General features: G+C 38.3%; 10 protein-coding genes and 2 long non-coding RNA genes across 25 annotated transcripts; 8 read left to right on the top strand and 4 right to left on the bottom strand.

The window, feature by feature from the left end:
* Positions 1 to 5,711: 5,711 nt before the first annotated feature.
* LOC145549037 (uncharacterized) lies at positions 5,712 to 7,754 on the top strand. Its single transcript, XR_014084953.1, has 3 exons — positions 5,712 to 6,383; positions 6,865 to 6,979; positions 7,072 to 7,754. It is a non-coding gene; the product is annotated as an uncharacterized LOC145549037 (long non-coding RNA).
* Positions 7,755 to 10,797: 3,043 nt separating this feature from the next.
* LOC103481797 (uncharacterized) lies at positions 10,798 to 13,893 on the top strand. 2 transcript variants are annotated; one of them, XM_081600155.1, is made up of 9 exons: positions 10,798 to 11,111; positions 11,243 to 11,419; positions 11,488 to 11,533; positions 11,622 to 11,728; positions 11,795 to 11,884; positions 12,096 to 12,274; positions 12,349 to 12,406; positions 13,287 to 13,346; positions 13,424 to 13,893. In XM_081600155.1, the coding sequence occupies exons 2-9, from the start codon at positions 11,249 to 11,251 to the stop codon at positions 13,736 to 13,738; spliced, it is 1,026 nt and encodes a 341-aa protein (XP_081456281.1). In that variant the 5' UTR covers positions 10,798 to 11,111; positions 11,243 to 11,248; the 3' UTR covers positions 13,739 to 13,893. The 2 variants fall into 2 exon arrangements, with proteins under 2 accessions (XP_081456281.1, XP_081456280.1); XM_081600154.1 differs by having other exon boundaries at positions 11,240 to 11,419.
* Positions 13,894 to 25,036: 11,143 nt separating this feature from the next.
* LOC103461597 (IgGFc-binding protein-like) lies at positions 25,037 to 63,428 on the top strand. Its single transcript, XM_081600152.1, has 56 exons — positions 25,037 to 25,108; positions 26,112 to 26,135; positions 26,545 to 26,660; positions 26,785 to 27,063; positions 28,327 to 28,422; positions 28,547 to 28,712; positions 29,628 to 30,028; positions 30,118 to 30,694; positions 30,775 to 31,358; positions 32,108 to 32,660; positions 32,751 to 33,349; positions 33,558 to 33,712; positions 33,874 to 34,274; positions 34,393 to 34,589; positions 35,946 to 36,341; positions 36,433 to 36,716; positions 36,825 to 37,102; positions 37,201 to 37,320; positions 38,934 to 39,049; positions 39,133 to 39,411; positions 39,500 to 39,595; positions 39,731 to 39,896; positions 40,204 to 40,604; positions 41,152 to 41,728; positions 41,808 to 42,391; positions 43,162 to 43,714; positions 43,805 to 44,403; positions 44,612 to 44,766; positions 45,486 to 45,886; positions 46,005 to 46,201; positions 47,512 to 47,907; positions 47,999 to 48,282; positions 48,393 to 48,670; positions 48,769 to 48,888; positions 49,116 to 49,231; positions 49,320 to 49,598; positions 49,678 to 49,773; positions 49,909 to 50,074; positions 50,394 to 50,794; positions 50,882 to 51,458; positions 51,538 to 52,121; positions 52,889 to 53,441; positions 53,532 to 54,130; positions 54,339 to 54,493; positions 54,742 to 55,142; positions 55,262 to 55,458; positions 56,572 to 56,967; positions 57,053 to 57,336; positions 57,449 to 57,726; positions 57,825 to 57,944; positions 61,909 to 62,093; positions 62,181 to 62,323; positions 62,485 to 62,736; positions 62,826 to 62,985; positions 63,101 to 63,206; positions 63,299 to 63,428. The coding sequence occupies exons 1-56, from the start codon at positions 25,063 to 25,065 to the stop codon at positions 63,391 to 63,393; spliced, it is 16,617 nt and encodes a 5,538-aa protein (XP_081456278.1). The 5' UTR covers positions 25,037 to 25,062; the 3' UTR covers positions 63,394 to 63,428.
* A 1,381-nt stretch (positions 63,429 to 64,809) lies between these two features.
* On the bottom strand, positions 64,810 to 67,218 carry LOC103481348 (uncharacterized). The gene is made up of 5 exons (XR_014084955.1): positions 67,054 to 67,218; positions 66,196 to 66,310; positions 65,523 to 65,641; positions 65,059 to 65,132; positions 64,810 to 64,888 (listed from the first exon to the last, which is right to left on the bottom strand). It is a non-coding gene; the product is annotated as an uncharacterized LOC103481348 (long non-coding RNA).
* Positions 67,219 to 79,801: 12,583 nt separating this feature from the next.
* ngfrb (nerve growth factor receptor b) lies at positions 79,802 to 122,357 on the bottom strand. Its single transcript, XM_081600654.1, has 6 exons — positions 121,844 to 122,357; positions 113,699 to 113,840; positions 102,244 to 102,603; positions 89,053 to 89,293; positions 87,243 to 87,403; positions 79,802 to 83,858 (listed from the first exon to the last, which is right to left on the bottom strand). Exons 1-6 carry the CDS (start codon positions 121,895 to 121,897, stop codon positions 83,515 to 83,517), a joined length of 1,302 nt encoding a protein of 433 aa, XP_081456780.1. The 5' UTR covers positions 121,898 to 122,357; the 3' UTR covers positions 79,802 to 83,514.
* A 17,486-nt stretch (positions 122,358 to 139,843) lies between these two features.
* slc4a1b (solute carrier family 4 member 1b (Diego blood group)) lies at positions 139,844 to 155,000 on the top strand. Its single transcript, XM_081600793.1, has 18 exons — positions 139,844 to 140,215; positions 143,371 to 143,418; positions 145,034 to 145,212; positions 146,066 to 146,201; positions 147,177 to 147,249; positions 148,105 to 148,147; positions 148,269 to 148,453; positions 148,540 to 148,750; positions 149,383 to 149,586; positions 149,665 to 149,813; positions 149,891 to 150,085; positions 150,172 to 150,420; positions 151,065 to 151,154; positions 151,250 to 151,416; positions 152,130 to 152,371; positions 152,457 to 152,626; positions 153,627 to 153,800; positions 153,877 to 155,000. The coding sequence occupies exons 1-18, from the start codon at positions 139,950 to 139,952 to the stop codon at positions 153,955 to 153,957; spliced, it is 2,862 nt and encodes a 953-aa protein (XP_081456919.1). The 5' UTR covers positions 139,844 to 139,949; the 3' UTR covers positions 153,958 to 155,000.
* An 827-nt stretch (positions 155,001 to 155,827) lies between these two features.
* On the top strand, positions 155,828 to 173,293 carry LOC103481343 (upstream-binding factor 1-like protein 1). 5 transcript variants are annotated; one of them, XR_014085007.1, is made up of 18 exons: positions 155,828 to 155,968; positions 156,199 to 156,436; positions 157,870 to 157,947; positions 159,673 to 159,828; positions 159,919 to 159,983; positions 160,070 to 160,139; positions 160,790 to 160,833; positions 162,249 to 162,399; positions 162,473 to 162,514; positions 162,669 to 162,737; positions 163,810 to 163,853; positions 164,268 to 164,454; positions 164,536 to 164,583; positions 164,669 to 164,728; positions 164,938 to 164,984; positions 166,347 to 167,703; positions 167,793 to 167,968; positions 168,230 to 168,311. XR_014085007.1 is itself a non-coding variant. In XM_008436747.3 (15 exons), exons 1-15 carry the CDS (start codon positions 167,670 to 167,672, stop codon positions 172,592 to 172,594), a joined length of 1,116 nt encoding a protein of 371 aa, XP_008434969.2. In that variant the 5' UTR covers positions 167,368 to 167,669; the 3' UTR covers positions 172,595 to 173,293. The 5 variants fall into 5 exon arrangements, 3 of the variants coding, with proteins under 3 accessions (XP_008434970.2, XP_017166458.2, XP_008434969.2); XR_014085008.1 differs by having other exon boundaries at positions 155,832 to 156,153; positions 156,246 to 156,436; XM_008436747.3 differs by lacking the exons at positions 155,828 to 155,968; positions 156,199 to 156,436; positions 157,870 to 157,947; ... (10 more) ...; positions 164,669 to 164,728; positions 164,938 to 164,984 and adding exons at positions 169,615 to 169,673; positions 169,766 to 169,823; positions 169,929 to 169,960; ... (7 more) ...; positions 172,340 to 172,402; positions 172,550 to 173,293 and having other exon boundaries at positions 167,368 to 167,703; positions 168,230 to 168,310.
* A 720-nt stretch (positions 173,294 to 174,013) lies between these two features.
* Positions 174,014 to 179,907, top strand: atxn7l3b (ataxin 7 like 3b). Of its 5 annotated transcripts, XM_081600407.1 has the most exons (10): positions 174,015 to 174,145; positions 174,654 to 174,687; positions 174,758 to 174,884; positions 176,113 to 176,245; positions 176,970 to 177,141; positions 177,312 to 177,412; positions 177,500 to 177,522; positions 177,669 to 177,714; positions 178,659 to 178,751; positions 178,934 to 179,907. In XM_081600407.1, the coding sequence occupies exons 3-10, from the start codon at positions 174,834 to 174,836 to the stop codon at positions 179,011 to 179,013; spliced, it is 699 nt and encodes a 232-aa protein (XP_081456533.1). In that variant the 5' UTR covers positions 174,015 to 174,145; positions 174,654 to 174,687; positions 174,758 to 174,833; the 3' UTR covers positions 179,014 to 179,907. The 5 variants fall into 5 exon arrangements, with proteins under 5 accessions (XP_017166462.1, XP_081456533.1, XP_017166461.1 ...); XM_017310973.2 differs by having other exon boundaries at positions 174,014 to 174,145; positions 174,654 to 174,884; positions 178,659 to 178,735; XM_017310972.2 differs by having other exon boundaries at positions 174,654 to 174,884; positions 178,659 to 178,739.
* Positions 179,908 to 180,627: 720 nt separating this feature from the next.
* On the top strand, positions 180,628 to 193,984 carry smarcd2 (SWI/SNF related BAF chromatin remodeling complex subunit D2). Its single transcript, XM_008436740.3, has 13 exons — positions 180,628 to 181,324; positions 183,149 to 183,342; positions 185,320 to 185,362; positions 185,456 to 185,578; positions 187,458 to 187,577; positions 188,257 to 188,352; positions 188,802 to 188,903; positions 188,999 to 189,160; positions 189,521 to 189,618; positions 189,780 to 189,915; positions 190,000 to 190,122; positions 191,449 to 191,550; positions 192,814 to 193,984. The coding sequence occupies exons 1-13, from the start codon at positions 181,172 to 181,174 to the stop codon at positions 192,865 to 192,867; spliced, it is 1,506 nt and encodes a 501-aa protein (XP_008434962.1). The 5' UTR covers positions 180,628 to 181,171; the 3' UTR covers positions 192,868 to 193,984.
* Positions 193,985 to 195,052: 1,068 nt separating this feature from the next.
* On the top strand, positions 195,053 to 199,982 carry psmc5 (proteasome 26S subunit, ATPase 5). The gene is made up of 11 exons (XM_008436739.2): positions 195,053 to 195,194; positions 196,292 to 196,363; positions 196,448 to 196,517; positions 196,602 to 196,699; positions 196,779 to 196,835; positions 196,908 to 197,138; positions 197,792 to 197,918; positions 198,009 to 198,199; positions 198,873 to 198,971; positions 199,051 to 199,161; positions 199,743 to 199,982. The coding sequence occupies exons 1-11, from the start codon at positions 195,171 to 195,173 to the stop codon at positions 199,881 to 199,883; spliced, it is 1,221 nt and encodes a 406-aa protein (XP_008434961.1). The 5' UTR covers positions 195,053 to 195,170; the 3' UTR covers positions 199,884 to 199,982.
* Positions 199,983 to 200,029: 47 nt separating this feature from the next.
* LOC103481339 (MAGUK p55 subfamily member 3-like) lies at positions 200,030 to 218,693 on the bottom strand. 5 transcript variants are annotated; one of them, XM_081600495.1, is made up of 20 exons: positions 218,418 to 218,693; positions 212,748 to 212,861; positions 212,456 to 212,574; positions 211,695 to 211,772; positions 211,492 to 211,572; positions 210,731 to 210,868; positions 210,546 to 210,627; positions 210,098 to 210,183; positions 209,787 to 209,861; positions 209,335 to 209,531; positions 209,192 to 209,256; positions 208,081 to 208,098; positions 207,040 to 207,081; positions 204,416 to 204,481; positions 204,098 to 204,256; positions 202,973 to 203,053; positions 202,764 to 202,857; positions 202,563 to 202,671; positions 201,790 to 201,909; positions 200,030 to 201,710 (listed from the first exon to the last, which is right to left on the bottom strand). In XM_081600495.1, exons 2-20 carry the CDS (start codon positions 212,770 to 212,772, stop codon positions 201,531 to 201,533), a joined length of 1,815 nt encoding a protein of 604 aa, XP_081456621.1. In that variant the 5' UTR covers positions 212,773 to 212,861; positions 218,418 to 218,693; the 3' UTR covers positions 200,030 to 201,530. The 5 variants fall into 5 exon arrangements, with proteins under 5 accessions (XP_081456621.1, XP_081456622.1, XP_081456623.1 ...); XM_081600496.1 differs by having other exon boundaries at positions 212,748 to 212,839; XM_081600497.1 differs by lacking the exon at positions 218,418 to 218,693 and adding an exon at positions 215,351 to 215,566.
* A 1,959-nt stretch (positions 218,694 to 220,652) lies between these two features.
* lrp2b (low density lipoprotein receptor-related protein 2b) lies at positions 220,653 to 263,015 on the bottom strand. Its single transcript, XM_008436736.3, has 81 exons — positions 262,630 to 263,015; positions 261,218 to 261,328; positions 260,794 to 260,916; positions 260,185 to 260,301; positions 259,930 to 260,040; positions 258,228 to 258,344; positions 258,033 to 258,149; positions 257,247 to 257,390; positions 256,619 to 256,735; positions 256,266 to 256,394; positions 255,667 to 255,836; positions 255,361 to 255,584; positions 255,036 to 255,242; positions 254,731 to 254,933; positions 254,512 to 254,652; positions 254,175 to 254,384; positions 253,899 to 254,091; positions 252,479 to 252,604; positions 252,254 to 252,384; positions 251,740 to 251,877; positions 251,330 to 251,605; positions 251,003 to 251,242; positions 250,565 to 250,687; positions 250,365 to 250,481; positions 249,578 to 249,955; positions 249,253 to 249,501; positions 248,270 to 248,478; positions 248,012 to 248,196; positions 247,705 to 247,933; positions 247,445 to 247,622; positions 247,234 to 247,362; positions 246,952 to 247,118; positions 246,167 to 246,310; positions 245,874 to 245,983; positions 245,537 to 245,714; positions 244,583 to 244,796; positions 244,186 to 244,422; positions 243,898 to 244,089; positions 243,338 to 243,810; positions 241,937 to 242,384; positions 241,312 to 241,477; positions 241,048 to 241,206; positions 240,685 to 240,974; positions 239,620 to 239,823; positions 239,286 to 239,528; positions 238,582 to 238,707; positions 238,367 to 238,486; positions 238,098 to 238,229; positions 236,976 to 237,177; positions 236,599 to 236,894; positions 234,835 to 235,351; positions 234,589 to 234,744; positions 234,208 to 234,378; positions 233,886 to 234,109; positions 233,615 to 233,792; positions 232,643 to 232,839; positions 232,293 to 232,538; positions 232,068 to 232,196; positions 231,831 to 231,950; positions 231,491 to 231,607; positions 230,742 to 230,858; positions 230,084 to 230,221; positions 229,089 to 229,211; positions 228,370 to 228,498; positions 227,061 to 227,192; positions 226,855 to 226,980; positions 226,599 to 226,742; positions 225,680 to 225,845; positions 225,474 to 225,602; positions 225,173 to 225,393; positions 224,265 to 224,447; positions 224,022 to 224,141; positions 223,802 to 223,889; positions 223,301 to 223,365; positions 223,071 to 223,224; positions 222,824 to 222,887; positions 222,555 to 222,686; positions 222,262 to 222,336; positions 222,035 to 222,097; positions 221,884 to 221,940; positions 220,653 to 221,018 (listed from the first exon to the last, which is right to left on the bottom strand). Exons 1-81 carry the CDS (start codon positions 262,694 to 262,696, stop codon positions 220,980 to 220,982), a joined length of 13,830 nt encoding a protein of 4,609 aa, XP_008434958.3. The 5' UTR covers positions 262,697 to 263,015; the 3' UTR covers positions 220,653 to 220,979.
* Between the last annotated feature and the right edge of the window lie 1,900 nt (positions 263,016 to 264,915).

Genomic DNA, 264,915 nt, shown 5'->3' with positions numbered 1-264,915 from the left:
ATACAACATTTAAGTTGTGCATTAAGATCTTTTTGGACATTTAGCTCTGTTTTGCCTCATCTTGAGTCATCCTATGCAATAAGCCCAGCTATGCTAGATTAATACATTAGTATTTTCTTCATTAATAACAGTACAATGGTAATATTCATATCTTGTGAATGTACAGTAAAATAATAAAAAAAATATTGTTTAATGTAGCTGATAGCGTAAATTCAGGCTGGAAGACTCTGCCCCCTCCGTTCGCCCATCGGCGCCAAGCCCATCTCCGACCTCAGCGTTGGACCTCACCCGGTGCGTCCAATCCTCAATCAAGCTCTGCATAAAAGGATCCTCACCCAAACCGTCAGCCGGTCCCCAGCTGCGTTCAATCCGTTCATCCGCACGCCTCAGCTTCTCCACAGCTCCGTGATTCCTCGTCCTTCTACCTCCCATCCTGCGTTGGTCCTCTTTTCCCCCTCAGTCGCTCCTCGGATGCAAGAGATTTCTCCCAGTGGTAAATTTTCTTACCACTAGATGGCAGTAGGTACAGAGCATTTTACATTAAAACAAGAGAATTCGTGATGCATGAATGTTACTACATTCATGCATCACACACCACAGTGTTGTGACACTGTTCAGGTGTATTTTTGAATAGGACATGTTAAGTGCAATTTGAAATAAGAAATGTAAAATATGATCAAAATAATTTTTTGTGTTCATTTGATTCCTATTCAAGACACTTTGATAAGAATGACTATATATGTAATATAGGTGGCTACAGAGAATCTTTGTTTACATTTTTGGTTGGAGGTGTGCCTCATGATTTTTTCAATTAAAACAATGTGCCTTTGCTCCAAAAAGGTTGAAAAACGCTGGCTTAAGAAACAGAAGAGCTGCTCAGAGACACTGTGAAGGATTGCTTTGTCACAATTATTGGGCACCATTTTTAAAGTTACAGTCAAAAACTAACAGCAATAATTTGTGTTATTTCAGCTGTCACAGAAAACAATGGGGTTAATTGTTCGATAACACTATTTGAAGGAATGTGCATAAGACTGACATGACACCTATAGACATGACATAACACCTTTCATAAACATGAAGAAGTCTTTATGAATGTTTATGACAGTTGTCATGAAGTGTCATTCAGTAAATAACGACACTTTTAATGCAAAGTTGCTCTAAAAGTTGCATTAAAAGTTCATTAAAAATGCCAACTTTGCATGATTTTGATAAATTAGAAAATAATGCAAAGTTGGCATTTTTAATGGACGTTCAATGCAACGTCCATTTAATGTTAGCAATTCTTGCAGTTTCTTAAACTCTTTTAGGGGGCAATTTACATTGACCAATTGACCTAACCCACATGTTTTAGGGGATGTGGAGGGAAACCAGAGTACCAGGAGAAAACCCACGCAGGCACGGGGAGAGCATGCAAACTCCACACAGCAAAGATGTGACACATCCTCTCTGTGCAGCTGCAGTGCTAGCCACTGCACCTCCATGCTGCCCACTTTTTTTTCTATTTCAAATTCATTTTAAAGTTTGAATCTTTTTTTGAATTGGGTTAGGAAGGGATCTTTTTTTTAGTCGGTTAATGGGAGGAAAAAAACTGGCCTTTCTAAATTTCCTCACGACAGCGTGCCGCATGGCAGGATATAGAGCAAGATGTTCTTGATTTTAGTTCACTCTTTTCTTTTTTTGATTTCTTCAAATGCATGAAGTTTTGCATTCTTTTCCAAACTGAAAGCTTTGTTTTTTTCCTTCTACCATCCTGCATGTTGTCCAAATTCTCCTGGTTGGATTCTGCAGCGAAGTCCATCATTTCTATGGATTCCAAATGCATGGAAAAACCTGATGAGGTTCCTTCTAAGGGATCCTCCTCAGAAGAAACCTCTTGATGTAAATCTTCATTATGGTCAGGTTGGCTCTCGTTCTCCATCTCTTGAAAATCTGTGGAGTCTTGTGGTGTTTCTTGTTCGACATCTTCCTTCTCATCTCTCAGACAGGTGCCAATCACTAGATAGTCATATGCTCCTTCCAAATTATTATTTTTCTCACAGCTTACTTGCTAAAATTTGTCTATTTCTTGTTTCAGTGCAGCAATATCGGTTTCATATCTACAATGCAGCACTTTGTACACTGCTAAAAAAAAAACACCAATGCAAGTGAAATGAAATGAAAGACAACATGAATGATGAAATGGAAGAGAACATCAATGATCAAATACATGTGAACATCTGTAATAGCCTCGGGGGATGTTTCCGGATAGGGACAGTGTCTGCTGTGAAGCAGGCGCTGTACCGGCCTGTAGTGGTGAAGAGAGAGCAGAGTCAAACAGAGACAGCTCTCGATTTACCAGTCGATCTACGTTCCCATCTCATCTTTGGTCATGAGCTTTGGGTCATGACCAAACGAACGAGATCACGGATACAAGCGGCCGAAATGGGTTTCCTCTGCACGGTGTCTGGGCTCGACCTTAGAAATAGGGTGAGAAGCTCCAACATCTGGGAGCGACTCAGAGTAGAGCCGCTGCTTCTCCAAGTTGAGAGGACCCATTTGAGGTGACTCGGGCGTCTGGTCAGGATGCCTCCTGGACGCCTCCCTGGTGAGGTGTTCCGGGCACGTCCCACCGGGAGGAGGCCTCGGGGAAGACCCAGGACACTCTGGAGGGACTATGTCTCTCAGCTGGCCTGGGAACGCCTCAGGATTACCCCAGAGGAGCTGGAAGAAGTGGCTGGGGAGAGGGAAGTCTGGGCCTCTTTTCTGAAGCTGTTACCCCAAGACCCAGAAACAGCGAGGAAAATGGACGGATGGACAGAGGTTTTTGTTACCATGCAGTTTCTAAGGGCTCGGCATGTAAGAGGATGAGGAGGTTCTACAAACAATTCTACACTTTCACTTCTTTTGCATGACCTGTTGAGGTCAAGTTTTATTCACCAGTTAGTTGTTTTCTCTGTTTAATTCCCTGAAATTGATTCACTTACCTAGGGATTATATTGTTTCTTCGGTGGAAACTGAAGTCCTGGGTAAGCCTCGCTGGAGGAGAAAGGTTACTACTTATCTGACAAAATGAATACAAACACTATAGAAGAAAAGACTAAATAGATTCCTCAAAGTGAGGTCCTTACCTGGGGCCTTGGGACTTTCTGTTTGGAAGCCACGTCGTTTACTGGGTCTTTTGGACCTTCTTTCCTGGCATGAAGAGAAAACGACGTTACTCACCTGGAATGTATTGATTCTTTTTGTAATGGACAACCAGGTTGTTTACCTGTAATTTTGGGTTTTGTTAATTGGCCTCTCCAAATTCTCTCTAGGTGTGAGTGTGTGTGTGCATGATGTTAGTCCTGTCTGTCTCCGTGTTGCCCTGTGACAGACTGTCGACCTGTCCAGGGTGACCCTGCCTCTCACCCGGAACGTTAGCTGGAGATAAGCACCAGCTGTGGTTTTATTTACCTTTTTTTATTTTGCTACTAAGTTTCTGCTACGTGTGAGCTAGCCAGGCCCGTGCAGAGACCACTAAAGGGGCAGGTCCTCAACAACAAAAAAGGGCACATCTAACCACATTCTAGGACAGAATATTAACAGCCACTCAGCTCTCAGAGATTAATAAACAATGATAAATTACAAAAATTTGACATATACAATCAAAGCTAACGAACATCTCCATATAGAGCATAACACTATGCTTATGTAAGATATTTTATTAGTAATTTCTTTCTGCAGGTCTATTTTGTTATAGGAAAGTATTGCAATATTCAAACCCGCAATTTAGCAAGATATGTAAATCAGAGCTAGACCAACAGACATATTTTGTCTTTACATAATTACACTATTAAAAATATAAACAAGGGCACAAATGCAACCTTTTAGTGACTGTAATCTATAAAACAGAGCTGCCTGTTTGCTGCACTTGCATTGGAGATGAAGATGGTCCATTCAGGAAAGCAGAGCTGCATGAAACTTTAACGTGGAACTGCAGAAAAACGGGAAAAAAAACAAAAGCAAAAATTTAATTGTTAATGCATGACACCATGAGAAAAGCCTGCTAAGTTTTGCTTAAATTTTTTTTTTTAATTTAAATCACACATTTTTGACTGTTAACTTGACTGTTAACTTGAAGTTAACTTTTTTGCAAAACAAATTTATTTGGACTTGTCAGAAATCTTTTCTAGCTATTCTATGTTTTTGTTTGTGACTCAAAGTTTTGCTTGTGTTTCTCATGTGACATATTGAGCAGGGCCTAAAATCAAGACAAAAGATTTCTGATGTGTGCAAAAAAAGGTTTATGTTTGATAAAAAATGAGTTAATTAAAAAAAGTATTTTAAACAAAATTTTTTTTTAAAGGAATCATTACAATTCCAAAAGTTTTGATTACAATTTTACTTAACTGAGGTTAGTTTTTTTTCTTCATTGAATAATTGGGAAACAAATTTAACTTCACACTCTGTGAACCAGACCCTAAACTTAAAGTCTGGGTTGAGTTTTTTCCTCTTCATTAATGACACTTTTATTACATTCATTATATCTATCATGGTAATTCAGGGTGAGTTATTTTTAATTCTATATGAATATCCTTGTTGGACTTTTATTTAAGTGCTATTCTCCTTCAAGATACATTTACCTAACGCCAGAATAAATGAAATGTACATTATGCAGCAAAGGAAATTAGAAGATCGCACTGCAAAAACTGAAATCTTAGTAAGATTAAATATCTTAAATTAAGGAGATTTTTCTTGTTTTCTTTCTGAGAAGATAATTTTTCTCACCAAGAGGGATTTATGTTAGAATATTTTTCTTATTTTAAGTGTTTTTGTACTTAATTATCTCAGTAAGATATAAAAGCTTAATATTAAGAAAATATTACTTATTATGAGTAAATATGTGCTAGAATCTAGAATATCAATATTTACCAATCAAACTTCAAGTCTAGAACTTATTTTATATAAGTAAAAATTTCTTATTTCAAGCACATAAAGCGAAATCACATACTTAATGAAATGTCTTCAGATAATTAAAACAGACTATGTCCAAATGGAATCCTTTGTGTTATTGACAATGAAAAATAAACCCCCCCATGAACTTATACTCTTGTATAAGTTGGCAGAGTGTACTGGAAATTATAATTTAATATTTAAACGGTTGACATTTAACACAACAATTTCAGAGACAATATCAGTTTATATATCAAGATAATTCTTGGCATGCTTCCATCTGGACCTTCTTAATCTGATCTTCTTGATGCAAGATGTGGGAGCTCTTACTGACATGTCATTAATTTCTATTGATGTGTGATTTGAAATGGCTGGTATTCTACACAATGAGATTAGAATCAACAATATTGATTAGCTCAATGTCATGATAAATATTTTAACTTTTGGTTTATATTTCAAATCCTTACTTTATAAGTTATTAATATTACTTTGAACACTATTTTATTGTTCAAACTAACAATAACAAGTAGTCCTTGTTTGATTTAATTATGACATCATACAATCCAAATGGGAAAGCGCCCAAAATGACAGTGAGATAGTATTAATGTTCGATCCAACAGATTTTCTTTCCGATCCGATACCGAGTAAAATTTGGCAATACAGATCCCATACTTTGTGCAAAGACAGTCAATTTGTTTCTTAATTAAATAAAAAATAAATGTAATCCATATCTTGGCTTCATAAAAAGAACACAATGTACTCTGATGCACTCATTTTAAACTCAGAAGTACATTGAAACAACAATCTCGTTTACTATAAGCTTTTTTAATTCAGCTGAAATATACAAAATATGTGAAAATCGAGTTGCAAACTAAAAAAAAGAAAATTAGTAAAGTAATAACCCTACTAAATACATCCTTGTTTAATTATTAAAACTACTATAAAATGACAGCTGAAATAGCTCCATGTCACTTTTTTTATAATCTGTCAACATGTCCATTTCTGAGTGAGTGAGCGTCAGCAGCACGCTGCGCTTGGGCATTACGTCCTTACACATTACATACTTACCAAGCGGAAGAAAAAGTAGTTCCCATTAACAACGTTTCATTTAGGCAAGATCTCAATAATTAAGTTACTTTCTAACGTACTCTAGTTAATCTACATTATCTCAAATTACTAAAGTGTTGAAAGTATTGATCCTTGGATCTGACAATAGATTTTAAAGAATTAAGTTCTGGTATCGGAAGAATCGATATTTCAGTATCAATCCGCACATCACTAACGGCAATGCCAGAGATCATTTAACTGCCCTCATTAACGGTTAATTCAGTTGTAACAGCCTAACTAAGCTTTTATCTACTGTACTTTTATAAGATTTTCTTTTGGCAAATTCTCTAATCTTGGTTGGACATGAATGACGATGGAGGACTTTTTTACGTGTATAGATCCTACAGCTGCTGTACTGAGAGGTAAGTTTAAAGTTGTCTGTCTTTCTAAGATAAGCTAACTGAAGCTAGTTAGCATGCCGTGAAATGCCAATTTTCATCCGCGGTTAAAGAGCCGCTCTTGTGAATATGAGCTTTGAACAGTTATTAACCACAATAACTGTGGCTTAAAAATAATATCGACACGAGTTCTTGGTAGCTTCCGTTTTTTAACACAGCTAAGGTGGCTTCTCATTCGTAGCTTCTGATTCGGGAAATGGCTAAAGGGCAATTCCGCCTAGTATTTCACTAACTGAGGGTGTTTGATGTGCTGTAATTTAAAAACTTAAATGCTATGAGTCTAAAAGCCTAGGTTAGATATTCCACACTGTTACCAGGATATTTTAAACACTATTTTTGATTGGTGAATTTAAGTAGTCCTTGTTTGATTTAATTAAAATAACTTTCTTGCCATCTTGAATTCATGAGCACATAAACTAAAATAAGACTTGTTTTATTTTTCAAGTAAACCAAACTGTTGCCATGGTGAAGGTTATGCCAGACACATCGTCAATCACGTATTGCACCATCTACAAGAAACTTTGGGAATTGCAAGTGACGACGTCCTTCACATTCTTGAGGTAATAAATTTATGATACCGATTCATCATTACACTGATTAGTCCCTAAAACGTGTTTTTTTGTGATTGTTTTTCTGTCTGTGCTCCAATTAGCAGATGACCCAACAATTTCAAACAAGACCACTTTTCAGCTCTGTGGTGATCGTGAAACCAACTTTCTACTGGCCATTGGAACCATGCCTGCCCTGATCTTCTGAAAGGAGGACATCATAGCTACTACACTTTCAGCATCCGTGTGTGGGGCCACCGTGTGTTCAAATTAATGACCCAACAATAATAATCTCAGTGATTATTGTTTCAACAAGATGCTGCGCAATTCTGTGCATTTCGGTTCCATTACCAAAATAACTAGCAGAGCAGGAGTTTAAAATTAACTAAATAACCACCGCTGTGTTCAGGGGAGCACTTATTAATGATAATAAAAATAAATATCAAGTCTGGCTAAAGGCTCTCAGGCGTCCTCACTTTGATACAATGTTTAACGGTTGGTTCTTTCCGAAATTCCCCGCCGCCTTCGCTGATAATTATAGCAACAATTACTGAATAAACATTAGCACTGCGCTTAAACCAGAATCTTTCCGTCTCTTAATGCTATGTCCAAATATTCAACTCAGAAAAAACTTCTCTTGATTGTTGTCTTTTTCCTCGCAAAGTGAGGTGAGACCGTTAGTGGCTAACGAATCTCAACCGCTAACGGCTCTATGATCCCGGATTTCTGAGTTGATGGTCGATCTGTTTTCTTTTTTTCTACTACTTAGTGATGTTGAATATTTATCCAGCAGCGGCAGTCAGACGATCTCTGATGAATTTTCTCTATCGATGAACAGAAGAATCGCTGCAAACACTGTAATATTCAGCTCACACAGCAGATCCGTCTTTCCTCTTCTCTTCTAGTTTTGTCTTTTTCCTTTCTGCTCCAAACTGCTTTTTTGTCAGAGCTGACTGAAAACTCCCACTATGGCCACAAGAATTTCTATCTTTGTGCTGATCGGCGAATTGCACACGTAAGTCCTTTTTTCTTGCCCGAGGAAGTCTGCTCTTTAGAAATTTTGGATACATCGTTCCCTTCTACCGGGGTCTCTCCTAGTGTAGACCCCGGTGTAGATCCCGGTGCTATCTGGCTAAGTTCTCTGCCATTCTAAAAATCAGGGGGAGTGCAACATCTGTTGCACTCCCCCTGATGCCCATCTTGTTGTCCGTCAAGATGACGGACAACAAGACGGACAACAAGACGGACAAAACGTTTCTGGCGGATCAGCAAATTGAACGCGGTGGATTTTCTTTTCTCCTTTCCCTTCCTTCAAAATACCAGTTAATTTTTTAGAGCAGACGCCCTCAGCCGAGGACGTCTGCCCTTTATTGTCAGAGCAGACGCCCTCAGCCGAGGACGTCTGCCCTTTATTGTCAGAACAGACGTCCTCAGCCGAGGACGTCTGTTCTGCCCCAGCCGGGGCAGCTTGCTTGACAGTTGGGGAAGGCTTGAAAAGGTACTCATCAAATTCGTCATACTCATTCTCGTCCTTGTAACTGCTTATGTCGAAAGTGATCCCAGGCAGTACCTTGTTAAAAAGTTTTCTCACTCCTGTCGTGATCAAATAGCCAGCTCCGAACGTCAGGGGAAAAAACATTGTGGTAAATCCGATGTGTTGCATTATGAAAATGTCAAACACGGTGCTATTGCTAAAAGAGATACTTGGATATAACCTCCTGTTTTGAGACCCAAGCATTCATAACCTCAGATGTTCTTTGATCTATGTCATTGATGAGGTCATAGCTACAATGAGCTCACTGTAGTTCTGGGGGAATATCTTGCTTCTGATCATTGCTATGGAAACAGTCAAATCAGTTCTGCATGTCTCAAACTATTAACCCTTTGCAACTCCATCACTTAATCATTCGAGGCGCCATAACGGACTTAAGAAGGGTATATTTCAGGAGGCTAGGGATTAAAACCACGGATTTTAATGGCTGAATATTAAGTTTAGATTGACAATGTTATGTTAAAATCATTAATTTAAGTAGGGGTTTTCATCATTCTATCGGGTTTAAAATTTAGAATTATACTTGACTAAAAATATCTTCAAAAAAAAATTAAATGTAACTGACAAACATTTGCTGCTGCTGCTGTTGTAAATTGACAAGAAATTTTGCCTGCTTGGAAAAGAGCTACAAATAAATAATTTTAGTTTAATAATTTTACACGTTAGCATAAAAATAGAATAAAGGATGATCCCAAAGAAATGACGCTGCCGCTCCATACTTGATGGGTTGTAAACAACCCACTCGAACACATTTGTTCTGTACGGTGCGGAAACGTAAACAATAGACAGAACGTAATGTCTTCCAGCTTTTTTTGTGTAACTGAGCTCGACACCAACAGCAGCACAGCCTCAGCAGCCCATATTGCTGATAGCCAGGAAGGAGATAAATGAGTCAATTTCTATGCTTTCCTGTAAACTGGTTATGAGTCTTGGTTTTTTACTTTTCTTGTATTTTAACTATTAAACCAACTGAGTAAAGCTGTGACAAAATATATATTTTAATCCTATGCAACAATAAAAATAAACTAGATTTAGGTATATCACTGCAAAAAGTCCCCTTTCAAAACCAAGAAAAAAAAAGTACAAAAATAGGGTATAATTTTCTTAAAATAAGAAAAATTATCTGCCTACAGAACAAGAAAATTTATCTTGTCAAGATTTTCCAAAACAAGAAAAAATATCTAACCAAGATAAACCTACAATATCTTAAAATTAGTGTATTTGTACTTAAAACAAGCCAATTTTACTAATACAAATAGAATATATGAGATTTATTTTCTTAATACATAGAACATTTTTCTTAAAATAAGAAAATTTTACGCTATTTCAAGAAATTCAGTGTCAAGTAACATTTTCTTTACTTGAGATAATTTTTCTTAAAATAAGATAATATATCTTACTCGTATAAGTAAAATTGGCTTGTTTTTTAAGTACAAATACACTAATTTTAAGATGTAGGTTTATCTTGGTTAGATATTTTTTCTTGTTTTAGAAAATCTTGACAAGATAAATTTTCTTGTTCTGTTGGCAGATAATTTTTCTTATTTTAAGAAAATTATACCCTATTTTTGTACTTTTTTTCCTTGTTTTTGAAAGGGGACTTTTTGCAGTGCGGACATATATCCATTTTGGAGATGATCGGTTTTGGACGGGCGATGTGCCCTTATTGCATAAGCAATACTGAAGAATTACTGATATTATTAACGGTACAGGGGAGAAGCTTTTTAGTTATCTTGCTTTGCTAGCAAAATCGTTAGCTAGCAGCTAGTTAATATCACAACAACAACAGCCTAATGTCTGTATGATAAAAATACTGAATCGATAGATAAGAACAGTTTCTCCTCACCTGGCTGTCTCCTCCCGAAAGGCAGACGCAGAGGCCTGTCAGTGTCAGTTGTATTTCATTACCTCTCTGCTTAAACCGCGACTCCAAGCTGAAGCAGAAACGACACTTCAACGTTTTCCATCATCTGACAAGCAGCAAGTTTACTCCACTTTATTCACCAAAACGTTTTTTTTATATAATTCACCAAAAACTGTTCTATAATCTGGAACGTTCGCTACGTTTAGCTCCAGTTAGCCGCCTTATCTCACTGCGCGAGAGGCAACTGCGTCATGCGTCACGGGCAAAAGGTCAAAGGTAACAAGGTGACCAGAGGGCTTATGTTGTACAAAAAAGAAAAGTCAGACTGACTGTCAATAATGAAATAATGAAAATCGAAATTGACAGCTCTTTTTCTTTTTGCAATTGCCATTTTTATAATTTCGTTTCAAAAACGAAAAAACAAACAAAAAACATGCTTGTTTTGTTTTTGCAATTTTATTTTGAAACGAAAAAACCAAAGAACGAACCATACACGGATTATGCAATGTTGTTAGTTTTACCTTTGTAAAATACACACTTTCAGTCACAGTACTGTTCCTAGCTCATTTTTCTGTGCTCTACCTCCATCTGGTGGTCAAAAAGAGAAGAGCAGGCCGCTCTGAATCAGCTGAAAGCAATAATGAGGTGATAGCTGACTGACAAAAAGTCAGTCATGCTGCTATTTACGGTGGTTTGTGGAAGTTCTCAGCAAACAACTAGTGGAACCAGTAAGTTCAAAATGTGAAGTTTTACTTTTGGTTTATGTTGCTGTATTTATCCAAAGTCTTGGATAAATAAAGACTTTGGATGGTGTTAGTTGGATGGTGATGGTGTTGTTTTTGTTCCTCCCCAAAAGCAGAAAAAAATGGAAGAGTCATTCTTTGAAGTTGTAAGGAGTCACTCTTTGAAGTTGCTAAGGAGTGCAAATCACATCCCATCAGGTCATACCCTGCCCCGCACTCCTCCTATGATGAGTGTAAAGAAACATTTGGATTTTGAGGACGTGGAACTTGTGATGCCAAACAGCAACGCAAAGGTGCATTGCTTGTTCTACAGTCATGACTTCACCAGTCATGACTGATTTCAAATATTTTCTTTTCATAGGCAGATGGAGATGTTGATGTGCTTGGTTGTAGCAGTCTTAAAATGCGTAAGTTGACTCTTGGATGTGCCTCTTGGAATAAATGACATTAAGGTGACCGGTCTCATCATCACTGCCTCTTTGTGTTTAAATCTAGAGAACCCTTATAATATGCTGAAGGGCATGAAGGGGTATCATCTCACTTCTGATGACCTAAATTTCATCAAGAAAAAGGCAGAAGATGACTATATAAAAAAACTTCAGGTAGTTTTGGTCTCTGGCAGAAGTCTGTTACAGGTGAACTGTCCTCATGAGTGAAACTGTCCACAGGAAGAATTGGCAGAAATTCAGGCCCTGCTGAAAATGGACGTGGAGCTTGCACTTGTGGCTAGGGTGATGACACAGGTCACCATCAGCCTGGTAAGGTTTCCTGGATTACAGTGTGTAACGGACTCTACAAGAATGTTGCTAAAATGTCCAAAAATTTAGGCATTTAACACATTTCATTTGTGACATTAATTTTTAAAATGCATCGACTGGAAAGTAAGCTTCTAGACTGACAAGTTGGAGCTCTAACATAACCAGTCCTTGTCCAAGTTGAAGAATAAATTCCCATATTTTTCCCCTTCAGATCTCTTCGAGTGACGATCTGGCCTACTTGGCCAAACTGGTTCTGAGAGAGGCCTCACCTTCTGACTTCACTCATCTGGATACAAAGTCACTTCTGGCTGTCGTCAAAATGGAGGAAATCCAAAGATTAACTGACCAAAAAAAGGTCAATGCAATGATGGAGACAACTGCTGCAGAAATGTAATGCCTTCAAGGAAACGCTTCGTAAAATGTTTACAATGAGACTCGTATTAAATTATTTGGTGATGTTTAAGGTGCAAGAAAGAGGCTGAAGAGAGAGGCCATCTTGAACTGCAAGTTGCCAATGAGGAGGTAAGAAATGCTTTTTAACTGGGTTGTTGCTCCCTTTCAGTAGTAGAGGTTGACATGGTTAACATTGACTATAGTGTGCCTCTACTGTACTCTTACACTTGTACAGATTAAAACAATAAGTGGCCATTGTATTTTTACCTAGCAGATCTCAGAGACCTGCATCGTCCCTCTTTTTTTTTTTTTTTTGCAGCAAACAAAGTCTAGGGAGGGACGTGGATCCTAGTTATGGGTTTCTGCTATTCACAGGACAAGAAATGAGAACCAAGCATCTTCCAAAGAGTTTTGTAAATTAGGATACACCACCGACTTGAATCACCATCCATCTTTCAGCTAGGCTTGTACTGGCATCCCTGTTTTTCATCCAGATGCATTGAAATCGAGTCAAACGGTTCTGGAAATGTCTCCAAAATGAAGATGTTTCTATCTGAGGACTCGGACTGCAAATTGGCCCTGTGTTTTGTTTAATGACTTCCTCCTTGCTTGGTGGCCTTGCAGGACATGTTTCACTGTGTTTACCGACTATCTTGCCGTCTTTTGTCCTGCAGATGATTTGCACAATTTTGATTATGAACGTGTTGATCCTGAGACACAGAACCTCCCTCAGTGGTATCACTGAGGGATGTCTGTTTGTGCATAGTTGATGATGAAATTGAAATTTGCATAACTTGTACACCTGATATTCATTAACAACCTCTACTTTAGAATCTAAAGGATGGCAACATGTTAAACTGAATATAAATTCTGATTTAGACTGAGGGTTTTAAATGATGGGAGCTGGGGTATAAAATAAAAAAGGCTTAAAGTAACCGTTTTGCAGGTAACCTGACTCTGCAGAAAACCTTTCCATTAAGCTGCTGTAGTAAACCATTCTGACTTTCAGCTGAATTTTCAGGAGCTAAGAGAATTGACAGGCCTGAAATCAGACCACCTTCAGCAGGAAGTGAGTACTTTTACATGGCTTGTTTCTCAGTTGAGTTGTAATGCTTTAAAATGCTTATTCAGTATTTTATTCTGTAGACAAACAAAGAGGAAGACCCCGAAAAGCCACAAGCTGCAAATGGGGAAAGAAGACATCAGCAACACAAAAGGAAGGCTGTTAAATCGAGTGTTAATGAAATCGCATGTAAATCGAGACCAAAATCCACCAACGATAAGAGTGTTAAACTGGTTCAGTCTGTATCAGAAGTGTCAAAACAGAAATCTGGAGCAGGGAAAGGAGACCCAGTGAAGCTGGTAAAGGGAAGGGAGAGAAGGGAACGGACGGCGCCACTGAAATTCCAGCAGCCTGTGGCTGGACTGAGACGATCCAAACGCATCGCTAACAGAAGCTAAAGCTAGACCAGTTGTTTGAATTGGAGGCTGTATTACCTCTTTTATTTGGGGGAGAGTTAACTTTTTTTAATATGCATATTGAGTTTTTTTTATTATTAAATAGCTTTTTACTTGTTTTTGTTCTCCAGTACCATTAGGAATCAAGTTTGCTACTTCTGATTAGCTTGCCAAAAGCCCTCAGCTAACTCAGTGTTGACTCTATTCTGTGGTGGAATGACTTCAATTTTAATTTTCAATTTGTGTGCAGGTTTAATATCTTTGATTGGGCCAGGAATATAAAAAAAATGAAATTGAAGTGAATTCACCTGTTGGCCTCACAAATCTGAATTGACTTTGTCTGCTAGCAGTGCTTCTAGGATATAATCTAAGGTTGATGTCCTTTGCATAGAAAGGAAGTGATGTAATCACTGGATGGTGTGGATCTGTCAAACCAGTTCATATCTTACTTGGCCAAGAATTTCATTGGTTGATTTCTTGCATCTCTTGGGTTTTATTTTTTATTTTTATTCTGAGTTTTTACAACATATCTTTGTCCTCTTTACTCTGCTAAAGTCTAAATAAAAGCTCTGAAAGACTTTCTGGAATCTGTAGAGAGTCTGTTAAAACATTGTCGTACTGGTCTAATGTCGATGTGTTTTAATGTCAGTCTCGATCTGTCTACTTTTTAACTGAAAAAGAAAAGATGGCTTGATTTTAATTTATTCTATCAGGATGCTTCATTGAATAATTTTGAGGAAGAGGTTTGGTGCAGCATATATTTTTACAGCGTTTAACATTGAAAGTGAACATCGTCATTTTATGTATGTTTCTGAAGGACAAACATGTCTCCAATTGGTCACCAGACAGTCAACAAATATCTGTGTGACCAAGTCATTTAATTTCAGTCCATTTGTGCTTGCCTCAATCATGTCTCCCTTGTAAAGTTTCTGTTTTGCTTTGAGTCTGAAGCAGGATGGTGTGCTCTCTCCGACTGCCAAAGAAATCCAAGTGAGAACGAGACTCAAGGAGATGAAACCTGCGACACATGCATGAGAAACTGTGCCAGCTCTGCTGTAGCCGGGCAGAGAACATGCAAGTGGCTCCAAGTCTCGGCATGGAGGCAAAGTGTGAATCCCTAGACCGTGTTTGATGCCAGTTGTAATGAAACTCCAAACTAGGATTGGAACGGAGCCTCTAATGTGGCTCCCAACTTCTCAGCCTCGACTGTAAACATGGTGAAAAAAACAATTCTTGGATTTAATCATTTTCTTGTCCTTCTAGATGTAAATGTTGAGATCTCTCACAACCCAACAGAAACGACTACATGTACTTGTGGCAGGAAGAAGGTGGAGGCTGCACCTGCTGGCAGGGTGATTTGCAAGTGAGCCAATTGCGCCAGAGGGCGCTCAGTATAAAAGCTGAGGTGAGCCGCAGACTGACACTTGTTGTTCGCTGTTGACACGCCGCGCTTCCGTGTTGAGCTGCCTGTGTGCCGAGTACAGGTGAGGTTGGCTGCCTGCGTATTTATAACTGCTTGTACATTGTAGTTATAAGGAGCCTTGTTATCAGCAGAAACGTACGGGCGTATTTACCTCCACGTTTGATCGTGAGTGGAGTGGTTCCTGCAATAAGTGCCGACATTTGTGAGCGTTCCCATTTGGGTGCAAGTGAGGAGAGCTTGGCCTGATAGGTAGGTGGATTCGGTGACAAATCTTGTTTTTATTTCTTTGTTTTAAACTGTTTTTATATTTGGGAATCTCAACTGATCGCCACACAGTTAACGCTGCTGCTTTGCCCGGACTGAGCCACCGCTTACTTAGCGGTCAAGAGAAACCGGCGTGTGGGGGGCGGGGGGGCCCCACCCCCAAGACCAGAGCAAGGAGCGGCTGCGCGCTCCGTTTCGGGCTGGATTGTTCGTTTTGCCGTGCCTGTCGAGCACAAGGACTCTTATTTTATTTACACTTATATTTTTATACATCTTTTACTGACTGTATTTTAACAATTTGTTTAATTTAATTTTCCTTAGAGGACCGCCGGTGGTGCGCTCGGACCTGGATGCGGCGTCCCTTTTTGGTGTGATTGTGCAGTGATTTACACAAATAGGTGAAGGGCATTTCAAAGAGTGAGTGACTTCACAATCCGTGTATGGTTCGTTCTTTAGTTTTCTCGTTTCAAAATAAAATTGCAAAAAACAAAACAAGCATGTGTTTTTTTGTTTTTTCGTTTTTAAAACAAAATTAGAAAAACGTAAATTGCAAAAATAAAAAAGAAAATGAGCTGTCAATTTCGATTTTCATTAAATTTTTTGGCAAGCGGTCTGACCCGGAAGTTCTCCCTGTCCGGTTTACACAGGGACGGGCCGTATCACACACATTATGCAGGCTGCAGGGAGACAAGCTTGTTGGTTTCAGGCTCTATACTGTAGTATTTTCTGCCACCCGCAAGTCAATGTAAGTAAAGCTCCTGTGAGAAACAAATAATACCAGAGATCTGGTCACCGAGAAAAATGGTTAGCCTGAGGTTTTAGTTAAGTTTTTTATTTTGAAAGGCCAGAGCACCGGGGAGTGGCTTTCCACTGCAGCCACACCCGTCTCGTCTCTGGACCAGCAAGATGGCTTCCACTGCACTGCGCCTCCAGCAGCGACAAACGGAGGTAAGTACACTATTAATGTGTCACAAAAAGTTGTTTTAAGATGTTTTTAGGCTAGAAAGTAGCTATTATAGCTTCATTTACGCACTTAGTTATGTGCAGTTAGAAATATACTCCGGAGTTTGCGGAGGATCGTAGCTCCGCTAACGGGGCCAGGCGGTTCCAGGCGACTCCAGGCGGTTCCAGGCGGCTCCAGGCTCAGCGGCCGGGTGGAGTGTGTTCACCCCGCTAACCGCGGTCTGGGCAAGTCACCTTGTCTATTCTGCTGCTTGGTATCTGATCGTAGCGTCTCAAAGTGTAACATGAAGTGTTTAATGTGTTTACATATATACTGTTTGATACGTGTGTCAAAATATAATATTCCTCTCTGCAGAGTTTGATCCTTCTGAAGATGTTAGTATCTTCTAAACATTGACATCATCCAGTACCAGTTATTAATATTCCCTTCCTCTGATCTTTTTGTAGTTTGTAAATTCATATTATTTGTGTGTGTGAAAATATTCTTCCCGTCGATTGGCTTCTTATGTGCAGTGTGAATTTTTTATTGTTTCATACAGGAGGAGAGGCCTCAGCTCCAGGTTTGGATGCAGCTTCCCAGAATCTCCCAGAGATCCTCTTCCTCCTCCTGACATCATCTTCTTCACTGTCTCCTCATCTTTTGTATACATAAATTATAGGAATATTTTTTATGATTCCCCAAACACAGGCTGAATATCTGCTTGTATGTTGTAATAAATAAATTTTTATGAAAATGTTTTGTCTGTTTATTTTGTAAGATTTGAGTTTAAAGCTCTGATTACATAAAAGTTGATAGAAATTAAATATTTTTTTCTTTTAATGTTTCTTGCTTATAAATCCAGTGCTAAGAAATAATGAAAAGTATCAACTCAAAAGTTGTTCATTATGTTTAGTCAGTTGAGTCTAATAAATTATAATAAGTGGGACACGCTGTAGGGATTACATCTCTACTGGCCTGGGAACGCCTGGGATTCCCCCAGAGGAGCTGGAACAAGTGGCTGGGAGAGGAAGTCTGGGCCTCCCGTCTGAAGCTGCTGACCACACGACCCGACCCCGGATGAAGCGGAAGAAAATAGATGGATGGATAAATAGTCTCATTAAGGGGACAGAGGTTTTCATTTCTAATTGGACAGTCGTACATCACTTATAAAAATGTGAAAAGATATTGTGAGGTGTTAAACCACAGAAGAGGAGAAGGGACCAACACCTACTGATTGTTTTTTTAGATTGAAGTCTGAATTCTGAGATTAAAGTCACAATGATGACCTTTTTTTTCTTTCCCAAATCCTCCTTCGTAGGCAAACATTTATTTAGTTAAGCTTTTAATAATCTGGCAAATTATTACCAACATTTCCTACCTGGTAGAAATAAAGTTAGAAATAAATTTCTACCAGAAAAAGATTTCTATTTCTGGTATCTATTTCCAGGTATTTACCTGAAATAGATACTACCTATTAGTATATTGTATATAACATTTTTTATATATATACACAATATATTGTATATTTATTTTGGATAAATACACAATATTTATCCAGGATATTGTATATTTTGGATAACCTTTTTCGCATGCTTGTTCATGACATACTGGGTTATAATTGGTATGCTAATGCTATTCAGAAAGGAAAAACTTAAACTAAAGGGATGTTCTAGTCGCGGTTTGAGCGTCTTTTGAAACCAGAGCAGATTAAAGGTTGGTAAAAATAAAAATAAAATTGAACGGGCTAGCCCTTTAGATATTTACTGAATGGGAAGCTGCATTTAGCAGCCATTATATAAAACAAAGTCGGAGTTAAAGGCTATCTGTGTGAAAGTATCATGATCTAATTAATTACATGCCGCTTTGGACGAGTGTAGAAACAAAGTGTGCGGGGCGGAGCATAGTGTGTATGTGTGATACGGCCCCTGTGTAAACCGGACAGAGAGAACTTCCGGGTCAGACCGATTGTCAACAATGAAATAATGAAAAGCTAAATTGACAGCTCGTTTTCTTTTTGATTTTTGCAATTGCCGTTTTTCTAATTTCGTTTTAAAAACGACAAAACAGAAAAACACATGCTTGTTTTGTTTTTCCAATTTTATTTTGAAATGAAAAAACCAAAGAACGAACCATACACGGATTCTCTCACATGGTAGGGAACTCTGATGCATCTACTGGTCATGTTAACCGTCCAGGACAGATTACTGCACTCAGCTCTGGCTGTGATCCAAGACCTGTGTATAACTTAACAGAATTACAAAACGACATGAGAATATGCTTTTTCATGCAATAAGTCATTAAAACTCATATATATATATGTCATGATTGAATGAATTATGTTTATGTCCACCAGGTGGCGAGCATGAGTTCATGAGAATGTATAAATGTAAGGAACTTGACAATAGAAGTAGAGAGTCTTAATGAGTTGATGCTGATACACCTGTGAGCATGTTGGTGAGCAGACCTTGAAGAAAGATGCTTTAATAAAAGCATCTGGACATAACACTTGGTACTTCGTCTGTCTTTATCAAGCACGAATATAACATGGTGTCAGGAGTAAACTAAGAAGCCGACTATGGAGCTGAAACCACCGGAGAGCTTGAAGCTGACGGGAAACGTGGATGAGAACTGGCGTGCTTTCAAACAACGCTTTCAACTGTATGTCGCCGCGATGGGATTGGAGACAAAGCCGGAGCCAAGAAAGGTAGCGATGTTGCTGACCATAGCGGGAGCGCAGGCTTTGGAAGTCTACAACACATTTGTGTTTGATGAAGCGGAAGACAAAGAAAAGTTGGATGTTGTACTGAGTAAATTTGACGCTCACTGTTCACCCAAGAAGAATGAATGTTATGAGAGATACGTGTTTCGTTCCCGGATGCAGACCCAGCATGAACATTTTGATAACTTTCTGACAGACTTGAAAGTAAAAGCTCAGTCGTGCAATTTGGCCTGCTGAAGGACTCGATGGTCAGAGATCAGATCGTCTTTGGAGTGCGTGATGGGAAGCTCAGAGAGAGACTGCTGAGAGAAGTGGATCTGACCCTGGAAACGGCTGTAAAGATGTGCCGGGCAAGCGAACTGTCTCTACAGCAAGTGAGGACATTTTCTGAACTTTCTTCAGGAACTACTTCACAGTACAGTGACGGAACAGTGGCAGTGGGAGCGGTGTCCTGCCAGAAGAAACGCCATGCTCAGATGAGGCAGCTGCAAGAGGAAGCCATTATCAACTGTAAGCGCTGCGGGTCACGGCATAAAGTGAGACAATGTCCTGCTTATGGTAAGCAGTGTTTGAATTGCCGTGGAAAGAATCATTTCGCAAAACAATGCTTTATGAAGAGAAAAGAAGAAAAGAGGAATCGTGTAAACTTAGTAGATGAAACTGACTTAAGTGACACATTCTTTATTGGTGTTGTGAACTGTGAAAATGAGTCAGAAAAAGTGCAGTATGTGGACAGGGATGATAAATGGACAATTCCTTTGTTGATAAATGGAGTTACAATCAAGTTTAGATTGGACACAGGTGCTAAGGCTAATCTCATAAGCATGTCGGATATAAAGAAATGCAAGTAAAACCTCACATAAAAGAAGTAAAATCGGGCCTAAGAGACTATAATGGACAATTAATTGAGTGCATTGGCACATGTGAGCTTAATGTGACAGTTAAAGGAACAAAACATCTTGTGTTCTTCTCAGTTGTAAAGGAGGATCGTGAGTCACTTTTAGGTGATAAATCCTGTGAAGAACTTGGACTGGTGAAAAGAGTTTATCACATAAACACTAAAGTGACTGAACCTAATAACTCTGTTGATGCCATGATTCAAGAATATGAGGATTAGGATTTTTCAAGGATTAGGTGCTGTACCCTACACATACAAGATTCAGCTGAGAGAGAATGCTCAGCCTGTAGTTCATGCTGCACGTCGTATTCCAGTACCATTACGAGAGGGGTTGAAAAAGAGTTGGAGAAAATGACCAGGTTGAGAGTCATTCAGAAAGTGGAAGAGCCCACTGATTGGGTTAATTCCATTGTGGTTACCAAGAAAAAGAATGGAGAATTAAGAGTGTGTATGGATCCAAAAGATCTGAATGAGAACATCAGGAGAGAATATTATCAAATACCCACTCGAGAGGAAATAATCAGTGAAATTGCGGGAGCAAGTTATTTCACCAAGTTAGATGCAGCACAAGGGTTTTGGCAAGTGAAGTTGGATGAAAGCAGTACCAAGTATTGTACATTTAACACACCTTTTGGAAGATACTGTTTTCTAAGACTTCCTTTTGGAATAAAATCTGCACCAGAAATATTCCATAGAGCGATGGAGCGGATCATTGAAGGACTGGAAGGAGTGAGAGTCTACATTGATGACATCATCATCTGGGGATCAACAGCTCAAGAACACAATGACAGATTGAGACGCGTCATGGAGCGCATACGAGAAAATGGACTGAAGCTCAATAAAAATAAATGTGAGTTTGCTGTCAAAGAAATTATGTTTCTCGGTGACAAACTGTCTGCCCAAGGTGTTCAACCAGATGACAACAAAATAAAAGCCATCTTGAAGATGCCACAGCCTGTGGACAAAACAGGTGTTTTGCGCATCATGGGTATGATCAATTTTATAGGAAAATTCATTCCCAATCTGAGTGCAAAGATGACAAACATTCGCAGACTCTTAACCAATGATAGTCAATTCCAGTGGACAGAACTTCATGAACAAGAGTGGAGGGAACTAAAAAACTATTTGACTACAGAACCAGTACTTACCTTTTACGATCCGACTAAAAAGATTAAACTGTCTACAGATGCCTCAAAAGATGGACTTGGAGCAGTTCTTCTTCAAGCTGAAGATGAACAATGGAAGCCAGTGGCTTATGCGTCCAGAGCCATGACCAAAGCTGAGTGCAAATATGCACAAATAGAAAAAGAATGCTTGGGGCTGGCTTATGGACTAGAACGGTTTCATAACTATGTGTATGGTCTACCATCTTTTGTAGCTGAAACAGATCACCGACCCTTGGTTGCAATCATCAAAAACACCTGAATGAGATGTCACCAAGGATTCAGAGGCTTATGATGAAGATGCAAAGGTATGATTTTACACTGATTTACACTCCAGGGAAACATCTGATTCTTGCTGATGCTCTATCCAGAGCTCCTACAGACAATGGTGTAAGTTCAACAGAAGAGGATATTCGGCGTCATGTGAACATGGTGTCCACTGTGTTGCCTGTGTCAGACAGCAAGTTAAAGGAAATAGTTGAGGTAACAGCTAAAGACACAGAGTTACAGTTGGTCATGCAGAATATGGATGAAGGATGGCCAATAGGCTCATGTTCACAGTTTTTCAAAGTTAAAGCTGATCTAAGTGTTGTGAATGGACTGTTATTGAAAAACAACAGAATTGTGATTCCACAAGTATTAAGACAGGATATTCTGCAACGGATACATGAGGGTCACCTAGGCATTGAAAAATGTAAAAGAAGAGCTAGAGAATCTGTCTTCTGGCCTGGACTGAATAAGGACATTGAGACGCTAATCAGTAAATGTGATGCATGTCAGACATTTAGAAATAAACAGAGTAAAGAACCTATGATAATAAGTGACATTCCAACATCACCATGGCTGAAAGTAGGACTGGATTTGTTTCATTTTAAAGGAAAAAACTACTTAGTGATCATTGATTACTTTTCAAACTATCCGGAAATGGCTCTATTAGCTAATATGTCATCAAACTGTGTCATAACACATGCTAAATCAATCTTTGCAAGACATGGCATTCCACATATTGTGGTGAGTGATAATGGACCATGTTTTAGAGGCAGAGAATGGCAAGAGTTTACAGAACAGTATGACTTCAAACATGTAACATCAAGTCCACATTATCCACAGTCGAATGGAAAAGCGGAGAAAGGAGTTCATATTCTTAAGCAACTTCTGAAGAAAGCTGCACATAGTAACTCTGACCCGTATCTGGCTTTATTGAGCTACAGATCTTCACCGTTACAATGTGGATTTTCACCTGCTGAACTCTTGATGAATCGGAAGATTCGTACAACTTTGCCAAGTTATGTTAGTAATGAACAAAATGCAAAGAACTCATCAAAGTTGGAGTACAAGTTAAGAAAGCAGAAAGTAAAACAAAAGTCATATTATGACAGATCAACTAAGATTCTACCTCCACTGTCATACAAAGATCCAGTTAGAATTTGGGATGATGAGGGATGGAAAACTAAAGCAACTATTCTGCAAGAAGTAGCACCACGTTCATTTGAAGTGAAAACTGAAGATGGACAAGTTTTGAGACGAAATCGGCGCAGTTTGTTAACTCCATTAGAGCCTGTGGTGGAGTCGAGTGAAGTTTCTAAGGAGTCCCAGATTATTCCTACGACTGAATCACCCATCACTGGAACACCCTGTGACAGTCTTGGGGATAATCTACCTGTGTTGAGAAGATCTACCAGAGTGGTGAAACAACCTGACAGACTGAACTTATAACAAAAAAAAAAAAAAAAGGGAAAAAAAAAGAAGTTATGTCTATTTTTTGTAATTGATGTGGTAACTGTCTCATGCAATGTATGTTGTTCTTTGATAGGATTCTTTTTGTAACGTTCTTACTTTAAAGAAAGGAGGATGTCATGATTGAATGAATTATGTTTATGTCCACCAGGTGGCGAGCATGAGTTCATGAGAATGTATAAATGTAAGGAACTTGACAATAGAAGTAGAGAGTCTTAATGAGTTGATGCTGATACACCTGTGAGCATGTTGGTGAGCAGACCTTGAAGAAAGATGCTTTAATAAAAGCATCTGGACATAACACTTGGTACTTCGTCTGTCTTTATCAAGCACGAATATAACAATATATATATATATATATATATATATATATATATGTGCTGTATGTAGGGGAAATTGTAGTTGCCTTCTTTGCAGAAGAGCGATGGATTCAACAGGTTTGAATGACAACTTTTTAATGAACTGACAGCTCGTGTGTTGGCCATCCAGTTAGAAAATAAAATAAACAGTCACGGTTCGTAGACATAAGCCAACAGGAACAATGACTCCGATCATGATTGCAACAGGGATTTTTCCTCATAATTGTACTTTGATAAAAGAAAAATAAAAGAGAATAGAAAGTGCGCCACTCCTTTTTCCAACCACAATACTAAAACTTCCTGGTTCACCCACAGATGCTGCACTTCCTGCATATCAATCCCAGCTCATGAAAGAAAAGTAGGAGTATAAATTTTTTCAAAATTTGTGATTCACATTGTTTTGCATCAAACGTGCTTCAATGTTCTGAGAACTTAATGTCATATGACTCCATCCCTTGATCATCCAAGCCATTATGTCCAGGTTTTATGTGCTACCACTTCTTTTATCTAACTCATATTAAAAGCGTCAGGTGAAAGATTCATCTTGTGTTTCAGGTCAGTCTAGATGTTTTGTTCTTAACCCATTTAACTGTCATGATGAGACTAGTGTGGCAGTCAAAAGGGTTAAACAGAAAACTCCTAGGAAGGAAGCAAAGCAGAAAAACGTGACTAACTTTGAAAAGAACCTGTGTAAGGGATCCTGGTGCACATGGTGACTATATTTTTTTCAGGGTTTCCCCTTGTGTATTATAGGCCTGGCGGGCTAAGCGCTGCTTGTTTTTATTATTATTTATATGTTTGTGAACAAACAGAGCTCAAAGATTAAACTCATTGAATCAGATTGTAACTATGATAACAAAACAATCTAACTATGAAGATAGTTCTTTGCATTTTTACAAAGTAAACCTGCCAGTTTCTTTTAAATCTTAAGCTAAATATTAAACAATTAAAAATATTTTAATTTATCTATGCTGAAGCCATTACATCAAATTCAACAGCATTAATATACTCAATGATATACAAATGTAAAAATTCTAGATTGTTCTGTTAACATGGTCTAACTTTAATAAAACCAGTAAAAATAGAGTTACTGATGTACAGTGACAGTTTATCTGTCACATATTCTACTGTCAGGACAACAGTTTTAACAAATGTGTAAAAAAAAAAGAAGTACAATTTATAAAAGTTACCTACTGCAGCAGCTTTAATACAAGACTTTTGTTGCTAGGCTCTTATAAGAACTTGAAAATGATTATGCTTAATTTTTTATTGTTCTGCATGGAGATAAGGTGTTTGATTGGTGTTGTAGTCTATCCAAGCTGTTATAAGTGATATAGCAGGTTACCAGGCAATCACTGTTATATCAAAAATATAACAAACTACAGTCTGTCAACAACGATAGAAATCGTCCAATAAAACAGACAAATTCATATCAATATTTAACCAGAAAGGTTCCAGGTAACCTTTCTCACCAAATTGCGTTAATACGAGGAAGCAACTGTTTTAGTCTTTCAATAAAAGGAATATTGGACATTTGCCAGCTTTCCCTCTATAAAGCATTGTTGCAACCCAGTGCTGTCACTCGAGATGTTTTCACCACAGAGAGGCATTTAGACAAGGTAAAAAGTTTTTTTCTTGTTGCAATTAAATATAAATTAAATGCTAACATTTTGTTGTAGTAAAAGGGGAAAAAATTGATTCAGAAATGTTTTATTTTACATAAGTCTGTGGGTAAAAATAATTGTTTTGAAGCATTTGGATTCAAATATTGAACTATTCTGTGTCTTTTGATATTTTTAAATCAGGTTTGACTTTTGAAAAATGGCAGGCCAAGTCATACTGCCTGTGTTGTTTCTGTCAGTGATCGGTGAGTAGCTACTCAAGTCGGTCTTAAATGAATGCATCTAAGTTAGTTTATCCAGAGATGTGAAACACAGTTCATGTTTTCATGAACATTAAAATCATAAAAGTAGAATTTAAATATACAAAAACAATAACAAATAGGTTCTTCTAAATATAATAAATTCCTGCAGATTAAGAGCATTTAAACTCCCAAAAGTTATTTTTCTTTATATAATGGCTTTATACTTAGTGGTATTTTGATGTTGGTGGCTTAGACTTAAAAATAGAAACGTAAAAGATAGATAGATAGATAGATAGATAGATAGATAGATAGATAGATAGACAGATGCTATATCAACATATAAAGCAGAAGAAAATGGAAAGAAAATGTTTTTTGTATTTTTAATCTACTAAATACCTAAGAGGAAAACAGAAAACTTGTATTTATGAAATATCAAAAGTTTTGAATTTTACAACAGTCCTATCCTGATAGTTATAAAAAGTGAGACATTACTTGAAATGAATCTATCTTAAATGTTTTAAACAATTATTATTATTGTCATCATCATCATTATTATTATTACTATTAGTAGTAGTAATTACTTAATAGATAGATAAGAGTACTTTTTTATTATACTGGGAAAATGTTAGTCAATCCACTGAAATTAATGGTTTAAAACTCACAAAAACCAGATATTATTCATTTACATTCGTTATGTCAATTTTATCTATGATTCTATGTCTGCTCTTGTTATTGTCTAACACAATAGATGATATTTTAAAAGAAGACACAATATTCTTTCAACACAATATGTTACCTTAATATCAAATTTTTAAAAAACACAAAATATGAAAAGAACTTGGGCTTCGCATCTAAATATTACATTTTTCTATCTGCTCTTGTAGTTGTCCAACAAAACAGCAGGAATTTTAACAAAAGGCAAAATGTGATTTTGCTATCTATGTTTAATTTGTAAAACATAAAATAACAAAATAACCTCTGTCTTTACTTCTTGATATTTTTACAGCTGCAGTGTCAACACAGAATCCGGGTAAGTCGAAAGTTTATACCTGTCCTCTGACATTACCTATAGATTTTTTTCTTTACTCCTTGTACAAATTAATTAATTGATATACAAGTCTACTTGAATGTATTGGAAAATGTTAGTTATTCAAATTAAAGCAATTGTTTAAGCTTTACCACAAAAAACAGAGCTCTATAGTGCTATAATGTGTTAGTATTTTTTTTTTTTTACTGTAAATCTTACTGATTTTTTTACAGTTTGGATTACAGTTGAAACATAGTATGTCCACTAAAGGTTTTAATTCCCAAATGATAAATTAACAAAATAACCTATGACCTTACCTTGAGATATTATATTATTTTTCTTTACTCCTTTCAGCGTGATGTTATCCAGAAAGAGTCTAATTTAATCAGGTGACCTGTCTTGTATTTTCTAGGACCTCTTTACCCAATTGCTGGAACAATAAGTTCTAGTTCGGATGATGGAAGCTCACCTAGAATTTCACTCCTACGATCCTTTAACTATTTCGGACAGTCTTACTCCCAGATTTACGTATGTTACCTGACGTCTTGTACTTCCAGTCACTTGCCTTTTTACTGTAGTCATGAAGACAAAAAGAAAGCATTTCTAAAAAGAGTATTAAGAGTCATACCTAATTTATAGCTCTTTTTCTCAGGTGAACCACAACGGAGATCTGACATTTGATGATCCATATTCATCATATTCTCCTCAACAATTTCCGATGTATGGAAGCATAGACATCATTGCTCCGTTCTGGACTGATTTAGACAACAGAGGCAATGGTGATATCTACTATGTTCAGTACACCAACGGCTCTCTTCTCCAACGAGTTACACAGGACATCAATAGATACTTCCCAGCTCTTAACTTTCAGGCCAACTGGATCTTCATAGCAACATGGCATGAAGTTGCCTATTATCCAATGACTGGAACAGTAAGTGATCTGTTGTTGACTCCTGAAACCTGCACTATTTTGCCAAAAGTATTCGCTCACCTGCCTTGACATCCCATTCATAAATCTTAGTGTTCAATACAACGTTGGTCCACCCTTTGCAGCAAGAACAGCTTTAACTCTTATGGGAACCTTGTTGTCAACAAGGTTTAGGAGTGTTTATGGGGATTTCTGACCATTCTTACAGAAGCTCTTTTGTGAGTTCACCTACTGATGTTGGACGAGAAGGTCTGGCTCTCTGTCTCCACTCTAGTCCATCCCTAGGTGAACCCGAAAGGTGTCTTATCGGGTTGAGGTCAGGACTGTGATCAGATCAGTCAAGTTCATCCACATCAGACTCTGATGCACAGTCATGTTGAAAGAACAAGGGGTCAACTCCAAACTGTTCCCCACAAAGTTGGGAGCCTGGAATTGACCAAAATGTCTTGGTATGCTGAAGCATTCAAGAGTTCCTTTCACTGAAATTAAAGGGACAAGCCCAGCTCCTGAAAAACAGCGCCACACCATGATCCCCCTTCCACCAGACTTTACACTTCACACAATGTACTCAGACAAGTACCATTGTCCTGGCAACCGCCCAATCCACATTCATCCATCAGATTGGCAGATGGTCACTGCAGAGAACGCTCTTCCACTGCGCTAGAGTCCAATGACGGCGTGCTTTACACCACTGCATCTGATACTTTACACTTGGTGACGTATGGCTTGGATACAGCTGCTTCACCATTGAAACCCATTCCATGAAGCTCTCTGTGCACTCTTCTTGAGCTAATCTGAAGGGCACATGAAGTCTGGAGGTCTGTAATGATTGACACTGCAGAAAGTCATCAACCTCTTTGCACTATGTGCTTCAGAATCTACTGACCCCAATCCGTCAGTTTACATGGCCTACCACTTCATGGCTGTCGTTCCTAAACACTTCCATTTTCTTATAATATAGCTGACTGTGGAATATTTAGGAGCCCGGAAGTTCCACAGTTGGATTTGTTGCACAGATGGCATCCTATCAGTTCTACACTGGAATTCACTGAGCTCCTGAGAGCGACCCATTATCTCACAAAAGTTTGTAAAAATAGCCTACATGCCCAGGTGCTTAATTTTATGCACCTGTGGCCATGAATGTGATTGGAACACCTGATTCCGATAATTTTGATGGGTGAGCAAATATTTAAAGCAAAATAGTGTATTTGATGTACGAATAAAAGAATGTAAATTCATTCTCAATAAATGCACTTGTTTTTTCAGAAGACAACCTTCCAGGTTGTCTTGACTACCAATGGCCAATATTCATTTGTTCTGATGAATTATGGGTCAATAGCCTCCACATCAAGAGCTGTACAGGTCAGAGCTATTCAAACGAACTCATACCAAGACAGGTTTTATTTGTTTTTAATTGGTCCCAAACAGTGTATATTTCTTTTAAATATGAATTAATTTGATCTATGTATGCACAATTCATTTTCAGGCTGGATATGATACAAAACATTCCATTTACCACTTCACCATCCCTGGATCATTCTCTAGTAACGCCACTGGATCTAACTCAGCTTTTAGTCTCAACAGCAACGTCAACGTGCCCGGTCGCTGGGCATTTCGAGTAGATCATGGTTCAAGAGGCTGCACTTTTAATGGTAGGAGAACATAGTCACTGAGGGTACTTCTTTATAACAATAAAATATCATGGAAATAAGGGAAAACTCCAATATGTGTCTCAAGGCAGAAAAATAGGGCTATTAAAATAAGTGTGTTGCACCCTAAGCAGCTCTTCAGTTTAATCTTCTATAAACCCTTAATTTCTTAGATTACATGTGTCATACCTAAGGCATCGAGGTTCAGTGTCCTGCCACTTTTAAACGAGTCTCAACACATTTTAACCAAGTACCTTATTTGTCGGACTATAAGCCGCTACTTTTTTCCCACGCTTTGAACCATGTGGCTTATAGCCCGGTGCGGCTTTTCTGTGGATTTTTCTTCAACCACCAGGGGGCTCATTAGCAGGAAGTGAATCACTGGAAACAACACTGAGAAGTTCATATGATGCTGCTTTTAAGTTGAAGGCTATCGATCGATAGCTGCTGCACGTAAGCTCGGCGCGAACAAATCCATGGTTCGGCATTGGAGATGCAGGCCTGTGTCCTTAATAGGAGATTTATTAAGGACACATCGCTCTGCTGTCCCTGTGAAAAACCGAGTGCTGCAGAGATACCAGCGAATTATATCCCGGTGCGGCTTATATATGTATGCTTCCGTTTTTTTGTGTGTTTTTTTCAACTGTGTGGGTAATAGTGAGGTGCGCTCTATAGGCCAGAAAATATGGTAATTAGGTCATAAACAGGACTGGAGAATTTATTTACATACTTTGGAGGTAATTCAGACAATTGATTCTGACGTGTTGGACCAGTGGTACATCTAAAAAATGCAGGATAGTGGCTCTTGAAGACTACCTCTCTGTTTTAAAAGCATTTTAATTTTGATGTTAGAAACACATAAATTTATTCATCATTAAAGCAGCCTTAAAATAACTCCTGGTCTTTCTTTGTTTAAAGGTCAAACTGTTCAACTTGACAACTCTTTCTGGAGTGACAGCACATGTGCACAGAAATGCACCTGCAAAAGTGAAGGGCTGCAATGCTCCAACAATCCCTGCTCCTTCTCCCAAATCTGTCGGCCAGCTGCCTTTCAGTACTCCTGCCAGACAGTACAAAGACGAACCTGCACTGTCAGTGGAGATCCACATTACTACACCTTTGACAACTCAGGGTTTCATTTTCAAGGCACATGCACTTACGTTCTGTCAGAGCAGTGTCAGAACGGACTGCCCTACTATAGAGTGGAGGGGAAGAACGAGCATCAGGGCAGCTCTCATGTTTCATGGACACAACTAGTCAAAGTCTTTGTCCATAATGAAACTATTGAGCTGGTTAAAGGACATCAGGGTGAGGCCAAGGTAACAAGAGTCTCTTAGTTACTTTAACATATGCCATGTTTTTTTTCCTTTGTTCATATTTGTAACTATTTTTGTTGCCATCCTCACAGGTTAATGGAAGTTTTGCAACAGCTCCATTTTCCCTCAGAAACGGCTCTATCCAGGTTTATCAGTCAGGTTTCTCTGTGATCGTCAGCACTGACTTTGGCCTGATGGTGTCTTATGACAAATATTTATATGTTCGGATCAGTGTGCCCTACACTTACCAAAATAGCACATGTGGACTCTGTGGAAACTTCAACAATCACCCTGAAGATGACTTTCGAACCCGTCAAGGTGTAGTGGTGAACTCTGATGTGGTTTTTGCCAACAGCTGGAAAGCATCTGGTGATGATGAGCCTGGTTGTGACCCTCAGTGTTCAGGTCTGGCCTGTGCCGGCTGCACAGCAGCTCAGACAACACTGTACAGAAACTCTGAACACTGTGGTATTCTGGAGAACAGCACAGGACCGTTTGCTGCATGCCATCAACAACTCCCTCCAGGATTTTTTGTAGATAGCTGTGTGTATGATCTCTGTGTCAGTGGAGGATATCAGCCCATTCTCTGCCAAGCCCTAAATGTCTACTCAAGTCAGTGTCAACAAAATGGGATCCAACCACAAAGCTGGCGAAGTTCTGGCTTCTGTGGTATGTCTGCCAGTCACAATTTTACCATATAAGTGGTGTCAGATATTTAAAGTTTAAGAATAAATGTTTCTTGTGTTTAGAAATCCCCTGCCCAGCCAATAGCCACTATGAGGCCCAGGGTACAGGATGTCCACCTACATGTGTCAACCCCAATTCCACTGACAACTGCCCCCTGCCTAATCAGGAGAGCTGTGTCTGCAATTCAGGCTACCTCCTGAGTGGAGGGGTCTGTGTCCCTCATGCTGACTGTGGCTGCAGCTTTGAGGGTCACTACTACCACTCAGGAGAAACTGTTATACTGGATGCAGACTGTGGGAGGCGCTGTACATGCAGCTATGGCTCCATGACTTGCAGCTCTCACAGCTGTGGTCAACATGAATCCTGCAAGGTGGAGGATGGAGTAAGAGGATGTACACCAAACAGCTTTGCAACATGTTGGATCAGAGGCCCAGGATCATATCATACATTTGATGGAGTGATGTACCAGTACCCAGGAGCATGTCGCCTGACCCTTGCCAAAGTTATGGGATCCTCTAATCACTCGCAGTTCATGATTACTATGGAAAAAGTTCCACATGGGCTGCAGGGTTTCTCCAATGTGCTAAAGTTTGAGGCAGAGGGAACACAAGTTGCTATTGAGATGGCAAGTAGTAGCACTGTTAAGGTGAGTGATAGAAATCATTTTCTAGAAATAGAACAAGTAAATCCGTTTTGTTTAAAGATTAGTAATTATAGCTAATATTTTATGACATTTTGCACACAAAGCAAATGTCACAAATAGCATATTTTTTTCGATTTTGGTCTTCATATGATTATATATAATTAACCATGACTTAGTAAAATTACAATGTTCATAATTTCCACAGCTTTATTACATGAATTATATAATTTCTCTTTTAGTACAGTAAGATTCAGTTTTTTATTGCAGTACTAGTAGATTCAGATTTTGTTGGCAATTTTTGGAAAGAAATTTTCCCCAAACTGAAATATTTCTCTTTAATTATGATTATTAACCTGTGCTAAAAAAAGAAAGGTTTCTAAAGAGGACTAAAGTCTCATGTTACCAATGTAACTAAATTTGGTAAATCTATTGACAAACAAGCTTAGTGTACATATTGCAAATTGTGAGATAATCCTGCATGAAATAATTTTTATGGTTTGGTCAGAACAACCTGATCATGTGTTAAAAAGTAAGAACTTAAATTTCTAACATTTTATCAGCTCTACTCAATCAACACTCTAACTGTTGTGAGGAATAAGATATTCTCCATATGTCTACGAACAAATTTTCTATGAGTAGGTATTGATTATATCTGGAAGCTTTCTATAGTGACAAAAAGTGAAAAAGTTCATTTCTATTTTGAACACCTACCCCAATAACTTTTCAAAAAAATTTTTAAAAATGTGTTATAGGTTGATGGACAGCTGATCAGACTGCCATTCAGCTCTGGGTCCAACAGAATCCGCATCTTCCAAAGCAGCACTCACAGCGTCATCCTTCGCACAGACTTTGGTGTAACTCTGCAGACTGTCTGGCCTCACTTTGTCCGTGTCACTGCACCAGGTGTCTACAGTGGTTTATTAGGTGGACTTTGTGGAAACTACAATGCTGACCAGCATGATGATTTCCGTACACCCAATGGCTCTCTGGTCAGTGACTCCCAGGTGTTTGGGGACAGTTGGCGAGATGGCTCCCTGGCAGATCACTGCGTGGAAAGCAGACCTCGTAACTCCGTAACTAATTCCAATTCCACTGAGTACTGTGGAGTTCTTACTTCACCCACTGGACCATTTAGATCATGCTGGGCTGCAGTGAACCCATGGCAACAGGTAGATGCATGTGTAGGAATCCTCCAAGGCTCCCGAGATCCAACATCAACATTATGTGAGGTCCTACGAGATTATGCACTGATGTGCCAACATAACGGTGTATCCCTGAGACAGTGGAGGAATGCAACAGGCTGTGGTAAGTTCTAGAACCACATTTGATAGAGATGTGTTTGAAATGAACATATTTACTACTTTTTACTTCTTTCACCTTTGTGCCCCCCAACAGAACTAACCTGTCCATCAAACAGTCATTATGAACTCTGTGGAAGTTCATGTCCATCTTCCTGCCCCAGCCTCTCCTTCCCCTTCACCTGTGACACTCAGTGCCAGGAGGGGTGCCAGTGTAATGATGGGTTTGTCCTCAATGGTAACCAGTGTGTGCCTCCAACATCCTGTGGATGCTTTCATGATGGACGCTATCGGCAAGCTGGTGAACAGTTCTGGGACGGGGAAGAATGTCAGAGCTTTTGCACCTGTAATGGTGTAACTGGTGTAGTCCAGTGTTCCCCAAATGCATGTGGCCCTCAGGAGTCCTGCCATGTTGTGGATGGTGAGTTTGGCTGCCATCCCAATCCTCATGGCACCTGCTCTGCCTCTGGAGACCCTCACTACCTGACCTTTGATGGCAAGGCCTACGACTTCCAGGGAACCTGCCGCTATGTTCTGGCAACAGTTTGCAATGACACTGTGGACCTTCACCAGTTTTCTGTGAAAGCAAAGAATGAACCGTGGTTTGGACTGCCAGTTTCTATCACGGCTGATGTTGTTGTTGATGTCTTTGGCTATCAAGTGCGTATGTTGAGAGGCCACCGGGGTACTGTGGAGGTAAGTCATGCTTTGTCTGATAGATTTCTCAATATGTTTCAAATTGTCTAAAGTTGATTTGAAATTACTTTTGCAAAGACTTTTAAAAGCTGAAAGATTTCTTCTTGGCGTATTACCAAAAAAACTGTTCAGCTCTTAATATCTGCATCAGTACTAGTGTAAAAACATCAGTTGTGCATCTTCCATGAAATACTTTACTTCTTCACAGGTGAATGGAATCACAAGAAACCTTCCAATTGTCCTCAATGGAAGCCTGTCAATGTTTTTAAGTGGATCTCAAACATTTGTCAACACAGAGTTTGGACTGAGCGTCATGTACGATGGAAGTAGCACAGTGTCCATTTCTGTACCCCCAAGCTACAGGTAGCCTATATACTCTTCAAAACAGCTTTAATTTAAATCTCATTGTCTTCAATTCTAATAAATTCCCTTTTTAGGAATGTAAAAACAGTGTATCATCATTATCTGTTTCATTGTCATTGAAGTGTTCAACATTTTGATACTGTCTTTCTTATCTTGATCAGAGGAAACATGTGTGGACTTTGTGGAAACTTCAATGGAAATCCAAATGATGACTTCCACACTCCAAGTGGAGCATCGTCCAACTCAGCAGATGTTTTTGGGGCAGCTTGGAAGGTTCCTGGGAACTACACCTGTAGTGACGGCTGTGGCTCTTCATGCGCACAATGCAATGATGATCGATCTGCCAGGGCCCAGTGTGAGGTGATTCAGGCAGCTGACGGTCCCTTCAGCTTCTGCCATGAGGAGGTTGATCCAGCACCATATTTCAGAGACTGCGTCTTTGATGTCTGCGTGTCGGGAAATCGAGGCAGTGATCTTCTGTGCAGGGCTGTAGAGACATACGCCAGTGCCTGTCAGTCTGCTAATGTCCGAATCTACCCTTGGAGGCAAAACACCACTTGCAGTGAGTATGGAAGGCAGTGTGCTATTAAAGTAATTAATCAAATAAGTGTTCTCCTCAAAAGTATCTTGTTTTTACTTGTTTTAATCGACTTGTCATCCTTTTCTTCTTGCATATAAAGGTATTGAGTGTCCAGCCAACAGTCATTATGAGTTGTGTGGAACAGACTGTGGCCACACCTGTGCCGGCAGCATCGATGCTGCCTGTGACCATGTTTGCTCTGAGGGATGTTTCTGTGATGAAGGTTTTTCCAGGAGTGGAACAAGCTGTGTCCCTGTGGAAAGTTGTGGCTGCCAATATGATGGCTTCTACTTCAATGTAGGTCATTTCAATTCATTTTAATATTAATTTAAAGACAGAACTTAAGAACTAAACAATATTTCTAGGGCGGCTTTGAAGAATTAAATATCATTTGAGGTTCTGAATCTGAAGGTAACAACTCAAACATAATACCCCCTTGTATAACAACACAGCAAAATAAAAAAAAATCAATCAATATTTCAAGAAAAACAGACATCTAGAAATTGGGTTCTATTTCTAGATGTCTGTTCAAATAATAACATTATAGGTATATCTAGTGATTGTACTGTTCAGGCTGATTCTGCTTCATAGATATGACTGGTTTTGTTCAAAATGTGCACTTACCCAATAGCCCACTACCAAATAAATAAAAAATGATGATGACATTGAGAAGAAAACTGGCTGAAGGTGGTGTGAGAGTCAATATCTGCAATGGAATGAGTCCTGTGCCTACAAGGGTTTTAAAGTCACTTGGAGAGGAAGCAGCCATTGGTCCAAATACAGCCTAACCCTGATCCTCAAGGCACACTTCCCTGCATATTTTATTTGTTTCCTTGCTTCAGCCCAGGTGATTCCAATTGCTGGCTGCTCAACCATATTTAGCTGAGTAAGGGTTGGGAAACACTGATTTAAATGACAGGATATAGTTTTCAAATGCAACCCAAAGGGGAAAACTCAGGTGCCACTGGTGTCTGGTGCCATTCACAATGAATTGGTATTATTTGGAATGAACACATATTTTTAGAGATCAGCCAGAAGGTTGAGTTTGATTCTAGCTTCCATCTATAACATGTCAATGAGCTCTTGGATCGTTAGTTGTTTACTGATCTGCAAATTGGTATTTGCACTCACTATGGTGGAATGTGTTAACCGTAGTGAGTGTGATTGGGTGAATTTGGTGCTGAAGGTGGTAAAAGCCTGTCCTGCAGTTGGTGGATCGCCGGTTTGATTCCTAGTGCTTTAAGAGGTCTTGAAAAGCACCAAAATTTAGTCAATTTCATCTTACCTTTTGGGTGTTTTTTTATTTTTTATAAATGTGCAAAGGATTAGCACTTCTTCTTTAATTTCCTTGTATTATTTGGGTGGTACATGCCACACTTGAGTCAAAACTCAAGTGTGACAATAGGCATATACATCATCGCAAACTTTTGCTTGGCACCCAGTTTGGAAATTCCTCCAGAAATTAACAAACCCTTAACCGACAGGTAGGAGTGGAAACTCAGCCAGGGTGGATGACGGATCAGGTTCTGCATGCTGTAGTTTTACAAATATGATTTAAATGGGAGAAGTAATGGAATACTTCTTACCTCAAGCTTCAATTCTTCTCAGTGTTGTCCCACAACTCAATACTTTCACTATTCTTTCTTCTTGCAGGCCGGTGAGTCCTTCTGGACAGATGGTTGCTCCCAACGGTGTAAATGTCAAGCACCCAATGTCCTGCTCTGTAATCGATCATCATGCACTCCTGCACAAGAGTGCACCATCAGAGATGGCCATCTGGGCTGCTATGATGCCATGTCTACCTGTACAGTATGGGGTGATCCACATTACATCACCTTTGATGGAGCCCTGGCTCATTTTCAGGGATCATGCTCTTACATCATCACTGAAAGCTTGAGACACAGCAGCAATGAAACTCAGTACAAAGTCGTGGCCACCAACAAACACAGAGGAAACAACCTTGTGTCTTTTGTGTCATCAATTGACATATACCTCTCAAATCATCCAGAGAGTGTTCATGTCAGACTCGGACCTAACAAGAGAGTAAAGGTAAGTTTTATTTTAAATCCAGGATTAATAAAAAACAAGTTGTCTTGTGCTAAAACTTTTGGTCTTACTCTCTGAACTCTCATCATAACAGGTAAATGGAGATGAGGTTTCTCTTCCCACCACTGCAGGAACCTTTGGTCAAGTGATGAGGCAGGGAAGTTACATAGTGTTTGATGCTGTTGATGTTGTAGTCCAGTTTGATGGCTCCAGTACTTTACTGGTCAGGATGGCCCGAAACTATCAGAACAGAGTCAGTGGGATGTGTGGGAACTTCAATGGTGATCCCACTGATGACAAAGTTTTGCCCAATGGTACTTTAGCCCAGAACGACAACCAGTTTGGCCACAGCTGGAGATCAGAGACAAGCCAAGCAGGGTGAGCTCAGACTGCATGTCTACATTTACCTGATAAAATTCCAGCAATTGAACATGTTTGTTAAAAATTATACTGTCTTAAAAACTCTTAAATGTCAAACTTTTATAGATGCGGATCCCCTGATGAAAGTAGTAGTGATGGACTAAGTGACTGCCGCTTCATAGAAGAATACACACATCTCTGCAGAGTCATCACCAACACCAGCGGCCCATTCAGTTCTTGTCACCTGCATTCTGACCCACAACCCTTTCTCACTTCCTGTGTTTACGATCTCTGCCTCTACACACCAGCCAATGGCATGCTGTGTTCTGCTGTCTCTGCTTATGAGAAAACCTGCACCAATTTGGGTCTAAGCATTCCTGACTGGCGCTCTCCTTTGCGTTGTGGTATGTCTGTTATGCTAAATATCAGGACAATGGGCTACTGATTGGTCATATGCAATGTTTATGGTTTGAAATGTTCTTTTCTGATATATTTGATTCAGCTGAGATTGACCCCTGTGAACAGCTGGACTGTGCAGAGTATGAGTGGTGTGGTAAGAAAGACGGTCTGTACAGTTGCTTTTCTGATGAGCATCCTCCTATACACGACAATGAGAGCTACGGTAAGCCAACAGCCTTTTAACCTTTTGTTTTTGATATGAAGAGAAGTATTGATAATCACAATGCAAAAATGACTTATATGCGGGTATTCTCCAAGTTTCAACAATGTCTTCTTTTGTCTGCATCAGTTGGTGCTTGCTTACTTCTACATGTTAGTTTATAAATCACTGTATGGCTTAGCACCAAATATATTAAAAGATCTTTTGGTATTGTGTCAACCTCTAGACCATTCAGTTCTTCTGGTTGTGGTCTACTCTGCATCCCCACAACCAGAACCAAACCAGAGCCAATCAGCTAGACTTCAGCCAGCTGTTTGGCCTTCATCTCAGCGTATCTTATGTTGCCTAGCAACTGTAGCAGCGTGCAGCACAGCGCAGCATAAAAAAACCCTGAGTCTAAGTTAGTTTTTCAGCCATGCAGTACTCCTGATATCTGTATTATCCTTCCCTTTTAATAGAAAAGGTTGTTCCATTGTAAAAGAGAAAACCGTTATTTTGATTCTAAAATGTTCAAACGTGTATTGCACATTTCTACAAGGAATAAATATAAGCAAATTATTCATTTACAAATTTAACACTCCAAATCTCATATAAGACCTGACTGAATAATATTGGTGTTTAACTTCCTCTCATGGGGGAAAGCTAGTGGGACATTTTTAAAACAATGTGCTGTGACTTAGGCGTTCTCTCCCCATAAACTAGGGTTGCCACCCTTCCCATAATTGGCCTTTAAATGTAGCGTCCTGTATTGAACCGACACGGGATGCGATTTGTTCCATATTCTACAATTGTGCATGTGTAATATTAAAGAAATGGTCCCCGAGTACTTTATATAGTAGGCTGCCCCAGTCATTGTTTGACTCACGGTGTTGGTGTTGCGATATTGTGCCCAACTGCTTTCTGGGTAACACACTAATCGACATGCTGCCGCCGCAGCCCCGCCCCTTTCCCCCCACTTGACATATATAGGGACTGGTCCCTTATTTTAATTTATGAAAAGTGGCAACCCTACCATAAACCGAACCTGGAGCTGACAGCTGGTGATGGGAGCTGGCTGTTAGTGCAGCGGGAGCAGACATCTCCGAAAATGTCGGAGCAATATTGCAATTAGGTGATGCACTGATGAGCCAACAAGATATTTGAGACTTACAAAGCTACATTCTCACCTACAAATATTGTAAAAAATCATGCCACCCTAAATCTCAGTGGCTCTTAAAAATATACACATTTATTATTTTTTCAGAATCATAGAACAAAAACTACATTTTTACCACATGCGATGAATCTCTGGCAAGATTTTGATAAAAACTTTACATTTCAATCTGCTAGGAGCAGAAATGATTTTGTTCTTTCTTTGCAGACTTAGAGTCTCCAATAGAAGTGTCAGAAATATCAGCAAATTTTTATTATACACTGAAAATATGTTTATTTTCTTGCCTCCATCGTATTTTCGAAACAGTGTTTTTGAGTGTTTGCTGCTTCATAACAGGTCTCCATGTCTCCAAAAGACTATACTTGCATATGAGAGATTATACTATTCAGGAATCCATAATTAAGACATAGTGGCATACGTGACTAAATCCCAAACATTTTCTGTGCTTATTTGGTCTTTGTAGGACCACTTTACCCAATTTTTGGAAACACAACTCAACGAGCTCTCGATGGAAGCTCCCCTCGGATTATTCTACATCGACCTTTTGTGTATTTCGGACAACCGTACAGTCAGATTTACGTATGTAAAAATAGTCTAAATTAAATAAAAAAAACTTACTAATTTGACAGAAGTTGATAATAGTTTTTGCTTGTTTTCTTTAGGTGAACCATAATGGACATATAACTTTTAATAATCCATGCTGGATGAACAGTCCTCAAAGATTTCCAATGTATTCAACCTGGGACATAATCGCTCCATTCTGGACTAAATTTGACAACAGACAAACTGGTCTGGTCTACTACAAACAATATACAACTGGCAACATCCTCAACCAAGCAACAGAGGACATTAATAATTACTTCCCACAGTTTAACTTTACTGCAAGCTGGGTGTTTGTAGCAACTTGGCATGAAATGCCGTATTGGCTACAAGAGAATTCAGTAAGTGTTCTTCTCTTTGAAATGTATGACGGGGATGCTTTTATCTAAATACCATATAATAAAAGCAATACATTGTTTTTTTTTTCAGAAAACAACAGTCCAGGCTGTCTTGATCTCTGGAGGCCAATACTCCTTTGTGTTGATGAACTACGGAAATATATCCCTAAATCGTTGGAACGTACAGGTTAGAGCAAGTATATTCATGTTATACAATTGTAAATCTTATCCACTGTACAATTCTTCACTTTAGATGTAAATACTAAGATTAGTTTAAAGTATGCATATTTTAAAAACAACTCTGTGTGTTTTATTATCCCAGGTTGGATACGACACAATTAATTCCACTCATCATCTCACTGTTCCTGGATCTTTCTCCAGTAACGCTTCAGGCAATTATTCAGTTTTCCGCCACAACAGTAACGTCAATGTACCTGGTCGCTGGGCTTTCCGACTGGATCATGGATCAAGAGGCTGCACTTTCAACAGTAAGACCAGTAGTCCTGCACCAATGGACCCCTTATCTTAAGAACTTGTGGGGAATAATCCCCCCATGGTCACATTGAGACCTCCAGTAAATGAACAAGAAATAGGATTAGTAAGGCCGTACTTCTGTTTACCATGGGAATTTAGTTGGTAATATGGAGTAAAATAACTGCAAAATAGCATTAGGAGGATGTTTAGAACATTTTCAAAAAAGGTTTCTGAGTATTTTCTGAACTGTTGAGATTTTGAGAGAAATCTTGACCGTGTTAAGTTATGTTCTGTTTTTTGGGGGGTTTGTTATTTTTAAAGATCTACCTGTTCAACTTGGTGACTCTTTCTGGAGTGACAGCACCTGTACACAGAAGTGCACCTGCACCAGAGCAGGGCTGCAATGCTCCAACAATCCCTGCTCCTTCTCCCAAATCTGTCGACCAGCTGCCTTTCGGTACTCCTGCCAGACAGTGCAAAGACGAACCTGCAGCATCAGTGGAGATCCACATTACTACACCTTTGACAACTCAGTGTTTCACTTTCAAGGCACATGCACTTACGTTCTGTCAGAGCAGTGTCAGAACGGACTGCCCTACTATAGAGTGGAGGGGAAGAACGAGCATCGCGGCAGCACTCATGTTTCATGGACAAGGCTAGTCAAATTCTTTGTCCATAATGAAACTATTGAGCTTGTTAAAGGACATCAGGGTCAGGCCAAGGTAACAGGACTTTCTCACTAACTGTAAAACCCAGTTCACACTACACGATTTTTTCCCCCAATTTTCCCTTTACAACAATCTTAGATCAAATGCTCAGCGTTCTAAGGCTGTTGTTGCGATGATGGTAACCAATCATCCCGTAGTGTGTGGTGTGTTACAACTGATCGGGTTCAGACTTTAGAACGTTGGACATATAAAATCGGACATATTCAACATGTTCTTGGTCCGATTATCACAGCGAGTGTGGTTGTCCACCGACATAGTTCACTCACGTGTGATATAGTTTGTTTTTACAGGATTTTCTTTCTGGAATCTGAATATCAGATTCTTTCTGGAATCCACACTGCTCTTGCAGTGTGGCTATACACCACATGATTGAACCGAATAAAACCCATTATAGCCATGATATTTTGTCACCTAAAGTGTGGTCTCAGTTATTGAAAATCGGCCTACAGTTCTAAAATTGTGTAATGTGAACTGGGCTTAACATAGACATTGACTTATTTTGTTTTGTTTAGTGACTACTTTATTGTTGCCATCCTTACAGGTTAATGGAAGTTTTGCAACAGTTCCATTTTCCCTCAGAAACGGCTCTATCCAGGTGTATCAGTCAGGTTTCTCTGTGATCGTCAGCACTGACTTTGGCCTGATGGTGTCTTATGACATGTCTTCATATGTCCAGATCAGTGTGCCCTACACTTACCAAAATAGCACATGTGGACTCTGTGGAAACTTCAACAATCGCCCTGAAGATGATTTTCGAACCCGTCAAGGTGAAGTTGTGAGCTCTGATGTAGTTTTTGCCAACAGCTGGAAAGTATCCGGAGATGATGAGCCCGGCTGTGATGTTCAGTGTTCAGGTCTGGCCTGTGCCGGCTGCACAGCAGCTCAGACAACACTGTACAGAAACTCTGAACACTGTGGTATTCTGGAGAACAGCACAGGACCGTTTGCTGCATGCCATCAACAACTCCCTCCAGGATCTTTTGTAGATAGCTGTGTGTATGATCTCTGTGTCAGTGGAGGATATCAGCCCATTCTGTGCCAAGCCCTAAATGTCTACTCAAGTCAGTGTCAACAAAATGGGATCCAACCACAAAGCTGGCGAAGTTCTGGCTTCTGTGGTATGTCTGTCAGTCACAATTTTAAAAGTAAGTGGTGTTAAATATTCAAAGTTTGAGAATAAATGTTTCTTGTGTTTAGAAATCCCCTGCCCAGCCAATAGCCACTTTGAGGCCCAGGGTACAGGATGTCCACCTACATGTGTCAACCCCAATTCCACTGACAACTGCCCCCTGCCTAATCAGGAGAGCTGTGTCTGCAATTCAGGCTACCTCCTGAGTGGAGGGGTCTGTGTCCCTCATGCTGACTGTGGCTGCAGCTTTGAGGGCCACTACTACCGCTCAGGAGAAACTGTCATACTGGATGCAGACTGTGGGAGGCGCTGTACATGCAGCTATGGCTCCATGACTTGCAGCTCTCACAGCTGTGGTCAACATGAATCCTGCAGGGTGGAGAATGGAGTAAGAGGATGTACACCAAACAGCTTTGCAACATGTTGGATCAGAGGCCCAGGATCATATCATACATTTGATGGAGTGATGTACCAGTACCCAGGAGCATGTCGCCTGACCCTTGCCAAAGTTATGGGATCCTCTGATCACTCACACTTCATGATTACTATGGAAAAAGTTCCACAGGGGCTGCAGGGTTTCTCCAATGTGTTAAAGTTTGAGGCAGAGGGAACACAAGTTGCTATTGAGATGGCAAGTAGTAGCACTGTTAAGGTGAGTGATAGAAATCATTTTCTAAAAATAAAACAAGTAAATGTGTTTTGTTTAAAGATTAGTAATTATAGCTAATATTTTATGACATTTTGTACACAAAGTAAATGTCACAAATAGCATAGCTTTTCGATTTTGGTCTTCATATGATTATATATATAATTAACCATGACTTAGTAAAATTACAATTTTCATAATTTCCACAGCTTTATTACATGATTATATAATGTGTCTTTTAGTACAGCAAGATTCAGTTTTTTATTGCAGTACTAGTAGATTCAGATTTTGTTGGCAATTTTTGGAAAGAAATTTTCCCCAAACTGAAATATTCCTCTTTAATTATGATTATTAACCTGGGCTAAAAAAAGAAAGGTTTCTAAAGAGGACTAAAGTCTCAAGTCATTGATGTAACTAAATTTGGTAAATCTATTGACATAAACAGGCTTAGTGTACATATTGCAAATTGTGAGATAATCCTGCATGAAATAATTTTTATGGTTTGGTCAGAACAACCTGAGCATGTGTTAAAAAGTAAGAACTTAAATTTCTAACATTTTATCAGCTCTACTGAATCAACACTCTTTAACTGTTGTGAGGAATAAGATATTCTCCATATGTCTACGAACAAATTTTCTATGAGTAGGTATTGATTATATCTGGAAGCTTTCTATAGTGACAAAAAGTGCAAAAATTAATTTCTATATCCGTTTTGAAACATTTTGAACATCTACCCCAATAACTTTTCTAAAAAATTTTTTTTAAATGTGTTATAGGTTGATGGACAGCTGATCAGACTGCCGTTTAGCTCTGGGTCCAACAGAATCCGCATCTTCCAAAGCAGCACTCACAGCGTCATTCTTCGCACAGACTTTGGTGTAACTCTGCAGACTGTCTGGCCTCACTTTGTCCGTGTCACTGCACCAGGTGTCTACAGTGGTTTATTAGGTGGACTATGTGGAAACTACAATGCTGACCAGCATGATGATTTCCGTACACCCAATAGCACTCTGGTCAGTGACTCCCAGGTGTTTGGGGACAGTTGGCGAGATGGCTCCCTGGCAGATCACTGCGTGGAAAGCAGACCTCATAACTCTACAACTAATTTCAATTCCACTGAGTACTGTGGAGTTCTTACTTCACCCACTGGACCATTTAGATCATGCTGGGCTGCAGTGAACCCATGGCAACAGGTAGATGCATGTGTAGGAATCCTCCAAGGCTCCAGAGATCCAACATCAACACTATGTGAGGTCCTACGAGATTATGCACTGATGTGCCAACATAACGGTGTATCCCTGAGACAGTGGAGGAATGCAACAGGCTGTGGTAAGTTCTAGAACCACATTTGATAGAGATGTGTTTGAAATGAACATATTCATTACTTTTTACTTCTTTCACCTTTGTGCCCCCCAACAGAACTAACCTGTCCATCAAACAGCCATTATGAACTCTGTGGAAGTTCATGTCCATCTTCCTGCCCCAGCCTCTCCTTCCCCTTCACCTGTGACACTCAGTGCCAGGAGGGGTGCCAGTGTAATGATGGGTTTGTCCTCAATGGTAACCAGTGTGTGCCTCCAACATCCTGTGGATGCTTTCATGATGGACGCTATCGGCAAGCTGGTGAACAGTTCTGGGACGGGGAAGAATGTCAGAGCTTTTGCACCTGTAATGGTATAACTGGTATAGTCCAGTGTTCCCCAAATGCATGTGGCCCTCAGGAGTCCTGCCATGTTGTGGATGGTGAGTTTGGCTGCCATCCCAATCCTCATGGCACCTGCTCTGCCTCTGGAGACCCTCACTACCTGACCTTTGATGGCAAGGCCTACGACTTCCAGGGAACCTGCCGCTATGTTCTGGCAACAGTTTGCAATGACACTATGGACCTTCACCAGTTTTCTGTGAAAGCAAAGAATGAACCGTGGTTTGGACTGCCAGTTTCTATCACGGCTGAAGTTGCTGTTGATGTCTTTGGCTATCAAGTGCGTATGTTGAGAGGCCACCGGGGTACTGTGGAGGTAAGTCAAGCTTTGTCTGATAGATTTCTCAATATGTTTCAAATTGTCTAAAGTTGATTTGAAAATTACTTTTGCAAAGACTTTTAAAAGCTGAAAGATTTCTTGTTGGCATATTACCAAAAAACTGTTCAGCTCTTAATGTCTGCATCAGTACTAGTGTAAAAACATCAGTTGTGCATCTTCCATGAAATACTTTACTTCTTCACAGGTGAATGGAATGACAAGAAACCTTCCAATTGTCCTCAATGGAAGCCTGTCAATGTTTTTAAGTGGATCTCAAACATTTGTCAACGCAGAGTTTGGACTGAGCGTCATGTACGATGGAAGTAGCACAGTGTCCATTTCTGTACCCCCAAGCTACAGGTAGCCTATATACTTGAGCTTAAATGTACAGCTCATATTCTTTTCATTCCTTTTTTCCTAATTAATGCCCTATCTAGGGCTGTTACATAAGTATATCATTATTATCATGAAAATTTTAACTCACGATAATGACTATTGGGAGCCCTGAGCTTGTTTCTCTGCAACGAGGCGGTCCCATCTGGGAGTGATGAGACAATGACACCTGAGGTGTGTTGCTTGAGCACAGCCTGCTTGGTCTCTACATGGCAAAGCAACTTGAAGCTTCATTGCCTCATTAGCAGCCGGTCGCCGCATGTTACGCAGAATGGGTTTGTAATGTGGGACTCACCTACCGGTCCGGGATAAATCCATTCTCCTGTCTCTTCTCTGGGCCTTTTCCCCTTTGCAAAGAAACTTTCCAAAGACATCTGATCTGTTTCTTACTCATTTTGCTGCTTGTGGGCTCAGCGTTGGCACGCAAGTAACCAGACTTCCAATGATTCACTTCCTGCTAAAGAGCCCCCTGGTGGTTGAAGAAAAATCCACATATAAACGACTTATAGACCGGAAAATACAGTAAATGAAAAAAAATATGAACACTTTCTGGTATTGTTCAGGGGGCCGGACCAAATGTGGAGGCCGTAGTTTGGGGACCCCTGATATAGAGGCTGTTTTTTTTTTTTGCCTGTGTCATTGTTTAAGTGTGTAAACTTTGATTCAGTCTTTCTTATCTTGAACAGAGGAAACATGTGTGGACTTTGTGGAAACTTCAATGGAAATCCAAATGATGACTTCCACACTCCAAGTGGAGCATCGTCCAACTCAGCAGATGTTTTTGGGGCAGCGTGGAAAGTTCCTGGAAACTACACCTGTAGTGACAGCTGTGGCTCTTCATGTGTACAATGCAATGATGATCGATCTGCCAGGGCCCAGTGTGAAGTGATTCAGGCAGCTGACGGTCCCTTCAGCTTCTGCCACGAGGAGGTGGATCCAGCACCGTATTTCAGAGACTGCGTCTTTGATGTCTGCGTGTCGGAAAATCGAGGCAGTGATCTTCTGTGCAGGGCTGTAGAGACATACGCCAGTGCCTGTCAGTCTGCTAATGTCCGAATCTACCCTTGGAGGCAAAACACCACTTGCAGTGAGTATGGAAGGCAGTGTGCTATTAAAGTAATCAATAAAACAAGTGTTTCCTCAAACGTATCTTGTTTTTACTCGTTTTAATCAACTTGTCCTCCTTTTCTTCTTCACATATGAAGGAATTGTATGCCCAGCCAACAGCCATTATGAGCTGTGTGGAACAGACTGTGGCCACACCTGTGCCGGCAGCATCGATGCTGCCTGTGACCATGTTTGCTCTGAGGGATGTTTCTGTGATGAAGGTTTTTCCAGGAGTGGAACAAGCTGTGTCCCTGTGGAAAGTTGTGGCTGCCAATATGATGGCTTCTACTTCAATGTAGGTCATTTCAGGTTACTTTATTCTTCATCTATTGGCTCAGAAAGTCAGAACAACCTAAACAACAGTTCCAAGGTGGCTTTGATGAACTAAAAATCATTTGAGGTGTTGAATTCGAAGGCAACGAACTCAAACATAATTCCTTTTCTGTATGACATCACAGCAAAATCAAAAACAGTCAATATGTCAAGATATTGTGAGCTTCTGTGTTGGTTTATCTTTGGATACAATTTCTAGGTGTCTAAAAGCGTCACGTTCACCTGTTCGAATAGTTAATTATAAAAGTTATAGGCATATCTAGCCTATAACTGATATAGGCTGATATGCCTATATCAGCCTATATCAGGCTGATATAGGCCTGATATAGGCCTATATCTGCCTCAGAGAGGCATCCTGATTCTGCCTCAGAGAGGCAGAATCAGGATGATTCTGCCTCAGAGAGTTTTGTTCAAAATGTGCACATACCAAATCCCCCATCACCAAACAAATAAATGAATAAAACAATGCTGATGACTTTGAGAAGAAAGCTGGATGAAGCTGGTGTGAGAGTCAATATCTGAAATGGATTGAGCCCTGTGCCTACAAAGACTTACAGACCACTCAGAGAGGAAGCAACCGTTGGTCAAGAAACAGCCAAAGGTGTAAATGTGGTTTTCAAATGCAATCCAACAGATAATGGACTGTAGCTCTTTACAAATAAAATGGCACTGTATGGTATGAAGATATATTCAAATCTGCCATAAGGTTTGAAGGTTGTGGGTTTGATTCTAGCTTCAATCCATTACATGTCAATGAGCCCATGCATCATTAGCTTTCTACCGATTTGTGACTTGGTTTATGAAAGTGTACACAATGGTGAGTATGATTGGGTGAATGTGGTGATAGTATAAAGTTCTTTACATGGCCTTGAAAAGCACTGAAATTTAGTCTATTTCAATTTACCTTTTGAATTTTCTATAAATATGCAAATAGCACAAGCACATGTACTTTAATTGCGCTGTAACTATTTGCGTGGTATGTCCTTTTGAAACAAAAGTCAAGTAGGACAGGTTATAGAAATCATCTCACACTTTTGTTTGGTACCCAGATTGGAAATTCCTTCAGTAATTAACAAAAGCCTTTACTGACAGGAAGGAGTGGAAACTTCGCTATGGTGGATGATGAATCAGGTTCTGCATGTTGTAGTTTTACAAATATGATTTGAACTGGAGAAGAAGCATGGCAGTAGTCCATTCCTTATTATCTCAAGATTCAGTTCTTCTTAATGTTGTCACACAACTTAATACTTCCACTTTTTTCTCATCTTGCAGGCCGGTGAGTCCTTCTGGACAGATGGTTGCTCCCAACGGTGTAAATGTCAAGCACCCAATGTCCTGCTCTGTAATCAATCATCATGCACTCCTGCACAAGAGTGCACCGTCAGAGATGGCCATCTAGGCTGTCACGACGCCTTGTCTACCTGTACAGTATGGGGTGATCCACATTACATCACCTTCGATGGAGCCCTGGCTCATTTTCAGGGATCATGCTCTTACATCATCACTGAGAGTTTGAGCCACAGCAGCAATGAAACTCAGTACAAAGTCGTGGCCACCAACAAACACAGAGGAAACAACCTTGTGTCTTTTGTGTCATCAATTGATATATACCTCTCAAATCATCCAGAGAGTGTTCATGTCAGACTCGGACCTAACAAGAGAGTAAAGGTAAGTTTTATTTTAAATCCAGGATTAATAAAAAACAAGTTGTCTTGTGCTAAAACTTTTGGTCTTACTCTCTGAACTCTCATCATAACAGGTAAATGGAGATGAGGTTTCTCTTCCCACCACTGCAGGAACTTTTGGTCAAGTGATGAGGCAGGGAAGTTACATAGTGTTTGATGCTGTTGATGTTGTAGTCCAGTTTGATGGCTCCAGTACTTTACTGGTCAGGATGGCCCGCAGCTACCAGAACAGAGTCAGTGGGATGTGTGGGAACTTCAATGGTGATCCCACTGATGACAAAGTTTTGCCCAATGGTACTTTAGCCCAGAACGACAACCAGTTTGGCCACAGCTGGAGATCAGAGACAAGCCAAGCAGGGTGAGCTCAGACTGCATTTGTCTACAGTTACCTGACAACATTTCAGCAATGGCAAATTTTCTTCAAAATTCTACTGACTCTAAAATCTCTTGTATTTCGAACTTTTCTAGATGCGGATCCCCTGATGAAAGTAGTAGTGATGGACTAAGTGACTGCCGCTTCATAGAAGAATACACACATCTCTGCAGAGTCATCACTAACACCAGCGGCCCATTCAGTTCTTGTCACCTGCATTCTGACCCACAACCCTTTCTCACTTCCTGTGTTTACGATCTCTGCCTCTACACACCAGCCAATGGCATGCTGTGTTCTGCTGTCTCTGCTTATGAGAAAACCTGCACCAATTTGGGTCTAAGCATTCCTGACTGGCGCTCTCCTTTGCGTTGTGGTATGTCTGTTTTGCTAAATATCAGGACAATGGGCTACTGATTGGTCGTATGCAATGTTTATGGTTTGAAATGTTCTTTTCTGATACATTTGATTCAGCTGAGATTGACCCCTGTGAACAGCTGGACTGTGCAGAGTATGAGTGGTGTGGTAAGAAAGACGGTCTGTACAGTTGCTTTTCTGATGAGCATCCTCCTATACACGACAATGAGAGCTACAGTAAGGGCAACACCTTTTTAACTTTTTGTTTTCCATGCTTTGAAATACAGAATTAACATTAAGATCTGTCTCATTTCTGGGGATCATGTCTAGGGATCCTTAATTGAAACATGGTGGGATAAGTGGTTAGATCCTAAGCATTTTCAGCCAAAAGACATTTCAGCACAAACAGATTTCTACTGTGTTTCTGTTTTATATTTGTCTAATGAAATCTGTGTTTGTTGTAGGTCCGCTCTACCCAATTTCTGGAAACACAACTCAACGAGCTCTTCATGGAAGCTCCCCTCTGATTGTCCTACAACGACCTTTTGTGTATTTTGGACAACCATACAATCAGATTTATGTATGTAAAAATTGCCTCCATGTTAAATTAAAAAACACTTACTCATTTGCTAGAAGATAAACATTTTTGCTTGTTTTTTTGTTTTTAGGTGAACCATAATGGACATATAACCTTTAATAATCCATGGGGGATACACGTACCTCAAAGTTTTCCAATGTATGGGACTATGGACATAATCGCTCCGTTCTGGACTAAATTTGACAACAGACAAACTGGTCTGGTCTACTACAAACAATATACAACTGGCAACATCCTCAACCAAGCAACAGAGGACATTAATAATTACTTCCCACAGTTTAACTTTACTGCAAGCTGGGTGTTTGTTGCAACTTGGCATGAAATGCCGTATTGGCTACATAATAATTCAGTAAGTTTTCTTCTTTGAAATATATGATGGGTATGCTTTTATCTAAATACCAAAAGTAATAAATTATTTATTTTTTCAGCGAACAACAGTACAGGCTGTCTTGATCTCTGGAGGCCAATACTCCTTTGTACTGATGAACTATGGGAATATATCTCCAAACAGATGGAACGTACAGGTTAGAGCAAAAATATTCATGTTATACAATTTTAAATCTTTTCTACTTCCCAATTTTCACTCTAAATGTAAAATACTAACACAAGTTTAAAATGTGCTCATATTAAATACAATTCTGTGTGTTTTAATATCCCAGGTTGGATACGACACAATTAATTCCACTCACCATCTCACTGTTCCTGGATCTTTCTCCAGTAACGCTTCAGGCAATTATTCAGTTTTCAGCCACAACAGTAACGTCAATGTACCTGGTCGCTGGGCTTTCCGACTGGATCATGGATCAAGAGGCTGCACTTTCAACAGTAAGACCAGTAGTCCTGCACCAATGGACCCCTTCCTTTAAGAACTTGTGGGGAATAATCCCCCCATGGTCACATTGAGACCTCCAGTAAATGAACAAGAAATAGGATTAGTAAGGCCGTACTTCTGTTTACCATGGGAATTTAGTTGGTAATATGGAGTAAAATAATTGCAAAAGAGCATTAGGAGGATGTTTAGAACATTTTCAAAAAAGGTTTCTGAGTATTTTCTGAACTGTTGAGATGAGATTTTGAGAGAAATCTTGACTGTAAAAAAATGTTAAGCTTTGTTCTGTTTTCTTTTTTGGGATTATTTTTAAAGATCTACCTGTTGAATTTGGCAACTCTTTCTGGAGTGACAGCACCTGTGCTCAGAAGTGCACCTGCACCAACCAAGGGCTGCAATGCTCCAACAATCCCTGCTCCTTCTCCCAAATCTGTCGGCCAGCTGCCTTTCAGTACTCCTGCCAGACAGTGCAAAGACGAACCTGCAGCATCAGTGGAGATCCACATTACTACACCTTTGACAACTCAGTGTTTCACTTTCAAGGCACATGCACTTACGTTCTGTCAGAGCAGTGTCAGAACGGACTGCCCTACTATAGAGTGGAGGGGAAGAACGAGCATCGCGGCAGCACTCATGTTTCATGGACAAGGCTAGTCAAAGTCTTTGTCCATAATGAAACTATTGAACTAGTTAAAGGATATCAGGGTCAGGCCAAGGTAACAGGAGTCTCTTAGTTACTTTAACATATAGCATGTATTTTTTCTTTGTTCATATTCTAACAATTTTTGTTACCATCTTTACAGGTTAATGGAAGTTTTGCAACAGTTCCATTTTCCCTCAGAAACGACTCTATCCAGGTTTATCAGTCAGGTTTCTCTGTGATCGTTAGCACTGACTTTGGCCTGATGGTGTCTTATGACATGTCTTCATATGTCCAGATCAGTGTGCCCTACACTTACCAAAATAGCACATGTGGACTCTGTGGAAACTTCAACAATCGCCCTGGAGATGATTTTCGAACCCGTCAAGGTGAATTTGTGAGCTCTGATGTAGTTTTTGCCAACAGCTGGAAAGTATCCGGAGATGATGAGCCCAGCTGTGATGTTCAGTGTTCAGGTCTGGCCTGTGCCGGCTGCACAGCAGCTCAGACAACACTGTACAGAAACTCTGAACACTGTGGTATTCTGGAGAACAGTACAGGACCGTTTGCTGCATGCCATCAACAACTCCCTCCAGGATCTTTTGTAGATAGCTGTGTGTATGATCTCTGCATCAGTGGAGGGTATCAGCCCATTCTCTGCCAAGCCCTAAATGTCTACTCAAGTCAGTGTCAACAAAATGGGATCCAGCCTCAAAGCTGGCGGCGTTCTAGTTTCTGTGGTATGTCTGTCAGTTACAATTTTAAAAGTAAGTGGTATTAAATATTCAAAGTTTGAGAATAAATGTTTCTTGTGTTTAGAAATCCCCTGCCCAGCCAATAGCCACTATGAAGCCCAGGGTACAGGATGTCCACCTACATGTGTCAACCCCAATTCCACTGACAACTGCCCCCTGCCTAATCAGGAGAGCTGTGTCTGCAATTCAGGCTACCTCCTGAGTGGAGGGGTCTGTGTCCCTCATGCTGACTGTGGCTGCAGCTTTGAGGGTCACTACTACCACTCAGGAGAAACTGTCATACTGGATGCTGACTGTGGGAGGCGCTGTACATGCAGCTATGGCTCCATGACTTGCAGCTCTCACAGCTGTGGTCAACATGAATCCTGCAGTGTGGAGGATGGAGTAAGAGGATGTACACCAAACAGCTTTGCAACATGTTGGATCAGAGGCCCAGGATCATATCATACATTTGATGGAGTGATGTACCAGTACCCAGGAGCATGTCGCCTGACCCTTGCCAAAGTTATGGGATCCTCTAATCACTCGCAGTTCATGGTTACTATGGAAAAAGTTCCACAGGGGCTGCAGGGTTTCTCCAATGTGCTAAAGTTTGAGGCAGAGGGAACACAAGTTGCTATTGAGATGGCAAGTACTAGCACTGTTAAGGTGAGTGATAGAAATCATTTTCTAGAAATAGAACAAGTAAATCTGTTTTGTTTAAAGATTAGTAATTATAACTAATATTTTATGACATTTTGCAAACAAAGCAAATGTCACAAATAGCATAGCTTTTAGATTTTGGTCTTCATATGATTATATATAATTAACCATGACTTAGTAAAATTACAATGTTCATAATTTCCACAGCTTTATTACATGAATTATATAATTTGTCTTTTAGTACAGTAAGATTCAGTTTTTTTATTGCAGTACTAGTAGATTCAGATTTTGTTGGCAATTTTTGGAAAGAAATTTTCCCCAAACTGAAATATTCCTCTTTAATTATGATTATTAACCTGGGCTAAAAAAAGAAAGATTTCTAAAGAGGACTAAAGTCTCAAGTCATTGATGTAACTAAATTTGGTAAATCTATTGACATAAACAGGCTTAGTGTACATATTGCAAATTGTGAGATAATCCTGCATGAAATAATTTTTATGGTTTGGTCAGAACAACCTGAGCATGTGTTAAAAAGTAAGAACTTAAATTTCTAACATTTTATCAGCTCTACTGAATCAACACTCTAACTGTTGTGAGGAATAAGATATTCTCCATATGTCTACGAACAAATTTTCTATGAGTAGGTATTGATTATATCTGGAAGCTTTCTATAGTGACAAAAAGTGCAAAAATTAATTTCTATATCCGTTTTGAAATATTTTGAACATCTACCCCAATAACTTTTCTAAAAAAAAATTTAAAATGTGTTATAGGTTGATGGGCAGCTGATCAGACTGCCATTCAGCTCTGGGTCCAACAGAATCCGCATCTTCCAAAGCAGCACTCACAGCGTCATCCTTCGCACAGACTTTGGTGTAACTCTGCAGACTGTCTGGCCTCACTCTGTCCGTGTCACTGCACCAGGTGTCTACAGTGGTTCATTAGGTGGACTTTGTGGAAGCTACAATGCTGACCAGTATGATGATTTCCGTACACCCAATGGCACTCTGGTCAGTGACTCCCAGGTGTTTGGAGACAGTTGGCGAGATGGCTCCCTGGCAGATCACTGTGTGGAAAACAAACCTCGTAACTCCGTAACTAATTTCAATTCCACTGAGTACTGTGGAGTTCTTACTTCACCCACTGGACCATTTAGATCATGCTGGGCTGCAGTGAACCCATGGCAGCAGGTAGATGCATGTGTAGGAATCCTCCAAGGCTCCAGAGATCCAACATCAACACTATGTGAGGTCCTACGAGATTATGCACTGATGTGCCAACATAACGGTGTATCCCTGAGACAGTGGAGGAATGCAACTGGCTGTGGTAAGTTCTAGAACCACATTTGATAGAGATGTGTTTGAAATGAACATATTCATCACTTTTTACTTCTTTCACCTTTGTGCCTCTCAACAGAACTAACCTGTCCATCAAACAGTCATTATGAACTCTGTGGAAGTTCATGTCCATCTTCCTGCCCCAGCCTCTCCTTCCCCTTCACCTGTGACACTCAGTGCCAGGAGGGGTGCCAGTGTAATGATGGGTTTGTCCTCAATGGTAACCAGTGTGTGCCTCCAACATCCTGTGGATGCTTTCATGATGGACGCTATCGGCAAGCTGGTGAACAGTTCTGGGACGGGGAAGAATGTCAGAGCTTTTGCACCTGTAATGGTGTAACTGGTGTAGTCCAGTGTTCCCCAAATGCATGTGGCCCTCAGGAGTCCTGCCATGTTGTGGATGGTGAGTTTGGCTGCCATCCCAATCCTCATGGCACCTGCTCTGCCTCTGGAGACCCTCACTACCTGACCTTTGATGGCAAGGCCTACGACTTCCAGGGAACCTGCCGCTATGTTCTGGCAACAGTTTGCAATGACACTGTGGACCTTCACCAGTTTTCTGTGAAAGCAAAGAATGAACCGTGGTTTGGACTGCCAGTTTCTATCACGGCTGAAGTTGCTGTTGATGTCTTTGGCTATCAAGTGCGTATGTTGAGAGGCCACCGGGGTACTGTGGAGGTAAGTCAAGCTTTGTCTGATAGATTTCTCAATATGTTTCAAATTGTCTAAAGTTGATTTGAAAATTACTTTTGAAAAGACTTTTAAAAGCTGAAAGATTTCTTTTTGGCATATTACCAAAAAACTGTTCAGCTCTTAATATCTGCATCAGTACTAGTGTAAAAACATCAGTTGTGCATCTTCCTTGAAATACTTTACTTCTTCACAGGTGAATGGAATGACAAGAAACCTTCCAATTGTCCTCAATGGAAGCCTGTCAATGTTTTTAAGTGGATCTCAAACATTTGTCAACACAGAGTTTGGACTGAGCGTCATGTATGATGGAAGTAGCACAGTGTCCATTTCTGTACCCCCAAGCTACAGGTAGCCTATATACTTGTGCTTAAATTTATAGCTCACATTCTTTTTATTCTTTTTTTCTTAATTAATGCCCTATCTAGGGCTGTTACATAAGTATATCATCATTGCTGATTAGACCAAATATTTATATGTATCTTGAGATAAAACTGTTTCATCTAAAAATATATAGGCTGTTTTCTTTTTCATTTCTTGCCTCTCTGTCCATTGTTTTAGTGTATAAACTTTGATTCAGTCTTTCTTATCTTGAACAGAGGAAACATGTGTGGACTTTGTGGAAATTTCAATGGAAATCCAAATGATGACTTCCACACTCTAAGTGGAGCATCATCCAACTCAGCAGATGCTTTTGGAGCAGCTTGGAAGGTTCCTGGGAACTACACCTGTAGTGACAGCTGTGGCTCTTCATGTGCACAATGCAAGAATGACCGATCTGCCAGGGCCCAGTGTGAGGTGATTCAGGCAGCTGACGGTCCCTTCAGCTTCTGCCACGAGGAGGTGGATCCAGCACCATATTTCAGAGACTGCGTCTTTGATGTCTGCGTGTCGGGAAATCGAGGCAGTGATCTTCTGTGCAGGGCTGTAGAGACGTACGCCAGTGCCTGTCAGTCTGCTAATGTCCGAATCTACCCTTGGAGGCAAAACACCACTTGCAGTGAGTATGGAAGGCTGTCTGCTATAAAAGTAATCAATGAAATAAGTGTTTTCCTCAAAAGTGTCTTGTTTTTACTTGTTTTAATCAACTTGTCCTCCTTTTCTTCTTCACATATGAAGGAATTGTATGCCCAGCCAACAGCCATTATGAGCTGTGTGGAACAGACTGTGGCCACACCTGTGCCAGCAGCATCGATGCTGCCTGTGACCATGTTTGCTCTGAGGGATGTTTTTGTGATGAAGGTTTTTCCAGGAGTGGAACAAGCTGTGTCCCTGTGGAAAGCTGTGGCTGCCAGCATGATGGATTCTACTTCAATGTAGGTCATTTCTGTTATGATCGTGTTTCTGTGTAGTTATTTTTAGAGTTTTTTGTGTTCAGTTTGCTTCCTGTGTCTCCGTCTCTGCGTCTTCCCCGTTGATTGCTTCCCAGGCGTGTCTCGTTCCCTTGATTACCCTGTGTGTATTTAGTCCCACCTGTTGTCTGTGTTTTTCGTCGGGTCCTTGTCTATTGTCAAATGTATGTCGCAAGTTGTCTATGCTCTCCAGTGAACTGCTAAGTCCAGGTTTGTGTTCGCTCTCATTTCTTGTCCTGTAAGTCAGTTGCTACCGGCATTTAGCTGTGCGCTTGACTCACTGCCGTGCTGCCTGCCTTAGACTGTTTCTGAGCGTTATCATTAAATTCATAATTCTCATCACATCCTGGGTCTATCTGCGTTCTCTCCTGACCACCAACCACACTAATCCTGACAGGTACAATTAAATTTATTCTTGATTATTTAGCTGAGAGTCAGCACATAAGAGTCAATGCAACTTTTTCAGAATAGCTATGAAGATCATTTAAGGTGCTGCATTTCAAGTCAACTACACAAACATAAAGCCTCCTTGTGGGACATCTCCTGAAAGTCGTTATCTGCCAAAATTCCCAAAAAATATTTATGCACCTCCACAAGTCTCCTTGGTACAATTTCTAGGTATCTGAAAATGGCCTGTTCTTATAATTATATACAAGGATAGTTCTGTTTCTCAGAGGCAGAAGATGCTCACTGAAGCTGGGCTGAATGGCCACTAAGAGAGGAAGCAGCCATTGGTACAAAATTAACCTAAAGAGCAGAGTATAATTCGGCATAATTCCAAATGCAACTCACCATGAAAGGACTGGTGCCCTGTTCCAATTAAAATGGTGTAATGTGGAATGAACATAAATGTTTAGACATCTTCTTTAAAGTGTGAAAGTTGGGGCTTTAATTCTAGCTTCCACAGAGACATTTCACACATTTGTTTGGTACCCAGTCTAAAAATTCCTTCAGTAATTAACAAAGCCTTAACTAACAGGAAGGAGTGGAAACTTGGCAAAGGTGAATCAAGAATCTGGTTCTGCATGATGCAGTTTAGCAGCTTACTGTTGTCATATACTTTCACTATTCTTGCAGGCTGGTGAGTCCTTCTGGACAGACGGTTGCTCTCAACGGTGTGAATGTCGTGCACCCAATGTCCTGATCTGCAGTCCCTCATCATGCACTCCTGCACAAGAGTGCACCATCAGAGATGGCCAGCTGGGCTGTTATGACGCCATGTCTACCTGTACTGTATGGGGTGATCCACATTACATCACCTTTGATGGAGCCCTGGCTCATTTTCAGGGATCATGCTCTTACATCATCACTGAGAGTTTGAGCCACAGCAACAATGAAACTATGTACAAAGTCGTGGCCACCAACAAACACAGAGGAAACAATCTTGTGTCTTTTGTGTCATCAGTTGACATATACCTCTCAAATCATCCAGAGAGTGTTCATGTCAGACTCGGATCTAGCAATAGAGTGAAAGTAAGTTTTATTTTAAATTAAGGATAAAAAGCATTTTTTTGTTTTAAAACCTTTCATCTTTCTCTCTGAACTCTCATCACAACAGGTAAATGGAGATGAGGTTTCTCTTCCCACCACTGCAGGAACGTTTGGTCAGGTGATGAGGCAGGGAAGTTACATAGTGTTTGATGCTGTTGATGTTGTAGTCCAGTTTGATGGCTCCAGTACATTACTGGTCAGGATGGGCAGCAACTATCAGAACAGAGTCAGTGGAATGTGTGGGAACTTCAATGGTGATCCCACTGATGACAAAGTTTTGCCCAATGGTGCTTTGGCAGAAAACGACAACCAATTTGGCCACAGCTGGAAATCGGAGACAAGCCAAGCAGGGTGAGCTGAGACTTCATTTTCCATAGTTACCCTAAAAATCTCAACCATTGCAAACATTTTTTCATAAATTGACTGTCTCTAAAATCTTTTAAATGTCTAATGACTTCTCTAGATGTGGATCCACTGATGAGAGAAGTGGTGATGGACTAAGTGACTGCCGCTTAATAGAAGAATACACAGAACTCTGCAGAGTCATCACTAACACCAGCGGCCCATTCAGTTCTTGTCACCTGCATTCTGACCCACAGCCATTTTTCACTTCCTGTGTTTACGATCTCTGCCTCTACACACCAGCCAATGGCATGCTGTGTTCTGCTGTCTCTGCTTATGAGAAAACTTGCACCGTCTTGGGTCTAAGCATCCCTGACTGGCGCTCTCCTTTGAATTGTGGTATGTTTGTTTGGTTCACTACATTATCAGAACAATGAGATGTTAATTGATCATATGCAATGAACTTCACTTTGTCATTTGTGATATCATCAATTCAGCTGAGACTGACCCCTGTGAACAACTGGATTGTGTGGAGTATGAGTGGTGTGGTAAGAAAGATGGTGTGTACGGCTGCTTCTGTGATGAGCACTATAATAGATCCAACAATGAGAGCTACGGTAAGGGCAAAACATTTTAAACATTTTATTATTAAGAGGTAAATGTGTCTTCTAATCACATAGCATCGTCAAACATGGTTTGTTCACTACTTTATAGTTGGTATTTTCCAGGTTTCAAGCATAATCTTTACATCAGTTGGTATAGTTGGTCTCCAAACGTCAAAACTATGAACTACGGTCACACATTGTTTATGAATTAACCTGAACAATATCTCAAAGGGGAAGTGAGTGCCATTGAGTCTGAGTGCCCCATGTTCTGCGCCTCCATTGTCGAGGCGGCTTATGAGAGCTGTGGCCGCAAGGTTGTCGGGGCCAGTCATGGCAGCAACCCTCAAACCTGTTGGTGGACACCTTCGGTGAGGGATGCTTTCAGGCTGAAGAAAGAGTCCTATCAAGTCTTTTTGGCCTCTGGGAGAACAGAAGCAGCTGATGGGTACCGACATTCCAAGCGGCATGCGGCACTGATGGTTGCCGAGGCAAAAACTCGGGTGGGGGAGGAGTTTGGAGAGGCCATGGAGAAAGACTTCTGCAGGGCTTCAAGACGACATTGTGGGCTGGTGGGCAGAATACTTTGAAGACCTCAATGCCACCAACATGCCGTCCATCGAGGAAGTAGAGCCTGGGAACTCTGGGTCGGGCTCTCCAATATCTGGGGATGCGGTTGCCGAGGTGGTTAAAGGGCTCCTCAGTGGCAAGGCCCCGGGGGTCGATGAGATTCGTCTGGAGTTCCTTAAAGCTCTGGATGTTGTAGGGTAGTGATGGTTAACACGACTGCAATATTGCATGGACATTGGTGGAAGTCCCCCTGCATTGGCAGACCTGGGTGGGGGACCAGAGGGTGCACTTTAATTACAGAGGGGTCACATTCATAAGCTTCCTTGGCAAGGTCTATTCAGGGGTCCTGGGAGAAGAGGATCCATCGTATTGCCTAACCTTGGATTCAGGAAGGGCAATATGGTTTTTGTCCTGGTCATGGAACTTTGGACCAGCTCTACACCCTCAGCAGGGCCCTGGAGTGTGTGTAGGAGTTCACCCAACCAGTCTGTTTTGTGGACTTGGGGAAGGCGTTCGACCGTGTCCCTCAGAGAGCCCTGTGGGGTACCAGCCCCTTTGATACGGGCTGTTAGGTCCCTGTATGACCGGTGTCAGAGTCTGGTTCACATTGCCAGAAGCAAGTCGGGCTAGTTTTCGGTGAGATTTGGACTCTGCTGAGGCTGCCCTTTGTCACCGATTCTGTTCATTGCTTTCATGTACAGAATTTCTAGGCGCAGTCAAGGTGTTGAGGGGATCCGTTTTGGTGGCCTTAGGATCGCATCTCTGCTTTTTGTGGATGATGTGATCCTATTGTTTTCATCAGGTCGTGATCTACAGTGTTCGCTGGAGCAGTTTGCAGCCGAGTGTGAAGCAGCTGGAGTGAGGATCAGTGCCTCCAAATCCGAGGCCATGGTCCTGAGCCAGAAAAGGGTAGAGTGCCTTTTCCAGGTCATTGGTTATGTCCTGCCCCAAGTGGAGGAGCTTAAGTATCTCGGGATCTTGGTCACGAATGAGGGAAGAAGGGGATGGGAGATCGACAGGCAGATTGGCACAGCATCTGCAGTGAAGAGGGCGCTGTACTGGTCTGTCGTGGTGAAGAGAGAGCCGAGTCAAAAAGGAAAGCTCTCAATTTACCAGTCAATCTACATTCCTACCCTCATCTACGGTCATGAGCTTTCGGTCATGATTGAAAGAACGAGCTCACGGATACAAGCGGCCGAAATTACTTTTTTCCAAAGGGTGTCTGGGCTCTCTTTAGAGATAGGGTGAGAAGCTCAGTCATCTGCTTTTGATATTCATGTTTTTATTAGTTGCTTTTATTATTGTATGCTTTGATGCCTTTGAAACTTAAGGTGTTTCACTGATTGAATGTAAATGACAATTCTTGCAAATAGTGCTGCTATCTTATCAGGTCCCCCTTGAAATGGAGATTGTAGACTAGCGGTACTCAACGTGGGCGGTACAGCTCCCCAGGGGGCGTTCAGAGGATGGCAGGGGGCGCTGGCGGACATTTTTACAAAAGGGGGGTGCTGGGATGCCTTTGGGGGGCGTTTGGTCGAAGGTAAACTTTACACCTTAAATGCACAACAATACCAGTTTAGACTTCGAGCAATTTGGTAAAACTGTATTGTGTAACATTAAATCATGCTTGGCCGCAACTGCATCGATGGCTGCTCTCCTTCTATTCAGTGTTTGTTAGCTTCTGTTAGCTTTGTGGCGCAGCTCCGTTCTCCTGCTTCTGGTAGCTAAAATCACGATACCCTCACTGTGTATCCCTCTGAAAAATGAACCTATTTGAATAAAGAAATCCCTCCATGGGTGATACCTCGATAGAGAGCGTTCATTTTATAGCGTTAACACCGGTGCTGTAAGTGGTCCGGTATGAAACGGGTGATAGAACAACACAGCACTTTTAAATTTCAATAATCAGAATGCAGAAATTGTTTCCGTTGCTTTAAAAGGTCTATGTCGGTCTGCCTTTTCCCCATCGATACGCTTCCCGTCCGCCCTGCACCTTAGGGGCTTAAAAAAAAAAAAGATGCGCACATTGCGCAAAACTCCGAGAATCCGATGCTGAACAGTGAAAAAATCACCACATGATGTGAAACACATGACAATTAGGCGGCGCAGCAGGTGATGAGTGAAAATTACTGATGGTGAGCGTCAATAAGTGATAAAATAAATCTAACAGGAAAGAAACTAAAGTGGACATAGCAATAAACCAAGAAAGGGTAATACTAATCAAATGAAACTAAATGGAAATTAATGAAGAACAAAATGCAAGAATAAACTAAGAAACTAAAGTAAATACAGAGGAATAAACTGGTATGGCAAGACCTTTCGAGCAATAATTAATACAGAGGACTGTATGGCAAGAATAAGCAGACACTATTTCCAGATAAAAGGTAAAATAATATTGTTGAAGTGCCATGGGTTTGTTGAGACCACATCTAGTGCTGAGAATAAATATATCTTACAGACCATAACAGTAAAGAACTGATCACTTATTTATGTTTTTAATTAGATTTGATATATTTATTTCTTCAATATTATTTTTCATGTCAGTGTTAATGTCATGAGGCTGATGACTCCATGACACTTTCAATTTGACTCATTAGGATTTGATTAAGAACCAGATTTGTTCTTTGTAATTTCTGTCCAGTAAAACTATTAATCTATAATCAATAGTCAGGTCTATATAAAGATATAATCCATGTTTCTGTCTCATATTTGTATGGAATTAAAAGGACCTGGAACTTTTGTTTTTCCACTGAAAGCTCTGGTTTGCACAATAAATGCCCTGTGGGTGAAGTTTTATGGATGATACTCTGATGTCCCATTCTCCTGAAGGCAGCACAGAGCTGCAATACCAGAAACTGACAAACACTGAAGAGAAGAAGAGCTATGATTAATGTAGTTACAGTTCTATCCATGTTTTAATGCTGCAGAGCTCAGTCGTTTCGCAAATAGTTCAAAGTTTAAACTGGCATGCTGTACATCTTTTATCTGGTCATTTTGTGGAATATTTAACAACTAGAAAATGACACAGAATAAGAATATTTTTTCCACTCTGATTGGCTGCTGTTAGGCCTACCAATTTTAACTTGAAATGTTCATTAAATTTTTCGTAGACGCCTGTGAAAATAATTTCTATTCCCATGACTTTTTTGTTCTCTGGGAAATTATTTTTGATGATAAATACAGAAACAAGCATAAAAATCAAAACATCTACAATAGTGATAGTAATATTAATGATAAAATAATGGTCAGTGCAAAGTAACCTGCAGATTCTTTGGTGGGGGGCGGTGAGGGACCTGGGTGAATGCTAGGGGGGCGCTGGCCCAAAAAAAGTTGAGAAACACTGTTGTAGACAGGTTTTTTTTTTCATCTGAGTAAATAAAACTTAAATGTTTCTGTCTTTGGTTGGCAGATGCAAACATTGAATGCTCTAGCAGTTCTGGCACCATGTCAGTATCTCGCTGCCAGCTGTTTGAAGCAGGCTTCCACTCCAGTGCTCTCCATCTCCGAGACAGCTCCTGCAACGGGACTCTGCAGGACGGACAACTTGTCTTCCATTTTGACAATGACGACCATCTGTGTGGTACAACCCTTATGGTAAAGTTAATGAATTAGAACATCTTCTCTAAAGCTTCAGTTGTGTTTCTTCAGTTGATTGATTCCATTTTGTCATTTCACTTTTAGAGAAATGGAACTCACTTCATGTATGAGAACAGTATTCAGGGGAATGTGACCCACCATCAGAGGAATCTTCATCTGCGTTTCTCCTGTGTTTACCCTCTGGCTCAAGCTCTGTCAATGGTTGTGGACATCAACCCTGTGGAGAGGTCTTGACAATTTTCTCTGTTTGCTTCCTTTGAGCATTGTGTCCAATTACACTTCTGTTTTAATTGATTATTTGTAATGTAATCCTGTAGCCAAATTAGAGTATCTTAGCCAGCCGATCAGATACATTTAAGGGTGGTCATAATAAATGCTTATTCTACAGCATTCTGAGGAAGAAGCTTCCTGTTGGCACTGGATCGTATCGTATGAGGATGATCCCCTATGAGGATGAAGGTTTCCTCTCCCCCTTCAGCGCTAATGGACACATAGAAATGGATGTCGATGAGATGTTTTACTTGGAGGTGCGAACAGAAGGGGTGGATCAGCATCAATTTGCCACCGTTCTGGACTCTTGCTGGGCCACGCCAGTCAACCAAGCAAACTACCCTGTCCGCTGGAATCTCATTACTTCGCAGTAAGTGAGACCATCTTGTTGTTCTTTTGAATTTATTTCAGTGTCTTCTTGTTGACAGTCTAACTGATGCATCTACTTCTGCTTCACAGGTGTCCTGATCCAGATGATGGAACCGTAGAGGTGATTCAGAACGGTGTCTCCACTGTGTCTCGTTTCTCCTTCAGGATGTTCACCTTCACCAACCACACACAGATTTACTTGCACTGCAGTGTCCACTTATGTCTTTTGAGAAGCAACAACTGCAGAGCTGTGAGTTTCATTGTGTGCTTTTTGTGGCTATATCATATATGATCAAGTTGAACATCTTCAGAGGCATAAAAGGTTGCTGACTTGCTTTTTTTTCCTTTTTTTTTTTTTTTTGCAGCACTGCTACTCGGATCACCACATTCTAATCCGGAGGGACGTATCTTACCATGACTCTGGAGCTCTGTCAATTGGACCACTGGTACTCGGGCCACAACCAAAAACTGGTAAAGTTCTATCACACCTTCATTTCTTTGTAAAGACAAAGATAATATTGTGTTTTATTAACAAAATCTATTTACATCTCCTTTTTACATAGGTGGACTAATCCAAAGAAACGGTGCTTCAGGCCATCTGGCATCAATTGTTACCCTGATTGTCAGTTTGCTGATGACCAGAATTCTGGTCAAATGAGATCAAAGAATAATCATACTTTAAAATCCAGTAAATTTTTGTTTTGCTATTCTTTTTGGTAAAAGGTGCTTTCTGGGTTTTGGTTTGTACTCATAATTATGCAAAGTAAATGTGATTTTCTAAAATCTGGGGCACCATTGTGCTTTAGATCATTTGTGGGACTAATGCAATGTTTGTTTTTTTTCTGTGGATTTTTTTATCATTAACCGTTGGCAAAATTAGAGATGATAAAATATCAATCGTGTGCTTGAATAAAACTAAGGATATTTATATATATGAATATAAAGCTAATTAATGCTTACGAAAAGATCTTAAACTGTCAAACTGAATGAAATTAAGAAAAATTTTCTCATTGTTTAAATTATATTTAGGGATGTTTTGTGTGGTGGGTAAAATACTCAATTAAAAAGGGGATTAATAAATAATTTAAATTAAGCCTTTCATGCTTTTTCCTGTTGATAAAAGCCTTAAACTATGTTTTGGGTCTGACATGTTCTGTATTGTATTTTATTCAGTTAAGGATCTTAACAGCTTGTTGTTCTGGGACAGCTTGTAACAACAGTTGTAAAAATGGTTTGGTAAATATTCTCATTAGTCTCATTAGTGGTTGGTAAACATCTGTAATTAGACACGATTTTTGTCCCTATAATATTTAATAAGCTGTTAGAATTATATCATTTTGTTTTTCCCTTATAACTCAGGATGAAGTTGGAGATCTGGTCTTCAGCCACTAGATGGCGGTAGAGCAAACCTAATCTGACAAAGATTACCAGCAGATCTAGCTAAACCCAGTCCTTGGTACTAATATTTTTAAAATGTGATGTTTATGTGTTATATACATGATGGGGTGAATATGTATGCTTTTTCCTTCTTCATCTGATCATCTGTCCTGTGAGTAGCTCAGTTGACTGAATGCAAAATAGAAGAGTTTAAAACTCCTAAGTCTTCTGTCAAACCTACTTACCATTTGGGACAAGTTCTGTCTTCTCGTTTATTCATCATCTGCTGCCATGGCATCACTTGGTCATGTTCTCCTTGTGAGACGATACTCCTACATGGGCTGTTCAGCACTTTGCATTGCCTTGTTGCTGAAAATGTGCTATATAAATAGAATTACTCTTACCTTACCTTCAGACAGTAGATTTAGTAAAAGTAAGCGAAAGTAACCTATTTTTTGTTTGTATTTAAAACATATTTACTTATCATTAAGTATAGGTTCTGAAGAGAAAGTGAGATGTCCAGTACAAGGGAAAGACAGAAAGAAAGCTGAGAGGGAAGTCGACTATGCAGGCATGTGAAGGGGAAAAGGGGAAATATGAGTGACGGCTTGTTGACTTTTACTAGCTGCTGAGGACCCAGTGGATCAAATTGGATTCCCTCATGAAGTCTCCTGTGCGATGTATTGAAAGGGTCAGCCAGGGTACGTCTGACGTTTGACCTGCTTATTCCCCATTTACCGGACCTGATGTCAGCCCTGTTGATCACCTGCGAACGGCTGCAAAGAGAGTGGTGAAATCTAAACTTGAGACTTTGTTGTAAAGCCCATACATTTTCTCTCCTTCCATTAATAGTGGGAATAAATCACACATTCGGATTTAAAAAGCACAGTCCAAACCTTAGTGGTATTGCACAGCTGATAATATGCTACAAGGGTATTTTTTTTACCTAGTCTTTGGACAGGACCGAGTACTGAACCTTGAGGAACCCCACTGCTAATAGTGTAATGTTCACTTACATGCCTAACAAACACAACAAAGGACTTGTGTTAAGTTAAGAACACCATAAACCAATTTAATATTGTTTTTTTTATATATATATCCTCAGTAAGACTTTGACCTTGTCAGAAACATCTCTAAGACCAAGAAGCAAAAGGTTATCAGAATCTTAATTTGTAGTTACATCATTAAGCATTAAGATGAAAGCTGGTACCATGCTGTTTTGGGCCCTCAATCAGATTTTAACACTTGATGATGATTGTTTTTGTTAAGGCAATCATTTAACTTATGAAAATTCTTGAAATGTCTGTCTTCAGTAGCGGCCTGGCTAGGGAAGGTTTTGGTGAAAGAACATGGCTTCATTACTGCCATGTCTGAAGGATAATAGTAAACTCGTGCAAATATAGTACTTACTTGTGTAACCGGATCCTCTCTGCGTTGTGCTGGTTTTATTGAATGATCAGGACCGTGACCGTTCTTAGTTTATTTCTGACGAGAACAACAACCTTGTTATAGGCCACCCGCTGCAAGTCCTACACAAAACAAAAGTTAATCCTGCCATTTCACGATCGTAGGTTCACTTAAATATTTACATTACATTACACATCTCCCCCGCAGGACAACATGACAAAAGGGGAGGGTGCAAACAATTTAAAGACAATACCACAGAAGAAGAAATAAAAAGGAGGGGCTTCCAATCTTAAAGTAACACGGTTAAAACAATAAAGTTTTTAAAAGGTGTTTCAGTCAGGTAAGGGACAATACGAATAACCAAAAAAACAAAAGAAGCATTTTCTGTAATTATAACATTTGTTACACTTGCTCCAAGAAGCTTGTAGAAACTGAATCTAACTAGCACCATAAGATAAATTAATGCTATTTAGAGAAATAATCATATTGAAAAATTTTGCTCACAAGAAAAACCAAGTAATTCAGTGCTGCTCTTCAACTTTCAATAATAAAAGAAACTATAAAGTTTGAGACAGTGGTCCCACTTCTACCATGTAGCGCCGGTAACAAGCTATATGGATTTTTACGCCCTAGCCTTGTGCTTGGTCAGAATATGATACAAATAAATATAACTTACCAAACAAGGTAGATCCCATTATTTTTCAATAAAATACAGAAACGTGGCTCCAGTGGTCAGGGTGGTGGTAGAAGTCCCAAGAGAAGCCGGAAACAGAAGTCACAAAGTGACGCCACTCGCAGAAATTAGTTTTTTTTAAAATTCTAAATTAAGATTTTTTTATATATTTATTTAAGTAATATTCTCCTTAAAGTTACGTTAACCAAATGTAAGAATAAATCCAGTGGACATTAGAATTCAGACATATATAACCATTATTTTAATAGAGAGTGCATAAGTGCAGAATTTAAGTTTTGTATTCTTATTTTATAAAAATGACACAGATGTTCAGATAAACTTTCAGAAGTGCAAACTTATTCTAACGACAAAAATTGAGATTTTGTGAAAAATAGTAACCACCATGAAGGTAGACATTAAATCTGTTTAAATAAAATCACAGCAAAAACATTTTTTCTGTAGTGAGGGAATGTTAAGAGTGTTAAGACAACGTTTGGTGCCACATCCGGACATTAGACAGTTGAACATTAGCTTGTTAGCTGAGTGAAGTAAGAAGCAATGCCAAAATTATGCACAACTACACCCTGCTAGATAATAATAATAATAATAATAATAATAATAATAATAATAATAATAATAATAATAATAATAATAATAATAATAATAATAATAAAAAAACAGAAATGCTAAACCTTCATTTATGTTTAGCATCAAGGCTAAACATAAATGGAGTTTGTGAGTTAGCCACACAAGCAACGCTGCTCCAACATAAAGCTTCACCGCTTTATGTTCAAGCAGCAGCCAATGAAGAGTAAAAATAAGGCTAATTTCATTAAGACAAAAACATAAATTCAGTACTACCTTTGATGTTTTCTGGTCATGATCCGTGTTGGAGAAAATATTTCCATTCGGCTCAGTAATCTGTTGTCCCCGATTTTTGTAAATCCCACAGATTCTACGGACTCCGGAAATTTTGCGCATGCGCACAATGCTGGCCGCGGCTATGTGCCACTCCGTTTACAAAATGAAACCTAGAGGTGTAGGTGTTATTCATTTTAGTTCAGAGCGCAAAGGGAAAATAACACGGAACAATCGTTTAAGAATAACTGAATCCACTTTTTTCCTCGTTCTCGCCGCACAGACGTGTTGCCATAGCAACTGACAACAACGCCACTACATGCTTCAGGGTTAAACACCAAAAAACACTCAACATTTTCCACACAAAGAACAGAACATTCATCCCCACAGTATTACATTTTTAGGCTCCATGTGTGTTTTTGTGATCTATGGTAGATAATTTGAACACATAATCTACTGTCAGAGTTGGTCGCCTTTTTTAACACGCTGAATTCCACATCACATCTACATGTTAAGGTTGTCAAAGTCAAACAATATATATTTTTTCTTTCTTAATTAAAACTTTTTCCTCACCTTGTTATCTAGATGTAGTGTTATTGACTTTTACTGGTAATGTAAGCAGTAAGCTTTAGGAACAGTAAGCTTTGAAATATCTGACACTGATGAATTGCTTTTAGTCATATGATATGTAGGGACGGTTTCCTGTGACATACTTAGTGATAATTACGTAACACAGAGTTGTTGACAAATTAAAAGAACATAAAATTTTGGAAATATGTCAAAAGAGCGCTGTTGGTCACAGGTTTGACTGAGTCTTTTTATATATATAGTATACCACGCTGCATGGTCCTGGGTCAAGCCTCATGACCACTCACTGTTTTGAAAGCAGTTATTTGATCATCATCTCTGAGTTCAGAAGACTGCATTAGCTGAACTGTGTAACTATGGCCCAAAGCCAAAAGCAGTTCTTTCTCCTTCGCTCTCCTTCCTCCACCTCCTGTTATTATCTACAAACAAACTTAGATCATGTTTGAGAAAATCAAAGCCTTATTCAGTTTTCCGGTGATTTATTTTGACCCAGTTGTGTAAAGTTTTCTGAGTATTTTCAATTTACTTAAAATCCTTTTAGCTAATTTACTTGCTCGCTCTAATTAGGTTTAGCCCAGGAATAAGGCCAGGGGCTGATGGAGCAGGAGACTGGACGCAGGGTAATAACCTCTCTGCTTTTCTTTTCCAATGTGTTACCATGTTTCTCCACCCCCGCCACCACTCCACCTCGTTACTCCCTCCAACAGTCACCATGGACTGTTTATCGACTGACTCTTCTTCCTGTTTGTGGTACTAAGAGGCTGAAATTAGATCTGCATTGGCGAGGATTTGAGATAAATTGGGCAGTGGATCGGTTCTAACTTCATTTTATCTTGGTTTGTCAAGCAGGGAGAGCAGGATAGCTTTTTATGATGCATCAGATAAAAACAACTCCAGACTGACATGAATAACACTAGGCCGAGTTTTGGTCTTCTCAGTTCAGGAAGCATTGCATTTAATGAGCTGACGTGATCACAGCAGAGCAATTCTCTTTGCAGAAATTCAGAGAGCTACGGGGTCACTGATAATCATATATGTGGCCCTGTGTGGTTCCCCCAGGTTGGGCAAAACAGATTTACTCCGGGGTAATTGGTCGCTCCCATTACAACTCCCATGGGAGAGGGGCTTGCTCCTTCGCTTCTTTGTACAGTTTGGAGTTTGGGGTGTGGATCTAACTCTTTTCAGCCTCCCACTTTGATCTAACTCCAGTCCCTGACAGCCGATCCGGTAGCTGAACCTGACACTAGGTCCTGCCTCTGTAGAAATCCAGAATGGGAAGAGAAGTGCAGGTCTGAGAGGAGGGCAGCTGAATGCCGAAGTATCTGGTGTTGTATGCCAGACAGACACCGTGACCCTTACGGTTAAACTCACTGCAGGAGGTCACGGCCTGAAATAAAGGATAGAAAAGCCTGTAGGGTTAACAAAAGTCTTAATTTTTACTACTTTCATTGGTTTCTGCGTATTTGATAGATATGATAAGAACATTTTTGGAGATTTTGGACTTTGGCTTATAATTTATATCGACAGGATGTTCACATGTGACCGCTTCCATTTACAGAAAGTTTAATTAACAGTGAAGTAAGCTGTATCAATTTAGTACGTTATTGTTGAAGTGATTAACTATATATTTTTTATACATAATTCAAAACATAAAACATGTTTGGTGTAAATTAACTGTGGACCTACTGCCTCATAAACATGTTTTAAACTTGAAAAATACACATTTTCTATATTTTGAGTAGTTCTCACACTTGTGGGTTTGTTTCTCTTCCAACTCCAACCTCTTTGAAATATCTAAATATATATACAGCTCTGGAAACATTGAAGACCCCACTGCACTTAACCCCATTGAAAACCTCCTGGCTATTCCACCAAATACTGATTTCTGAAATCTTCCTGAGTTAAAACATTTCTAAATGAATATGAACTTGTTTTTTTATTTGCATTATTTCAGGCCTGGAAGCACTGAAGCTCTTTATTTTGTCCATTTCTCATTTTCTGCAAATAAAAATAAAATTTTTGCTTGGAATATCAGACACATGTGGTCAGTAGTTCATAGAATAAAAAGAGCAATGCTCATTTTACTCAAATACATACATATAAAATGTAAAATCTGAGAATTTTAAGTGGTTTTTAAATCGTATATATATGTAATGTCTGCTCAGACGCTGAAAATAAGTCGTGATTGAGTGATTGGGTGTTTCACTAGGTGAGTGAAGTAAAAAATATTTGTAAGTCAACACAAAAATAGTTCACCGCTCATAAAATCCTCTTTTTTTTATTGCCACCTCTCTCATCAGACCTTAATCCTGTAGAAAACCTGCAGGATGATCTGCAGCAAAGCTTTCAGGCAAATTTCTCTCTCTTTTTTCTTCTTTATTGTGAAAATGTCTTTTTGGATTTACAGCCTGTGCAGATTGCACCCCGCCTACAGATCAATGGAGGGCCAACCGGCTGCAAGTAGGAGGAATCAAGTATTGACCATGATGTTTTTCTAAATTATTTATGAGGCAGCAGTACATTTTCTCTGGCTGTAATGTTTGATGCATGAACCTTATGTTGGACTCCTGTTTGCATCCCGGTAGTCTTCTCTGGCTGCATTTATCTCCGCCTTCAAGTTCGACCCCAATCAGTCATAAAGGTTTTGGCATTGCCTTATTCTATTATTATGTGGCTCTGACTTAATGTTTAATATGATGAACTGAAGGAGAACATATATATTCACGCCTTTTTAAACCTGATACAGATTGTTGTCATGGTTCTAACAAACCAAGTCTAACTCCTGTGGCTTGTTGCGACTTGAAGACACAATAACTCAAAATAATTTTCCCCCACTGATGCCAAAGAGATTGAAGAACAATAGTAAATGCCTTCACATGTGATGCTACAAATATTCAGACTTAAGAGACTTCTAAACACCTATAGACCTGTCCAACTTTGTGTTGCACAATGATCTTATTCAAACAGTTACATTATTATCCCAACATCATTTGCTTTTTTTTTTTTTTTTTTTAACTAAGAAGTGTTTCAACATCAACAGCGTGTCAGCTTGCATAGCTGTAAGCATCTCCTTCTGCAGTTAATTACCAAACATATACAGAATACTTTGACATCTAACGAACTTTTCATAGTTTTGCATTTGTATTTTTCCTGCAGGGGATTGTGTAAGTATTGCTCTCCTGCACATGGAGCTCACCAGCATGCAAGAAACCCATTCTATTGGAGACATCAGTAAGTTAAGACTCTGCATTAAACTGGATGAAAGCCTTTTAAACGAAATCCTTGAAAACACTGTTGTTGTGTAATGAGTTGCTTGTTTTTCAGCCACCTTTGCCCTTGTCAATGCTACTGGTTCGGTCTGACATTTTGTTCCTACAGAAAAGATCAAAACGCGCCTTGCACTCTTGACTCGAGTGATTCCCAATCCAGTTTAGGAAACATCACAAACAGACAAGCCGCGACAGATTCTGCCTCAGGTCAGCAATGCAGCGCGTGTTGACCCACTAGGCTCCTATCTGTCATCACAAAACATGAGCGGGCTTGAGTAATACAGTGAAAACTGTCAGATTCATAAATACTGAGAGGATTTACTGTAAATCTACATCAAAACACAGTTTAGACGAGTTTTAGTTGCATTTAAAAGCCAAAAATGATTAGAATTATAGCTCGACATGGGCTGCATGTTAATATATTGGAACACTAGTACATTTATTTCAATATTTAAATTAAAAAAGTCATAAAAGATGGGGAAAATGTATTGTCATCACTCAAACTGGTACTTTTTTATTCATGTTAAAATGTATTAACCCTTTATACCCTAAATTTAAATGTCCGCCTGGATATTTTTACTCATTTTAATTGTACGCAGTTCTTTAAATGTCCTGTATTCATAACAGCTGGAATTTTCAATATCAAGCAAGTTATTTTCACAATTTACTGTCTATTCAAAGATGCTTCTGTATAAGTGACAGTATCTGCTTCCTTTATTCACATTTCCATCTCAACAGGGAACAATATCATGTGATAACAAACGCAACATTGGATTAAAGTACATCCGAGTGAAGCTCTCGTTCCGGGATCTGCAGATAAACGTGGGAAAGCGCCATGTCCTGCTAGAGAGCGCTATCTTTTTTTAGGAGTACAGTAATTTGCTGCTGTTAGCCTTTTCCGCATCCAGAGTGCAATATTACATCACTCCATTATTTAGAAGCCATATCAATGTGACATCATGACCATCACTCTATACCTGCATTCACCACAGAGACAAGTTGCTGCAATCAAAACCCGAGCCCGTGTATTATATGAGACGCAGAACATTGGTGCTTGTCCTTGGTTGTTCTGATGACTGATCAGATTTCAGGCAACAGAATATGGCGACCAAAGTTTCAGTTTGCTGTATGTTTTTGCTCCTAACAGCTTACAGTAGATTCCTCTGGCAGTATTTTGCTTAAAAAATGAGCGGAGAGAGGTTGACGTCTGATGGGATTATGTTAAGACGCTTCTGAAACTTTTTGCTTTACTTGATTCACAGTCGTTGAAACAAGTTATCTGATCTCACTACTTATCACTCAGATAAGATTTTGCACTAAATGGTTGCTTGCCTACATAAGCACCACACTGAAACAAAAAGATTATTCTTTATTGTTCATCTTCTTTAAATGAAAATGTAAAGTCAGCTGACCATCTGAATGAATACTAGGGTAGAAAAACTGCATAACTGTGTTCTACAAGTTAATGCTAACACCAAACGTATAAGTCTGAAGAGGTTTAATATATGTGTGACGGGGTTCTCTTATGACTTGGACAAACAAAAAAATGACTGCCCAAGGCCAGAGATCACTTTAGTGAAATTTATTTAGCTCTTTAAGTCAACAAAGATGGCAGGTGCAGAATATATACAAGGACGTCCAAGGCAGATTTAAAAACAGACAAACAGCATCACCTTCACTGTGACCTGGCAGGAGTCTATCCACAGACTGTCTCCCTGTGGCGCAGAGCCCTGCTTTTAAAGCCACAGGCTCCGCCCACAGAAAGAGCAAACAAGCAAACAAAAACAATGAAACAATTACTTCTAACTCAAATGAACTCTGAAAGTAAACAAAGTAATAAATAATACCAAGGGGAAAAGAAGAATATATAAATAAACTTGTGATTAAAAATACAATAATCAATTTAATAGAAAACACTCAGTATGATCCGACGACGTCACTACGTCATCACATGACTCCCTCCTGGCGCGCCACAATCCGGAAATAACTCGGCTTGAAAACAAAACCGGGAAAATGTTTGAAACTGAAAACAGGCTAGGATGGACATGCTAACGGAAGCAGGAACACCGCGTGGGCACCACGATGAACCACGTCAGTTTAAGCTGTAACAGAAGAAAGTTAGCGATGTGTGCGGGCGTGCTCGCATGTTGACACGGACTCATAATTAAGTCCCGGCTCCTCCGTCACAATATGTATCACTGTAAAGATAGTGTGATAGCTATTGAAAATATTGATTTAGAAACACAAAAAGATGTGAAATATTTAGAAAAAGACACAGAATTGAATGAGTGTTGATTTATGCGGTGCTTTCAAGAAATTGCACAACAGAATCCTCTTCTGTCCATCTGGTCCTGATTCTGCAATATCCAGCTTAGCAAAACTGCCTCAGAAATTATTGCAAAATGTCACAACCATGAGCCATGACTGGTAATATTAATGAATCTCATGCAACGCAGTGTTGAAGCTCTGTATGTCCTGATGATGATTCACTCACCTCAGCATGCTGAATGCTTGTTTTCTGATAAAGAAGCTCATAATTTGTATCGTTTGTGTAAGATTTAAGGTGGGGTTTTTTTCCACGTTTGATGTTCGCAACAGTCACTTCAGAATGAGTAAAATGAATGATGCATGCGGATGCAGGTTAATTGGCTCAAACCAAGAGAAGAAAAACGTTAGTCTCAAAGAAAAACTAATCTTCCATCCAGTTTGTATTTACTGAAAAACAGAGATTAGACATATGTGTCCTGTTTATGTTTAGAAACATATTTTCCACATCTGCGAGCTTTATGTCTTTATCTACTTAGGATATTAATAGCAAAAAATAATATTGGCATATATTATTGTTGCTTAAGACAGGAAATCAAGACAAATTAAAGTGTGAAGACCACAGAGTTGGAAAAAAAAGAGTTTTGGACCATTTTATGTAATAGATTTTAATATCAACATTGTTAATGTTTAATAATTTCACTAGGTTTTTTTGAAGTGATTTAATTTAAAGATCAAAAATACATAATCTTAGATTAGTTATTTACATAATGATAGAATTATGATGGTCCCAGTATTTTTTTTTTCCCAGCTTAGTCTCTGGAAACAAAACAGCAGGCACGTGCTGTTTTGTTCTTTATTGTAAAAAACTCAGTAGGCTTTTCTCATGGTGTCATGCATTAACAATTACATTTTTGCTTTTGTTTTTTTCTATTTTCTGCAGTTCCACCTTAAAGTTTGATGTAGCTCTGCTTTCCTGAATGGACCATCTTCATCTCCACTGCAGCAAACAGGCAGCTCTGTTTATAGATTACAGTCACTAATAGGTTGCATTGTGCCCTTGTTTATATTTTTAATAGTGTAATTCTGTAAAGACAAAATATGTCTGGTCTAGCTCTGATTTACATATCTTGCTAAACTGCAGGTTTGAATATTGCAATACTTTCCTATAACAAAACAGACCTGCAGAAAGAAATTACTAATAAAATATCTTACATATGCATGTGCTTTATATAGAGATTTCCCTTAGCTTTGATTGTATATCTCACAATTTTGTAATTTATCATTGTTTATTAAACTCTGAAAGCTTTGTGGCTTTAATATTCTATCCTAGAACGTGGTTAGATGTGCCCTTTTCTTTTTTTTTTTTTGAGCACCTGCCCCTTTAGTGATCTCTGCACAACCCTGCAAAACGGAGACCCAAACCTTAAGAACAATTGCTGCACATGATCTGGTGTAACAGAAGGAATCAAATTCAGAATCTTAGAGGGGAAGATCTAATAATATGTTTTTGTTTTTACTCAACACGTTTCATTGACAACATGCAAAATCACTGCATTGTAAACGTCTGCAGTGCTTTTAACTCCCTGCTCTTTGTAATGTAAAGCTGACACAGGGTATCTGTTTCACTCCAGCAGGTTTCATCTTCAGGCGCACAAAAGCTTTGGAGGGAACTTTCCTGTCTGGGTGAGTGAACTGTGGACCTTTTCTTTGTTATGACATGCAGATCCCTTTAGTTCAATGACTCACTTGTCAGGATTATGTAACAAAAGAATAAAAAAGGTGGAAAGACGAATATTTCCTGGTAAAGCCACAAGAGACAAAAAGTGGAAACTCTGAACAAGACATTTGTTTATCATGAAATGCAATTAATACGTTGATGTATCAGTATTTCCTTCTGAATAGTAAGAGCATTATCGCCACTCCTCATTGTGTCAACAAGTTCATAGAGTCAATAATGAGTCAGGCAGCACTGCGACTAGAAATTCAGCTTTTGAATATTTAAAATCTGCTTTACAAAAATGTCCAAAATTAGGACATTTTTTTCATGAATAATTTGAATACAAATCTAGAAAATATAGAACCTAATTTAGACTGATGTTCGTTGTAATTTGATTTATTGACAGAGCTTGAAAACTGTTTATGTTTCTTTTTATATTTTAATTCGGTGCATGGTTTTATATCTGGTTTTATCTGTATTTAATCTGCAACCAGGGTGTGAAAGGAGGGGCTTTAAGGCAGACTTGAAGTCTGGCTTCAAAGAAATCCTCTGGAAACTTTTGATGCATTTTGCAATGAACACAAACTTAATAGAGGCTCTTGTACAAATGATCAAATCAAAAGAGTCTTTATGTTGCAAAGTTGCTAAAACTTTACGTTAAACAAACTTTAAAAAACTTTCTGTGTACTTTTGTGTCTCCTAAGCAGAGGTGGGTAGAGTACCCCAATATTGGGTACTCTTAACTAAGACTAGAAATACTTTAACATATTTTTACTCAAGTAAAGATAAAATTACTCTAGTAAGAGTGAAAAAGTATGTTGTAAAAAGTTTACTCAACTCCTGATCAAATTATCAGTAGTTTAAAACGTAAAAATTCCTTCATCAGATGGACAAAAATAGAAAGTTAGGTGGATTTTTTTTTGCATTTTAAGGATGAAAAATGACAACAATTCATATAAGTAACAAAAGAATTACAAAAATCAAGCAAAATAAAATTCTTCCAAATCAGGTTTTCAATAATAAAAAAAAAAAACGTCTGAAACTTTAACACAAACTGCAGGTGTGTGTCTGTGTGTGGTGAATTTTGGTTAAAACATGTTTGTTTTTCATTCAGCCGGTAGAGAATCCCGAAATTTCACTCAAATTAGAGCAGAGGTACTTCATGATAAAATTACTGAAGTAAAAGCAAAAAGTAAAGCATAGTAAAAATAGTCCTACAAGTCAACCTTTCCCCAAAGGTTACTCAAATAAATGTAAATAAGTAAATGTAACAAGTTACTTCTCAACTCTACTCCTAAACAATGCATTTCTAGACACAGATTAATGTTAGAGTGTAAGATGTTTTGAAGCACATAATAATAATATTAATAATGATATTTCTCTGTTGAAATTTGACTAAAGGCCTCATTAAATTTATGCATGTTTCAAGCAACACCAACATAACTTTTGTTCCTGTGCTTCCAAATCAGACATTTACTTCAGAATCTGGCTTCCAAACATTAAAAGTTAGTTTTTATGTAATCTAGGGAACACTTTATTATATTAATTAATCAAGTTAGCTAAAAAGCAGGATGGATATTTGGTACAAGACACAGACAAAAGGTAGGAGAGGCAACCCTGTAATGACGTTGTACCGACTATGGAGAGAAACAAACAGAAGAGAAACGACTGGAGGGATTAAATAATAATAGGATGATGTGGGAGAAGGTGAAAAATGGCTCTATTATGAGCCTAATAGAATTTCCCCTGGTCTCTGAGGGAAGCAGAATGGACTCACCCTCCATCCCACTTTCCCTTTCCATCCACTCATCCGTCCATTTGCTCATACAAGACAGATAATTTCATCAGTCTTCACTTAATTGTGTGGGTCTCAGGGAGAGCCTGGCTGTGTGTTTGAGCAAACAGAGGCAGGTGATGGGGAGGATTATGAGCAGAATAATAGAACAGAGTTGGAAACCGCATCAATTCATTGTTTAGATGGACAGCTTGTAAGAATATGGGTTAGATTGTCCCCTCTGAGAACTGAGTGTAAGCACAGGAAAACACTTACTGTACAGTTTAACTGCAAAACTGAAGCATTTTCAATTTTTTTGTGTAAATACTTGAATAAATATATATGGTTTATTAATAAAAATCACCAGATGCACCAGGAAGGCCAGTTTCAAGCATCTATCCTAATATTTAATCAACACTAAAACTGCATGCACAACATTTAACAGATTGATAAAATCATCACGAAATGCAATTAATCTGCAATGACTTCAGTTCTACCGCAAGTTTTGCTGTAGAAGGATTTAAAATGCATTCAGGCACAACTGGCCCTTTAAGAACATTCAGATTTTTGATTTGGCCCAAAATGAAAATGAGTTTGACTCTCCTGATTTAGAGTAAATACAGACAATTCTTCATTATGATCTTCTAAGATGCCCACACTTGTTAATGTTGTAGTTTGATGTTTTTATGATGAAAGGACCTTGTTGCTGAAATGTGCTGTACAAATAAACTTCACTGACAACATTCGTACTCGTGACTTTATTGCGTTTGCTTGACAAACGGCACATTCCCGTCTGTAACGCCTTTATTTCCTCTAATGTCCCTGTGATCTTCCAAACTCAAAGTCCCGTTCTTTTGATTCATTGCAGAAAGTTAACTTGTCGACGCAGTTTGTCTTTTCTTCCCTCTCTTTAACATTCACTCCATATCTAACTGGTCACCCCACCTCAGGCTGACTTATCGCCTTTTCACCACCGCATGTCACATCTGCACACATGGATCCCTTCACACGTGGAGCGTTTCCCGCTAAAGGCTCACTGGGGGGCAGCAGTTAGCTTGGAAATGTGTTTTCCATTTGGGGAAGGGGTCACTTGGAAACTGATATTGGATGCTGGGGCCATTTTACGACCTGCTTATGGCATTTCTGATCTGAACAAGCTGAGAGAGATCAAGGTGGAGCGAGGTTACAGAGTACAGGTTAGAGACTTTTACACCAGATTTATGCGGATCAGGAGCTTGTAAAATTGGTTTTAAGACCATTGTTTGAGACCAGTTTTGACAGCTTGAGACTTGTGAAAATATACCTTACCTCAAATATAAATCTAATTTTTATTCGTGGGAAATAATAATGTACAAGTTGTGTAACATACATGAATGTTAATTATGTTGTAAATAATCAGAAATGAGAAAAGTAAGATGAGATTTGGATGATATAGCTCAATAAATCGAGATTCCAATCTGGAAGACTTTCTGAGAGGATTTCAGTTTTTTCCAGATGATTAGAAAAAGAAAATAAAAGTACAGAAAAGATTTGTACTTCCTACAAAATACAAAATATTTGTATATTCTCTCCTTTCCTTTTCATTCCTTGTGCCCTTAGTACTTTCCATTGTTTTTTTGTACATTTTGTTTTTCCCTAAAATGCATATTAATATAGAAATATCTGTCATTGATTTATAGTGAGATTTTCTGATTTGTAATTAAATATTTACCCAAAATGCTTAATTGTTCTCCACATTCTGAAGAAGTCTGAGTTTACATGAAAAATGTGTAAAAATGCTTTACAAATCTAATATTCTCTGACTGCATCTACAAAATGCTGCAAGATGAATGTCATTACTCTACCAGAACTATTACCATGAAAAACACAAGTTTAATCAAATAAATAAAAGATAAATTTCACCTGACACAAAATCAATGTAATCATAAAATCAATAAATCATTATGTCGTTGCTATAGTTTTTGTGAAAATAAGGGTTTACCCTTTTTCTGTTTATTTATTTTTATTAGAAGTATGTCGTGACGTCTTGTGTTATTTTTTTATCCAGTGAAAACTCGTTACTCTTGGTAGAAGCTCCATCTGTTCTGCCTTTTCATGCACCATTTGTTTTCCGTATCACTCGTCAGACAAAGGAAGCAGCGCTGACAGGCTATCACAATAGAGCAGGGCTACCGATTCCAACAGGCAGTCGGGTTGATGAGATGAGGAAGACAAACTTTTGTTTTTTAAATCCGTTACTCCATTAAACAATTACTCTTCCTCTGTTTAGTTAGAATGAAGGAATATGCCTTTCTGGTGCTGCAGGCAAATCTCTTTCAAATAAAACCTGGTTTAAAAAGTAAGGATTTTTGTTTAGTATATATCCATATCCACTTATAAATAATGATGTTTAAGAACTGCATTTTAATGCATGTTGATCTGGAGTTGTTGGTTTTGCATTTTTCTGTATTGATTTCTCTGCAAATTCATATCCAACCAATTTTCAAGATATCTTATTTTGTTTTCATATCCAGTAAGAATTCATAATAAAATAATAAATATTTAGCTCTGGAAAAAATGAAGAGCCCTCTGCACTGAACTCTATTAGAAACCTGATGGTTATTCCACCAAATATCGATTTCTGAGTTAAAACATTAGTGTTGTTGTTGTTTCTAAATGAATATAAACTTGTTTTTTTTTGCATTATTTTATGTTTGAAACTCTGCAGCCTTTTTGTTATTTTGACCAAATAAATCCAAAAATTTTGCATGTCGTCAATAGTTTGTAGAATAAAGGAACAATGTTGATTTTACTCAGATATGTACAAATAAAGAGTAAAATCAGAGAAACTGATCATTTTAAGTGGTTTTTACATTTTTTCCCCAGAGCTTTATGTTACAAAAAACATTTGAGTTCAGCTTAACCTTGGAAATTTGAAAAATATTTGTTGTTGTTAGCTAACTATAAGGCAAAAAAAGAGAGTGGAAAATAAAAGTGTTGCAATCCAAAAAATAACTTCTAAATTCACTAAAATCTGAGTTTTTTTTTTTTTGTATATTCACATTTTTTTTTCTCGTCTTCTTTAATTATTCATTGTGTGAAGCTTGTAATTTGACACACTCATCTGTATTATGTTGGATCAATAAAGAGCATGAGTGAATTAAAGAGCTTTATTTACTGCTTGTCTATTGTAGAACTTAAAGCAAATTCACATTCAGTATAGGACAGTATATGTGTGAGTATACATTTAACATTCACCGTTTCTGTACAATTCAGTCCTGGTTTACTGTCATTCTCATCACTGTTTACCATCAGGGTTTGTTTGTTTTTTTACCCAAAACAGTTTTTCACTCTTACTCTCTCACTCCAACCTATATTTATCAGTCCCTTTTTGCATAATTAGGTTGTAACTTGTGTCTCAAGTGCAATATCGTCACATTCACCTTCAACTGTACAGGTAGACCAGCGTCTTAGGCAGAAAAAGCGAGAAAAAAAAATCATTTATGTTTGACATAATTTAGATAAACCAAGATACATGTAGAACGAACAGATGATCAGTATGAGGATGAGAAATCCCTTAAATATAAGTATCAATAACTAAAATTTCTCTTGGTAGAATAATGCATTTTTTATTGTAGCTCAACTGGAGGCTTAAACTGAGTTATGCTTTTGCTGGTGCAAATGTTTCAAATACCCTGGTCTGGGAATGTTTTGTAATTTATTTGTAATATTATGACAATTTTTTTATGCTACAGCTTGTAATAGTGCACATGTGTGAATACTACAACACAAGCACCAGAACTGAAAACCTTTGCAGACGACCACATCTGGACATAAATGATAAAATACTTTTTTATTTTAGGGGAAAAGAAGGCTTGCTTTTTCAATTTGGACATTGAATAAAGTAGTAAAATTTGCATAAATAGTTCACATCCATGCCTCCCTGCAGTTGCATTAACAAACTTATAATTGCAGATTTTCAGGAGATTAAAAGTGATGCATGCATCTCCTCTCATAACTTATTCACAATTAAACAAAATTCACTATATGGCACTAATAGGGTCATACAGAAATGCCTCATTTAGCTTCATTAGGCTTTTTATGAGAAATTGTTGCTCTTTTATTGTGAAATTTCTCTTCTTTGTGTGTTTATGCATAAAATATGGTAAACCACAGGTGTAAGATTTATTTGCTAAAACAAACACCTGATAACTTTCAGACTTAACTTTCATTTTTGTCTTCTTAATTTTAAGATACCTGATGGTCAATAATTATAAATTAAGTCGATTTCCTTTTGCTATTTCCTTAGATAAACAAGGACAGCACTGACAATAAGAAAGTAAGCCCTGTTTACATTTACACTATACACTGTTGCTTCAACAAAACTACAAATAAAAGATAAAGACAAATTATTTACAAGTAAAATAACCTAGAATTACACTTACAAATTCCTTAACACAGTAAATGTACAACACCAACATACACCTGAAATAGTTCCCAGGCACTTGTGATGCATAAAACATAAATGATTACACATTTAAGTGCTGCAATCAAAAACAGAAATGTAATACCGTTTAAAAATTGCTTGTTAGAAGTACTAGTAGTAGTAAGAATACCTTCATATAAAGTAATACAACAGCAATATGCTCCGTGTACAAGGGAATAATAGTAATATGTGCTTCGAGTTGGAGAGTCGGGTGAGTTAGCTCTGCGTTTGTGTTTTCTGGTGAACAAAAAAATGTAATATAATAGTAAAAAAAAACAAAAAAAAGATATAACACGAGATGAAGAAAATGTTTTCTTAAATTCAAATAAACAGAAAAAGGAATCAACATGCTTACATCTGAACAGGTTGTTTAACGTATAGGCCTGGGTTTCTCCTTTGCATTGATTGAAGTAATCTGAGACGTCTCAGTTTCTCTCATGCATCCTGTGACTTTTGTCTCAGCTGGCCTGCCTTTTATCCGCCGTTCATTGTTCCAAACAAAGAAGAAGTGAAACTCTCCTCTTTTTTCCTTCCTTTTCTTCTGACCAGTTTCTGCGTCTAATTAATCAGCTTTAAGGATCGTCAGTCGCGAGAATAATGGCCTCTTTTGTCACGTCGGAGCGTGTTTATTCAATTGTCGAGCGTTTGAGATTTCAGTTAACGTCCCTGAGAATTTTACTCTAGATTCGAGATATTTGGGGTTTATTTGGCGGAGGGAGAAGTGTTTCTGATGGTTTAAAATGAGTGAAAAGAGAGACTGTCTTGGCTGCAGGACCTCTTAAGTTTGTACCAAATTATTAACGGCTCATATCAAACAGAGGAAAATGCTGAAGTCATGGTGCATTCACACCAAACGTGTTTGGAGCATCAGGCGGGTCTGGTTTACATTCCAAGTCTACGTGCGTCGTGGTCCCATCCTGTCGCGATTGGAACCGTTTGACACGTCAAGAGCAACCTTAGCGTCCAAACAATAGGCCAGCAGCAGAAAACAACGGCTAGAGCGAATTTGACGCGTCCTCGATGCGCCTCAACATAGACTTTGAATGTAAACCAGACGCACAAAAGTGCTAGGTGTAGAGCAAAATGTCAAGCCAGAGGAAGTTGTAAATATATTGTAGGCTGCAGCTGTACGTCTTGAGTCAGCTATGTGTTCGTAAAAAACAAAGCAATAAGTACGTCAGCATTATTTCCTGCCTGTTGCCGACAAAAGCAACTAGACTTTAGAGATCATTGAACAAATTGTCACAAATATGAACAATAAACAGTATGTGGTCCCTCGTTTGAGTGCGCCATGCCATATATGTGGCAGAATATAATGTTTTTCTTGTTTTATCATCATCAACTTTGAATGCAAATGTTTGGTTGTTGAGCACAGTACATGCATGCAGGGCTACAGACTGTAGGTGTGTATGTACGTCAACTAAATCTACATTTGTATCTACTTGTTTGTCATGTAAATATAGTACATAGGATTTTTACAGAGTCTCTATCATTTTCAGGGTAAGGATGAGAAACTGTGATACTGGAATGGTGTTTGAGCGGTTAAAAGCAAGCCGAGGCCTACATGCCAACAGGTTGCACTTTTCACAGCGCCTCAGGGAGAATTAACAAAACAAGAGTCGGCAGAAACAGGTGGAGAGACGTAGAGATGACATCCTCATGCACTGCTGCTTTGCGCTTTTATCTATTACTAATAATAATAAGGGAGCGAGGAAGCAGGTTCATTTTAAATGAGTCCATTAGAACCGCCTCAGGCTGTCGATCCAGATACTTCTTCATCCAGTGGAAGAAACAGGCACAGTAGTTACAGACGCAAGACACGTGTCACGATAAGTTCAAAAAGTCTGACAGGGCATGTAAATAATGTCGCTGAACAGGTTGGGTCTGAAAAACACTTCAGCTTCTTTGGTAACATAAAAAGAAAGACAGTGTAATAAGTGGAAGGCCCACAGAAAATACAAACATGTGAAGATAAAGAGACATAAAGGAGCAGAAAGAAACTAACAGGAAGTTATCCACAAAAGTTTGTGTTCAAAGCAGACAACTGCTCCATGGCGAGTTCAGTCAGAGGATTTTAAACCTGATGTCCCCGTGATTTAAAATGAAATGTGCCTTTCCTAATTTTAAATTGCTTTAATTTTCCATTGTCTGCAAGTTTAAGTAATTTGGAAAACCTAACTTTGCTTTGTTTTGCTCATTTATTTTAGATTCGGAGTGATTTATTAAAGGGGTTTCCAGGATCATCTCTCTGACTTGCATCATAAAGATATTGTGTCAGGCAGCTGCAGCAGGAATTATGTGGAATAATCTAAGATGCTGTATTTGGAATATTTGAATGTTAAGGTCCAGGTGTTAAGTTGTTTCAGACAGGAACGGAGAGACGCTACACCACAGAGGTAGCAGTGGGCTTTGTGCCGCTTGGGCTGAGCACCAGACTTTGCGCGATGTCGTTACGGTTGATCTTGCGGAGCGCTGTGCACAACGCGTCGACGCTTGCACAGTCCTTCCTCGCCCAATCGGACAGCAGCGCTCGGACGGGATGCTCTTCCTGCTGGAAGGTCGCGATTCGCTCTTCCTCGTATCCGAGAAGGCCTGCCAGGTTGCACCAGTCGCTGTCCTGCATGTGGTCGCAGTTTTCCCCTTCGCTGCCCTGGAAAAGCAGCTTCTCCACTTTCTCCCTGGTATGGAGAGGAAGGAGCAGACATGGTTCTTCGTCGATGGTCACAACTGCAGGGAGAAATTAGGCACGATTTATTTTATTTTGAATTACTGGGAAATTTGATGGAAATTTTTTACCCAAATTCTACAGGTTTTATGCAAGTCCTCTTCAAAAATTCAAATGGCAGATGTCTGTTGTTGCCTCTGATGCTCGTCAGCAGCTCTGAGATGTGAAGTTGTGTTTTTCCCTGCAAACTACATCGCACTACTGATTAAATACAGTGTAATATTTTTCTCTGCTGTAAGTGAGAGTAGTACTACTTCAACATATTTTTACTCAAGTAAAAGTAAGAGTAGCTGTCTAAGAAATGACTCAAGAGTAAAAAAGTATCTGTTAAAAAGTCTACTGAGTAAATTATCATTTATATTCAATAATTACATAATCAGACTGACCAAAATATAAAGTTCAGTGGAAATGTTGGTATTTTAAGGACAAAAATTTCATAATTCAAATAATAAAATCAGGCTAAATAAATTTTTCTAAATCAGTTTCTTTCAATAAAAAAACTCATAAAACTTTAACAAGGACTGCAGCTGTGTGTCTGTGTCTGGTGAAATTTTGGTTAAAACGTTTGTTTTTCATTCAGTGGGTAGAAAATTCAGAAATTTTATTCAAGTAAGAGTAGAAATACTTCATAATAAAATCACTCAAAAGTGCAGCATAGTAGAAATACTCCTAAAAGTAAATTTTTTCAAAAAAGTTACTCAAGTAAATGCAATTGAGTAAATATTCCTAACCAACTCTGAGTGTTACTATTTTCAAGGACCCACATGGCATTCATTTCTCTGAATGGCGTTTTGTATTTGTAAATATCTAATCTTCAATAATTTAGATCAATATCGGAGACAATATTTATGGATTTAGACACAGCTATAAAACCTTTTTTTTCTTCCGCCAACTTCCACAACAAAGCATGACTTTTGCAAAAACTGTTCTCTTTTACACAACACTATAAAAAGCTGAGTTTTGAAATGTGACTTATTTTTTCTTTTTAACCAAAACGACAGAGGGGGGAAAAATTCCCTTATAACAATCCAAACACTGTCTGCTGCAAGAAGCAGTTTGGCAAGTAGCAATGGCTCCTTAAAGGGACGTTACGATTTAATGATCATGGAAGATATCTAAAGGAGCCTCCTTGTTTATTCATACAAGCAGAAGAAAAACCTACATGAAATAATAAAAAAAAAGTCTAACACTTCTTATTTTGTGTTAAAATGTTTCTTTGTGCACTGATTGCGAATGTTTCCTTCAACTTAAAATGCAGGAAATGCTGTTTAAATACTCAACAGATGCTTTGAAATCCATAAATTGTGTTGAGCTGCTTTGATGTCTTTGATGTTTTTATCTTTACTTTTCATCTAGTTATTAATTTCTTTTTATTTCTCTTTCACACTGTCTTTGTAAAGCCCCCCCGGAAAACGTCCCAGTTAAACGAATCTATATCTACGGGTGAGAGAATCCTTGTTAAATGACATCTTAACTAAAACTCTGAGGTGTGAGACGTTTAACTGAAGTCCTACAAGGGGTGCGGGTTTTGATGTTTTTAACTTTTTTAACCTTTATTTTTCAATACTCTGTCTTCTTTCTGTTTGTTCACTGTCACATGCTGTTTTTATTTTAATTATGTAAAGCACTTTGAAATGCCTTGCTACTGAAATGTGCTATACAAATAAAATTGGATTGATTGATTGATTGAGCCGGTTTGTCAGGACTTTACAGCAGCAGCAGCAGCAGCAGCAGCATGAACTGCCCTGAAAACAAACACTATCAGTTTTCTAGCCCTGCTCTGCTGATTTGCTAGAGTCTCAAAGGTCATTGTTAACATGGAGTTGGTGACGGCTTCAGATGGTTCATTCCAGAGGGAAAATTCCTCTGGAGAAACAGTTCAGAGAAAACTAAAGGATGTTTTCAAATTAAAACATGTCTGCATGCAATGCACTCACTGTGGTTTTGTAATTACTACACTGTAAAACATTTAAAGGTGGTTTAATTTTGAAATGAAAGTCCACCTGCTGCCTTGAAAATGCAATTTAAATCATGTTTTGGTTGATTTAACACCAAAAGATAAGTTGTCGAAACATTGTTTTTTAGATTCATTTACTTTGAATTGTGAGTTTTAACTTAATGCTGCAATTTAAACCAAATAATTATTTCACAATAAGAAAAACTGCCCTCACCTGGTTAAAGAGAACATATTTAGCAGTTATTTTCTATCACAATATCAAGTTAAAATATTTTACTTTACTAATGTAAATTCTTATTTGAAATTGCATAAAGAAAATTTCTGCTCTGATAAAGAATTTTATTAAAAATCACAATGAATTCAGCTCAGAAACATTTAGTGTGAACAGGACATCAGTCTCAAAATAAACATTTGCCTTAATAAAACACCAGAGTCCCATCAATGCAACGCATTTCTACCTCAGGATACAAAAACATGCCGCTAAGCATTCTGGGAAATACTTCCCACTCCTGTCTTTTTCTTCTTCCAGTTTTTTTAAGTGCTAACCTAAAATTTAAACTTTATTCAACTCTTGGAGGATTGACAAAATTAATAACCTGGCTACCAAATTGCATTGATGTTGCTCCCCTGAAGTGTATGTCAAGAGTGACAGCAAGTCATGTCACTTCCTGTTTCCTCACTTCCTCTCCTGTCAGACTGAGAGGCCTGTTTGAAAAGGCTTTGAACTTTCAAACCTTACCACACACAATCGGCAATAAGTTCCTTGTGTTCAGTAATTGGTAAAACCTCTTATTGATCTAACAATCTTACAACGTCATCTCTCAAACTCTCCGTTTGCTGCCAGGTAAAGCTAAATCTGTTAGCTCAGCGCTACACCAACAGCTGCCCCATTTGCATAAACCAAGGTTTGTTTAATAATTTTGTGTTTTATGTAATAAAAATAAAACAGTATGTTTACTGTTGTGGGTTTTGGTCATTTTAAGCTGAAGTGTTGTACAACCAAACAAATGTTTTGTGTTTTTTTTTTTTGGCTGATTTCATTTTCCTGTGAAACTTTTAATTTTATTTTTGGTTGAACTAAAACCTGAAAGCCCTTCTATTTAATTTGTTTTTCTTTTGCAGATCGGTTTGTGTTTATTTGTTTTGCTCCTGATTTGAACACTGTTATATTCCCCCTTTAATCCTTGTCTGGATCCTTTTTTGTGTTGGGCTCTTTCTGAACCTCGACTGTGAAATTAAACTATCCAGTATATTGGCTACATATGTTTATCTTACACAAACTCACACATTTAGGTTCAAAATCTAAAACTCGCTAAACTTGTTTGACTTAAAGAGCAGAAGACAGTAGACAACTAAATGCGCCTCAGATGTTTTACAGTGTGTATGTCTTTAAATAGAGGTAGTGTTTTGTTTTTTAAGTGAATGTTACCTGTTTGTGACTGAGTCTGTCCCTGCTGCTCCTGCAGACTTTGGCTGTCCACAGAAATGCCGCTGTCGCTGTGGAGCTTCTCCCCCTCCGGAGACGGAGTCTGGTTCGGGTTGGTCGTGCAGTTGTTGGCTCCTTGTTTGTTCTGCTTACAGCTGTTCCACCTGAAGGAAAATCAGTGCAAGCCAAAAAGGATGACCCTGAATTTTGCTTTGTGGGACAAAGACGGAGAGAAAATGCAGCACCTGCCTGCTTACAACACTCAATTCACTTCTCCGGGTTGTAAATGTAGTTTGATTGTAGTTTTATTATTATTTCATGTTAATTTGTTAGATCATTATTGTTCCTGTTTTTCTTTAGTCCTTTGTTAGTGGTTCTAGTTAATTATGTTTATTTCTTGTGTCTAGTTATTATTAGTTACTGTTGGATTCACTTCCTAGTTTCTTTCTGTGAAGTTTGTTCTAAAAGCAAACAAACTGAAACCTAAAATACTATGAAAAGTATGCACCAGGACTTTAATACAGTGGTAAACATTGTCATTGTGCCCCACTAATACAACATTAATACCTAAACATATTGTGCATGCAACATTTATGGGAGGAATGGATACTGTAACCCATAAAACAAGCAGATTGCTGCCATATTGAAATGTAGCAACAGACGATTTCATTAAATATGAAAAAACTGCAACAACCATATTTTACATCCAGTGAGTTCAACATTTATTTAAAGACTTAAGTTGAATCTTCATGGATTCATTATATTGCTGGTTTTAGACACGTGGCCTGGATGATGTGCAAAAGTCAGATGGGGGTCAGGAAGTGGATTTCTCCTGTTCAAAACAGAGCAAAATGGATCACGAGTAGCTAATCCCCTAAATGGGCTGAAACTGACGAGGCATCTTGAAAAAAATTATTTAGGTCATGGTCCATATTGTCTATGTAAAAAAAAAAGAGTTTTCATATAATCTTGAGGATTTATCCGGCATCGAGACGAACGACATAACTGACTACCTAGATGCAGAGTTCATATTATAAGACGAGCCAGATGAAAGCTTTGAAAAGCCTGAAGCATACAATTATTTAGTTTCAGGTTGGGTCAATCATTTAGGATCACAAGAAGCATTAAACTTGTTTCTGCTGGGTGAGTTGTGCTATTTTAAGGAATTAGTTTATGATGATAATGCTGACAACAAGCTAACTCGTGTTATTTCTATGTGCTTAGATCTCCTGGTAAATTATTTATTTAGCTTCTGTAAACCCAAATTCCTGCTGGAGTTGTGTGTTAATGTTGAGTCATACTGCGTTTGTGAAGGTCGACGGTTCGCAGCGATCTACAGAAACCTGTAGAAACCTTTATTTGACCAAGCTAGGGCATAAAAATAATGTATCTTACATTACATATGAATGCTTGTCTTGCTGTCCAATAAAGTATCTGAAAATACAATTTAAATGATCCGATGGTTACCTGTTAGAAAGTGGTCACTGCAAACTCTGGCACTGTTAGTTTCCACACCTCCTGTTTTTAGCTGTAGATTGTTGATCCAATTTTCTCCTCTTTTTTCAGTAAGTTTTTAAAAATGAACTCCCTTGTGACCACAAAAATAACTTTTATCTTTCTATTAGAACGGTTGGAACAACCGTAGAGGACTCAGACTTTAGGCATTTTGAAGCTGGATCAACAGAAGTAAATGGGCTGAATTTACTTCCTGCCCTCCATCTGCATTGGGTGACGTTGTGCTGAGTCATCTGAAGCCCCGCAATTGCTTTGTTTGTTGGATTCTTTATGACATCTTCAACCACGGAGTACTCACCTCTTAAAGATGATGAAGGCCACAAGACCCACGACGACAGCTGCCAGGATGGAGCAGTAGATGGGGATGAGTTTGTCATTAATCCTCTGGTAGAGCCTTTCTTTGGAGTCTCCATTTATGGTGGTGGTGGTGGTGGTGGTGGTGTTGGGACTAGGCGCCTCTGGTGGGAGGATTTCTAGTGGATTGTATTCCTCAAATGTCACTGGGAAACTACCATCAGGTGTGGAATTTTGGTAGTTTGCTGGAAAAAACAACCACATATAAACAAGGTTTTATTTTTAAGTATCATAACTGCAGTAGAAAAGCAGCATTCCAGTGACAGGCTTTAGCTTGTTTGGCTCCTTTTGGCTGCCTGCTAAGTGTCACTCCAATACTCTTCCTCCTTTCAGCTTTCTGTTTGATCTACAGCCAGCTTCTCCAGGCTATAAACATTTACTGATATTTGAATTGGTGCTTGACCATGTTTGCAAGTCTCTGGTCTCAGACGTTGTACTTTTATTCAGAACTCATTATCAGTGACGGCTTCTCACAACTGGATCAAAATACCAGAAAACGTTAGAAAATATGAGTCTTAAAAATCATTTTCTACTAAATTAATACACAAAAAAACAAGAATCACATGATCAGTGCCTGCATGTTTGATTTTCTAGAAACTGTTTGTCTGTATTGTGTCATAATATATTTTATTTATAAGGATTGTACCTTGACAGTGTTTGCTCCTTCATAAGTTGCGGCAGATGGAGCAACATGCTTTTAAATATCACACACAAGATTGAAGATATAAATGCTACAAGCTCCTGTTTTTTTTTTCAGCCTCTATCCTTCATAGCTCTAAATGCAGACACACATCGGATCCCACATCACGGTCATTTCCCCCAAATCCCAGAGGAACCATTAATGAGCGTAAGAGCAGGTTTGTCCATCCAGTCCTGCCCGCATTCCTCCGACCATTAGCGGAGACGTTCCCTCCTCACCGCGAATATGGAAACCTATCCTCGCCTGTCACTTACTTACACTTGCTCACATCATTAACAGGAAATCAGCGTGTTGGCTTCTAAGGGCTCTAAATACCTCAGGAGAGCTGCTGAGTGCAAAGCGTCCATTTTTCACAGAGGAGGTGAAAACGTTTACAAGACGATGCGGTGAGCTGCTGTGGAGCTTTTGGCAAAGGAATTTCCAGGGATGAGAAAAGTGCTTTGTGGAAATGCCAACACTTTCCTACTTGTTAGGGATTGGAAACCGTTCTTAAGGCTATTTTATTTGTTCCAACCGAGTCTTATGACAACCTTGCTGAACAATTATGCTAAAGTCTAAAACCTCAGCAAAACTGAGGCACCTTTTATTGGTGTTCAACACGCTGCAAATCAATTAATTTTGTTATCAGATTTGGGTATTCATAACTTATAAAAGGTATCTTTCTCTTCCTTCCTTTGCTGCTCCACTTACAGAACTATTGACTGTTTAGCATTTGTTAAATAACCCATTTATGGGGGAATTTTTCTGCTATACATGAGAGCACACATTTTCAGTTTGAAAGCAGGACCTCATGTCTTTCTTCTCAAAACATGTAATTCTCGTACTCAAAACTTCTGCCCTCTTTCAAATATTCTCTGTGCTTTCTCAAATCTTTCTCCTCACGCTCAAAAAGTGTCTGCTCGGATCAAATCTCCGCTTGCAAACCCCTCTGATCGCTTGCAAATCGTTCTGTGCTAACTTGGAACAAAAAGTAGCGTTGCCTGGCAACCTCTCAGCCAATAGAATGGAAGTGTTACACTGGGTGCGTTTGTTTCCTTCTAGTGGGAGTGCCTGTGTGACTACAAACGCACCCAGTATAACACTTTCATTCTATTGGCTTAGGGGTTGCCAGGCAACAGTGTGTTTTTGTTCCAAGCGCGAGCAGAAAATAATTCGCAAGCGAGCAGAGAGGTTTGCAAGCGGAGATTTGATTCGAGCAGAGACACGTTTTGAGCACGAGGAGACGGGTTTGAGAAAAGACAGTGAATATTTGAAAGAGAGCAGAAATTTTGAGTACAAAAGACATGAAATTCTGCTTTCGAATTGAAAATGTGTGCTCTCGAATTATGACAGAAAAATTCCCCCATACCAACTGCATTCAGCTAGCTCAAGAATTACATACCTTCACAGAAACCATATTATTAAAGTCTCTAAGCTTCCATGTGGGCATTCGGTCCTGTGTGCTGTGATTATTTTAGGTGTAGGATTTACAACAGTCTGACAAATGGCACGTCTCAAGCAAAGTGTTAAAAATATCTGTAAACGGCTCATCAGTGCAGCGCTCCGCGGTTTCTAGTAGCTATGACTCAGCAGCTACGATTTACTGAGGTGGGGGTCGCCTTCCGACCAAAAGGTCAACACCCCCCAGGAGTGAACTGAGTGTGTTTGCATTAAAGTACTCTATACAGTAGTAGATCAAAGTTAAGTTTTATGTTTAAAATGTATTGAGTTAATGTCAATAAAAGTTTAGACTGTCGTTTTGAATTGAGTGAATCTGTAATGATCTGTATGTTTCTGTTTTGGTTATTTATTTGCTTAGATTTTAAGAAGAAACTACATCATGTCCCATCCAGGCATCTTCAGCACAAGACAAAAAGATGCACCAGTATCACCCCATTATCTTTTACCCCCTAGGAGATATATATACTCAGGGAACAGGATACCATTCATTGACAAAAATGTCCTTTGTCCAGGACAAATGTCCCCTCCCCACCATCTCTCTTCATCTTCCAGTCTTTACATTTTATCCTCGTGCTGCTATCAGTTTTCAACCTTCTGTTTAGTCAGTTTTGTATTCATTTATCGTGCTTCTAAATCCCACGAGATTATTGCTGTGTAACCTTCTAGATTACATGTTTACAAGTTTGACTTTCATTATTCCAATTCATCCATTATGCTGAGCTATATGACTGTTACGTTGACAAATCTGCATTAGCTGTGTGATGTTATCCTGCCACTATGGATCAAAAAGTCTGAGAAGAACGTCGGACACCTTGTTGGATCTATGAGACAGAACATTAGTTCGGTTCTGAAGGAAAAACCGTTTCGTAATGTGTGACTGTCCCTTACATCCTCAGCTTTAAACATTTAAAAAATGAGGAGGCTACAAATCAAGCCCAGAGGCTTCAGACTCCAGGCGCCTCCACCGTCACATAACCCAAGCTTGTCATTAAGTATTTTAAAACTGAAAAGTGCAGAGCTTCTAAATTAGCAGGATCTGTCAGCTGGAAACCAAGTATAACAGTAACAAAACCTTTTAATCCATATTTTTAAGGTTAAGTCTGATTGTTAGTAATATTAAAAGAATTTTCCTTCTGGCTTCATCGGATAACGACTTGCAGCAGGAAATCCACTCCTGCGTGTGTTGTCAAGCAAGTAATTATATAGGAAGATGCTGTTGTTGCCTTGCACCCTTGCATGAGTGCTTTGTGTGTGACGGGTGTGTGTGTGTGTGTGTGTGTATGTTATTTGGCCACACCTGAGTTTAACTTGTAATTCCAGCTGCTTGCAGCCTCTTGCAAACAGGTGTTGATGTGTCAATACTTTGCCGTCTTAATGTAAAGGAAAGGAGGGGCTTCTTTTTAATAAGCTGCACCCACCCAAGAAAACAAGACAAACCTAGAGTGAAAAACAAGCAGCGAAGAGAAACAACAGATAACGCTGTCTCTGTTCGTTTAATCTGCTCTTTCTCACAACTTTCTCTTTTCTCCTTGAGACTTCTGGCTGTGATCCCAGCTTACTTGACCCATCTCAATTTTCTACACGCATACTTGAGCCACACCTCTAAGTGTGCATGTTTGTGGAGGGGAAGCTGCCATGTGTGCACGCGTGACGCTCCAGTGGATGAGTGCGTTTGCCTCTTCTGCGGCAGAATGTGATCGGCACTCGTAGAGGTCAACTTGGGAAACCCGAGAGTGCAGAAGAGTAACTCCATCGGTTTTATCGACCAAGCCACATTCTGAGCATCTGTTCTCCTTCTCCACCCTCAGAAGCTTTCCATCTCTTTCGTTTGTGAAGCTCTCGGTTTCTCTCTCCTGTTTACCGTCAAAGTTCATATTTTTTAATATCAATATTTTTAAGAGGATGGATTTCCTTGATATGTGTTATCAATGTGCTACTTAAGCCACAAGCCTGAGAGTCTTTATTGTTTGCATTGTCTATTTGTGGAACAGAAAAGCTTCAAGTCTCTGAAAAGATAAACGGGAACATTTTAGTTCACTTGCTCTGAAGATAATAAAAAGGTTTGCAAGTAGCGCAATGTTCACTGCAAGAACTACAAAATCTGACCAAGTAGTTTCAGTCAAGTTTCTAGTGCAAAAATCTTAGTATTCTAGAAATAAGACAAAACTAACTTACAAGTAGTTTTGTCTACTTGTAAGTAGACAAAACTTAAGTAAATAATTCCTTAATATTGTACCATAAAATATCTTGTTATAAGTGAAATATTCTGCAAGTGCAACTTTAACTTTTTTATTATTACTAAGGAATTATTGTCTTACAAAAGCTTCTATATCAGTGGTTCTTAACCTTTTTTGAGGTACCAAACCCCCCAGTTGCATATGCTCATTGACCGAACCCTTCTTATTCCAAACTAACCTCCGCGGCAGAGGCTCCACCGAACCCCTTAGACCGACTCATCGAACCCCTGGGGTTCGATCGAACCCAGGTTAAGAACCACTGATCTATATCTTGCAGAAAAGTTAGTTTTATGTACTTGCTTTGACACGATTCCCAATCAACACCATTTTGTGTTTTATTCTAATACGCTACTGAAAAGTATTTCAAATAGTTATGGTTGTTTTGAAGCAATCTGATTGGCTGAAAGGTTTTTAACTTTGAGCTACACTGCCCTCCATGGGTGTGGCATGTTTACAGCAACGCTCAGTGACAGATTTGTATGGGTTTGTGTTTATAAAAACTGATATTTCTTTAATAACATGTGGACAAGGCTACAGAAAACCCATCTATTATTGACAGTCACTCTTTATGCCAACTTTAAACCAACTCCACTGGAGACATATATGTGACAATAAAACACAACATCAATGTGAAAGGGACCAGACTTGACAAAGACACTTTCAACCAACACAAGACTCTCAATCTTCATGAGGAAAAAAAAAACGTGCTGAACTTTTGACAACGAATTGACGGCACGAGTGCGCACAGGGACTGTTGTGTTCACCCCTGCCACCCGACACATTCGCTCGTGCAAAAATCACCCCCCCTGCACCCCCCAGAAAACTTTCCCGCTTGGAATGTCAGGGCAAATTCCTGCGTGCTGGCTGGCAGCTTTAGGAGACGGAGTCAGGGGGCATACATGTTGTCGCCTTTAAAAAGGTCCCTCATCGTTACAATGTGCATACTGTGTGGAGCAAGGATCAAGAGGGTAAAAAAGAGGAGGTCAGCTGCGGCCGTACACCCCAGCTCAGTTGAGATATAGGTCAATACAAGTGATCCAAGCTATAAGCCACACAAAGACGGACTGTGATGTACAAAGACTGACAATTGTTAAGTGGGAGTGGGTTTGGGGATTCCTCATATCTGTGGAGTTGATGTGGTTTTACACGCAGAAAATCAGGAATGTTCATGGCATTTTGTTCTTTTGTCGTTTCCCCCATTTGTCCTAGGGTTTTTTGTCTGTCAGATTCCTTTCAAATGCACATTAGGATCTCACTAATTTATTGTTTGGTGGTGATAACTAGACTCCCCTACAAGTTAAAAGTTGCATCATGTTAAAGTGATGTGTAAAATATTTTTTTTCAGAGCTGTATATGTGTATATATAATGTAAGAAAAGTTTTTGACACATTTGTTTACTAATTTATTCAAAGATTATTCATGTTTTTTTTTTTTATTAAAAGCATAAATGTCAGTGTATTTTATATTAGGAGACCAAAAAAAATGCAGATACATTTTTGATGAAAATTGTACACATTATAATCGGTTTGTTTTGTTTGTCTGATTTTTTAAACATAAAACAGACTTTCGAGGTGATCTTTTGAGAGATGCCTGTCTCACTGAATATTTTAGGACTTAACTGTATATACTGACTGGAATAAGAGGTACTAAATCTTCATTCTTTTGAAAAATGATTTGCACCCATAGGTAATATTAGTAATATTGATAATATTCAATACATTAAAACCATTAAAACTATCACAACACAACTGATGCCTACAAATTCATTGTAAATGATCAATAAATGGTCAAAAACCGCCATATTCTTTAGCTCTTTAATTTATTTATTTATGTCTCGTTATTTCTTTTTCTTCTTTCCCACTTCAAGATTAATGTGGCCCTAGATTAACTAAAACAAGTGATATTAGAGAAATATACTACTATTACTACTAGTAATAAAAATCAGAAAATAACTGCCAAAAAGAAATGAAAAAAGTATCCTAACCCTTGAATATTGTCACCTTTCTAACAATAATGGACCAAATCATTTTTTCCAGAAGTGATTTTAGCAAAGAAAAAATCTCCATCTCTCCATTTTAATTTGTTCCACTTCTTTGTTAGCGTTTGCTTATCTAATTATTTATTTTGTGGATCAATACCTCTTCTTTATAGTCTGTAATGTTTGCCTCGTGTGCACAAATCAGTGAATGAGAAAAACGACATCCGCCAACGACAGATATGAGGTTTTGTGTCTAATCCGTCCTCCTCTGCTCTTTTCATGCACCTTAATCCTTCACACATTTGACCTTCTCCTCCCGTCCCTCTCTTTGTGTCAGAGAGGCTGTGCATTATGCCGCTTAGTCGATTTTGCTTTCTCGCTTGCAGAGGCCAGGCTGTCTATTGTTAAGGTCAACCAAATTCAGGAAGGAAACAGCTCCTGGCCTTCTCACCTATCAACTCAATACCAGAATGGACTTGACCCAGTCAATTTCTGCCTCCCTTCCTCTAAACCTTCATCTTTCCATCTGTGATGTTCAATCAGTCATCTTATTGATTTCAATCTGTGCTGAGTATCGGTGCCCGGAAGAAAACACACGTGGCTTAGTTTTTTGGTGACTCACGGTGAACGAATCCCTTGAACTTTCCTCTTTTGTTTTTTTGCACAAGTAAAATGATTTCACATGTGGTGTTGTTTTTTCAGCCTTACAGCCAGAACTTTAGGAACCTCTAGCTTTGGGTGAAAGGTTAGCTCACATGGGCGCTGTCAGTTCTGGGTAAAATCCCAAGGCAGAACACTGTCATTGAACATCTCTGTCCTTCAGGGAGGTTAGCCAAAACCTCAGCCTGATAAGAACGGGCAGCACATACTTTGTCAAACTCAAGCACAACTCATTCATCTTTAATCATGGCAATAAAAGGGCCTTGGAACGCCGAGCTAGCATGGCTCCCCACTCCTATTAATTATGTATTTTGAAATAATCTCTGTGGAATTAATGTGCATTACTTCAAATCAGCTCTCGGTTCCACCTACATGATTGTTCTTAGGTCAGGCCAACACTTAACTTATCGAAACCTGGGGCGCCTGCAGGATATTATTGGCGGGTACGCACAAAACTATCACTGCACCTAATCCTCATGAACGCTGTCACAATGTGATGCGATGGCACAGAAACAGCAGATCTGATCCACACAACGCCCAATGAGTCCAAATGCAGCACACACACACACGCACACACACACACACGCACGCACGCACACACACACACACACACACACACTTATGCCTGCATAGCCTACTTCTTTTGATAAATTACACTAAATAATAAAGACAGATCTACAGAAGGAGGATGATGATTCCCAGGTTCAGGTGGTGTGTCTGAGACTTCCAGAAAGAGGACAAGGTGAAGTGATAATGTTTGCTTAATTTCTACTGTTTTTGACCAACGTTTTGAATGGATTCAACTGTTTCACTCTCCCAGTATAGCGTGGCACAGGTGAAGTGCACGGCAGGTGTCATGGTCTGTCAATGGCGAACCGATGGGATGCTTCAAAAATAAGCGCAGGCGCACTGCGCATAGGATAAAACGTTCAGGCGGGGTTCACTTAACCCTTCTTAAAACTGCATGAGGGTTTAATGTTCACTTCTTCATTTTTAGCTAGCTTCACTGCCTGATCACATTCAGCTTACAGAAAGAGTGCCAAGCCGCCAAATACACAAAGTATTACAATAACATTATCTATTATAATAAGGTTTAGGATGGACATATGCCTGTATACTAGATGTGGGCTACATACAGAATATTTTGACATGAAAGACCATTTTTCTTTTATTCCACCATCTTGTGAATAGCATAGGGGAAACACAATATAAAGTACAATAACTATATTTTATTTTTACTCAAAAGTACGCACAGCTGCAGGCGCCACTGTCCCACTGTCTGTGTAGCTGGATGGTTTGTAGGTCTACCAGTATGAATATGGCCAAGTTGATGCAACAGAAGTGTCTTAGTGGTACTGATTTAGGATTTAGACATTTCTGAGATGGGGGCAGTAAGCCTCGCGTTGCCCCCATCTTGACATGATGCTAATCATCTTAAGTTTCCACTGTTGCAAAACAAAATGTTGCTACATTAACCAAGAACAGGTCTCATGTTTTTAACAACCACAACCCTCCAAATAAACAGTTGTAAAGATGAAGGTCTCCAATATTAGGTTTAAAGTGATCTCTTGTGTTTTGTATTTTCTACACACACAATGCTATTTTGTTGGAACTTTTTACCAATTCAAATTAAAAACTGAAACCGATTGCTTTTGTTGTTGTAAATATTTCATGTTAACTGGAATTAAGTGTGAATGTAAGTTGACTGACATAGATTGTACTGAGTTTATTTAATTGCATTTTTCAGGATGTAAATTGGACCAGTCTGTCCTCTGCAATGACTTGAGATTACATTGTTTTGAATTAGTTCAGTGTAAATAAACTTGAGACATAAATTAGCTGCAATTTGGAGCCGTTAATTTGGGTTCCGAGACCCGAGGTTGGGGGGTCCGATGACTATGAGAAATCACTTGCATTTTAGAAATATAGTTTAAAAAAAACAAACAAGATCTGAAAGTGAATAAAAGTAACATGTTGGCCAATATACTGTTTGTTGATGCAGGTTGTGCAACTTTTTAACTGACAGTAGAAATGCTTGAATGTTCAACCAAAAGTCGGGGTCATGACCCTTTCATATTTTTATTTTGTGGATAAGAAGCTGAAAGTTTGGAAACCGCTCCTCTGGAGTCCCTAGATCCTGTAATGCTATATAGAAAATATAAGACATTTAATCTCTAAGATTAATACTACAGAAAAAAACCACATTATTTTATACTTAAAAAATTAACTGGCTCACTTTTTTGCTACATGCTTTGACTAATTATCTTATAAACATTGATCAGAGTCGCAGTTGTGAATATATTGAGTTATTTGTGCTCTATTACTTTAATTATTACCTAATTACCCTCATTTCCACTGTTGCTGATTTGATGTTTTGACCCCTGAACGGATTATATACCGTGTTGTTCAGCTCTGGTGGGAGCTCACACTGCCTGATAATCCCTCTTAAAATACAAGCCTCCCATGATCTTCAACCTTTGACCTTGCTCTGTGGCCTACAGAGGAGTGGAAGCCATATCACACTTCTTAAGATAACCATCTTGCTGTCAAAGTGTCAACTCTGGAGGCCTAGTCTGAAAAGGCCTGCTCAGTATTGTAGAGGAAGATGAAGACAGAGGATTTTTTGTGAGTGTGACTCAAAACATGAGCTATCCCACCGGAGGAGTTGGAGGAAATTGGGTGCGTTTCCCACCAAATAGCACAAATCTTAAATTATCACAGGGGAAAATTTGCCCTTGACGCTAAATTTAAGTATAATCAAAACAGAGAAGCAGGAAATCTAGCTTTCTCTCAAAGGATAATCTGATTAAAGTGATGTTCTGTTCTTTCCACCTACAGCTAAACTATGTCTCTAGTATCTCAAGTTACAGCTTGCCCTGTTACCTTCCTGGCTGTGTTTAGCCTTCAGGCCTGCTTCGCCTGACTCCACAACATTAATGGATATGGACATCTGGCAGCGCCACAGATTCGTCAGTGCCGATAACGCGTGTTCTTCCCTAAAAAGATTAAATTAGAAATAAAAGGCACATGATTGGGTTAGAGGGAGGAGTAGGATATGACAATAAAGCCCATATGCAGTGGGCTGTAAGACATCATGCTTATAATCACAGTTAATTCCCATTCATCATGATCTATAGTTGGTTTGTTATCAGAAGGGATGTATTACCGTTGGAGTTCTGGCTTCTTGTGTCTTGATCTTGGGTGCGTTGTTCAGACAAACGCGCTTCCCACTCAGAGACCACAGCCTGTATTAAGCTGTTAAAGCGTTGTTGCCAACAGTAGCAGGGCACTTGGTGGAAAACATCAATACGTGTTTTTCCACTTTTGCTTGCTTGTCAAATAACCTAATCCATCTGCGGCCCATTTCCCAAGCTCCTTTTAAAGCCAGGAAGACGACAAACAATTTATTACCATTCCACTCACTCAAATTTTACAGTTTAATCACAAGTAAATTATGTAAATTATATAAAATGTGTTGTACACGAGGTGAATTACTTAAAAATTATTTCTCTCTTGAAAGTTTTCTACTTTTTGACACTGAAATTTATATTTTTTAAACTCATTCTGAGCTGCTAAATTAATCGTTTTATTGTTGGTTTCACAAAACAAGAAACAACATGGTGCTAAACTTAGCTGATCAGAGTGTGGCTTAGTGCCATTTCACTGTTTTTCTCATCTCCTTTTCAAAATCTTTAGCTCTTGTACTTACAAACTTTTACAACAAGAGTCACTTTAATCTCTTCTATTTGTACATTTGGTACAAATGGTACACCTTGTACCAATAGTACCAATTCAGCTTAAAGACCACAAGTTCAACCTGAATTGCAAGTCGTCTAAAAACTGCAATATTTATGTTTTCTTATATTCTTAAGTGAGCAGCCAGTCAACAAAGCCAAAATTCTGATGGTTAAAATGTTGAAAATCAAGATAATTGACGGTTAAATATAAAATTATATTAAAAAAATTAAAAAACTAAATAAATGAATAAATAAAAAACACTACAGGTTTAAAATATTGCAGAATAAAAATACATAAAATCAAATTTTTATCAAAATCAAAATTGCATAGGAACCCTGGAAATTATTTCACATTTTTTGATCAGCATCTCAGCTTGGTTTAATAATTACTGTCACCTTTAAGGAGCCTAATTGGGTAAAGCAGGCTAAACCCAAGATCTTAAGTCCTAGGAAGTACCAAAGTCAAAACAAAAGCTTTGCATCAACAATTTTCAAAAACATTATTATGACTTTTAAAAAAATGGTTAAAATTATGAAGCATACCCTGAATTAAAGACAGCATCTATGTGCATCCCCAAAGCTCTTCACCGGCCACACAAGTTCATTAGAGTCGAACAACAGACTGCCTTCAGCTGGAGAGTAACTCTGTGATCACGTCGTTCAGAGCGCTTGCATGGCTAATCAACAGACTCCTTATTGTCAGTTCACAAAAGCGTTGATTTAATCTGGGAGGCATCAGATCATCGGAATGAGAAGTGACTGCGATCTTTAGGAATTTGTGATTTGGTGCATGATACCCACAGGGTCCAATGATATTTTAAAAAAAAGAATAAAAATTTGAAGCCCTGTTTATAGATATGACCCTGACGAAATCCAAAATATATATATAATAAAAAAGACTGTGGCCCTTGTTCCTAGCGAGGGGATGAGTCCAAGAAGACAATGAGACTGGCTTGAGCATGGCATTTAGGCCAACAACGCCGACAGTGTTGCACTGAGATGAGCTGATAATGCGGCTGATGAATTATCTGTCCAGTCATTGAACTGTCCGCTCAGCAAATATGCACTCAGTTATATTCCATTGACTTCAGCGTGACCCTGGCCAGCGAACCCAGTAAATCAACTTCACTCTGCACAAAAGTTTGATACATGTGTCTAGTGGTCAGACAGAACAACTCCATATGTATTAGTTTATAAGCTAACATAAAAAAAACAGAATTGACCGGTATTTTAAATGATCTAAGCCAACGATTTGTGTAGCTACATAACTTTAGCAGAAATAAATCAACATGAAAAATAAGCTAGGGAATTAATCTCGTCATCTGCATAAACGGATATATCCTGAAATTAGATTTCGACGCATAAAATACCAAGTCGGTTGTTACGTCGTAAAGAAAAAACGTGTTATATTACTAATAAGAAAAGGTAACTGAGCAACAATAAGGCAAATAGATATTTGCATGTGAACTGGTAAAAATGTTTGGTTCTCTCACAGAAAATGATTTTTAACCAAAGTGTTACAGTTTTTTAATCAATACACTGGACATCTTCCAGTGTATATTTTTACTTCAAAAGATTTTACTCTGATCCCCAGTAAAGGTTTCTGTAGTGACCATTCATTTCTATACCTGAATCACATATTTTCTGTGAATGAAGAACACATTGGTAGAATTATTAATCTTGATGATTTTTTCTTTTTAATCGTTGCTCTTTGGTGGGTAGAGTTGTGTTTTGTTGTGCAACTCACCTCAGTCATCAGGAGTGCAAAAACCTTTAGCCTTCGTTCACACTGCAGGCTGAAGTGACCCAAATCTGATGTTTTTTGCCTTAAATCGACCTGCATCTGATCTTTTCACGACAGTCTGAACAACACAGGTTAGGTTTTTTTTTTTTCAAATGCGACACGTGCCACTTGGATATCCGATATCTGATCTTTTCAAATGTGACCTGAATCTGAACGGCCAGGTCCCGATACTCGACAAACGTCACTATTCTGCGCCCTGATACGCGTAAGCGAGAAGAAAAACAACAACCATGGCGGACTGTAATGTGGATTAAGTTGCTAATATACTGTCTCTGATTGGATAACAACTTCAAAACCGTAAGCTATGCTCCACCGTTAGCATCCATGTTTACTTCCGCAAACACTGAGCGGTTGGCAATACACTGAGGACGCTCTCTACTGACGTTATTGCGCCCTCTACTGTGCAAACGGGACGCTTTCAGGTCGTTTGCAGTTCACATTTATTTGGAAAAATCCGATTTCACAAAACCAATCGGATTTGGGTCACTTCAGGTTGCAGTGTGAACGTAGCCTTAGATGGCCAATTTTACAGTATATTCAAATAATTTATTGTAGAAAAAATGAATATAATTGACTTACATTGGCAAATGGTGTCGCTGACAGGACTGCAGTCCTGCAGCACCTCATCATCCTCATCACACGTTGTGCAGGGGATGCAGGGGTCCCTGAAACTGTCCTGGTCCGAGAAAGTGTCGTCGTCGCACGACTCACACACCGTGTCTTGGTCCGACCCGCAGCTGTACAGCATGCCATGGCCTTCGGGACATTTGGTGCAGGCTTCACACCGATCTGTGATTTTGCTGTGGTAGTAGCCGTAGTTGCATGTGCAAATGGCGTCGTTGGTGTCGGTGCAGGGCGTGCCCATGCGGAGCAGGCCTGTGCATTTTGTACAAGGCTGACATTTCTCTGTGTGGCTGAAGTTTTCTGAGAAAGTCTCACCTGTAAGAAGAATGGCAGGAGGAAAAATTACCTTTTTGGTTTTATGTCAGTATACGCACAACAGTTTTGGGAACACATTTAAGAAAAAAAAAGCCAAAAAGTTAAGAAAAAGGTTTGAACAGCTTAAGCAGTTCATTATATTTGACATTTGTGACTGTATTCAAAATAGACTGGGGTATATTTGCTAATTTATTGTGAGGGAATGCAATATTTTTGTACACTTTTGTATACTTTTGTCTTTGTGCAAGACAAACCGGTTCTGTTTATATGCAGAAATATGTAATCAAATAAATCAATAATAAAGACAGAATCAAATTTAGTTGCTTCCATTTTGATTGTGGTTGTAATAAAATTCATGCAAGTTCAAAACTCGCTGATAGTTTTGAGTCCCCAACACACATTTGCCTTCATTTAATAAACCCAAAACTGTTTCTGTATAAACTTCTCTGCCTGAACAGGAAAATATTTCTTTCATACTAAAAGTGAGCAGCAATATTTTCATATTTTCATAAATGTTTTTTATTTTTTTATGATAATGACATCAATAATGTGTTTTGAACACCTGCCAGAAATCCTCGGACAGACATATCTGCAAAGGTTACAATCGATACTTCATGGTTTATGGAATTGTATTTCAGCTGGATAGAGAACTGGGAAATGCACTAAATTATGCAACAGACCCATTTGTAAAAGCAGCGAGTGTGTTTGCGTGTGTGTGTGTGTGTGTGTGTGTGTGTGTGTGTGTGTGTGTGTGTGTGTGTGTGTGTGTGTGTGTGTGTGTGTGTGTGTGTGTGTGTGTGTGTATGTAAGACTAAACAGCAAAAGAAATGAAATTATAAGAGAATGCAAGGCAAATATGATGCGCAATCTCTGTTTTCAAGACACACAAACTGATTTGATTTGTTCATCATTTATTTATTTGTTAATACAGTGTTGGCATCAATTATTGTTTGGTAATTTAACTTCTCTATATCAAATATGATGGTAAATATTGAGTTTTACATCGTATTTGCACAAGATCAATAACCGATAGAAATACTCAAGAATGATGTGTCTGCACTGACTGAACTAATCAATAAATCAAGTGTTATTTCCAACCCTATTAGCTTAATTAATTAAAAACGTTATTTTCACTTTTCTTAATTCTGCTACAGCTGTGGTTCATGTAAAACATCTGGACTCAATCAAAACACAAATTTCTGGGACAACCAGTGTTGTAGAGATTGTCTAGGGTTGATTCTGATCCTTGAGACGTTTGCTGCAGGTCTGCCTCTCCTCTGATGACCATTTCCTGTCTGGTAGCTGTCAATGATGGCCAACATGTTACCAACATGTTACCTTCTAACATCCAAAAGAGAGTTGATAAGGGGGCAGAGAAATCCTCAATCCAGGGAATAAAACTGTGGAATGGTTTGGAGAGTGACACTAAAAATGCCAGATATATTGTGTGTATTTGTTTTATTTTCAAGTGCACTTGAGTTTAAGTTTAAATAATTTAAGAATACATAAAAAACCAGGACCCGTATTCTACGGCGCCCCCTAGGGGGCATGGGGAACATTTTTCTTGTGCATTTTCTATACAGTCACAAATGCCAATTTAAAATTGACATTTACACATATATACAGATATTTAAAGGACCTCAATGAAAATGGGTTTGTATTTTCTTAACTCATTGATGCAAAACACTGACTAAAAATCAACTTATTCAATGCATGTTTATGTTTGTGTAAAGTTGAGCTGGAACTGAAAATGAAAAAGTTCCAGCTCAACTTTACATTCAGACCAACAAGCCAAACTGGTAATAAAGTCATCACGAGGCAATGACTTTATTACCCTGTGAAAATAACTCAGAAATAGTCCAAATACTTTGGATGCATTTTCTTTTCTTTACTTTTTAAAGAAAGTCTGTTTATATCTTATGGGAAAAGATGGAAAGTCCATATTTGGCTTGTTTTGATTTTGCATTTTGCACACAAGTTTGTGGTGCAAAACATATAAAACCTCAGATATCTCACAAACGAGATATTAACACGTAAAGTACCGGGGTCAACGTAAGAAAGACGTTCAGTATTTAGTTATGCCGCACGAACTGATCAGTACATTACTGTGAGGGAACGCAAAAGAAAAAAAAAATCCTCCGTGTCCCCCACGGGCCTCCGTAGTACTCTTAAAGATTTTTGGTGTTTTTTCTCAGAGTTCTTATATTAGCCTAAAATATCCTCCCAAGGAATTTAAAAGTGATTCAATCAGCTGCTGACATCGAGTCTGATTGGGTAGTTTGTCTAATTTTTATGTTAGTGAGGCGTTGTGATGCTGTATTTCAGGGACTGCGATCAGTTCTTCTACTTCTTGTTGTTTGTTGGTAAACAACTTAATGGAGGATTGCTGATTACTGCCACCTACTGGTAAGGAGTGTAAACCGAATCCAAGAAAACTCAAAACAAGAAGACTTCATGTCCTATGACGCTGTATTAAGAGATAAAATATGGTCGAGTGGGTATTACTTTCTGAGAATAAATCAATAAGTTCTAGTTATGACTGTCATTAGATGATTCATGAAACAAAGTAAGACACAAAAAAACAGAAATCCACTCCTCCCACAAAACAGTAGAGAAAAATTAAGATACTCTGGATTAAAAAAGAGCTTCAACATGTTTGGTATAATTGTGTTTTGTCACGGCTTCCCGCCATGCTGGCCATTTTACTACGTCATCCATTTAATATTAACTATTATTAATGTGGACACTCAGCTGCTAATTCCCTGTGATTGCCTGCTTGTTTGACCTTGTTTGATGTAAAATGTGGGAGTAAAAGACATGAAAACCAATCAGGAGAATCCATTTTACAGATAATATCTCTCCTTCCTGGCGGTCTTTTTTCCCCACCATCTTCCCTGTGTAAGACAATAAAACCAACCTAAATACTCCTATAATTTTGTCACGCAGAAAAGTGCTTCTCATGCAACTTATTAAGCTTTTAAAGTTTAGTTTCTATCAGTTTATTTCCCATACAACATTAAACAAAACAGGAAAAAAATGTCGTTTAGGAGCTTGTGGGAGGTGCGTATCAAGTTCTCAGCCTGCATTATATTTGCCCACCAACAACGCCAAATGCTCTGATGCCACAGAGATTAAAACAGAGATGAGAAGAGATAGACCCTGAGGCAGAGAGACAAAAGAAATCAGAGACATCTGAGAAGCAGACCAATCTCAGTTCGCTGTGTTTTTAATTGATGGTGTCAAATGTGGGTCCCTCGCATTTTTGCTTAATTGTCTTTTTTCAGAGCTAGAAACCATCAAGGCCTTATTGGTGTCCAGTCATGTATTGCAACCCCGTGCAAGAGTGAGAGACAAAACAACAGAGGGAGCCCCCATTATCTGCTCTACTCAAACAGACGCACACACTCAGACTACTCTGACTGTCCCCCATGAGGGCTCTCGGAGCCATTATTATAATGCCATGCATCAATAATGCAAGTCAATACATTAATAACAGTGGCTGCAGCTTGGAGAGAGAGAGAGAAATGGGAGAAGGGGGAGAGAAGCAGACCGAGTTCTCCTTCTGAAGGACAAGATGTCAGTTCTGCTGCCACTGGTCAAACATGCCGTCTTTCCGTTTGTTTTAACACCCAAATAAGGACTCTAACGTCGCCCACTTTGGCCCGCGGTGTGTGTGTGTGTATGTGAGTGTGTGCATGATGCCTCGACTCTGGACTAAAAATGTTCCTTTGTCTCCATTCCAACTCCTCTTGTTCTGTTTTATCTCCAGTTATCTGCTCATTCGTCCAAACTCCTCTGATGTTTTACACTTGGATATCCTTTGCAGCTTTTCAGCCAAACTTCAGGTTATTATTTGTTCAAAATGAAGCCTTTGTGGAAACTAGCTAGAAACCTGTGGCAGAAAATTCTGCATTCTCCAACATATGGGAAATTATAGACATTGAGTAACAGCTCATTGATTTACATGTACAAAAAGCCTTTATGAACAAATTCTACACTTGGAAAAAAAATTGTTTATTTAGAAGGTAGAAAGACGTGCAGTTAATCAATAGCTGTTTTTGAATAAATCAGAAGTGCCACCGTTATTTGAACCAAGCTGTATGATAAGGGCAGCTGAAGCATTGTCTGTTTTGCTTCACAATGGTCCCTTTCTTTAGGTCACTCTTTAAAATGGGAAAGAAATGCATTTGCCATCCAAGGAAGGTAGATATTTTCATAAGGCAGGATTTGTTGGTATCCAAAGTTAAAGGAATTACAGAAAAACTGTGACTGTGACGAACAAGACAGGATCCCAGGTAGTAGCTAAAATCCGCATTTACTTGTTACTCCCATTAAAAATGCTTAAAACTGCCCATTTAATAGTTCAAGCACCAAATATGTCTTAATATGCATTAATTTAAGCAGTGGAAACCAAATTGGTGCAACTTCATCCATAGTCTTTCTTATCTCTGCTCTTGCAGCCAACTGGGTTGGCAGGTTTATAGCATATAAAGTAGCATTGAGCTGACCTGTTGCTGCTTTTTCTTTTTAAAATTTTAGATGTACTCTACAAAACAAATCTACAAATAGGCAAATTATCCAAGAACAGGCGGTTGTTTGCCACCATGCACAACGAGGAAGGAGGTGAGGGAGTCAAACATGAAGAGTGACAGCATCCAGTGGTCATTGCTGGAGAAGTAGGAGATGCATGAAAGCAGCACCGTTAGCTTGTTCCATTCACACCAGTTGTTTGCAAGAAAAAAAAATGCATATCATGCCCTACCATCCCAAAATAAATGTACAAAGTTTCCTCCATTCTACAGAGCAGTAAAGCTTTTAACAAACCATCAGAAATGAGTTTGGTTTTTTTCCTGAGTTTCCCCTGGATGTTCGTAACCTGCAGGTCAAGCTAACGAAATAAAACACATGAACTTTCAGAAACGAAGCCGCGTTTGTGATTAAAAGGCTGAATTGAGTGGACACGACTGTGGTGATAGACATCTCCCTTTCTAACGGCTTAAACACACTGATGCTATTTTGATATTGTTATATTTTCAAGGATCAATACTATAGAATGAATTACCACAAACTGAAGTCCAGTAATTTGTTGCGTCTCTGCGGCGTGTTTTTGCCTTAAATACTCACTGCACAAACCGTTTGTAGTCAATAAATCACAAGTTGAAGACGCAACCCTTGTTTCCTTTTTCACAAGTCAACCGATACAGGATGCTTGATTTGCAAGTCAGGATGGAACAGCTTCTGATTGGCTTCAACCCCCCTTGTCATAGTCATCCTTTTACAAAACTGCGTCTAAACAGTCTTACAGTGTTTTCTTAAAGGGACTACGGATTTAACTTTTTCAGCAACAAAAACTCCAAGCAGGTTTGGCCTAAAGCGATAAAGAACACATTTAACAGAACATAATGGCTGCTGTTTGGAGAAGACACAGAATGATGCAGCATCATGAACTCATACTTTACTCTTTTAAGTTGATCAGAGAGTCTGAGATCTTCTAATTAGTAATGCATGACTTCCTGTTGCCGTTGGGTATAAATATGATGTGACACAGGAGATCATTTCTCTTAGCCGTAAGCCACTCGGCTAGATGAGGACCAACGTTTATCTTGCTGCCACACAGAGAGGAGGACGGTAAGGAAGATAAATACATTTCCAAAGCTCACTGCTAGGGAACTGCAGCACAAACTGGCGTCTCCGTAGCTACAATTAGATGTTATTTACATGATAATCAGTTGTTTAGGAGGGATGCCTGTCCCATCACCACAAAATGTAAACATGTGAAGTTTCCCAAATGAAACTGGGATTCCACATGTAGAGAACTTAATACATTAGACCAACATTTAGCTTCATACTTACTAATAGAATCAAACATGGAGATTCAACATCTTATTTTTAGCTTTTTGTCTTTCTTTCGGTTTTGTTTTGTTTGTATTCCCTTCCAATTCATGTAAAGCACTTTGAACTGACTTGTTGCTGAAAAGGTGCTATATAAATAATATTACCTTACCTAGTGTAAAATATGCACTACTGTTAAAGCTGCAGTTTGTACTTTTTATAAAAAATATATGTATGTTTTTACATAGTTGTTAAAGCTGTCACCATGTTGTGGAATAATGTTATGAGACAGATAGTCTGTGAAAAAAATCACAGAGCAATGGAGCAATTGTTCCCTGTCAAAAACAACCAATCAGAGCCAGGAGGAGAGTCTTAGCGCTGTCAATCAATCGCATGAACGTGCTGCTAAATGTGCTAATGGTGAAGAATGGAGAACCGTTTGTCTGCCATTGTCGGTGGCTGTGCTCACTAGCCTTAGCATTTATGACACTCTCCTAGCTACAGCACAGCAGAAAGCAAGGGGAGCAGAAGGAGGAGGATGAGCAGCTCCACCCTGAGGATGATTGACAACACTAACTCCCTCCTCCAGACTCTGTCATGACAGAGTGACAGTTTTAAAGGATATTTACTTATATATATATATATATATATATATATATATATATATATATATATATATATATATATATATATATATAAATTACCTTCTGAAGCTTTAAATGTTTTGAAACATGTAATTTCTGAAAAATTTGTTGCAGTCAGCCACTAATATTACCTCTTGAAATAAACCAGTGCAAAGATATGCTAACGTTCAGAATGCTAACATTAGCATTTGACCTCATGCTAACGTCAGCTGAACATTAGCTCCAAATTTTTATTTTTTCTCACTGTTTACTCGTATCAGTAACCTAAATGTATTCTCTGAAAGATTAGCCTAATCTTTACAGCTGTTTCCCAATTATGCTAGTACTTACAGGAAGAACAGCTAATCCAGTGGTTCTTAACCTGGGTGGTTCGATCGAACCCCAGGGGTTCGGTGAGTCGGTCTCAGGGGTTCGGCGGAGCCTCTGCCGCGGAGGTAAAGACACACTTGTGTAAAGTCGTGAAGACGCCCTGCTTTGCCATCACTTGCTGCAGAGGATCACGTTGCATTGCTTAACCAATCAGAGCTGTGGAGGAGCCCTGATTGAAGGAGTTCCACTCTTAGCATGGATTTGAACTTTTGTCTTTAATTACTTCAGCAAAACACAAACTCTGAAGACTTCGGTGTACTTCTAAATCTGCTCCTTAGTCGCATCTTTTCGGGGTTCCTACTGCCTCTAGTGGTGTGGGGGTGGTAATACTACTAATATAATTACATTACTAAATCAATATCGCAAAGTCTTTATTATTTATTATTAATTTTTCATTCTCTTAAGAATGTAGAGCTAATTAAATGATCTAAACAAGACCTTAAAGTGGTTCCAGTTTCTCTCGATGGCCGACCTGTTGAAACTGTGGCAAATTTTAAATATCTTGGGTTGTTCCTGGACAGTCAGCTCAACTTTGCTGAAAACACTGACTAGATTTTGAAGAACTGTTCTCAGAGACTCTACTTTTTAAGAAGACTTAGTGACTAGACTCTAGTTGGGTCACCCCAATGTCTTGAATTTGGGGGGAAAAAATCATATTTTATTTATCACTACAGAAGGGTTCAGTGAATGCGCATATGAAACTGGTGGGTTCGGTACTTCAAAAAAGGTTAAGAACCACTGAGCTAATCGTTTTAACATTTTAACCTTTGCAGTCATGAAAATGTTGCTTTTTAACAGCTTAGTCATTGTTTCAGAAGCAGGTATTTAAAAAAGCTCTGCAGCTGAAAGGTCAGAGTTTAATGCCTTTCAGCCAGGGTGAAATAAATAGTTTACATACTTGCGCTAAACATCATATCAGTCCATCTTAATTTGTAGCTGTGTGAAAAAATCTGACAGAGAACTATCTGTATTTCTCCATGTCCATGATTAAATGCACATGGCTTGTCATGGTGCGTTTGCTTATGTCTGAGCAGAAAAAGGAGTGTATGACTGGTATTTATCGCCTCTAAAAACTTTCATGGTGTACAACAGAAAGACAAAACATCCGAGAATGTTTCCAAGAAAGGAGGTCACGTTAATCCCAAACTGCACAAGGAGAAAATTGGGGGTTTGTTTCTTGATTTGAGGTGCCGTATCAATCCATCCAAAGGTGTTTTGCAGACACTGTAATAACTTTTCCATCTCCGTGACTTCTCTCATGACCTTCATTTGAATCCTTCGCTCATGGTTTACAATGTTTCACTGACCCAATGAGGTTGACGTCCACTTCCTGGGCAGGATGAGGGAGAGTTGGGGATTTCATACGTGGAAAATCTCTGGGAGCGCTGGCAGAGGACCAGCCCCGTCCTCCGCCGAGGACACGGTAACCTTTGACCTCATGTAATGGTTACTCTCAAGCATAAATTCACCTCAAAGACACAACCCTTAAAAATATGCAGACTTCTTCAGCCACCGGTTGTGCTTGTCCAGTTTAATTTACAATCCATGCCGCTTTATTTATAGTTCAATAACGTATCCGATGCTTTAAGTGTCTCCCCCTGGAGATCCGTTCAGCTGCATCTGGAGCGGATCCCACTCTTTTATCCTCTTTACGCTACTGTCCTCGTGTCTATCCGTCATCCAGAGCTTCTCTCCCTACAAGGCGAAGGCCAGGATGAGGGCAGCTGTGCAGGAAGACACTCTGTTGCACAGCTCTGATTCTTTTTTGGCACTTTCATTTGAATGAAAAAAGATGCTTGCGAATGATAATTTATGCTTTTTGTCACTCTAATTGTTGAGGAAACACAGATATTGCACAGAGTTTAGGACATACACTGCAAAAACACAAAGTATTACCAAGTATTTTTGGTCTGGTTTCTAGTGCAAATATCTTAGTGCACTTAAAATAAGACAGAAACTAACTTTAGCAAGATCTAAGAGCTTAGAAGAAACTGAAGTATGTAATGGATTTTCCTCAAAGATAACACTCCCACTTGATCCTTTTTCACATATTATATGAAGTATTTTCAGGTTTATTTTGACTGATTTGTTGTTCCAAGAGAAATTGATGCGTTTAGAGGTAAACTCCTCCTGACTACACTGCAAAAACACAAAACCCTGCCAAGTATTTTTGGGTCTAGATGGTCTAGTTAACTTGGAATAAAACAACTTAGAAGTAACTTTTTAGTAAGATATAAGAGATTGTTTTAAGTCAATAATTCCTTATAATTGATTGATTGATTATAATTGATTTTAACAAAAGTATTTATACCATTCTTACATGAAAGACATTTTTTCCTTGTTTTAATCTGCCAATATGGAACTTTTTCAGGAACATTAAGTATGCATTTACTTTAAACAAGCTACTATATTTTGCCGAAAAGTTACTTATAAGCTAGTTTTGTCTTATTTCAAGTGTGCTAAGATATTTGCACTAAAACCTAAAATACTTGGTAAAATGTGTTTTTGTATTAAATGTTTTTGTATTAAATGCATCAGATCTAAAAGCATAGAGGGCTTAAGGAGTTCCTGCAGTTTGGATACAATTTTAAATATCATTTGGTTTGAAATAGAAACTAGATCAAAAATACTTGGTAATATTTTGTGTTTATGTTTCGCATTGTGAAAAAAAATGACTGTGAGGAATAATTGTAGCTTTGTTTAAGTCTGTGTGATTCGTTCATAAAATGTATTTGTTCTTTATCATGTGACGTCAGGCGACCCACTTCCCTCCTGAAAAACATCGCCTTGCTAAAGTAGACAAAGATTTTCCAAACGCTCCATCTGCTGCTTTAAAATCGATGTGGTTGTTTATCATCAGAGCCTGAGCTGCCGATGCCAAAGTGTATTAATGCATATCTGCTGCAGATGATTGGCTGCTGAACTCTGAGCTGCTGATAAGCTGGACGGTCAGTACCAGCAGCATCAGCAGCCAGAATCTCAAAGCAGATTAAACTGGGTTTTACTTTTATTTTTTCTTACAAGTTAAAATTGTTAGTCTTCGTTTGGAAGCAGTAACAGCCTAAAGTGTTCACAATACATTGACTGCATACTAATAAATACATTGACTGCATAATGATAAGGATAAAACTGAATTTGTGTGGTTTGGTTTCTTTTACCATGAAAACAAAGTTTTAAGAGCTGTACATTAAAAATAAGGGTTGAATATTTCTAAGTATGTGTCTTTAAAAATAAATTCAATCTCAGAAGTTATAAACAAATTGGCAAAAACTAGTAAAATACACATGTTAGGACATGTGATAAGCATGTTGTTCTTTAATGTTTGATAACTTTTACATGAGTAAAAAGATTTAAGAAAAAACACTGATCATGTTTACAATCATGCTGATTGAAACGATGGAAAAAAATCCTGATATATATATATATATATATATATATATATATATATATATATATCATCTTACGATGGAAAAAAATTTGAAGTTTGTTTCTTATTTCTTAGGAAATGGTTTTCAGTCTTGACATGAATTTTGTCTATCATAAGTTTCATAAAAATTGTGCTTTGACCATAAATGTATTTATATGTGTGTCATGCTGTGTATGACCTTCAACATGAGGTCATAAACGTAGCATTTTAGATTCGGGCACAAATAAAGTCTGAATTGTGGCTTTGAGGAAAGTTGAGCCATTAAACAACTTTTTGTTTTTTAGAAAAACTCATTCTGATTGTTAGAAGGAATGCACAATTAGGCCCGTCACAATAAACAATAAATTAATTAATCTCATGATAAATTAATACAAGCTCAATCATTTCCATTTGCACGATTTAACTCTCTCTTTCTCTTTCAACCAAATTTGGTCTTCAGTTTGGTGCTTACAGAGACGTCATAATTCATTTTGTTTGTAGTTTTATTTATTTATTTAGGAAATTTAACGTCTTCCAGTTCCAGTGTCAAATGTTCATTATAATTTAAAGTTTACTGATCTCTCAGAATATGTTCTTAAGCGTTATATTACTTAAAAATGGCCTCAAAGCAACAATGTTATCGTTTATCGCAATAAGATCTGGAATAATTTCATCGTCCAGCAAAATCATGGTTATGAATATGCAGATTTATCAGTTGGCAACTAATCTGAGGTTGAAAAATGGTGCATCTTATCCCAATCTTCCCTGTTCCTCTGCTTTTACTGCAGGCATTGTAATCAAACATAGAACTTGTCGGAGGAGATGATGTTTCTTTGGTACTCACTGTCAAGACACGGCGCACACTCTGTCTGCTTGGCGCCGCAGGGCGTGACGACGCCCTCGCCGGGTGGACACTGCTTGCAGCATTCTCCTCTGGTCGTGTTCTGGCCCGACGGACAGCTGCGCAGAGAGGCCACGGCTCCAGCCTGTGATTCAAGAGAAAGGTCGAGCAAATGAGCGCTTACTTGCCTTCAGCTGTGCAATCGAACGCTTATCGCTTTGAAAGGTTTATGCAATTGTCTCCAAAGTGCAAATGTTTGTGTTGTTCTATCAAAAGAAAGTGCAATTATTGTGAAAATTAAAATGTTTTTCCAATTTTTTAGGGCATATGTGTTAAACTCGAGGCCAAATCCGGCCCTCTAGATTCTAAATACTAAGTGTGCTTAAATATTATGGTATCAATCAGATCAATGCAGTTTTTTATCTGTTTTCTGACTAATTATATCAATCAAATTTGTCTTGTGTCTTGTTAAATCGTCTTGTTACAAGTAAATATATCTGCCAGTGAAACTAGGACTTTTTCAGCAATATTAAGGAATTATTTAGTTAAAACAAGCTCCAGCATCTTGCTGATAAGTTACTTGTAAGTTAGTTTTGTCTTAATTCAAATTTACTAAGATATTTGCACTGAAAATGAGAGAAAAAATACTTGGCAAGGGAAAGCAGAAACAATAAGCAATGCTCTTTCTCTCTCCCTCTCTTTTCATTCCATTTCTTTCTCTCTAACAAACCTATTTTTGGGATTTCCTTTGATAAATTTAGGATCTGAAGAGATATTAGTCCTTATGCAGTCGGATCAGGGCTTGGAAAGCAAACGTACAAAAAAACTTGGAAAACGTTCAGCTTCTTTCTCAGTTTCCCATGATCTTGTGAAAAGCAAGACTGCTTATCTTCATCTGGCTTCTAAACAAAGTTGAGACAATCAGGAAAAGAAAACCACACTGCGGTTGGAAAGGTTACAGCCTCAAGGCAAACAATGTTTTATAGCAAAATCGTGATAAAAATGTATCAGTAGGCATATTTTACGTGCATTTTTTCGAGTGCTTTCCTTCTTGAAGCAGGAATATAACCTGTTTGAGTCTTTATGTTATTGCAAGTGTCAGCTCTTAAAGGGTTAATGACCCACCAGCCCTCTGACTGGCTCTGAGTTTGAATATTTACACATGTAAGTGAGAAGCTGCAATCAAGGAACATAACACATCCATGCAAAGTGAAGTCGCTCTGCTTTCTTCAGAGGCAGAAAGAGATGTTTGCCATGAGAACACTTTGCTCCAATCGTGAAATTCCCACGTTTATGTAAAAAGTTAATCTGTGATTGTTTAAAAATGAAAACGTTTCTCACACCACCTCTCTGTTTTTAATCTCTCATCCAACGAACGCCTTTATCATTTTGCTAAACCTGATAAGAGCGGTGATAAGTTTCAAAATAAATCAGATCCACTCATACTCTGCAGCAGGAGTGTCCAAACTTTTCTTTAAAAAAAAAGTCTCTAAATACAAGCAAAAAAAGGAGTAAATGATTTAGTTGTTTTTTTTCTCCTGTAACAAGACAGGAATGTTAATCCCTCCGAAAAGTTATAAGGATTTTGCACATCGTCTGCATTAAGAGACAAGTTTTGGACACTCCTGCTCTACTTCAGCGTTTATCAGTATCAGCTTCCCAAAGCGTCTCCATAAATCAGACCAGAAACGTTTTTTAAGCAACATGTGATTCGGCTCGTTTCCTACTGGGACGGAGTTGAGTTGGGTAGTCGCTAGTTACATTTACTCAGTTACATTTGCTTGAGTAACTATTTGAACAAATGTACTTTTAGGAATATTTTTGCAGTTCTTTTTACTTTTGCTTAATTTTATTATGACGTATTGCTACTCTTAATTGAGTAAAATTTCTGGATTTTCTGCCCATTGAATGAAAAACAAACATGTTTTCACTAAAACCTCACACACCTGCAGTTTCTGTTAAAGTTTCGTAAGTTTTATATTGAGAAAAAATTATTTGGAAAAATTTTCTTTTTCCTGATTTAGTCATTTTTTGTCCCTAAAATATCAACATTTCCATTTAACTTTATGTTTTGTTTGTCTGATTATGTAATTTTTAAATATTAAATGAAATGACTTTTTACCAGATACTTTTTTACCCTCATTTGAGTCATTTCTTGGATTTTACTTTGACTTGAGTAAAAATACTTTGGAGAGGTGCTGCTCCTACATGAGTACCGTTCTTCGGTTCTCCACCCACCTCTGATTGTGAGCGAGTTGAGCGCCGTTTAAAGGGATGTGCGCACACATGCAGGCTTTGAGTGAAGGAGGTACGCTCTGTGTAAATCGTCAGGGTTCAGGTGTGTGAGAAATGTAGCTGGCAGGAGAGCGAGGACCGGGTGTTCCTTCAGGCTCCTCTGAGTCAGCGAACTCACACACAGCGCGCCTAACACGGCTGGTCACGTGGTTCATCTTGGACATTCGCTCTCTGACATTCTCCTTCTGTTCAAGAATCCGTCATTGAGTTTGTGGAAATTGATGGAGATCTTTAAAACTTTAAAAATTCATTTAATTTTTGGCCATATCAAAAATCTGAATGTTCTTAAAGGGCCGGTTTGCCAGAATGTATTGATAAAACATTAAACTGTCAAAATACTAATGAAAAGATGATCTTTTGATTGTTTTTTTGCTAATTTATAAATATATGTAAGGAATTATGATATTTGCGCTGCAAATATAATTTTGCAGTATGAGGTTACTCGCTTTACCGATCCCAGACTATAACTTGACATCAAGTGAGGCTGAGGCAGCAGTCAATTAAAACCAATGTTTTTGACCAATTTTTGAGAAAAAAAATGTCAACAAAATCTGAAAAAAGGTGGATTTTGTGTGAATTTTGGAGATTTGTGAAAAACTGGAGAGACATATTGATATAATCTGGAGTCCAGAGGGCCACATAAAAAGCTACAGTGGGCCATATTTGGCCCCCGGACCTTGAGTTTGACATGTGTTTTAGACAATGACCATGCCATATCATGTAGTAAAAAAAGTATCGGTGAAAAGATTTCTTGTATTTTTGCTTTTTTGTCAGACAAAATAAATTGAGTTAATACAGAAAAGCCAATAATTGTATTTAATAAAGTTTCAGGGTGCAACTTTTATAAAAAATATATTTTTCACCACGTTGTGACAGTAAATTATGAGACAGATAATCTGTGAAAGAGCAACCCAAACCCAATTGGATATGTTGAAAATATAATTAAGCAATATGAATTAATGAATTAACTGTTTTCTTTTCTTTTCTTTTTGTATTACTGACCCAAGAATCCAGAAAACTGCTCTATCTGTCAGAAAAGGGTAAATTTCTAGAGTTTTGAGAGTAAATCACAACAAGAGGGATAATTCACAAATGGAGAAAACCTGGAGCCATCATGAGTTTGTAGTTGTTTGCAGTAGAACCCAAATGCAGGAAACAGAATATGAAACTTTAATAAAGAATATGAAAAACCAAACTTTCAAAAATCAAAGGGAGAAAAAACACAATAACCAAAAGTTAATGTAAAAAGATCCAGCAATGGGAACAGGAGGAAGTGAAGGGAGTAGACATGAGGATCCGGCAAGTAGTGGCTGAGAGTGAGAGGCTTAGGAAGCTTAACAAAAAGGCTTGATTGATTCCAGATGACGGAGAGAAAGTGCCACAGGCGAACAGGAAGTAATACCAACACTAAAGAATAACTTAGACTAAAGAAACATGATAAACTAGAACAGAAATTAACCAGAAACAAGAAAAAACATAATTAGAATCACTATCACCAAGGAAGAACAGAAGTGGGAAACAAAGCAAAAAGGAATACAAAAAGTGACAAAAATCCAAAACTGGAACAGTGCTTAGCCAACCAAAATTACTCGAATAGCGCATCGGTTAATCATAAAAAAAAACAAGAACAACATTTAAAGTGACATCACAAATGCAAATAAATAAATAAACATTAGACAGTCAAAAACGATGGAGTTGGACGACTAAGCTGCTTCTGGAGCAGAGCATCTCTCTGATCTCTACCTTGTATTTCAAATAAATGTTGCACACTCAGTTATTAGGCTGAGGGTGCAATTATTTGATCTCTTAGGGTTAGGTTGGTTTATACAGCCTTTTTTCCAGTGATCACACTCCCTCAGGTTAAATCTGCAAGGGGGGTAAAACCTGAACATTGTAATTTTGTATACAGTATTTAGAATCTCAAAGATGCTTCTTGTCTCCCACAAATTGTTCCTCACTTTGTTCAAAACCGCAAGACATGCTGTGCCTCACTATTACACTCCACAAAAGCAGCCATTAAAATGTAAATCAAGCCTGCTTGCTGCGTACTTCCCCTTTCCTGCCCCGCTAATTTAACACACACGCCCTTCGACAGACACGCCTCCCCTCAAACCTCCCGTGATCTGAACAAACCCGTTTTAAAATGACACTTGGAGTGAGTCCAGTGTTTGGCATCTGCTTATTTATTTATTTTTTTTCTCTCTCTCTCTTCGACCTGTTTTTAGCTCCAGGTGTCGGTGCAACAAAACGCCGGCTCAAAAACCAGATTAAAACGAATCAGCTGGCTAAACTCAGGTGAATGGTGCAAAGAGATTATTGGAGGATGGCATTTGAGCATTTGGCGAGTGAAAAAGAAAATAAGGATTTCTAACAAGCCTTTGTGGCAAGTTGAAGCTCGACTTTCATGCTTCCATAAGCTGTTTTTTTTAAAGTGGAGTCCCTGAAGATGGAACAAAATGTACACTGGTGTGAAGTGAAGGCTGAAGTCAGATCTCAACACGGCTTTATTGCGCTAATGAACCTGACTGCTCCGCTCAGGGTTAACCTCAGGACTTGTAATAGACCAACATGTCAAACCTCAATTTAAGAGGCTTTGAACTTTTTAAGAAAAAAAATGATGCACTTTTAAGAGTACTTTTACCAAGCTTTACTTTTTACTTTTACTTGAGTAAAATTTCCGGATTCTCTACCGACTGAGTGCAAAACAAACATGTTTAAGGTCAAATTTAGACACACACCTGCAGCTTTTGTTAAAGTTTCATAAATTTAATATTGAAAGAAACTGATTTGAAAAATGTTTCTTTTGCCTGATTTTGTTATTTTTTTTGTTACTTAAGTAAATGATTGTAATTTTCATTGATAAAATACCAAAAATGTCCACTTAGTTTTATATTTTGTTCTGTCTAATGGTTAATTTTTACATTTTATATACTCAGTACTTGAGTAGCTTTTTTTTTAATCAAATACTTTTTTACCCCTACTTTAGTAATTTCTTGGACGGTTACTTTTTACATTTACTTGAGTAAAAATATTTTTGAAGTAGAGTTTTTGGAGACTCTGCCCACCTCTGCTTATAAAAAACTCATTTTGTATTTTCTAAGCTAGAAAAAAATGTTAAATAATTTTCTTTTGAATAATGCAAGTGAAGTTCGATTAGCACATCCAGGTAGTTTAGATTTTGACTACAGATACTTAAATGTCCAGACTCATTTAAAAACAGTGAAATGACTCAATAGGTTGAACAAACTGGAGGCTATGAATCATATTTAAATTCCAGCATCACTAGACAAAACTTAGAGCTCATAAAACTGTTTAAAGTGTATTAAGGGTGTAAAAACGAGTGTTTTACTGATTCTAATGAATGAATCTGTGTTATGTAGAGACTGGGCAACAGGAAATGCAAAAAAGGACAAATATTACTGGTGACCCTTTTTCCATAGAGCCGCAAACTGTTGTTTTTACTTGGTCTGATTAATGTGTGTATGCATTATATCACTAACAGCTCCACTACAGCAGGAATTAGACATGCAACCTCCAAGCACTACAAACCTACCAACATCTTTGATTTTGCTAATAACAGCAATAACAAGAAAATCATGAGTAGAATTATTTCTGTTTAAAGTGGGTTGTTCCTTTTCACTGTCGCCACATGCTTGCTCAGAATAAGGACTTAATTCAACACAACTGGCTCAACTCTTCTTTTCTTTACCAATAACTGACCCTACATGGTAAACTAATTTCAGTTGTATTGTAATTAGGATTTAATTTAGGATGTGTTAGCCTCAAAAGTTTCTTTGAGCTAACACATGTTCCAGAGTTTTAATGTTGTGATTCCTTAATATCATGCAACTTAAATTTCATGCTGTCTTTTCAACAAATTGCTGCTCAGGAGAAATGTTGTTGCTTCTTTTGTTTTGTTTTTAATATGACAGACTATATAATTAACACAAAGCATGTAGAAACCTGCAATTCTTCTGGGCAATAAGTATTACACTGCTACAAAATCTGTTCATTTCGAAACATTTGTAAGGAAGCAAAAATAAATATAATATTTGAAATTTAGCAGACATCAGTTCAGCAGCTTGGTACTGATTCATGGTGGTCAAGCACTGCTGTGGGACACCAACCCATTCTTCAAACACATCCAAGTGCATCAAAATTGACATTTATATACTTTTCACTTCCAAATTCTGGAGTCATTGTGTGATAAAAACACTCAGCTGAGGCGTTTTCAGTGAGTGAGTTGCCAGCCCACAGCATCATACTTCCTCCACTAAATGTTCCTGGACACTGATAGACTGTTTTGCAAGTTTTTAATGAATGAATTTTCCTAACACTGAAAAAACAAAAACAGATGACTACCTTAAAAAAACTGAGTTACAAATAATCAAATTAAGTTAATCCAAGTAAATATATTAAGTTCGTTAAGTTTTAGCTCCTTTCTATTTTTTCAAGCACAATTTAAGAGAAAATCAACAAGTTTTTCAAGAACACAGGAAACAATTTTGAAGAAATCAACTAATTAGCCTTTTCTTTAACTGTGTCTTAAACAAATTTAAGGTACAATTAATAGCTAATTAATAATCAGAGTTGTCAACATCTTGCTCCTCTCTGCTGTCATCTTGTCTCATGTATGTTTTTTATGTACATTTTATTTTGTAATTCTTATTTTGTTTATGTAATGACAAAGTTTTATTTTTATTCCTTTGGTTTTTACCACCTGGTGAAAAATAGCCTTCTGGGTAACTCTGTAATACTTACAGATTGTAAGAAATAAATACATTTAAATGACTTTAAAAAAAAAAACACAAATTCTAAAATAAATGTTTTATGAAGTTGACTCGAATTTAAAACCAAGCAGAGATCATACATGTGCAGAAAATCAGACAACAAGCATTGCTGAATCATCACTTCTTAAACAGGGGAAGGAAGAAGCAGAACGAGGATAAGATGGAGAGTGGCAGACGATGGGAGAAGAAGATGGAGGAGGAGGAGGAGGAGGAGGAGGAGGAGGAGGAGGAGGAGGAGGAGGAGGAGGAGGAGGAGGGGGAGGAGGAGGAGGAGGAGGAGGAGGAGGAGGAGGAGGAGGAGGAGGAGCGGTGGTCCAGCACCTATCAATATTGCATGTGCTGAGCCAGCAGAGGATGCATAGCCATCAGAGGGAGCAGCTGTCATGTGCTGGTGATGTAGCGGGCTCCTAAATCAGGACCCGGACAAACTCATGGAACCCACCGACCATTTGCCGTCGGAAACGGAAAAATGTATCCCCTCCTTTAACCTCAAGGTAAATCACAAGTATTATAAACCACAACTGTCAGCTGGGCTTCCTCTTGAATCCCCCTCATGCTTGGAGAGCGTCCTGCTCCAGTTTTGACTCTTGTGTAAGTTTTGATATGAGGTCATGTGACTCTTGGCAAACAGAAAAGCTCCTTTTACAGTTAGTAGACCGTCATGGAGTGGCAGAAAGTGAATGAATCAGGCCTGGTGTCTGTAAATGTGTGGCTGAATCCGCTGTTTTTGTCCTCCTCTCTGCGGGCGCACATGTAACTGAGACGGGTGGAGAGCCACCGCTCCACGCAGCATGTCGGAGCTATAAAGTGTCAACCTGAATGACTGCTCTGCTGCATGCATCCGTCCTGCCGGTCCAGCGCCAGAAACAAGACAGGTGCAGAGCGCAGAAAGCCAGAAAAACGCAACAATTTGTGAGAGTTTACCACTAAACTGAGGGATTTTTAAAGAAATGCAGTGATTTTGATCACTTTTTTCACAAACATTTATAAAAATTTTAATTAAAATAAGTAAAGGTTTGGAACATGTTTGACGCACAAAATTTGGACAAAAAGTGTCACTCACCAGTCCAAGTAAAGCTGCTATTAAAACCAATTTCATCCTGTATCTCCTTTGCATATTTCTAGTAGCGTCAGCAATCAGATGCAAGATCGACGGAGGGTGAAGTCTCAGCAACTTATTGGTTGCTGAGACTTCGTTGCGCGATTCTTTCTTGGTTTGTTGTCAAAGAGGAGGAGGAGGAGGAAAAACTCTCCAAATGACAAGTCGCTTAAAAAAAAAAAGAAAGAAAAAAAAGAAAGAAACAACAAAAGTAGCTCAGTTTTTAAAGCGCCCCCTGCGTGCAGCTACAATCCAGTTTGAGGGTCCAGATGACGCGACGGGTGAGGATGATGACCCATCGGGGGTGGTTCTGGTTCTGTGCGCTTTTCTTCCGCCGGGTTTTGGCTCATGTGGCTGAAGCGCGTCGGCTCCGCTCAGGGAAGCAGTCGTGCCCGTTTCCACGCCCACTCCACGCACACACGAATACAGCGTGCTCTATCTTTAACAACTCCAACCGACAAAAGTGTAGCACAAGGGCTTTAACTACACCTGTTGATTAGTGCATTTTTTTTATTTTTTTTTAGAGAAAACAAAGTTACAAGTAACTTTTCAGGAGCTTGTTTTCATCAATAAACCCTTAATACTTAAATAAATACTTTAGTTTGACTTTGGTTTCACGGTTTGATTATCTGTCCATAAGTGCCTCACAATTATTTGCCTTGATTTTGACTCATTCCTTCTGTTTCTGTGACCCTCTGGATTCTACACTAAACACTAAGTGTGTTTAAATATCATGTTATCAATCAAATCAATGCAGTTTTTTATCTGTTTTCTGCCAGGTTATGTCAATCAGTCCCTCTACTTTCCTGAAAATTATTGTGGAAATCAACAAATTCTCACACTTTTTTTGCACTAATACATAATTGGGAGTTTATTACAGATTTCTTTCTCAAAAATTGTCAAAAACTTTCTCACTTGTACTAAACAGCTGCCTCAGCCTTAATTGATGTCAGGTTATGGTCCATGATCTATACAGCAAGTAAAAGTTTCATTTCCTGACATAAATAAGAGCAAATATTTCCAAATTAGTACCTCAAACACTTTTACTGCAAAAATCACAAAAAGAATCACAAAATCCTGGAGGAACTGATGAAAAAATGTTCAATAGTATGATTTAATTTTAAGGATTCACTGATATTTCAACAGCTTGTGAACAGGTTTTGTAAATACCTTCTGGCCCTTTAAGAGCATTCATGATCTTAATTTGGCCCAAAATGAAAATGAGTTTGGTGTTTAGGCCAGGACAGTTTGCTGGCTATTCCAACACATTGTCTCCCCAGTTATTAAAGAAGATATTGCAACTTTTGGCAAAAAGAGCAGGTGCCAAGACTTGCTAAAAAGTAAAATTTGCATATCAACCAGGGAAGCATAAAGGGATCCAAGATTTCCGACATAAGTTTGATAAAACAAGGTGAACCAACACTAACAGATAACATCACTGCCGACGATGGATGCTTTTTTAGCAGAGTTTTACCTTCCACTCAACTTCCCATTAATATTTTGGGTGCACTACTTTGTGAACAGCCAGCTACTTTGGAAATAAACAACTTGTGGCTTACATTTCTTGTGGATGTCAATCACTCTCTGGAGGAAAATTGTTATTTGATTAAGAAAAAGATTAAACTGATTATCTTTTATTAATAGGTAACTTAGTCTCCCTTTACTCAGCAATATGCAGTGGAAATAACTTGTATGCCCTACATATTCATACAAGTTGTATCAAACTTGTTCAGGACAGAACTGAACTGACTGAGTTTAGTTTTTAGTTCTTGCCGCTCTACTGTTTCTGCCGCTCTGGGCTACCGCCCGTATGACGCATATCAAAGACCAACACTTTTGAAGCAAATTTTAACAATTAATCTGTTTGTTTTCTTTTCTTGTACTGGTTTCTGTTCCCAAAATAACAGAGCTCTTTCTCATTGTTTTTTTAAAAATAATCTTCACCGGTTATTCTCTTTTATTTTACAAATTTCAATAAATTACAAGAAGTTGACATCAGATATGGATTTCTGGCCTTCTCTGATCATTAAATTCTGCTTTGAGCTGTAAGGGTAATTAAGTTCACTAAGTCAGAAGTGTTATAAACAACCAAATGTAACAGTTGTTTTGCACGTGTTGTAACTGCTCTGTAGGATTTGATGCTCTGAAAGCCTCTAGCAAAATTCATTAAAATTCATTATTTATGGCTGCATTTCAAACTTTTGAAGGGTTTGCATGTTGTTTTACATCCTACAGGATCAAACATGTTCCTGTTCATCGATAATGAGTTATGGTGCGATGATAGATCTCATTATAAAGTATTACTCAAGTGATATATCATTTCTAATTGTGTGCTTTTCTTTTGCATAGTTCTACATATTACTAACAAATAAATGTTCAGTCAGACTTTTGTGTGAATGTTTTACAACCTCAAAGGGGACTGCATGTGCAAAAGAAAAACCAAGACATCAGTGTTTATGTAAGCACTGTAAAACAATTTAAGGTGGTTTAACTTAACAATGAAAGTCCACCTGTTGCCTTGAAAATGCAATTAAAGGCAACAAGAAAATAGTTTTGGTTTTAACTCAGAAATTAAAGTTCATGAAGTTGATTTAACAACAACTTCAATGCTTAGAAACAAGAGTCTAAGCATTGTGTTTAAAGTTCATCCATCTTGAATTGTGAGTTTTAACTTAATGCTTCAATTTCAACCAAATAATTATTTCAAGATATGCTATAAAAAACTGCCCTAACTTAAAGAGCACACACTTCTGTATTATTTTCATTAAAATAAACATTTGCCTTAATAGCGCACAAGACTCAGGATGCAAAAATGTGCCGCTAAGCACTCTGGGAAATAGTTCCCACTCCTGTCTTTTTCTTCTTTCAGTTTTTTTAAGTGCTAACCTAAAAACTATAGTTTATTCAACAAAATGTTAACACAACTTACTACTGTGAGTTTATCTTTCACAAACTCACACATTTAGGTTCGAAATCTAAAACTCACTACATTTATTTGACTTAAGAGAGTAGAAGATAGTAGATAAAATTAAATGTGACTCAAATGTTTTACAGTGAGTAATCACTGTCATAAGATTGTAACAAGATGAAGAAAGCTAAGAAACAGGAAAGCATAATTAATAGCTTTTGGTGCAGAATTATGATCAAAAGATCAAAACTGGAAACCAAGGAAAAAACCAGAACAACACAAGATTTTACAGAAGGGAATGGCAATCGTATGAAAATAAGCCAAAGTTCACGTCTGGAGAACTCAAAGAGTGGCATCTTTGACTTATAATGTCCAGAAAACAGTGATTTAATTTGACGTTCATGTGCAAATGTTTGGTATTTGTAGGAAGTTGCTGTAAAGCTTGATTATTACTGTACTGACTTCTTAAATATTAAAGCATCCATGAGAGTGTTTGTTGAGTTTTTACAGCATGAGGCTTGATGGTGATGCATCACAAATTACACTTGATGAGGCTTTGATTTACAGAAATCCTGTCAGGACTAAGTGCTTTGTGGATTTACAGCTGATGAAGTGGGAGAGAGGAAGCTGCTGTGGAATTGGTTAAATAAATAATTCATGAATACAAAAACAACAAAAATACGAGAAACCAAAACAACTCTGAGTATCAGAGTTACATGGAAGAGAAAACTGAGATGGAGTTTTTCTTTTCTTTCGTATTTCCAAAAGCCTGAACAGGAAGTTATCCATCACACATATGGAGTGAATAGCAGACTCATGGCTTTGAAACCAACAAAAACAAAATCTGTGGACACTTTTGGACAATGTGGGAGAGAAAGACACATGAACAAAATGGTTGCTGACGGGATCGATGAGAAGGAGAAGGAAAACATGGATGAGCTGCCTCTGATCTCATACTACTGAACACAAAAAGTTTATACGTCATGGAGGAACTTTGCCTGAAATCTATGGACGAATACAATCAATGTTTAAAAAGGCTTGTAAAGGACGTACAAACTCTTTTTGTAAGACTGCTGGCTGGGAAAGTAAGTACACGTAGTAACATACACATGTATGTTACTACGTGTACTTACTTTCCCAAACTGAAAGAAGAAAAAGACAGGAGTGGGAACTATTTCCCAGAGTGCTTAGCGGCACATTTTTGCATCCTGAGTCTTGTGCGCTATTAAGGCAAATGTTTATTTTAATGAAAATAATACAGAAGTGTGTGGTCTTTAAGTTAGGGCAGTTTTTTATAGCATATCTTGAAATAATTATTTGGTTGAAATTGAAGCATTAAGTGAACTTTAAACACAATGCTTAGACTCTTGTTTCTAAGCATTGAAGTTGTTGTTAAATCAACTTCATGAACTTTAATTTCTGAGTTAAAACCAAAACTATTTTCTTGTTGACTTTAATTGCATTTTCAAGACAACAGGTGGACTTTCATTGTTAAGTTAAACCACCTTAAATTGTTTTACAGTGCTTACATAAACACTGATGTCTTGGTTTTTCTTTTGCACATGCAGTCCCCTTTGAGGTTGTAAAACATTCACACAAAAGTCTGACTGAACATTTATTTGGCTACATGTCCGTCTTAGCTAACAAAAGTTACATTAGCTAACTAATTTTGCTAGTTCAATATTACTGATATTTATCTTAGTATTACACAGACATGGGTAGAATACTCAAAAATTGTGATCGAGTAACAGTCGTAAAGTACTTATATCGTTTAAAAGTCAAGAACGAGGCGAGAGCTAATTTTATGCGTGCGGTTTCTTTAATGTTGTCGTAGCAACTCCATAGCAACTGCCACGCAAGATGGCCGTCAGCTACAAAGAATAAAGCTGGAAAATGAGAACGGATTGAGTCATTGAGACTCACAAACCATTCAGTCTCCAACCGTTAAAATTCTTTTAATATTTCCTTAAAAGAATATTTAAAACTGAAATGGAAAGGGTTTTTTTTCTGAACAGAAAGGCGCCACAGGCGAATTACAGAAAAAGAGTATGAGTCATTTTTAAACCTTTCTCTGTTTCCTTTTGTAAAAACAAGGATGCGAAAGCAAGAAAACTTTATATTTTTAAGACAAAGTGAAAACGAACCGGTCTGTTTTGGTCTGAAATCACAGCTGTGCAAAGTGTACTCTCACAGTGACCATCTGCTCCCAGACAGATTACCAGAGGATGGGTGGTCCATGATACCTTAACTGTCCTATCTAAAGTTTCAGTAAAAGGATCCTGTTCTTTTATTGAGTCCATATATCTTTGTTTTTAAGAGGCCAAGCAAGGCAGAGTCTGCTTGGGGCCCATAGAACCAAAACTTTAAAAATCTGTTTAATGGTCAGATCTTAATTTAAGGGTGATTGTTAGGTCTAAGTTTGGGCTGTCAGTTGTTATAGTTTGGCTTGGGAACATTTTTACAGTCTCATGGTGAATAGGATTCCCCCAAATTGACTTTATTTACTGAAAAACATGAACATGTCTTCTTTGTGCATCAATGTAACCTATACAATGTATCAAGAAGCAATTTTCTCCTTTAATGTTAGTAAATAATTTCATTGTCATCCAGAGAGAGAAAGCTTCAGAGCAGGCATGTCCAAACTTCAGTCCTGGGGCCACTTGTGGCCCTTGGAAACATTTCGTGTGCCTCCTGACTGCAGTTCAAGAATGGCTCAAATTTGATACTCCAGCAAAGAGAGATGATGCAGACGGACGCTTTTTGTCATTTTTGAAGGCTGCAGTTTTTGAAGACTGACTTATATCTCCTTAAAAGAAGAGTTTTAAGTACTAAACAATGTATTTACTTTTATTAGCCACATCTTTTGTGTTCATATTAATATTAGATTAAGTTGGGCCACAAACATTCAGTGATTTTACTTAAAAACCGACTTGGTCGCAGCCGTTTGTGACCAGTTTCGAATCAGCCATCAGTTCCTTCAGCCTCCCGTATAAATAAAACTCATTCTCAGTTCCTCCTTGCTGGTTCCTCTCGTTAAATCCTGTTAGACCTCGTTGTTTCCCTGTTTTATCCTGTTGCCTTTTCTTTCTGGATTCCTGTTTTTGCTTGGCTCTGGTTCCCTGTGTTCCCCGTGAATTTTGCACATTTTGTTGTTCATCTTTTTGATTGAACATTTCTTATCTACGAGCTGCATTAGGGACTTCTTTAAACAACACATCATTGTTCTGTTAATTACACCTGATCAAATACAGCACCTGTTTTTTGAAGAAAGTACTTATTGAAGAGAATAGAATAAAAATCATTTCTACACAAACAAAATACAAAAAAGTTTAACCCCAAAATTTTGGAAACTGCACACATTTGTTTTATTAACATAAAAGAAAATAGTTTTTTCCATTATTTGTTTGCCCTTGAATATTTTTTTGTTCCAATGAATATTAATTCCTATATAAATATATAAAAAGGTCAAAAATAAATCAATTTGACTGATTTTGACAGATTTTAGAACTTGTTTGTTTTATAAATATTAATACAACGCCCCACAGAGATGATAAATCAGGCAGTCTCTTTAATTCCTTCAGTCTTTTCAGCGGTTCTTATCTTCTTGTTCCAACCCACCTGAGCGATCTCTTCATGAATAATTACTGTCATTTTTCTTCCATCCCCTGAAAATCCGAATCTCTGCAGTCGGTCCTGCATCAGGAGCATAAACATGGGCAACGTGATCCACGGTTTTCTTGCAAGCTCTCCCTCTAATGCACTGTAATAGCTGCAGGGGCATCGTATGACAAGCAGAGGAAGCCCTTGAATTACTCTGAGAGCACTCACACCAATAACCGGAGCGATATCATGTTGTGTTCGGTGCGGGAATCTTGTGTTGTTTATCCGTGTGATTTTGGGGAAAGTTCAGCAAAACAGTCATTACATCCTGAAAGGCCTGGGCTGGTGGAGTTGGTAGATGGTGTTGGTCTTATTGTAAGGCTGCTGTGGGAACTGGATGGTGGAGTTTGTGGACTGCAGGATGACCAGATGGCAACAAACCCAACGTTTCCCCCTGGGATTCCCTCATCTGCTCTTCATTGATCTGATCTGTCTAACCTTCTTTTCTCCACATCCACGCTCCCTTCTTTGTTCGCTGCTGTCACATCATGCAGACACGCTATAAATAATTTAATCTTTATACATCCAGGAGGAAATAGTTCACACTTTGAGCTTTTGATTCACACCAAGAATTTGACACATTAAACTTCTGTAATTTTCTGTTATTATTAATTTGCTTCAGTATTTAAAACGTATTTTGTTTATTCATTCATATGTATCTTTATTATTCTGTTTGCTTTTTTATTTACGTAATTTACTTATTTATATGTTTATTCATGCATTTTATTTATAGATGTGTACTTGTTATGCATTTGCTTATTTATTTACTTGTTTATCTGCTTACTTGGTTATTTGTTCATTTATTTATCTACTCTATTCACTTATTTATTTATATATTTGTTTATTTACTTGTCTATTTTTTGTTAGTTTATTTACTTGTTTATCTATCTGTTTGTTTGTTTGTTTATTATTTAGTGTGTGCAGCCCCTATGATCTGCAAAGCATCATTTTCCACTGAGTGGAACATTTTTGGTCGTTCATTATGTTCCATTTTTGCCACTCATTGACTGAGACATATTTATTTTGTTGTTAAAAAGCCAATCTGCGTTTTGGTCTCTTCTGCCAACCTTTTTTAAGAATTCAAAAATGAAATGTTTAGTGGATCAGAGTCACGGCAGCAGTTGGAGAGTCTTTGTTTAAATATAACTGAAAACAAGGTGTTGCCAGAGCTGCTTCTTGTCCATTTAAGCCGCTGCTTGTTCTGTGAGTTTTCTCCTAAAGCTGGAGTGAATGAGTTCTTTTCCCCACGATCTTTGTCCTCCAAAATCCACAATGAATAAAGAAATGAAAGCGGTTGTTTCTTCCGCTGACGAAGCTGGCCTTCTAACCTGGAGATTAAGGACTTCAGATAACGCTTCAGGGATTTACATGTCTTGAGTTTTCCCTGAACATTAACAACAGCATTGTATTTGTTTCTTTTATGACACAGATGCTTGGGGAATATTTTTTATTCACTTTAATATATTCATTGATGTTTTTTCAGTTCATTCGGCCATATTATTGATCAGAGTTGGAGGACACAAAACGCTGCAGTGACAATGAGCCTCAGGCTGAGGACAATCAATAAGGTCTGTTATGCAAGACACACCCACTGCTGTGATGATGACTTCATGCACTGCAAAAACACAACATATTACCAAGTAATTTAGGTCGAGTCTCTAGTGAAAATATCTTAGTTCACTTAAAAATAAGACAAAACTAAATTACAAGTACGTTTTCAGAGAGACACTGGAGTTTGTTTTAAGTCTGATTGCTCAATACTGACAAAAAATTACTAGTCATTGGCAGATTATTTCACTTGTAGCATGGGAAAAATGATTGCTATAAGCAAACTAATCTGTCAATGGAACTAATATGTTTTCATCAATATTAAGGAATTATCCTTATCTTGCTGAAAACTTACTTCTAATTTGGTTTTGTCTTTATTTGAGTGTACTAATATATTTTCACTAGAATCAAGACCATATTTGCTTGGCAAGATGTTGAGTTTTTGCAGGGCCGGATTTTGAATGAGAGCCTGTTAGGTTTATTTTTCAAATAAATTCTTAAACAATCACAAGAACACAAAAACTTGTCTTTTGCAAAAGGGGAGACACGTATCAGACTTAGTGGTGTCAGAGGTGCTAACTCCAACAGGCCAACTCCAACGGGGGCTTGCAGCCCTTCAATATTTATTCACTTCTAAGCATAGGCGTGTCATCAAAGTGATAACTCAACAGCTCAAGTACAGGAAATACATTCCATATATGGTAACTCTTTAAGACTGCTTGGGTTTACACAGGATGTTACCTATTTTTGTAGACAGCTGTCAAAGTGTCTGCATGGGAAATATCTTTAACAGGAAATTACGTCTTGCAGAAGTATAAAAACAGCAGATACATCAGTAGATAAATGGTAAAAACTATCAATTTCCTATCAATGGGTGAGACAAGAGAACATGAAGCAAGAAATGATTTCTAGAAAGAAACTCCCAATATCAAAAGTAATTCACATTTCAACTTTGTGAAACAAAGGGTTAATTATTTGAATAGTGTGAAGTACAGGGGTGGGTCTGTGATGCTGTGGACCTGTTTCTCTTCAAAAACCCTGATAATGCAGTTAAAAAGAAACCAAAACAATTTGGATTTGTTTAGAGTTGTTTTGCTTATTTGTATCTTCAAATTGAAGGAGACTTTCAGCATCAGAGGTTAAAAACTAAATAATTATCCCCTAGCAAAGAATGTCTTTCAACGCACATACATTTAAAAGCCCTATCGACAGGACAAACAGCAGAAAGACCCCAAAATGAATCATTTGTGAAGAATAGTTGAACGTCTGTCCACACATTTGTGCAACTCTGAGGACATTCATTCCCCAGAGGCTGAAATCTGTCAGCAATGCCCACAAAAACAAAACATGTAATAAACTAAAATGTGCCTAAGGTCTACTGATGCTTTGTTCAGTGTTTACTGTTGCAAATTTGGAGACAAGCAAAGACACTTCACAGAAAAGAGGAATTAAAGTTAAATAAGTTAGTTTGTTTCACCAGCAAACTTCATTATTGGATCAAATGAATAAATACATACTACTCATTTTGATGAAAATATACAGAATTCGGTTTTATGGAATGCAGTATTTCTAAATATCTTCACTCAAGAGCCAAGAAAATGAAGTGATCAGGAAAATGATCTAATATAAACGTAAAGCATAAAAATCTCAAAACCATCCGATTCTGCCCCCTGGTGGTCAACATCTGTTCTGGTTCTTACTCGCTTTACACTGGAGGACTGTTAGAAATATTTAGTTTTAAATGATTATCAAAGTGTGTAAAGAAAACATGCGACAATGTTGTAATATATTTTGAAACAATTTCTCGTTTAATTGTTGGTTTAGTAGTTACAGGACAAAAATATAGAAATAAAAAAAAATGCACACACACACACACACACATTACGACACACACACATTACATATATATATATATATATATATATATATATATATATATGGAAAAAAATAAATATAAAAAAATCTAACTATAATACAAATATTATAATATAAATATGTTAATGTAAATATCAAATATAAAAAATAAATAAATAAATAAAACATTTTAGTAGTTAAGACTTTTTTACTTTATGCAACAGTAAAATAATTATTTACCACCCCAAACAAAATCAGATTTTAAACACTTCTAAATGCATCAGATATGTTGGGGTGCAAATGGAGAAAAATTACCACTTTTTATTTTTCACTGGTTTTATTACAACAGAATTAGATTAGTAAACTTTATTTGCATAGACAGTCAAAGTTTGAATAAGTATATTTTTTATTGGGATTCCATGTTAAGCAAAAAATGAATCAAATTTCTTATAAAGGAGATTAGGAAATACAACCATATAAGAAAATATACTGATGAATGAGATTTTGGATAGAAAATAATAATAATACAAGCAAAAAACAGCTTGAGATTCAAGAGGAGATTAATTTTTTAGCAAGACAAAAACCCAAAAGATACAGCCAGAGCTAATAGTTTAGATCAAAGCATTTTCATCTGGCCTAGCCAAAGTACAGAACAAAATCAAACCAAGAATCTAAGACCCAACTTGAACAGTGATGTTCACAGACACGTTGCATTCAGCAGCAAAACAAGAAAACATGTAGGAGAGGATTTTTTTTCCCGCCATAATGTGACCTGTATCTGATCTTTTCGTGACAGTCTGAACAACACAGGTCGAATTTTTTTTCTAAAGCGACCCAGACCTCATAGATACCCGATATATATCCAATCTTTTCAAATGTGACGAGAATCTAAAACCATAGACATATTATGTCTATAATCTAAACAGCCAGGTCGTGTTCCTTCAACCTGAACGTCACTGATACTCGACAAACGTCACTATTCTGCGGCTTGATACTCACAAACAGGAAGAAAAACAACAACCATGGCGGACTATAGTGAAGATTAAGTTGTTAATGTTCTGACTCCGGCCGGACAACAACTTCAAAATTGTAAACTATGCTCCGCCGTTAGCATCCCTATCACCTTCCGCAAATACTGAGCACCGCTTCTTCTTTAGCGGTTGGTAAAACACTGAGCATGCTCTCTACGTGTGGCGTTATTGCGCCCTCTACTGCGCATGCGGGACACTTACAGGTCGATTGCAGTTCACACTGGAGATCGCATTCAGGTCACATTTATTTGGAATTGTGAACGACCGCGGCAAAAAATAAAAATAAAAAATCTGATTTGACAAAAAAAAAATCGGATTGGTGTCACTTCGGTCTGCAGTGTGAACGTAGCCTTAGAAATGAAACACAAAGGAATGAGCCTATATGGTAAAACCATTCAAACAATAATGAATACCTAGATGTAGGTGACCTAGACCTAATGAGCAAAAATAACAAGCAAGGAAAGACTTAAAACACCAAAACAAATATATGTGGATCTTGACTCCAGCTCCAAGCACATATGGATATTGTATGATAAATAAATAAATAAATAAATAAATAAATAAATAAAAAAATAAATAAATAAATAAATAAATAAATAAATAAATAAATACAAACATGGCATCTGCATCTTAACTCTGGTTTATGTCTGATAGGTATTTTCCTAGAACCTACATAAAAGAACCACAGACAACGTATATGAATTTTATGACAAACTTTGCAAAGGAGAAGACTCTATCAATTGCTCCTCCGAGCCGTTCATAGAGCGTTCTGAAAACCTTCAGTTTGTTTGTCTCTTTTATTAGCAGAAGAGAGAAAGGTGTGAACAGGAATGGAGGGGGTGAAACCCACATCCTATATTCACAGTAGGATGTGAATTCAGACAGACAGAGGGGAGACACAGAAACTAAATTAACACATACTAGGTTTTACAGCTCAGGACTTTCCCAGGAAGATCTAAGTCACCATCTGTACAAACATGCTTGATTAAGGAAGATTTAATTTTGTCTCCCAAGTTTCAACAAGTTTGAACACTAAACCTCTAAATATAAACTAGTAACATAAACTTATAAATATAAGAATGATAACAAACATAATAACTCTAACAATGTCTTTTTCATTAAACGTCTTACTTTAATTTGCCTGTAATATTTAAAGCAGTTGGCATTCTGATATCCAGACCAAAATCAGACAAAATGGTTTCTAAAAGTTTGAAAATTGGTTGACATCTCAAGTTAATTGACTTCTGTTTTCTTCCTAAACACACCAAATAAGGGCTGGAGGCAAAACATGTTTTCTACCATCGATTTTTTTTTTTTTTTCCACCCCAGTCAAATTAAACTGATGTGATGAAGCGACTGACATCCAAAGCAGCGGCAGGCCCGTGATGTAGCTAGCGTAAGGTGAAGGGTCATCTTGACAGCCGGAGTCAAACCTGGAGGGCCGGGAGCATCAGCGTCGCCGCTGGACACGATCTTTCTTCTTCCTGACTGGACGAAGCGGCGGGAGGGTCAGTGGTGTCACTGGCCCCTATAAACACAGCTTTGAGATGAATTGACACAGACCATTATGCTAATGACTCTTGAACCCGCAGCGCCACAGCTTGTAGGATGCTGCTGGTGTCCTCTGCAATCACCTCATGCACGAATTAGTGTAAACACACGTACATGTAAAGAAACTATGAGCTCTGCAGCTGCTGAATCATGCACTTGGTTCAGTTTCCCTTTAGCTTGAAGGTATAGTTTTACACTGTAGTATAAGGTCAAGTCCAGTTTGTTTAAAAAGCAGACTTTAAAGAAGCTGGACTACTACTTACATCGAGCTGAAGGCGACTGGGAGTTGTTAAGAAATAAAATATCATTGCAAAAGTGAAACCACTTATAACAACACAAAGATTCTGGACCCGGATGAGAATATACAGAACAACGAGTAAGAACAAGGTTAAATAATATTTTATTTCTTAACACAGTATATTTGCTTTCAACAGAGACTTAAAAACGAGAATTTATTTAATTTGCTTCCTTTATTTGATTAGGACATTACCCCAATTCATGGCAGTGTAATTTTGCAGGAATTAGCACATTAGATCCGCTTCATCCTTTGTCCCAAGACAAAAAAACAAACACCTCACTATACAATTCATTGGACAGAACACAGTACGCACAGTTATATTAAAATAAATTAAAGAAAAATAACAAAACACAAGACATAAATAGAAAACAGACATAAACAATGCCATCATCTTCCTAAAATAATGACCTATGTCAATTTTTACCAGAAGGAATTTTTCATTTTTGACAAAAAAAACTGACTCCGGCCATTATTTTCGGAAGGTGACAATATAAATACAGTATACAAGAACCCTCCTTAATAAGGAGGCATTAATGGTTACATAACTGGTTTACTCTGACCCAGCACTTTAGTTTATACTGTTCATACTGTATGTTGGTAGTCTGTTCCATGAAGGTGCGTCTTGAAGTGTCTAACAAGTAACACACACCAAGTTTAAAGTGTAAGCTTTAGCAAAGTATTTTAAAAATGCAACAAAAGCGGTAACCTGATTTATGATTTGTGTGTGTGTGTGTGTGTGCGTGTGTGTGTGTGTGCGTGTGCGTGTGTGTGTGTGCGTGTGTGTGTGTGTGTGTGTGTGTGTGTGTGTGTGTGTGTGGTGGAAAGTAAGTTTCTAAAAGGTGAAAACGATACAGAGAGACAAGACCATTTAGGCCTTTCTGAGCCAAAAGGAAGATCTTAAAATTGGGCCAATTAACAGATTAAAATTGTTAACACAACCATCAGAAGCAGGTGGAGTGGAATAGAGGTCAGTAGCGATGTGAAAAAAGCATTTTTTCGTGAAATAATTGGCTCATGGCTTCTTGTCCACTTTAAATAAAAGAAAGTTTCTTTTAGGTGTTTACTAAATCGTGAATTAGCAACTTTTATTGCCCTCATAGCGGTAGCATCCCTCCCAGAGGAAGGAGATGCAACGTCTTCACAGAATAAACCCATACAGTTAAAAATATAGAGCGCCAAGAATCAACTTTTAAGAAAAATAAACAGGAAAAAATCTCTGAAGTTGACAGAACATGTTTAAATTTGATACAGAAATATTTCTGAAAGTAGCTGATCCAGCGGTAGACTTTTGATTCCAACCCAAAGCAGCAGATGAGTGATATAAATGCTTTGCACTGCAAAAACACAAAATCACAGCAAGAGTATTTTTGGCCCATTTCTGTTGCAAATATCTTAGTACACTTGAATTAAGACAAAACTGACTTACAAACAACTTTTCAGCAAAATCTGGGAGCTTGTTTTAAGTTAATAATTGCTTAATATTGATAAAAAAAATAGTTATAAATGAAATAATTTACCAGTGGAAATACGTTTGACTTAAAACAAGCTCCTATATCTTGCAGAAAAGGTTAATTTCAAGTTAATTTTGTCTTATTTCAAGTGCACTAGAAACTAGACCAAAATTGCTAAAATGTGTTTTTGTTGCGTTGTCAACAGTATTAAATGCTGTCGTTGGATCTAAAACCATAGGGAGCTTCAGGAGTTCCTGCTGTTTGGATACAATTTTAACCATCATTTACTTTGAAATAATGATCTGCTTACAGAAGCATCTGCAGTAACCTGAAAATATCATCTGAAATTGACTGTTACGTGTTTTTAAAAAAAAATATTTCTGACTAATAACTGGTCAAGAAAAGTCCAGTTCTTAAAATACTACTTTACAGAACACAATTTCTGAAAGCAATAATTTATACATCTTGGGTAAATTACTGTAATAACTCTGTGAAAACAGTTTATTAAATCAGTTGTTATTCAAACACTGTAAAAAAAAAACAAAAAAAAAAACCGCCACCTTGAAACATTGTCTCCCGTCTAGATTTAATATTTGTTGACGGTTTGCAGGGGTGGATGACTTGCTGCTATGTGGTACAGGTGATATCCGGTGAATCAACAGGAGATGCAGGGTAGGACAAAGTTGCCACTGACCTGTCGCTTGGCACTTTGAAGGCGCACGCAAAGCGCCACACGCAGCACGCATTTCTCTGTTTACAGTGGAATGGCTCTTATAAATTACTGCAAGAAAGTCGATCAAAAGTTAAACATGGAAAGTGTTTAACTTTCCATGTTAAACATGGAAAGTTAAACACTTTCCATAGACTAACAGACTATAAACTGTTAGTCTTTTATAACAGTTTATAAAAGACTAAAGAGGGCAACACCTCATGCAGGCACAGAGAGGAAAAACACAACAAAAATAAACAAGCATAATGAGGCCACGCTCCATCGCCAAGGAGAACAGCGTTGTGTTTCAAAGGTGACTGAAAACTATTTGACTAACAAAAAGATCAAAATATTTAATTGGAAAAGATTTCTGACTGTCAAGGTCAGAACCAACAGATTTACTTTCACAAGTGGAGCATTACAGCGTTCACAGTGATACTTATTTGAGTTTACTTCAAAAGTAATGGACACAGATATAAATGGACACAGATATAGACACAGCCATTAAACAGATAATTGAAAACCTATATTGCATAAAAGAATGTACATCTATGCTTCATTTCTTTCATTTTTCTTCTATTCTCTAAAGTTGTGCTTGTATTTAAAAAAATAACCAGTAAATATGAGTATATAAGATAAAGCGATATTGTTAGAAAGTAAAAATAAAAATATTATGGGTTTATTTCTTAGTAATTATGTTGAAATAGATGAATGGATGTTGCTTTTTCATTAGTTTTTCTTCCCCCCCAGATGGTTTATTGCACACAGTGAGGCTTTTATTTACCAACAAAAAATAAAAACTATTCATAAGGTATTTCTTCTGCCTGAGATTCTTAGTTTACATAGAATATTTCTGTTGTCAGGGCAATTGTGTCTTCTTGGAAACTTGGCAATAAAAAAGTTCAACGTTTTCCAAAAATCATGTAGGAGAGAAAAACCAACATTGAGTTTCCTGCTCTACGTTAGCAAGCCTATGCATGTTTAAAGCAAAATTAATTAACAAATCACTCCCACTGTAAAACATGAAGATGCTTTTCAGGCAGAGCTGAGCTGTACAGAGAAGGTCGACAGATAAATGGAGAAAAATTCACAGATACAACAAGAACTGCAATGGAACTGTTTGAATCAAACCATATTTATGTGTTGCAGAGAGTCTATAGACTCTGCAACACTCTGCAACGCTAGAAAATACGCTAGAAACACACAAACGCTAGATTTGGGGAAACAATTCAAATGCTGTTCACAGGTGCCTTCCATCCAATCTGAGCCTGAGGTATTTCTGCAAAAAGAAAAAGGAAGAAAAAAAAAGTGATTATTCCTGTCTTTGGATGTGCAGAGCTGAAGTGCACAATTTATTTTTTTTTTGTCAAATCTGATCTTTTTTTTTTCTTGCTGTGGTAGATCACGTTTCCAAATACATGTGATCTAAATGTGATCTCCAGTGTGAACTACAAACAACCTGAAAGTGTCCCGCATGCGCAGTAGAGGGGCAATAACATTAGAGAGCCGTGCTCAGTTTTGCCAACAGCCATAAAAAAGTAGTGCTGAGTGTTTGCGGAAGTAAACATGGATGCTAACGGTGGAGCATAGCTTACGATTTTGAAGTTTGTTGTCCGGCCAGAGCCAGCATATTAAGAACTTAATCCTCGTTATCGTCCGCCATGGTTATTGTTGGACGCAGAATAGTGACGTTTGTCGAGTATTAGTGACGTTCAGGTTGGATGAATGCGACCTGACCGTTCGGACTTGGGTCACACTTGAAGATATCAGATGCGTATCAGATATCCAAGGGAGGCCTGTGTTGTTCAGACTGTCATGAAAAGATCACATACAGGTCGCAATAATGCAAAAAAACAAACAAACAAACAAAAAAAAAACCTAATAATAATAAAATAAATCTACATTTTCTTCAAGCTGCTGTGGGAAGCAGCTTAGAAATAAACTCCAAGTTATACTTTTATCACTGAAAGTATTAAAATTTACACATTTTTAATTTCAAAAAGTGTTTGAAATATCACTTTTGTTTGACTTCACGTATCTCTTACTACTTTGTGTTGGATTAGTAGTTTTTCCTCAAACTAGGGAACAGCACTGATGGTCCGCGGGCGCCCCCTGGTGGTCCGCAAGGCACTGCATGTAAAGGAGTGTTCATTTTCCGTGGCATGAGGTCAAAGATTGTGGTTAAAAATAATAATGGATAAGTGGCTTAACCAGGCTACTCAAAAGAAAAACTGAAGATACCGGTGGAGATCAAACAACTCCAGGATTACTTATATGACCGGAAGAAACCAAGTGAGAGCATTGATGTGTTGTTCACGAACGATTCAATTCTTTTGAGCAGCTCTATGCCGTGAACGGAACGACTCAAGTCTCAGTGAGAACTGTTCTTTGTTTTTTTTATGATTTTGTTTGCTTAAGATGCTCTGCTTGCACCTCAGCAGCTATTGTTATTTTTATTTACTTAAAATTAAATGCACTGAATACAAGAGATAAATACATGGGTGCATATTTTTTTTATATTTTGTTGTTTCTGCCAAAGCAACTCAAGTCTATTTTTTAAATTGTGCTTCTAAATGTTAAATAGGCCTAAATGTTATTAATGCACACTACAATTGGTAGTAAAAAAAATTATATATTTTTATTTTCATGTTTGACATAATTGGAAAGCTTAGAAACCAAACTTTTCACAACATGTAAATAATTCAAAATGAATGGTTCATGACAATAAGTGAGGTAAGAGATTAATATTTTTATTTCAGGATGTATTTAAATGAAGTGTCATTGTGGGGTAATTTAAAGTTAGATGATCCTTGAGTGTTTGCTGAAGTTCGTGAAACATTGCTCTAATATCATTTTGTTCAGTTTTGAAGGCTTGTCTTCCTAATTTTGCTGAATTTTGTAAGCGTACATCCCAAAGTAGGCATCAAGTTTAAAGCACAGGGTTGAACAGTTTAGAGAAAAAGAAGACGGCAAAGGTTAGAGGGTAAACCCGGCAGCGTAATCAAAGATTTTGTTGTCAAATAAACACGAACAAAAATTTGATAAGATGCTGGCTGTATAATGACACAGTGTGGCTGGTTTGCTGGCATGCCAAGTCAGTGTATGCACCATCAATATTATGGGTTAGTGCAGAACACATTGCGCTGTAGAAGGAGGTCCCAAAGAATTCAAGTCTCCATGTTCACGTCTGTCTCTGTGCATACATGTTTTAGTCCCACCCATCATAATATAGCATGCATTTACATATGCAGAGAAAGAGGCTTTGAAAGAGGGAGTGTTTATAAAGTTACACTTCTTTGCCATCCTGGACACTTTGCCCGCAGAAGGTAGGTGCCACTTTTTTTTTTTTATGATGAAGTTTTGAATGCAAGTAAAGCTGTAACTTTGCAGGGCGAAAAATATGGGAGCAGAACACTTCCTGGAAAATGTGCGCTTCGTGTTATTTTCTGAGAGTCACTGTTGCGTTGGGTGCTTTCCACAGTTCAGTGAAGAATTTCTTCATAATTTGGTAATTTTTTTAAACTAAAGTTTTAGGAAAATATGATGGTTTGTAGCAGCTATAACATTTGCTGTTTACTGAAAAATTTTGGCAACAAATAGAAATGAAAAATACAAATAAATATTTGGAAACTATTGTACATTGTAAAACATCTGTTGATGCTTAAATCCTAAATAAAGGTCTATTCTATTATATTCTTACTACAGAATAGAGTCTAGCTGTTATGCAATTCTTAAAGTATTGTGTTCTTTTCTATTTAATCAAGTTTCTGTTATACTTTTTAAATACGCATGTATTTTTATGGGCTTGTTAACATTTTATCATTAAAAAAAAACTATCCAACATACAATAGATATGAGCAATAAATTAGACATTAAGGCTTCATTTCCTGTTATTCTACCGAATTTAATATTTTATTGACATAATAGTTGAACCTCTCTATTATTTTGTCTGGAAGCTAAAATGTTGAGTCCTGAACACTCACTTCAAGTGTACTCCTGAAGTTTATGAATAGAAATGCATCCCCAATTTTGGCTTTTTAAGAATAATTTCAATCTGTACAGAAAAAAACAAAACAAACACACATTAAAATGCATATTTATTATGCATATATATGCATGTCCCTGCCTGCCAAAAAATTTATGTTAAGTCATTTAAAATCTTCTATCTGATCCTTAACTTCAACCTAACTAATTCACAGTTTAGCCCTGAACTTAAACCAAAGTCAGTTTGGTTGCCACATTTACAGGTAGTAAATGAATAATGGACTCCAGCATCATGTATAAGCAAACAAAATCACAAGCTCTTCTTTCTTAACACTGTCCAACTTTTTAAGTCTAATTGCACCCAACTCTAAAAGTTGGGGTTTGCAGCAGTAGGAACAAGATTTGGTTTTACTCCTGGTCTTCAAAAGTTAAGTGATTATTCTAGAAAAAGTCCAAAGTAGTCATCAGAAATTAATCCACACATGTAACCACATTAAGGGTTTGCATTGACTTCTACTAATTTTGTGTTCAACCTTGAACTTATTCCAGCTTTAAACTTTACGTAAAGCTCCAAAACCAGACTGAATATATGTGGCAGCTCAAACAAGAATGATCCACCACTTTAGGATGTCAAATAAAGCTCAAAACTCAAACTCCAATCCTCTAAGGACAATGTCTTGCAACTCTCAGATGTGTTTCTACTTCAGCACACCTGATTCATATAATTAGGTCTTTAAACATTTGTGTCAGTTCTGTTAAACCAAAGAAACATCTAAAAGTTGCAGGATACTGTCAGCGATATGACCCCCATCGGTCCTTAGAGACTAAGAGATCATGCAAAACGTCCTCAGCGTGCAGCGTTGCCCGGTACATACCCCAGACTCACGGTCGAGTCACATCATCCCAGTTTAATCTTCTGAATCGTCTGCTCTTTGTACAGCTGTGTTTTGGAAATAAATCTTTTTGTTGTTACATAAAACTTCAGGTTTGATCTCAGATAAAATACAAACTATGTAAACACAACAGAGATTTGATCCAACTGTAATGGAAAAAAGGCACAAACGAACAAAATGTGTTTCATTTTTTCATGTTATAAAATGTTTTTAATAGGAGAAAGCAAGTTTTAAGACTTGGACTTGTTCAGGTTTGCTCTGAACAAGTTACGACTACATTTACTTGAGTAACTTTCTGGAAAAAAACAATACTTTTATGAGTATTAGTATTTTCACCACGCTGTTCTATTTACTTTTACTTGAGTAATTTTATTATGATAATGGTTTATTATCTCTACTGTAACTTGTAGTAAAATTTCAGAATTTTCTACCCATTGAAAGAAAAGCAAACTTAAAGTTACTTCAGTAACTTGTTGGATATAATGTACTTTTAGGAGTATTTTTACTACGCTGTGCTTTTGAATAATTTTATTATAAAGTATTTCTACTCTTACTTGAGTACAATTTCTGGATTCTCTGCCCACTGAATGAAAAACAAACATGTTTTAACCAAAACGTCCTCAGACACAGACACACACCTGCAGCTTTAGTTAAAGTTTCATGAGTTTTTATTGAAAGAAACTGATTTAGAAAAAATTTCTTTTACCTGATTTTGTTATTTTTTGTTGCTAATATGAATTATTGTCTTTTTCATCCATTAAAAAACTAAATTACCACTTATCTGTATATTTTGGTCCATCTCATTATGTAATTTTTAAATATAAAATGATTGATAATTTGATCAGCTACTCAGTACTTTTTACCAAATAGTACTTTTTACTCTTACTTGAGTAATTTCTTGGATGGATTCTTTTAAAATGTACTCAGATGTGGGTAGAGTACAAAAAATTGAAGTAAGAGTAGCTCTACTTCAGCATATTTTTACTCAAGAAAAAACATTTGGTAAAAAAGTCTACTCAAATACGAAGTAACTGATCAAATTATCAATCATTTAATATTTTAAAATACATAATCAGATGGAACAAAACATAACGTTAAGTGGAAATATTGGTATTTTAAGGATGAAAATGACAACAATTTATATAATTAACAAAAAAATAACAAAATCAAGTGAAAGAAAATTTCCCAAATCAGTTTCTTTCAACAAAAACTTCAGAAACTTTAACACAAACTGCAGCTGTGTGTCTGTGTCTGGTGACGTTTTGGTTTAAATATGTTTGTTTTTCATTCAGTGGGTAGAAAATCCAGAAATTTTACTCAAGTAACAGTAGAAATACTTTATAATAAAATTACTCACGAGTACAGCGTAGTAGAAATACTCCTAAAAGTACATTATATCCAACAAGTTACTCAAGTGAATGTAATTGAGTAAAAATATGACACAGTAGTGCTGCTACTCTTACTTGAGTGTAAGTTTTGGGTTTTATTCCCAACTTTGGGGGATTGGAGGTCAACAGCTACACTCTGGATTAACTCCCTCTCAAACACTTGACCATGTTCATTTTCTAAATGATCTCTAATTTGCTCAATAATGTTTCTTTCAGCAGAAAGGAAGACAACCTCCAACCAAATTCCCAGTGGAAGACTGCCAGGTACGCGGTGCATACCGAACCACTCAAGACGTATTGACAGTGCAAACAAGTCGTTGTCCAGGGTGATCCGTCGTTCACACCGCTAACAGAAACCAGCGACGAAGCAGACCCTGCAGCCAGTTTCCTCCTGAAACAGGATAGCCACCATGTTTACTTTAGACACAAAGCGTCACCTTCCTGATTCCTCTTGATCCATGTCCAGTTTGTCGGAGACGACTGACATACCTTGGTGTTGTACCTGTTGCCGCTCTGCGGGAAAACAACACCCATAATATCTTGTGTGTTTGGGTCTTGCAGTAAAGCATGAAGGTGATTTTTATCTGATCCTGTGGTCTCTGAAGTCTTCCAGTGATCCAGGTCGCGGTAATCCGACGTGCTTGAAAAGAAGTCAACTGAACCACGGCAGAAAGTTTTGTTGCCCTCTATCAAGCATATTGGCATTGCAATAGTATTCACGCACCACTGAGTCTTTCCATTGTTTTATCACAAACTTGGTTGTATTTGGTTGGGATTTTGTCTAATAGACCCAGACATGGTGGCGCATGAGGCTTTTTATCACAAGTTCTGACCTGTTTCCACGTCTCTGTTAAAGAAAAGCATCCTCACAGCATTATGAAGCCATTCCCATGCTTCATTCTCCATTCACTTAACTTAATTACCAAACCTCAGACGCCTTCCTAGAGTAGCTATACTTAAAAAATCTGAATTCAATTTCATAATCCCAACTTTTTTCTCAGGATTCGGATGTTTTTTTTTGGGGGGGGGGGGGGTTTCCGTGTCAATGTCACTGTTTAGATGGTAACTGGAGACAGTTTGAACTGGATTTGAATTAGGTGTTTCAGAGTAAAGGAGGCTGCACAAAAATGTACAGCGCACTGCAAAAACACAAAATTATCCCAAGTAGTTTTGGTCTAGTTTCAATCCAAATATCATAGTACACTTGAAATAAAACAAAGTTAAGTTACAAGTAACTTTACAGCAAGATATGAGCTTGTTTTTGGTCAATAGTTGCTAAATACTGATGATAAAGTGCCTGTTATAAATGACATAATGTGCCAGTGGAATTATTTACTTAAAACAAGCTGCTATATCTTGCTGAAACGTTAATTGTAAGTTAATTTGTCTTATTTCAAGTATGCTAAGATATTTGCACTAAAACTAGACCAAAAGTTCAGTCATTTAAATGTTACTGATGCTTCTCCTGTCATCCAACCCCCCCAAAATTAGGTAATAAAACCTAAAACAACAACAAAAAATACAGGAAAACGAATCAGCTGAGTAATTACAGAAGAACCGCGTTCATGTTTTAACTGCATGAAGAAAAATCAGTTAGATAACTCTCCTGTTTTAACCAGAATTTATGACAACATCAAGCTAAGAGGAAGCAGATCTCTACTTATTACAAACAAGCCACTGACTGTCTTGTCCGTCATTTATCTGACCGACGGCCCTTCACGTACATGAAGTGGTCACAGAAACCTCAGCTGCAAACCACATGCTCAGGCTGCGCTTGTAGGCGGCGCAGCTCCAGTTCATCCACCAGCCCTGTGCAGCTCTTCGTTTCACCAGCGGCTCCATCATGTCCTCACCTCTGCGTGCCTCTGTCCGCTCACAGGTGCGTGAAGCAGAAGGCGGAGATGAAGGAGCAGGAGCAGCAGGGCTACTGGCAGGAGACGGGACGATGGGCGGGCTACGAGGAGAGCTTGGACCCGCAGGCTGGGGTCTGGGCATCCTCCCAAATATCCTACCTCACCTTCAAGAGCCTCATCCAGCTGCGGCGCACCATGAACACCGGTCAGTGTGCGCTAACATTTCTAAGAACGTGTCTCTTTGGGAATATTTAATGTGTTTTAAAAGGTGTTTGTGTCCCACTGAACCTTAGAGGTTTAAATATTGATTCAGGGTTTTGTTGTATTGACATCTACATTTATAACACAAAATCTCACTAAGTATTTTTGGTCTGGTTTCTAGTGAAAATATCTTAATATGTTTGAAATAAGACTAAACTTACATGTAACTTCTCAGCAAGATATAAGAGCTTGTTTTAAGTTGATAATCTTTAATATTGATGAAAAAATATTAGTTCCACTGGCAGATTATTTCACTTATCAAATCAAATTAACTTTTATTTGTATAGCACATTTCAGCAAGGAGCTGAAATGTGCTGAAGGGCTTTACGTCATAAAAACACAAAAGTACAAAGTCATAGAACACACAGTCAACATCGAAACATTACATTTGGTCATTGTTACACATCAGATTTTTGAATAATGTTTCACTGATTATGTTTCAAAAGGAACTCTAAACAGCTGGGTTTTTACTCTAGACTTAAAGGAACTCATTGTTTCAGCTGTTTTGCAGTTTTCTGAAAGTTTTTTCCAGATTTGTGGAAAATATCTTGTAAGTGAAATGATTTTGTCTTATGTCTTATTTTGCACTAGAAATTAGACCAAAATACTTGATAAGATTTTGTATTTTTGCAGTGTACTTAAAATTTAGAAGTCTAGCAACATTTGCATTGCACGCATTTTTTCTCAAAAGTACAGTAAATATAACAGATTTTTGAATGCCGCTTTTGCAAAATGGTGCTAAAGCAGATGGTTTTCCTCATGTTATTAAAATGTCTTCTAATATTTCTCCTCTCAAGTTGTGACAATCTTCGACTGCGAAGAGAAAACTTTGGCTGCCATCGCTGAGAAGATGGTTGGCGAGATGGTTAGCAAGAAAGAGATTAGATCTGGAGACCGCGAAGGTGTGCTGAACGCTCTGCTTCAAAACCGCAGGTATCCTTTGAGACGCCACCCAGCAGTGACTCAAACACGGTGACCTACATTTAGGCTTTCAGCTCAGGCAATTAACCAAAGCTCCACTCAGGAGGTTTGGGTTTAACTGCTTTAGTTAGAGAAAGTTGCTGCTGTAAAGCCCAAACCTGTGATTATGGGAACCCACCACTGACCACCAAACAATCTGCCTGCAAGGCAACAAATCTGGACAATAGTTACCTTGCATGTTAAAAGCAGAATTAAGAATATTTTTTTTTTACAATATAAGAAATTAAGAAATTCAAATTTACAATATATTGCAAAAGATTTGGTCTCTTATTATTTTCCCTTCCTTTGGAGTTGTGACAGCTTCAACCATGAGGTTTCATAGTGTGTTTTTGAATATTGTTCCTGAAGAGCATTTGTGAGGTCAGACACTGATGTTGGACGAGAAGGCACGCTATCGTGTTAGGTGTTACTCCGATTTGAAGGAAAAGAATAAAACCATTTTCAAAATATGATTTTATTTATTTTTAAATCAATATATTATTCTGGGGTGTAGTTTTATGACAGAACGGTCATAAAAACACAAAAATGATCAGTGTTAAAGACAAGATCATTTGTTTTATCAAAAAGATAACATTTAAGTTTTCTAAGCAGCGATAGCTTTCAAAATGAAACTTTTATTTAGTAAAAATCTATATTTACATTTTTCTTATTATTTGGGGTCTTTGGACACAATTTATTTCATAACTGTTTGCATTTAAAAGATTGTTGACCCCTTGTTTAGTAATGGATTTAGTTATTTATTTATTAAACGACAGTTTCTTTTTCTGCATTTGCTGATTAGACAAAATATCTGTAAGTCTCTTTGACACATCAAAGTCCTCAGATTGTTTTTTTATTATTATTTAAATGAGAAGATTTAATTGACTAACTTGTGTGCATTATGTATGTGAAGAAAAAGCTTCAAGCTTGTGACGTTTCTGCCTGCAGTGAATCCGCTGACCCAGAGAGCCAAAGGCTGTCCGATGGAACGGACCTGCACAGGTTTTCAGTCAGGGAGAGAGTAAGTTCCTTCTGATAAAACAACAAGTCTGCCTTAAAGAATAATCTCTGATATTATTTCTTTCAATTTTTCATAGAGGAAAGCATTTTTCCTCTATGAGACGTCTTTGGTTTTACTGCTTCAGAGCATACAGCAACATATACACAGAGTTGGGTTGTAACTAGTTACATCTACTCAGTTATATTTAATTGTGTGATTTGTTGGGGGGGAAATTCTTTTTTCTTATATAAATTATTGTCATTTTCATTCTTAAAATACAAAAATTCTCAATAAATTTAATATTTATGCAATTTATGCAATTTTTAAATATTAAATGATTTATAATTTGACCAGTCATTCAGTCCTACAGACGTTTTACCAAATACCTTTTTACTCTTTCTTGAGTCATTTCTTGGATGGATACTTTTTACTTTTACTCAGAGGTGAGCAGAGTAAAAATTGTACTCGAGTAAGGAGTAGCGCTACTTCAGCATATTTTTACTCAAGTAAAAGTGAAATGTAGCAGCCAAGAAATTACTTGAGTAAACAAATATTTAGTAAAATGTATATTCAAGTACTCAAGAATTGAGTAACTGATCAAATTATCAGTCATTTAATATTTTATATTTAAAAAAGACGAACCAAATAAAAAATTAAGTGGAAATATTGGTATTTTAAGGATGAAAATGACAATCATTTATATAAGTAACAAAAAATAACAAAATAAGACTAAATATTTTTTAATAAGAAAACTTTACAAAAACAGCAGTTGTTTTACCAAAAACTTTTTTACTCTCAGTGCTACTCACTTTACTCACCTCCTTCTTAAAGATAAAGTATATATTTTTGACTCTTGTTTTTTTCTGTGTTGTTCAGAAAGATGAATCCGATCACGTTGAGGCCTGCATGGTGCTCGTAGGTGAGCTCCAATTTTTATTCTTATTTTACCTTCTTGCAGTGACGGAACTGGGTTCTTACGGCCATCATTTTTATTTTATCAGAGTTCAAACACAACATTTACTGTGTCTCTTTCTGACCAGGAGCCTTGGACTTTCTGGAGAAAGCCACGATTGTTTTTGTGCGGCTGAAGGAAGCGGTGGCCCTCGACTCAGCTCTGGAGGCCCCGGTTCCCGTTCGCTTCGTCTTTGTTCTGGTTGGCCCAAGCAAGGTTGACCTGGACTACCACGAGACTGGCCGAGCCATGGCCGCTCTGATGGCTGATAAAGTGAGACATTTGCCAAACATACCAAGTTTTATATCAAATTATTTGTGAGAGGAATTAGAAAATTTTCCCCACTTTCTCCATCCGAGGTTTTTAACCAGGAGGCCTTTCAAGCAACGATGGCCAGGGAGCTAACGGATGCCTTGGTGGATTTTATCAACTGCTGCATTGTCATCCCACCCACTGAAATCAAGAATGAAGGGATGCTCAGCTCCATCATCAGCTTTCAGAACAAACTCCTGAAGGACAGACTTCACTCTCCAGACCTGTCGCCTCGGAGGGACTCCAAAGCTCGCAGAGGTGAGAGTTACTTTAAAACCACCTCTGGAAAAGATGTGCAAAGAAATTAGATATTTTATTGCAGGAGCATGATTTCACACTCATACTGAATTATATTTTAATATACACTTAGATCTCCATAAATCTACAGAATTTATGGAGATTTTTTTGTCAGAAGCTCAAACATATGTTGCCCATATGAACAGTTATGGCCATGACTTAGCAGTTTCAAACAAGTGAAACTGGAACTAAGATGGAGAATCCCTGTTTACCATGACACCAAACTCAGTGGGTATGCTGGTAAGGAATGTGAAAAATATTCAGTGTTTAGAGAACAGCCACAAAGAGTGCAATCTTCACTTACTTATAACAGATATTTATTTTAAGTCTTTTTTACTTTTTTCAACCAGTGGAGCTAATAAATGTTGTACCAAACCACAAACAAAACAGCAGCACCAGATTATTAACACTAGTTAATCGGACAAGCTGCTAAATAATGACTGGTGAAAACTTTCACCACACTCTGGGATTGAATTACTACATATTCAAGACAGAACTTGTTCATATTTACTTAATTTCCTCATGTTAAGACCAATATGTTCATCAACATACAGAGCTGGGAGCAGTTTTAACTTGACGGCATTTCTCTGCAGTTTCTATAGCGAGTGCAGCTTCTGTTGAAGATCCGCTCTCACGCACCGGTCGGCCATTCGGTGGGATGATTCGAGACATAAAGAGACGCTACCAATACTACAAGAGCGACCTCACAGATGCCCTGAACGCCCAGGCTCTGGCCGCCATTATTTTCATCTACTTTGCTGCTCTGTCTCCTGCCATCACCTTTGGAGGCCTGCTAGGTGTGTAAACCAAATCAAAATGTGGTTTTATTTTCCAGATAGAGCCCCTGAATAACTTTTAAACATTTCGCTCTGTAGCTGATAAGGTGGACAACATGATGGGTGTGTCGGAGCTCCTCATCTCCACCAGCATCCAGGGTATCATCTTCTGCTTCGTCGCAGCTCAGCCCATCCTGGTTATCGGTTTTTCCGGCCCTCTTTTGGTGTTTGAAGAGGCCTTCTTTGCTGTGAGTTTTACCTGCAGGGTTTTAAAAACATTTGATCGTGGTCGCGGCTCACTTCATCCCTAATTTCCTTCGTTCAGTTCTGTAAGTCCCAGGACATCGAGTACATCGTCGGGAGGGTGTGGGTCGGGGTGTGGCTCGTCATCATCGTTGTGATCATTGTCGCCTTTGAGGGCAGCTTTCTGGTGCGCTACATCTCACGCTTCACCCAGGAAATCTTCTCCATTCTCATCTCCATCATCTTCATTTATGAAACCTTTTCCAAGCTAGGAAGGGTAAACAAAAACTCAAAGATGTATTCTCTCTCCTCAAATAAATCATCTTGCATCTCTTTGTTAACTCTCCGTCAACTTCTTCTCAGATCTTTAAGGCGCATCCGCTGATTATGAATTATGATCATGTGAATGCAACATTGGAAAATCCCTGGCACCCAAGGGTGGAGTGGACCACCACGTACGACAACAAAACGGGAAACACGACGGTGATTGAGAGCACCGTGAAGCCGCCGTACCCGAACACGGCCCTGCTCTCCATGTGCCTCATGTTTGGCTGCTTCTTCATCGCTTTCTTCCTGCGACAGTTCAAGAACGGGACTTTCCTTCCTGGAAATGTGAGTCATCGCACGACGGTCAAGTCCGTTTACGTTATTATTACAGGTTATTTTTCAGGTTTTATTTTGAGCTTTTCGATATGGCTTAAAAATTAGATCTTATATTTTTTCATACCAGATCTGATTTCCCATTTTAAGAAAATAAATCTCACTCTATTTTCTAAAAAAGAAAATGGGGCTTTCTTTTCAATCATCTCTTCTCAGAGTTGTACAATGGAGTATTAGGGTCAGGCTAAAAATATATTTGCTTTGTTAAGAGAATACATTAATAACATCGACTATATAAAAATACCTTAAGGTTACAAATTTTTAGAAAAAAGCTTTTGATCTGATGTGAGCAGCTCAGTCCGTATTTGTAAAATCGATACCAAAGTATAACTTCACAAGATGCTAAAAATTCCCCATTTGAATTTTTTTTATTGTTTTTATTATTATTATTACTGTCCCATATTATTTTGACTTTTCTTGTATTACTGCAACTTTCTTTTTGTAACATTATGACTTTATTCTTGTAACAAGAAAAAACTTAGCTTGATCAATTCTACTTCATCTTAGAGTTGGTGATAGATCATTAAAATCGATTTATTGCAGTATGGAAGTGGATTTAATAATCAACTGTTTTGGATTTTGCCTCTCTTCTTCAGGTCAGGCGCTTGCTCGGCGACTTCGGAGTTCCCATTGCAATTTTCCTCATGATTGTTGCAGATTATAACATTGAGGATACCTACACTCAGGTTGGCCTTTTCTTTCAAAGCTTCCACATTGTTTAAAAGACAGACAGTAAACCTCCAATGCTCTGAACTGACAACATTTTACTTCTTATGTGCAGAAACTGGTTGTTCCTAAAGGCCTGACGGTGTCCAATCCGGCCAAAAGAGGCTGGCTTATCAATCCCTTTGGAGAGCACAAATCTTTTCCTGTATGGCTGATGTTTGCATCCTGCGTTCCTGCTCTGCTTGTCTTCATTCTCATCTTCTTGGAGTCTCAGATCACTACGTGAGTTACAGTGTCCTGCAAAGACAGATACATCTGTTGACGTTTCCCACATTTTGTTACAGCCACAAACTTTAAGGTAATTTAGTCAGATTTTATGCGACAGACCAACACAAAGAAGTTAGAAGTATATGTTTTCTTGTTTACATATTTTTTATATCAAATTTAAAAAGTATTTTCAGTCCCTTTTTCTCTAAACCACCATGGTAATTTTGAAGGAGCTCAGAATTTGGTGAAAATAAATCTACTGCTGAAGAAAAGCCAATATTCGTCCTATTTACATTTGCCACAAGTCAAAATGAAGAGGGTAAAGTAAACATCTATAAAATTATGTTATCATTGATTCAGATCAAACAGATGTTTCTGGCCTACTTGCCAAAACGCTGTGTTTTGAAAAACGAACACTGACCATCATCCTGATGCATCTTCACTGCAGAAGAACATGGAGGCATTAGCATCATGCTATGAGGAATACTTTTAGCTTCTCAGAGTTTATCGCACAACGGCTGGCTGGAGGAAAACCTGTGAAAAGCTGAATAAACACCCCAACCTAGTTTGTGTTGTTTGTTGCCACTTAAAATCCAAACAAAACATCTTGACACTTGTGGTTATAAAGTGACAAATTGTGGAAAAGTTTTGTAGTTTGCCTCTAGATCTTTAGCACCAGAGAGTGTGGCCTTCGTTTATATTGATTTATCCCTCCTGTCTTTGAGCAGTCTGATCATCAGTAAACCTGAACGGAAGATGGCCAAAGGCTCCGGGTTCCACTTTGACTTGCTGGTTTTGGTCGGAATGGGAGGACTCAGCGCCATATTTGGTGTGCCTTGGCTGAGCGCTGCCACGGTCAGAACTGTAACCCACGCCAACGCTCTCACAGTCATGAGCAAAGGAACGAAACCCAAGATAGAGAGAGTAGTGGAGCAGCGAATCAGCGGCATTGTGGTAGCTCTGCTTGTTGGTAGGTCCTACTTATTGTCTTCGTCTCAGGTGTTGATTTGTGGAAATGAAGATTCCTTTATAAAAACATATCCTCGTATATCCAGGTCTGTCAATTCTAATGGAGCCAATCCTAAAGTTGATTCCCATGTCAGCTTTGTTTGGGATCTTCCTCTACATGGGAGTGACATCACTGAATGGCATCCAGCTGTGGGATCGCATGCTGCTTCTCCTCATTCCAAAGAAATACCATCCAGATGAACCTTACGCAACCAGAGTAAGAGTCCCCTCGTTTTCACAGGAGCTGAAGAGCATAACGCAGGAGAGAAGCGAATCCAAAAACATGTAGATACCTAGAAACAGCATGTACGCAATTATACGCAGCGTTTTTATCAATGATTTTCTATTCATACAAAGAAAGCGTTCTATCACTTAAAGAACATTTCCATGAATAGAGGAGTAATGTCTCAGCGGGATCTAGAGAAACTCATCCGTGCGTTTATCTTTAGTCGCATTGGTCACTGCAACGGCTGCAACGGTGTCTTCACGGGTCTGCCTAAAAGAATCAGCCAGCTGATCCAGAACGCTGCTGCTCGAGTTCTGACTAAAACAAGGAAGATAGAGCACATAACACCATTTTTAAAGTCCCTACACTGAGAGAATAAACTTTAATATACTGTTGTTAGTTTATAAATCACTAATGGCTTTGCACCACAGTACATTAAAGATCTGCTGCTGTTGTATCAACCTTCCCGACCCCTCAGGTCTTCTGGTTCTGGTTCTGCTCTGCATCCCCAGAACCAAACATGGAGAAGCAGCATTCAGCTTCTATGCACCAGAAATCTGGAACAAACGTCCTGACAATTGTAAAATAGCCGAAATACTGAGTTCCTTTAAAAGTAGACTAAAAACTCACCTGGTTAGAGTTGCTTTTGAACCACAATAAATGCAACATTAATCAAAATTCTGATGTGAAATGACGGCACTTGGAAAAATGTAATGTTTCAGTTGTTGATGTGTTTTTATGATGTAAAGCACTTTGAACTGCCTACTTGTTGAAAAATATGCTATAGAAATAAACTCGATTGATTGATTGATTGATTGATTGATTGATTGATTGATTGATTGATTGATTGATTGATTGATTGATTGATTGATTGATTGATTGATTGATTGATTGATTGATTGATTGATTGATTGATTGATTGATTGATTGATTGATTGATCATATTTAGGACCCGTTTTGCTTGACTGATATCTGTGTATGTTTGACACAGGTAAGCACAGGGCGAATGCACCTGTACACGGCCATCCAGGTAGTTTGCCTCGGCATCCTGTGGCTCGTAAAGTCCAGCCGGATATCCCTTGCTCTTCCCTTCGTTCTCATCCTCACCATCCCTCTCAGAATGATCATGACTGGACATCTCTTCACCGAACTGGAAATGAAATGTGTAAGTCTTCTCGTTATTTAATGGTGAAAAATTGCTCTGCTGCATGCATAAATCCCATATTTTTTGTTTATTTTAGCTGGATGCTGATGACGCCAAGGTGACGTTCGAGGAGGAGCCTGGACAGGATGTGTACTGTGAAACTCAGATGCCTTTGTAGACATCTGAAATAATGGCTGCTAACACTTTTTTTTAATCCTAAAAGAACTGTATAGTTATTTTATTTTAGGCTCAAGTGAATTTTTAATTCCCTGATGAGCAAAGCAAGATATTTAATATTTATTTACTGTATCATGATGAATGAAGATGCAGATTATATTTATTGAGGGTGATTACTGATAGCGTTAGCATTTTCTGGAAAGCCCCTTAGTTTAAATATTCTTAAAAAACCTTTTGCTCATGCATTTCTAAAGCAAACCATTTGATGATTTCTGTATTTTTGCTAAAAAAAAAAAAGCTTGTAAAAAAAACAAACAAACAAAAAAAACTCAAAGGTTTTTTTTATGGTTTGGTTGACTGTCACAAAAATAAAAATTAAATTAACATGCTCTTCATAAAATATAGCTCATCTTTGATGCACTGGTATTCTCTGGGGCATCCCGGACAAGCCCCCCAAAAATTGTATCATTTGAAATTCAAAACTGAGAAAAGAAAAGCAAGCTTGACTGATTATTGACAATTGAATGTAATGGTAAAGAAAGCACTGACAGAAGCAGACTTGATCAGAGGATACATTGCTCTCTAATTTTAGCTTCTCACACCAGAAAGTATAGCACATCTGCATTTTACATACATTTTTTTATGGAATGCATGTCAACTGAACGTTAGTTGATCCATGACAAACAGAGGAGTGTTTTACAAGTAATGTAAAAAGAGAGAAGAAAATGTATTTTAAAAAGTTTTAAAATGATTGCATTCATAGCCAAACTTGTATGTCTTTTGCATGCACCTACACTGAATGTAATATTAGAACAATTGTTTCAATTTGCTAACTTGAAGACAAATTCTGATTAAAAGGTTTTGTGATGTATTTGCTACTTGTGCAGCAAAATGAATGAAGGCAACAGTGGTTTTTATCAATGCAACAGTGGTTTTTATCAATGCAAAAGATGGCGGTATTTGTGTTTTTAAACACTTTTTTGCTTGCTGTTGCTATCTTTTTGACGTCTCAAATGTAAATATTAAAGGAAAATGTATAAATTCTATGTTTTGTTGGCTAGCCTTTTGTTGAATTTATAAAAGCTATAAAAGCTTTTTACGCCACTACTAGTACATTTTAACACAAGATGTGTATTTTATATAAATTTTTTAAAATGTTTTTTCAAAGTTAGTCATCCAAAGGAGAAGACACATTCAAAACCTTAGGTTTGTCACTTACTGGAAAGAAAAATTGTCATTTAAGTCAGATCTAATAGAGTAATACATTAAATTCAGAGCAATTTATGTTTTTCCAGATATAAGGTAGATAAGGCAGATTAGGCCTCCAGATAAATTTTAACTTCCTTTTTACAAAGTACAAAATGTATACAAAATAGGTTTTGAGTGCTTAACATTTGTGGATGTGAAACTTTCGCAAGAATAAAAAGGAGTTGATTTAAAAAAAACAAAACAAAAAAAAACTTTAATGTTTTTTTCTAATAACTGGTGAACGCAGATTCTGTAACTTTAAACACAACATGGTCATTTAACCCCGTATGACCCAGTTTTGTCATATTGCATCTCTATTTTAAACAAAAAAGTTTTTTATTTTAAATTTACTATTACATTTTCAAAAAATCTTATGAAGACAAAACAAATCTGAAAATATCATATTTTTTATCTCTAATCTTGCTACTCCTTCAAAACCATCTAAAAAGTTGATCTTTGTCATAAATTTTTTGTGACTGGGTTTTCCAGGGTTAATGTCTTTCTCCGTTGCTTAGCAACGTTTCTATCGTCTCGTTGCTGATTGGCTGTTTCCTCTGTAAGGTTCCGCCTTTTTTGAAGTTCATACGGAAGTTGTATTAACGTATCCACACGCCACTCCAGTAGATGGCGGTAATGCTCACCAATACGTTGCTTGCCAACCGCCATACAAAGAAGAAGAAGCAGCAGCAGGAGAAGAAGAAAAAAGTTGTATTAAAACAGAAACACACGCCATGTGGCATCTACAGATTTTAGATGCGTTTCAGGTTGTTCTTTTTCTAATAGTTTGAATGAACGATTAGACAGTTGTTAATTCACTGCTGGTTTTCTGCCGATAACCGGCAATAGAGTGTAAAAAAGTGAGAATCGTTCAGTTATGCTTCTCACATTTTGAACGTTTTTCGGTTTAATTTTAAAATGAATGAAGCAGTAATTGAAGCTGGTGGATCTGGTGAGTACGGCTAATTAAAACTTTTTTTTTCTGCTGCTGCCTCAGATATCTACAGGATTTTAGCAGATTATTCAACCGTCTTTTGTGTAAAGGGGCTGAAGCTACAAGATGGACGCAGGAAAACTTCCAGAAGCTCCTTGCTTCTCTGAAAGACACCCTCCCAAAGGATGACAAAACGAAGCCTTATAAAAAAGGATTGAAAGATGTAGACTGGGATAAAGTTGCATTCCCCCCGTTTTCTGCAAGTGAATGCCAGGAGAAATGGAAGGGCTTGATGTGCACGGTGAGCAGTGTGCTAAAGCTTTAAATGTTGATCGGATTTTATGCACAAAATGTAGTGTTGTGATCATAGAGGACCCAAAAATTTGACTCACAAAAGAGTAGCACTACTTCAACATATTTTTGCTGAAATAAAAGTAAAAAGTAGCCATCCAAGAAATTACTTAAAGAAGAGTAAAAAAGGTATTTGGTAAATATTCTTCTCGGGTACTTAGTAACTGATCAAATTATCAATTATTTAATATTTTAAAATTGCGTAATCAGACAGACCAAAATATAAAGTGGAATTAAAGTGGTATTTAAGGAACAAAATGACAATAATTTATATAAGCAACAACAATATATATTTTTTCCCAAATCAATTTCTTATGAAACTTTAACAGGAACTGCAGGTGTGTGTCTGTCTGTGTCTGGTGAAAACATGTTTTCTTTTTTATTCAGTGGGTGGAGAGTCCAGAAATTTTACTCGAGTAACAGTAGCGATAATTCATAATAAAATTACTCAAAAGTAAAAAGTAAAGCGTTGTAAAAAATAATCCTAAAAGGACATTTTTTTTTCAAAGAAAGTTACTCAACATAATCTAATTGAGTAAATGTTAGTAGTTAGTACTACTAACATTTAGTAGTACTAACTACTAAATGTTAGTAGTACTAACTACTAAATGTTAGTAGTAGCATTTAGTTACTACTAAATGTTACTACATTTAGTAGTAACTAAATGTAGTAACTTTAGTTACTACATTTAACTAGTGGTAACTAGTTAAGTGTACTAACATTTAGTAGTACTAAATGTTAGTACATTTACCAAGTACTAATTACTTAAATTACTAAATGTACTACTAACATTTAGTAGTACTAACTACTAAATGTACTAACTACATTTAGTTAGTACATTTAGTACTAACTAAATGTACTAACTACATTAGTAGTACTAACTACATTAGTAGTTAGTACTAAATGTTAGTACTAACTACTAACATTTAGTAGTACTAACTACTAAATGTTAGTAGTATGGATGGTGATTCCATCTATCAATCACCATCCATCTATGGTGGTGATTCCTTCACAACCTGAAATAGTCAAAAATTTGATTAAAGTACTGTAGGATTTGGATATATATAGAAAAAGTAGGACAATATGGAAAAATATTTATGTTTTTAGTTGTTGTTCTCTTTACTGTTGTCTAAATGTTGGATTCATTCATCAGATGCATAGATTAAGCACATCTGTATTGTTATTTTGTTATATTTACCTGTATGAAGTGGAAATATTTCAGACTGAACTAGCGGCAAGATAAATTAGTCTAAATTCCCCACAAACAGTGAAACTTCCTTTTATTGAAGAGCAGAAAAGCTGTGTAAAATAAGCAAAATGTGACATTGTGCTGCTAAAAATTTGAATGTGGCTTATGTGATCCTCTCTATTGTTGTTCCTCAGATGCGCAGATATCGCACCCTTCCTGAGCTCCTTGATGAAGCTCAAGATTTGCTTTCAAACCCCTTCTGTGACAAAAATGTAAGTGGTCAACCTTCAAACTCGTGTGGCTGTTATTGCAGTTTGGTACTACAGTGGGGAAAATAAGTATTTAGTCAGTCACCAATTGTGCAAGTTCTCCCACTTAAAAAGATGAGAGAGGCCTGTAATTGACATCATAGGTAGTAGACCTCATCTATGAGAGACAAAATGTGAAAAAAAATTTGAGAAAATCATTTTGTCTGAATTTTAAAGAATTTATTTGCAAATAATGGTGGAAAATAAGTATTTGGTCACCTACAAACAAGCAAGATTTCTGGCTGTCACAGACCTGTAACTTCTTTTTTAAGAGGCTCCTCTTTCCCCCACTCATTACCTGTATTAATGGCACCAGTTTGAAGTCGTTAACAGTATAAAAGACACCTGCCCACAGCCTCAAACAGTCACACTCCAAACTCCACTATGGTGAAGACGAAAGAGCTGTCGGAGGACACCCGAAACCGAATTGTAGACCTGCACCAGGCTGGGAAGACTGAATCTGCAATAGGCAAGCAGCTTGGTGTGAAGAAATCTACTGTGGGAGCAATAATCAGAAAATGGAAGACCTACAAGACCACTACTAATCTCCCTCGATCTGGGGCTCCACGCAAGATCTCAGCCCATGGGGTCAGAATGATCACAAGAACGGTGAGGAAAAATCCCAGAACCACAAGGGGGGATCTAGCGAATGACCTGCAGAGAGCTGGGACCAATGTTACAAAGGCTACCATCAGCAACACACTACGACGCCAGGGACTCAGATCTTGCAGTGCCAGACGTGTCCCCCTGCTTAAGCCAGTCCATATCCAGGCACGTCTGAAGTTTGCTAGAGAGCATTTGGATGATCCAGAAGAGTATTGGGAGAATGTCATATGGTCAGATGAAACCAAAGTAGAACTATTTGGTAAAAACACAACTCGTCGTGTTTGGAGGAAAGTGAATGCGGAGTTGCATCCAAAGAACACCATACCAACTGTGAAGCATGGGGGTGGCAACATCATGCTTTGGGGCTGTTTCTCTTCAAAGGGACCAGGACGACTGATCCGTGTACATGAAAGAATGAATGGGGCCATGTATTGTGAGATTTTGGGTGCAAACCTCCTTCCATCAGCAAGGGCAATGAAGATGAAACGTGGCTGGGTCTTTCAGCATGACAATGATCCCAAGCACACTGCCAGGGCAACAAAGGAGTGGCTTCGTAAGAAACATTTCAAAGTCCTGGAGTGGCCTAGCCAGTCTCCCGATCTCAACCCCATCGAAAACCTTTGGAGGGAGTTGAAAGTCCGTGTTGCCCGCCGACAGCCCCAAAACATCACTGCTCTAGAGGAGATCTGCATGGAGGAATGGGCCAACATACCAGCAACAGTGTGTGAGAACCTTGTGAAGACTTACAGAAAACGTTTGACCTCTGTCATTGCCAACAAAGGATATACAACAAAGTATTGAGATGAACTTTTGTTATTGACCAAATACTTATTTTCCACCATTATTTGCAAATAAATTCTTTAAAATTCAGACAAAATGATTTTCTCAAATTTTTTTTCACATTTTGTCTCTCATAGTTGAGGTCTACCTATGATGTCAATTACAGGCCTCTCTCATCTTTTTAAGTGGGAGAACTTGCACAATTGGTGACTGACTAAATACTTATTTTCCCCACTGTATTTAGTATAAATGGATGATGACACGTCCTTGTTTTTGTAAATGTGTGGTTTATTTTTCTTGCAGATTCACCCCGACATCCCAAAGCCACCTGATCCCCCAAAAAAGGCTTATATTAGGAGGTGTATGTCCAGGTGGGCGAGGAAAAATAAAGGGGCGAACGTGGTGTTGATGATAAAGGCCTTTTCCGAGGAGTATGAAAAACTCTCAGACAAAACGAAAGTAGGTTGTCTGTAGTGAGCCTGTTTGTAAAACAGTACTTAATATCTCAAAGAACTGACATTTAACTTCTTCCACCTCCCCCCTCTTTAGGCTGAATATGCAAAGAAGTACAGACTTGCGTTTGAGGAATACTCCAGAAAGATGCAGAAATTTTGGTAGAAAAGCAACTTTGGTATTCACATTTGATTTGGCAAAATTGCCGGTCTAAACTTGATGTAAAGCAAATTCTTCTGTCGTTCAGCAAAGAGAACAACCTGCATGTTCGTATGAAGAAGAAAAAAAAGAAAAAGAAAAGGGTCTCCCTTGAATATGTGAGTGAATTTTCTCTTTCTCGGGAAATGCTGCTGTTAGCAGGTTTAAACTGTCCTACTCTGTTCTACTTTAACAGTAAATATCGGTTCAAGGTTCCTACATTCTCAAAAAAACTACTTTTATCACATTCTAAATCTATTTTATCTATTTTTCTAGTGGAAAAGATGGTATGGAAAAAATGTTGCTTTTGGAAATTATCCCCTATTATACTAAAAAGAAGAAAAATTAAACTGCTTTTTAAAAAAAAAATTCAGACGGCAAGACACATTGATTATTTAAGTTGTGTTAGTTGCCTTGAATTATTTTTTGACAAAAGTATTAATCCTTAAAAATTTTTTTTTTTTATCAGTTTATGAAGTTGTTTACTTGTACCTTTTTTTAATTTAATTTTATCTACATTTCTTTGCAATTAGGATATCATCATATTTGTTTAAAGAAAAGAAAAACTGCGGAAAAAAAATTTATCAGGCAGGAAAACCAGGCTGAAGGAAGAATAAATTGGACTTTATGGGTTCTAGTTTAAGAGTTTTTGTATGTTAGAAATAAAAAATAAAATGTTAAGAAAATAAAAATAATATTTTGTGTTGAAAAATGTGTAGAATCATTGTTAGTGGTTAAGCATATGTTACTTTTTTATATTAATTTGAAGGTAGGTGGCTGTGAATACGAAGATTTTCCTCAGAATCCACCTGGGTAAGTCATACTCACTGTCCACCTCTTTGTTCTTTCATTTTATTACAAGTAAACTGCCTTTGTTGTAACATATTTATCTTTTAATAGGTTTAAGAAGCAGTTCCAAAGCAAAAATGTTTTCAGGAAGTGAACATTGAAATACATCTTTGAGTTTACAGCAGAATTTATTTCTTCTTTCTTTTCAACTCCCATTGCTCAACAACTTTAAAATTGACCCATTGACAATTAATTGCAGTCACATTTAATTAGTATACAATCATGCAAAAAAAAAAAACAACAATTCAGAACATCTGTAGTGATCTACATGAATTCACTATATGAAAAACCCTCTATAGCTAAAGTTAGAAGGTTTAGGTTGTGATAAATTTTATTTGGAAATGTTTTTTTCTTGAATTTATCTTGTAATAATTTCTCTTTATAATTTATTTTATTCTTGAAAATACTAGAAGTTGCACATATCTTTGCACACAGTCACTCAGTACTTGGGTATGCTTTTCTTTTCTTTTTTTTTTTTACCAAATAGTTTTTAAATTTTACTTGAGTATTTTTCATTTTAATACTTTATACTTCAGCTTGAGTATACTTTTGGTTGCTCTTCCCACCTCTAAGGAACGGTCATTATTTTCTCTGCAACACAAAGAAGTAAAGCCTTTTTAGCATAACGAAGGTAGGAAAAAACTAGGGCTGTGTAATATCAATTTTGCGATATATATCGATATTTTCTTTCCTAGAAAAAAAATCGATATTCATCCGCAAGTATCGTAACATCCATCTGTCACCTTGCTCACTCACTGCTTGCTTCGCAGGGAGAGTGATTAGGTCATCAGGCTTAGAGTGATTCCTTCAGATGTTAAGTGTCAAGGTTAAAAAGGTATCAAACTATTCAGAGCAGGTACTTGGTGTACTTTATTTACTTTACAAATGCATGGAAACTACAGTTTGTACTGTTTCAATTAAAAGAAACATGTTTTCTCACCACTACTTTGATTCATTTTGTCCAGCTGTCGACTTTTAAGTCTGTGTCCAACCAGAGCCACATATTGTGTAGTTGGTGCTTTTAATCAGTTTTCAGTTAAATTAATTCAATCCAACTCTATAACAGTCAGAAAATGTCACCAAAATCACTCTGTCCCTCTAAAATCTTTCAGAAAATCACAAAAGTGTATTGAATTGTATTGTTTGCTGAATATCGCAATATATATCGTATCGTGAGCAGAATATCGTGTATAGTATCGTGAGATTATTGCATCACTACAGCCCTAGAAAAAACCTTATCAAATTCAAACCTGGATTAGATATTTTGAGTCCTTATCACCTTAGAGTTGGATTTATTTATTTATTTATTATTAGTTTTTTTTTTTTTTAGATTTTACAATTTGGTCATTATGTTTTGTTTTGTTTTTCTGTATTTTCAGGCATGGTTTTGATCTGTTCATCTTAGAAAACTCTGCAAGAGGCAGACGAGGAGTGCCTTTACATGGAGCGAGTTTTATACAGATTATGAGTAAACGCTGGAAGAAACTGAGTGAAAATGAGAAACAGGAGTACAATAAACGCTGTGCAGAGGTATTAACAGATTGTCCAACAAGAAAACAAATTTTTTTACCTCAAGTCTGTTAAGCACAGTTTGTCATTTCAGATGAAGAGAGAATACGAAGCCAAGTTGATACCATATCTGGATGTAAGTAAGGTTGAGAGTTTTCAACTGCAATATGTATTTACTTTTTAAGGGGGGTATGTTTAACTCCCTAAGCATTTCTGCAGCTTAACTTGTAAGATCTGCTTTGTCGTCACGGAAACAGTCACTTGTTTTCGCTTCGTTTTATGTTTTTCAGGGGTTAGATGAGGAGGAGATGCAGCAGCTCATCAAGGAAAAGGGAATCATAATACCAAAGAAGACTTTGGTAAGCTTTAATTTTCTACTTTTTCTGGGATGTTTGAAGCACACAGATGTGGTGGGTGCAGCTGTGAGCTCAATGGTGTTGAAGTGACGACATTCAAACCCAGCAACTGTTTCTGAGGCGCATCAAAAAGCTGACGGTGATGTTCTTCTTGAGCTCTTAATAATTCATGTTTAACTTACCGACCAACATTGTGTGTGTGCATACTTTCTTTTCCTTCTTTTTTTTTTTCTTTTCATGGTTGAACATCTGAACTTGCAATTCAAAGCTACTGGCTATCAAAACAGTTGGGCGGAGTTACTTAAGTGCTACCAGATGTTTAATTAACACCTTGTGGTGCTTTAATGTTTGAATGTTCCTATTAAACGTTTGTTGGCATTTATTAAACATGTAGTGGCGCTAATAAACGCCATGTGGCACTTTTAACGGTGTTCAGGAGATGCCAGGGGAAAGTGCCCAATTAAAGACCAAAATGGCTTGCCGTAGAGTTCTCCCTGCCTCTTGTGATCAGTGTTGTGCAAGTTCACCTCTGATGAGAAATACTTCAAAGTTCTGATCTGTTCAGGTTTAAATCTGAATTAATTTATGTTCACATTTCACCACCAAAGCTTTCTGAATTAAGTTTAAGGACTCGGCATGTGTTAATTGACTTTTATTAAATGGTTTTGTCGTAAAATACAATTATAATATGCTAATTGCAATTAGCTTATTATTTAATTTGCAACCTGGGGTTTTCCTGGGGTTTAATTCTCTCTTGTTGACTTTATTCACATAAACTTGTACCTAAAAACACAGTTCAGAGCGCCTTCCCCACTAAGCTCCTCCCCAGACTAGCGGCAGCAGCAATTGGCAAACACCTGGTGGAACTGCACATCTGCAGAACTCATTATTTGAACTGTTTCTCAGTGCTGCTCTCCAAAAACATGTTTAACAGTGTAACAGATAAATGCTGTTGTGATGACATGCTGAAGGTGCAGTGGCGGAACCAGAAGGAGCTTCTTAAAGAGACAAGCGCCTAATTTCAAGGCCTCATTCTGGGAATTTCCTCTAAAATTTGTTGTTTATTTCAATGTAGGATCGACACAAGATGCACCCTGGTGAGCCAAAGATGCCCGCCCAGTGAGTATATAAAGTGTTAAAAAAATTGTCCCCTCATGAATTTCTTCAAAAAAAAAACAAAAAAAAGATTCTCATAATTAAGGATATAAAAGGCTTATTGTTAAATGCATCTTGATTCTGCCTCTAAGGGTGACACATCAACTTATTAGGTTTAGGAAATAAAGTTAAAAAAAAAATTTCAATCAAAATCGACATTTAAAATGAACCTCTTTTCTGTACACAGGTTATGTTTGACTCTTTATTTTTTTTGATTATCTGAAACATTTAAGTGTAATTGAGAGTAGAAATAGGAAAAAAAAATATTTGTAAGGAGGAAATTCTTTTCCCCACATCGTGTAACCAAAATATCCTCAAAGATATAAAAAAAAATTTCAAAATCCAACCTGAAAATGTTGCTTTTTTTTTTTTCTTCAGATCTGCGTTTATATATTTTCACTTGGATATGTTGAAACGTGCCGAGAAATCTATGTCAATGGAAGAGCGTTCTGAAAAGGCCACGGAAGAGTGGCACAGGCTCTCAGACACAGAGAGGAATCAATACGCTGAAATAATTGAGGAAAATACGAGAAAATACGCAGAAGAGCTCCAAGAGTGGTTCCAGGTATTCATCCAGTCATTCATTTTAACCCGAGTGTTTGACATTTTGGCTGGGAGTTAAAATTGTTCTGCATTATTTGAGTAGACGCTGAGTCGAGAAGAGCAGAGGGAATACTTGAGGAAAAAACCAGATGCAAGTCCCTTTACTGTATTTTTTTAATTTTTATTTCAAGAAGCCTGAAAGAAAGTTCCTAATCGTATCACATTCTGTTTTACAGAAGATTATTTTTCTCCAGAAATATATAGACGTCACAAGGGAGCCTCTTAAACCATCTTCAGTAAGTATAAATATAAAAATAGTGACACAGGTTTGATTTGCTTCTAAAATATGCTCACACCTTCAACGTTTTAATGCACAGAAACAATAAGCTGATCCAAAATGTATTTGGCAGCAATTGGTAAATCTTATGAAAATAAAAATGGATGACTGGAATACACAGATAAACAATGAATGCATGTTCAGTTTTTGTTTGTTTTTGGCACACAGGATGAGACGACGAGTACAACGAAAGTAGCAACGAGAACAAGTGCAAGGTTGTAAATTTGTTTCTCTCCGTTCTGACATTAAATCAGATTAAACTTTCAAACTTCTAGGTCAGACAGTTTTCTCCAAATTATTTCTGTTTGCTAAATGCCTCAAAATTGGTAGAGTTCAATTTTGAACTGTATGACCTAAAATATCACATTTTCCACAAGCATCTCACAATAAATGGTAATTTTCTATGAGGCCATTTGACATGGCTTGTAATAGCTTTCTAACTTTTTTACCTGCCGATTATGACCAAATACTTCAAATTTAATTTCATTAGACCAGACAACAGGTCTCCAATAATCAGGTTCTTGTCTCTTAAGCAGTACCTTCATATTATTTTTTACAAAAATAAACAGATCTCAGAATATTTATTGGGTGCTAAATCAAAGTACTTCTATTTTGCAAATATATGCACCAACAGGGAACAGGAAGTTGAAACGTAAGGAGGAACTGGTCACTCCTGATGTCTTCATTGATCTTTTTGATTTTCCTGTGATGTCACACAAGTATGCAGTGTTTTAGGTGTTGCTTTCAAATCCCCCCACTGAATTCAATCACAACTCGATCACGAATTGAATCAATCAATTCTGTGATTGTGGAAATTTCCAAAAATAAACAGATCTCAGAATATTTATTTTGTGCTAATGTATAATTTTTAGCTAATTGGAAATTTTCTGAAAAAAAAAACAACAAACATTGGGTTTTTAGGTTATTTCGAGTAACAAAAAGTCACATTTATAATTGTACATAATTCCTTTCCAAATTAGCGCCGCAAAATTTTTGCAGTCATTTTGATTGCAAAAAAAAATAATCACAAAAACAATTGTGAAAACCTTGTTTTTGGAGTAATGGCTTCTTCTTCTCCGAGAGGCGTTACAGCCGATGTGTGTAAAGTACTTTTTTTCTTTCCTATTTTTTACTGAAACACATTAATCACTGGTCAGAGAACCTGCCTCCTTCCTGGACATTGAAGACTGCTTGAATATTTTTCTTTCAGCAAATATATGCACCAGCAGGGAACAGGAAGTTGAAATGTAAGGAGGAACCAGTCACTCCTCCTGATGTCTTCATTGATCTTTTTGATTTTCCTGTGATGTCACACAAGTATGCAGTGTTGTAGGTGTTGCTTTCAAATCCCCCCACTAGTGGACCTTCACTGTTTTAAATGACAAAAGATTCAAAAGCCACGGCATCATCAGCTGGGTAAATTTGTCATTGAAAGACGATAACAAAAAAGAACTCTAAAATTCGTTCCCATTTTGGCCTTCAGCAAATGGAATTCATTCTAGTCGTCTTAAAGGATTGAATGTAAATATTGTTGACATTGCGCATCAGTTTGTTAATCATCAGGTTTTCATCGTCAGGTTGAGAGCGAAAAAGGATGGCAACGTGTTCAAGGCGTATCATTGATGACGAGTCCAGATGGAGGAACCTCAACCAACTGGTTTCTGTGATGGATGCCAGGAAGAAAACGCCCCCCAGGAGGTTTACGGTGGTCCATCCTGAGTGCTGAGAGGCGGAGCTGTGTTCACTTTCTGCAGGGGGGCAGATGCAGAGCTGAAGTTCATGCACTGAAAAAAAAAATCTAAACGATGCCACACAGAAATCTTTGGCTTGAACTTTGCTTACAATGTGTTACCTACTGCTGGACATAAGAATGCTTGCATATTTTCATGCAATTCATAAGGAAAATGTTTTTTTATTTGAATTCCATAAAGTTAAAGAGGTAGCTTTAATGAAGCATAATTTTTTTTTCTATTTTTAGATGTTCCTCTCTTAACAGATTTGTTTGTTGCTGCTTTATGAGCCAGGAAATATGTGCCAATAAAAGAAAATAAAATGTTTATCTTGGGTTTTTTTTTTATTATCTTGACTTTCAGCTAATGAAATTAAATGATCAGAGTAACAGAAATTTGGAGTTATGAAAAGTGTTTAATACCAGCTTTAACGTTTTAAAATGTGCTATTAAATTGACAAATTAGCTTAATCTGAACTCATATTCTACTTTATTGAATTTGGATGCTACCCTCTGATTGGTGACAAAGTGACAGGCAAGTGGCATCATACAGATACACATTGGAAAAACAATCATGGAAAAAAGAACTAACAGTCATACAAAATATATTTCTATAAGGCAAGAAAACTAAGTTATTGAGAAATGGATGCAGAGTCCAGGGAATACCGAAATAATTCTGCATGCTTATAATTTAACAGTTGCAAATGAACTATTGAAAAATGTAAATAATTAGACAAGATATATGTATTTAAGTTATGAAGTTTCAGTTTTATTTAGACTATAACAACCTATAAATATTTATTTTAAAATATGAAACTGTGTTTGCGCTCCGGGCCAGTAGGGGGCGAGTACCGGACATTCTTCAAGCTGCACTCTTCTTCCATCTGTTGTTTTAAACACGGGCACATCTTATTGGCTGGTGTTTCCGCTGCTCGAGTGACGTTTCTCCTCTGGACTTCCTTTCTAGGGTTCCGCCCATTAGCAAAGGACTTTCGCGAATGTTTCAAAACTGACGAACATGTGTTTGGCTACAGCTTTCTAAAAAGCAGTTTTAGGTTGATATGATAATCTAATTTTAAAGCTTGCTTCTCAGTTACGTGTTTTAACTACTGCATGTTACTTCGACACACTTAAAAGTCTTGAAAAGGAAAGACGTTTTGGTTAAAAAAAAATGAGTACAAGTAAAATGGACGGTGCAGAATCTGGTTAGTATAATTACTGACCTAACGAAAACTTGCTGCTGGTAAATTGAGGTTAAGTGAGTATGTTCTGAGCAAATGTGCTGTACCTACAGGATGGACCGTTGCAAACCTCCTGAAGCTTGTTGAGCGTATTAGGAGCAACACCCCAGAAAGTGAGAAAACGACGAGTTGTCAGATTGCAGTATTGTCTGTAAACTGGGATAAAACAGCATTCCCTCCCTATTCTGCTAAGGAATGCCACGACCAGTGGCAAAAGATGACGGAAAAGGTGAGCTCTCCTCTAAACTTCTCCCTTATTGCTGTGTTGCTTGGTTTTTATGGTGCTGTTTGTTCACTGATGTCGTCTTAGAACAGCTGAGATTGAATTACTGACAGGCGGAGAAATATTTATTTTTCCCATCGCTTAATAAATTTACACTACTTTGTTGGTTTATCATACAAAATCCCAATAGAAATCTTTGCAGATTGAGGTTGCATTGTGACAAAATGTGGAAACTTTTGTGGAAAATGTAATAAATTTGTTGCTTAGTTGCGCACATTTCGGAGCCTGTCGGATCTCATTGCCGAAGCTGAAGAGACCGTTTCCAAGACTTTCCTTCACGAAAACAAGGTAGATCCCTAATATGTACCTACATGGAGTCTAATTGTATTTTTGTTTTAACCCTACTTTTGAATAAAATGTTTCTGTTCTAATTGTTGATTTCTTGCTTTTGTACAGCACCGGTCAGCATCTGTTGTTTTTATGCTTAAAAAAAAAAAAAAAAAAAGTAAATAAATTGGCCTGAAGTTACAAGGAAAGGCTTTCGATAAGAGATTGGTCACACTTTGATTTAAAATCTCACTTCACTTCAGATCATCTATTAGTTACTCACTTCAAATGCTCATTCCTATGCTGTCTTTAAATCTATAGCCAAATAAAACTGCCTTCGGAACCTTAACGTTTTATTTTTGTGTGATAGCTGTTTCTAGGTGGTTTAAACCCGGGTCTTTTGGATGCATCTCTGCTCCAACACGCCTGAATCAAAAGGCTGAATGACCTCCTTGGTGTATCATTAATCATTAATTAATGTTCCAAGTGTCGGTGCATCAATTGCAGTTTTCTAGACAATCACTGATCTTTAACAAAACCTGCTAATTTGGATTTTGGGCAATGGGGTTTTGTTTTTTGTTATAAATCATATGAAAAGTTGCTAAATATAGCAATACATTTGCTAAGTTAGCAACAGTGGGGTATATGCGCAGGTTCAAAAGTGTTTGCTAGATGATAAAATGTCCCAGTAATTATTGCAGTAATTGATAATTTTGTTGTTTTGAGACCATTTTCAAGTAATCTATTGATAATGCCCCTCCCAATGATCAATAAACTTTAATTTTGCAAAGAACATTTAACACTGGAACTGAAATATATTTAAATATCCAAACTAAACCATAACTAATCAATAAATGAAACTGAAATGAAAACCACACACAACTGAAACCACAAAAAAATGGACGTTGAAAATTCTGTAAACAATTTCTCTTCAAAATTAATAATCAGAATGAAAATGATGAAACCCATTTTAAGTTATGATGCGCTTAATTAAGTAATAGCTTATTGCGACAAGAATACAGACGTGATCTAATGGGTCGGTCCGTCTTTCACTCTTTTCTCCTGGCAGACCAAAAAGGGACAGTTGGTGAATTTTTTCAGACCGTTGTTTTAGGTTTCACTTGTATAGGCTGATGATGCACAATGAAGGAAATTGGGGACAATTTATCAGTGCACCCCAAGATGCAAGATTGTGAAATCCCTGAAATCATTACTGTGTACGATGTGCTTCTAGAAGATGGGTAGTCTATGAGAAGTGGATATATAAATAAATACTCATTGATAAGAGTGACTTGAAAGTTAACAGATTTGACTTTTTATTGTAGGATAAAAAGAAGCACGCCCGTGGACATGTGGAGCACAAGAGAAAGCCAGACAACCTTTGGTACAAAACTCCCTCTATGCAGGCGTGATTTAACAAAGCGGTTGATCTAAATTTATATTGTTAACTTTTTTTGTGTGTGTGCTCTTTTTCAGTAAAGACAACAATCTACCTTGTCCTCGAAAATCTAAAAAGGCAAAACTCTCTGCAGCTGTAAGTCTTGTCTCAGCATGCTGTTCGCACAATTTGCTGGGTGAGAAACGTTTGGTACTGTAGATGTTTGACCTCTTGTATAAATCTGTTGATTTTCTCTGTCAGACAGATGCAGACCTGCCTACGAAGCCACCTCGGTAAGAGATTGTTATTGTCACCTTCTTTTTAAACTTTAGTTAGGAAAAAGCGAAACTTTTAAAGTGGTTTATTTTGTTGATCATGTGTTTACAGTTTTAACTTAAGATATTAAGGTGAATATAATTTAAGTGACTTATTACTTTTCATAAAGGGTGGATCCAAAAACTGTCTGAAAAGGCCTTTAAAAGTCTAAAATTCAGTTTAATGAGACTTGCAGAAATAACTCCTGTTTGCATGACTCTGCGCTGAAAATCTCTCCTTGATTCACCAAATTGAGATTGCTCTGACTGCAGATTTTTTTACTTGTCTAACCACCTCTTAAAATGAACTGAACTGTCTCTTTACCAGCTTATTTTCTCACACTGAAAAGGCTCTGAACACTAAAAGTCATAAAGCTTGCAATAGACAGCTGAGGAAGTTGCTGGGAGCATTTTTACTATTATTATTCTGCTTAACATCAGAAGGTTTGATAATTGTGTTCTGATATTTACAAACCTTCACTCGGTCCCATTGAAAATGGCCCCAAACTTTGCGTTGTTGGGTTAGAACTATAATCTCATTATTTACAGACTTTTTGTTGCCGTTTGTCTAATTTTCTGTCCCTTTGCGTATTTTCAGAAATGGTCTGTTTCTGTTCATGAAGGAGAACGCTGCAGAACACAGACCTTCAGTAGGTTCGGATTTGCTCAATAAAATGAGGAAACACTGGAGAGAACTGAATAAAGTACAGAAGCAAGAGTATTGCACACGCTGTCTAAAGGTACCAACATAGGACCAAAAAAAAGCATGTAGTTTTGACTTAAAAATACCCTAAAAGTATTTTTTATTGTCATTTTTAGATGAAGAATGAGTATAATGCCAAGCTAAAGAAATATTTGGATGTAAGTTGAGATTTTTCTAGATTTAACAGGAAGAGACGTTGTGTGACAGTTTGTTTGTTCCTCAGCGCTTTGATGAGACAGAGAAGCAACAAACCATTAAAGAACAAGATATCGGATTCGTGAAGGGAAAGCCTTTGGTAAGATTAAATCTTACAGTTTTCCTTGTTAATAAACTCAAACACTTGGCTAATGGATATTTTAATGTTTTAAACTTCACAGTTACTCATGTTATAAACAGGCAATCCTAAGAAATAAGGTTTAAATAATCACAAAAAAATACCAGAAATAGTTTGAAATATTTCACTTCACGTGTAATGGATTTATGTGATACGAGTTTGACTTTTTGAAACTGCAAAAATAAATCCCAATAAATTGAAGTTGAGGTGTGAATACTTCTGTACTTGCTGCTATTATATCGGATCTTCACTTCGCATAAACACTTTTTACTTTGTGCAGAGGATGTCACCCCGTGAGCCCAAGATGCCCAGCCGGTGAGTGTATGACCAAAACCTCCGAAATGTTCCCTGAAAAGATTGAGTTTGACTAATTCTGCACTGCTTTTCTGTTTTTCAGATTTGTATTGGCATACTTTGCCAAAGATCAGGGGAAGTCTTCAGCCAAATCTACGAAATGTTGGGACAAGCTTCCTGCAAAGGAGAAGGAGCGTTACAAAGGACAGATGCGTTCAAACATGAAGCAATACTCAGAAGACCTGCAAAAGTGGTTCAAGGTGTTTACAAATGTCCATCTTTGTTTTGGGTTTTTCCAAATGTTCTGGGAGGTAAATTTATCCATTTTCCATTCTCTGCGCAGAATCTGACCACAGAAGAGCAAACGAAATATTTGAAACAACATCCCAGCGTGAGTACTTTGAAATTTGCCAATGTTTTCAAAGTTGGTTTTCTGGAAATCATGTTCCAACTTGCATTGCAGAAATTACAGTTCCTCAATGCCAAACAAAAACAGGTGTGCAACAGAGAAGAGCTACATCCGAGTCAACCTTCAGTAAGTTATATGAATAAAACACATTCAATCCAGTTGAGCAATGTTTTTTTTTTTAATCTAAAATGGAAATTAAGTGTCATAACGCAAGTCATCCAATTGTATTGAAAAAGTTTTTGCAAATGGTGAAGTCGTGGGCAGGAAGGACAGCAGTCAGTGTTGCAACAAATCTGAAGAAGCCTCTGTTTTATGACTGTCATTTTAATGCTAACCGCTCCATGTTCGACCAGCAGAGACGATCTTCCACTCTAAAATGTCCTGGATGACACCATCAGCGCTCTGCTAATCCGCCTGATTTGCTTTTGCTGCTCCTCTTTAAATCTTTGTCTGGTTACAAAGCCCGGGAGAGAGACTTTGGACATATTGATTCACATCCATGATCCATGATCGCTACCCAATGATCTTTTCTCTTGACAGTTTTTTGACTTGTGAGATAAGGAAGAGGTTTCTCACGCTGAGCTGTAATTTTGCTTCCTGTTTGTTTTTGGTTCTCAGGACTCGGAGGACGAAGACATCACTGACACCAGCAGTGAAGATGATATTTGGAGCAGTTATGAGGTGATGTCGATGGTTCTTCCTGTTGAAAACGATGAATGTACTCGGAATAATTGTTGGATTTTTTTTTTTTCTAAATGAGTCACTTTGTAGTTATTAGAGCGTCATAAAAGATGAATTGATTCAATTCTATCATCTTCTGATCCACAGGATGAGAGTGGAGAGGACTGGGACATGTTTGAGATGCATCGCTGACGGACAGAATCAGAACCTTCATACACTGCTATAGGCAAACTTAGATGAACACTTTATCAACCGAGCTGAAGAAATGCTGCCTGTAAAGTTGCATCTTTTGTGTGGCAGAGATACTTCTCAGTAATGTTTACTTGTCCAGTTATTATAGCTACATCAAGAATATTTTCGTAGCTTTAGAGTGAGTTCCTGGGAGTAAGAAGAAAAATTACAGTGGAATAGAAACGGTCATTTCCTCGTTCACGCAACGATAATTTTACATTTTTCAAGAGCTTAATTTACTTAATTCACCTCTTGGTTAAAATGATGTAAACTGTTTTAAATTCATATTCATAGAGGAGAATTGGGGGTGTAATTGAGGTTAATTTTGTCACTTTGTATATTTCATGTCATGGGTGATATAGTAATTAAAGAAAAACAAAAAATTAATTTGGGATTTGTAGGTTTTTTAAATAAAAAATATAGAACAGATATAAGTAATTTTAGTGACAAATTATATATTTTAAAGACCAATTAAGTGTTTTTGTTTAAGAGGTGTGGAAGTTTTCTTTAAAAAACCAAAACAGAACTGTTTAGAGAAAAAAAATTGAGGTAATTTATCTGGCAGATTATACAATAATACAACTCGTGTTTGTGTTTTACAATTTAGATGTGACTTTCAAATTTTTCTGCCTGTAATTACAATAAATGTGACTTCAGATATTTTGTATTTAATTTTAATTGAGTGAATGGATTGTAAATGTAGTTCACTTAAGTTCAGGAGGTTCGTCGAGTTTTTATTTCTTTAAATCAATTTATTGCTATGTTTCATAAATAAACTGCAGTACATGGGTCAGTAAAGAGTTGAGTACAACTGAAAAATATACACCGAGATTCATAGTTTGAAGCAAACAGACTATGCTTTTATTGGTATAAAAAAGATCTAGTGGCAGTCCATTTTTAACATAATTTGCCTCCATATGTTGTAACACACCTAAAAAATATTTTTCTACATGTTGTAAATAAACAAATACCTTATAATGTATTCAGTGAAATTTTACAAAATGTTTTTTTTTTCTAATATTAAAAACGATCTCCATGACAGAAGGTGGTTGAGCTATTATATTTCTCTATAAATAAACTATATTTTTAAGTGTGTCGTAATTAAAATGCATTAAATTAATCAATGGTCATTAAATTGTTAAAAGGTGGATTTGATCAAAGTGGCAACAGACGGTGGATGCGCCGGGAATCAGTGCAGCTCAAGAGGCTCAGCTGTGACTCCTGAGGAGATCGATTGCTTCTGCCTGAGACGGGTGCATATAAAAGTACGCATAATTTTAGTTAGGTTTTTCATTAAACTGCTTAATAGTTCATCTTGTAAATGAAAGAAAAGTAATAATTTTGTTAGTTGCATCGCTTTTTATTTCTGGTGGTGTTTCAAATGAGCAGAATTGACGAACAAAGTGAAAGCAGCCGGGTAATCTGCGGCACAGGAGGCCATCGGTGGAACTCGTGCAGAGTGTGATTGTTTCTGCCTGATCGCTTAGTAAAGATGGATGCCTGTCGAAATAGGTAAATAAACTCAATTAAGGTTTTGCTGGGACCGCGGTTGCGATATTCCCCGCCGGGAAGGCGATATTTGGGGGTTGAGAACCGGAATTTTGGCTTCCGGTGGTTCTTCCAGGGAGCGGGGAGGCGCACAGCCGCACTGCAGCAGCAGCAGTGCTGGCTTCAGGGACGAGCAGCCTAGCTGCTGTTGGATGTTCCTCCAACTGCGAAACAATTAAATATATATATATATTTTTATCGCTGTTATAATTGCAGCCGCTCGTGTACATCTTCTGTGTTGTAGCCATATTAGCTGTTGACGCAGGACGCCGCCTCTCCCGTTACCTCCTGGTATTTTCACTACCTCCAGCCTATTCATAGCCGCGCTCTTTGTTTTCCTCCAGCTTCAAGCTAAGCTCCTTTCATTGAATGGCAAAGCTCGGGGCAGCTGGGAAGTGTCGAGGACTCGCGCCGTGTTGTGGACTCCGCTGACTTTCCTTTTCGTGTTTTGTGTCTGTGTGCTTGTTCTCAGGCTGTGAGTGCGGGAAGCAGCCCTCTGCTCCGTTGTGAGTACCTGCATCCCTTTCTCGGTGACCGACTGGCATCTGTGCTGCTAACTGTGCTTCCCTCCTGCAGCAGCCCAGCTCTGGCCGATGCTTGCTGCGCTACAGCATGAACACAGCAACGTCTGCTCATCTGGTAGATCTGGCAAATGAAAATGGAGGAGCTTTCGGTGTCCAGCCTGGACAACAGCAAGCTGGAGGTACGGTGGTGGTGATGATGGTGGAAAGCAGCAACAAGCAGACACGCATTGTTGTAAACAGGTGTCATCAAAGACGTTTTAATATCAGACCAAACCTGTGAAAATGCAAAAAGTAACATTTTCAAATGATGATTTCATTCATGATTTAAAAAGAAATACCCACCCAAACTATGGTACTATACACTGTCTTATACCCCCCCCCCCCTCCCCGAAAAAAGCAAAGGAGTGCAAGTCTCTTGTTGGATCTTGAAAAGGCCTCCTGTGGTTGATTAAGAAGAGTAAAATCCCTGACATCAAGCAGAGAAAACCTTAAAGGAAAGTACTAAAATTGTGTTGAGAACTGTCCAACTTGTTAAAAACTGTAGCGAAAGAGGGGAATCGTCACCATCATCTTTGAAGAAGAAATGTGGTCAGAAAAAAAAAATCCTGAGTGATCCCTGGAAAGTTTGGTGAGATCAAATCGAAGAAAAACTAAGCTAGGATTATGTTTAATAATGAAACTAGGAGTATTTTCACACCTCAATGTGAAGAAAACTCAAATAATTTAGACTGAAAAGTTGTTGAGTCAGCGAGGGTAGCTGGAGGAAAATGCTTCAGCCTGCAAAGGAGCAAAAAGATTGAACTCTAGAGTGATGGAAGAAGGTCATGTGCACTGATGGGTCCAGATTTACCCTCTTCCTGAGCGACGGGGACTTCAGGGTAAGAAGAGAGGCAGATGAATTTATGCTCCCATCATGCTTTGTGCCTACTGTAGCAGCCTGTGGAGGAAGCACTATTATCTGCTGCAACTTGTCACGTCCAAGTTCAGCAGCATCTTGAGATCATCTGATTACCTGATTATACTAATTCCCTGATGAACGGGGATATTCCAGGATGATGATGTTGAGCTCAAATTGTGACTGAGCGGTTTCCTTGAGCATGAGACTTCATTTCCACCAGAGTTCAGACCTTAACCATATTCAGAAAAATGTATGCGACACTAGATGGAAACAAATGTTTTCATAGAGTTGGTTTAAAAAATGGTTTAACCCTTAATTAATGGAATCAGAAATGTTTTAGTTTTTTTTGTAGTTAGGTAATTTTTTGTCTGACTTGGTTAAATCTCAAACTTGCAAGTGGGCTTTAGAAAAAAAAAAAAAAGAAGCAAAAACAGAATTTATTTTGAAGGGTTTAAGACTTTTTCACCTCAGCCAAGCCACAGAAATGTACCGCATGTCGTCCCCGGCAGGCAATGGCTCAGGACATCCTGTCTGACCTGGTGGAGGACGCATGTCTGGGTCTTTGCTTTGAGGTCCACCGGGCTGTGAAGCAGGGCTACTTCTTCCTGGATGACACGGACCAAGAAAGCATGAGGGACTTTGGTGAGCACAATCTGTCTGACCTTGCAAAAAAGATTATATTGCATCACTGAATAAAAGCAAAACACCAAAATCTGAGTTTGTCAAACAAGCGTACATGCGGATAATGATAACTAATACACAGATGCATACAAACTTGTGTTGATTCTGTTAAAGATGTCTAAAAACCCTACAATAAATGAATCAGTTCTCCAATATAATCTCCTGCTGATAAATAAAATCCAAGTTTTATTTAAAATAATTTATTCAGTGTAAAGAAATGCTGCATTAAAGAACAATTGTTCACTAGAAATGTATCTAGAAACATTTATTTTGGCACCCATACTTTTCTGTTTATCTGGGGTAAAAATATTAATATTTCTCTTCTCAGTTGTTTATAATAGGAATGACGAGAAAACATATCCCTCGTGTAATACAGATGTGTCCCAATCTATATAATTTACTATTATCTGAAGTCAGAGCAATAATGAAACTGTTTAAAACTACAGGAACAATCATGGTTGAACGAGGATCCATGTTAGGAATTGATTGTTTACAACTCAAGAGTTTTAGATTTATTGTTGCCAGAAATTGTGAAAACTGTGATTAATTTTGAAAATCTACATTATTTTTCTTTTCCTCACTGACTAAATGTTCTCTGATTAAATGCAGAATTTTCCCTAAAGTATTTAGTTTGAGATTTAATGACAGCTTTTTATTCACGGTTCTCGATTTGAATCCCTTCCAGAAATTGTGGACCAGCCTGGACTGGACGTGTTCGGCCAAGTGTACAACCAGTGGAAAAACAAAGAGTGTGTTTGTCCCAACTGCAACCGGAGCATTGCGGCGTCTCGCTTCGCGCCGCACCTGGAGAAATGCCTCGGGATGGGACGCAACAGCAGCCGCATAGCTAACCGCAGGTTCAAAGTGCAGACCAGCATCATCTCAGATGTTCACGTTGTGTTTATCTCCGATTCCATCTGTGAATCTGATTGGTTCGCCCAATCAGAATTGGCTTCATGGTTTCTTTCTGGAATCTGTTTTGGGTTATTTCTCATGAGTAATGCTGTCGTGTCTCGCCGTTTTACAGAATAGTTACTGGCAACAACACCAACAACAAGTCGGAGAGTGACCAAGAAGATAACGACGACGTCAACGATAACGACTGGTCCTACGGGGCAGAAAAGAAAGGTGAAGCTTTGGACTTTCTTCACGATCCTCAAAAACTGATTCACTGCAGATTTTCTGTTTTTCCTTATCTGTTTCTTTATTTTACAGCAAAGAAAAGAAAGTCGGATAAGGTGCTTTTATTTTACCCTTAAATATACGTATATATTTTTATCATCTGTTTTATTCATGAAAGTGTTCAGAATTTTTGTCCTGACTTCTTAACCCAAACCAAATAGTAGCTCTATTTTTTCTTCTTTTTTTATTTTTTGCTCCTCAGAATCCAAATTCACCAAGAAGATCCAAATCATTCAAGCATAAAAGCAGTAAGTAAACATATCTTTATTATTATTTACAAAGATAACTCATGTGAAATTCCATCAGGTCTGTTTGAAAATGTAGATTGCAGTAAAAATAGGAAATCACATGTGATTAGAGTACATCAAATTTTCCTTTAAAAACAGAAAACGACTAAACAAAGCAATAAAAAATAATTGGGGGGAAAAACTAATTTAGAGTTTAATATTTTGAGGAAAGCATCATTGATTGTAGGTGAAATTTTGAACATATCTTTAAGATATGGAAACGGTTTGTATGGAAGGCTTCAGAATTTATACACTATTAACAACTTAGGAAATGGAAACCTGTAAGTGTGATTTTTATGCCCAAATATAAAATAGAGAGTAAAAATAAAGGTAAAGGAGGTTCCTATTGTGACAAAATGAAATGAAATGGGAAATAAAAAGTAGAACATAGCAATAATAAAACAGGGTTCCTTCCTGTTATGTGGAAAAGCATTTACTTTTTGTTTTGTTCAGATTTTGCTAAGAATGGAAATAGAAATCATGTGTGGAAGAAATAAGATTTCAAGATCATATTTTCTATTCTGATTCTCTAAAAGTTATATTAAGTCTATTCATCAGTCCACTTATTTATCCATCCATCCATTTATGTCTGTCCATTCTTCCATTTCTCCTTCTTTCCAGTCATTTTTTGTCCGTCCATCCATCTTTCTTATTACCATTCCATTAACCATCTATCTATCCATCTGTTAGTCACTCCATCTTTCCATCTGTCCATTCCTTGAAAGTCTACATTTTCCTCTGACCGCTGCAGAAACATCTGCACCTTTTTTCTTACATTGGTCTGATATCTTAAGAAGGGCAAAGAAACATGAACATTAGATTCTGCAGAGGTCTGACATTTTGACCTGAAAAATGTGTTGCAGCAGAATGTTTTAACAAAATGCCTTTTATCCGCCTTTTCCCAGGTACAGCCAGTAAAACCAATCAAGACAATGAAGCTCATGCGCCGCCCAAAGACTCGTACATTGCCTCTTCAAGGCCTGTGGGTATGGACAAGGGTAAACCTTTCATATGGTTTTGTAGCTGACTGACCATGTAGGATCTGTTTTGTCTTTTTGCTTTATTTATTTTTCCACTCCAAATATCCCGTATTAGAAAAGAGTTTGTGCATATTGATGAAATCTTAAGAGTTCACAGTGTGTGTGTTAGGAGTGACCCCTTGCTTTTTGTTTCTGCACAGGCATGATGGGTCCTCGACGGCGGATGGAAAACCAGGAGAGTCCCCGCATGCTGATGAAAGACGAGGCTTTCTCTCAGTAACGCACTTGGCCACAAACACACCTTCTTGAACTGTGTAGATGAACACGCACAGGCGGAGAACGCGAGGGAGAGCAGGAGCCCTTCGGTTCTTTACCTTGTCGAACCGGCGGACGTTGGCGTTGATGTTATCGGTGACATTCGTGGTGTCTGCTGCTCTGCAGAAGCAATCCTGAACCTCCCACTTTGTTCTTGATGGATTTGTTTTCGTTTTAATCACAGAATCACTGAACCAAACAATGTTTTCCTCATTTGTTTAATTATATATATATATATATATTTGGTTTTTTTGTCCTGAATAGTGAATATCATCATGTATAATTTTTCTGCACAGAATAAGTCTGGAAATGATCCAGAGGCTAAAGCGAAGACGGCCGCGTTTGGTGCAACAGTCTGCACACAGTATTTTATTTCATAAGACAGAAAAGATCAGGCAGTAGGTGAGCTGACGTCTCCTCATTTTGTTTTTTGTTTTTTTTTTTAAAAAGAAAATCTATTTGAGAACTAATGTCAAAGACAATCATTGGAAATGGTTTGTCTTTTGTTTCCACATTGACTGTCGGGGTTGTAGTTTTCCAGTTCACGGCGTGAGCAGCTCTGTTTGGTGCTCGCCTAAGGAAACTGGTTTTGAAATGTTCAGTGAATGAACATCTGATTTTGCACGCAGGCTGCAGGTTGCCTGCAGAAAGCAGGTTTCTTTTGGGTTCTCTTTCGGTGGATAGACTCAGCTTGTTTTCTAGCATTCAAATATGTCTTTGTATCATGTTTACATTGTAAAGGGTCACATTTGTCCTAGGTGTGATGCGATAGTGTAAATATTCTAATAGTCGAATTGCTGCTGTCATGGCTCGGTTTTGTTTTCATCTGTCTAGCATAATAAATGATTTGTTACCAGTCGGAAGGATTCTGCTTGCTTGACTAAAAAGAACTGACCAACAGGGGGCAGCCATCACCAACTCGACCCGATCTTAATTTAAAATGACTCACTCCATAGTGGAAGTCTAATAAACTCAACATAATGCAGTAGTTTTCCTCACACAGTGACTACTTTGGTTTTGTATAAATTAAGTAATTGGTTCATTGGTTGGTTTTCGTTTTCCCCCTCAAAAGAATGACGTTTTTCTTAACCAGTTCGCTCAGTCATACCTACACTTTCAGCTGTAGAAAACATATGCACTAAGCCCCATTTACCCATAAATAAAATCTAGCAAAGTACCTTCAGAAGTCTGGCATTTTAGTAAATAGAAAGCACCTGTGGGTAATTTTATTTCAGTATAAATCCAGCTGTTTGAAGCTTTTGAGAAGTTTCTCGCATATCTGTTGTTTGTTTCATTGTCTGAAATGTAAATCCAGCAAGATGGGTTCTGTCAGGAGAAATAAGCCAGAGTTCAACCAAAAGTATTGTGAGCACCCAAAACGTTTTGACTGATGGCTTAAAAGGTCAATGCAGCGGAAATAACTTTCGTTTTTAAAGATAATAGTAATAAGTAAATTATTTCTCTCATTATTGAGGCATTTAGCTAATAGAAATTAACTAATTCTAATTGTTTCCCCCGTTCATTATTTTTGAAAAATAGGTATGTTTACTTTGAAAGAATAAGTTGAAGCATTTTTGTATTGAAAAAAGGCGAAGACGTTAACAAAAATTGGAACTGTGCGGAAAGCCTGACAACATTCGATATTTCCGACGGCACTTGAAGGCACCGCCGGTGTCTCGTGTGTGGGCAGTGCTCAGACCGAGCAGTTGATTTGGCTTTAGGACTCTGAATTTGTCTGAAGTCAGGCGCTTTGGAGAGGGCGCCTGGTGAGGCAGTCAAGTCGGTGTAAGTTGGGCATGTTCAGGAGGGCAAACACAGGCGGGAGGTGAGGAAAAACAGTCAGCCCTGAGTTGGTGAGTGAGGAAGTGAGGGGGCTTTACAGACGCAAAAAAACAAACAAACCCGGAACTCGAAACGGTCGGAAACGAGCTAACATCGGCTAGCTTTTCGTTGACAGTGTGTTTGCTGTCAAAGCAGCCGCAACACCGCGGAGGAAGGCGGAAGGCTCTCTTACGTTGAGCGCTTCTTTTTAAAAAAACCTTCCGGGCTTTTATTTACACATTCAAAACCTCCTTGAGTTTCCGTCACTTTTATTTTTTTTAAACCACTTGTGGATCCAGAAGATGGCATCAAGAGGGGGCTTCCCGGCTCCCCAGATGAATCCGACTGTGAGCCCCATGAATGTTGGCCATATCGCGGGCATGAGGATGCCTGGGATGCCGCAGCCTCCCGCGGGTTACCCCCGGAGCATGACCAGCACTCCCCAATACCACCAGGTTTGAACTTCCTTTTTTTATATTTAACCGCCATTTACTTAGTGAATCAAGTCAGTTTTTTTTCTTAAGATTTATAATTTGAGTTGCTTTGTATTAAACTCTGAATTTAATACAAAGTTATAGAAGTATATAATTAATTTTCGATGTGTTAAAATTCCACATTGTTGATGGCACTTCCGCCTTTGAAAGACCTCTACACTACTTTCCTGTCATCTGTTAAATTGCCACAACTCTTTGCTGTAACTTTATTTTTTCTACTGAAATTTAAGATGCTTTGCGTATAATTAAATATTTAAAAAATTATACAATAAATGTGTGTTGTTCAGGTATGAAGGAGAAAGTCACGTGGTTGCCCTTAGCATCCTGTCAGTTAGTGAAAATAAGTTTATCATCACCACCATCTGCCCCCAGGGCAAGCCTGCATATATTATCCCACTTCTACCATCTGCAGGTTCATATTGTTGAAACTGGCATGCACAAACACAGCAGCCATCTCTTTTGGCAGTTAAAACATGCAGGGCTTCAGTTGTTTTCTTGAGATCAGATAAAGACGCATGTTCTACACTTTCTCATTACATTTCAGCTTAAAACCTGAAAATAACATCCGTCCAGAATATATATACATCCACCATTCATATTTTTGTTTTTCACAATACAACTGTATTTGCTGAAATATTTGAAACAAAAAACGTGTAACCGAATTTAGTTAATTTAGTTTGATGCAGATAAGCAACAGCTTTTTTGACCTCAGTTAAAGTTTAATCTTAAGGCATAATTTAGAAGTTTTTTTTATGAATACACATAGTTAGTAAAATAGGGAATAAACAACTTTTACATAAAGTAGTAGTTTTAAATTGAACCAACTTATAGTTTTGGGAATTTTTTTCAACCATTTTAGCCAACCTGCATTCAGTTATTTTGCTAATTGTTTGTGAACTGTAGTTTTAATGACTGATAATTGTATTTCCTTTAATTTCCATGCACAAAACTGTCAATTTTCCAAGACTGCAAATATTCTGAACCCCTTAAAATCTCGTCACTCTGCTACTTTCTACTTTATGTCATTAGAGACTTTTTTTTCAGTTTTTTGTCTTTTTTAAAACCCCAATTAAACCATGTCTAGTTTGGGTTAAGACCCTCAACCATTAAACTCCCAGAGAAGTTTTTTTCTTGATTCTAGCACTGATCAACACTTGGGTTTCCACATGTCTTTTGTCAGAAATGAAAACTGGAATCTTCAATACCACACCATTGTATCAAACAGAGGAAATCACACTTTGACACTTTTATTTATCGTCGAAACTTATGATAAAAGATGGTGCTGTGATTTGGGGACAAGTCACAATGGGTTTTAAGGAGTTTGAAGACCAACCAAGTAACTAAAGCTATCATTCCTACGCTTTTCTTTTGGCCCGCTGCAGCCCTGCTGAAGGGGAATATTGGATTAAATTTAATAGAAATCACTCAACATTAGAAATATTAACTTTTTCCGAACAGAAGAGAGGGTTTAGATGGCCAAAATGTCTTGCTATTTACGATAAACTTGAAATCATGGTTGTACTCTGACTGCGGTACGGCAGAAAAAATAGTCTTGCAGAGGATAGTGAGCGGAGCTCTGAAGGGTTAATACAGTTGCAGAACCAGCAAAGTGCTTTAGCTTTTTGCCTCAGGCTGTTAAAACTCTTATGCTGCTGTTATTTTATGTTTTATTCATTTTGTGTTTGACCTATTTTATGTTTTTTTTGCACAGATCTGTAGTTTTATACCATTAACTTAGCAATACTTTCATTTGTCAATCTCCCTCTTTTTTTTTATTCACTCCAGCGATCTGGGATGCCCCCTAGCAGATTGGGGGGCCTCATAGGATCCATGGGGGGTCAGATGCCAGGCCCTTCGTACGGCGGTGGCAGCATTCCGATGCGTCCAGGCATGGGCCATCCTGGCATGGACGCCTCAAGGAAGCGCTTCCTTCAGCAGCATCAGCAGCAGCAGGAGGCGCTGGGAGGCCCAAGAAGAGGGTAAGTTATGCAAAACAAGTTCAGCTGCATAATTTGTAAATTAAGTAATATAATTGAAATGATTTTTTTTTCTGTAATATGTAGAAATTAAAACAATCAGGAGTATTGTAGCTGTTATTTGATCACTTTTGTAAGGGTTTGATTTGGATTTTAGCGGATTACGACTTCTTTTAAAGGAGTATCAATAACATCAAGATACTTAATTTTTTTATGTTTCGAGGTTCTGTCATAAAAATAACATTTCCATAAGATAGGACAAGGATGTTAATTGATTATTCTGTTGATCGATTTTAAAACAAAAATCGAAAAAGCTTTTTTATATACAATATTAGAAAAAACATTAGCAGAGGCAAATAAACAAATTCCTTTTTGAAAATTTTATTCCCCAAAATACAATAATATAGCATTCCCTTAGTGAATTTGAACCAAGTGAAGCTAAATCTGCCACTCAGAGAGTTTTGGGTTGAACATATTTGCAGACAAAAGTATTTTTATCTTAAATTCAAAATATATTTTGTACAGTTTTGGCTTAGTTACTGCTGAATGTTTTTTCAGCAAATGGTCTCTTTTTGAATCTCTATACTCCCGATCATTCACGAGTACTAAAGGTGATGATTATTTCAATAATCGTTCGCGATTAATCGTTTCAGCTCTGCAGTGCTGTTTCTCTCTGTATGACTGAAAACCTACAAAGTGAAATCCCTTAAGTCAGGATGCAGTGGTAAAAAAGATTTACAGAATATCTGCATTTCTCTTTTCCAAGACAGTTACTCATTACATTTTTTTGTAGATTGAAAACTGTAGAAGCTCCATGTTAAAATATGTTAATTATTTTCTACAACAAAAGCTGACTTACTGCTATGATTCCTCCACTAACTTTTTAAAACTATAAAGCCATAAGGAGTCTCTCAGTCATAGTCAATTTTCACCTATTTAAATGTTTTGTGTGCATGACAGAGAGAGCAGTTGGTATTACACCGCTCTGCAGGTAAACAGATTTTAAAAAAAGTGCCGTTTTAAATGTTAGCGCTTTGTTTTTGCATTGAGCACTATTAGCACAGTTAGTGCGGTTAGTACTAATAACTGCAAAGATCAGTTTGTGTGTATTTGCTGGAGAGTTTATAGACTTATACTTTACGTTAAGCTTCCTGATGTCCAACTCTTCGATTTTGGTAGTAAATTAAAAACATCTCGCTAACTTTGGATGTTCTTTCCTCAGTAGTAACTTCTACACTGAAGGTTGCTGCTGTCAGTGACTTGGCTTAGTTTTGGTGCATTCACTGATCAGAAAAAAAGATCGGATTCTTAGTTTTTGACCTACCATTCAGAAATCGGTTACGATTCTGATCATCAAAATGTTTTATTTTTGATTTTTTTTTTTTTTGTGTGTGTTTCCTTAAAGTCGTGATCCTTAAGAAAATCCCTGAAAGTGGCTGCAGTGTTAAAACTCCCAGTGACACGAAGAGCCCAGTGTCTCATGACTGGCCTTTGGCTTTCAAAGCAACAGACACAAGAGACTATTTTTGACTTCAAACCGCTTGGTGACGCCACGCTTATGAAAGTGCTGTACCGCAACGTGAAACGACATTTACAGCATCGGCTTTAATGAATCTGCTGCGCTCTGGGGTTTATTTAGCAACACAGTAATGTTTATTAAGGAACGCCAAAGTGCTTAAAGCACCGTCCTGAATGAAAGGGGAGGGAGTTACTGTATAATTAGATTAAAAGAACAGATCAGCTCTTGTGTGTTGAGCAGCAAATGAACAGTCGAAACCTCAGGAAGATTTAATAAAGAGCTAAAGTTGGCTGTGATCGTGTGATTGCACTGTGAAGTTATTCCCCAGTATTTGATAATCAAATATGGTCTTTTACCGAGTTCCTGAGAAATTGGTTAACCAAAGAGTGATCAGATGCAACATAGAAGGGCTTGTTTCCTGCCAGTTAGTGAGCTCACTGTTGCTTTTCTGGTCGTTTTAGAGCAAAAAGGCGCAAAATGGCTGACAAGGTTCTTCCTCAAAGGGTAGGTATACGTTTGACCCAACAGTCATAAGTAAAAACAGCCCATCAAAGATGACTAGAGCTCACAAAAACTCGCCTTTTTCTCGGCCTTTAGATTCGAGACCTGGTCCCCGAGTCTCAGGCCTACATGGATCTTCTGGCCTTTGAAAGGAAGCTGGATCAGACCATTGCTCGGAAACGCATGGAGATTCAGGAGGCCATCAAGAAGCCGATCATGGTATCTCCTCTTCATTCACTTATTTTTGTGGATTTCAGGCTTTTCAAGCAGCAGAAACTCGAGTTAAGAAGAGCTGCTGGGCTTGTTTTTGTCTGAGAATCAAAGATTATTAGAAATATTCCGGATGTGCATTTCTTTGTCAGTTTATTTGCATAACAGATCTTCGGTTGATTCAAATTTGTTGTTGTTGACCAACGTGGTTCAAAGGGCTTTGAATGAAAGTGAAAGAGATCACTGTTAGGTTACGGAAAGATCTTTGATCCATTCTGAGAATAAACTCTGCAGTGTGAAAACTCTGGCTGTCCACCGGCAACAACAGCGGACCTTTTTTTTTTTTCTCAAAGAAACATCTGTCCCGAATTCAGCAATGAGATGAAAACTTTCCATGAAGTGGCATTTAGAAAAGAGTTCACAGGAACAAATCCTTAGTTTATCTCAAGTTGCAAACGATTCATTTAGTCTAGAATTAAAAGAACAGCCTAGATTTTACAGTAATTATTTGTGAAATGATACCGAGATTAATGTGTAGAGAAAAAAAGCACATTAGAGGCTATGATCCAAATCATAAAACCTCTTGAAAGCATGCATGGTTTCTTTGGATCACTGGATTATTGATTATGCAAAAGAAGGACTTGATGCATAAATATGGATGAATTTCCTGCTTAGATTCAACCAAGAGCGGCATGCTTAATATAATCTAAGAAAAAAACTGATATATTCTGATTCGGCTCAGTCTATCACCTGGAAGTGTTGCGATCAAGCAGCTGAGAGAACCTCCAATGATTCATGGCTCCTGGACTTTATGGCCTTTCAATCTATAGAAGATTATTAGTAAAAAAATAAACTTTGATCATAATAAACTTTCAAATCTAAACGTGATTATTCATACTCTAAAGCGTCGTCTCTACATAACATTTCTGGTAAAATGCCAATTAGTTTTTTTTTAAAAGTTGATCAGAGTTTCTAGAAACTCTTGATGAAATAATCAATGATTTTCTGTTTCCCTGAAGTCTAAATTTGAGCTGACATGATGTTATGCTGTGGATCCGTTTCTTTCCCCAAAGACTTCATAGCTTCATGGATGTTTTAAATAAAAACCTGGCACCACTAAACCAATGAACTAGTCATAATTGGGTTCTTTAATAGAAAACTGTCCACAAATATGGTTAAAATGGTTTGGCAGACACAAAAACGAGTCATTCACCTCTCAGTCATCATGTCTAAATCTGATAGAAAACCTGTACGATGAGCTGAGAAGAGAACAAATGGAAAAACTAATGAGTCTGGAGAGAAGTGTTAAAAGATTCCTCTCTTTCTGCTCCAACCTTGTGAAACACTACAGAAGATAAAACTGACGATAAGAACTATTTTAATACATCTTTTTGAGGTAATTGTATGCATTCACAACTCTACAAATATAAATAATGCTTTTAAAAACAATCCCAGTTGTAATGTTTTTCATTTGGATACTTATTTATTTATGCTTTTATTGAGCAAACATCGTCAGTCCTGACAACAAGAGCAGCTTTCGGGGTTTTTAAGCATCATGAATTGGAATTTATCGTAAAAATAATCAATTTATCATGATGAATGATGCGATAAATGTCCCTAATTCTAAAGCTGCACTTCGTATTGTTTTGTTAAAGAACTTCTTTTTTCTCCTATGTTGGATTTTTCCTGCATTTCTCCATTTAAGACTTGGAAAGCTCTTTATTTTAAGGCTTTTTTGACTCATGCCAGCGTGCGTAGAAGCTGCCATTTATCTGAAACAGGTTTTAATAAACAGCTGTTGCGTCGGAGCCGTTACGCCGGCCTGAATTTACAGCCTTTTTTTTTTTTCCTTTTTTTTCCCTTCTTCTTCTTTCTCCTCTTGACGCAGCAAAAGCGCAAGCTTCGCATCTACATTTCCAACACTTACACTCCCAGCAAGCCAGAGGGAGAGGAATCTGAGAAAGTGTCCTCCTGGGAGCTGAGAGTGGAAGGCAAACTCCTGGAGGAAGTAAGTGGACGGCGCAGCTGGGGAACCGGACTCTTCGTTTCTGTTTGGACGTTCGCTCGCTGCCTTCTGATTCCCTGTTGTTGTGTTCCTGCGAGTTGCAGTTGGTCCTTGGCTCAGAACGCGTAGCCAGATGTGCGTTTACAGCTTTCCCCTATCCCACCCCACAACAGCTAACGTTCTCACACACGCACACAAGCTCACACTCTGTGTTGAAACGCGGAATTGAAACCACTGGCCGTTGCATACCAAGAGCTGACATGCCTCCCCTCCCTCCATCAATTCTAGCCCGGCTCATTGTGTCATCTGGGGCCACAGAAGATGGATCTTTTTTTTTTCTTTCTGTTAATTTTTTCCCTCTTGCTCATTGGTTCAGGCATGCGTAGGAGCGCCGCATGGCGCAAGTGAAAAAAAGGAAAAGGGGATGTCAGGGAAGGAGTGAGAGGGGTCACGTTGAGCAAACAGGCTTTGACAGGGCAGCGAGCAGGCTGGGGGGGTGCAACAGCTTTTTCTACTCAACAGTTTGGTTCCTCACTCCCGATGTGGTCAGAGCTAAACAATGCAGTTGTGGACTGACACTGCAGAGTAAGGAAACACTGAGGCCAACGTGTTGTGCTGGCTTTTCACAGTCTTTCTGCTCTCTCTCTCTCTCTTTCTTTGTCTCTTTCTGTTTTTTTTCCAGCCTGGTAAGCAGAAGAAGAAGTTCTCCTCTTTCTTCAAAAGTCTGGTGATTGAGCTCGATAAGGAGCTTTATGGACCCGACAATCACTTAGTAGAGGTACGCAGCGATGATCCAGCTTCAAATGGATTTATATCCCAATAAAAACTTATATTAAGTGAAAAGAAGTGGTTTCTTTGTGTTTTCTTCATTTAAACAGTGTTTAAACATCCAAAGCAGCAGATATCCAATATTTACACCAGCTTACATGACTTTCAGTACTTATAAGTAATTACAAATACTTACTCATTATGCTAAGAAAATAACAATAATAAAATTACAAGAATAAAGTTGTGAAATTGAGAGAGTAAATTAGCATTACTGAACTGTTTTTTTAAAACAATTGTTCATCTTACATAATTTTTTTTAAAAGTTGAGTGCTTTGTAAAAACAATCTTTCACTGCAGGTCTTTTCAGGTTTGTTTCCACTAGTTTTCCTCACCCAGAATTTCAAATTTACACCCATTCTATCATCATTTAAGAGAATTTTGTTCGTTTTTCTTTCCTAGTGGCACAGAATGCCCACCACTCAGGAGACGGATGGTTTCCAGGTGAAAAGGCCGGGCGATGTGAATGTCAAATGCACTCTTCTGCTCATGCTTGACCACCAGGTAGCAAAACATCTCTGCCGCAGCTCTTTTTGTCATAGTTGAACATATTTTTTGTCAACCAAGACTCACTTTTGGCCAACATTTCTCCTGTTCAGCCCCCACAGTACAAGCTGGACCCTCGCTTGGCGCGTCTTCTGGGCGTTCACACGCAGACTCGGGCCAGCATCATGCAAGCTCTCTGGCTCTACATCAAGAACAACAAGCTGCAGGATAGCCACGAGAAGGAGTACATCAACTGCAACCGCTACTTCAGACAGGTCCGGCCACGGAGTCTCTGATGGCTTTAGATGTCAACCTTTTTACAACTTGTAAAATTTGTTGATTTTGACTCCTTGCGATACCAAAAAAGGAAACCCCTCCTCAACTTAAGCTTTCTTGCAGATATTTGGAGCCGTCACCCGCATGTCTCGGTCTGGGCATAGTGTTCTTTTGGTGATGCTCAGTGTTGTTTTTTTGTAAAGTTATATCATGGGATTGTGGCCCAAAAGTCCCAGCTTAGTTTTGTCAGAGCTGGCATTCATGAAGTTCAGTTTTATCCTTGTCTTGTCTTTCACATGTATTGCATGTATTTGCGTTTCTGAGGCATTTAACTGATTGATTATTGTGGCACATCTCAGATCTTCGGCTGTCCACGCATGAAGTTCTCTGATATTCCCATGAAACTAGCAGGCCTGCTGCACCACCCCGACCCCATCATCATCAATCACATCATCAGGTAAAGGAATAGTTATTGTCCAATCGCTGTTTGGGTCTTAATATACATTTCTTCTGAAATGAGGGACAACTGAAAGCTGTCCTGTTGTCTGAACTTGATTTTTCTTTGAAATCAAACCCTGATTAGCAGCAGCTCTCCACCTGCGTGTTTCTTCTAAATAGTGTGGACCCCACCGATCAGAAGAAAACGGCCTGTTATGATATCGACGTGGAGGTGGACGACCCTCTGAAAGGCCAGATGAACAGCTTCCTGTCCTCCACCACCAACCAACAGGAAATTGCTGCTCTTGAAATGAAGGTCAGACCTGAACAGTAATCCCAAAACGGTTTTAATCTTTATCATAAAACTGTTAGAGTGAAACCTTTCTGCTGCCTGCTACAGATCCATGAAACGATTGAATACATCAACCAGCTTAAGACGGAGAGAGACTTCATGCTGAGCTTCAGCAATAATCCACAAGAGTTCATCAAGGACTGGTTGAAGTCCCAGTGCAGAGATCTGAAGGTAAATAAGTGTAAACTTTTCTACCATCTTAACAACACAGGAGTCTTTATTGGACGTTAGTCAATCTAACATCTCTTGTGTTTATAGAAGGTTATTTTAATACAAACTAAAAATGTTTTTTATATACTGCGTGGAAGTTAAATTGTATAAATGGTATAAATTATTATTAGCCCTTAATCCTCCTGGTGGCACTAAAGTTGTCTGCAAAAGTTGGGATTAAACAGAAGAGTCAGTTGGTGGTTCGACAATGATTGAATACATTTTTTGAAAATTGTATCTTCTATCTTCTGTTCTGTTCTGTGAGTCTATATATATATATATATATATATATATATATATATATATATATATATACTTTGACCTTTTTGAATTCTACATCAAAAAACATTAATCAAAGTATGGAAAAATAAAAACTACTATAACTGATAAAAACTAAACTAAAACCAAGTAAAATTTAACTAATAACTACTAAAAACTAGCAAATGTGCCCTAAAAACTAATTTGACAAAAAGTCACAACAAAATGAAACTAAACTATAAATAAAAACTACTATAACTCAGTATTTTACTTTGTTAAAGTAGAACCTCTGTGAATGTTTAAAAATGTAGTGTAGCTACTTTAAGTGGTTTATTTGCAAATAATGATACAAAACATTAAAATTATTTAACTTTTCCATTTTAGCTGACATTAGACGTAGATAAAGCCATCTCCTGTGCTGGCAGTTACCATCAGACTTGATTAAGAAGCAAATTAAAACTAACTAAAGAGAGTTCTCCAGTTTGTAAATCGTTTATTGTAGATTAATTATTTAGCTCAGTTATTCAGGAATTTCTAATGTTCATTGCATTTCAAAGCTGAAGTCGGGGTTTAAATTAATCTAAAGCTCAGCTGCTCTGTTTCTTTAAGCAGGACTACAGAAAACCTTCACACAGGAACACAGCCTGCATTCATGAAACGCAAACTGTGATGTCAGCGAAAACACTTTATCCAATATATACAAAACTTCCAACCAAACCCATAATGAGGGTATGCTTAGGCAGCTCAAATTCATCATAGTTTAGAAAATAATTACACTCCAGCTAAGGAGTATCAGACTTGAAACAAAACGTCTAAAAACATGTCATGAGGTAAAACCTTTCGCCCACCAACTATGAATTTTGGGCTTTAAAGGCTTAACCTGTCTACATTTCATTTGTTTTCCTGCTCTTCAGTTGTGCTGCCTTTATTCACAAAAACAGGTTTTCAGGTTCCAAGCTTTGTGCTTAAAGGTTTTTGTAGGTTTGGAATATGGTTCACTGTGTTCATGAAGCGTTTCTGTTCCACCAGCTGATGACCGACGTAGCAGGAAACCCAGAAGAAGAGCGAAGAACCGAGTTCTACCAGGAACCCTGGGTTCCTGAAGCAGTGGGCAGATATGTCTATTCCAAAGTAAGTGCAAACTATCACTGTTTTTAGTGTTTGTTAAAGTTTATAGTCTAAATGTAAATTTTAATGCTATTTTAGACTCAATTTCATTTATTAAAAACATTCACCAACCTCCCCGTTCGTATCATCTTGATCTTGTGCCTAATGGCTAAGTGTTGTGAATTGTTGCTGTATAAATAAGCGGAGTTGAATTTTAAAGTGCTAAGCAAAGTGACAGGTTAAATATCAGATTGTTTTTTGTTGCTGTTTGCATACTCTAAACCACATGTGTCAAACTCAAGGCCCGGGGGCCAAATCTGGCCCACTATAGCTTTTTATGTGGCCCTCTCAACTCTAAAGTGACACATTAAAAGAATCGTCAAGATAACGGTGTGTATAAATATTATTTTATCAATCAATTTAAAGCAGTGGGGCTGCACAGTGGTGCAGTTGGTAGAGCTGTTGCCTTGCAGCAAGAAGGTTCTGGGTTCGATTCCCGACCCTGGTCTTTCTGCATGGAGTTTGCATGTTCGCCCTGTGCATGCGTGGGTTTTCTCCGGGTACTCTGGCTTCCTCCCACAGTCCAAAAACATGACTGTTAGGGGCAATTTACACAGACCAAAAAACCTATGTGTGAGTGTGTGTGTGTGTGTGCATGATTGTTTGTCCTGTCTGTCTCTGTGTTGCCCTGCGCAGACTGGCGACCTGTCCAGGGTGAACCCCGCCTCTCGCCCGGAACGTTAGCTGGAGATGGGCACCAGCAACCCTCCCGACCCCATTAAGGGGGACAAGGGTGTAAAGAAAATGGATGGATGGAATTTAAAGCAGTTTTTATCTGTTTACTGCCAAATTGCATAAATGAGTCCCTCCAGTTTCTTGAGTTATTATGGAAATTCACACAAAATCAACAAATCCCCGCACTTCTTTGTGCTAATGCTTGATTGTAAGTTTATTGCAGATTTTTTTGCAAAAATGGAGAAAAACATTGGATTGGTTTCTTTCTTCTACCAAACAGCTGCCTCAACCTTACTTAAAGTTTAGTTATTATCCATAATGATATGGCAAGAAATAAAAAGTTGCAAATATTTCTAAATTACTACCACAAACACTTTTTTAATGAAAAAAAAAAAATCAAAACAATTGCGAAATTCTGGATAGACTGAAAAGATGTTCAATATTATTTAATTTGAAGAAGTCATTTATATTTCAGCAGTTTAACCGATTTTATCAGTTGAGAACATTTATGATCATTTATGACATCTTTGCACTAAACCGTCTTTGTTTCAGGTGCAGCAGAGGAAGCAGGAGTTGGAGCAAGTGTTGGGCATCCGACTCACCTAAAGATGGATTCTGGAGTCTTCGTAGCCACTGGCCGGCTTCAGTCAGCTCATCCAATCTTGAATGATTATTCAAGATTGCTTATTTGAAACTGGAAATAGTTCAGCCATTCTTGCAGGTTAAAATGTTCAACACGGCCCTTTTTCTCTTAGCAAGAAAGAGGGACAAAAGTGATGATTTATGTGTTATGTAGTAAAGTATTTGCTTTGCGTTGTCCGTCATTGTGAGCCTTTTTAAAAAAGAAATGGTGCCTTGTTTTACATATTTTATATATGGTACACAATTCTGAAAACCGATAAGTGCTGGTGCTGTATTTTTTATTTTTTTTTTTTTTACCATTTTTTAGAGGGGTCTTTGCTCATATTAAAGAGAAGTAACATTTGGGGTGCTGTGGTGGTGCAGGGGGCAAAGCACGACCCACGGTGGTCACAGGTTCAATTCCTGGCCAGGACACATTTGCCACGTTTTCCCCCCTCTCATTATCGTCTTTCCTGTCTAACTACTTTTAAATAAAGGCCACTAGAGCCAACAAAACCTTTTAATAAAAGAGATTTAAATACCCAAAGTGCCCAGTGTCTAGTAACAAATGCTTCAAAGCATTTTAAAAATCACCATCCCATTCTTTGTAAGACATCAGAACAAAAAGCTCTTTTTATGCAAAAATAGATTTGAGTAATTTGTGCTGTTTATGTTTTTGATATTCTTTTCATATTTGATATGCGAGAAAGCAGTTCACTGGCTTTCTCCATTACCTTCTGAAGGTTCACATGCTGATTTTCTTTGTGTTTATCATTGTTTTAAGACCAAAAAGAGAAACCTTGGCAGACTTTGTGGAAGTTTATTAATAATTAATAGGGCAAATTCCAATGTGTTAGATCCAGTCAATCTGGAGCTTCATAAGCTCCAGATTGACTGGAGCTTATGAAGAGTTTAATTGAAATCCTCTGTAAAGGTTTGGACCATTCCACCGTATTGTGCCAAAATGCGTTATGTGAATAAGAAATGTGTACAAGTATTTTTGTAAAGCTTCTTTGTAAAATGTTGGCTTGTTGTTTGTTCAAAAGCTTTTATCTTTTATACATTTGAGGTATTTTTCAATAAATGTACTTGTAAATCTTAATGTTTTTTAAGTTGTTCATAAAGAGTTGAGCATTTCTGTGCAGTGCTTTCCATTGCACGGTCACGGCAGATGATAGCGATACCTCCTCCACTTGTGCTGTAGTCGCACTGCTGCGTGTTTGGGCTGGTCCCAGGGCTCAGGTTGTTCTGCAGGGCTGCCGTTTCAACAGGTATATCTGGTTTTACTCAAACACTACCACTCCTCAACTAAAAGCCAAGATAAATACAACCTTCCCCTTCTGAGTCTCGGCTTGGAAATTGACACCGGTTTGCAGCGGTGGTTCTCACGTTTAACGGCACGCTGGGCAAACCCAATCCCCAAAGAAGCTTGGTTGGCAAAAAAAGATTTTTAAAAATCTAATCGGAATCATAAACTAAAAACATTGATCTGTTAAAAATTTGTCTAGATTGACTGGTAATACTAAAAATTTTAGAATTAGTTTCACTGCACCTTTTTACTACACTAAAGCTACTTAAGTGAAATTTCTGGATACTCTCCAGTGAGTAAATTCATTGAATGAAGAACAAGGACATTTTACCCAAAACTGCATGAGATATGTTTTACATAAACCTACAGTTCATGCAAAATGGGAGCAGAGACCTTTTTTTTCTTAAAATATGTTTCTTTTATCTGCAGAGCCTACTGTGTCATGTGGAGGTCAAGTGGATTCATGGTAAACGCGTCAATGCGAGAACTGTTCTAAAAATATGTACATTACCTACAATCAGAAGTTTTACATGGTAAAAAATGATTTGGAAAAGTGCTTGAAATAGTGCTATTTGTGCATATTTTTATTTCAGTCTTTAAAATGTACACGTATCCTTTTTTTTTCCTCTTAAATCAGTCGTTCTGACCAGGTGCTCAGTACTTCAGTAGCATTTTTTTTTCTTTTTTTTTTTTTTTTTTTACCAAATACTCTTTTGCTCGAGTAATTTCTTAGGAAGCTACTTTTACTTGACTAAAATATGTTGAGGTATTGCTACTTTTACTTGAATACGATTTTTGGGTACTCCACTTCTGAGTAGTTTGTATAAAAAGTTTGGGGACCATTCGTTTAACAGAAAAAGTAGTTCCGTTTTATAACTTGAACTGCAGGGGGCGTTCTAAGTTATTTACTACAAATTCACATTGAAGAAGAAGCTCACCGGAAATACGACTGCGCTGAGGCGGACGCCGAAATTTCAAGATGGACGTAGACGGTGTCGATCAAGTAGGTGTTATTTTCGTTCGTTTTGTTGATTTTAATCATAAAAATAGTAGGAAAATCATATTGTAGCGCTTTTTGGTAAATAATTACTTTGAACCTGTTGTGTTGTGCCAGCTATTGGAGGCTTTAGTTTAAAAACCTACGGGATATTTTTTATTGAAAACAATGAATGTGTTGTGGAGGTTTGCTGTCTCATTGTAGCCGAGCCTGCTAAATAGCTGCAGGCTCGCTGTCAACTATATGCTTCGTTAACATTAACTTTGCTTCCTGTACCGAATATAAACAACTTCTTCACAATTGTAGTGTATGTTTATACTTTCAAGATGTATTGTGTTTTTATAAGCAACCAAGTTTTTGGCTTATCGCCTTTTAACCAAACGTTTACTCGGGTATTAGCTCATGCTAACAAATGATAATCAGAGTTAAAAGAAAAATTATTTCACCCTGGAGTCACTGAAATTTGTGTTTATGTGTAAATTTCAGTTGGATATTGAGAATCTGCACACTTTGGATTTGTTACTTTTACAAACAAGTGCTTTTAAAGTCCAGTGATCCACCAGTTTTCATAGATATCAGAATTAGCTCGATTAGACGAGGTTTTGTGCACACGGAGTTTGACTTCGACTTCAAAAGTACATTACATTTAAACGTAGACGAAATAAAATTAAAGCTAAGAGGAACAATATGTATCCAGTTTTTTTTTTTATATAGCGAAAAAATGACAGCGTAAGATGGAACAAATGATTGTTCTTTAGTCATTTTTGCTTCACATTGGAGTGTAAGTTGTTCAACATATTTTCACTATTTAGAAAAGCCGTTTTAAGGTGAAGGTAATTTCGTTTTTTCCTTACCCGACTTTTGCTGGTTTCATTAAGACCACGAATGTAACCGAAAAACTTATAGAAAACTTTTTAGTATTTTTGATCATCCCCTGTTGTTTCTAGCTTTGAATAGTCTCGCTTTTTTGATTGTTTTCATGCTTGTAAGATACAATAATATAAGCCTGACCCCTTTCCACTCTAAATGTAGTGTAAATAATTGTTCAGAGACAAACTCCTGCTGTAAAAGAAATGCATCTAAGGTTGCTTCTCCTCTGCCAGATGGAGACAGGGGAGTTTAAAGGTGGATCAGGTCTCCGACAGTACTACTTATCGAAGATAGAAGAGCTACAGGTGAGCGCGATATGCAAAGTTAGTGAAAACTCCTTCTGCTAAACGGTCAGTGCTTCATTTCTGTTGTTCTTTCTCTCATAACAGCTGACGGTGAACGATAAGAGCCAGAATCTGAGACGTCTGCAGGCGCAAAGGAATGAACTCAACGCCAAAGGTAGATTTTTATTTTTTAGCACTTTATTTTTTAAAAACTCACAGGGTTTGGATGCAAGCATGTTCACATGTCTTTGCCCGTCAGTGCGTCTGCTCCGTGAGGAGCTGCAGCTGCTGCAGGAGCAGGGATCCTACGTGGGGGAAGTGGTTCGGGTTATGGACAAAAAGAAAGTGCTGGTGAAGGTATGCAGCGCTCCGGGTCTGAACTGCAGCTTAATGCTTTCTCTGCCGTTTTATCTGACTTCTTCCTTCGTCCACGTAGGTGCATCCTGAGGGGAAATTTGTCGTGGATGTGGACAAGAACATTGACATCAACGATGTACGTATTACAGCCGATCAGTTTCAGGAGAACACATTTTCAGGTTTTATATTAATGTCACTTTTCCACCAGGTAACTCCAAATTGCCGCGTGGCTTTGCGTAACGACAGCTACACCCTCCACAAGATCCTGCCCAACAAAGTGGACCCCCTGGTTTCCCTGATGATGGTGGAGAAGGTTCCGGACTCCACCTATGAAATGATCGGTGGGCTGGACAAACAGATCAAGGAGATCAAAGAAGTCATCGAGCTGCCGGTGAAGCACCCAGAGCTGTTTGAGGCTTTGGGAATCGCACAGCCAAAGGTGGGTGAAGGTCAATGAATGCTTCTATTTTTTTGGTGTTTTACAATCAGTTTGGAGACCACTAGGGCTGAGCAAGTTTTCTGATTTCAATCGACTTATTTGTTTTCTAGTTTTCTTTTCTAAAATAAAAAATGACAGAAAAAATTTTCAAAACGTGGGTTTTATTTTAGTTGTACAACAGAGTAGTAGGATCAGGCTACAATAATTATTGTTTAATTACAGGAATGTAGGTTCATAGTCCTGTTACTGATAATCATTTGATGCTGATGTGTTAAAAGATGAAGTATTTTTATCAGGTATTATCTGTAAAAGTGATGCGGTGTAACTTTACAAGATGCTCAACATTCCTAATTTAAATTTTTTTTATTTTTATGAAATTACTGCTTCATTCTCCTAATATTACAACTTTTATCTTGTAATTAAAAAAATAAAAAATCATAGCTTCAAAGTCCAAATAAGTTGAAGCTGTGAAGGTTGCTTATCAAACAAGATGGCCGCCTTGGGCGTGCTGACATCACTCTGATAAACACGCCAGAGAGTGCATCAGTGAAAACAAAAATCCAGATTCTCCAAAACGTAAATCTTAAAATGCCATAAATTGGATTAATTGATTTATTGCCGCAGTAGTCAACAAAGTTTCTTGCTCGTTGCAGGGTGTGCTGCTCTATGGGCCACCAGGAACTGGGAAGACTCTGCTAGCCAGAGCGGTAGCCCACCACACTGACTGCACCTTCATCAGGGTCTCCGGCTCTGAACTGGTCCAGAAATTCATCGGAGAGGGTGACTTCCCATCGTCACATCTCTTATCAATCCTGCAGCCGAGTTCCTGAAACGTCTCCTAACTCTGTGTCGTCTCCGGCTCCGTTCCAGGCGCTCGCATGGTGCGCGAGCTGTTCGTCATGGCGAGGGAACACGCCCCCTCCATCATTTTCATGGACGAGATCGACTCCATCGGCTCGTCCCGCCTGGAGGGCGGCTCGGGTGGCGACAGCGAGGTGCAGAGGACGATGCTGGAGCTGCTCAACCAGCTGGACGGGTTCGAGGCCACTAAAAACATCAAGGTGACGCAGATCGGTTCGGTCCCACGACTAGAGGTTTAATGAGTGTACAGTGAAGTGTCCTGCACCATGACTAAGAAACCCACGCTAAAGTAATTGTGATGGCATATGTAATCAATTTAAAATAGAAAAGTTTTAGAAAATTATAAAATTCCCCCGTAACAGCTGCAACTAATTTTCTGATATCTGATATCACTTTTACAATTTTATGGCAGGTATTGTAAATATGTTCCCTTTATCTTCTGAAGGAAAAACAAACTCTAAGGACTGGCATTCAGAAAAATATGAAAATATACAATTTCAAATGCAAATTGACCACTACAGTTACATATTTGGCCTTCTAGATTTGCTTTTCCTGTTTGAGATGCTAAAGGTCAAACAGCGTTGGGGGCATTCTGAGAACAAACAGCCAAGAGAATATCATCATTGTAACATCAGAAATAATATTGCACATAAAGTATTACTTTAATAATTAACTTTTTTTTGTCAAACACAAGACAAAACGAAAGGATCCTTATGTGGATAAAAATAAGTATTGTTTTACAGTAATAACTTCCACACAGAAGAGTGTTTTACTTCCACCTGGTCTGTAAAATCTGATTTCAGGTCACATTTCAGAAAGCGGACGTTCTGCTTAGAGATGAAAAGCTGACATCATGTTTCTTTTCCCCTGCAGGTCATCATGGCCACCAACCGTATCGACATCTTGGACTCGGCTCTGCTCAGGCCAGGAAGGATCGACAGAAAGATCGAGTTTCCTCCTCCTAACGAAGAGGTTCCTATCACTACATTTTCTTAAAAAAGGGTCATTTATTTTATTTGCTTAAAAATGTTAACACTTCTGCGTGTAACAGGCCCGTCTGGACATCCTGAAGATCCACTCCAGGAAAATGAATCTCACTCGCGGCATCAACCTGAGGAAGATCGCAGAGCTCATGCCGGGAGCCTCCGGAGCCGAGGTCAAGGTGGGAATTACAGCCGTTAATCTGGAGAATTTAGCATCTGGAGGAGCAGGAACACAACTAAATCTGGTTTAGGGCTGAAACGATTAGTCGATTCTTGAAATAATCATCAACTAATTCACTAGATGATTAATAGTTAGCTGGAATATAGACTAAAAAAACCCATTTGCTGAAAGAGCAACATACTGAGAGCAGTAATTCAGCCAAAACTGTACAAAACTTTTATGCAAGATTAAAAATAAACAGTTTCAGCTTCACCTCATTAAAAAAAACCTATCAAGAACCTTTAGTTATTCTAGTAATCGGTTAATCCAAAAATTAACCAGTCATAGACTGTATCGATGTTCAGTCAAGCATTACACATATTGATGTTTAAAGTATTTTCTTTTAGCTACAAATTAATCCTTTGTTGCAAATGATCAAACGTTCAATTTTATGCTATTATTTATTTTAGTGCCTTTTTAATACTGTATGAAAAGGCTCTAGTGGTTAAATGAAAAACCAGCAGAATTAGGCAATTAGATTTTATCCGATTAACGGTCAGAATAATTGATTAGTAAATAATGTGCGTGTTTTGGTTTTAGGGCGTCTGCACAGAGGCAGGGATGTACGCTCTGAGGGAGCGGAGAGTTCACGTCACGCAGGAGGACTTTGAGATGGCCGTGGCGAAGGTGATGCAGAAGGACAGCGAGAAGAACATGTCTATCAAGAAGCTGTGGAAGTAAAAAAAGAAAAAAGTGTGGAGTCCCTGCACACGTTGCAAATACATATGTACATTTTCCTTTCTTTGTTTGTATGAGTCCAGAATTAAATGGTTTCCCTGATGATAGTTGGTTTGTTTGTTTTATTCCAAATATTTAATAAACCAAACTTAACGTTTGTCCAGCAGGGCAGATTTATTCTGTCAGCTCACAGGTTACAACAGTTTCCTGTGTGAATTCAACACATTCATTATGGCACTTCACAGTATAGCTGCTATTAAAACAGGTCTTCTATTACTGACCACAACAGATCTGTGACATGGACTGAAACTTGGTCCTGCATGCCTGAGTTAGCCGTTATTCTACCGCCATACTTCAGATATACAGTATGTACATCAGCACTGCTTCACTACAACAGTCTCACCTGCAACCTGGGAGCCACTGCAGACTTTTTTTGCATTAAAGACACAATTAGCCACTGGAAAGAGTTTCCTTAACTGTAGTACAGGCATAGGAAAATAAGTACACCCTGGCTGCTTCCAGAGGATTTTACAAAGATAAATAAGTCATCTGTATGTGGAATCGTTGCTAAATAATTTTTTCTTATCTCCAGGTGTGTTTTAACACCAATATGGAAGTGTATCGGTAATAACACGTTATGTTATTCCCTCACCAAAAACACATGCAGCTTTGTAAAACAATTTAAGAGACCACTTAAAATGATCAGTTTCTCTGATTTTGCTTTTTATAGGTTTATGTTTGAGTAAATTTAACTTTGTTCTTTTATTCTATGAACTACTGACATGTCTCTGAAATGCAAAGCAAATATTTAGTATTTGCAGAAAATGAGAAATGGTCAAAATAAAAAAGATGCAGAGCTTCCAGACCTCAAACAATGCAAAGAAAACAAGTTCATATTCATTTAGAAACAATACAAATGTTCTCACTCAGGAAGAGTTCAGAAATCAGTCTTTGGTGGAATAACCAGGAGGTTTTCAATGCGGTTCAGTGCAGAGGGCTCTTTATTTTTTCCAGAGCTGTATGTTGCCTTGATTCTTTCATGCATGTTCCAGAAATCATTGAATCTCCCATGGCAACCATTCAGCTGTGCAAAACGTCTGGATGGCCCTAGCCCCGCCTTCGAGACGCAGCTCCTCCTCAGAGCTGCAGCTTTCAAGCTTCTGCTTCACAGAGCAGCTCATTCAGCTCCTTCAGACTAGCCAGCAGCAATTAGCAAACACCTCAGGTGGAAGTGCTGAGCTCATATGAGCTACTGCTGAATGCAGTGCTGGTAAAAATGTTAAAGGGTCAACAGAGGAGCCATGTTGTGATGATGTCCTGAAGTTGGAGTTTTAGAAAGAGCAGGAGTTTTAATTTTTCTTCATTAAATTACAAAGTCATACAGCAATTTTATAACAGAAGTTAACATAGTTACTTGACGGTGCTATAAAACTGCACTTAGTGGAAAATGCATGCTGCCCCTTTAAGAGTCTGCCAAAACAGGGTGTACTTATTTTTCCTGTGACTGCATCAACTATCAGGAACATTTTTCAGTTTTTTTATGGCGGTCCTTCTCTAAGTGTGGAATGGTTACATGGCAGTAAACATTTGACCCCCCCACTGAGGTGGGTCCTTGCACAGTGGTCTCCGTTTATCAGGAAGCTGATTAGGCTAACGCCTCACCCAGAACACGGGAACCCACTGCGGCTCCGTCTGCACCCTCTCCAGCGCCACCTGGAGCTCCGCTAAGGCACTCACTGGGTCCTCCTTCACCAACACGTAGTCCACCCAATGGCCGTAGCACTCGTCCATCTTCTCTGCAGACTGCTTCATTTCCTGGAGGTCCTCCTCCTGGTGACAACCAGACGCGTACTTTCACTCAAACATCACCAGTAATAAGAATCCGTATGCTGCTTTCCGTGTGAGTTACCGTGATCCCGGCGCTGAGAGAGGAAGAGGAGCCGAAGTGTTTTCTTTGGCAGTCGGGGAAGCGAGGCGTCACGAAGATGATGTATGGTTTGAACTCGGCCGTTCGCAGCGTCTTCAGTGCCTGAATGATGTGGAAACATTCATCACAATGCAGCTAAACCACCTACTATGGTGCGTTACAGTCATTTATAATTAAAAATGTATCTTAAACTGAGATGTAACACAACAACCAGCAGACTGATACATAAATAGAACCTTCAAGTGTGTTTAATTATTATTTTATCAATTCAAGCAGTTTTTATCCGTTTATTGCCAAATTGCATCAATCAGTCCCTCTAGTTTCTTTTTAATTATCATGGAAATTCACCTAAAAATCAACAAAACCCTGCACTTTTTTTGCGCTAATGCATGATTGTAGATTTTTCACAAAAATGGAGAAACGTATTCCCCATTTTCTGAGTAATGTTTTCTTAATGTTTTCTTAATGTCAAGTTATTATCCATAATGATATGGCGAGTAATAAAAAGGCGCAAATATTTCAAAATTACTGCCACAAACACTTTTTCTATTGCAAAACAAAAATCACCAAAACGATTGCGAAATTCTGGATGGACTGAAAAGATGTTCAATATTATTTAATGTTAAGAATTTATTTCTATTTCTACAGACTTTATCAGTACATTCCGGCCCTTTAAGAACATCCATGGTCTTGATTTGGCCCAAAAGGAAGACGGGTTTGTCATCCCTGCTGCAGATGGTGACAGTCATACTCACCTCTGGCTGCACGTCCACTAAACAGACTTTGTTCTGACTCAGAACTTTATGAATGGACTCCAAGCTGGTGCCGTACAGATTCTCTTTATACTCCCCATATTCAATAAACCTGAAGAACAAAACATAATTCTCATAAAATAAAAAAATAAAAAAATTCTACTTGTTAAAACTTTCTATTTGTAACACTGTTTGTTTACTCACTTCCCATTCTGGATGTCGGCCTCAAAAGCTGCTCTGCTGATGAAGTGGTACTCCACTCCTTCTCTCTCGTGAGTCTTTCTGGCTCGGGTCGTGTCTTCAGGTCAAGGTTCAAACAACCACCAGGCCACGTGAGATGGAGATAAACACACGTTTTTGAATATAGAGGCTGCATCAGCTGAATTATCCGTTTTATGTACAGGAATGCTTACGGGGAACAGCCAGACCAAACCACCGAGGATTATCTGCTATCACCTTCTGTTTTAGCTCCGTGACTCGAGCTCCTAGCGAACCTGTGGCCCACAAAATGATTAGTGTAAACATATTTCTAAAAAAATTTAACCCTATAATTTCCATCAAATCTGATATTGGAAATTTTTTACCTTTCCATGTACAAGTCAAAAAAGAAAAGGTAGCACTTTATTTGAAGGCTTATGCATAAGATTGACATGACAACCGTCATGAACATGAAAGAGTCTTCATAAATGTTTACCACTGCTGTCATGAATATCATTTGGTAAATAGTGACAATTTTAATGCAAAGCTGCATTAAAGGTCCATTAATAGTGTCAACTTTGCATTATTTGCTAAATAATTAAATTTTTAATGCAAAGTTCAATTAAACAAGCATTAAAAGCCCAATAAAAGTGTCAACTTTGCATTAAATAATCCTATAGTTATTTATTTAATAACGACAATTTTAATGAAAAGATGCACTAAAAGATAAATTAAAAGACCATTAAAAGTGCCAACTTTGCATTATTTGGCAAAAAATGAAACTTTTATTGCAAAGTTCAATTAAACAAGCATTAAAAGCCCAATAAAAGTGTGTTTTGCATTAAGTGTCATTTTTAACCAAATCCATGTCAGTCTTATGCAAATCCTGTCAAATAAAGTGTAACCAAAAGGAAAAAAACACACACAAAACAAGACAAAACAAATACAGAAATAGATTTTAAAAAGTAAATTCCTGTCGATGTCAACAGGAGCAAAAACAGTGTAGAGAGAATCATTTTGTTATTCATAAAGTATCGTCAAAATCCAAGCAGCATAAGCTTTCACACATTTTTTTCTAAAACATATCTCCAAGGAATTCCAGCTAAAAGAAAATATAAACCTTATTGTATTTGTTTAGCATGATTTTAACACATTTTCATTTAAAGACTGAAAAACACACTTTTAGCTTCTCACAACAGTAATTTAAATCTGGGGTTTTTTTTGTGTTTTTTTTTTTAATAAATCCTTCTCTCTTAAGTCCTAACTTGTTTCTTTCATTTCTGCTGCCACGCCAAATGTTTTCTTTGAAAATACGTCCGTTTTTTAACAGCGTACCTTACCTATCAGTACAATAAGGCGGGGCTTTTCTCCAGGGCGGGGCAAATATTGCGTAACTTCCTCATAGATCCGGAAGTCCGACCGATGGCCGTCTGGCGTTTGGGTCTCTGCCGGTGAACCCTGTCGATCTTTTTTCAGCCGGAAACTTCGGCGTAAACTGGCTGCGGTCGAGACATACAGACAACAGACTTATTGTTTATCCAGAAAATAAAAGAGACTCAGTAAAATGTAACAACTCCTTAAATATAAACTCTCTTTTTATTTAACGATTAGAACTGTGTTAGAGCACTGCAAACACCGTAGGAAACCAGTAAGAGTACCTGAGTAAAATTCCCATGAGAAAGCATGGCCACAGAAGGCAGGAGCTGCCTTACTCTTGGGAGAAACTACAGCGTCATATTAGACCATTTATTTCACCAGTTTCAGTCACCAACACAATGGAAGCTATGAAGCCATGCATGCCGCGTCCGCCTTTCAAACACATGGGGGAAAAAATGAGCAGTTGGAGCTGGCCAATCAGATGCCACGACGGCTCACAGTGACAAGGTGATGAGACAAAGTGCCGGCTGCTCCTAATGTATCCCAACAATCCTGCTTGTTGGAATAAATTAGCTCAAAAATGCGTTTCAAAGAAATAGAAGGCACAAAAAGCCATTCAGATACTTCCTATGATGTCAGAGATTCATTTAAAATGTGTATATTTACTAATAATCAGTATGCTGCAGTAACAGATTATTACTTTTTTGGAAACAGAGAAAAGATTAACCAGATATTAAGCACTTAAAGACATTCAGCCAGCCGTTTGTTACTGATAATGATAATTAAAACATGTTCTAAATCAACGTAAACTCTAAAATCCAGTTTAATAAATGCATCAGAAACAAAACTAAATAGGAAAAGACTAAAACTGGAGAAGGAAACACTTAGACAACACATTTACAAAGGTACTTTCTGTATCGATTCCCAATATTCACATAGAAATATTCAGCTTTTCTCTACATCGGTTTAGTTACATTTCCTCAACTAAATTAGATAGTTATTAGAGCAAACGATTTAAATGAAACTGTTCTGTTGTATTTTGTCCCCCCTATGTAATAAAAACAAATTAGCTTAAGTTTAATATTTTGGAGGAGGAAGTCATTTTTCTTTGAATTAATCAAGTGCAAAAATTTCTAAGACTAATTTACCAACACTATGATGTAGATATTATGTGATAAGTTATTAAAAAAAACTCATTGCTGAATGGGACATCCCTGTAATCCTCTCACCTGACTGTTCACGTTCCAACGAACTAACAAAAAATTTATTTCTCTAGCAAAGAATAAATCAGCAAGCAGTCACTTGAATTATTCTTATTTTGGGGATTTGTTTTTTGTTCTAATAAAAAAAAAACAAGAAATAAATCTAAATGCTATTTTATAAAGTAATACATCAAATGTATTACTTTTGCCAGCAGGGGGAGACAAATCATGCAGTTTTACACATATTTGACATAAATGTACCATCAATGTGCATATCATTGGCCTTTTCCAAAATTTTGAAGATACCCAGTATTTTCCGCACTATAAGGCGCACCTTCAATGAATGGCCTATTTTTAAAAAAATTTCAAAAATAAGGCGCATAGAATAGACGCTTCAGATTCTGTTGCCAATTTGTTTCATACACTATTATTACACATCCACATTTGTAAAAAAATAAATAAAAAAATGGTCCCCAGTGCTTTATATAGTAGTCTGCCCCAGTCGTTGTTTCACTCACCGTGTTGGTGTTGCAATATTGTGCCCAACTGCTTTCTGGGTAACACAGACCAACCAACACGCTGCCGCCGCAGTCTCTGTCTCTCTTCCCCTGCGTCTCCCCCACCCCCTGGCTTTAAATGTATTATCAAACTTTATTAACAAACCAGCGTTCTGACAACTATCCCAGCATGCACAGCGCGCTTCTTCTTCTACGGGGGAAAAGGAAGTCAGCGGCTGCTTACCGTAGTTGCTAGGCCTGTTGTGGCTCAATATTGGTCCATATATAAGGCGCACTTGATTATAAGGCGCACTGTCGAGATTATAAGGCGCACTGTCGGGTTTTGAGGAAATTGAAGGTTTTTAGGTGCGCCTTATAGTGCGGAAAATACTGTAATTTAAAAACGTATTATAAGTAACACTGATGATCATTTCTTTATGAGGTTGTAGTAGTTAGTTCACTGTTTGGCCCATTTTCTTTTGATTTTATTCTTTTAAGAAATTAAATTATTTAGTACTTCTTCTCATGAAGTGATTGCGGTGGTATAATTAATAGATGGAAACTTTTCCAAACAGTTCACAGTGAAAGTTAAACCATCACAGAAAGAGAAACTCATCTGAAAACCAAATGTTTCTATCATTAAAAGTGGAAGTAAATGATTTTGTGTCCACTAAAGATTAATGTGCAATTAACAAACCTAAGAAGTAACATATCTTATTTTACCACTCCAACACACAATGTTAAATTTAGTGACAAAATGAGCTTTGTTTTATATCGTCAAGTCTTAATAACTATGTTTAAACTCTAATTTAATATCCTTAAAAACTTTCAGGAAAGTTCAGCTTAAAAAAAAAAAAGCAGAATACTGATTTAACTGTTTTATCTACTGAATTTAAAGGAAAACATAATACTGTTTGTCTGAGCCTTAAAAATGTAACTCATCCCAGCATATTTGTTCAGAACACTTTTCTTTAGAAAGCTGAGCACACTGGAAACTAAGAGACGGTTCACAAATATCAAAGGAAATTTTTACATTTCTTTAAATAAATGAATATTTAAAGAAAAAACAACAACTTTAATATGTAAAGAGCAGAAGAAACACATACAAACACTTTAGCAACAATAGCCTGCAGCCTCTAAAATAAAGCATGAATTAGCACACAGGCTAAGCCAACATGTGATGTTTCAGGCGGCGTGCTTCCTCACCTACATCCTTTCCATTCAGAGCACTTTTACTGTCACAGTCTTCTGTGGGACGACAAGCAGGGAGAAAACGGGGTGAGAACGGGGAGGGGATGCTGCAGAGGAGACTCAGGCAGGAGAGGCGTGGTATAAACAAAGTAAAAACAAATGTTTTAAAGCAAATTCATGATTCTGTATGAAGGAAGGATTAAAACTGAATCAGGATGTTTCTGAGTTTCAGGTGAGACACTTTGGGGGAATTTCAGAACGATATTAAGGCATGAAAATATGGTGATGTTTCACCAAGGCGTCAAACACAAAAGCAACAAAGAAGAAAAAATATTTAGACACTTTTACATGTCCTCTGAGAAGCAGTTTTTAGATTAAAAAAAAAAAACAATAAAAAAGCTTTTCATTGCTGTGTCTGAGCAGAGTTGGGTGGTAGCTAGTTACATTTACTAAATTACAATTATTTGAGTAACTTTACGGAAAAAAATTACTTTTATGCCTGCACTTTTTACTTTCACTTGAGTAATTTTATTATGAAGTATCTCTGCTCTTACGTGAGTAAATTTTCTACCCACTGAATGAAAAGCAAACATGTTTTAACCAAAAAATTAACCAGACACAGACACACACCTGCAGTTTTTGTTAAAGTTTCATGAGTTTTTATTGAAAGAAAGTGATTTGAATTTTTTTTCTTTTGCATGATTTTGTTATTTGTCGTTACTTCTATGAATTATTGATATTTTCATCCTTAAAATACCAAAATTTCTTCTTGGATTTATATTTTGGTCAGTCTGATTATGAAATTTTTAAATATTAAATGATAGATAATTTGATCAGTTTCTCAGTACTTGAGTAGATGTTTTACCAAATACCTTTTACTCCTCTTGAATAAAAATATGTTGAAGTAGTCCTGCTCTTACTCGAGTACAATTTCTGGTTTCTCTGCCCACCTCTGATCTGTTGTGTGTTGAGTTGTATTTGTGTTTAACGCCTCAGGTTGGTTGTTTCTGTCTAAAGATGGTTCATGTTTTCTAACATGAGGGTTTCTGAACGTACCTTTCTCTGTCCGATCAGCTGAAGTTGGCAAAGTGAGAGCAACACAAAGCATCATTGTAGTAAAACGTTATTACCAACGTTCTCGCCAATGTTTTTCTCAAATTAACAACCATTTCTAAAGTGTCATATTTCTGCTTTTCTGTACCTATTTTATCAGGGAGGTTTGGACCTGGATAACTGAGGTCTGGTGAGAAGTTCAGATACATTTATGATCACTCAATGCTGTTAAGTTTGGGCTTGTAAAATTATAATCCAATGTTTTTCTCAGAATCTGATAATTAAACAAAACACAACAGGGAAAAAATAAAAAACAAACCAGAACTGCTTTACAGGCGTAGTCCAGATATAAATGGTGGTGAAAGAAACAAACAAGCAAACAAAGAACTAAGGAAAAAAGAAGGGAACAAAGAGGAAAGGAACAAAGGAAGATAAGAAGGAAAGAGAGAAAACAAAAAGAAGAAAGAAGGAAAGAAAAAGGAAAAACAAGAGAACAATAAAAGAAAGTGACAAAGAAATTAGAAAGAAAGAAGGAAACAGAGAAAGGAAGAGAGAAAGTAAAAGGAAAAAAACAAGGAAGGAAAAATGAAGAAGCAAACAAAAAACAAAGAAAGAAAAGTAAAAAGGAACAAAATGAAAAAAACAAAAAGAAGGAAAGAAAGAGGAAAAAAATAAAGAAAGTGAGAAAGGAAGGAATAAGGAATGTAGGAGAAAATGGGAAAAAGAAAGGAAAGAACAAAAAAGAAGGAAAGAGAGAAAGAATGGCTCAAGGAAAAATGGAACTTAGGACAAGAAAAAAGAAAGATTAAACAGAAATAAAGAAAAGAAGGACAAGAGGTTGGAAGGACACATTAAATCTAAATTTATATAAGAGAATCTGATTCACCAGTCATGTGACATGATTGAAAAATGTCTAGTCTGGAAATTTCATGCTAATAATAGATCTGCTTTTAAATTAAATCTTTTAACTATTTCAGAGATTAAACCCAACTTTTTAAATAATCTCTTTTTCTGCGTATCTTCCATAGATTGGATTCCATCTACATTTGATGTCATGTAAATCTGAAGTTGCTGGTCAAATGCAGAGATTTACATAAGAGTAAATAACTCTTACATGTTGGAGCTTTGGGAGACAGAGGAGCAGGAAGGGAATTCATCTTCATTCTGTATCTCAGACGCCTGGAACCAGATCCATAATGTTTCCGTTACAAAAGGGACAATACACACAATAATGTGAAGAGAGTCATTTTATGCTACCTCTCCTGAAACTGAATGGAGGGGATGAGGGCAGCACGCAGGTTGCAGTCGCCCACTTTCTTGGCTTGCCACCAGGTGGCGTCCTCCTGGCTGACGACCTGCAGGATGTCCCCTCTCTTGAAAGGAAGTCCCGCCTCTTGACACGGCGTTGCCTTGTCCTCAAAAGGTGTGTAGTCAAACAGAGCGCGCAGGTAGACCTTCAGGTCAGGAAGCAAAAATTACTAAATATTCTACATTATTTCACTGGACAAAACAATGAAGAGTTTAAAAAATACATTCAGTTACAGAACAAGGTGGGTGGATGGATGGATAGAAATAAACAAATGAAGGAAGGATGAATTATTAATGGATAGACAGAGGGATGGATGGATGATGAAACGGATGGATGGACAGATGGATGGATGGATGACATAACGGATGGATGGACAGATGGATGGATGGATGAACTTTACTCTGCTCTCCTTCAGTCGATCTTCTTCAGCAACAGCTGGGATGATTTTCAGAGTGATGGAGCCCTGAGACTGAGACTGAGGAGACAGGAGCAGAGAAACATGGTCATCATCTTCATCGTCATTATCATCACCATCACCATCATCATCATCATCATCATCATCACCACCATCATCATCATCACCACCATCATCATCATCATCATCATCATCACCACCACCATCATCAAAATCATTATCTTCATCATCATCACCATCATCATCTCCACCACCACCATCATCCTCATCATTCTGATCAGTTGTTTGCTGTTTACCAGGATCTGGCTGATCTCATCAGGCCTTTTGTGAGTGATCAGGTTTCCGTTCACCTCTCGCAGCTCATCTCCTACATGGACCAGACCTGAAAGCAGACGTGTTTCAAACCGCAGGCAGAAAAAGACTGGAGCCATTTCCCACTGGCGACAAGTCAACAACATCCCCATGGCGACGGCCAGTCGCTTATAATCTGGAAATATGCAATTTTGTGGCCATAATCTCAAGGATTTGATGCCTGCTGACAGTTCAATGGGTCGCACAGTTTAATCTCCTCACATGTAGCAGCTCTGATGACATCATCTTCAAACATATAAGAGAAAGATTACTGTAGTTTCCTCTATAGGAGCTTCAGGATTATTTACATATAGCTCCTTCCTGCTGCTGTCCTGCTGAATGTTCATTTGTTTCCTAAAAGAACGGAAAGATTTAGCGAATCAGAGGCCTCACCGCTGCGGTCAGCTGCCCCTCCCCGCATGATTCTGGCCACAATTACAGCTCCGGTGGCCTCGTCTCTCCGAATGGTTGCTCCCTTGTGAAAAATAAATGTAAAAAAAAAACAGAAACAGAAATGAACGTTCAACTGGAGCTTGGGTTTTCTCTGGTCAAGGTAAGCATTTAAAGTCAACCCTCACCAGAGGTTCTTTGTTCTTAACCAGACGGACGATCTTCACAGATTCTTCCTCAAAGTCATCGTCTAAATCTTCTGGCAACGGGGGAAGAACCGGGTCAAATTTCTTCTGGGCAACAATGTCATGAGCTGACAGCACCGCCTGCATGAGCCAACAGATAAAACCGATGCATTAAAGTAAACCGAGAACACAGAGTTCGCTCATGGAGGCAGCGAGTTGGAGAAACTCTGCTACTTTATTCGGATTTGTTTTTTCTCAACTTTTGTTCAGACTTTTTTTGGCTGAGGTTATATGTTTGGACAGTTATTCCCTCTGGTTTTAGATACTGTGTGTATGGAAGGATTATTGGTCTGTTTTCTTAAACTTCTGCAAAACTGAAGCAACAAGATCTTGTTATTACAACTGTGAGCAGCTGATTAGCATCTCAAAAGCTCAAATAATACCTGAACTATTAGCCCCAAATCCCAAAGAAGTTAAAAAAGGAGAATTTAATGAGTCATACAGGGCATGTTGCTGTGAAATATTGTCTCTGTTGTCTGGAAACTAAGCTGTTAGCAAGTCAGCGACAGTCTTCAGTCAGAGGCCTCTTTAAATTCGCTGCAAGACTGACTGCTACCACAGAATCCCCATCCACAACTCTTTCAAGATACAACATTTAATTTCCCTTTGTGATAAAAACAGCATTTTTTAATTGAATAATGTAAAAAAAATCCAATGTTCAAGAAAAGTGGAGGGAAAAAGTTTTAGAGTAAATGCGAATCTACCTTCAGGTGAGGTGTGTTCAGCAAAAGGAGCAGCTCTCGCTCGTCATCCTGCAGTGGCCCGCTCTGAAGCTCTTCTGCTAGCTAACGAGCCAAAATCACACTTATTTCTTTTATAGATCACTCTATGAGATATTAGTGTCACACAAAGAGAAAAGAACAGTTCAATTTGAAGAATGTTTGGAGGGAAACTTCACTGCACCTACATCCTCTGCCAGACAGGAGGCGCTGTGTAGGACCGGAGTGGGGCTGTACTTCTCATACAGCTTTAACCGCTCATGGATCTGCAGGAAAATAAGAGAAACTAAATAGATGTAAGGAGTAAAACAGAGAGAAAAATGAATATAAATGAAACTTCTTTTTTAAGAAATCATAAGCTTAAATATCTGTTTAAGGGGGTAAACATATTACTTAAGAAGTAAAAAAAAAAAAACAAAACAAGTACTTTAATCAAATGTTACATAACTGATGGGAAGTATGAAGTCAATGCTAAAACTTTACATTAGTGTAAGCACACAGATTCAAACTTAGGTAAAAAAAAATTGTAGATAAAAACAAAAAAAAAGGAATTTTTGTTCCTAGGAAGGGGTAAGATTACAACAAAATAAATAATACTGCACAGTTACTAAAAAAAAGCATATTGTGTTTAAAAGAAATGTGCAAATGAGGAGGATAATTTAAAAAAAACATGAATGAATATTTGTGAAAACAACAAATTATTTACAAGAAATTAGATAACTGTGCATTCAATAATTTGATATATATTATATAACAACTTAGCTGCTATTTTTAATAATATTTATGGAAACAGAGTATTAGTGGATTTTATTAATTATTTGTTGGTTGGCAGATTTTTTGTTGTTGTTGAATTGATGGATTTAAACATTATTGTCAAAGGAACAGTAGATGCAAAGAAAAAGGTTCATAAATGACATTTTGTACATCTAATGTGAAGAATCTGCTCAACCTTCATGAGGTAACCGATGCTTTTCTCACTGAAGACGTCTCTGAGGAAGACCAGGTCCTCCTTGTGGTTGGCGCCAGGGTGGAGCTGAGATGTGAGGATGGCCAGAGTCTCATGCAGCCCTGCAAATAAAAATAGTAAATAAAAAAATTATCATACCATTATTAGCATGCTTGTTTTATTCCCTCACAATCCAGTTTTTAAATGACGGACAAATGACCATCGTACAACATCTGGCTTTTTGTAAGCACATCAAACGTGTGAACAAATATGTAGGACATTTATTTCACTCTACCTGTATTTGCAGAAACGATGGGCATGGCTTCAACCCAAGGAGGATGAGGAGATGGAGAGAACGAGGAGGGGAAAGGAAGGAAAGCTGACTGACTGTGTGGAGAGTCACACACAACTACAGGAAAAAAAACAAAACATTTTTTACAGACAGTTAAGGTGAATCAAAGTTGTAGCTCTGACAACTAAAACCTTTTTATGCATGACATTACAGAGGGCAGAGCTCTGATTGTAATTTCTAATTAAAAAGCCATTAAATGTAAGATGAAGGAGAGAGCGGCGTCCTTCTGACGGTGATCAATGGATTCATTCATGCTGAAGCTTTGCTGTAATTATTACCTTCTCTTTTTACTGAGGCATGAAGCTAATCTCAAACTGCTGCACCGGAAGAACCGAGGTCAAATAAAACTGGAAAAGTTAGCCTTGAATGATACCATCACTCTTCATTCCACCGATACTAAAGTGTTAACATTTGTCATTCTTGGTCAAGAGCTGCGTTTGTTTTGGAGACATTAATGAAAGTCTAAAGGTCAAAGGTTCAACCAGCCCCTCTACTTTAACCAAATGAAACAAAATTGATGTTAGACGTTTGCCCTATGTTTGTGCAGGAAAATTGTATCTCACCAAATTTGGTGTCAATCATCACTAGAACGTTGTGCTGCAAGAAAATAAGCAATATCAGTGATTACTGTGGTGTATATGTAACAAAAAGAGACAAAAAACAACTTTTGGCTGCTCAGTTTGATTTGATTTCATAAATGTGGGAGGCACGGAGTGAAGATCTCTGACCTCCAGAAACTTTTGTTAATATCTTAAAGTGACAGCAGCTCAAATTAATTTTTTTGCTCCTCAAACCAGCACAAATGTAGCACAAATTGGTGTGTGGCTATACTGTAATAATGGGTTTCTCTAAATGCTGCGATGGCAGTAATTTTACTCGAACATTGTGCTGCAAGAAAATAAACAATATCAGTGGTTACTGTGGTGTATATGTCTGTATATAACAAAAATGACAAAAACCAACTTTTATCTGCTTCTTCTGAGCCCTATTATTTTTGTGCAGCTGTGCCTGAACTAATCCTCATGCAGTATGGTGAAAGACTTATGTCGCCACTGTGATTACAAGCCATCTGTGTGAAACTGCTCAGCTGAGTCATGACCTTTAACCTCAGTCAAAGACTGAGCCTTAAACCAGGCATCAATGATAATAATACTCCCAGACTGATTCAGTCTATCGCTGCTGGATGCGTTCATGTTACAACTTCAGTTCAACTTCACTCATTATGCGTTTATTGGCTGAATGTGCAGAGATATAAAACTGTTTTTTCCCCACATTAAAGTGTTCTGTTACAGTTTCAGAAAATATACTTAAAATGTAGAAAATCTCAGTTCAGATAATGTTGGGAAATTGGAATTCTTGACTCCATTTTGAAAGCTGGTTAAATACAACACAGATATTAATGGTGAATGGTTATCGCCTGCTTAAAACTCAATGACTGGCTTTTCTTTAGCTTTAATCTTTAATAAGACAAAATAATGTATTTCAATTGCCAAATGTGTATTTGTGATATTATGTTAAATACAAACGTATTTAAACATAGTAAATAAAAACTTGTCAGAGTTGGCATGATTTTGAGATATTATTTTTTAAACTGCTATTTACAGCTTGGCTTGTTCTCAAAACAAACAATTCTCCTTCTCAACAACCTTTTGACGAATCTTCAATAATACAGGTTACATTTAATTTCCCTTTGGGATTAATAAAGTATTTTTGAATTAATTTCAATTTGAATTCTCACTTGGCACTAAAAATGGATCAGTTACCGAAGAAGGTACAATAAGATGCTGTGCACTGACCTGTCAGGCTCACACGTCTTTTCCTTGGTTAAGAAAACGATAAATGTGTCACAGCACATTTAACACAGAGGATGCCGCTTTAAAATTGCAGTTGGTCATAACCAGACTAACTAGTTTATAGTAGCTTGCTATTTTTGTTTGCGCCGCATAAAGAGAAAAGCAAAAAATGCTTTAATATAAATACTTAAAGGAAATTAAGGGCTTTGTCAAAATTCTGGTAATGCTAAAAAAGGTTCTTACAGCAATATTATGAAGAATATTCAATATATTACATTATTTTAGTTGCAGTTGGAATAATTTTCAGTTTTAATTGAAAGCAAATATCATATTCTGCCTTTTCGGCTGAGATTTTGGTGTCAGCAGCACCTAGATGCTCAGGGTCATTATTACACCGTGAGAATCAGGCTTTTGCCTACTTAGCACATTCCTCGACTTTTCTATGTTTGGCCCAGAGAGTCGACAATCCGACTCTCTCCAATCACAAGCTGTCAGCGACAGCTTAACTCCAGCATCATTCTGGTGTTTCTCTCACTCATTAACTCGAGTTACTTATGGTTTCCACGGACCATATGGTGCTTTTATCTAACCTCTAGGATTTAGACGACGGAGCGCGCAGCGAGAGCATGAATGAAGATTTCAATGTGACTAAAGCAGAAGGAAATGTCAGTAGTGATGCAGAGAAATTATCATTAAAGAGACCAAAACTACGAACCGCATGCGGCGGAGTGTATACTTGGTAAATCAGCTTACGTTAATGTGGATCACACATGTTGTTGAACGAGAAACCGGCCAAATCTCCAAACATCGCGTACAGATATTTTAACCAAATGTCTCTCTCCTCTCGGCTCGCATGTAAACATGGGTGCAGGCCACCTGCTTGTCACATTCATTCGCTGCCGAACGGGTCCCAAGAGGAAGACAAAGGGGAGGCCAGGTCGCCAATATGCTGCAGATGCCATCTGGCCATCATTGCGCGCGCGCGTGTGCGTGTGCGTGTGTGTGTGTGTGTGTGTGTGTGTGTGTGTGTGTGTGTGTGTGTGTGTGTGTGTGTGTGTGTGTGTGTGTGAAGCCCAGCCACCGTTTATGATGCCACCCACAAAATTCATCTGACATATTTGCATTTGACCGATTATATTCCCATATAGAGCGCGAACTCGTTTTCAATTTGAGATCAAGATCACGAATATTCTTAAAGGGCCGGTTCTGCCGAAATGTATCGATAAACCCGATAAACAAAAGGTTAGAACCGTCTCTGCATTTGATGAGTTCGTTTTCAGGATTCCATTTTATTTTTGGAATGTTTTGCAATAAATTGCTAATTTAAAAATATAACCAAGGACTTTTGCAATATTCCACTTATGTATGACATTAAATGTGACTTTTTGTTACTTGCAAAAAATCGATCACAGACTAGAACTTGACTTAAGTAAAGACGAGGCAGAAGTGGAGGAGTAAAATATACTGCCACCTACGGGTGGGAGTTGGCATCACTTCAAACCAATATTTTGGAAAATTTTCAGTAAACACCCAATTATGAATCAGCACAAAAAATGCTGCAATTTGTTGATTTTGTGTGAATTTCCACATCGTAGTAAAACTGGAAGCGTTGACTAATGCTTCAAGTAAACTGTCACTTTGATATGATTAGTAAAACAATATTTAAGCACACAACTCTTGTCTTGACGGTTCTATTTATGTTTAAGTCTGGAGTCTAAAGGGCCACTAAAAAAGCTATGGTGGGCCGGATTTGGCCCCCGGACCTTCTGTTTGACATCTAATCTAAAAAGAAATGCATTTCTATCCAATTACTAACGAAATCAAGCTTCTCTTTCCAAATTATTGTAAATTTCTCACTCAATGTAATCTTACAAGTTCAAAATCAAGATCTGAAACCAAGTCCAAATATGAAACAATAACCTGCATTGTTATTTCGATATCCTAAGGCTTATGTGAGACTTTGAGACTGCTTAGATAAAACACCAGACAGAAACTGAAATGTTTGTGCAGAGGAGGTCAGGAGGCAGACGGCTCTTAAGAAGCTTATAAGAAAATCACTTGAAAACACCTTCAGCACGCCCCCATTTGAGAAGCAGCCGGATGGAGGATCAGGCCGGCCCGAGCGCTCGCTGCTGGAATAAAAGCTGCTGCCTTTGTGTCTGAGGGACGGACCGCGAGGTTTCAGAGTCTATCTCACAAAACACTCCAAAAACCTGCAGGCAAAATCTTTTTCCCTTTCATGGCAGAGAAGAAATTTTATGCAGAAGTCGATGCAGAAGAGGTTTGATTCAAGGATGATGGGAAAGTGGCAATAATACAGTGTAACAATATCGAGTGAAAAGCTAGAAGACGACAGACCGATGGGATACAAGGCTGTAAATCTCAAATAAAGAGCTTTATTTGTAAGATTTTACGGTTTGTTAGCATTAAATTTTGGCCGAATAAAAATCAATGCAATATGTTTATAATTTTTTTTAACTAATTTGATAATATTTTAAGAGGTTTATATGCCCTTTTGCCCCTTACAATAATTGTTGCATCATTTTAAGTCTTAGCCATTTTTTTTTTGTTAATCTTCAGTATTTGGCAACTTGTTGCTTTATTTTACTCCACTATTTTAACATAGTGGAGTATGTTAAAATAGTAACATTGCTAATTTAAAAATATTACCAAGGACTTTTGCATCACAGACAGAACCTGTCTGTTATATGTATGTTTGTGGCTGTTTACCACCACCCCACAGTTTTGCTATATTTTTCTTATTTCCTATGTATTCATATTGATTTTGTCCAATAAATGACTATGCGGGGCCTCTATCAGTCTAGTTTCTTCTGTATTCTGCTATTTGTTGCTGATGTTTTGAATATTTTAGACTAGGGAAGGTTTACCTGTAGCAGCATTCATAAACAGGGTATGCTAAGAACTTTAAATAAATGAACGAAAGGTAAAGAAAATTGCATAAAAAACAAGCAGTAAAATAAGAAACAAAAAAATAAAAACAAACAAAATGCAAATGTAAAACAATCAACTAACTTGCTGAGATATAATAAAAATGAACTGACCAAATATTTGTTCTTTACAGGAAAGGCTACAGTAAGCAAAAGTGTTTTTAGTTCTGATTTAAGAGACATTATTCTGTTCTGCAATATGAAATAGGAGGAGCAAACATATATTGAATGGATGTGACTCCAGAATGGCGCCTTGTGGAACCCCATGTGCTATTTATCACTACCAAAAGGTATAAAAGTACTCATCTTTGCATTAGTGCATTTGTTTAATTTACTTACACTGATCGCAAAATATGTGCTCACCAAAATATCGTGCTTCAGATATAAAGTATATTTTTCCACTAGGATAAAAATTTTATTATTTTTATTATTCCCAACACAGTTGCAGAATCCTAAAAATGCCTTTAGGACTTCTGTGTCTGGTAATTAAAATCACTAATTTCTTTAATTCCCTCAACAAGTCTCTTTATTTGCCTACAAAGGGCAAATAAAGCCATAAAATTACTTTTTATAGTCCAGCTGAGATGGACTGGAGCTGGGTATCAGTCAACCCCAGGTAGTAGTCCACACCCCTCATTTACATGGAGTCCAGTCAGTCACACACGTTTTCCCTTCATACATGTGCTGTCAAACCTACCACATTTAAGAGTTTCTCAAAGCTTTTTTTTTTTAAGAAGCATATTCTTTCATTGCCGTTTAGTCTCAGACTCCTGCGCTGTAACATTTCTACACCGCTCATTCAGTCTCAGACTAATAAATAAAGGCTAAAAGGCGTGCAGAGGTAAGTGAGCGCATATTGAAAGCATCCTTACCTTGTTGAGGCTCCTCTCAGCGTGCGGTCCTCTCTCCGTCTGTCTTTGTTTCCACTCGACAGCCCGGCAGCCGTGAATGCAAACCAACCTTTGTTTTGTTTATTTATGTTTATTTATTTCTCTATTCTCAGGTTCTGTCTGTCTGGTCCGCAGCTGAGTGATATACATTAGGTTTTATTTCCCCGCTCCTTCCTGTCTATCTAAATGAGCCGCCCCTTCCCCCCGATGCCACTTCGCTCTCGCCTTGTCTCGGCTCTCCTCCTGCTGCCTTCGGGGACGCCTCGTAAATTCCATGCTCACAGGTTTTTCAGCGGCTTCTCTCTTTGACTGTATTCGTAAAAATAAGTGAGTGGAAATCCATATGTGGTAATTCCGATGTTTTGTTTTAGTATAAATCTTTACTGAAATTATTATAGGCGACAAAAAGATGTCCAGAGTTAATCTCTTTCCTATATGTGACATAAGCAATATCCTGAGCAATATCTGCTCAAAAAGAACCTGCTAAAATGTGGCGTGACTTGTTTTGTAGAGGTTTGGTTACCATGATCACACCCAAATGATCGATGATTAGCAAGTCAGAAGAAATGTGTTTTTATTTATTTTAGATCTCGTGTTAACAGGATCGTGGATGCGTTGGTTGGGTGGACAATATATTCGTCTCTGTTTAAAGTATATTAAAGTTTGAATGTTCAAAAAAAGGACAAAGTGAATATTACTATCTATTTTTATTGGGATGCACGAATCTGGATTGTTCTGGCTGCTAATAATTTCCAATCCAATCTGAGAGTTGAGCAACTGCTTAGAATTTCTATGAACTTTATGGGGCAAAAAACACTTAACATGCACACAAAATAAGAAAATAAGAGGTTTTCTGCATCTGTGTATCCAGACATATGTCCCAAATCTTTTTACGATTTTAAATTAAGTTAAAAAAAAATGCATTAAAGTACTTGCATGGTAGTGTGGATGTGTAAGGGTACACCGACTTTCTTACTATATTTAGCAACATTTCAGACAAAAAGAATCGGAATCAGCAGGTCAGGCAGATCGGTAATCAGCGATCGGCCAGAAAACTGCAAAAAGTGCACCCCTAGTTTATAGATCATAATTTGTTGGAATTCTTAGTGTTGATGCACTTGTAACCCGGTTGTACTTCATTTTTGTTTTAATTACACAAAATGTAGTTTTTGTGTTGTTCAGATCGCTCCTTACCTGACTGTAACACCTTTGAAAACTTTGTCATTGTTATAAACGTGTGACTTTAAGATCGGGAACCCCGATGTCAGGTTGTCCTGTCGGAGAGGTGGGTGTTTTTTTTTATCCAAATACATCCAGTTTATTTATAGGTATATCATTTATTATTGTCATAATCTGTGTTGAAATACATTCGTTAACGTGAATGTATTTCACGTTAACGAAATACATTCGTTAACGTATTTCATAATGAAAGCAGGAATTTGCTTTCGTTGTGTAGGACTTGGAGCCGGCGGCCCGTAGCATGGCTGTTTTTCTGTTTCTTGTTCTCTTCAGAATAAATTGAGAAACCATCAGTGTCATTCCATAAAACCAGCAAATGCAGAAAGGTTACATCCAGTTGGATGTGCAAAAACATTGATTTTTCTGTCAGTAAGAAGAAGAAAACTGACATGTTCCAACTCTAGTTTTTAAATAAGGGAATTCCTTGGCTTTCTAAAATCCACTCTGGTATAACTGGACAATTCATGCATGAGGTAATGTTCCCACAGTCCCTGAAGGCAGCACTGTGTGCACACATGCTGTGAGCTGCATGCCTCTTTGGTGTGCGTCTCTCCCTCCCTCCTTCTCTCCACCTCTCCGTCTCTCTGAGTGCAGCTCGCTCTCTGGGTGATGCCTCATGGGGAACCAGCAGGTTGGAAACGTGGACTGTGAATCATCACGAGGCACGAAAACACGGCTCCCACCACCCTTCCCAGCCCCTCTCTCTCTCTTATCTGCCTTGTTCACTTGTCTGTGGTGCCTCCGCTCATTTGGCTGGCGCGGCCCTAATGTGTGCAGACACACTGGAGCGTGTGAGAAAAGGCACACAGAAGTGTTGCGGTTGCTCTGCGATCACTGGATTAAATAGAGGATGACAAAGCGTTTCGCAGTCGCTCAGTGGGTCAGACGCAGAAGATGGAGATCAGAGTTTTATCTGTGATCAAAAGGGATAACGCAGGGGGGAGCCTCTTATGATTAGACTGAAAGATCAAAGAATAATACCAGCGACAGACACAATTTAATGATAAAAGTTTAGTAAAAGATGCTTCACAGAATTGAAATTGACAAAAGGCACAAACTCTTAATCAAGAATGTTTCAAAGGTTTGATTTACAATATTCACTGAACTAAACCAGTCGGATTCTAGTCATAACAAATCACATATTCCAGAAGATTTTCATACAAATACCTTCACTGAAGTTAAGTTACATCTAAAGGTGTCACAGAACACTGTGCTCTCTTTCACAAGGTTTCTAGATAAATTTAGTTGAGTCCATGTTATTATTTCAGGTGGGTTTGTCTCCCACCCAGGAGCGCGGCGGTCGTCTCAGACGTCGGAATCAGAAGTAGACTCATCTTCGTTTTCCTGCAAGAACATCAAAATGTTGTATAGAAATGCAGCAAATTGAACTAGTTTCCATTCTAGTTCAAGTCACTAACACTGAGAAGATGTGTGAAAAAAATAAAAATAAATAAAGCCTTTAATTTGAGTACATACAGGATTATCTTTCTGTTAAAACTTTATAAAATAATGACAGTCTTTCTCTCCACAAAGGTCTCCAGGGAGATAAATTTTGCGTCTAAAAAACATTTCTGCAATGATTTCGTCACTTTTCGGATTTTCAGCTCGCTAGTTTAGTTGTCTTAAGAGCAAAGAGAACTAAACTAGTTTTTCAAGAACATCTGCCCTGCTGTTTGCCTCTTTTCTTGCTTTTGCTGTTTTTATTTTTTTGTAAGTTTTTTGTTTTCATGTCAGGATCCTGTTGTTTGGATGTTCCTGTGAGTATTTGTTGAGTTGTTGATGCTATACATTCTAACAAGAATATTAGGGCATTTAGAAGAGCAACAGGCCCACAGCATCACAGATCTCCCACTGTACTTAACAGAGGGAATGAGGTAGTTTTTTTACATTTATTTTTTGATGTCAGTCCCACCTGGAGTGTTTGTTGTGGGAAAAGTTAACTCTTAGTCTTGGTAGACAAAAGCTGGTTGAGTATTGAGTAATAATTTTTTGTTTACATTTGTGATAGTAGGACAAAAAAAAGAAGACGTTTTCTGGTGCTATTGTAGTTTTGGAATCCTAATTTTATAAAAACAGTTTGAGAACACAAGAAGTATAATACTTTCCACACATCTCTATCACATGGCATTGCTATATTAGGTAAATATTTACTTCAAATAAAACATGAGACTTCATGGCTACATTTTCTGCATCGCGAGTTTTCGCTCACCTCGTAGATGGGATTCACGACAGAGCCTGAACCTTCATCCTGAGTGGCTTTGATTTGCTGGTGAAAACAGGAATTAAGTTTCGATTAGACAAAGGTTTTACGGAGGCCGTCATCAGATTGCAAACCTTTTGTCCTAAACCTTGATGCATACCTCCATGGCTACCCGGGAACTCGATGCAACATCCACGTCCTCTTCAAATGCCCCGGCAGCCGCCTGAGAAAGAACACAGGCGGGAAGATTTAATCCCTGATGCTGAGCTCAGAAACAAGAGCTCCAGAAACACAAATAAATATAAGGCTAGATGTAGATATATAGACAGATCACAATATCTATCACAATAAAACTAATTTGTTGTTTCAATTGGTTAATAAGCTGACCTTAGAAATGGCAGATGGAGCTGAACTTGTTGTGAGGTGACCTCCCTCCACATACAGGGGGTTAACAATGTTCTCCTGAGGAAGAATAAATTAGGCTCATCAACATTTATGCTGCATTTGTTTACAATGTCATAAGCATAAATTCTAAAAATCTTTTAAACATATTTCCATAAAAAAAAAAACATGAGAAAATGGCATCAGACAGAAAACATTTAACAACATGTCTAGAAGGATAAGAAGTGAGTGAAATGAATCCAAAGTGGAGGCAAACAGCTGTGTGTGTGTTTAATGACCTTTTGTGTCTGAACAGGAGTGGATGTGGGCGTCGCCCTGCTGGTGGAGCCAGGCTGCCCTTCAGCGACGTACGCCGGGTTCTCGAAGCTCTTCCCCTCCGCGTCAACCATCAACACCGAGATGGAGGGAACCTGAGCCCGGGGCGGAAAATACAGCCGTTTATTTATTTACACCGTTTACCAGCCGGGTCTGAAGGTCAAAACGGTGCTGAAAAATCAAATTAACACAAGAAGAAGGTGACAGGTAATAAAAGATAACTATTACTGACAGTGTCTCCGTTCTGCCTCGATTCATTCTCTTCTGTTTTTGGTTCATTTTGGGTGAATCCGTTCCTAAAAATCGTCAACAAAAACACAACGTGACAAAAATGCTGACACAGTCAAATGCACTAAAAATATAGAAACTGCCTTTAAAAAAGTAGAATATAAATCAGGTTTAGCCTCCAAAATATGTTGTTATATTTGTCCCATGTTCATCTTTCTGTTAGGATTGAATATTTGACAGCAACAGCTTACCTTAGACCTGAGAAAGAGGGCATGCTGGGCATACTGGGCATGCTGGGCAAGCTGCCCTGCAGCCTCCCCATGATGTTGGGCTTCTTCCTGCAGCAGTAAACCAGAGCCACCAGCAGGGCCACAATCAGCACCGTCACCCCGATGGCTATTCCAACTGTCAGGGAGACAGGATATTAATATTAAGGTTATTTTTATCTTCTGCTGTTATTTCTACGGAAATAAAAACATACCTGAGGATGCAACCACGTTGTGCACGCTGGTCTGGCAGTAGTCACCCTTCCACCCAGAAGTACATCTGTGGAGTAAAAGCAAACATTAAAGACACATTGTTTATATTCTGAACAAATATTCAACTTATTGGCATTCATAATCTCAGCACTTAGATTTGGAGATTTTTGCGATAAACATAGATGCTTTTCCAGTTTTTGTTTTGTCACAGTTTCAGTTTTTTTAAATTTCAATCATCTATCTGACTTCATTTAAGAAAGTATCTATTTCCCTGCAGCCTCTGTCTGTGTGTATCTCTGTCACATCATACAAACAGGAAGTCATTTGTTAGAAATAAAAAGTTCCTAAACAGTCTGAACAATGTTTCATAATGAATTACATTAATAATTTCCCCAGTGAAGGTTGGATTTTTAATCTTTTTTACTGTGTGTGATCATGGCATTGCAATAATTTCTCCATTCTTAACCCAGTTTAATGCAGTGAAACAGAACCCAAACTCTTACATGCAGAGAGCCTTGTTGTCGTCAAAGTAGCACGTGCCTCCATTTTGACACTGGCATGGTGGAGGCATGGTGGGCGGTGGATCAAAACCTGAGTAATCACAGAAACACTGAGTGAGTTTTCCCTGTATCTGCACAAATTCCTCTCCTTCTGCTCTCACAATACAAGTGAAGCTTGTGTTGTAAAGGAGTAAAGCCCACTCCTGAGGGCTTTGTTTCTTACCGGCGTCGCATTCAGTGTTGCTGCCGGTGACGAAGTTGGTGCCCTCAGGACAGGCGCAGGTGTAGCCTCCCGGCCGGAGCAAGCACAGATGGCTGCAGATTCCTTTGCATGGATTCTTGACTGCATGTGCAAAAAAAATAGAAAAAGAAGGTGGAATGAAATGGAAAGAGTGGAAAATAAAAGACATACTATGACATTCTCTTCATAATGTTCTTGAACATGCGATGTGAGCGTTGGTCTTACTGGCCATGGAGTTGTATCTCTGCTGCTGATACACAGAGATCTGAGTCAGCCAGGGTCCAGCAGTCAACAGTTTCACTTTGTCTCCTTGGCCAAACTTGTTCTGCCGGAAAACCTCGCCTTTCTCCTGAGTGCTCCAGTAAACGTGGTCCTCAAACACGCACACGCTGAAGGGGTTTCTCACATCTACGCATCAAAAAACAAGACAGAAAGCTTGATTTTCTATAAGTTTCAGGCGTGTAAATGCAGCAGATCTGAACATTTTCCACATAACCCCACTGGACAATCGAACTTTAATGCCTTTATTTGATAAACCAATATGAAATAGAGCACAGTTATGCTGGGAGAGGAAAAAACTATCTTTTTGGTTGTCAATCTTTTCTACAAGTACCAATCTAAAATGTGTGGCATGCATTGGTGTTTAGCCTGGTTCACCTCTAAATAAAATACACCCAATTGTCATAACATGTCGACTAATTACTTAATAGAGTCCAACATGTTTCAGTAGATTTCAGGGAAAAGAGAGAATCAAACAGCCACATGGCCTTAAGTAACTTTTCAGCTTGTTTTATGTTAATTTCTTAAGACTGATAAAAAAGTGCTAGTTCTACTGGCAGATTATTCAAAAAATGTGTTAGTGGGACCAGTACTTTTAATCAATATTAAGGAATCACTGACTTAAAACTGGTTTGGTCTTATTTCAAGATATTTGAACTAGAAACTACATCAAAAATACTTGGTAAAATTTTGAGTTTTTGGAGTGTTTAAATCTAGTCTGTTAGTTCAACACTCCACAAAGGCGACTTTCAGGGAGAAGAAGCAAGAAGAAAGCCATTATCTATTACCTTTAATTACTGGGTCGTATTTATTGTACAATCTGAGCCTTTTAAGACCCGCTTCCTGTTTCTCACCTATATAAACTGCTGTTCTGCGTTGCTCTCCTGAAGGCAGAATAGACTCAATGTGGCTTTCCTTGGAGTCCGACCAGTAAATTCTGTCTCCGTTGGTGAAGTCGATGGCCAGGCCGGTGGGCCAACCCAGGCCGTCGGCTACTAGAACTTTTCTCTCCTGCCCGTCCAACCATGAACACTCGATCTTAGCCACGTCTCCTCGGTCTGCCCAGTACAGCATTCTGCAGCAGGAATTAGAAATGTAATTTTTACAGGCTTGTTTTATTTCTGTCAGCCGTGACGAAATCTTTTTCTGCCTTACCCGAGCCGAGGGTTGACCGCCACGGCAGATGGATACCCCAAATCAGTCTTCACAAGATGCTTCCTGTAGCGTCCATCCAACATGGCCACTTCCAATCTTTTCAACCTGGAATCTGCCCAGTAAAGGTTTCTAGGAAGAAAAAAAATGCAAACATCTCATTAGTGGACATTCTAATATCAAGCTTATACAGAAATCAAGTACCTCACCTGCCCACCCAGTCCACAGCGATGCCATCTGGTGTTGTGATGTATTTGATACCCAGGTCAACAGCAGCAGCGATGTTATTACTGCCGTCGTCCACTGAAGGTATGTACGCTCTCTTAATGGCACCGGGCTCAGCGTCCTTACCAGCAACGGTGAAGTACACCATGCCTAAAAGGATAATAAACAAAATGTAAAACTTACTGCATAAATGTGACTTACTATGCTTCCTTGAATAAGTTAGGATAGGTCTATGATGTATATAAAACAAGTTCATTACATTTTTTGCACAAAATCATTCTTAGATAGTGAGATAAAGGTGATATTTTTATGTTTATTTTCAACTTCTTTCAGAATGAGTTGTTTTAGGGCCTCTTGTCACTTTAAATCCTAATCCATATAAGCTGCAGCTGGCCACAAATCAAAATTTACACTTGCATCTGAAAATGCCTGCAAACAGATGCAAAACTACACATCTGTACATCTTTGAAAAGCAGAAGTGGAGCCTCCTGCAAAACCAACAAGAATGCAGCAAGTGGCTTTTGAACGGTAAGTCAGCAATAAAACACTCGTGTTTTCCAGCAGCCATTGTACATACAGTGGTAAAACAAACTGATCAAATGTGCTGGAGCTCTGCTTGGGTTTCTAGAGGGGCAAGGGTAGGCTGGGGTTGCTAGGTAATAGCGCAGTGTCTGTTAATTGTGGCTCAACAATCGGGATTTTTTTTGAAACGGCTCATTTTCCAGAAATTAAAAAACACTAACATATTGCAAAAAAAAAAAAGTCTGGGTAGTTTTTTAACGTGCATAGGATGTCTGATGTCTTAGAAGCAGTTGAGATCTAAATGGAAGTATAATAACATACAAAATGTGAATTTTGCACAAAATGTTCCCTTTAAAGCAAAGACTGATCCAAGCGTCTTACTGAATCCAGTGTTGTTGTGGTCCCAGTCGTAGTCCAGAGCCATGATGCGCTCCTCCTCTTGGAGGAAGTCGTGGTAAGTTTCCGCCTGCAGGTTGAACCTCCGGATCCGAACGCTCTCCGGCAGCAGCAGCAGAGGAGCGGCGCCTGAGGGAGAAGCACACGTTACGTGTTTTAGCACATATTTACCACGGTGAAAGGTCCCTCGATTTTTCATCACCCCTTAAGTTGCTTCAGGCCCATAAAAGATTGCTCTCACCTTCAGCCTCACACATCTTTCCATCACCCACTTTCCTGTAGCCAGATGAGCACTCGCAGTCGAAGCTTCCTTTGGTGTTCTTACACACCTGAGGACAGGTACCGTACTCTTTACACTCATCGATGTCTGCCAGAGAGAGAAAACTGTCAGGTTCTGAGAGGGAGAACAAGTGGTTTTGGACCTGTTTGGGTTGGGAATGTGTGTACCGAGACAGTTGTAGGTGTTGTCGGGGTCCACCTTATATCCAGTCCTGCAGGAGCAGATAAAGCCGGTACCGTCCAGGTTGGTGCAAACATGTTGGCAGAGATTCTCATCGCAGTTCCGATCTTGGCCGAAATCTGTATTCAGAGTTTGTGGAGAAAAACAAACAAACAAACAATAAACAAAATATTGTTAAAGAACTCAAGAAGAAGATGAAAGAAGAATAAGAAGAATTTAAATTTTTATGAAAATATCAAAACAGTTAATCAGAAAATCTGATCTTTTTATTACCTACTACCTAGTTTCAAGGGTTTGCAGCTATTTCATAAAAACACTTCAAAACATTTCAAGACCCTTTTTAAGATTGATACATCAGTTAGGAAAATAATCTAACTTGCTTTAACCTCTTACTTAACTCAAGATTAGCAAAGCTAACAACTAAAGCGAGTTAAACAGAACGTTGCAGTTCAAAACTGTAATATTTTAATGTCATTTTTGCAGAGATAAAATACTTTTACTGCAAAAACACAGAATATTATCAAGTATTCTTGTCTAGTTTCTAGTGCAAATATCTGTGTACACTTGAAATACGAGAAAACTAACTTATAAGTAATTTCTCAGCAAGACATGTGAGCTTCTTTTAAATCAATAATTCCTTAATATTCTTGAAAAAGTGCTAGTTATAAGTGAAATAATCTGCCAGTGGAACAAGACATTTTCAAATTATAATATGAGAAAAATATCTTATTCCACCGCCAAATTATTTCACTTATAACTAGAACCTTTTGAGCAACATTAAGGAATTGATTTAAAACAAGTTCCTATATTATGGTTGAGAGAAAACAGCTTTGTTTTCTCTCAAGTTTACCAAGACATTTTCATTAGGAACTAGACCAAATATACTTGGTAAGATTTTGTGTTTTTGAGGTGTTTAAATTTTTAAAAACTTGTCTTCTTGTAAGTCAAACATGGTTTTGTATCGCCAAAGCTAGGCTAGAAAATTCTAGTTTTAAAAGGGTAACAAGTAAAATTTTGTGTTATTATGTTATAACCGTAACACCCAGTAGCAGATGTGAAGCTGTTTTTAATCATCCAGCCCTATCAGTAGAGTAACCTAACAACCAATTAAGCAACTAAAGCAAAAATGGCAGCCGGTGAGTCTAATATACGTCTGTAATTGGAATGAAACCCCCCCCAAAAATCAGACATTTTTGGTGAATAAATGTCCAATTTTTGTCTAATTTTTTTTAACAATAGACATAGAATAACTCAAATATGTTTTCCATAAGGTTAATAAGTGTTGGTGTTACTCACTGCAGCCTATTTCATCTGTCCGGTCCCCACAGTTGTCGTTGTGGTCACAGACGTAAGGCAGGGCCACACAGTGTCCGTTGGTACATTTAAACTGTTCCAGGGTGCAGGGGGCCAGGGTGGGCTCACGGCCTGTCAAAGACGCACAATTATTTATTAAAGAGACCTAAAGATCAATTTTTTTTCCAAACACACTATGATATCAAACACTAAGATGCCCCACAGAAACAATGGCTGCATGCTGTAACATGATATGACCAACAAACAATTTATTTTCCGTGAACAAGCCAGTGGGAATGTCTACCCGGCTCCTAACAATATAATCTTCTCTAAGAATAATTTGATGGATGTTTAAGCTGATTGTGCAACATTTTCATGAAGTGAACTACTTTCTTATCATCTGGAAGCCGGAGGCGTTGTGACCTCTGGGGTCACTGGCTTTACATCGGGATTTCCCGTTTCACTGACCTCGGTTCAGCAAAGGTCGGAGCATTAGAGGGGTTTAGACTAATGCTTGGCAATCTCAGAAACTTATCATAAATCTGGTTATGGCTACATTTAAAAGACAAAACAAATGCACAACAACAGTTCTGCACTTAGCCTGATTTGTAGCTTGCAGATGTGGAATTGTCCACATGTTTCTAAGTTTGCTTTGGATGTGGTGTTGTGGTTTATAGAGGCAGATAAAATGTCGTGCGTGTGTGTGTGAGTGTAAATCATACAGAGGTTTTCGTCTTCATCGCTGCCGTCTCCGCAGTCGTCCTTCATGTTGCACAGCAGGCCTGCGTAGACGCAGTAGCCGTTGGCACAGCGGAACCTGGACGGCATCTCACAGGTGACGTTCACTGATTAAAAACAAATATGATTTTAAAAATAAAATAATTAAGTTTTCTTTTTATCACCCTTTTTATCCATCAAGGCTTGTAGCTCATAATAAATATATTAAATTCCATGTCTGAAGTTCAGATGTATATTAAAAAAAAGGATGAACAGGTTGAAAATGCCTTAACGTGAATTGATTAGGGTAAATATTTTAACGACAACTTGGTCAGTGAGTGGGACGCTTAGAAACCTAACAAACCAGCTACCTAGATATGGATTTCTGGCAGCATTTAGCTTTTATTCCAGCTTTTAGACCATCCTGAGAAACTCCAATTTCTCTCAACAACTGTCTCACTTGCAGACTTTACATTAGACACCATGAAGTAGTTATTGTTCTCCATGAAATCAGTTTAACTTGTGATGGTTTCACAGAAATGTAGATCTTAAAAATGTTGTTTTAAAGCCCCAACTCAAACGGTAACACAGTGAAAGTCTATAGTTAGTTTTCTTACGGCAACATGTCACATATTGTGGTTCTAAGTGAAGTCAAACTATTGATTTAGGATTTATTGTTAATTTAGATTAGCTCAAAGACAGCTTATTATTTTGAGCTTTTTTGTGTTGACGATAAGAACTCACATATGTACATGAAGACATTCTCATCAGAAACGTTTATGTTTTAAAATTACGAATCTGCTTTAAAAAAGGGCAAAAAAGCTGCCTGAGATTTATTTAATGTTGCTAATTTTGGACGCTTCTGGTTTTCAGGCTATAAACTGCGAAGCCATTTGACCTTAAAATGTAATACAGACAATTAAGATAAAAAAAAAGAAAAAAAGCTAAAATAAAACTTTTAACAGAATATTATAAGCATAAAAATGTTCATTTTTCTCACAGCAAAGACTGAGCACTTCATCGGAGCGATCGCCACAGTCGTCGACGCCGTCACACACCCAGGTCGGACTCACACACAGCCGGTTCGCGCACTGGAACTGGTTGGGAGGACACCAACGGCCTCCTGGGTAACGAGTTGCTGGAAAAGTCGGAAGAATCAGAGAATCACATTGCTGCAAAAAATATTAATGATTCATAAACTGAATTATTTCTAACGACACAAAAACATTTCTCAAAATGTAGTTTAACAAGATGAATAAACTCCAGTGCATCACTTCAATACATTTTTGTTGCATGTAAGTGAAGAAAGACTTTTTAAAACTTGTGTTTAAGGATTAGTTACAAAACTGAAGTAAAACATGAGAAGAAATGAACTAATCTGCTGTTAAGCTTTCAAACATTTATGGCTTTTACAGATTTTCCAGTCTGCAAATTTCAATTTTGAATAAAAAAGGAGCTTAATTTTAAATCTCAGTGAAAATTAAGTTTTCAGTAATTTAAGGTAGTATACTGGAAAAGATTTGTGTTTATTTTAATCATAAAGTTGCAAACCAATGTGTTACGTGATCATTTTTGAAGCCAATAAATAATCTGGAATAATGTTTCTATTTTTGTAAAAAATACCTGGGAAGGTTTTGTTAGTTTTCGTGTTTACTTACGACAGCTGGTCTCGTCAGATAAATCCAGACAGTCGGCCCGGCCGTCACACTGCAGCGCGACGGGGATGCAGTGACCCGAGTCGCACTGGAAGAAACCCGGGCGACATGTCAGCAGCTCTGAAGGAAAGAAAAGCACAAATCATTGTCTCTAAGCATCCTCTTGTTTCAAAATACTTGAATTATTTTCCAGAGTCAAATAATTTTTGTTTTATTATTAATGTTATTACTTTAGGGAGATCTGATTTTCCCTGAAAATGCTTCATCTGCTCTACAAATCATGGCGTCATGAAACTGTCCTTGAAATTAAAAAAGGATTATTATAATTATTATTATTAGATTTGCCAAATCTGGACTGGATTATGTTTTTTTGTAAAAATTTTAAAAAGTAGCAGTTTAACTGGTGACTGATGTGGAAGAAACTTAAGACATACAGGTCAAGTTTTCAGACAAAAGTTGTCTAAAGCCCAAAAACAGCTAAATATAAGTCAAAAACTGAAAAAATAGAAAATGGAAAATTCAAGACACATATATAAACAATGCAGGGTATATAAATATAAATAAAAATTACATTTTTTAACTTCTAGTATAAAGAATAAAGTCTGGAAAGAAGCATTTTCAGTGCTCAGTGATTCCAGACCTACAAAGTATCAAAAGCAAACTTAACACTTTTCACTTCTGTGCAGGAACGCTGATAAACGTAGAGCTGCAAACAAAAAGCAAAGTGGGTTTTAAATGCACTGCACACTCACCGCAGTCTCGTTCATCCGAGTTGTCTCCGCAGTCGTTGTCATGGTCGCACCGCCAGGTTCCAGGGATGCATTGAGCGTTGTCGCATCGAAACTCGCTTTCAGTGCAAGACCTTGGCTCTGGGGGGGAAAAAAAAAAAATCAATCACAAAGAAACATTTATCTACACCCTGCCTGAAAGCAGCTGATTCATCTGATATGAAACTTAAAAGGAAGGGAGAATAAATTAACATTTATTAGATAAAAAAATGGCATAATCTATAAAGCAATAAAAACATGGATGTAATATTTTGCGAAAGTTTCAACAACGACTGAGTTAAAGGATAAAGAATCAAAGACTTACCGCAGTTTCTCTCATCCGATCCATCGCCGCAGTCGTTGGCGCCGTCACACTTCCATCGTATGGGAACACAGCGGTGGTTGTCACAGCGGAAATCTCCCAGAGGGTCACAGGTCAGCTCCTCTGTTTGGGCGATTCAACGCATGGTCAGTGTACAATGACTGTTTGCAATCAGGTAGAAAACTCTTCAAAAGTAACAAAAGAATATCGAAGGACAAGAAGATCAGATGTGGAACTGACCGCAGCCTTCCTCGTCGCTGTTGTCCAGGCAGTCGTTTGTGCCGTCGCAGCGGGCCCACTGAGGAACGCAGCGGTAGTTTGTCTTGCAGGAAAACTCTGTGTCTTCATCGCACTTGTATTCTGGACCCACTGAGAAGATGCAGAAAGATAAACGAGAGGTGAGATCTGAAACTGTAAGACGTTCCAGTAACACCAGACCTCCACTGGATCCGTTCTGATTCTTACTGCAGGTTTCAAACGGCTCGTCTGATCCGTCTCCGCAGTCGTCCTGGGCGTCACACACGTAGCTCGAAGGGAGGCAGCGGCCGTTGGCGCACTTGAACTCTCCAGGTCGGCAGGTCTTCTGAGCACAAGTCTCTGCGTCCTCGTCGCTGCCGTCAGTGCAGTCGGTGACGCCGTCGCAGTGCCAGGACACAGGGATGCACTTCTTGTTTTTACACTGGAACTGGTTAACCTCGCATCGATGATCGCCTACGAGAACACGAAACCCGACAAGAGCCCACTTCCACTGAGAATCTGACCAGATTTGATTAACTGATGTGTTTAATGTTTTCAGGTTTATGAAACTCCCATACTGCAGAGGGCAGCGTCCTCATCTGAGCTGTCGGGACAGTCTGGGTGTCCGTCGCAGAGGAAACCGGGGAAGGTGCAGTTCCCGTCCCAACACTGGAACTGGCCGATGGGGCAGTACCGAGGTGGACACGTCTGAGGTTCGTCTGAACCATCGCCGCAATCCGATTGGCCGTCGCACTTCCACCATATAGGCACACATCTAGAAAAACACACAAGAGATAGACAGACAATAGATAAACCTTTTTAATTAATTTTCCCTTCATATTTCCTTTTTTGAATTTTTATGAACAGAGATGTTTTTAATTTTCCCTTTTTATTTGATCATGAGCAAATATTGTAATATGTCAGTCATCCAATTCAAGTTGAAGAACCTTTGTAACTACTGTAAATAATTATTTAATTTATTAAACTGGTTAATCAAATGTTAAAAATCCTTACATATTAAATTCTCTAATATTTATTTGTTTTATATTTCTTTTCACTAATCTAAGTGACATTGGATTAATCACTAATAAACTAGTCACTAAGCCCTGGCCACTGATTTTGTAAAATTGGGAGACAATATAAATGAATCTGTTGCAACAAAAAAATGTTTAAAATCAGTAAACTGTAATAAATAATTTTAAAATGTAAGTATTTTATTTTGTATTTTATAAACTGTGAAAACATATCTAGTTAATTTACGCACTTCTTTAATTTTTTATTTATTTCCCTCCAAACTTATCTTTGTATCAAATCAAGTAAACATTAGCCCTCATGGCTAAATCTGTTTATAGATTAATTTGCACTGTCCCTTAATAAATAAATTCAAATTCAAATTGTGACCCTTGTGCCTCTCTTAAAATATGTTAATTATTATAATTTTATTAGATTTCATTTCTAAAGTTTAGTGAAACATCTTTGATTTGATGAATAAATATAACAGCGGATTCTGAAATGAGACGATACGAAGCATCGTTTTGCGACAGACTAACTTCTCGTTGTCTCCACAGCGGAACTGGGTGCTGGAGCAATCTGCCACACACTGGATCTGGAATCCCACCGCGATGCCGATGAAGTGGTCCGGACACTCGCAGGAAGCTTGCTGGCCTCCAGGCGCGATCAGGCACAGATGGCTGCAGGTCAGGTGATGTGAGGTGCAAGGGTTCTCAACTGGCGAATAAAATTATCCAAAAAATAAATTAAAAATCACTGTTGTAGTAGTCTGCTCAAACACTCAATTTAAAATGGATTGTATTGATTTACTTCTAGGCTGCCTGTAGGGGTGGTGGACTCTGATGTCATATGGCCGATGGGTGTTGTTCCCCATGATGACGCGCTGCTCGCCGGTATATTTATGCGCTCTCTCTAAGGTGTGAGTGTTCCAGTCTGTCCAGTAGATCCAGTCTTCAAACAGGGAAGCAGCAAAGACGTGAGGAAGAGTCCCAGCGATGGCCCGGTGTCGGTTCTGGCCGTCCATGTCTGCATAGCTAAAATATTTAAACAAAAATGAGAGGAAATTTGTATGTGCAAAAGGAAAACACCTTTTCACGGTTTGTGAATGCACTGTAATTTTTTAGTAACTCACTCCAAAAAGTTAAGATGTGAATCAGCAAAGAAGATTTTGTTGGTGGTGTAGTCGATGGTCAGAGCGTTGGGCCACTCCAGTTTGGTCGTGATAATGGCGCTGATGTTCCTGCCGTCCATGCCGACTCTGCCGATGTACGCTTTGTCGCCCCAGTCTGTCCAGTACAGCCATCTGAGAAAAAGAGACATTCAGGGAAGAAGGAGGAGGACGAGGAAAAGTCAGATAATGATGCATATTAATACATAATGCATAATGCATACGATTAGATCTTAAAGTTACAAAAATGTCTCACAGAAACACTTAAAAAACATTTTTTTTGAGTTACTCAACAACTTTAAAGCTTGTGCTTCATTGTGCGTGTGTGTGTGGGTGTGTGTGTACCCATATTTGGGGTTGATGGCCACGGCGCGCGGTCGGCCGATGAAATACGTGTCATTTCCGTTTTTAAACTCTCCGGTCACCAGCTTCTTCTGGTAGCGCCCGTCCAGCTCCATCACATGAACCGAGCTATAATAACTATCCACCCAGTACAGCTTCCTGCAAGATGCAAAACATTCTTACTTTAATTGCAAACATTTGATTATAATGTATAAGCTCAAAACTTTACGTTGCTCTCTTTTTACTCACCTTGCCACCCAGTCTACTACCAGGCCTTCAGCTCCTCCGATGTTATGAGCCACTAGTGTCTCTCTGCCGGTGCCGTCAAAACGCATCCTCTCAATCTTTCCAGCACCCACATCCAGCCAATACAGCCATTTCTCATAGTCATCATAATCTATAGCGACTGCACTGGACAGGTCCTGCACCGCTATGCCAGACTTCGTCCCGTCTACGTATAAATAACGGATGTAGTAGCGATTGGTGTACAACAGGTACGAGGGGATGCCGCTGTTCTGGCGACAGGTGCGTCCGTCCGGTTCGCGGATGTACCCAGGAGCGCATTTACAGTGGAAGGAGCCGACGACGTTCTCGCAGATCTGGCTGCACACGGCGGGCGTGGTGGTGCACTCGTTGATGTCCTCGCAGGCTTTGCCATCGGGCATGAGGCGGTAGCCCGGGTTGCAGGAGCAGTAATAGCTGGTGAGGGTGTCTGTGCAGAGCTGAGCGCACTGATGGACCTGTGTGTTCAGACACTCATTGACTCCTAAGCAGGAGGAAAAAACATAAAGATTAGTTTTGCACTGACAAGATTTAAGAAAGCAGAAATAGCTCAAAAACTCTAATTACTCCAATTAGAGTTGGGAAAAATTATAATGTATTTACATTTTTTTAGTTTAAACAGCCCAATGTAGCAGATCTTGGTATGTTTTCTACAGAAGAGATTCTGACTTTTTTCACAGAATTTTGACTTAAATCTTCTGAGAAAAAAAATCAGAAAAAAGTTAGAATTTTGAGAAAAGTCTTTTTTTTAAATTGCCCTAATCCTCTTCCATACTTCTCTATGTTTTTGTTGATAAATGAACAAATAAATCTCCATAAAATACATTATACATATGTAGATTTTTGAAACACACGCCATGACCTAAAACAGTGATCCACAGTTAGCATGAGGCAAGGCACACTTGCTAAAAGTTGGAACAAAGTTTGGATGCATGTTTTGAAGGAGAAGATGCGCCACCTGGTGGACAAACAGCACAAAATACAATCGTAACAAGAATCTTGTAGACTGAATGTGAGTGAAATCTACAAGTCAACGACTTGATCCAATCTGCTGGATTTCCTTAGAATAATAACTGTAGCTTAATGCACTGTTTAACAACTAGGATTAGGACTGAAGTGAAATGATGTGACTCAAGATGAGATTTGTTTTGGATTGTCTCTATATAAAAACACCGCAAAAACAAGTAGTTTTGTCTAGTTTCTTGTACAAATATCTTAGTACGTTTGAAATAATACAAAACTAACTTAAAATTACTTTTCAGCAAGATAAAGGAGCTTGTTTTAAGTCAATTGTTTCACTTATAAAAACAGTTTCTCCATGTTTTTAATAAAATAATCAGCCAGTGTAACGTACTTTTTCATCAATGTTAAGAAATTATTGACCTAAAACAAGCTCCTACATCTTGCTGAGAAAGCAGTTTTCTCTTATTTCAAGTATACTAAGAAACAGGACCAAAAATACTTGGCAAGATTTTGAGGTTTTGCACGGTAAAATTTAATTAAATTGAATTGAACTGAGACAACTATTCTACAAATAAAATACTTGAGCTACAAAGTCAATCTCTCCAGTAAAAACGGCTTAAAATAAAAACAAAGGAACGGCCCATCATGCTCTCAGGATCTCATCTGGGTTAATCTGTCTTAAAACATATCCTGTTTAGGTGACACCTTTAATCTGTCTTCACTGTAACCAATCAAACACAGTAAAGTACATGAGCTCATTTCTCTCACCGCAGCCTTTTTCGTCGCTGTTGTCCTGGCAGTCTTTCTGCCCGTTGCACACCTTGTGGAGGTCAATGCACTCTCCTGAGCTGCACATGTACTGCTGGGGCGAGCAGGTCGGCTGCGGCGTGACACACAGGCTGTCGGCCTCGTCTGAACCGTCCAGGCAGTCGTTACCCCCGTCGCAGGTGTAGGAGGCGGGGATGCAGGCTCCGTTCCCGCAGGTGAACTGGCTGCTGCTGCAGGTGTCGTACTTACAGTTCATCTCGTCGCTGCCGTCTCCGCAGTCGTTCACGCGGTCACAGCTGGGAGAGGTAGAGCGTCAGGGTTAGGTTGAGCTAAATAAACGTCTTGCTTTCCTGCTTTTACGAATGTTTCACACGCACTGGTATGGGATGAGGATGCAGAGTCCGTTGGCACAGGCAAACTCGTTCATGTGGCAGTTCCGGATGGGACAGTTCTGCAGCTCGTCGGCTGCGTTGGCGCAATCTTTCTCCCCGTCGCACACGGCGTTCAGCGGCACGCAGCGAGGGTGACCCGGGTACCAGGTGGGACAGGTGAACTGGTTGGAACTGCAGGTACGCTCACCTACAGCACAAAGAGAAAAGTAATACGGTAAAATGTGTGTTTCAGGATCTGTCTTGACAAGGTGTAGCCTAATAAAGTGAATGAGAAAAGTATTCATAAAGTCTTTCATATTTTGTTGTGGCAAAATCACCAAATTTGATGTATTTTATTGGAATCTTATGTCAGATCTCGAGTCTTTAAGATCAGATGAATTAAATAAGTGGTTCAGTATGAGGCCAATACAAAACATTTTTACATACTATGATCAGCTGTGCTGGAGCAAGAACATATCTTCAAATAGGACATTGGGTCCTTAGGAATGGAGTCACTCACTCCATTAAGAGCAATAGATTAATACAAAGTAGCGCAAAAGTGTAAACTAAAATTATTCTCTCTTGGTTAAGTATTCGCGGAATTATATTTGTAAAAATTCATCTATTTTCAAATGTTTGTACATAGACCAGATCAAAAATATGTGAAATTGCAGCTACTTGATTATTGGCTGGCATTTGCAAAGCAACCAATCAAGGAGCGGGATTCATTTTCCTTTATGCTGATTGGCTGTACGCCTAAGACTGGAAATAAGGAAGACTGGAGATGTTAGTTAGAACTGAAACAGTTTCCACTGAGCACATTAAAACATATTAAAGTACATTTAGGGTTTAAACTATTGAAATTGAAAAGGGGTCTCAAGTATGAGGTCGTGTTTTGCAACCCCAAAATGAAAACACTTTTAGAAGTCACCTAGTAACAAGTTTACATCAATTTTAGATCTTTATTTGGTGAATATTTTTGAAAACCTTTCCAGCTCATATTTACTCTTCGGTCGGTTTGTCAGATCAAGTTCCAGTAAAATACTTCAAAATCAGAGATTGTAACGTAACAGTACTTTAAGAATCAAAAGTGTTATGAATACTTTTCAAGTAAAACCGCTGCCTCACCACACTGCAGTTCTGGAGCCTCGTCACTGTTGTCCCAGCAGTCATTGTTGCCGTCACAAACCACAGACTGAGGGATGCAGTTCCCGTTGCTGCATGTGAACTCGCCAGCAGCACATGTTCTGACTATGTCCTCTGCACAAAAACAGAGAAATACCTTTAAAATACACTTCAATGTGACTCAAAACATCAAATTAAGACAACACATTTTCATATATGCAAGAAAACGATTCTTAAGAGATATATTTTAAGCTTAAATAGAGAAGGTTTACCACAAGAAGGAGGCTCATCTGTCTTATCGGTGCAGTCAGGGATGGAGTCGCAGACCCAAGACTGAGGAATGCATTTTCCTGCATCACAGCTGAACTGATTGGCAGCGCATGTACGGCCAACTGCAGGCGTGATGCATAAAAAACGAAATTCAGAATAAACAACTAAAGTTTTCATGATTGAGTCTGTTTAAAGAAAGTTTCTTTTGGTATTTTACCACAGAATAGGGGATTCTCGTCGCTGTTGTCGCCACAGTTGTTGAAGCCGTCACACAGGTTTTCAGGGTAGATGCAGATATTGTTGTGTTCGCACTTGATCTGGCCACCTGGACACACACGGTCAGCTGGAATAGGAGGGAGATGAGAGCTTCAGTACCTCATAGATATGACTTATACTGTAACGCAGAATATATTAATCTGACTAATAATGCTTTTTTTTATTTGTCAGCACCTTTCTGTTTCATTTCAATAGAAATTAAATGAGAAAAATGACAATGCATAGGCCAACGTGAACAGATGCGTTTTGAATTGTGATTTGAAAGTAGAAAGATTTTGGTAAGAAAACAGAAGAAACAGTGAGGTGGATTCTGTTCGTATTCCATCAATACTTTAGCTTAGTTGCTCAGAAACGCCAGATAATCTGGAAATTTTTCTGTAAGTAGTAAGTTTTCTGCACATTTTCCCAATAAAAATTTAATAATAAAATTTGCAGAAATGACAATGGAAGGTAGATAGATGAAAAGACTGGTGCATAAAAGGAGAAATAGTTGGACTAACTATGAACTAAGCGATAAATAAATGGATGAAAAACGATTTAAATTGAATTCAGCACTCTCCCAGACTTTTTAAAACCACGTTGCCCCTCCATGTAGATCTAAACTCATTGCTCCGTGAATCAACCTCTCGCCCTGTCGTTACTCACGGCAGTTGATTTCATCAGACGTAATGTTGTCTCGACAGTCGTTGCGGCCGTCGCAGACGTAGGCCGAGTTGATGCAGCGTCCGTTGGCGCAGGTGAACTCCGTCGTCGGGTTGCAGGTGGGGAAGGCGCAGCCCCGCTCATCGCTGTTGTCACCGCAGTCGTCGGTGTAGTCGCAGACGTAGGTCATTGGGACGCAGCGACCGTTGTCGCAGGTGAAGTCCATTGGAGAGCAAGTGTGGAAAGCTAGGAAGCAAAATAAGAGATCATAGCTTTTTACATAAACAAGTAATCATTTTATACAGTAAAGGCATAAAAATAAATTTTTCTGTCTCACCGCACACTCTCTCCAGCTCATCGGAGTTATCTTTGCAGTCGTTGAAGCCGTCGCATTTCCAGCGAGCTGAAATGCAGTTACCGTTGAGACAGGTGAACTCTTCCGGCTTACAGCGCTTCCCTGTGTCTTTGATGCAGTCTTTGCCGTTATTTGCTAGGTACCAACTCCCCTCGTGAGGACACTGGCATTCCGGGCCCACTGGACCTGCAGGAGCGACGAGAGAGAAAGTGAGAGATAGTAACAGAAGCAGAGCTAATTAATGTCTCTTTTTGTTGCGGAGGCTCTAAACTAAAGACGCCTTAAATCTTTGGTTTAGTCATTTTACACTGCCGGAAAATATTAAATTAAAGATGTAAGTAATTTTACGCTGTCGTATAGAACCGGCCGACAAATCAATTTATTGATTAATCACATTTTTTGGGTTTTGAAGAGTTAATTTTTGGAAAATCAGATATTTTTTTCCACCAATGCACTCCTTGGGTTTCTGATCAGAGTGATGTCAGAACATCCAGAGCCACCATCTTGTTTGATAGTTTCTATTTATTTTTTATTCAGGTCAACACTATGACTGAACACTATGACTGAACATTAGGGCCAGCCTAAGATTATTTCTTTTTCTAAATTACGAGAATAAAGTCAGAATATTTCAAGAATTCAGTCTTGTGACAATAAAATTTAAATAATATAAAGGATAAAGTTTTTGTGACACAAAAATTATGAAGACAATTTACATAGGAAATGTAAATTCCTATGTAAGCATCTTGAAAAGTTACAAAATCAAAGAGTGAATTTCTGCCAAAAGATGTAAGATTAATCTCAGAAATATTCCAGAAAAGACTGAAACATTTTCAAATTTAGAAACTCAGAAGTCTCCATGTTTTTTTTCTAGAAAATGTCCGACTTTTTCTAGCAAATTTTCGACTTTTCAAGCTAAAAATCTTCCTCAAAATTCCTATTTTTTGACAGAAATGTACTCCTCTTTTTTTCTATCTGCCTAATACGTAATTTCGCCCGGCCCTACTGCTGCGTCTTTTTTCAGCAATGAAATGATGAACAGGTTCTCACCCGAAACGCAGATGTGACTGCAGCCTCCGTTGAACTGCTGACAAAAGCTGACACACGCCTCCTGCTTGGAGCTCGCGTAGATGTGGATGTCGTTGGGTCGGTACTGCAAGTCCTGGGCTAGCACTGTGTAACCCGAGCCGTCGTCCTTCCCGGCCCTGAACACGCCCCGCTCCGTCCAGTCCGTCCAGAAGATGTCCTGCTGAAACACGGTCATGGAAAACGGGTACTGGACTCCCTGAAGAATCACCTCTCGATTCTCGCCGTTCAGGGTGGCCCGCTCGATTTTGTCACTGTTGAAAAACACGAATAGAGAAATGAGGGAAAGTTTACTTTCTTTAGGGAAGAGGGATGTTTTAGACTTACAGCGAGGCGTCAGCCCAGTAGAGCATCCTCTCCTCATAGTCGATAGAAAGGCCGTTTGGTGTCATCAGACTGTCGTTGACGATGGCGGTCCGGAAGTTCCCACCTAGCGTCGCCCTCTCAATCTTAGCTGGAGTTCCCCAATCAGTCCAGTACAAGTAACTGGGAATAGACAATGCAACAAAATTAAAGGAGACATTACATATTACAGATGTGTAAAAATACAATTAAATCAGTTTGAATTGAAACATTTAGCGTTTTTTTTACCCATAGCACGGGTCAACGATGATGCCTCTGGGACGGTCTGCGTGAGCAATGATTGAGCGGTTCTGCCCATCCAGGCCAACCGACTGGACATTACGCCTAGCGTAGTCGGTGAAGTAGAGACGCTTGTGGATCCAATCATACGCCAGCCCGTCTGGATCATCCAAGTCTGGGAAGTAAGTGAATGTGAGATGTTAAAAAACAAAGAGATCAAAAATAAGCCCGTCGCAATAAATCAAAGAATTACAAAATGAATTAAATCAAGCTCGATCATTTCCATTTGCATGTTTGATTGTTTTTCTGAAATGGCTAAATGACACAAAAGGCTTCATTCTGGTGTACTGGCCTAAAAGGACAATTTTGTTTTGAGACGTCAGCATCCATTTTATTTGTTGTTTTGTTTATTTATTTTTGATATTTAAAATGTTTTTCACTTCTGGTTTTAGCTGTTCAAGGGAAATCAAAGGTTATTGATCTCTGTGTACTTGCATTATTTTGTCCTTACATTATATTGATTGAGAATGGTCTCAAAACAACATTATTGTTTCCTGGGTCAAGTTATTGTCCTGGAAAATTTATTATCGTGACTCTAATGAAGAGTGACGAAGATGCTTTGCAGTAAACTCACCTGAGGCCAGGATTACAGGCGGACTGGTGATCGACGTTGTTGTGATGTAGCCGATGATGCTCCGACCAATCCCCTTCGACTGGGTGTAGAAAATTCGCCTCTCTTTGTAATCGAAATCCAACGCTATAACATTGTAGCCCAAGTCCACCGTGGGGAAGGGAAGGCTGTGATCCGTCGGGTCCAACCTTACGCTATTCAGCGTGTAGTCGGTGGTGAAAACTAAAAACTCGTCCTGGCCGTAACCGCATGAGACTCCGTTACTAAGGAGCGAGCCGTGAGCGCAGGCGCATTTGGGTTGCTTCTGCTCGGGAATGGCGAAGCAGAGCTGCTGGCAGCGTCCGTTGTCTTCGTGGCAGGGGTTGAAGCCCACCAGGTTGGCGGAGGTGGGCTGAACGTGAGAGTCGAAGGCGGCGACATCCATCACCCCGCCAAGGCTGTCCCGGATCACCTGGCAACGATAAAAACATATTTACTGCTTAATAGGCAGGACAGGAAACCTTGAAATCACTATTAATTATTAACAGGTGGAGATTATGGTGGGATATTCCTGCAGAGGTCAAGCTGCAAACATAAAGCCTGCAAAAACCATGGAGAAGAAGGGAAGGCAAAATGAGGATGCTTAGAATGAGTCGGAGAGAGATGCAGGAGTCTGTGGCTTTACAAAACCAAAAGCGTTTAAAATGGTTTTGATTATGGATGCAACAAAAAAATAGTAATTACAGATGTTTTATTCCATAAATTCTATAACAGGCTTTTGAAAGTAACTAATTTCAAATTATGAAACATATCTTTCTTCATTTTCCATATTTATAGAAGTGGCTAATCTCTTTCTACAAAATTGCTTTTTTTCTTTTGTAATAGAGGAATCATTTAGTTCTGAAATCTGAAAACAAAAATATATTTTAATTTTGTTAGCTTTCATAATAAAACATTTGATGTAAATTTAGAAATTTTTTTTTTTGCGACTGTCTTCATGAATATTCAGAGCTAAAAAATCTTAAATTAAATGCTTTGCTAGACTTTTAGGAACCCAGTACTGTTTTACTGCTTGATGCTGATAGTGTTTACGTTACTCCAAACTTACATTTTTCTGCAATTTAACTAATAAAATATGCTTGAAAACATAAAGATTAAAATTTATTGGACAGTAAGAGAGCATAATGAAGTTATTAAAAGTGATTGGAATAAAATTAATACATAAGTTTTATTTTCTGCAAAATACTTCTTAAATTGGGACAGAATAAAGGTTTATTATTTCTATTTATCGCAGTTTTTTATACAATTGCTATTAATGAAATAATTATTTACAATTTTTACAAATAATATTCTGCATATGGTTTATCCAATTACTTTAAGATTCGTGGACATATTTCTTGTTTTGAAATGAAACCCATGACTCACTTCTGGCTGGTCCGTATTGGCCGGGTCTTTACTGGCCTGGAAAAGCTTGTCAAGCTTCTTATCCACCCACAGCATGTAGTTTCCAAAAATAGCCAATCCTGTTGGAGACGGATAGCGGCTCCCGTAGCGGATGATCTCCCGCTCCGTCCCATCTGCGGCCATGCGGGAGATCATGTCAAGAACGTCGTCAGTCCAGTACAAGAAGTTGTTGGTGTAATCGACAGTCAGACCCCGAGGCGACGCCAGGCTCGCCGAGGCCAAAACTGTGCGATTTGTCCCGTCCAGCAGGGCGCGCTCAATCTTGGGTGACTGGCCACCGTCCGTCCAGAACAGGTAGCGGAGTTTGGGGCTGACCGCCAGGTCTCTGGGCTGGTCCTCAAGACTCCTCACTAGAATCAGTCTGTAGGAGGAGTTGATGGACAGAACCTCCAGAAAGGTTTCTTTCTCAAAGGCGTTGGTGAAGTACAGATTGCCTGAAATTTGAACATGAAATGTAATTCAATAACTGCGATCTTCCGCACAAATGAGCAATGCAAAACATTTTTCAGGATGAGTCATACCTGCAATCCAGTCCACAGCCAAACCCTGAATGCCTTTTCCTCCAACACCTGAATTGACGATGCGGCTGAAACTTCCTCCATCTGTTTTGGCCCTGAAGATGCCTCTGTATGACGGGTAGTCGCTGTCTTCACTCCAGTAAACAAAACCTGACTCAACGTGGAGGTCCACCTTGTTTTTAGTAGAATAATATGCTGTAAAGAAACCATCAGATCCCACCTGCCGTTAGTGGAAGTTTTCAAAACACACCCGAAAACCAACACGCCAAGAGCAACGTATCATCGACATACATCGACCGACGGGCACCATCGCCTCAGAGTGGTCCGAGCTGTTGATGTGGAAGCCGCGGATGAACTCAGATGTGGAGACGACGGCGAACGATTCGTACTCTTCGCAGCGGGAGCCGTCCTGAGACGGGTTAAATCCGGTGGTGCAGGCGCAGGTCTTCTGGTTCCCAGGTTTGGGGAGACAGAGGTGCGGGCAGCCTCCATTGTTGGTGCTACAGGCATTTGTAGTTCCTGCCGAGTCTGAGGAAAAGGAAGGAAAATTGTTAATACTTTGACTGAAATAAATACAGATGAAAATCAACTTCTGGATGTTAATTTTACAAAATTTTGATCTTCCCCTCTCTGAAAGAAATGAGTTATGAGTCTTTATCAACAGACGTCTGTATAAATATTCACATACTGTCTCGGGCATGGACTTTTACGGCATGCAGGCCAGACAGGCCACTACGCATCACCACCATGTTGGCTCCAGTGTCCTTGTCCACCCTCTCCAGGACCTCATAGTCCAGGTCAGTGTAGTACAGGTGGTTCTGGTAGACCGTAAGGCCCCAAGGTTGAGACAGGCCGCTGACCACTGTGACACGGGTCACTCCATCCATGGTGCCGCATTCGATCTGAGCAGACAAAACAGAGGAGTTACGAAAAAAGCCTCCTAATCCAAAGGTCTGCAACCTTTACAACAGAAAACCTTAGAACAGTGAAATAAAATTCATGTAGAGTCACAAATGTCACATGGCTTTTTGAAAAATTACACCTTTTAAGAAAAATATCCACTTTTAGGAATTTTCCTGTCAAGGACCAGCGTTTTGTTTCTGTTTTTAGGATTTGCCATAAAGATAAACATTAAAGAGGACGGATATGTTATTAAAAAAAGCAAAGACTCCAACCTAATAACAAGGAAAATAGATTTAAAAACATAATGACGGTGCTTTTAGTGTCTCTCCATGTTGAAAATCTTTCAGGAAAAAAAACATAAAAATGTTTAAGAACCTGCATTTGTTTTTGTATTTGCATTTTATAACGTTAACTGGTTCCTTTCAATATTTAGCCAAAGTTATTAAGAAGGTCCAAAGAGCCACTTGTGGCTCCTGAGCTGCAGGTTGTAGACCCCTAGTCTAATCCCTTCTTCCCTCGCTTTCTGACTTTCTTCCAACTGTAACATAAAAGTAAAATGTCTGAATCTAATCAAATATGAAGAAATTGCAAGACTGTCCATCAAAGCTATTAAGCCTGTGGTCTATCTGATTGTTACAAATTCAAAAAAATGCATTGAAGAAGAAGAAGCTGTGTGTTAAAGTGCTAAATTATTGGTAATACTTGATGTGTTGTGCTGGTATATTTTTCTTTTACGTACCACCCCTGACCCTGACACCCCCCAGTACAGTTTCATTGCGGAGATGTCGGCAGCGATGAACCCAATGTTCGCCAGGTTTGTGGTGTAAATATTCTTCAGGTTGCTTCCATCCATATCAGCGCTGCCAACCTTTGGAGGAACACCGTTATCTGACCCTTTGTCTGTCCAAAACAGCTTCCTTGAGAGGGAAACAGATGTGAGAAACAAATGAATCACGTCACACACTACCCTGTAACATTTACAGGAAGTCCAGTCTGCCTGTATAAGAAGCACAGTAAGGCATCTAGCTTCCTGAGGTTGATTTTTCTTTTCCCTCTTTAGTGGACAGATCTATTACCCTCGGACGGGATCTAGTGCAATCCCAAAAGGTTCTCCTGCTGCCTCTGGTTTTCCAGTTGAGCCGATGATGGTTTTCCTGTATTTCTCGTTTCCATCTACACGAATAACCTAAAAACAACAAAATGTATTCCTTTTTTGCACAACTGAAAGCTAAAAACACAACAGTTGTCAGAACAAAACTCTATTTCAGTTTTATTTAGAGTTTTAATTTAATTATCTACGTCAACCAAGACAAGTTCTGGCAATGTGCAGTGAAGAGTATTTAGAAACACAAAAACAAAAAGTCCTCACTTCAATGGTCTGGCTGGTGGGATTAGTGTAATACATTATTCGGCTTATCCAATCAAAGGCCAGACCAGATGGCGCGCCCATGTAAGCAGCTGGAGCAAACTGAGCTCTGTCGCTGCCGTTGGTTTTGATTCGCCAAATTGAACTCTGAAAAACAGAATAAAAAAAGAGATCAGCAAAAATATGTTAGAAATACACTAGTTTAAGCTATGCATTCAATTCAGTTGTAAATAACTGAGCACAGGCATTTACAGTCAGAAGAAAAGGAGAGTTTAAATGACTAATTATATTGGAAAATTTAAGTTTATCTCCTTTTATTCCATAGGATTTAGACGGGAATGCAGCAAACAGGAGCTTATTATCAAGCTGCATCCTTCTGGAGTATGCAGAAAAATATCAGCTTAAAGAAGCAACTGTTGATGTCTGTCAGTCTAAGAAAGGTCTCTCTAAAGAGAAAAATTTGATTCACAAGTGGTAAACCTGTAAAATTGTTGGAAATCTGCTTTGAGCAAATCTGTTTTAGCAGCAAATCTACGACAGAGTGGCAGAAATCAGAGTGTTGCAGTGACTCAGTCAGTCCTACTCTGGGAGTTTTCAAGGGTTGTGCATTTAACTGAAACAATGCTTTTACCATGAGGGCTCAAAATCCCTTCACAATGATGTGAGACAGTGATAAATTCAGACAAAAAATTACCACTGACAGTTCAATAACTGTCAGTGGTTATTGAACTAAAGACGCCATTCGTTCGCCCCGTGTCTTTAAATCTTTGTCTAGTTTATCCACGCACCGTGCCCTGCACCCAGTACACATATTGCTCCTTGTCATCGAAGTCGATGTCTTGTCCCTTGTTGATGCCAGATATGGGGGCCATGGCGTTGTTGGACATGTCAGTGGGGTCCAGAGGGATGCCAAAGATCACAGTGTCCCTCACCACCATCAAGAAGGGAGAGTCGTCTACAGCAAAACAGGAGAAACCATGAGAAAATGTAACATGTTTTTAAATTGTTGAGAAAAATGTGCTGAATATATGATATGTATCATATATTATTACGACTAGTTGGAAACCTGCCTTTGATACAGGTACGCTGGTCTGAGTCCAGCTTCCAGCCAGACTGACAGTGGCAGGTGTAATACCTCGGCCTCAGGGTGGACAGCAGGCACAGCTGTGTGCAAAGGTGCTCTCTGCAAGGGTTGATGGCTAAACACAAAAGTCAGTTACAAACCATTAATTTGATCAAACTTGTGGCTTTATGAATACATACTGTATGTAAAGCACAGACCTGCTGGCTGTTTGACTGGATGGTCCATTACGATACCCATCGGCTGGGAGATATCGTTGAAAAGAATCGTGATGTTTCCACCATGGAACTTGTTCGTGCTCATCACCTTGCTGGTGTAGCGCTCCGACCAGTAGACGCTGTCCTCAAATATAGTCATGCCGTGTGGGTGTTGGAGAACCTGGCACACATTTACCTGGAGTTTAAAAACTTTACAAAGCAAGCAAGTACTTTACTCTTTTCTAACAATAGATTTAACATACCATGTCACTCGCCATGACCTGATGGCGGTTTCTGCCATCATAATCACAGTAGTCGATATATTTTAGGTAAGCGTCTGCAAAGTAGACTCTGTGTGTGGTGTAGTCCAGAGCTAGACCGTTGGGCCAATAGACCTTAGTGCTGACAATCACTTGTCTCATGGCTCCGTCCATGCTGGCTCGCTCAATCCTGGGGTTCTGACCCCAGTCGGACCAGAACATCAAGTAGGTGCTGCAAGAAGCATCGACTTGTTTAGCTGGTGTTGACCGTTTCCAAAAATAAGCTGGTCATGCTTAAATATGAGCTTACTGGTTGCGTGGATCTAAAGCGAGCCCACGGGGGCTGCTTATATTTTTGTTTAGGAGGACCTTCCGATAATGACCGTCCAGAGTTGAAACCTCAATGTTTTCCAGATCAGAGTCGGTCCAGTAAAGATTTCGACCCACCCAGTCCACAGCGATGGTCTCTGGCACCATCAAACCAGTGGAAAACACCTGAACCAGAGAAACATTAACAACCTCGCCCTGCATTCAGAGCATATGTAGCTCATTTTTCTGCTTCACTTACCTGTCGCTTTTCTGTACCGTTCTGAAAGGCACTCCATATCTTTTTCTCTGTCGCATCAGCCCAGTAGATCCTGGACGTCACGTGGTCAAAGTCCACAGATACGATACCTGACCCGGTGACCACTGGACGGATCACTGGTGGCCTCATGATGAGCCTGTTGGCCAGGATTTGGCTACGCTTTGCAACCAAAAGTACAGCAGCATGTGGGTCTAAAGGAAAGGAAATAAAATGTCGTCAATGTTCTGTGTACAAAATCCAAAGCTCCATCTAAAGAGAATTTGATTATTTGTACTAAAACACTTAGATATTTGTTGTTTTGTTTTTAGTCTGTTCAAATAATCAAACTTTGATTATCGGACACTTTAAAAAAAACCCAGAAAGCTTCGCAGAGTTTACAAAATAGATTAAAATAAAATACAAAAATAAAAATCTGACAATTTCTCACTTAGTAAATAATAAAAAGGTCAAAACCCTAAATTATTTAATTGATTAATAAATTAAAACAGTATAGATGAGGAATTGTGAAAACCAATTCAAGTCATGAAAAATCTAATTTAACCTACAGAAACAAATCATTCACCAAATAAAAAATGTTGATAAATTTTTAAATCATTTGTAATAGGTGTAATTGTAAAATATACATGCATTTGGATTTAAATTTAAAATAATTTTGTGTAAAATCAACTCAAATAAAGCTTCTTAAAGTTAAGTAAATATAAATAAATTAGCATACAAGAATAATATATAATGAAAATAAACTAAAAGAATAAATAATTCACAATTAAAGTCCAAATAACTTTTGAAGTTATTTTAAGAAAATGCTTCATTTCCTGTTAAGCAGTGAATTAGCTAACTGTGTTTCAGATAAAAATGCTAATTTATTCATGTCTGTATTTACAGATATGTAGTATATCCTAACATTTCTTTGTCATTACATCATTTTAGTCTTTTTCAGGTTTATTGTGGCTCTGGTTAGTTTTTACCTGTAGCTTTGCATGTGCGTCCGTCGGGCTCTAAGAGGTAACCGACTGAGCAGTGGCACCTGAAGCTTCCTCTCTCGTTGTAGCACTGCTGGCTGCAGAAACCAGGGATCAGGCACTCGTTGATATCGTCACACGTCTTGGAGTCGTTGAGGAGCTGAAACCCAGGTGAGCAGGTACACTGAGCCCCGAATGGTCCCTGGATGCAACCGTCACTGCAGCCTCCGTTGTTCAGAGCGCAGTCGTCTTGGTCTTTAAAGAAGTGTATCAGAATATATCAGTTTCACTGTTCTTGTCTTTAGTGGGGCATATACGGGAAGAAACTCACTGCAGATTGGTGATTCGTCTGCTCCGTTGGGACAGTCTCTTTGCCCGTCGCACACCTTGTCCTGGTCAATGCACACCTGGTCGGTGGGGCACAGCCACTGTCCAGAGGGACAGCTGAAGGGAGGGGTGGGACAATTCTGTTCATCGCTCATGTCCCGACAGTCGTTTTCACCGTCGCACAACCAGCTCGTCGGAATGCACATTTTGTTGGTGCACTGGAAGTAGGTGGAGCTGCAGGTGACGGCCGGGCAGGTGTTGTGCTCGTCGGAGCCGTCCTCGCAGTCCGGATGGCCGTCACACTCCCAATCGTTTGGTATGCAGAAACCGTCGGTCTGGCACTGGAACTCGTCGCTGTGGCAAAGGCCCGGACCTCGAGTGGCTGCAGGTCACAAAGCAGAACTTTAAGAAAAATATAGCTGACCCAATTAATGTACAGGGTCAGTCAGCACCAGGGTGGGCGGTACAGACTGAAAGCTTTTATCACAATATGTTATGGTACTATTGGGAAAACGACAAAGGAAGAATACAAACTATTTATTGCTTCTTTTTTCAGGTAACTGTACGACTGTGACCATCTTTAGGAGTGCAGAAAGTAGTAAAATTAACAATCCAAACCATAAGGGCAGTTTTAAAAGGTTTAAAACATTTGGAATTTATTGTAACAATAAATCTAATTTCTTATCATGAGATAAATGATTCACGATAAATGCCTACCCCTAATTCCTCTAAGAAAAACATATCAAATGTAATGATGAGCACCCTAAATTATGATTATCTGGTGAACATACGGCAGTTTTGTTCATCTGAATGGTCTCTGCAGTCGAACACGCCATCGCAGCGGTAATAGGAGCCGATGCACTGGTCTCCACTGGCGCAGGCAAACTCATAGGACTGACAGGAGAACTCTAGAAGGAGAGAAAACATGGAACATACAGAACAACAAAACTGAAAATCTAAAAAAAATAAAATAAAAATTACAGATGCGTACCACAGTTTTTCTCATCTGATCCATCCAAGCAGTCCTGGTCTCCATCACACACGTAGTAGTCGCTGATACAGCGGTGGTCCGGGCACAGGAAGAAGCCAGGAGGGCATGTGGTGATGGTCGAATCTGGGAATGACACTTTTCCTTTAGCACACTTAAATCATCACGTACGTGAGTGAAGACTGAACAGTCGAGGATAAACGGTAACACTTAAAAATGCCAACTTTGCATTAAATTGTCATTATTTGCAAAATCATTCAAAGTTGGCATTTTTAATGGACTTTCAATGCAACTTTTAGAACAACTTTACATTAAATATTTACCGAATGACACTTCATGACAACAGTCATAAACCTTCATAAAGACTTCTTCATGTTTATGACAGTGTCATGTCAGTCTTATGCACACCCCTTCAAATAAAGTGTTACCGGATAAACTTACTGCAGTTCCGTTCGTCAGAGCCATCGCCGCAGTCATTGTCACCGTCACACAACCAATTCTTGGAGATGCACCTGTTGTTATCACAGGTGAAGTAGGAAGACCCGCAGGTGGTTGGGACACGAGTGGGACAGTTGGCCTCGTCTGAGCCGTCTCCGCAGTCGTCGTGGCCGTCACAGCGCCAGCTGGAGTAAATGCAGTGCTTGTTGTTGCAGGTGAAAGCGTATGGAGAGCAGGTCACTCCTGGTGGGGATGCATGAGGCTTTCAGCTCATTTATTAAAATCACTGTGATTAAATATTACGCACAGCTACTCCACAAACACATTTACCAGTATCAGTGCAGTTGGCCTCATCGGTCTTGTCAACACAATCAAAAATGCCATCGCAGCGGAAAGAGTTGGGCCTGCAGCGTCCTTCGTCGCACTCAAAGGCGTAGTCACCGCAGTCGTCAGGCGGAGGGACGGAGTCGTCCTTGATGCAGTCCTTCTGATTGGCCTGAAGCTTCATGCCGTACGGACAGCCACACACCCGGCTGAAGGAGGGAGTTGGGAAGCAGAAGTGGCTGCAGAGTCCATTGGGCACCGCATTACAGCGAGTGTTGAAGGCTGTAGGAGCAAGGACAAATAGGGAGTCAATGGGTTCTTGTCTCTGGAACCAGTAAATGGATCCACGTTTCAAATCATCAATCATGTCTAAGTGTCTAAACAAGATATTGGTGTCTTGCTTTATGTGAACTTACTGCTGTGGAGGTCAGCTGAATAGGCCTTGATGTTCAAAATGCCGGTGACTCCTTGTCTGATCATTATGCTTCCTCCTGCATCCCTCTTCCTCATCTCAAATATTGCTCTAGTCCTTGTGTCAGATATGTAGAGGTAGTCTACAGGACAGAAAGTATATAAGCATTTTACTTCCGGAATAAAATTATTATTAAAAAAAGAAAATTCAGCAAACAAATCTGAACTGACCATCAAGACCTGCTGCCATATATTTTATCTACTGTAAGTATCAGCTTCATATTTCACCGTATGAAAAGTCCTCGATAGGTAAATTTAGAAGCATTATGTTATGAAAAATTAGACTTGGAAGTGTTTGTTTTTTCTTGAAATTGCTATTTTGTCATTTATCTTAGCACCGTTTTTTTATTTTATTCTCAAAAATGCTAGAAGATGCATGTGACTTTCTAGTACAGAGTTGTGATGGAGAAAAATCTAAAGCAAAATTTGAAATCATGATGCTGCAATTAACAAGATCACCTGAATAAACTGTCAGCGAGTACGGCTGAGTGATCTGGCCGATGCTGGTGAATGTCTGCCTGTTAGACCCTTCGATGCTAATGTGGCCAACCTGATCGAGAAGGGAGTCCACCCAGTACAACCTGTCCATTCTGCAAACACAGAAATCACATCCAATGGTGACGGAAAACACAGCATTTTAAAAGAAATGCACAGATAAACAGCAGGTATCATCGTCATCCTTACACATAATCCAGAGCGAGTCCATATGGCCATCCCAGCGTTGTGTTGACCAGAGGAACAGCGTTGCTGCCGTCAGGGTATGCTTTCATTATCACGGCTGGACGGTTCCAGTCAGACCAGAACAAGTACCTGCGAAGCAATGAAAGACGAAAATGATAAAAAAATAGAAACATTACTGACTTTAATATGCAATAAACTTCAATATGTCCAAAACAGTATCATACAAAGTAAATCATACGCTACTGCATTTTTTCACATTAGAAGCACAAATGGAATTTTGTACAATAGATTATTTATGTGTCATAATTGTGGAGAAAATAAATAGCGGATTTAAAAAAAAAAAAAATTTAAACATCAGCCATACTGAATCCATATTTAATAGAAAAAGCTTTTGCAGCAATTACAACTGTAATTCTTTAAGTTTATGTCAACAGCAGCATCCAGCATTTTCACCAATTCATAGCAAAGTAGCTCAAGCTCATTCAGGATGGGTAGAAATTATCCGTTGCTATGTGCTTCGGGCACATTATGATTTTTGTATATTTTCTCTTTGTTTTCTTATAGACTTTAGTTGAATGACCTTTTGTTAATATATTTTGGAGTTTGGATAATTTGTTATTTTTGGTCATTTGATTACGTTAATTTGTGGCGCTGTTGGTCCGTCTATAAATAGGCTGGGTTTCGGCATGTTGGTGTGCGCACGTCCAGTCTCTGTGAACCGCAGCTCACGTTTCCAGCCTGCCATGTGGTATTTCTGTTAGCCTTTGTTTTGTTTGCTTTTTCATTGGGGCCGGTTGTCCTGGTTTCGATCTTTCCTTTGCATTAGGCTCTTTTTTGCTTTAGTCCGGTACTAGTAGGGGCTTCGACGGCCTTGTATAGGGTTGGCCCCCTGCTGTACCGTTTTGTTCTGTTTGATCGGCTCACCAGGTCCAACTTTCTGTTTATACTTTTGGGGTTTTGTTTTTTCTTTTTTTGGGACACGGGAAACTGAGGACATTTAACGCTTTTTCTTCACAGAAAATCAGAAGCAGCTGAACCAAAAAACACAAAGTTCAAGAGAGTTTAAGAATAAAATATTTTGTTGAACCCTCATTCTTGTCTCGTGTCCTCAAGTATGTTGTGCCCTTGGTGAACATAACATCCGTGAACATCAATTTTCAAGTTTTGCCGCAGATTCTAAATTCTAAATTAGATTTACAGTCTGGACTTTGACTAAACCATGCTTATGAGTTAGGTAAATTTTATTTAGGGGCATCTGGGCAAAGAGAACCGAATAAAGATACACAGCTTAACATAGAAATTTATTTAAGAAAAAAGGAAACAGAACTGTCATCCTTCTTCACAACTATGTACCCCTTTCTGCTGGACAGTCACATAAAATCCCAATAAATTACACGTATTCTTCATTATTTGAAGCACTCACCCTGCACTTGGATGAATCGCAATACCCTTCGGGTATCTGAGCCCAGTAACAATGTTTTTCTTGGACTTGTCTGTGACTTTGAAGGCCACCACTGCCCTGTACGTTGATGTGGTCCAGAACAAAACCTTGGAGGTCCAGTCGTAAGCCATCGCATCAACGGTTCCCACATTCTTCCCAGTCAAAATCTGCTGAGCTGATGGGGTTCAAACAACAACAGAGTAAGAAGTGAACCCAAAATTACTAGCAATATCCACAAAACACGCCACGTGTACGAACCAGTCCCATTGAGGTTGGATCTGTAAATGAGTCCTTTGGACCTGTCGTTGTAAAACACAGCCTCTTCTTTCCCATCAAATTCCACAGCGGAGCCAGAAAAAGAGGATCCGAGTCCATTCAGGGGAAGAGTGACATCCTCCTGGAGAGATAAGTTCAGAGGGATTCCCCGGATGGCCAGAGAGGAGGCCACCAACAAGTAGTCCTTAATCTCTGTGGAAGGAGAAAGACTGCGGTCACAAATTCAATTCAATGTTTAAAGTAATTACAATTTATCCAACAGTTTCATCATTAAATAAGCAGAACCTGGATCACAACCAGAAGGAAAAGGGAAACTCACTAAAGCAGCTATGACGGTCGGATCCAAGATCGTAACCATAGCGACATTTACAGCGGAAGCCCAAACCATCGTTGTCTGAGCGGTGGCTTAAAACACAAATATGCTGACAGCCGCCATTGTGTCTGCCACACGGGTTCATCACTGCAACAAGAAACGGATGGGATTACCTCTCATGATCAGACTGGCTCGTTGTTCCAAGACGGATTAGAGCACTCCTACCAAAAGGCTGAACGAGAGAGTGAGAGACGACGACGTGTCCTGGTCGGTTGGCCGTGCGATAGAGGAGAGTGGGATTGCTGCCGTTGAAGCGATTGGTTCTGATCACCCCCATCTTGGTCCAGTCAGTGAAGAAGACATGGTTTTCAAACACAGCCATCCCGAAAGGATGTGGCGACTGCGTTGCACCATTGAGGACTGTTTTCCTGGAAAAAACAAAAAACAACAACAACAAAAAACAGCCACACTTCAGACTTTACATCGAGAGAAACGCAACACATAGCAAGAAAAGCAGAAAAACCACAAACCTGTCCAAACCGCTGTATGTGACCGTCTCCACCGTGTCAAAATGGCTGTCGGACCAGTAGACCCTCTTTGTTACGATGTCCAGGGTGATCGCAGTGGGTGTGCCGAGTCTGCTTTTGATGATCTCCACTCGGTTGCTGCCGTCCATGAAGGCCCGCTCCAGCTTTACATTCTCCTGGTTCACACCCATGTCTGAGAAAAACATGTAGCTGCAAACAGGAAGCAAACATTGAAGGGAAATGTGCAACAACAAACACATCCAGGTGTCTCACAGATGTCAAGAAAATATGCGATTTGATTGAAAGGATGTAGTTCAATTGGACTCACCCCACGGTAGGATCCAGGGCGAGGCCATGAGGAGTTTCTAAGTTTTCAGCCACCAGCGTGACTCGATTCCCTCCATCATAGTCGCACATATCAATTCGGTCCAGAGTTGCGTCCAAAACATAAAGTTTAAAGTTGATCCAATCCACTGCAAGATTTTGGACATTTGGGACTGCAGTGGTCAGAATTTCTTTGATGTTTTCCCCATTAAAGCTGGAAGAATAAACCTGGAAACGATATTTAAGGAGTTGGTTTTAAGGAGCTCCTGATGTTTGGAGGAAAAACAAGCAGACAGTGAACCAGACAGACCTTTTTCGTATTTGTATCGCTCCAGAAGACGACATTGCTCCGAATGTTGTAGGCCACCCCAACAGCGTAACCTCTGCCCTGGGCCGGCACCAGAGTTCTGACAAAGCGCCCGTGAATATCAGCCATCATCACGTCACCCCCATTTGTAAAAATGAGCTGTGGCAGCCCACCTAAAAAATAAAAAAGATAACAATAAAGTTGGGAAAGAAATTGTGAGATATGGAACATTCTACTGTACTAAATTTATCTTTTAAAAATGATTTTGACACACTTTTTTGCAAAGATATGTAAAAGACATTTTATTTCAAAGGCATGCCAGGAAAACCCATTTTCTATCCAAACTGAACAGTTCAGAGTAGAAACTCTACTGGCACATTGACTTATAATATTTGCTTGGGTCAAATTGGGAAGAAACATCTTTTTGACACAAACATCTTGCATGAAACTAAAGATGAAAAACTGTCAAAATTACCTCGTGCTCATTTTTAAAGTGGCAGTGTTATGCAAAATCTAATATTCTGAACTTTCATTTTCAAGTTAAACCACCTTCAAACGTTTTACAGTGTGTAGAGTGAGATCTAAACATGATGTTTGGGTACCTGATGCATTGGCTTTGCAGACGTGTCCCTGCTCCAAGAAGTATCCATCTGCACAGCTGCAGTGATGCGTCCCAGGTCGATCCTCACAGAGTTGATCACAGATACCCCAGATCTCACAGTCATTATAGTCTGTGCAGCAGATCAAACAGTCACGTTTTATGCGTAAAGGGCGAACAGCAAAGATCTATAACCAGACAGCTGTGAAATTAAGGCTGTAAATTTAGCTCTTCCATACTGACTCGTAATCAAGAACTAAAAAAACACACTAAAAGTGTTTTATTGCAGATTTCCAGAATGTTTTTGACAGTAGTGAGGAATTCACACATGCATAAAAACAACAACATGTGACTCACCTACACAGGAGCGGCTGTCGTTAGCTACTATAAATCCATCAGGGCAATAACACGTGCCACCCTGGGGAGAAGGGTGGCAGAGATACTCGCAACTCAAGGCAGAGCACCGGTCCAGACCTGTGAATAAAATCCAAATCACGTTTATTGGGTCTTTTTACAAGCTTGTTATCATCAAGGAAGAAGGCAATAGAGAACATTATCACAAGAGCATCAACGTGACCAGAATCATTGCTGTGATTTAGTGAGCATGACAAACCAACAAAGGTTAATCTTAAACCGGGCGTGTGTGAAAGCAGATAGTAGTTATGATGACAATATGATCTTAAAAAGTGATAATCTGGAAGTTCAATGCACCACGTTTAAAACCTTAGCACCTTGGTTTACAGTAAAAAGCATTCTCATTTAGACCTGGATCCCTACAGTTTATGGATGAATGGATCATTTTTAGAGAATAGTTTTGGGAATGAAGTCTGGAAATACTGCTTTTGGTAAAATCCCTTAAGTTTCCCCATACTAATCAACATCTGAAATATACTTAATACTTCCTTACATCAAGTTGAATTATCCTCCAAACTGTATCAGCGCTGATTTTTCCCCCTTTTTTAAAAATCTCCATCCAAAAACTTACCACATGTTTGCTGTGCCGTGGTGTTGGTCTCATCTGTTCCTCCAGGACAATCAGGTTTGCCGTCACACACTTTACCCACTGGGATGCATGCAGTTGAGCCTGGGCAACCCCACTCACCAGGGTAACAGTCCCGAGAGTCACTATCTGAAAGTCACAGAAAAAAAAAATATTTAAAAAGTGTCCATTTTAGGGAACATTTCAACAAACCAAATCTTATTAAGGCTGTTTTCAAGTTAATATCATGCATTATTATGTGATAAGAACTAATAATACTCTCAATGTCACACCATCTTATAGTAAAATCAGTTGTTCTGCTATAACACCCTGAGTTGTTATATTTCAAAATGCCTAAATGAGAAAATTTACATTAAATGGAGATCTATAACAGTCAAATTAACAGTTGAAATTCTCACAATGCTTAAAATGGTCAAATTTGACCTGTGTTATTTAATAATAACTATATATAAAAATGTTTATTTTTTGAAAACTCAAAAGAGAGAGATATTAAGGTTTTTGCACCTTCAAAACTGCATCACCTACTGTAAATTGATTTTAACGCAAAAAATACATTGATATAAAGGCAATAAATGCTTCACAAATCACAATGTGTTTTATCAAATATATAGTAAGCAAAATTACCAATTTCAACCATAACCATTCTTAGATTTCAAACAGGAGTAGATCAAATTTATTTCAGAACTGTTAAATTTAGTGAAAGAATACTCTCTTCACAGAGCTTTAGGTAGAATGATAGAAAGGTCAAATGGAAGTCCACATGAATCTCACCACATCCACTTTCATCACTGAAGTCTCCACAGTCGTTGAACTTGTCACACACCCACTTCTGAGGAATACAACGGCCACTGGAACAAGTGAACTGGTTGCCACTGCAGGTTGGATATTCTGCAAGGCGAAGATGTTTAATGGGAGTGAGTAGGCAGATTGCACACTTGTTGCCACTTCTTTAGAAATGTAAGTTACCACAGTCTTGCTCATCACTGTTATCCCCACAGTCGTCCCAGTGGTCGCACACAAACGTATGTGGCACACAGAAGCCATTCGCACACTCGAACTGGTGGATGGGACAGTGGTGAGTGGCTGGAAAATAAAATAAAAACGGTATTATAGTAAGATATTAAACCAGAATGCCACTTCATAAACAAAGAATAAATGCTGCCAGTGTTTGTTACATATTGTAAGGGATAATTTGTAAGAAATTCAAGAAAAAATGTAGAATTTTATACATCAGACCAATAAAATCACATTTTTAATACAGAAACGTGAGTTTAAAATATGTTTAATTACCTCCTAAAAGGTTATAATTTTCAAAAGGTACTTTCATTCTGCAATCAGAGCTTCATCTAACTGCATATTATTTACAATATCACATCATTAATAGCTTAAATAGTAGTTGATTAGTTAACACTTTCAATATTCATCACCCCTTATTTTTACTTTAATATTTAGACAATAATAAACATCTAAAATATCAAGATTAGTTGGTCTTACATCCACTTTAGATAATTAATTTTGACCAAACGAAATAGCTGAATCAGTACTGCATTGATACAGTATATATATATATATATATATATATATATATATATATATATATATATATATATATATATATATATATATATATATATATTTATTTTTTTTTTTTTTTTTTTACAAATATACTTACTATAACTGAATTAAATGTTACAGTTTATGAGATAAATTGGACTAAGTTCAAATATATTTTAAGCATGATAGGTTTTCTATTGATTTAGTTATATTATTCTAATGTGCAGATATTCAATTGGTCTCAATGATCATAAATAATTTCAAAGTTAAAGAAACCCTAAAAGCGTTTTACTGTTATTACGTCATGTTCTTGTATCTATATTTTGAAATGTATGTCAGCAAAAATAAACAGTAGACAGAAGGAGTTGGTTACCTTACTTTTACAAGAAAATAAAATTTTAAAAAATCCTGCGTCGTCATCAACCGAAGCTAAACCAAGATGGCGCCCGTAGTATCAGGCTCCTTTTTATTTTAAAAACAGAAATGCTAAGTATGCGTTTAAGTCAAGCGTTTCTTTGGTTTAAATGCACAATTATTTCTGAAAAAAAAAGTTTCACAGTATTTTTTTTTTTGTTGTTGTTCAATATTAGACGTTTGAAGAGAAAATATTGACTCAGGGACTTTGAAAATCCAACATTCGGCGGGACAACCGGCTTCCTAAAATGGTCATCCGGCCCGTATTCCATCCTGCAGTAGTATGAACCAAGCCAAATTCACACAGACAGGACCAAATAACTTATTGTCTTAATTTCCCCAAACATAAGGCACCCTGATATTTTTGTCTGTTCCCTAAATATATTTTGAGGTCATGTGGCATTTAAGTGTTCACGCCTCGTTTGAAGGCTAATAGATTTCCGCGATTCAATTAGCGAATTTGGGAACTTTGCTGCATGCCCGCCGCCCCATTTTCTCTTTGCCCATTTTCTGTTTAAATACTGCAAGTAAAGAGCAGGAGTTCCACAAAAAATGAACTATTCCAGACACTTGTCTTTATTCTCAGAGATAGCACAGGGCATAGGTACGGTGGCCCTGAAGGGCAAACCGCATCCACGTTGTGGCAAGCCTAATTTCAATTCCATTAAAATGTGTTGGATGCTAATCGCTGTCTACTGACTGCAGTTGGCCTCATCAGATCCGTCTCTGCAGTCCTGAAGCCCATTGCAGTGCTGAGAGTGATTGTAACAGGCTCCGTTTGCACATGTCTTCTGGGTGCATTGAGGATAATCTGTAAACAAAAGGTAAGGTGCTTAAGTCTATGCAAATATTAGAAATTAACTAAGTTTGAGACAACACTGGAGACCATCTGACAGCAGAAAAATGCAACTACAAGCCCGACAGGATCAGCCGCCATTAAATACAAAAGTCTTACTGCAGTTTCTCTCATCAGAGTTGTCCACACAGTCCGTCACTCGGTCACATTTGTATTTGCTGGGGATGCACTGGCCCTCCTGGCAGGTGAACTGGTCTGGCCTGCAGGTGCGTCCGTCTGAAACAGAACTAGGTCAGGGGCTTTCTTTGCATTTGTGTTATTACAACTAGACGCATACTTCAAAATCAAGTTTTTATAAAACAAAAAGGATGATTTGGAGGTCATTCCTCAGCTCAATTTAAACGTTATTGGAGTTATTTGCAATAACGCAATGATAAATAGAAATATACACACACAGCTAGTGTCTCCTAAGACTTATGATAAATATAATTGCCTTATTTGTCTATGTTCTTTATGGACAGAGATATAAGCTGTGGCTTTGTGTTCACTTTATTGTAACTTCCTGTGCAAGAAAATGTACAGTGAGATAGGGTGCCATCTAGTGGTTTTAGTTTGTATCACTGCGAACTGTTTTTGTTTAATGTAGCAGGTTGACGTGATATTACATGTAATTTCAGGCAGTTTTATTACCCATCATCACCCTGAGAAACGGGAGCACAACCTCAAATTTCTCTTTTTGAAATTAAAGATTAAGCTTGTAGTCTGTACCACAGGTTCTTTCTTCATCGGATCCGTCGACGCAGTCCTCCTCCCCATCACAGACAAATCCCAGTGAGATGCATTCGCCACTTGTCACACACTTAAATTCCTGCGAGCTGCATGATGGAGGTGCTGCAGCAGGGAAACAAAACAGGTGAACTGGTTTTCAGGCTTTCCTCGCTGACTTATTTTGCTGCTTGTCTGTTTTTGTGCTCGTCTTCTCTGTCCTTGTAGATTGTCAGTCATCCAGGTTTCGGGAATCCCAAATGCTTAAATGGAAGGTAATTGAACTTCTTTCATAGAAAATTAAGGCCAAGAAAAGAAGTCCACGTACCTTCTATTTACACACTCGGAACGCTCTTCTGTGGTGTTAAGAAATAACCACGATTCATTCACAGTTTGTGATAAATTTGAAATCAAATGCCGCACTTACGGCAGTTCAGCTCATCAGAGTCGTCTGTGCAGTCCTTAGTTCCATCACACCTCCAGTCTTTGTTGATGCATTGTCCATTTCTGCATTGAAACTCATTACTGGCACAACTTCCTGCAGAAGACACAAAAGCACATCACATAAAGTACAACATAAATTAGCAATGCTTCAGTGAACAAAAAAGGTACAAATTGGCACTGTGTAATATCAAGATTTATCACAAACTTTACTTTTTTCTACTGATCAGAGTATCTGGAGACGTGCAATTAGCAAAATGTAGCCTACTGAGTCCGTGAGGCTTAAATAGGGAGAGAAAACAGGAATATTTCTTCTTAGTCTCTCTTCAAAAGGGGAAAGACAAGAGAAAATGCAATTTGAAGTCAGGCAGATGCATCCTGATCTTCATAAATCAGATAAAACTACTATCAAAAAAATGTATCTGAGAAGTTGAAAGGCTTCAAGAGTTTTAAATTAGTAGAAAATGACTCACAAAAATACCACCTTAAAAAATAAAGTAATAATTTCCTTTGCTCATCTGTTTAGATGAACTCTGACGTTGGTCGACTTTACATTGACACAGCGAAAAGTCTTGTTTTATTTTTATGACATTTTATTCAAATTCTTTAAGTCAGAGTCACTTTAGTTCGAATAAAAATGTATTTTATTGTTTCTTTTACAAATGAATTACCATGTTTATGGCTGTGTGCAGCATCTGAACCTGAAAACATGTGATCCGGCCTTAAAAGAAAAGTTAATTCTTCACCACAAAAGACAAGTCCAACTCGTGATCTTTTTTACGCTTTGCTGTCAATTTCAAATTTGTTATTACTGTGACATTTGCAGAATCATATTTTATCTTGTGTTTGTGGTTTTTGTATCACGTCAGGATTTATGCCCACATTCATATTTCTAAGATTACACGAATATTCTGTGGATAAAAGTTGGCAGGGAGAGAATTAAAACAGGTTTATATAACTCTGAATCAGGCTTCAAATCTAAAAAAATTGGAACTTTTACTTTTTATTTTTTAATGAAACATAGCATAAATTACCATAATTTAGAGTTAGATTGACAGAATTGTATTATTAGAAATTTATGGCACTGATTGGATCCTTTGACTTGGAAAGTGAGGTACATGTTGAAATTCGTAAATAATTCTTTTGAAATATATATATATATAATTCTTATATTATATTATATTATATATATATATATATATCTGTTGAGGTTTAGAAATGAGATACTATAAATAAGACACAGTTTCTGAGTTTATAGTTTAGTTATTGGGCTACTTCAAAAAGATTCCAGACATATTTGTATGGTAAATATTTGCGTAAACTGATTTCTTTTATTGAAAATGACCAAAAGTTGAAGTTTAAACTATAACTTGAACTTTAAATGAAAAATGTTCTTACCTTGAACAAGGTGAATTCCTTGGGACAGCAGTAACAGAGACAGAAGATGAAGACCCTTTAGGGCCATTGTTAAAGGTTCAGTTTTCCTCCTGTGTTTCACTGCGAAGGTGTTAGTTCAGTCCGGTGTGTGAACTCATGCTCAGTCTGCAACCATGACTCTCTGAAGCCAAATGATCCCAAGTGTGGTAATGACTCTGAGATTGAGATGTAAAACCCCGAGCAGGCAGCACATCAGTAATGTGACAACGGAGTAAAACTGGTTTTTATGGCTCGTTATACTTTGCATTAACTTCATCTAAGATTAACTTTTACCTGTTGATATTTTGTCTACCTCAGCAAAAAAGGGCAAGCACTCATTTTTTAGTAACTTTGTGACAGGAAGTTCACAGCCAAGGATTTCAAACAGATTTTAAGCATTTTCTAGTGGAACCAGTCACATTTCAAAACATTTATGTTATTGAAGTTAATTGTTTTCTCATCAGTTTAGCTTCATGCAGAAATTAATGGCTCAATTGGTTCAATGTTTATGAGAGTGTTATCATTTTTCATAATTATTTAAAACAATCTTAAATAAATCCTAAAAGTATGTAAAAAAAAAAAAAAACAAACAGTAAAGGTATTAAATTATCACAAAAATGCAGAAATGTTTATTATTTGCCTCCAAAGATTTAAAGAAACAGTTTCAAGCTGAGTGAAAATGAAAACAAGGATTTATTAAGCTTAATATGTAATGGGTGAATTACAAAATGCCTCCCAATCGTGAATTGATTGTTACAGTGCAACCATGAACCTGGTTCTCGTTTGTTCTGTTTTGAACGCCAAAGTTCGGTACCGTGCTGTAGGTTTTCCCATCATTTCTGTATTTAAAATGTTTTCAGAACACAAATGTCATGCGGAAAAGTCACAATGCACCAAAAAAATACAAAAGTATCTAAACAAAGGCAATTCAGTGATGTGAAAAAGTATTTTGAAATATGTTTCTAACATCATTGCAGAGGAACATTGACCTTCTCTTCTTGCCAGAATTGCCAAGAATTTTCCTGCATTATTTCCTTGTTGGCAGCAAAGTCCATGTTACCATCAGTTCCAGGTTGTTCTAATTCTGAAACGCTTTGTTAGTTTTATGCCAAAGATTAGAAGATCATCAAGATGCTTTCCTGCAAACATCAGACCTTTAGGTTTTTTTAGTAAGTGGTGTTTTCACCTTGGAGCTTTCTCATAAAAGCCATTTTTGTCCAGAGTCTTTCTAAATGCAGAATTGTGAAAACGACTTTAACTGAGGAAACTGTTAACTGTTTTCTAAATTTGCTTATCCAAGTTTCTTTGGAAGATAACACTGGATTTTGGCGTGATGAGTTTGCTGTCTTTGTTTTCTGAGATCAGCAGAAATGTCCCTTCAGCAGCATGTCATGTTGAACAGTATCTGTTTGGAAACACCATGTCAGATCCCTCCTGCCAGTCAGGAGCAATTTACAGCTGGTGTTCCACACATGCATGCACAATTATATTTCCGCATTGTTTATGCAGAGTTTCATTCTTTTCCAGGTAAGGACCAGGAAGTTCCGCCAAGATGCAACGTGCAGCAGTTTTATGTAACATTAATCCCATATTATTGGAAAATTATCATCCTTACACTCAGTAAAAAACTGACAATAAGCAGCTTTTGCTGACTTCCTTTATTGGACTTTTATGGTGGGCTACCATGTCACTAAAGTTCTTATCAGCTGGTTTATGGCTTTTCAGTAGGAACAAGAAGCAAAGTTATTTCAGTGTCTAAATGACTCAGGGAAAAAAAACTAGAGACTCAACAGCATGCAGCTTCTGAGACCGGTAAATTAGAAATTCAACTCACCAAAATGTAAAACTCTAAAACACATTAAATAAATTCATTTGTTCTTTAATAATTTCTTATTAAAGTCTTTTGTGTTCTTCTAAACGATATGCTGGGAGAGAAGATTATGTTTATCCAAAGGCTGTGCACCCTGACACTAAACTTCTTAACACTTGCTTATAAGAATGAAGTAAAACGTTGTTGCCCTCCAGTGGCAGTTTTTTAAAAAAAGGAATGCAAACTGAAAGCATTTCAGTCATAAAGCGTTTGAAAATGACATTAGTTTATCCTGGAATTGGATTGAAAAACAGTTCCCCCCCTCAAAAAGAAAAATTTAATAATTTTGAGCTTTATAGAAATTATTTGAAATGTTCTAAATTCGGGTTGGAATGATTGTGGTTCAAACAAACTGAAATTATTCTTAAAAATGATAAATTTAGGATGATAATATAAGT

Source organism: Poecilia reticulata, chromosome 19, assembly GCF_904066995.2.
Source record: "Poecilia reticulata chromosome 19, P_reticulata-male-v2, whole genome shotgun sequence".
NCBI lineage: Eukaryota > Metazoa > Chordata > Actinopteri > Cyprinodontiformes > Poeciliidae > Poecilia > Poecilia reticulata.
Note: the sequence above shows the minus strand (reverse complement) of the source record. Positions and strands in the feature narration are given on the sequence as shown.

Bases quoted from the DNA above. Each gene is read 5' to 3' on its own strand.
- LOC103481343 (XM_008436747.3), top strand. From the start codon at position 167,670: ATGAGTACAAGTAAAATGGACGGTGCAGAATCTG. The intron at 167,704-167,792 runs GTTAGTATAATT...CTGTACCTACAG, and splicing joins AATGGACGGTGCAGAATCTG to GATGGACCGTTGCAAACCTC. The intron at 169,961-170,579 runs GTAAGAGATTGT...GCGTATTTTCAG, and splicing joins CTGCCTACGAAGCCACCTCG to AAATGGTCTGTTTCTGTTCA.
- lrp2b (XM_008436736.3), bottom strand. From the start codon at position 262,696: ATGGCCCTAAAGGGTCTTCATCTTCTGTCTCTGTTACTGCTGTCCCAA. The intron at 245,715-245,873 runs GTAATAGATCTG...TTCCCTCTCAAG, and splicing joins GCACTAGATCCCGTCCGAGG to GAAGCTGTTTTGGACAGACA. The intron at 240,975-241,047 runs GTAAGTCTAAAA...GTTTTTCAACAG, and splicing joins TACTGGGCTGACGCCTCGCT to TGACAAAATCGAGCGGGCCA.
- LOC103481797 (XM_081600155.1), top strand. From the start codon at position 11,249: ATGGAAGAGTCATTCTTTGAAGTTGTAAGGAGTCACTCTTTGAAGTTG. The intron at 11,420-11,487 runs GTGCATTGCTTG...TTCTTTTCATAG, and splicing joins TGCCAAACAGCAACGCAAAG to GCAGATGGAGATGTTGATGT. The intron at 12,275-12,348 runs GTAATGCCTTCA...GTGATGTTTAAG, and splicing joins GAGACAACTGCTGCAGAAAT to GTGCAAGAAAGAGGCTGAAG.
- psmc5 (XM_008436739.2), top strand. From the start codon at position 195,171: ATGGACGTAGACGGTGTCGATCAA. The intron at 196,700-196,778 runs GTATGCAGCGCT...TCGTCCACGTAG, and splicing joins AAAAGAAAGTGCTGGTGAAG to GTGCATCCTGAGGGGAAATT. The intron at 199,162-199,742 runs GTGGGAATTACA...TTTTGGTTTTAG, and splicing joins CCTCCGGAGCCGAGGTCAAG to GGCGTCTGCACAGAGGCAGG.
- LOC103461597 (XM_081600152.1), top strand. From the start codon at position 25,063: ATGGCAGGCCAAGTCATACTGCCTGTGTTGTTTCTGTCAGTGATCG. The intron at 28,423-28,546 runs GTCAGAGCTATT...ATTCATTTTCAG, and splicing joins CCACATCAAGAGCTGTACAG to GCTGGATATGATACAAAACA. The intron at 52,122-52,888 runs GTGAGTGATAGA...AATGTGTTATAG, and splicing joins CAAGTACTAGCACTGTTAAG to GTTGATGGGCAGCTGATCAG.
- ngfrb (XM_081600654.1), bottom strand. From the start codon at position 121,897: ATGCAAAGGAGATACAGGATGAAATTGGTTTTAATAGCAGCTTTACTT. The intron at 113,841-121,843 runs GTGAGTGACACT...CTTGAATCACAG, and splicing joins TAGCAGCTTTACTTGGACTG to GCTGGAGCCGTGGCCTCTCT. The intron at 87,404-89,052 runs GTGAGTACTCCG...ATTTTCCTTCAG, and splicing joins GCCTTCATCATCTTTAAGAG to GTGGAACAGCTGTAAGCAGA.
- LOC103481339 (XM_081600495.1), bottom strand. From the start codon at position 212,772: ATGCCCATCGTTTCTGCAAATACAG. The intron at 211,573-211,694 runs GTAGGTGCAGTG...TTGGCTCGTTAG, and splicing joins CCTCCTGTCTGGCAGAGGAT to CTAGCAGAAGAGCTTCAGAG. The intron at 210,184-210,545 runs GTGAGGCCTCTG...GTCTGCTTTCAG, and splicing joins AGGGGCAGCTGACCGCAGCG to GTCTGGTCCATGTAGGAGAT.
- atxn7l3b (XM_081600407.1), top strand. From the start codon at position 174,834: ATGAAAATGGAGGAGCTTTCGGTGTCCAGCCTGGACAACAGCAAGCTG. The intron at 177,413-177,499 runs GTGAAGCTTTGG...TTTATTTTACAG, and splicing joins CTACGGGGCAGAAAAGAAAG to CAAAGAAAAGAAAGTCGGAT. The intron at 177,715-178,658 runs GTAAGTAAACAT...GCCTTTTCCCAG, and splicing joins ATCATTCAAGCATAAAAGCA to GTACAGCCAGTAAAACCAAT.
- slc4a1b (XM_081600793.1), top strand. From the start codon at position 139,950: ATGACACAGTGTGGCTGGTTTGCTGGCATGCCAAGTCAGTGTATGCAC. The intron at 149,814-149,890 runs GTGAGTTTTACC...TCCTTCGTTCAG, and splicing joins TTGAAGAGGCCTTCTTTGCT to TTCTGTAAGTCCCAGGACAT. The intron at 152,372-152,456 runs GTAGGTCCTACT...TCGTATATCCAG, and splicing joins TGTGGTAGCTCTGCTTGTTG to GTCTGTCAATTCTAATGGAG.
- smarcd2 (XM_008436740.3), top strand. From the start codon at position 181,172: ATGGCATCAAGAGGGGGCTTCCCGGCTCCCCAGATGAATCCGACTGTG. The intron at 185,579-187,457 runs GTATCTCCTCTT...CTCTTGACGCAG, and splicing joins CCATCAAGAAGCCGATCATG to CAAAAGCGCAAGCTTCGCAT. The intron at 190,123-191,448 runs GTAAATAAGTGT...CTGTTCCACCAG, and splicing joins CCCAGTGCAGAGATCTGAAG to CTGATGACCGACGTAGCAGG.